This window comes from Candoia aspera, chromosome 3 (genome assembly GCF_035149785.1).
Source record: "Candoia aspera isolate rCanAsp1 chromosome 3, rCanAsp1.hap2, whole genome shotgun sequence".
Classification (NCBI taxonomy): Eukaryota; Metazoa; Chordata; class Lepidosauria; order Squamata; family Boidae; genus Candoia; species Candoia aspera.
The window spans coordinates 137509886-137748188 of record NC_086155.1 but is presented as its reverse complement, the minus strand read 5'-3'; the positions used below and the strand labels follow the sequence as shown (position 1 = coordinate 137748188).

Here is a 238303-nt window from a genome sequence, read left to right as displayed (position 1 = left end):
AAGGTTCTAGCTCAGAAGTCACCAAATTGTCAAAGAAGGGAGTAATTTTGTTCATCTGTGCTGCCTTTACCAGTTCTGTAGAATTAGAATTAGGTGATGTATCTGATTACAGGAGTATTTTGATGTGAAGCCCACTTAAACTGTAGCAGCAGGCATGTAATAAAAATATGTAGTAAGTAATACTAAGAAGAACAGAGAGAGAAGACAGGTAGAGCTGGATATGTTTCTGGCAGAGCTCCAGAAAAGGCAGTAGACTTGTGCCTGATAGAAATTTGCTTCATTTTCTTCACATCTGCTTGCTGTCTCTCTTGAGAAGTACACACACGCGCACGCACACACGCGCACGCACACACGTTAAGCTGCAAAACCAAGAAGAAGCCGAGAAGAAGTTAATCAGCACAATGTGAAGAGAGTGCTAAGAACAAAATGGCACTCACACAACAGGATCCTGTAAATGTAATCAAGTCATACGGTTTTGAGCAATAATTGTTCAACTGTTAATGCCAACATTTCATTAATTAAAAAAAGAAACCAGCTACTTCCTCTGTAGAAATATTAAAATAACACAAATGTTAATTATCCAGTACTCAACCATTATAGTAATCTAACAAACCAATTTTGTTGGTTTATTTAAAATGGCAAAGAGGCAAAAGCAAAATTCCTTCAGCAAATACCACTTGCATTAATGGGCTGTTGAGTACTTAAGCAACAGCCCAACACGTGGATTTAAAAGCATTTGCAGGGTGTGGGATGGGGAGAGGTAAATTACAGACCCATGGGTTATTCCATATTGATATTCTGAAAACTGCCCACGGTGCTCTGGATGTGGCTCTGCTGCTTTTCTGAAATAGTTTGCGAAGGACCCTGACCAAAGACATGTTTACTTTTGGTACTTTTCCATCCCTGCATTTTTTTCTATCAACTGTTACAATTTTGTTGCATAAAGAAAGGCTCTTCTCAAGCATCAAGAGGACCCAGCAGAAATGAAGGAGGGGTATATTGAACTAGACCACACAAATATCAAGGCAAGAAGTGCCACTAACCAAGAGCTGGAACTGGCCAAAGCCCACGGAGTGGCATCTGTAATTTTGGAATTAATTAAAATTTGAGCTAAACCAGAACAAAACATTGACAGCATAAAACTGGCTGCTGTCATTATCCCGAATAGTGATGGCCGATGTTTGAATTCTTTGATCACCGGAAAATCTAGTTTTCTAGTGCATGCTATGCTAGTAGACAAATATTGTAGTCTGACAATTTAGCTTAAAAGCCCTGAAATGAAGTGCCCTGTTGAATTAAATCAAATAGATCCCTCTAAACAGTTACCAAGCAACTGCTACCAAGTTTGCCAGCAAGGCACACCTTCAGCCTCTCTTGACTGTCCTGTAACTGGCATGAGTTTTAGAACCAGAGTCACAACCTCAATGCCATACCACAAGCTGTTTTCATCTTCCCCAATTTAGTTCCTAATGGAAGTGTTAGATGTAATGTCTAACATGCTGGACTTCAACTTTCAGAATTCCCAGGTTTGAAAGAACCATCATAAAAAATGTAACGCTATATGGCAAGCAGTTCTGAATATAGCCCTCATCAGAGGACTATTGCCTTCTCATGCTCTACGTTTCCCCAGACTCTGAGCTGGTCACTAATGAAAATGAATGATTTGATTCACTACAATAGCACCCTACTGCTGACCTCTTTAAACAATTTTAGCCCAGCAATTAAAATACCGTTTCCTAAAAACATGAGAAACATCTGAAAAAAACCCACAATTTTTCCAAAAATGGCCAAACCCCTTGGGGAAGTATCTGTTTCCAAATGGCTTGTACCTTTCAAACTTGAGCAGAGGAAAAAGAAAATACTTATCAATAGAATTGATGAAGTAGGTTTTGCTCTCCTGGGCTTCTAGCCATGCAAGCCTTAAAACCAAGCAAGCAATTACTGCTGTTAGAGTGACAAAGAAACTGTTCTTCATTCTCTTTCCTTTGAATAGGCTCTGTTTTCTTCCAGAAGGTCTGAAGACTTCTCCCTGTGTCAGTAAGACATTGTGTGAAGTTACATTATAATACCAGTTATTGTTATTGTAGTAATGCCACCTCCTTCTTAAACTCTTTGACTGGCCCCTAGCGAGACTTAGAAGTCAACTGTGTGCACAGCCAAATTAATAGAATCTATTCCTGTGACTTTCACCAAAAAGGGATACATATGAAGGTGGACAGAGAGACCATCCTGCAGGTAGCCTGGAATTATAGAGATGACGACGAAAAAGTAAAGCTTGGAATGAGTTGAGGCTGGCAAAGAATGCCAAGAACAAAAGACTAATAGAGAAAAATAAAGGGAGACGAATCTGTATGCCAATTTCTTAATCGAGATGACAAAATGCCAGCAGGTGGGAAAGGCAGAATTATTCAACTCTTACTGTGGCATAGCTTTCTCTGAAAACAGGATGTGTGTTCCCCCAGGAAACTGTGAAAAGCAAAAAGGGAAGAATTGAAATTTGAGACTGATGGAAACATGGTTAGGGAAAACCTAATTACTCTCAGTGAGTTTAAATCTCAGACTAGTGACTAAAGGAATTTTTTGACAGTTTGGCCATAAATCTATGCATCATTTTGAGAAATCATGGGGAACAACTGAAGGGTCAGTGACTGAAAGAGGAGGTATGATCCTACCTTCCAGAAGGGGACAAAGAAGAATCCAAGGAACTACAGACCAATTGGTGTGACTTCAAGAATTGGGACTATTATAAAGCAATTCAAAGTGATCATTCTGTAAGCACTTTGTAAACTATACAATAATTACCAGAAGCCAGTATGGATTTGCCAACAAAAATTCTTGCCAAATTCATCTATTCATATTCTTTGGTCAGGTAAATTCCTTGAGTCATTGGGAAATTCTGGAGTCAGGTAATTTAAGTGATGCCACAAAGTTCAGTCCTGGGCCTTACATTCTTCAACATCTCTATTAAGACCTAGATAAATGAGGGCATGCTTGTATGTTTTTCAATTGTGTGGGATGCTAATGAAGGCAGAAGTAAAATTCAACATGGGACTTCGGGGGGAGGTATGGCAAACTGAACATGTCCCTGCAAAAGTGGAGCCAATGACCATGGCAAAGACTGAGGAACCAGTGACTAGTTATCTACACTCCTATGCTGCTTTAATCAACAACTGGCTTACATACCCTGTTCAGTAAGAAAATTTTAATATAGAGGCAGTCCTAGTTTAGCAACCACTTGTTCAACAAACATTCAAAGTTATGACAGCGCTGAACAAGTGGTACTTATGACCAGTCGAAGTTCCAGCTGTCCCAGCAATCCTATGATCATGTGATCGTGATCTGGGCGCTTGGCAACTGACTTGCACTTAAGACAGTTGCAGCGTCCCATAGTCACATGATTACCATTTTTTGACCTTCCCTGCTGGCTTCCCCAAGCAAAGTCAATGGGGAAGCCAGCAGGGAAGGTTTCAAGTTGGTCTGGCAAGTCACTCACATTCTTCCCCACCCAGCAGCAGCCACCCCCCAGTCCCACTGCACTTGCGTGAGAATATTGAAGGCTCTCCTTCCAACCAATTGGCAGGAAAAAAAACTGGGCCATTTTAATGATTCAGTCCTGCCCATTGCTGAGCATCACTTTTGAAAGCTCTGCACAAACCTTCTTCACATACTCTTGATTTGAAGCATTATTGTGCAACTCCATTAAGGCTCTAAATTACTTGGATATCTAAATAGAAGTGAATTCTGGAGAACATACTGACCTCTTAGGTTAGAGCAACTCTGAACATGGTTCAGTGATTCATAATTGGCAGGCATATTTAATGATGTACCCAGAGATTAGGACTACAGTGATCTATTCATAATACAAAGCATTACGGTTACTGATCAAGAACTTAAAGTGATCTCTGAATATACAACGTCACTCCCTGCTTGCATTATTTTCTCTGATTGAATGGGCAAACACTTGTGAAAAGAAATCCTATAAAGCCAGTTCTAGCCAACACCTTCCCTTGATTATTCAGTACCCAGCAGGCATTGTTTATTTAAAGGCAACATCTCCCTCAAGTTGAGCATAACTTGCGGTGTACCTGAACATGTCCATGCTGTTTTCTTAGCAACAGTATGGAAATGACTGGCTAGCATGGTGCCATGGCCTAAACTAGGTTTAGGGTCATGTCCACCCTCAGCCCTTGAAGCTCCCTGGGTGGCTCTGACCCAGTCACTCTCTCAGCCCAACCTACCTTGCTGGATTGTGGTGGGGAAAAATTGGGGAAGGTAGCATTATGTGCATTGCCTTTAGATCCAGGAGATGGGCTACAGATCTAAAACGTAAATGATGGTTAAGTAAGTAATTACATTCTCTTGGGATACTGTATGGTTTGGCTCATTCTAGTCTAAAGCTTTAGAACCCTCAAGAATTACCTTCCAAATAATTTCTTGCTGTAAGCTGAGTCTCCAGAAAGATACAAAGCACCTGCATAGCACCCTGAATGCTGGGATTCTTTGAACCCTCAACTGCTATTGGGAAAAGCAGTCACTCAAGGCTCCATTGTCACTTAGAGTACAAACCCTGCAGGCAGCAGAGGATGGAGCTACATTTTACATCTGAACGTTCTGTAAAAGCTCAGGCTAGAAGTATACCAAATTGTGAAATATTTGAGCTCCACTGTTCTTTTAAGAGTATCCCAAGCCAGGGGGATGGGGGGGAGGGATCCCAAACCAGAACACATTTATCACTGGCCATATAGATTTTTTCATAAGAAATAACAGTATACAAATATTAAATATGTATTTCATCAATACTTTCCAGTACATTATTGTAAAGAATTTGCTAAGAGAAAGGAAGAGAGACAATATTTAGAATTCATGTATTCTAATAACCTATTTTAGATTGTAATGAGTTAAGGACAAACCCTTTTACATCTTTAAGTAACACTGTAAATTTCCGTACAAATAATAGTTATGTCTACTTTTCTACTTCAAAAGTATCTATTAAGAATATTGCTTGAAATACATAAAGTTCAGTTCCTCTTTTCTCTTTTATATAGGAACAATGCACCAGCTTCCCTCTTTTATAAGAATGTCCCGAGTAATCAGGCAGACCCATTTATATTATATAAATATGCACATGCTCTCTTTCCCACTCTCTCCCTCACACACAGAGTTTATTTATGGACTAGTTAATAGATATGAAGTATCTATAATGAATATATATGTGAAGCATATATAAAATGTCAAAGAACTCTTCAACATCATGCTCAAGTCCACAAATTTGTATGCACAGCAGGGAAATGAATGCTGTTGTATGACCATCTTCACACTACTGAACAGGCACATGGTTTGTACAGCTCATTGCTGAAATGATGGGTTGACTGTAAGTTATAATGGAGAATGACACAAGGCAACAGAAAGGTGGTTTGTTTAAAGTAAATATGTAGGATTTTGGTCTTAAGCCGATTAAAAAACAACATAGTAATCTGAGCCCTTTCCTGCCACATAACTATAAGCTGCAGATGCACTGCAGTTGTTCAGGGGTGAAGAGATTAGTCATTTGGAAACTCAATCATATTGTTCTTCCCCCCGCCCCCAATCTTAGAGACAGTACAAGTAAGGTTACAGCAGAGACTGATGTCTCCACGTGAACCAAAGGGAAGTGTTTATACTTTTATATCTGCATTCCAGAATCTAAGAGGTACAGTAACCTGAAGATTTAATCCAGTGGGCTTTCTGTATGCCTTTTAAAAGTTGCTTTTGCTGCAAAAGAGGAAATTAAGAAATACAGTCTGGGGAAAAACTTAAAATTTACAAGAATTACTACAAACCACAGTTGAAAAAGACTTCAAAAGCTAGAAAAAAATTTTTTTTCCTGGGGAGAGGTGAAAGAACCCTGGACAGAGAAAAAGGACAACACGCTGCAGTACTTTTAAGAGGTGTTAAGAAATATTAGTTTTATTTTAACCAGTTCACAGCTGAATATTTATTCTATAAAAACTTTACAGATTGTACAGTTTATATATAGTTCAAACTACTAGAACAACAAAATTTAGGTCCCACAGATGCAAAAATACTGTACCAACCCAAGGTAAAAGCAAATTTACACACTGTACATCTTTCCGCTAGGATGAGGTGGTCAGGCTCTAAGTATAAAGTTCCAAACTGTACAAAAATAAGGTTTAATTTTTCCCCATTCTTCATACATTCAGTAAGATTGCAAGCACAGATATCTAACTCCTAATAGATATCTGGAGTCGGAATCATCATACACTCCCAACAGGAATGCAAAATAGGTCTATTTACACAGGGCACTCTTGTACACCAGACTGTCTATTATGCACCCTGATCCAGAAATGGCGAACTCGGAAGGGAAAACAATTTCACCAGCACATTGCCCTTTGGAATGCAGTCCATGCGCACAAAAGGGCACTGTGTGTTTGACGGGAGGATGGTGGGATTGCCTCCAACACCTGATGTAGAGTTAGGAGGCTGCAGACAGCATGCCTGCATCAAGTATTCTCTGCCAAATAGATGAGCAATGCTCTAAGTACCCACTTCAATCAACAGCACTGCTCCTGTTCTCTGGAGGGGAACTGCAGCCACTGCATTGCAAAATGCCTACAGCCTGTTGCTGCACGGAGAGACCTCTGGATCAGGGTCATAGTGTATAATTAAGATTAAAAGCATTGACAACAGACAATAAACAACTAAGATAAGGTAGCTTGAAAAAAGGAATAATTAATAGTGTGCCACACAAATTTTAACTTATTAAATAAAATATATTCTACAGGAAGCTAAAGATGAACATAATATATATATTTTTGGTGGATTTCTTTAAACAAGCAAACAGAACAAAAATGTATATAGTTTTCTCACCCAGCAATAGAAGCAATTATGTAGTAAAATAATTAAAAAAACCTAAATTTTTATAAAACCACTAAGACTAAACTATTATTTAACCCATATATATATGGTATTTCAGTGATTCACTAATACTGCAAAACAAAACTTTTTTTTTTCTTTTGACAAAGAACTGGCATCTTCATGCTATCTGGGTAAGAACTGGGCACATTCCCCAAAACAAGAAGGGCTGAGTGTTTGTATAGTATAAATCCTGAGCACACTTGGGGATTGGAGGGGGAGCATTTTCTTATAGGGTCATTTTTCTTAAAAAATATTTGTTTTTTTAGAATACATCATTATTTGAGGTATTTTTAAACCTTTCTCAGAATTCAAGGCAATGCCTTTTCTTAACTGACTTTTTGGGCAGTGAAAGTAAGGGCCGGCCAATACCCGTTTTAACTCTGGACTCTAGTGAAAAAATAGCTCATTGCTTCAGGACTTTCCTGCCACATACAAAATAATGCAACATCTCATTTTATTCACCATTTTCTTCTGATACAGTACTAGCCAATGATAACAAAGTAGAAGACAAAAGTTTGGTAGTGCACTCCATTATATATTTTAGTTTGTGTATATAAAGAAATATTATATATATATATATATATATATATATATATATATATATATATATGGAGAAAGAAAAATTTGTTCAATGCTTAACATACAGTACTTCTTTTAAAAACCCTTGACCATAAAATCATGTTCCTCTACCTTTTAGCCCACATTTTCTGAGCCTTAGGCATGTTTTATTTTAATTTCATTTAGGGTATTGATGAAATCCAGATGTCCAAGTAAATACAATCCAGTGTCAATGCACATCTCTTCAAAATTCATCAATCTTCTTCTGCAAGTATTTTAACATTGAGTCCATCCCTTGAGCAGAACCCCAAATTTTCTTTAAAACTTCACACTCCTTATCATTGGCTTGTTCCAAGTCCACCTTCATAATACTACGAACTAAACCTTTGGATTCTTCAAGTACCTACATTAAATTAAAAAAAGCATAAGCATGATATTATTTAATATTAAACATATGTTTTGATCACAAAGAGTGGTCAGAGGGAGAGCATGTGAACACAGACTGTTGGTGCATGTGCACTGCACTATTGTGGATGGCAGGCAACTGAGAATCACAGATGGAGGTCAAGTTGTTCTTTCTCTTTTAAAAATGAGCCATTCATTTTTCTCTTAAGAATAAATGACAGCCACTTCTCTATAAAGAAGGGATGTAACCGAGTAGGTACAGGGAGACATTTTATATAAGGATGGAAAAATCAGACTACTTCTACTGTTTCTGTTTAATCAGATTTATCTATTCTATCCTATCTCCACATCAATTCTTTTTTTTAAAGGTGCACAAAAATATTTAAAACATTTCAGAACATTTATTTGAGCAACATAAATTTCTAAATTTATTTTTTCTTAAAGTATAAATTTCTAAAGCTATTTTGCCTTAAACATTGCATTTTATATACTTTTTGATTCCTTTGATCTAGGAATTGAACTGCAAATTCAGAGAAGTATGAAATCAAAAAACCAGTGTATTCCAATCTGAGAAAAGACTTGAGCAAATAATTGAATCATAGACCTGAAAACTGAAATATTTCACAAATCTAAAAACTTGCAATCTATCAAGAGCTATTTATCTGAAAGAATAGACCCAAAATACCATTAATACTAATACATATTCAGTTTGCAATTAACTTTTTTGGGGTGGTGCCTTTGAGTCAGTGCTGACTCCTGGCGACTACCTGATCAAGTCCCTACAGTTTCCTTGGCAAGGTTTTTTGGACGTGGTTTGCCATTGCCTCCTTCCTAGGGCTGAAAAGAATGACTGGTCCAAGGTCACCCAGTTGGCTTTATGCCTAAGGTGGGAGTAGAAGTCACAGTCTCCCACTTTTCAGCCTGGTGCCTTAACCAAACTGGCTCTTTCTGCAATTAACTACCATTCCGAAATCTTTTTCTAAAGTTCCATACCTGAGACAGGTATTTTTGTTAACTAAATTGAGATTATCACATTTGTCTCTATAAAATGCTATTATGTTCCTTTCAGCCCATTTTTCTATCCCATGAAGACCATTCTGAATTTAATTCTGCCTTCTATGGTATTATTTATCTTACCCAATTTTATATCATCTGCAAATTTGATAAGCATTCTTTTAAACTCTTTCTCCATGCTATTAATTTAAAAAATTGAATAACATGCCTATAGACATAGATGAATTCAGGTGACCACAACTGTAAAGCCAGGAGAGAAATTCCTCCTTCTCCAATGTTGCCTAGGTTAGAGAATCAAGTCCTCTACATTCACCTGTTGGGACTCCAAATGGAAAGTCAGGAAAAGGCTAGCAAATACTCTTCTAGGAAGGAATACTTTTGAAAATATAGGCTGCCTGAACAGCCAAGAAAGGAAAAACAGACAAAAAGAAAAAGAAAAAAAGAAGAAGAAAAAAGACAGGTATCATCAACTTTAAGAAAATTTTGCCTTCCCTTCAGCAATGCTTTATTTTTCCATGATAGATTTTTGAAGTTCTTCCTGTCTTCAGTCAGCTTTATTTGCATAAAACTAGTTTTGTATTAAAATTAGCACTAGCAGTAGTAGGTTAACAAACAAAAATTTTTTTTTTGGCAGAACATGTATGCATTATAAATGCTTTGCTTCATATAGTTAGTAACAGTATGAATGCATAGTATAAATTGAATTGGGCAACAGGAATGGAAACAGTACTAGTCAAATACAAGTCAAACTGCCACTAACTGAAAGGGTGGCTGTACTTTGAAAGGACATATGTTTATAAGCACAGCTCTTCAGGCATGCTAAAGTTAGGACGTCAACAATTTTCAGTGCCTTCACTGGTAATTTCACAAATAAAGCTTTAAATAATAAACATTAAGGCTGTAATCTGATGGTCTGAGGCTGCATGTTTCTTCCAGTCTGCCCTTCAGAAGTAAAACAGAGAATTCCCACTCAGAGAAAGAAAAGAAGGGAAGGCACGTAGAAGGAAGCCAGAAAGGGAATGGCTCCACTGGCTCAACAGCCTTCCTGGCCCCCAGAAAGTCACCAAACTAGTAGCTGACCTATTCCAAACTTGGAACTGGTGCAAATCAAATTAGTTCCTCTCATTTCAAGGGAAGAGAATATAAATCCAAGGATAAAGGAAACAATGAACAAGTCTGTTTCCTCTCTTCTACTCATGCAGGCAGGTTTTTGGATTTATTGCAAGCTCTGATTTGCTGCATGAAATAGGATTTTCCTATTAGTGCCCTTTACTGAATTTTTCTTCCCTTATCAAATATTTCAGTTCAACTACTTTGGGCTACTGAAAAAGGAAAAAAAAAACACCTTTCTAGAAATTTATATAGTACTCATCAAGATAATATGGAATAGTTTTATTTTAGCTTTGTTTAACTAAATATTAAGTGAAAGAAGTGTAAACAAAACTTCACTGATTTAGGGCAGCATGAAGTGTTCCAGAACATTATCTTATTCAACAATTTTCTGAGACAGCCACACGTCTGCAAAAGGCATTCTGTTGCCACTCGAATGGATCCTGGATGAATTCGGTCATCTGAATTCTGACGCTTAATTGCACTGTTTGCACATCTGAAGTGCTATTTCAACATGCAGTTCTCCCTTGTGGTTTGATTGCATCTATGTTCCCCCATATCAGTGCTCTATTACACAACTCCTTTGATTACAGGTAAATGTGGAAAGGACTATTAAGAATAAAAATGAGCAGGCATTTAATGTATAAAAAGTATATATCCAGTTTAGAATACAATTGACTTTTATATATTTTCCTGAAATTAGCATTTTAAAACCACAAAGCATGGACAGTAAAGTGCAAATATTATCTCAGAAAGATAAACTGCCTCAATCCCTCTAATAGGCTGTGGTGGGACTGCAATTAACATAGATGTTATGCTAAAAATGTGTATGTGCATACATAGACATTCAAATGGGCTTTAATTGCTGCAAGAAATCTTAGTCAAGAAACATTAACATCCCCAACTGTAATTAAGGCTGGGGTGAATATAAGACAGCTGCAATGTGGAAGCTAGTATCTTTCATCCTTTATTGAAACTACCCAGCTGTCTCTGGTTTGGTTATATAAGCATATTTTGCTAATAATAATGTGTACTAAATCAGGACTAGATGTTAAAACAGGTTGAAGCTGCAATCCATACTCCACTGCAAATCTCACTACATACTGTGGATCTATTCCAGAAAAGCCATCCAAATAGATTTGTAGAATACAGTTGAAAGCACACTTAAAATACTTTCAATGGACTGCAAAATGCTTACTGGTCCCACTTCAGGACCACTACTAGAATGCAGGTATATGAGCATATCATATCTAATGCAGCAACAATGAATTATTTTATAATGGTTTTAGCATATTATGAATCTTACCCTCTGCATAAGAGGATAATTAAACGCAAACTTATTTTTTATTTGGTAAGTAAGCATTATACAGGAAGAAATTCCAAATTAAACAGTGTATATACAGAGTAATGTGATAGAACTAAGCTGTTCAGGTATCGAGGCAAGAGACAGTTCTCACACCTCTTCCCATCCATAGTTTTGGACCAGATATTTATATTAATACAGTCAAAACAACTGAGGGTTTTTTTAGAGTGTATTCTTACTTTAAACACATAAAATCCATTTTCTAGATTTGTTCATTAAACAACAAATTATGAGCTGCATTACAGCTACTGATAACACCCTACTGGATATTGGTAACCTATTTACAGAATTCATACACCAGTCATTTCCTTCTCCCTGTGAAATAGTACAACTGGCATTCGAGTGCCTTTTTCATGCAAAGTAAAAGAAGAGAAAAGAAGGTGGCAGCTTTTGGATTCAGAGTTAACTGAGAGAGTTGGTAGAAATCCTATCTGAGAGCCACTTTGGTCTAGTGGTTAAGGTGCTGGGCTAGAAACCAGGAGACGGTGAGTTCTAGTCCCACTTTAGGCATGAAAGCCGGCTGGGTGACCTTGGGCCAGTCACTGTCTCTCAGCCCAACTCACCTCACAGGGTTGCTGTTGTGGGGAAAATAGCAACAGGAAGGAGTATTAGGTATGTTTGACGCCTTGAGTTATTTAAAAAAATAATAAAGGCAGGGGAAATAAATAAATAAATAAATAAATAATCTGCCTATAAAATATCTGCCCATGTACATCCCGAAGGGTGAAAGTCCTTCCCATGTTCTTGGAGGGCAAGATCAAAGTGGATTTAGGCTAAATTTACTCTGTGAACTGACACTTAATCAGCATAACAGTCTGAGTATTAAACTTTCATTGAAAGAAGCAAGCAACTTACAACTGAATTACATGTGACAAGTTCCTTAATTCGAACCATAACTTCCTGGGTGAATGTTCCTGGCCAGAATACTTGAGACACCAGTCCTTTTGAACAGGCTTCTTGTGCAGTCAGCTTCCTTCCACTAAATAACATTTCATTTGCCTGAGAAAGACAGAAATAATTTGTAAGTTGTAATAAGGTATAAAAATATTCTGAATATAAATATTATATTTATATAATGCTTATAAAAATGCTTCTACTTAGAACAATTAACTAGATTACATTACTTTTCATTTGTGTACTGAACTGAAACAAACCAAAATACTGAAAAAACACAATAATTCAGTGTTAAATTCTAGCCCTACATAAATTATGATACTTGAGTTTCAGAGTGTTTATGATCCAAAACATACTGTAGTTCTATCAACTAATTAAAGAATTACTAATGATTACTCATCTTGACTGATTTTTTTTAAAAAAATCTTATTGTCAAAATGTTAAATCTAGATCCCTACATGATATAAAGAAAAAATCTAGTCAGTATTAAAAGAAAAGACCACCTTTACATTTCTTATTGCAAAAACCAGAACAAACCATAGCAAAGTATGTCATTAATAATAAAGTTAACAATTTTAATTGTCTTGACTTGATCACTGAAGCTTCTAGCAATATAGTATCTCAAAGGAAGTTGACGGCTTGGTATAGAGAAACTTTGTAGGGGAAACAAAGCATGAAATCAGGACATGGCAACTTTCAGACCACGTGTAAGTTCTGTCAGTCATTTTTGTGACCTTGGAGTCTCTGTAATGAGTGCCTCTCCCAATAAAGTACTCAGACTCAAAAGCAAAGTTTAAGTTCTGATTTTTATTAAGGATAGAGTGCAAACACAAAGAAAGCTGAGAATGAGAAAAGCGCGCCTAAAATCAAACTAAATAGCCCCGTTACAAGCAGAGTCCCACCCCCCCTTCAATCGTCTCAAATTCACATTCTCAGGTGCCCCTAACGAGTTCTACTGATCAACAAGCAAAAAGACCTTGACACAAAAAGATAACCCAAACACATTCCTGCTTAGCACAGAGAGATATAATCTTCAGTGCAAGGTTTATCAGCAGCTCCCTCCAAGCTAGGAACGCGTCAGCGCTCTGGCATGCGAACCGTTACGATGTACAGACACATCGAAATGATGAACATGACAGTCTCTCCCCCAAGTATGCCACCAAACGACCTTTGGACTGCCAACAAAAAACCTCAAAAATATTAATAAAGCTCCTTATTGTTTTAGATATAAAATAAAATAAAATGAAATAGTTCTGTAAGGTCTAGCATAAGTACAACCCCTTTCTTCCAATGTGAGTTGCTCATGTGGCAATCCAAACCAAAACATAAACTAGGAAGCTATTTGATTCCGTGTTGTAGCTCATCTATGAAAAAAAGACATCTATTTTATATACCTTGACAAATAAGGCACAGAAATATGCACAAACCAGCATCTCTTCTTCTTCGGAAATAATTCCGTTCCTTATCCATTTTTAAGCCATTTCTTATATTGATGAATTTAAAGAACAGTTTGCGTGGGTGGTAGTGTATGACCAATTTCAATTCACCAACTACACTGAGGGGTGTTTAAGATATCAAAATTGGTACCAAGCCCCCGCAGAGCTTCAGGTAACTATTTCACCCCTTGATTCTGCAATACCAAAAAATGGGAAAAAAGGAAAAAAAGGGGGGATCTTGTCATGGGCCACACCTTTTGCATACTTTATTAGTCATGATCTAAAAAATTTTATTCCACTTCATTTCCTAAGGAAGAAATGTTCATTTTTATCAAATAAACAGAGCACAGATGACAGGGGTGGGGGGACAGACTTTCAAAAACAAAGTCTACAAAGTTCTGTTAAAAAAAGATAGCTTTAATTTTATATTTCCTAATGCAATAGAAGCTGTATAATATATCTGGACCTGAGGGCTAAATTTTCAAAACTTTTCATTATGCATGCTTTTATCAGAAACATCCACTTTTCCATCACTGGTTGCTCTGCAGTTATAGAGCCTCTGAAGTAACCATTAAAAACAATTGTCCCATTAATAAGAAGTAACACTGGGTAGTGTAAGCAGATTAGACTGTTTAGTCCACAAGAGTTAATTCCAGCTTCACATAGTACATAGTCACTTATACTATCTGACACACAAGGAAACCTTTCGTACAAATGATATATCTTTAGTTCAACCTGTACAGATGCACTTGAGAAACCTATGATTTGCTTCTCACTGGATGCCCACCTGCCTACCCAATTTTATTTCACCTGCCAAGGCATAATGGGTTCTAATATTTTCAGATAGAGGTAGTCCTTGCTTAACAACCACAACAGGGACTGGAATTTAGGTCGCTAAGTGATGCAGTTGTTAAGCAAGGCATAAATCACCACAGTCATAAAGTGAATCGTGATGTCGTAAAGCAAATAGTTTCCAATTGATTTTTCAGGTTGGAAGCCAGCTGGGAAGGTCGCAAATCACGATCATGTGACCAGGGATGCTCCAAATGGTCATAAATGCAAGCAGGTTGCCAAGTGCCAAAATCGCCATCATGTGACGGGGGGGGGGGGGATGCGACAGTCATTAACTTCAAGGATGGGCCATAAGTGACTTTTTTAGCCCCGCTGTATCTCTGAACCATAATTAAATGAATGGTTGTTAAGCGAGGACTACCTGAAAATACATTATATTTATATAGATTACAAGAATGTCCAGTGATTCCAGGCATTCTACATTCTAGAAAAGCTAAAACAATAAAATAAGTAAAAAAGAGATGCGTGTCCAGAAAAAGAAAAACCATACAAACAGAACAAAATCTTACAGGGGCTCACCAAACACTCTACCCAAGACTTGGGGAAATAGCACGGTTTTCAGTGCCTTCCAGAATATCATTAGGCTGGAGGCCATACCAATCTCCTTAGGGATGAAGCTGAAGTTTGGCATTTCTGAGCCTGTTCTGTTATGAAGCACATAATCAACTCAGCTTTATTAACATTTTGAAGTGTTTTCTTCAGGGTTTTGGCAAAACCATATTTCACTCTCAAAGCTGCTATGGTCCTTTGAGCAAAAGACAGACCTAAAAGTTGTAAGAAAGCTCATATACTAAGAACAACATGGGTATGAGCTTTCCTGCAACATTTCCATGACTCTGGAAAAAGGCATGACTGCTTTAATGAGTTGCAGACAGGTGTTGTATTTTTATGCTACCCCATGTTCTGAAGCATCTTTTCCAAATAAATCCAGCATCTCTTAACTCACTTCTGATACAGATACATATACACACAACTGAAAATGTTTTCTTGAATGTGCAAACTCAACAGCACAGAAGCACACGGCTATATTTTAGGAACCTGAAACATTTTCATCCTGAAGAGTTATTGGTTTTTCCCAAAATATTTTCCCGGTACAGGAGGAGTCAAAATGAGACATTTTTGAAGACGAAAAGTATTTTCTATGCTTACATGCTTCATTCAAACTTCAGTACTTTAGGAGTTCTAATGCATCAAAGGGTACCAATTTGGAGGGATACAATGAGATTTTCTTTATATGCCACAAACATTTTGAGATAGGAATTATGTCAAATATTGAAAAATATAGGGGTATCAAAATGTTATTAAATACATCGAATGCATATTTGTTTTACAAGTTACTTACAGATGCCAGGCCCATTATTCTTGGGAATGTGAGGGATGAACATCCATCAGGACTTTGCCCAAATGTTGTATATGGAGTCTGAAACCAAGCCTTCTCGTTAGCCCAAACCACATCACACAGAGGTAATATAGATGCTCCAAGTCCAATAGCTGGGCCATTTACTGCAACAATTATGGGCTTTTTAAACTGAATGAAAGTATTTACAAAATTCCTGAAATGAAATAAGTACACAATTACAGCTCACATTTTAGCAGCAGTATACTTCAGTCAAATCCATTTTAAAATTTTAACTATTCTAGTAATTACTGTTCATAAAGATTTTGAAAATGTGATAGGCACAACCACATTTTCCTATGAAACTGTAACATGAGATACAGTAGCATCACCCTTTTATTGGAGAAGAAACAGAGGAAGGATTAAATTATAAAATTTAATTATCAAGACTCTAAAGTAGAAAGCGGACGATAACTATTTTTATATTCAACATTTTTTGCTGTGAAGTAACTTTTTTTGATTATTAAAACAGTGTTCTCTATTAGTTTGTTAGGATGATCAAAAAAGGGGTGCAACCACATAACTGATATATGTAAGAAGCAAATTAATATACTTTTTTTTAAAAAAATGTTACGGCTCTAAAACAAACGTTACTTCAAGAATAAAATAGTTTGCTAAAAATGTTTTACATTGAACATAAATAGAAAGAAATAAAGAAACTGACTTGCAGTTTTTCGTATTTCACTGTTAAAAAACAACACAAAAAGACTTGAACAAATAATACATTGCTTAAGGAGCACAATAATGTTTCACATTTTTTCTTCAACAAGTTTGTTTTTAATTTTATTCACATTTTTCATAGTTTCACAGCTTTTAACAAGCTTGTTTTCAACACTGATTTTTGTTTTAGATGGTTTTGATACTGGTTTTGATAGCCATTTATTAACAAAGTTTCCCTGATTTGGCACTAATAATACATAATGGCTTGTTACAAACCATCCATCCAAATTTCCAAGTGAGTGAAAGAGTCAGGCTGGGAAAGCAGAGCATCAGACCCTCAATGTGTGAATAGGACAATCAATGCACTCAGATACCTCTTAACATAACATATGGTTCCCAAACATTTAGTCCATATAATCTCTGACTACTGGGTAATCTGGTTTCCTATAATATAAGACTTTTATGAAAGCTGGAAATTGTATCTATTCAATAAGATTCCTCTGAATATAAAAACTGCCTGGAGGCATTTTGTTTAACCATGCTTAACCTAATGGATCTGTAACTCTTTCCAGTTTGAAAGTAGACACCCTTTACAACATCTCCAAAATAATAAATATTCTGATTTAAATCCATTTATTGTCTGTGAAAAAAAATCAAGTATCATTGGAACAGCAATTTTGGTGTCACAAATAGCTGAGTATTTGATTATACTGTTAAATGATTTGTTAAATACAATTAGAACAATAATTTTACAAACCTAATTGCATCTGCCATCTTAGTACTTTCCCTTTTTCTATCATCTGTCAAACGTCGAATAAAATAAATGAAATCAAGGCCACAACAGAAAACACTGCCAACTGCGCTAAGAAGTACAAGTTTACTGTCATCAACGGCTGCTGTGTTCAGCGCACTCTGGACTTCTTTCATTACCTGGAATGAGATGCATGAAACACATGAAAAAAGGATACAGAATATTGCTTTTGAAAAGCTTATCATTCACCAAGTATTTCTGTGATGTGAACAGCAGGTGGCATATGTAACCAATTCAGCAAAATCTAAATTTAGGACAAAGTCTAAAAGATCTTTTTTTTTTTTTATAAGAGACAGACAGACAATAGAAAAATGTTTTAAAAAATGTGAGCATTACCAGTATGAACTTGTGTTCAGAAGTAAGTTTTACCAAGTTCAGTGGGATTTATTCCCAAGGGATAAGACTGAAATTTATGAATACTTATGAAAAGGAATCTCCATCCTTACCTCCAATACTAAACTCTAGACCCACATTTACTAATGTTTTGCCATTGATGTGCTGGTTAACTTTTAATTTCTATAGGAAGTTTCTGGGATAGCAGGAATCCCCCGCCCTAGTTAAAAATCAGAAGTAGTCAAACAACTCTAACCTCTGGATTTAATGAATTGTTCTCTGATGATTTGGTAGATAATAAAATATGTGTGAATCCATCTTGTTTCCTGACAACAATGTCTCTGTATCGGTAAGCACTTTCAGTTTGCCGCACACTGAATCGTAGCCTTTTATCAAAAGGCTGATCTCTCCTTTCATCAATAAATCTTCGTTTGTTGGCTGCTACTCCTGTTACTGTTGTCTGTATGTTGGTACCATTGGTTGCCAAAGCTTCTATAAAGGTAGACGTTCCTGTGAAAAGGGTTACAGTATTTTTAGACATCAGCTTTATTCATGAAGCACATCAAATTCTTATTAGCATGGAAAACATGGCAGTACCAAAATACTACAGCAAAGCATAACAGGAGTGAACACTGAATGCCCTAATGAAAGCCTATAAAAAAGCATAATATCTGAAATGCAATTGCTTAAGGCCTACAAAATACATATGTGTGTAGGGAGGAAGGAGTTAAACCTCCATGGATAATAGGGGGAATATTAAAAGACAGATAATCAACACTGAATTCTTAGAAAAGTCTTTATTTCATTGCTGATTGTATCTATATTTTGTATTGTATTTGCTGTGCAAAATGTAAAAAAGTACACATGTGCACACAGTTGATTATGTGCCATCAAATCACTCTTGGGTGACCACTTAGCTCTTCTCCAGGATGTTCTGTCACCAACCTGACCCTTCAGGTCTCCCAATGGTGCACCCATCTCCACTGTAATCAAGTCCATATACCTTGCTGCTGGTTGTCCTCTTCTTTTTCCTTCTACCTTTCCCAGCATTATGGACTTCTCAAGGAAGCTGGGTCTTCACATAACATGTCCAAAATATGAACAATTGGCTCTGGTCATTTCTGTCTCAAGTGACAACTCTGGACTGATTTGTTTTATGATCCATTTGTTGGTTTTCTTGGTTATCCATAGTATTCTCAAGAGTCTTTTCCAACACCAACACCAAAAGCAATAATCAATAATCTTTCTATCCTGCTTCTTCAAAATTCAACTGCTGCATCCATAAAGGGTCAGTGGAAAAACCACTGCCTGTCCTGTTTTAATCTTTGTAAGGACAGACACACCACAATAACTGAATATTTCCAAGGCCTTCATAGCTACCCTGCCAAGTGCTAGTCTATGGCATATTTCTTGACTGCTGGTTCCTTTACTGTTGATAATCAACCCTAAAAGGCAGAAGCTATTCACCACTTCAATGTCTTCATCATCAATTCTAAGGCTGTTTGCTGTACCTGCTATCAATAGTTTGGTCTTATATTTAATTGTAGTTCCTTTTTTTTTCACTGTGCTTCTTGATTTTCATTACTAGAGCAAGCAGATTATTTGTATTTTCAGCTATAAGAATAATGCCATCAACATAGAACAGGTTCTTGATGGTTCTTTCTCCAATGTTAGAATATGCTGCTTTTCCAGCTCAGCCTTCCTCAGTATATATTCAGCACAGAGATTGAATAAATAAGGAAATAAGCCTTGTCTCACTCCTTTGCCAACTTGGAGCCAGTCTGTTTCACCATGTTCCATCTGGACTGTGGCTTGCTGTCCTGTATATAGGTTTCCCATGAGGTCAATGAGATGTTCTGGGATGCCCATTTTCCTAAAGATATTCCAAAGCCTGAGATGGTCAACAAAATCAAAGGCCTTTCTATAATCAGTGAAGCACATAATCATTTTTTTTTGTATTCTTTGACTTTCACAATTATACAGCATGCATTAACAACAACGTTCCTCCGTCCTTGGCCTTTTCTAAAAGCAGCTTCAGTATCTGGCATTTCCCTTTCCACATAAGGCCCTACTCTGAGTTGGTCTTGTTAATCTTGCCCTTTTTCACTTCTTCTTGCTTCTTTTTTAGTCAGTAAGTAGTCTGCAGTGCTCTATCAAGTTGTGCAACAGCCATTATGAAAGTGTTAGTTTATCCTGGAAAAACAAAAGGGGGCAAGGAAGAAACTCAAGATAGTCCCACCCAAAATCTCTTTAAGGACAGGGAGAGGCAAATTCTGTCAGACTTTAAAGATTCTATTATCAAACCCTATTAGAATTGAGTTCCATTAGTACTTGTTGGGCCTGTTTCCTGACCTGACCTACCTCAAAAGGCTAACAAATGACTCCGCTAACATTTAGTCACCCATATAGATCCTTTCTCTAAGTTTAAACATTGTCTCTAGAAACTAGCTACTTTTCAGTATTTGATAGAATAACTTGAAGCTAAAACCGCTGTCCTTTGGCTGTTTGACATCTTCTTCTAGGACTGAATTATAAAATCTGTTCCTCTGACAAATGGTTCTGCGAGCAAATCAAATGCTAGTTTAAACTTGCCAGCCTGTACTTCTCTTCTTCCAATTGTTTGATTTGCTTTTTTCTTGAGCTGTTAACCAGGTTCCCCATTGCAGTGTGGTCTGAGATGGAACAGACTGTTCTATTTTCATCTTAGGCACTGCACTGCAGACTGCTTATCTGACTAAAAGAAGCAGGAAGAAGTGAGAAAGGGCAAGATTAACAAGTCTCAAAAATTATTTATTACGTTGTTGTAATAATTGGGTGATTACTTGGGAAGGTGGGATCACAGTGTAGCTTTGAGTCACACTTTGAATCTTTTGTTTTGTTGAATCTGTAAAGTGTCTTTTAAAGTAAATTTTAAAAAATAGATTACAAAATAGCAACAACACTAAAATATGAAGTCAACCATAAAATATGAAAAGTTCATAGATGACAAGGCAAAATTTCCAGTTCCATTGGCATATTTATATATGTATAGGGTTGCATATTAATAAAAATCATTTTCAACTTTTTTTGGGTGGGAGACTTAGGAAAGAGAAAAATTATATTTATAATAAACATAATTCTGATGCAAAAAGATAACAGAAATGATGTGCTAAATTTAAGTGTGTGTGTGTGTGTGTGTGTGACATGCTAGCAAAATAATAGTTAGGATCATCCAAGTCAGAGTAGGGCCTTTCCCTGTTTTTGTATGGAAATTCTATTCTGCCTACTATAGGAAGTTAATTATTTGATTTTTTTCCAGCTCAAAATGGCAGGAAATTAAGTATACAGGGTTTTTTGTTGTTGTTGTTGCTTTGAAATGGGGAAATTACAGTGTTGGTTTTTCTCAAGTGAAGTTGGGGAGGCACCAAGGGGAGCAGCAGGTTCACTGTCTCTACTTTAGGATATGATTTAGGATATTGTGACTTAGTTCAAAAAGATAAAATTGATTTTTTTCCAGAAAAACTCTTAGCAGCAATTAATACAATTTATACTTCTCACATCAGGATACAGAGAAGTCAGAAAACCAACTAAGTAGGAGTGACTGGTAAAATAGATTTATCTATAATTCTGAAATTAAAAAATAAAAAAAATAAAAGGAACAGTAATTCAGATTGTCAGAAAGATCATACATGTATTTTATTTTTCATTTTTATAGTTAGCCAAAGAAATTACTGAAATGTAATTTATGTAAAGAATTAGCTAAAAGAAATCTAGGGCTTCCCTATTTTATGGTATTTTGACGACTTTTCACTGAAAATGTGCTAGTGCTGAAAATATGAGGAAAAAATGTTATACCATCATCATCTGAATAAAGGTAGAAAAGTGATTTGGTAACTTGAGAACAATCAGTTTAAAAATTATTGGACTGACTTAAATTCTATATTTAAAATAAGAGTTTTACAAAGGCTTGACAGAACAAATAAATAATTGCACTCTGGAAACTTGTACAATTAGTCATGAAATACAACAGGAATGATATCATCACATCCTAAAGCACTTTTGTTAATCTGATGTGTATGAAGTTCGTCCCGTTGGTTGAAACTGGACTTTTCCAACTATCCATAACACAACTGCAGTGTATTTGTTTCTATAATTCAGTAGATAAGTATATTATTTGATGTAACAGATAAGAAGATTATATAAAATATATCTATTAATATGGGGGCTTCCCACCTGAACTTATAAAAAAAGTAATCCTGCTGAATCAGACAGATAATCCATGTAGTACATCCTTCTTTCAATAATGGTGACATGTAACAATGACATGTACATAGAGCCCATGAGAATACTCTCAGGCATTTTATATTCTTAGTACTTGATCTCAATAAATATATATTCCTAAATATCGCTATCATTACAGTTGGTGAAATGTGTTCCTGTGTGAATTTATCTTGCTCTTTTAACTTGTCCAGCCTGTTTTCTTCCTTTTGCATCATTGCCATATTGATCAAATACTTTGAAACGTTCTGAATGAACATGAGAATACATTAAGAGTTTTGAAAATTGAAATTTAAGTAATTAGTTAACTAAAGAACAAAATATCACTTTGAAGTATGGCCTTTAATATACTACATTCCCACTAAGCGCCCTGTTTCCTTTTTCAGAATATAAGCCATAGATGCATAGGAACTTGAGGTTTCTCCAAATCCTACAATTTCTTCTAGCAGTATGCAGCTAACAAACCTCCCTAATTTTGCAGATACAGTTTTCACTGCCAGGAAATTTTGGCCATGGCTACTACCAGCTGAGTTCTGACTCTTCAGTGGCGTTTCTTGCTCATATCTATCACTATTCTGAATAAGGTGGGAAGACAGCTCCAGCAGTTATCTGAAGTATCTGTTTTCAGTAAAGATACAAGTTTTCTGTGCATTCATCTTCACAGAAAGTAACAGAATGCCTTAACAGATTTTGAAATACACAAAATAAGCAAAATATAGTACTTACTAGATTTGGTAAGCGATATGTTCAGACAGCTTAATTTTACTTTCTCTCTATTCATGTTCAGTGTGCTTACAGAATGTAGTTATATATTTCCATGACAGCAAACGAGACACTAGTTAAAAAGGTATCATCACAGGTTCCATATATATGTAACAACACTGTACGATTTCAAGTGCTGCAATACCTGAAGAATGTATACATTTTTATTATCAAGGACTAATTTAATAAAAGATGTACTTCACCTATTTTTTGTTTTCCAGGACCAACCTACACTGAATTGGTACCTCTATGACATTACTGAAACAGAAGTCACAGTGTTTCGCCAAGTGTCCAAGCACTCGCCAGGTGCCAGACAATTGGTTCTTTTAGATCCAGAGACAATGATCACACCGGTTAAGTAAGGAGATAGCAAACGTTATTGTTTAACTGTGGCAGGCAGGTTAAACAGAAACACAAGAAAGCATAACATACCCAATCTCCCTTGCTGTCAGGAGCTCCAATAAAGCAACAGTGGAGAGATCCCAAGACAGCCCAAATAACATGGTACCAAGGTCCCTGTCCAAGCTCAGAAGCTCAAGGGGCGATCTTCAGGTTTTTATCAGAGTCTGGCACTAAGACTTCATGACTCTGTTTCCATGGCACCAAGGCGGTGGGACCTGACTTTGACAAGATAGTTCCCAGAGTCTGGGAACTATACAGATAAGCTAGTGCTAACTTAAACAATCTTGAGGTCCTCCTTTCTCCCCTCACCACTTCTAATTAAAAGTGAAAAGCAAGCCATCTAAATGACTCAGAATGAACTCTAAGCTTCAAAATATAAATAAAATATTTCAATCCTAAACAAATCCAATGGAGAGTAAAATGCGTTTGCTTTCTTACTTTATTATTGACAATGAGTATCACTTTTCAATTTTAACTTACTTAAATAATATTTTCATTATATTTTTCTATAATTTTAAAGGAGTACGGTTAATTTCAAAAAATAAAAATAGCTGCAATTCTAAATAAAAGCTTTTTTCCTCTACCCCAAAGACACTTTTAGAAAAACTAGTTATGCCATGCTTAATGGCTTATGGAGACTATAATGATCTAATGATATACAATGAAGAAATGCCAGTTTATTTTATTTTATTTAGTTATGAAGTTTTAGAGTGTTTGACTCAAGCATTTTAGCTCAATGAGTAAGGCTTAGTCATTTTCTACAACTTCCATAGGACTTCAGCAAGGAAACAAACAAAGATGATTAAGAATGCTCTGTTGGCTTATGCCCAAATTTATTATCTTTTGAGAGCAGAACTTGGACACTATTTCTAATAAATACATATTTACTGGTATTTCCAAAATCACACCATATATTGATGTATAATATTTTATATTGATCCATTCCCATCCGTCTCAATCTCAACTGTTTATCATCATCTACTACACTTTTATCCATGAGGAAACTTACAAAAACATACAATTTTAGGTATATACAGAACATGGAAGAGGCTGGAAAGAGACATACTAATATTAGATAACCATAGTTAAGGAGCTTACAAATCTTAAGTTAAAATATACAGTATTAGTAACTAACCTTATGCAATAAACAAATTGATTTTTCTACTCAGTAGACAGTACCAATTTTTATTTTTTACTTTTTTGTTCTTAATTTGGCTATCTGGAGTTATTTGTTATATTAACAATTTAAATATTAATTTGGGTATCTGCAAGAGCCAAATCATACAAGATCTGTCTTCTCATATAAGCTCTTGTGAGATTTCGTTAAAAAAAAAAGTTTCTTAACACCTTTTTTTGAAGGGAGATACCTATAGCATTGTGCAAAATTGTGTGAGGGCACCTGGTATGAATACACTGTACAATTTTTGTTAGTCACACATCAGTCTGCCAAAGGAATGCCAATAACCTCTGAATGCATGGGTAACAGCAAGTTTTTGGGAAGGGGTGGGTGGAGAGCCGCAATGTAGGGTATGATTATAATCTATATGAACAGTTTGCACTAACATAACACACAAGCATCGTTTTCTTTTATGTGTTTGTTTCATATTGTGACAGAAACAGAGCTGAACAGTTTTAAGTAGTCCAGATGATGATAATGACTGATGATGATGCTAATTGGGCTTCACTCTATTTCATAAAATTGACAACTTGTAATGATAGTGAAGCATAGGAAGATGAGAATCTATCTTATAACCATTCTGATTCCTTTCCACCAAGCTCAGTATTATATGTACAGACTTGCAGCAACTTCAAATGGTTTCAGACCAGATTTTATCTACCCCTACCTGGAGGGGCCAAGAAAAATCTCTGGAACTTTTGCAAACAAAACAGAAAAATTACAGCTATATGAATGATACATTTATTTTTACAAGCCCTAAAAATTTGCCCAAAATATTTTTTGTCCAAAGCAGAAGCCAAACACAGATAGCAAAATTTATATTAGCGTTTAGTATTTATATCCTGAATCAAAAGAAAAAGCATTCACAAATTAGCTTAAACTATAGCTAATTGTCAGAAAAGTAATAAAAACATTTTCTAGGGGTTTTCAGGTTCTCTGATTTCAGTACATGAATATTAGTGAATATTAGTTACCAATGATTTAGGAGACTGGAAAACTTGAATATATTTGCTAGAATATGGGTATTATACTATAACTGCAAACGTTTCATCATTAGCAACTGAGAAGTTGTGTTTGGACAGATAAACTTCTACACTTAATCTAGACCAAAATGCTTTAACCACAAGCAAGGAATTAGCTTTTATCCTTTTATATTCCAGTATGGCAGTCTCATCAATAAGCTGGTGATTCTAACCATCCTACTTTTGCCAGCATCGTAAGAGTGTTCTGTTTTACAATTTTGTTTTGTTAATGTGTATGCTTTTATTTGTTCCTTATATGAGGACTAGAACTCTATCAGTGAATGCCTGAGCACAAAAATGAAAGCTGTATACTTAAAAATGGATGACAGAAAGCCATGGGTTGGATCCAAAGAGCCAAGGGCAGAAGGAAAACAATACTGTTTCTAAATGCACTACAACTGCATTAGACAGGTTCTAAAGTAGTTCATCTGTGTCTTCTTCTATAAAAACCTTTGAAGTAGAAGATACTTGAATATAGTTTTCTTTTTCTTCTATAACATTTTGCATGAAGTACAGAACAGCTCACTGAAAAACATTAAGGTATTTTCCACATAGAGAAGGACATCTCTTAATCTTGCCAGGAAAAAAAGGACAAGCTAAATTTTCAAAACAATTAAAATAATTTCTTCAAAATATCAAGAGCAACTTGAAAACAATTCCACATGGCTAGATAGATCAACAGGAAATGAGAGGGGAGGACTATTTTTTTCCTTACAACAAAATAAGAAGTAATGAACACTGGGAAGAACATAGGGACATGCTAGAACAGATAAAGGAGGATACTAGAAATTCAAAGCAAACCTGCTGAAATATGCAACTACAGATGCTAAAACAACAATTGCAGTGATACAAGAGGAGGTTAAAGAGATTAAGATTGTTGTTTTTGGGGGGCGGGAAGCTGATTTAGAGATTTATATATTTCTTTCTTTTTTATATAAGGGGAAGGAGCAATTGCATTTAGTGATTTGTATATGTGCTAATGGAATGATTTATAGAAATAATGTGATCTTGGTCTGATATAGAGTAAGGGATTGATTATGGAAATTTCTGTATATTCTTGCTGTTGAAAGTTGGAAGTCACTTTTTTAAGTAATCTTCAAAATTCTTTTTTCTTGTGTTTTACTCATTTAGTTTTTTGTCATTTTTTTTTGCTTTTTTGTAGTTTTTATCTTTGTTTCAAATTTAATAAAATTCATTAAAAAAAGAGAGATTAAGGCCAACACAGAAGAATGAAATTAAACATAATTTTGCAGAAAGTGAAACATTTTTAAAGAAAAATTGGAATGCAATAATAAATAAAAGAAATTAACAAAAGGTCATCCATGTAACACAGACTATTACAGGTCACTATTTGTGCAATTTTCCTATATTGGTATCATTTTCTCAAGTGAAAAGGCATATTCATTATAACACACAATCAGTTCATTTCAGACAGGCACAAGATGGGAATTAGTAAGGTAACAGAATAGCAAAATCCTCCTCCTCCTCTCAACCAACATTTATTTTTATATTTAGGTCCAGTGTGTATGCTAATATACAAATATTGACCAGTCCTCTTCTATTCTACCTTTCCTCCCCACAAAGCAGCTTTTCTGTTCACGAATTATGTGTGGTGGGGTATTTTGAAAAAGGGCAAAATATATCACTGCATTATAGTAAAACTGGCTAGCAAGTCCTACACCTATCCTGATAAAATAAGGAAAATTGGGCACGCCACCCATCAAAGAGCACAATTTTATTATTGTGTAACCAAACAATCTGAGTTATGAAAGAGAGTAAGTCGTGGATAAAAACTTACACAAATATCTTCATGCACAAAACAACATGCACACATTATATAAAAATGTTAACAGTATGTAAACACAAGTGATAATAACAGCAGTAACAAATAACCATGAATAATTATTAATATCTAGTGAATGAGACACAAGAAGAGTTCCCTTGCCATCCAACAAATCAAGGAAACAAAAAGGACACCACTGTAATCTGGCCTAGGTACCTTCCTCCCAACTTGGTATCACCTCTGGCTGAACTCCGCCTTTAACAGGCAGAATGCTACAGTCAGTAAGTTTACTTGAATGAAGCAATCTTCTTCAGCACAAACTTGCATTATTTCAAAATCAGTAACTTTTTTTTTAACTTTCTGTTCAAAATTTTGCTTTACTAATATGAGCCTGAACAATATAGGCAGATATGTATATTATATCATTAAAAACAAGACTGATAGAATTTATTTTGGTTTTCATAAATTATTTTATAAACTGTGATTATCATGTAGTTCCATACGGAGAATTATATCAAGCAATTTTATAATATAAATAGTAAAATTATTTCAACTGTGCACATATATACACAGGCTATAATGTAATATCCCTCCAATATGTGAAAATGATATCTTCGTTCACAATGGTCTGTTTGAAAAAACGTATGACTGTATAAACACGTAATTATGTGTTATTATTTTAAGGAATGATGATGCTTAATGATTAATAACACACATACTTAAGAGTTCCATATATACATGTGTAATTAAATACTGTACATATAGAGTCCTTCCCAAATAATGTATAATGCCATTCTAGGTATCTTGATTAGATAAAAGCCTTTCAATTTTTTAAACTGAATTCTTTATACCATGGCAGTCTATGTTTCACAGACAAAAAATGATTGGTAGACCAAAGGGAGGGAGGGAGGGAGGCAATTTGGCAGTAAATGGTAAATTGTCTTTCACATTGAATTAATAATGACGATACACTTGGTCTTTACAGTACTAACACTGGTTTCAGAAATAATATATTAATAAAATGCTTGGGGTTGTATCCTACTTAGTTTCCAGCAAGGTAGTTGCTACTGGCAAACATCATAAAGGCACAAAAGTTGATTAAGCCACTTCATAAAGGTTTGGACAGTTTCATACTACAAGATGGACTCTTACTTACGCATCAAAATATTAAATCTGTAATCCTTCATATTTTGTTATAATTTTTCTGAGCAAGGAATTCAAGCCCAATAACATGTGCATGGTTTCAGTAATTATTGCATTAAATGAGATTTAGTAGAAACACGCACAGAAGAATTTCCTGAAAAGAGAAGGTTAAGTGTACAAATCTAAGAGACAACATATATCAGATGGGAGAAAAGAGACTCAAAGATTCGTCTATGTGGTCTGCAAAGTATCTTGAAACTGGGAAGAAGGACTTCCTAGCAGAATGCAATCAGAGAACTGCAGCAGATTACTCCAGGAGTAGATCCCTAAGATCCATCAAAATGAACTCAACTGTTGCATGGATGAAAGCGGTAATGGAATCTGCTAGCATCTATTTTTCTCTGGTCAAAAATCTGTATTATGGATTTGTGAGAGATGTATCAGAATATATGTTTCAGAAAGCTGCACAGAAAAAGGAATTGTAATGGTAAAAAAAAAAAAAAAGACACCACCTCAGGGAGATTTGCATTAAAATAGCTGCCACACAGTAATTTGTATTACAAACAATTATATTATAAACTTAAAACTATGCACAATAATAGAAGCTGAATATATGGATTCTTGGGTAGAGCTAGACATGACAGCAGACACAGGGCTGCTGTTGAAAACAACCAGCCCAGTTGTGTAGTCTCTACTTTCCCACAATGGCTTTGAAAACAGGTATCATGGTTTCATTAGAGAGAGAGAGAGCGTGCACATGCAAGAGAGCCAGAGCAAGAGAGAGAGGTACATTATCTGTCTCCCTATTTCCAGCTCTTCAACCAAGCTATTTGTTTAGTATATGTTACGAAGATAATGGGCACCTAACACAGGCTACCGTTTTCAGCAACAACCTCCTTTTACTGATCTCTCAGAGGATCAATGGATTATATCAAACAATATACATGCAGATTTAGTTTACACAATAAGACTCTCTCTTGCTCCTTTTTCTGCATTTTTGGTGGAAAAATCCCTCAAAATTCCAGAGCTAAGTTGGGAAAGCAAACTGAATATTCAACGGAAAAAGAATGTAATGTGGCCCCTTAATATTATAAACACGGCTAGGTCAATTCTCCGTTACTAAAAGCATAGAACTGTGAAACTGCTCTGACGGGAATAAAAAAACCTCAGAGAGGTTTTGGAACAAGCATATAAAATGCAAGTATGACAGATTTCTTCTTGTTGATTAGAAAATAATATATGCACTTCTCTGTAGATGCAACTGATATCAGTGCTATACAGATTTTCTATCTTACGATTATAATTTGTTGCTGTAAGTTAACTGGAGCTTAAAAGATGATGATCCAATAAGGCTCACCTCGCTTCCCATATGCTTCCAATAGGTCCCCTCTCAGCCAGTGACTAAGTAAAACTTTGCATTCAGCCCAACATTTATGATGTAAAAGTCTGTCTTGCTTTAAAATTACCCCCATATCTGTGGTCATAATAGTGTATGTTTAGATTTGACCTTTATTTATTTATTATTTAAATTTATATCACCGCCCATCTCCCCCAACAGGGAGGCTTTCTATCTTAGATGAGAGAGAACAGGAAATACTTATTTTACTATGATGCTTGCAGTTGCTGTTTTTTAAAATAATACAGCAATATCATTACTTCATACATATTCTCTCTTATGCATGCATGCACGCACACACACACACGCACACACAAACACATAATATAAGCCTTTTAAGTTGATTTTTTTCCTTAATTCAATTATCCAAACCAATAAACACTTGGCAGTTCTGGGCATATCTAAAGATATCTTCAGCACTAAACACTGATGGAACTAACTTGCTCTTTGCAGAAGGGGTCAGTATAGAAACTAAACTATATGAGTCCAATGTTAGACTATTTTTATTCTTTTAACTCAATACAAACCAAGGGGCCAGATTTATGGACAAATGACTTGGCAAAAGTACAATTCAAGCTTTATATGCATCAGACCAGTTTGTGTATGTATGTGCACACACATAAATTATACATAAGGTAAGGCAATCTTAACAAGAAAGTATTTGCAGAACTTTTCTGCTGCTTGCAAATTTAAATCAATAGATGTGAAAGGGTTGAATGCAAAGATCATCTATGCTAGGTTATCCTTGTTTTTAAAACACACAACATAACTAGGGAGCTACTGACTGCAAAAAGAGCACTGTCAAAGAAGAGCAGTCAGAGAGAAAGGAAGTGATCTGTGCTTTATTCACACATTATAATAAATGATCTAAGACAGGAGGGGAATCCTTATTTGTAGGAATCTCTTCCAATTACAGAAACATTTTCCATTTCAACTCTTCCCTGGCTGCCTGTGTGCACACAATGCAGGATTGGAAACTTGCATCAAAATAATTACAGCAGAGTTGCGTTGTGAGCTCTTTCCCTTTCATATGCATATGTGCAGCATCATGACACATCTACAAAAGGAACAGAACTTGCATCGTGATGATGCTTTTGTTATCTGCCCATCACCCAAGGACACTTCCAACAACAAGAATATATACATATATGTTTATAATTTGACTTCTATTCATCTAGTCTAATCTTAAATACCTTCTGATATTTATTTAATCTTCAGACTTAGCAGCTATTTCAAGGATCAAGTGCTACTAAAAAAAATAAAAATACTTCAAGGCTTAATTAAACATGAAAATTATTTTTGTCTTATTTTATATAAAGCATTCCTTTATATAAAATATTGCTTGAATATCTAAGTAAGACATATGGATTTCCTTGAGCCCACTCACTCAGTTACTTTTGTGTGGTTTTGAAGGACTTTTAAAAACCTATTTCATCTTTGTTTTTAGTTCTTATAGGAGCAAAGATAAAATTCTACAATTGGCTGCACAATTCATGGCCCATGGGCCACATACAATCCCTGGAGTTTCCCATTTTCCATCAAATAATGATGGTATCTAATTGAACCATTTTGCTCTTGCCACAGTTCAATGTCTATCCCTTCACTCACTTGCCTGTCCATCTTTCTCAGCATCCTTACTCCCTGCTTGCTCACCTCATTTCCTTGGAGTTATAATCATCAGATTGTCCTTGCTTACTGTTTGTGCTCTCCCCTAGCTTTGCTTTCCAAGTCTATTCACAATACCAACAGGGTTTGCACAAAATGAAGGGAACTAAAGGGAGGAGGAAGTCTGGTGTACTAAAAGGCAAGAGCACCCCACCCACTTCTGCCTCCCCCCTTCATGTTCATGCAGAAGATAGGAACATCACAGCCTAAGACATCAGAAAGAGAAAGAGTAAGTAGATCTAAGTAGGCATAAGAGAAGGAAAACAGCAGTCCAGGACTGCAGAAGAAGCAGTCATTTCCAATCTTTTCATGTCCTTTATAGCTACAGCTGCTTCCTACATACTACCCTCTGCTGGTGGACACTCTGGCATCAATGGTTGGAAATCAGGAAGTAGGAAACAGCTGCAATATCAACAAAAAATAATAGAATAAAAAAGGAGTTGTTCTTTTCCTCATCCCCGAATCATTGCCATACTTCCCCACTTCTTGCTTCTTGTGTTCTACTTAAGAGATTTTGAAGTGGGAAAAAACTGGACACTTTGTGATTACCAGGATGTATAGAGGGTAGGTAGAACTTAGTACAGTGAGTGAGTGAAATAAGCTTCCCACCCTCTTTTTAGCAACGGGAGTAGTAAAACCTTGGTTCTCTACTGCAGGCAATCTATGATCTACATGCAGTTTGTTGGGCAATCTCTTTTTTCAGCATGTGGACATGCATGGACAGCAAGTATGATTGGAGAAGGCAGAACTTAATTTATATTTTATGGCTATGCCAACTTTTGGAAGTGTAACCTGCCACTTAAGTCAAATGCTCTGTTGCCCTTGGTTTGATCAAAGATATGCAATTCACTCTACAGTAAGAAAAATGAACCCTGAATGTATTAAATGTTCTAATTATACAATAGTTGACTGAAGTTATAGAATGTTTCAGAACATCAGTGCTCTTGATAACTTCTACTTGAGAAGAGGGATGTGTTGCAGTTCTTCAACTGCAAATAATTATTTCTGGAAATGGAAAACCTTACAGAAATCACAGACTCAGCAATATATGGGTAAAACTGAAAATAGCTACTATCATTCTCATTTGATAATATTAATTTTATCATACTTAACCAGTTTAGTGATTCAACAGTGGACACTGGAATCTCATGTTGAAATTGATAAAAATGGCAAAACACCAAGTTAATACATATATGCCAAACAATGCAAATACCACCTGGAGTTTATTATGCTTATGAGTCTGAGGTAGAGGAATGAGGGAAAAGAATTTGGCATCCCAACCAAATAGTATTCAAGAACAGGAGATAAAACAATAAGGAAAGTACAATTAGAAGCAACAGGACACTGACAATCTCCTCTATTTTTTTTGTTCTTGTTGCCTTTTCCCTGATTCAAGATGGTCAAATTAAAACTAGTAGTACCTTGATACTGAACAGCAGCAGCAACAATCAAAGCCATTGGCAGGACTCCTATGTTCTCTGCCAGGATCTGACACTCCTGTGATCTCTGCCATCATACTGCACTGCACTAAAATCTACTGATATCCTTCCAGCTTTAATTCTGGAGATAAAAGTGTTGGTAGTGCTTGCCTTGCTCTCTCTCCATGGCCAAAGTGCATAAATGATTCTCACCCTTTCTGTAACCCCAAGATTGGGAAATTACGGTTTTACCACGTTCTGTAAATGGTAAGGACATACTTATCATGGTGAACAAAAATGTAGTAGAGCAACAAACATTCCAATTTAGTCCTTCTAGCTCAATATTGTTGAACATACCTGGCAGCAGCTCTCCAACACTGCTGGCTTGATTTCTTTTTTTCAATCATATTGAAAGAATGCAAAGATTGAATTAGAGACCATCTGCATATAAAGCATGTGCTCTAAATAGACTTAATGATTTAACTGCAGTTACACTATTGTCTTCACTGGATATGCTAAGAACAGCTAGGAAGCAGCTTCTGAGCCAGTGCCTGCCTTAACAGGTTAAGGCTGTCACAGATTAGGTTTTGTGGGAAATATATGAAGACACTGTACATTTAACTGATCCAATCTAAAATGTATCTGATAGTGGCATCTGGAGACAATGGTTAACTTGACTGGCTACTCCAGTAACGCAATTCATATCCATCCTGAGCTAACCTCAGAAGTAGATGTTGAAATTATCCTGATTTATTACGTCAATTAATTTCAACAAACAACATTATACAGGACTTCGTGACACAGTGAAAAGTGTGATACTTCAATAAGAGAATCTTTTTTAAACTTCATATCAGTATTTACACTATTATAATCAGAAACCTGTGTAATGATTATATCCTAGGAAGAATAAATGAATGATGGAGGAAATTATGTATTCTTGTATTCCCAGGGATTTTACGATTGACTTTAATAACTAACCTACTGATGAGTGCAGAACAGCCTTCAAATTTTGATGACTGACACTTGATCTTTCACTTCATTAATATAGATCAGACTTCTCCAACCTGGATGACCTTCAGATCTCTTTAAGTGGCAATATTCTCAGCAAAGGTCATGCTGGTTGAGGCATTCTGGGAGTTAAAGTCTACACTCTTAGAAGGTATCCAAATTTGGAAAGATTGGTATAAATCCTAGTTTACATAGGTCCAGGATGAAAGTAGAAGGAGAAGTATAAAAGCAACTGCAGCACTCAACAAGTTTTTAAAAAGATCACTGTAGCTTCAGAAAAATCTTTCCTTTTAACTGTCTTTTTCTTCTCTGAAGTGACATCCAGCAAAGTTATTCTTGATGTGAAAGCTCTGTGAAACACAGACTGCATCTGCACAAAACTAAAAATGTTAACATTTATTGTTTTGATAGGTCACGAGAAACCAGTAATCCTACATTTGTAATGGTTTCCCAATACTTTCTCATCATATTTTAAAAGCTCTTGATTTTTAAATTAAAGCACCATTGACATCCTGGACTTTAAATATGTCAAAAGTCTGCATCTTAAATTTAATATTTTATTTATTTATCAAATTTCTTGACTGCCCATCTTGACAAACAACTCTAGGCGGTTTACAAACAAGTTAAAAGAAGATTAAAATATTGTTAAAACAGATTCATTATAAAAATATAAATATACATAAATATAAAAATATAAAATGCAAAATATGGAACTTCTTGATGGTACCATCTTCAAAGCACACTAAGAAGTTCTCAGTGATTGCCCAATGAGCATGGAAATACTTTTTCCACAAACATCTGTGGTATGTAAATCTAAATATCCCTAGACTCAAGCACTAAGCAACTTCTCTGTTTTGTTCCCTGCTTAGTTAGATTTTAACAACTGGACCAAGCAATGAGTGGAATAATTTTAATTTCTGTGCAATCATAAATACTTTAATATCTATGCTTGCCCCATAAACTACTAAAACTGCCTTGAGTTCTTTGCAGTAACAAGAACAGATTTAAACAATTCATCATGAGGTGTAGTGGTTAAGATACTGGACTACCTGTTTAGCATCTATACATTTTACAACTTCTTAGTCTTAAGGTATTGGACTTCTTAAGGTGCTGCATTAATCAATCAATCAACCAATAAAGAAAGAAACAATTCCTTTGTATATCATATATCCAGGATTTTAAAAGTAACTGGAGCAGTTGCCACCTTTATTTTCAACTATGGAATGAAGAGAATGTGCAAACTCTGCAAGATTCAGACTGAAGAGTAAGGAGTTGCTATGACCTTTTTAAAATAACACATTTTCTGGCCTCCCAGCATTTATTGTTTGCTTAGGAATTAATATTCCTTATTTAAAAACGATAAAGCTCTCGCTTTCTTCTTAAAAGTGAAAAAAAATTAAGTTGAATCTTTCAGAAATCCTATTATTATATTAGCTGAATGTTTTATCATATTAATTCTATTCAGATATCTAATACACAGTCACACAGTGCCAACTGGCACACTTGCTTTCTTTCTTTTGCCTCTCTCAAGTTCCACATGACCTCCTTATCATGCTTGTAGGACTGAGTTTTGCTCTTTGCCATCTCCACCTCATTATTTGAGGTGTCTTTAGTTTTTGTTGAGCTCACAATCCCTAGTTTTGTTTTTGCCTTTTCTATTATATGTACAGTGCAGTTGTATATACCACGAGCATTTCAAGAGCGCACAAGGGCAAAAAATTCAATCATTTACCAAAAGATTGCTTAGCTCCATTACTCTGAGTGCAGAAATCTTAAAATGTTTTGATGCTGAACATTTTTTGGAATAATGTGACATACTTTTAATGAATATCAATGTACTGCAGATGTTATAGGTGAGGTAGAAAATTTTAACCTATCTTTCATGCCATCTAATATTGTATCAAAGTGACCAAAAAGACGTTGTTTTCCTTTTTAATAAACATGTTATAAATCTCTCTCTTTCTCTTTCCACATACTAGACTACAAACAATATGTAGGCTTAATCTAGAGATATAAAAATAAATTAACATATATTGCATGCTGGGCAATTAAATGTCAGATATTTAACAATGTGAACAGATACATAACTACATCTCCTATCCCCAAAATTTCTATTTGACAGGAAATTATTGAATACAGAAACCCAAATATTCTATCCAAATAGGCAATGGGTGGTGATTGAATTGGGATGCTGTGAAACAGGAATTGAAATTTCATAATTTCATAACGAAGAAATATAGAATCTGTCATCACACTTTTGTGATGCATACAACCTAGCAATTTGAAAGCATGCAAATGCGAGTAGATAAATTGGTACTGCTTCGGTGGGAAGGTAACAGCGTTTCTGTGATTGTCATGCTGGCCACATGACGTGGAAGTGTCCTTAGACAACGCTGGCTCTTTGGCCATGGAAACAGAGATGAGCACCGCCCCCTAGTGTGTCATTAGACATGACTAAATGGGAATCTTTACTTTCCCCCCCCTTACATCACATTATTTATTTATTTTATTTAATTATGGAGCTCACTCCCTGTAGAAACCAGACTGACCCCACACACTTACTTATTTAAACTATTTATATGGCTGCCCATCTTGCTGCAGCGACTCTGGTTGCCTAACAGTAATAAAACAAAACAGCAACAATCCGAAAAATTAAAAACAATTACAACAACAATCAATATACAGTGTGCCAGAATCCAAATAAAACCCCTCAATCTTACAAACATCTGGCCCCAAGATCTAAAACATGCTGGTGTAAAATGTACTGCTAAATAGCTAAGCCCTACTCTGCCTTAGTAACGAAGAGAGCTAGTGGTTCTGTCCCTACAGTTTTATTACCTATCAGATTTGGTGGGACAAGCAGAAACAACTGGATTCCGAGGTGTGTGCAGTTAATTTGACCCTCTGCCATGCAGAGCTTTCTGGGTGACAATAAGCACCTTGAATTGCACCAGAAAGCTTATTGCAAGGCAGTGCAGCTTGTGGAGAAGTGGCATTACATGGACCTATCTTGATGTGCCCAAAACTGCCTGCACTGATGTATTCTGGACCAGTTACAACTTCCAAATGCTTTTCAAGGGCAGCCCCATGACACATGCATTACAATAGTCCAAACAGGAGGTGACTAATACATGATACTATGAGTATGGCTGCTTGATGGGTGCAATGGGTAAACAAGATGGAATTTATGCAAAGGTTCTCCTAGCCACAGCTGCCACCTACTACTTGAGTAGCAGCCCTGAGTCCAGGAGAACCTCTAAAATTGTGCACCAATTCTGTCTGGAGGAGTGGCATCCCATTCAGAGTTAAAGATGGAAGGTCTCTAGATCCAGGGGGCCTCAGAATCCAGAGCCACTCAGTCTTGCCAGGGTTGAAGAGCCTGCTCTTCTCCACCGAGACTCCTAGAGTCTCCAAACACTGCGAAAGAATGATGGCATCATGGGGTGACCTGATGCAGAAATGTACACTTAGGTATCATCAGTGTTCACGAATGATACCTCAACTAGTGGCTTTATGTAGATGTTAAACAGGAGAATAGAGTCCTGAGGCACCCTGTGAAGCAGCAGTCTAGAGCTAGACCTCTTCCCTTATCTACAATGACTGGCTCTGGAGAAAGAAGAACCAATGTAACACTGTGCCTCCCACTCCCAATCCAATGAGCTGGTCCAGAAGGATAGCATGATTGATGCTATTGAAAGCCACTGATAGATCAAGGAGGGCAGAGACAGATATACCACCTCCATCCTGGTCCCACCAGAGGTCATCAATAAATGTGATCCAGAGTTTCTTGGCTAATAATAGCTATACACCCACCCTTGCTCCAGAGTTGTGCCAGGTGCCAGACATGAAACCTGGCTAAACACATCTCTAACAGTTTTTTCTCTCTTCTTGTAGCACAATTTTTGCCAAACACACACTTCATTATGAAGTGATTGATAATGCATGTCATGGACTGGGATCTCTCCAGCTTCTACTGGCCAGTTTAAGTTGCTGCAGGGATGCCTCCCAACAGTTACAGGGCACTGCCCTCTATGGCTATTTTAGCTTGGGTTACAGGACAACTCGACCCCTAGCTTCCGCAGATCATCTGCCTGCATTATGCTTGACCTATGCTTTTCAAAGCGCTCATCAGGTCTTAACATAGGCTTCTTATATAGTGCTCTTTTGGAAGAGTGATAGTCCAATACTGGTCACTTTATACAAGGGAGCCAGAGTTAGGTTGGTTATGTTCTATTAGTTTTGTTGACAATGAGTGCATTATAGGTTTTCTGCTGCTTCTGCTGACAATCAGTTTTGCATGGATGTACCTCATACTGTTTCTATTACTGGGAGTGGGAAGAGAACATCATTTTGTCTACACCACAGGCTACTTTGACTTGCCAGCCATGGCTACTCACTGCCAGCACTGCATTTCCTTTTGAAAGAATCCTGAGCCTGTGTCCAAAAATAGCTGAGCTGACGGATTGCAGGAACAGAGTGAAAGTGGAAGGACTTCTCCAGAAACTTGGTCCCTGTAACCTGTTAGTAGGCAACAGAATAGGTGGCTAAACCCATCAATCAAAGCATCTGCTAACGTTCGCTCAACCACATCCTATCCCACATGAATAAGAACAAGTGTTGTTTTTTTCCACTGGCAAATGACCCTCAGGTGGAAGGGGAAACAAATGAAGGGGAATCCAAATTTGCTTTCCTTAATTTGTCCTGTTTTAAAACTGTAGGGACAGAATCACTAGCTAGCTTTGTTACTAAGGCAGAGTAAGGCTTGGCTGTCCGGCAGCACATTTTACGCCAGCACATTTCTGCTAGCTCATGGACTAGTACACTACATTTCAATGTGGCTGTCTGGCTCTGCCTTAGTTTCTTTTTAATTTCAACATGCTACTGTGTAGCCAAGTAGCCATTTTACTTATTTTTTTTCTATTACCAGTCAGTAATTATATAATGAAGGATAAGCTCACAAATCAGAAGTTGATTTCTACATAGGATTCATTCCTACTATCTTATAACTAAGAACTCCCTGGATGGCACAGAGTGGAAGAGCATACTAGAAAGACGAGCAAATTCCTTTGACTTAGGTTGCTGTACATCAAACTGACATCTAGAAATCCTGGCTGGCTCCTAGATTTATAAATGTTTTGTAACCCAGATCAACATACTATATATTACTGGGAGCACATAAGTAAACAAGAGTGTTTTCCAGTAAAAATTAAATCTAAAGGACCAGAAGCAAACACTTTTTCCACTTTAAAAAGTGCACAGGGTATAGTTTTAAAGAATATTCCTATCCTATTTTAAGTCTTCTCCATACACTTAATGGAACCTACTGCATATCTCAATAGATTTTCATATATTTTAGGAAAAAAAATGGGATGCTGTCTATAAACCTAAAATTCATTTTTATCAGGGCCAACTGATATTCACAATCATAAGCCAGCTTTGAGTCTCACAGTACTTTCTCAGGGTGGATGTTAAACAAACAGAAAGGAGAAGTAAATATAATGCTAGTAAAGTTCATGCTGAAGAGAACCAAAGGAACATTTTTTCAGCGGATATGATGGAGGCAGTGGGTCTCTCTCCTGGGAATGCTATGCTGTTTACTTCCTTTGTGCTATATCTTTACTAAATACTAAATGTTACTAGATACAGTATTAGAAAAATACCCATAATCACCAACTGAAGGTCTCCAAAGGAAGTCAATACTTCACCTAGATACTTAACTAATTTTAGATTACATGTTAGGTACATAACCAATGAAACCTAAACTGTAATGATTTGGGGGGAAAAAAGGCTATCCATATTTTACTACTTAATAATTAATGTGGCTTTGCCCACAGGGGTTCCTAGCTGGATAGTTAAGTTTGGGGATTCTTAACTGAATGAGTACATTGACTTTTTTCAAAGAGGCTAAAAAAACAGGTAGCTAGGTTGGCTCCAGCATTAAAAAAAATTTTTTTTTAATGCTAAAATAATTTGGTTATTATGAAAAAGTAAGTCCATGTTGTGTTAGTTTGACAAATAAATAAGTAAATAAATAAGTTTTTAAAAAGCAGGTTGTTATTTTATTTTATTTTATTTCTATAGTGGCCAATCTCAACAAGTGACTCTGGGTAGTGTACAATCGTAAAAAACATAAAACAATTAAAACAATACAAAAGAAATGTATATGGTCACCTAGTAACTATTGCCATAGATGTTAATATATCTAAGAAATGGGGCCTTTAACACACTTGGGTCCCCAGATCTGGGCACATAACCAGGTCTTCATGGCCTTATGAAAGGCCAACAGGATCAGAGTCATCCTCATCTCTGGAGGGAGCATGTTCCAGAGGGCAGGAGCTACAGCAGAGAAGGCACGTCTCCTAGTCCCTGCCAGCCAACATTCCTTTGCTGATGGGACATGTAGCATACCCAACTTGCCAGATCGAATTGGATGGGTAGAAACAACTGGGAGAAGATGCAAGAGATACGTATCTTTGCTTTTTGTTTTGCATTTTAATTTTTTAAACAACAGCAATCTGGTAGTGGTTAATTTCTAAAAGACAAAGTGATTGCTTCAGGAATAAGATTTGTTTGAAAACTGTTTCTTCAACTTAGATATCCAGTTTTTTTAGACAAGGGGTATTTACTGTATAGTATTTAGCAGTGATACACTTTGCTGTAAGGATTTAAAGCAGTGGCTTAACTTTTTTGGGGGGGGGGTCCCACTAATCACTCCATCAAAGACCCTAGGACCATCAACATAAAAACAAAAATCTATTTTTTACTTATAGTTTGTTATTATATTCATTATTTATGATATATTTTTCATAATAAAAAATTCAATAACATATTGACAATAATTGCTACTATTCCAACTCTAAGATACAAAAGAAATAATTTAATTAACATCATTAAATAATAATTCAAATTATTAGTGAGATATCACTGGTGACATTCAAAAACACCCCTTCTTAACAAATCTCACATTAGTGAGGTAACACAATGCAGTATGTGTTTGTCTCAGTTTTTTAAAAATCTCTATACAACCTTATTTTAACAACTACCCAAACTGTGGGCTGCACGCTTGGCCAGAAGTACCATGAGATACATGCCTTCCTGCCACCTCATGTCCCACTGTCTAATAGTTTCGGTATGACACAAAAGAAGGCAACAACCTTCATTCAAATGAATTATCTGTAACTAAATGGACGTTAACTACCTCCAAAGCACAAAGAGACTAGGTGCAATATTCTGTAGGAAATATTCTATTCGTCTTTATAACAAGAATACGAAGTCCAGAGTTCTGAATCCAAACGCACATGCAAAGTAGAAATAGGAGCAGCTAAGGACACAGAAACTGCTTCCAAAAAAGCTTAGCAATCTGATACTTGTCTAAGAAAATGTAACCACTAAAGTGCCAAGCCAATCTTTACAAATTATACAATTCTAACAAAATAGGTTGTATCACCACATATTCTGGCACAACCTTGCAAGTAGCCACAAAACAGTATTGTTCGTGCCAATTTTTGGTATTATTATCTAGAAAAAGCATTTTAAGACAACTTATTTAGATAATGCAATTCCTAAATGTAAACGTATATAATACCTACAACATAGGTACACTTCTGGTCATAAGCTATAACATTTATTTATATTTGTAAGCAATAATTTAAAAAATTGGAAAAATACATTTTCATCTTCAATTAATAGGCTCAGAACTTAAAAATGAATAATTAATGAACATAACCTAGTTCTGTTCATGATCTGATTCTATACTCATTTAAACTTTGAGATATTTGATTATTTTTAGCACACAGTTGTGCACAGAACATATATCTAACCTTTTGTTGCCATTATACCACGTGTTGAAATATTCTGATTTTTTGGAGAAAGTTATTGCAAGTATGTCAACAAATGCTATTTATTATATAGGAAAGGTAAGTATTTTTTGCATGCAATTTAGTTTTCTCCCCCTAGACAGCAGCATCGAGGTGACCTTTGCTGAGCTCAAAAAACTAAGCATGGTCAAGCATGCACTTGAAGGGAGACCACCAAAAACCCTATTACTTTTCAATAATAATATGTTCACCTCTAGACTAGCAGGCTAGGTAGGTTCAAACTTATAGATTTATCATGGAATATTACTGCCTGAAATTCACATAATCAAAGAATAAACCTTTTTGAACTTTTAAAGAATATATATGCAGAGTTAATATTCAGGCATACTATGCATACCATTAATGGCCATTAGAAAAGCTGACACCAATCTGATCCCCTTTTTTATTTTGGGGCTTAATATGAGAAATCCTTTTCTTCAGTGCTATAAATTTAATTGTTTACATTTATGATGCACCCACAAACTGTAAATATTTTTCTTGCACTGTCTGGAAAGACTTGAATTCTTCCGTAGTTTTACTAGGGTGACATGAACTGTATAACGTAATACTGTAGTTGTAATGATTGCCTTATCCCAACGAAGTCAGTCTCACCAGAGTTTAGTGAATAAAACTGATTTATTGAAAGGATAGTATGCAAATACGAAGAAAGCTGAGAATAAGCAAAAGCGCGCCAAATACGAACTAAAAACCCTCGCCTCCAAGCCGATCCCGCCCCCCACCCCAACATTGCAACCACCCCCTCCCAGCATTGGCAAGCGTCACACATCTGCCTGGGAAAGTAACCTTGAATACATGTCATAACCCAAACACACATTCCTTCAGGGTAACACAAAGATAACAGCCTGGCAGGGCTGGAATCCCCACCCCGCAGGTGATAGACACGGATCAGAAACATGACATGCGAAATGTTACGATGTATGCAAACCATTGGAACAATGAACATGACATATCGCCCCCCTTAAAGAAAGGAAATGACCTCACGGAGCAGGCTTAGTGGGATAAGCAGCGTGGAAATGGGTAACTAGAATAGGGGAGTGAACATCGTGGGCAGCAACCCACTCAGGATGGGGAAAATGTTTCCAGCGAACCAGGTACTGTAAGACAGAACGACATCGTCGGGAATCCAGGATTTCTCGGACTTCAAAGTGTTGTTGACCATCAATCATGATAGGTGCAGGGGGTGGAGGTTGTGGATGCCAGCGGGCTGATTCATGGAAAGACTTAAGCAGGCTGCAATGAAAGACAGGGTGTAAGCGTTTAAGATTTGCAGGCAAATCTAATTTAAAAGTAACAGGATTAATTTGAGCAACAATAGGAAAGGACCAATAAACTTAGGTGCCAACTTTTTTGAAGGTTGCGTAGACTTGATGAATTTGTTGGAAAGATACACCTTATCACCCACTTGGAAAGGTGGCGAGGTGGATCGTTTGGAATCTGCATGTCGTTTATACGTGGCTTGGGCATCAGCAAGCGCCTGTTGTATTGTTGGCCAGGCAGCTGCCAGGCGTGTAGCCCAATCAGCAGGTGAAGACGGGGGGGGGGGGGGGGAATGCTGGCTGAGGCAGTTCTGGGATCGGGACAAAGTCACGGCCAAAAACGGTATGGAATGGCACCTGGCCAGTGCTTTGATGAACGGCATTGTTGTAGGCAACTTCTGCAAATGGTAGGAGGTCGACCCAATCATCTTGCTGATAATTGACAAAAGCATGCAGATATTGTTCAAGGGTAGAATTGACCGCCTCCGTATTTCCGTCAGTCTCCGGATGCGACACAGTTGACAATGCTTGGTTAGTACCCAGTAATTTCATAAATTCCCGCCAAAACTTGGACGTGAATTGTGTACCTCTGTCCGTCACCAAGCGGGCGGGGCATCTGTGAATTTTGTACACGTGTACAATGAAGAGGCAGGCCAGCTGTTGTGCAGATGGGATGGAGGTACATGGGATGAAATGGGCTTGTTTAGAGAAAAAATCTTTCACCACCCAAATGAGAGTTTTCCTCTGGCTAGGAGGTAAATCAACAATGAAGTCCATAGAGAACTCCTCCCAAGGGCGGGAAGGATTAGCCACCGGTTGTAACAAGCCCTGGGGCTTTCCCACTTTTCGTTTAGAAGCAGCACATACTGGGCAGGAATTGACGTATTCTTTGATGTCGCGCCGGAGCGTTGGCCACCAGAATTGGCGTCTAACCAGATGGTCTTACCAAACCCAAAATGCCCAGCCATTCTGTCATCATGGGATCGTGACAGAATGGTTTTGCGCAACGCCTCAGGTAGAGACAATCATGCTTCCATGCAAAAGCTTGTTTAAAAGTAACCTCGTTGAGGTTTGCTTGCAACCAAGTGTCAGTTTTCAGCTCGGAAAGAAACTGTTGTTGCAAGTCTGAGGGAACAGGCAAGCGAGGTGAAACTGAAGCGTCTGTACGCTGCGCTTGAGTTTGGCTGCAAGTCATAGCTGCCAGACTCATTTGGGGCTCTGTCCAGAGAGTTCCCACTAGATCTGGCACCGTACTGGCATCCTGAGGCTGGCGCGAAAGTGCATCAGCCAGGAAGTTGGTTTTTCCAGGTATAAATTTCAGTTTAAAGTCAAAACGACTAAAGAATTGAGCCCACCTAATTTGTTTTGGGCTCAGTTTACGAGAGGCAGTCAGTGCCTCCAGGTTTTTATGATCAGTCCAAACTTCGAACGGGTGGGTAGCCCCCTCCAATAAGTGACGCCAGCTTTCCAAAGCAGCTTTAACAGCAAAAGCCTCTTTCTCCCAAACGTGCCATCTCCTTTCTGTCTCTGAAAATTTACGGGAGAGGTAAGCACATGGCTTTAACTGTCCGAGGTTGTCCCTTTGCATTAACGGAGCTCCAATTGAGAAATCAGAAGCGTCCACCTGTACCACAAATGGTTTGTCAGGATCAGGATGCTGCAGAATGGGTTCGGACGTAAACAACTGTTTAAGGGTCTGAAAAGCCCTCTGGCATGCGGGTGTCCATTTTAGCAGCGCTCCTGGATTTTTCACCCTCCGTGTGTCCCCCAAACCTTTAGTTTTGAGCAACTCAGTGAGGGGTAGCGCAATTTCCACGAACCCCTGGATGAAGGGCCGATAAAAATTTGCGAATCCAAGGAGACTTTGGAGCTGCTTACGCGTGCATGGCGGCTCCCATGCCAAAATGGCTTCAATTTTAGCAGGATCCATTTCAATTCCCTTATCGGAAATCCTATAGCCCAGATAATCAACTTGCGACTTATGAAATGCACATTTTGACAGTTTAGCATACAATTCTGCCTTTCTCAGTTTGCTCAGAACTTGTCTGACTAGATATATATGTTCCTCCATCATTTCAGTATATATTAAAACATCATCTAAATACACCAATACCCCTTTAAATAGGTGGTCATGCAAGACCTCATTGATAAGTTGCATAAAAACTCCTGACACCCCCGCCAATCCAAATGGTAGCACTTTATATTGAAAAGCACCCAAAGGACAATTAAACGCAGTTTTCCATTCATCCCCCTCCCGTATGCAAATATGGAAATATGCCTCCCTCAAGTCCAGCTTAGAGAATATTTTCCCCTTTGCCAGATGTGTTAGCATGTCTTTTATCAGGGGCAAAGGATATTTATTTAATATCGATACTGCATTGAGCCCACGGAAATCTGTACAGTCTCAAAGTGCCATCCTTCTTTGGTCGAAACAGTACAGGTGCGCCTACTGGAGAGCTGGTCGGTTCAATGAAACCCCTAGCTAGATTTTTGTCAATGAACTCTTGTAGTGTTGCCAGCTCCTTCTGGGTCATAGAATAAATTTTTGGACTAGGCAATTTCACATTAGGAACAAATTCTATGGCACAGTTTTGCGATGAGGCGGCAGCTGATCCGCCTCTTTTTCACCAAACACATCTGCAAAGTCCTGGTATTGCTCCGGCAGCCCTTCCAGCGGCTCGAGGACTTGCAGAGAAGTGGTTGCTGCCCGTCCCACCTCGTTGTCGTCTAGTTGGTCTTTCGCAGGGGCTTTATAAAATCCATCTGCGAACGTCACCATTTGATGCACCCAGTTTATGGAGGGATTTTGCCGTACAAACCAGGGCATCCCCAAGATGACCAAAGGTCCCCCTACTGGTGCCACAATAAATGGTAATTTTTCCCAATGGCTGCCCATTTGCAAGGCAACCATCCTGGTAGAGTGGGTAACTGGTTTCCCCCCTGCCATGGTCCCGTCCAACTGGGTAAAGATCATCGGCCACTTTAAAGGGAACGTGGGTAACCCCAACGCAGTAACCATGTCGGGGGGCATCAAGGACCGTGAACACCCCGAATCAACCATGGCCCACAGCTCTATAGTTCGGGTGCTGGACCCCAACTTCACTCTAACGATCAGGGTAGGGAAATCCCCACTCACCAAAACATGGTTGCGCCCATCTTCTTCTTCTTCCACCTGCCCCACGGTGCCCTTCAAAGCAGGTGGCTGGCATTTCCCGCCGGCTCTTCGGTCTCCTGTCCCCTCTCTTCTCCAAAGAAGGGGATGCCTTCAGGTTCCGCCTCGGCGGCTTTCATCTTCCTTGGTAGGGATGGCAATTTCCCAGCCGGTTTAGCTGGGCGATCCTTGGCTCGTCTTTTTGGGCACGCCGCCGCCCGGTGCCCTTCCTTCCCGCAGCGCAGGCATTGCCCCTTAGCAAAGTGACGCTCCCTCTCCTCTTCCCACGCACGCTGGCTGGGTCGTCCTGAAGAGATCGGAGCGCGGGCGCTTTTGATGGTTTTGCCTTGCTTCACCGCCTTATGATGTGCGAAGGTTTCCAGGGCGTTTTCAGCACTGCCCACTAGTTGAATCCACCCATACAAAGTCTTTGGGTCATCACGCCCCAGAGCCCACCAAAGGACCTCAGTTTCTAGCCCATCTTTAAACAGCTCTACTAGGGTGGACTGAGACCAATCCTCAACTTTTCCGGCCAGTGCTTTGAATTCTAACGCATAGTCTGCCACTGAAAGCAACCCTTGGGCCAGATTCTTTACAGCCCGTTTCACCCTTTCTTGTGCCAGAGGGTCCTCAAAGTGTTGTTTTAGCGCCCACAGGAACTCCTCGAAGTCTTCTAGCTCTGGGGCCTCTGCTTGACACAGCTGGACATACCAATCCGCCGCCCTCCCCTTCAGCCTATTTGCAATGGTATTGATTTTCCCGCTCTCGGAGCGGAAGCTCTGCTCCCAATCCTCCATGTAGCTATTAGCATTGGTAATGAAGAAAGACAGCTTCGTAGGATCGCCGTCAAACTTCACAGGGGGGGGGTCTCGCCGCCTCCAGCCGTTTGGCTTTTCCAGTCACGTCTAGGGTCCTCCTCCCTGTCGCTGACTGTCGGAACCGAGTCCGACCTCTTCTCCGCGGAGATGGGGGTGGTGACTCCGGGTTAGCGCTCTGATCCCTAGCGCCCTTTCATCTTCCCTCAGCCGACCCCGACTTCCCACGGCTTTCCTTTAGCATCACCGCCAAAGACTCCAACTTCTCCTCTAAAGCCTTCATTCGCGCGGGGGTGACCGATTCTTCGGCCGCACCGGTTACCACTACCACTGTAGGTGACAACGGAGGTCCTGGTTTCCGGACCTCTTGGGCGTCCCCTACAGCGGAGTCCTCGTCCTCGTCCCCCGTTCTATATTCGGCCCCTGATGTGCCCGTCGTTTCTGACGTTACCAACTGCTCGCCGGGTTGTAGCCCCAGCTGTTCTTGGCGTGCCGCCCTCTCCGCGCGGGCGCTCCGGGCCACCCGCACCGTCGTGGTGTCCGGCTCCTCTTCAATCCACTCGGCTTCTCATAGTACAGACATCGCTAGCGCTCCCCGTCACAGATAACCTGGCTAGGGGCTAGCGGGGTAAAGTTCTTTGATGATTTCTCAGCTTTATGTAATGATTGCCTTATCCCAACGAAGTCAGTCTCACCAGAGTTTAGTGAATAAAACTGATTTATTGAAAGGATAGTATGCAAATACGAAGAAAGCTGAGAATAAGCAAAAGCGCGCCAAATACGAACTAAAAACCCTCGCCTCCAAGCCGATCCCGCCCCCCACCCCAACATTGCAACCACCCCCTCCCAGCATTGGCAAGCGTCACACATCTGCCTGGGAAAGTAACCTTGAATACATGTCATAACCCAAACACACATTCCTTCAGGGTAACACAAAGATAACAGCCTGGCAGGGCTGGAATTCCCCACCCCGCAGGTGATAGACACGGATCAGAAACATGACATGCGAAACGTTACGATGTATGCAAACCATTGGAACGATGAACATGACAGTAGTTATGTTGAATCACTAAGAATTAAATCCTAAGGAGCCCTTCTGAGAACAAAGACTGCACAGTTATTTTTGTTTGAATTCAACAGCAAACAGAAATACTGTACTCTGAAAAATAGTTCTACTGAGGATTTGTAGTGCTGCCATTCAAAGTTGGTCATCACTACCTTAAGATAAATCTTCTATCCGTTAACAGATTATCTTTATATGTACACATATAATAATGTAAAAAATGAATAAGAAGAGCAGAAGGCACCATAGTAATTCTCACTCCTTACTAGATCATGAATCCAGGATGGGGATAATCTTAGAGGCTGCTTCTGTCCTGGTTTGCCCTGTCATTGGTGGGGGGGAGAGGTCACAAGGCTCATTACTTGTAGCAAAAGAATTAGGCACACACATTCCTCTCTTTCTTTTTCCTGATGGGAACCAGAAGAGGCTTGCCCTCCCACCCCCTTGCTGCCCAAGGGACCCTTTCCCTGCGTTATTCCTCTAGAACCTCTCCATCCTGCACCTTTCTCATCAGGAGCCCCACAAAGGACCCCTTCCAGGCTCTTTCTGCTCTGGAAACCAGGGCCTCCATTCCTTCTTCAAGAGATGCCTTGAAAAATGCCCCTCTCCCCCCCAGCTGTCCAAAATCTACCAAGGACAGGGGGCAGCCAGCCTCTAAGACTCCCTGGGGCTGCAGATGAATTGTGGCTGCTCCCACTGCCTGTTCACCTGGCACCAAATGAGTGGCGAGCGGTGCTGAATAAAGCCTTCTGGGCACCAGTATTGGAGGACAGAACTGATTTTGGAACAATGCTTTGTTCTGCCAAATATTTGCACCCCTGCCACTTTGGTGGGTGAATTGCAAGAGACCAGCCCCATTTTGCAGATGTAGGGCAGATGGCAACAACAGGGCACATCACTTCACTTCCCATCCTTTTGCCAGGAGATGCCCATGCAGTTCTCCCCATAGAGGAAGTGGCTGTCAGGATGCCCGCGATACAGCAGAGGACTCTCATCAGACTACCGAAAGTCCCTTCAATTGTCTGATCATTCAGGCCAATCCACTGGCATTCCTTGTATTGATTGTTGATGAAGCTCTGCTCCTCAGGAGTCATGATAATAGCTAAGTGCCCCCCCATAGTTTCTGCACCTGGTCTCAGTGTCTTCCCAATTCTTCTGCGTGAAAAGTGCTTGTAGCAAAATCCTTGGAAGCTGTCCCGTCAGGCTGGCAGTTCTTTAGGCTGATTTCACAGGCATCCCCTCCATATCCTGGCAAGCAGAGACACCCTGTGCACTCACTTTCTTCCCTGCAAGTCCCTCCATTCCTACAGGGGTTTGGCGTGCAGTTGTCTGACATGCTGCGAGATATTCCAAGGCTGGTGCTTTCAGTGGGCAGGGATGACAGAGAGTGGGCAGTAGTCAAGGCGGCCTCCAGAAATGGGGTGCCGAAGAAACCCAATCCCAAAGGGCTTCCAGAGGGGACAATCTCCTTGTGTCCTGGATGCCCTTCTTTGTCTGCAGCTGGCACTATTGTCATCAGAGGAGGTTCCTTATGGATGCTTCAGCCATAGGGATCTTTTTTGGAAGGCCCGTCCTTGGTATCAGCAAGGTTCCCAACCTCAGGCTCCTCTCCAGAGCCAGTAAAAGGCTCTGAGGCACCCACAGCCTCATCTAGAGGACTTGATTGGACATCTAGATTACAACTGAGGCGGCCCCTGTGGATGAAGGCCAGAAGGAACCAGAGTGGTCCCCACTCTCCTCAGGCTGGCTGGCTGGTGTCATGTTTGGGAATGGGAGCAGGACTGGATCCCAGGGTGCTACTGGGGAAGCAAGTGCCTGCCAGCCCAGAAATATGGCCACTTTCGACTCACCTGGCAGAGGAAGCTCCCATCCCGGCATCTTCAATTTTGCTGGAGCTGTGGCTTGTACTGTGAGTCATCTGCTCTGAAGGGGCAACCTTCCTTTTGGTGACTGTCTCTGAGGGAGACACAGACAGACCTTCATGTGCTTCACCCACTTCCTCTCCCTCTAGGCTGTTGGAGGAGCTGGCTCTACAGCCTGTTCCTCCAGCCTCTGGGGAGGGCTGTATGGGGCTGTGGAAACCGTGTGGCTCATTCTCATCCCTGGGCTGGCTAAGACATGGAGAAATTTTTATCCTCACTGCCTCTCCATCCTTGGTCTCCAACCCCTCTGGAGCTGCCTGTTCCTCCAGCCTCTGGGGAGGGCTGTATGGGGCTGTGGAAACCGTGTGGCTCATTCTCATCCCTGGGCTGGCTAAGACATGGAGAAATTTTTATCCTCACTGCCTCTCCATCCTTGGTCTCCAACCCCTCTGGAGCTGCCTCTGAATCTCTGGCTCCCCTTTCCTCTGTTGCCTTTGATCCAGCACACGGGCCTCCCTGGTGCTTGGGGCCTCTTCTGCTCCAGACCTGAGTCTCCTGGCACAACTGCCACCTCTTTCTTCCACCTCTTCTCCATCACTCCTCCCATCACAACCACTTGGATCAGCCTCCTCAGGCCCTGTTTTTCTTGGTTCTTCTGGCACCTCAAGGGGGTCCTGGAAGAGGGGCACATAAAATAAATGGCCCCACTAGACTCCTTGGCCCCCTCAGGCTCCCCCTAGATAGCTGCAGCTCTTCCATCTTCTCGGTCACTGTCACAATTTCCTTGCTGCTGTCTGCCTCGGGGACCAGAGATTCCAAGGAAGGGCTGGCCTCCTCTTTGAAGCAATATACATCATACTTGCTCTATGGATCTGGAAATCCAGTCTGATTGCAGAAGATGGTTTTGACCTCGACACGTTCCCTCCACACTTCTCCCGTGGTATCACAATAGGATAGCAAACAGCACCATCTGCCAGCCAGCCAGCCTGGGTTGCAGTGGTCTAGTCCTTGGTTCTAGCCTGCATATAGCTGGCCAGTTGTGGCCATCTCCACTCCCAGAGCTTCACACTCAGCTTTGACCTCCTCCCAAGTGAATTTCTTTGGCATGTCATCTGGATTGACTATAATCCAGATTGACCATAACTGTGGACACCTGGAAAGCTATTCATGTCCCCATAGTAGACTTCATGAGGGGTTTGAATGGGGTACCTGTCTGGTATGCAATCCAGCTGGTGTTGCATTGCTCATAACTGCGAAGTAGGCAGCATGGAGCTGCTTGAGGGTTACAATTGCTGCCCCTTTCCAAGCACAGGCAGCCCGAGCCTGGGGAAAAGTGTAAGCATAGTGGGAGGAGCCTCCCTGGTAATGAAACATGAACCCTGGAGGGTAAGGAGAGGGGGCCTTGAGGACCTGGGAAGGCTGGCCACGAGCAGAAGGCTTGGTGCCTGGCTATCCCCAAGCAGCTCTGGGCAGAACCTTCAAGGGGCAGCCGAAGTCCAAGGAGGCTGCAGACCTCAAAGCCTCTGCTGGCAACATCTGGTTCTCTCCAGTAGGAAGGTGGATTTGCCTCTCACTTCTCTGGTTCAGTGCCACATGATGGGTGACAGCCCCACTCAAATGTTCCAGGAAACAAGGGTAGCGAGACACCTGGAATGACTCTGGGCAGCCTGAAGCTTGCAAGCTTGCCCTCCTTCTATTCTGTCCTCTGGCTTCTGCCAGGGCTATAATATCTGGGCCCCCAAAATACAGGCAAGTTTTCTGACTATTATTCTTTGCCGGCTCCTTGTGATTGTCTGGATGTCTGCAGGCCACATAATGTGTCCCAGCTCTCTTGCTGTCTCTTGGGCAGGAGAGGAGACTCAGGGCCGTGAGAGCCCAGGTAAGTGGGAGGTGGGCCGGGTGGGGAAGGTGAACCGAGCCCTTGAGACTCCGGTGGCTTTCTTTCTTGCTCTTGGGGGCTCCAGGCCTGGTTCAGAGTCTCACTACCTATTAGTAAAAATGTCCATCAATTAAAAGAGATTCACTAGCATGAAGACTGTTTATAGTACAATATTAAATACTGCTGCAAATAGATTTAAGCTTATCAAGTTATCCAGAACACCACTAGGGGTGTGATATAAAGTTGATATGCTAGATAGATCAAATTTTGTCTACTGATTAGACAATGGACTACAATTTGTCATAAATATTCTATAAAACTAAGAATGCCGCTGTGGAGCTTCCAAGTTGTCTTTATAAATTATTATAGTATCATTTGGTTGAAACAACTGGTGTATGGATTGCTTGTTCCTTATCTTTTTAGTAATCAGGGCATACCTTACAACATAGCAAAGCTTTTTCTAAGGATCATCTGAAGGCAGCTCCAAAACGAAACTAGAAACATAAATAGTAACAGAAGGTCACTGACAAGGATCATTTATGTGAAAAATTAGCTGAATAGGATGGAGTTGATACTTGGCCCTATTTTTCTCAAATTTCTTTGTAACTACATGTAGTTTTCTGGTTTTTGGCTTGCTTTTTTTTACTGAGTCAACAACAATGCAAACAGAAAATCAAAGTTAAAAAGAAAAATAAACCAGGGACAAAAACAAAAGCAAGTGGGGAAAAAAAGAATATTTGTAAAAAAAAAACCTTGGCAGTTCATAACAGGTATTCAATCAATTTTTTATGTTACACTTACTTGGGCACTACCAAGGATTTCAACAACAATAGTTTAATTCTATAAAAACTTTTCACCCACTCCTTGTATTTGACAAATTTAAAAAAGAGGATGACTAAGAACTACAGAGGAAGAGAAAGGTCAGGAGGCAAACACTATGTCTACCTTCTCCAAACTCCTGAAATAATTGTTTAATGTTAGGGAGGAATCGTATCTGCCTAACCAACAGGGAATCTAATGTCAGCTCATTAGATTTAACATTATTTGAAATCCTAGTCTTAACAACTAATTACCTTAGTTGAAAGGCATCAGAAAAATGCTTCAAATCTGGTATGTCTAAACCTCCTTCGTGTTTGCTTATACTCTATGGTTTGCCTAAACCTTTTTTTTATATATATAATGGCAATGGAAGGGTTTTTTAAAGAGCAAATGTTGTTCCTTTGTTCCTAACTAAATACCATTTAAAATACTTTTATAATTTTAAGCCAGCCCTAGATGAAATTTAAACTAGTTGTTCAGTTAACTACTATCTATAGAATTTTATTTGCCATTGCTAAAAATGTATTTGTAAGTCTATAAAATGCATACAAATTAGTGGTACTATTTCATAATAACTTAATTTTAACCAACTATATTTTAACCAACGCGGTGGCACTGCGGGTTAAACTGCTGAGCTTGCTGATCGGAAGGTCAGCGGTTCGAATCCGCGTGACAGGGTGAGTGTAATGATTGCCTACTCTAATAGACTCAGACTCACAAGCAGGGACCTAATGATATCTGATTTATTAAAGAATAGTATGCAAATACAGAGAAAGCTGAGAATGAGTAAAAGCGCACCAAATACAAACTAAAAACCCTCGGCTCAAACGTAATCCCTCCCCTCGCCCCGCCGTTGCAAACTCCCCCCCCCCCCCCAGGTGCTGGTAACCGTTTCTGCTGATGTCCTGGGAAAGGAACCTTGAACACACGAGATAACCCAAACACATTCCAATCCAGCTGAAAACATATAACAATCCCACGAGATGGAATCCTCCTCCCCTCCCAGACGAAACACGCATCAGCCAAATGACATGTGAAACGTTACAATGTAACAGTAACATTGGAACAGTGAACGTGACATACCGCCCCCCCAAAAAATATTAAGGAGCAGGTTTCATAGGATAAGCTAGATGAAAGCGTCTAACTAAAACAGGAGATTGAACATCACGGGCAGACACCCACTCAGGGTGGGGAAAGTGTTTCCACCGAATGAGGTACTGCAGGGTGCCACGAAGTCTGCAAGAATCAAGAACCTCCTTCACCTCAAAATGTTGCTGTCCGTCAATCATGATCGGAGCAGGAGGTGGGGGTTGCGGATGCCAATGATCGGAGTGGTTGACAGGCTTGAGCAAGCTGCAATGAAAAACAGGATGTAAACGTTTCAGATTGTGTGGCAAATCCAGTTTAAACGTGACAGGGTTCACAACTCCCACAATGAGAAAAGGACCAACAAACTTAGGAGCCAACTTCTTCGAGGGCTGAGGGGATTTAATGGACTTGGTGGAAAGGTAGACCTTATCGCCAACTTTAAAAGCAGGTTGAAGGGCTCGTCGCTTATCGGCGTGCAGTTTATAGGCAGATTGGGCATCAGCCAATGCCTGTTGAATCACTGGCCACGAATCAGCCAGGTGAGCAGCCCAAACAGAAGCGGAGCAGGGCTGTGTGGAGGGTTGAGGCAAGTCAGGAATGGGAACAAAGTCCCGGCCAAACACAGTACGGAAAGGGGTGTGCCCTGTGCTCTGATGGACAGCATTGTTATAAGCCACCTCAGCAAAAGATAGCAGATCAACCCAATTGTCCTGCTGATAGTTGACAAATGCCCACAAAAATTGCTCCAGGGTCAAATTAAGAGCCTCCGTAGATCCGTCAGTCTCCGGATGCGACGCAGTGGACAACGCCTGCTTGGTGCCCACCAGCTTCAAAAATGCCCTCCAAAATTGGGAAGTAAACTGTGTTCCGCGGTCCGTGATCAAGTGGGAGGGGCTCCCGTGAATCTGGTAGATGTGGATTAGAAAAAGGCAGGCCAATTGCTGCGCAGACGGAATGGAAGCACATGGAATGAAATGGGCTTGCTTAGAAAAGTAGTCCTTTACCACCCAAATCACAGTCTTTCTCTGACTAGGAGGCAAATCCACAATGAAATCCATGGAAACCTCCTCCCAAGGACGGGAGGGGTTGGCCACTGGCTGCAGCAGCCCTTGTGGTTTGCCCCCCTACCGTTTAGACATGGCACAGACAGGACAAGAAGCAACATAACTTTTTACATCACGACTCAGTGTGGGCCACCAGAATTGGCGGCGCACCAGGTGTAAGGTTTTGACAAACCCAAAATGACCAGCCACTTTATCATTATGAGACCTAATCAAAATTTCCCTTCGCAAACTGTCAGGGACATAGAGGCAGTTTTGCTTCCAAGCTAAGCCTCTGTCAAATGTAACATTGTCTCTATTCGCTTGCAACCAAGTGTCAGATTGCAGCTCTAGCAGAAACTGTTGTTGCAATTGCGAGGGAATTGGCGTTCTTCCCCCAGCTGGTGAAACCGAAGCTGGGGGCAGCTGTGCACGAGTCTGACTGCGTGTGACAGCTTGCAACCCCAATTGGGGTGCTGTCCATACTGTACCCACAACATCAGGTGCCTGGACCGAATCCTGGGGCAGGCGGGAAAGCGCATCAGCCAGGAAGTTTTTCTTGCCCGGAATGAACTTCAACTTAAAGTCAACGCGACTGAAAAATTGAGCCCAGCGGATCTGCTTAGGACTGAGCTTACGGGGCGTGCTGAGCGCTTCCAGATTTTTATGGTCAGTCCAAACTTCAAAAGGACATTTAGCCCCCTCTAAGAGGTGGTGCCATGCCTCCAAAGCAGCCTTGACTGCAAAAGCTTTTTCCCAAACATGCCATCGCCTTTCCATCTCGGAAAATTTCCGGGACAGATACGCACAGGGCTTCAGGCGGTCATCAGCATCCGCTTGCAGCAAGAGTGCTCCAATTGAGAAATCGGAAGCATCCACTTGAAGCACAAAGGGTTTAGTGGGATCAGGGCGTTGAAGAATGGGTTCAGCAGCGAACAGGCTTGTGAGTTTGTCGAAAACCAACTGGCATTCAGGTGTCCAATTGAGCAATGCCCCCGGGTTCTTCACCTTGTGTGTGTTCCCCAACCCCTTCATATGTAACAAATCAGTGAGAGGCAATGCAATTTCTGCAAACCCCTGGATGAATTGGCGGTAATAGTTGGAAAATCCAAGAAAACTTTGGAGCTGCCTGCAGGTACGCAGGTGCTCCCACCCCAAAATAGCTTGAATCTTCGCAGGATCCATTTCAATGCCCTTGTCAGAGATCCTGTACCCCAGGTAGTCAAGCTGAGTCTGATGAAATTCACACTTAGAAAGTTTAGCATAAAGCTCAGCCTTTCTCAGTTTGCTAAGCACCTGTTTCACCAAGCGCTCATGTTCCTCCTCCGTTTCAGTATAAATCAAAACATCATCCAAATAGACCAGTACACCCTTGAACAAATGTTCATGTAACACTTCATTGATCAATTGCATGAACACCCCTGGTGCCCCCGCCAACCCAAAAGGCAAAACCTTGTACTGAAAAGAACCTAGGGGACAATTGAAAGCAGTCTTCCATTCATCCCCCTCCCGTATGTGGATGCGGAAATAGGCTTCCCGCAAATCCAGCTTAGAGAAGATTTTCCCCTTAGCCAGATGTGCTAACATGTCTTTTATTATTGGCAGAGGATATTTGTTTAATATCGAGACCGCATTTAATCCGCAGTAATCTGTACAAAGTCTCAATGTCCCATCCTTCTTCGCTCGAAACAAGATGGTGGCGCCCACTGGCGAATTTGCTGGTTCAATAAAACCACTGGCCAAGTTTTTGTCCACAAACTCCCTCAACGCCGCCAGCTTCTTTTGCGTCATGGCATAGATTTTTGGTTTGGGCAGTTGCGCGTCGGGGACCAACTCTATCGCACAGTTTTTCGATGAGGTGGAAGTTGGTCTGCTTCCTTCTCACCAAACACATCTGCAAAGCTTTGGTATTGCTCCGGCAAGCCCTCCAGTGGGGTGACAGCGAAATGCGGGGTTGCTGCCACCGCCCTCCCCACTGCAGCCTTCGGAGCGTCGTCCTCCCCAGGGGCTTGATAGAAACCATCCCCAAAAGTCAAAGTCCTGTGCACCCAATTTATATATGGGTTTTGTTGGACCAACCAAGGAATCCCCAGAATGACTAAGGGATGCCCCACAGGTGCCACCACAAACGGCAGCCCCTCATGGTGGCTGCCCATTTGCAACGCCACCATGCCCGTGAAATGGGTGACTGGCTTCCCCCCTGCTGTAGAACCATCCAGCTGGGTGAAAATCATGGGACGTTGTAGTGGAAAGCTGGGCAACTCCAAAGCAGCCACCACGTCAGGGTGCATCAAGCAACGCAAACACCCTGAATCGATCAATGCCCAAACTTCAACGGTTCTTGTGCGGGAGCCTAACTTCACTTTAACGGTCAGCGTGGGATAGTTGCCACTCACTGAAATATGTCCGCACCCCTCCTCCACCACCTGCCCAGAGGTGCTCTTTAAAGCAGGTGGCTGGCGTTTCCCGCCAGCTGGAGTAGATCGGGCTCCCCCTCGCCCCCGAAGTAAGGAATCTCCTCCACTTCAGTTTCAGCCATGGCTGCCTTCATTTTCCTGGGTAGAGAGGGAGATTTCCCCGACGGCTTCCCCGGGCGATCACCGGTCTTTCCCTTCGGGCACGCCGCCGCTCGGTGACCTTCCTTCCCACATCGGAGGCATTGCCCTTTCGCATAGCGGCGCTCCCTCTCCTCCTCCCAGGCACGTTGACCAGAGTTTCCAGTGGGCGCAGCAGTGCAGGAACCCTTGCTGAGCCCAGCATATCTCATCACCTTCCTGTGAGCAAAGGTCTCATGGGCATGCTCAGTCTTCCCTGCCAGCTGTATCCATTCATACAGGGTATCTGGGTCATCCCTGCCGAGCGACCACCTCAGGACCTCCGTATTCAGACCGTCCTTAAAAAGTTCTATTAATGTGGATTGGGACCAATCCTCAACCTTCCCAGCCAGAGCCTTAAATTCCAGAGCGTAGTCTGCCACCGATCGTGGCCCCTGGCACAGCTCCCTCAGTGCCCGTTTTGCTCTTTCTTTAGCTAACGGGTCTTCAAAGTGTAGTTTCAACGCCCACAGGAATTCTTCGAACTCCTCCAGCTCAGGGGCATCCGATTGACATAACTGCACATACCAATCGGCTGCCCGCCCCTTGAGCCTAGTGGCAATGGCATTAATCTTGGCTCTTTCTGAACGGAAAAACCGCTCCCACTCATCCATATAACTCCTTGCATTGGTAAGGAAGAACGATAGCTTAGTTGGATCTCCATCAAATTTAATGGTAAAGTCCTTAACCCCCACTCCGGATGGTCCCTTTGCCACAGCTGGGCAGTCGAGCTTTCTTGTAGCTCCCAGGGATCTCCACTCTCGAGGAGGGGACCTTGAAATCCTCACCCTCGGCGCTCTTGCTTCCTCTCTGTGCCGGGTCCTACTCCTTTCCTCCGGGGAAGGTGGGGGCAAAGAAGGAGTCGAATGCCTAGTACTAGACTCCTCTCTCCTCCTCTCCCAGGGACCCCAGTCCATGGACATCTTTCGAAACACAAATTCTAGTGACTCCAATTTGGCCTCCAGCAGTCTTATACAGTCAGGGGTTTGGGAATCCTCCTTTCCCTCTTGCCTTGCCACAGTTGGGGAACTCGGGTATCGCTGCTTCTAAGATGTTTTGGACGTCCCTGGTAGGGATCCCTGTGTCTCATCCCATGTGGTCAGCTCGCCTGGCGACTCACCAGTCAGTTCAGGGGCTCTTTTACCTCCAACCTCCTCTTCTCTTAGCCTGGATTCGACCCCTCTCGAACTTCTGAAAGCTCTCGAGGAGGGACCCTCTCCATTCTTATTACTGTGGAGTCGGATTCCCCCTCACTTGATTCCTCGCTTTCCGTGGTTTGGGGATTTGGTTTGCTCATCGCTAGCACTTCTCCCTCACAAAATAAATCTGGAAAGGGGCTAACGGTAAATTTTAGATTCTCAGCTTTATGTAATGATTGCCTACTCTAATAGACTCAGACTCACAAGCAGGGACCTAATGATATCTGATTTATTAAAGAATAGTATGCAAATACAGAGAAAGCTGAGAATGAGTAAAAGCGCGCCAAATACAAACTAAAAACCCTTGGCTCAAACGTAATCCCTCCCCTCGCCCCGCCGTTGCAAACTCCCCCCCCCCCAGGTGCCGGTAACCGTTTCTGCTGATGTCCTGGGAAAGGAACCTTGAACACACGAGATAACCCAAACACATTCCAATCCAGCTGCTAACATATAACAATCCCACGAGATGGAATCCTCCTCCCCTCCCAGATGAAACACGCATCAGCCAAATGACATGCGAAACGTTACGATGTAATGGTAACATTGGAACGGTGAACATGACAGTGAGCTCCCGTTGCTAGTCCCAGCTCCTGCCAACCTAGCAGTTCAAAAACATGCAAATGTGAGTAGGTTAATAGGTACCGCTTCGGCGGGCTGGTAACAGCATTCTGTTTAGTCATGCCGGCCACATGACCACGGAACTGTCTACAGACGAATGCCGGCTCTTCAGCTTTGAAATGGAGATGAGCACAGCCCCCTAGAGTCAGACACGACTGGACTTAATGTCAAGGGAAACCTTTACCTTTACTTATATTTCTTGTATGGAGAGCCAAGTATAAATCCATGCTATTCACCCTAAAAACTGGATATTAACCTGTGTCTGGCAAGTAGGTAGAAATAGAATTCAAAGGCAAGCATATTCTTTATTCTCCCTACTTGGAATTAGCTAGTGATACAGACACTGTTATGTAACAAAGCAATATAACGAGGGAGAGGTTATGGTCTAGATTCACGGTTGAATATACACTGAAATAGACTGTAGCTAAATACTGCCTCAAAGGCAAAAATATCAGCCTATATATTGCTGAGTGAGAATGATTAAGGCAAGTGTGGTTTGCTGCTCAGCATATCTTTTTAGGAGAACATCTATGATTAATTGCCAAAGAGGTTATTACTCTACGAAAGGATTAAGGTGGCACTACAAGAAGGTGCACTTTCCCCAGAGTCCCATAAACTAATAATGTTGTGCATCTTATTAAATAAGAGGGAAGTCTCGTAGAGATCTCACTAGGTGCCAGCACTTGGCCAAATTGTCAGGGCTTGAAAGCTAAGCAGGACCTGATTAGAATTTGAGTAAAGACCACCAGGGAATTGCAGGGCTGGAGGTTTGACTGGAATGTTGAAAGAACATCCTGGAAGAAGGCAGCAATAAACCATTGTCAAAAAACCTGCATGGATGTAGCCATATAATCATGCTCAACCAGGGTGTTTACTTTTACTCTCTGATGATTCTACTTTTTCTCTCATTTCATAAATAATGTAACAACCTATGAAGTGAGTAAAGAAAAACTCAGATGATTCCCTGGTGTTCATTCCTTTTTTATGGATGCCAACAGTTTGGACAAAGAAGAATATTTGGAATAAATAAAAGATCACAAAAGTTTGTATTAAATTTGTTATTGGAAGCACTGCCAGGTTTTAACAATCAGTCAAAGGACATTCAGGGCATAAAGTGGCTTCAGCTGAACACAAATTGTTACTATATGTTGTCAATATAGTATGTCTTATTGATCATTATGAATGTTCTACAGCAAAATATATTGAGCAGAATTATCAGATTAAAGGTAGTCCTTGCTTAATGACCACAATTTAGACCAGCAACTCTGTGGCTAAGCAATGCAGTCATTAACGAAACATCACGTGACCATGACAGACTTATGACCTCACTTCTGCTGCAGTCATTAAGTGAATCACCTGTGGTGGTTAAGGAATTGTGGTTTTACTGCTGGCTTCTCCACTGACTCTGCTTGTCAGAAGCCGGCTGTAAAGTGTGCAAATGGCAATCATGTGACCATGGGACGCTACGATGGTTGTAAATACCCACTGGCTGCGAAGTGCCCAAATGTCAATCACGTGACTGGGGGGATGCTGTGACAATCATAAGTGCAAGGACCAGTCACAAAGTTACTTTTTCAGCACCATTGTAACTTTGAATGGTTGCTACACAGGACAGTTAAGAGAAGTCTACCTGTACTCGATTAACTGGAATAGGTCTGATATACTTCCTATATGCTCTAATATAGCTGCAGACATTCATAAATATTGGGGTGGTATTTTGTGCTTGAATTCTTTTATTTTGGAATAATTATCTCAAGGGTCTTAAAGGGATCTTTAAGAATACCGAGTATGTTGCTTGTGATCTTAAAATGAGATTAATTCAACAATTTTACGGGTTTATTGGACATCTCAGAGAATGTTTAAAAGAAGCTATCAACTTCATTATGCTTGAAGTGATGACAGAGGAGACATTTATGCATATAATATGGTAATGCCAACTACTGTCCTGCTTTGGTTTAATATTCATTTTATGAATACAGTTTTGGGAAAAGTAATATGCTTTTAAAATGTGGATGTGATTCCAAATTCTTAATCTGGAATTAATTATGATGTGCATAATGACGGATTTATCAAGCATGGGGCATAGCAATAAAAGATAACTCTTTTAAAATGGAAAGGTAGTGCCATCCCAGATATACTGTCCTCAAGTAGTGATATGTTTTGCTCTTTGCTTCTGAAGCATTTCTTTGTGAGCCTAATGGAAAGACTGATAAATATTATTCAAGTTTTAAAGCTATGTTTAAAAACTGAGTTGTTTTTTCTGTACTGTAACATGTTTTTGTCCTTTTTCCCCCCTTTATTTTTCTTGCCTTCTATCTTTTTTTCTTTATAGGAAGGAAGGAAGGAAGGAAGGAAGGAAGGAAGGAAGGAAGGAAGGAAGGAAGGAAGGAAGGAAGGAAGGAAGGAAGGAAAATTCCTGTTGCTAGTTATGGCAATTTGTGTGTGGAAGAGATGGCATTGAATGAACTATATCAATAATATGAAAGTATACTCTATTGAAACTTCTTATTGCTGGTGATTTCTTTACACTGTATGCAACTGAATTAACAAATGGATTTCAAATAGACGTAATGCACAAGCGTGATCCTAATGGGATTCCATTTAAGACTGAATTAAAGCTCTCAGCAGAATGAGTAAGGCGTCAGAAATTCCAGAATAGCAGCAGTTGAGGGAAATGAGACAAATGTACCTGTTCTGTACACAGAATAAAGAGCCAAAGTGTTCTATTTCATTCTTGGACTGCCAAGATAATACACAGTAAAGTATTCTAATAGATTATACCAAAGCTCCTAAGCCTTTCCTCAGCTTCTACTTCAGAATATTCATTTAGTTTCAAGGAAAGGAAAGGACCTAAGCTGAGATCTGGATTGATGAAACAATTTACTGGTGATCAGGTCACAAAACTGAACTACACCGATCTTGGCCAGCAAGAAGGGACCAGATAAGCATGTTTTGAAAAGGGATGGAAAGGGTGGTAGGCATAGAATTAAATGAGGACAGAAGTGTCCCATGCTGGAAACTCCTGCTTCTGAACATGACAAACCTTGCATTAGAAGATATTAAAAATTGTTTGTACACACACACAAAAATGTTTATTTATACACAAACTCTGTGTACAAATAAAAAAAAAAAATCTAGTGCCAGAATCCTGAATTGCTGAAGAAGTTGAGCATAAACTCATTTATAGAGAGCTGAAATGATGTCTGCTCAACCATTCAACTTGAAAATTGTGCTCTATTAGGGAAGCTTTATTTTACAGACATACTATTGTCCTTATGAAGGGCATGACCACTTTCTTGGAAGAAAGTGCCTATGTAAAGATTTTGTAATAGATATCTCTTAGCCTGAAATCTACAGGATCCAACAAGAGGGGTAAAAGTCTGCATGACAAAGCCAGCTTAAAGGTCAGAGCACATTATTCGTACTCTTACGTGTCAATCACACAACACTGTGGTAAGCTCGCTGAAAGACAAAATACAGGTAGTATTTTTTAAAATTCATCTTGGAATAATAATAAAAAAAAATCTCAGAACCACAGTGAGGATAACAGAGTTCAGAACCCCCATCTGGAAATACCAGACTTCACTCTAAAGAAAAAGGTTCTGGCTTTTCAAAACTGCTTAAGAACTAGAAAATGGCAAAAGCAATGTTCTCAGAGTTCAGAGGAACTGGAAGGCATAATATTTGATGCAGAGAGAGAGAAGGAACAGCTGCAAATGGCACACTGAAGCATTATTTTAATCACTTTGGTGTCACCCCAGTAAAGATTCCAAGCCAACTCCCAAAACTGAGCTTTCCAGTAACGGAAGTCAAAAGAAATGAGATCAATTCTGAGGGATTTACAATCCCATTGAACTGAATGTGTCTTTTCTGGTTTGGCTGCCTGTGTCTTCTATTGGGATAGATCCAGCAAACAGCCTGCTCCCAAATATTTGTGAATGCAGTAGATAAACTACTAATAAGTAACAACTAGAAACTGCCTATTAACCAAGCCTTTCAGGTTGGTCTTCAATTAAAAATCTAATTGAATCTTGCTAATCTTGAAATATTGTCACAGGCACAATGTAGAAATAATGCCTGTGACAATATTAAATTGAGATACTACTGTTAGCAGAACAAATCAAGCAAATTACCACTAAAAACAACAGAGACAATATAAGAACTAAGGAAGTTAAAGGAATTAACAGTTAAAGGAATTCAGATGCTCTCCATACAATCCATGATTTTCGATCATTAGAAGGTCAACAGCTGAAAGAAAGCTTCATCACCCAAGTGGATGTTCCAAATACTGCTGCAGAAATGGCCCTACTTGAAATAATCTCCTACAGCCAGATGATGAGAAAACAATGAACAGACTTCGGAGTACAAAAGCTTAGGGCTGACAAGAATGCGTATGGCGCTTTGGTTTATATAACATTAATCAGTTTCAGTTATCATTTTGAAGTTTAATTTATCTATAAGGTGTCTATCTATCTATCTGTCTATCTATCTAATTAATTCAGTTTTTTTTCAGTGGGAGCCCTGAACTTTGGAATGCCCTTCCAAGTGAGGAATTTATTAAAAGAGTAAGTTATTTAGACTCAGGCATTTTAAAGTTATAGAGGATACATGGGAACATACAAGCTCTGGACTCTAAATTATGACACCCATGAATGAAAACCACAATAGCTTTTAACATAACTGAATAGGAATTCTTTTCACAGTGGGGATACTCTATCCCTATGGATTTATTAAAAAGCAGAAACAGGAATCTTCTCTGTGAGGCGCAGAAAAATTCAAGTCACTGTGGAGTCCCTGGTGCTCTCTGAGCTTGGTTGTTTGCTTGCAGATGTTTCATTACCCAACTAGCTAACATAATCAGTGCTAGTGAATGTGGGGTTTGCTCCCTCTTTATATACAGTAGATTGCCCTGCCAGTGTAGGTGGAGGTGTGGTTTTTTCCTTGATAGTTCTTGATTAGGGTACTATTTTCTGCTTAATTGTTTGTCTGGTGTCAATCCCTGCTTCTCTGGGTGTTGGAGAGGATGTGTTCTTGTCTTTTTGTTTCCTTTTTAGCTTTCTTATTGTCTCTTTTGAATGGCAATAGGTTAAAATAATGAATAGAAAGGTACTTTAAGACATTTTATTACAAAAATAGAAAACTGCGAAATAAGATCAGCAAGATAAATATTAAAACAGTAATGGAAAGTAAAAGCAGCAATAAAAAAGTTCAAAAATCACAGCATGATTAACACTTTATTAAAAGGCTTGAGAGAATAAAAACATATTTCACTGGTACTGAAAACACAGTAAGGATGGCATTAGGCATACCTCACTTGGAAGGGCATTCCAAAGTTGGGGGCTCCCACTGAAAAAAAGTGTTTTTTTAAGATCACCATGGCAGGGCATCTTGAGCAGGCCCTCTGAATATGACCTTATGCCACAGATAGAAATATTCAAGAAGAGGCATTCCTTCAGATATTAGGGTCCAACACTGTGAAGAAATGTATAGTTTAAGAACCCTATCTTGAATTGAAACCAGAATCAAACTGGGAGACAGTGAAGATCATAAAGAACTGGGGTGAGGTGTTCATATCATCCAGTTCCAGTAAATATTTTTGCTGAAATATGAGTCAGAAAACAAGTTTCTGACTCTTCAATGCCAATGTGACATATGTTTTGCAATAATCTAAACAATAAGTTACCAAGGCATGGATCACCATAATGAGGCTCGCTCTATCCAAAGCTAATGAAAGGTGCTTTGTACCAGAGGCCACTTGCGCTTCTAATGACAAGAATGGATCCAGAAGTACTCCTAGGCTATGAATTTGATCCTTTAGAGGGAATACAACCCCATCTAGTAGAAGCTGAACTCCACTAACCCATACAAATAAGCCATCAACCAACTATGCCTCTCTCTTGTCTGGACTGAACTTTTATTTTTTTCACCATCATCAAATCTATTACTGCAGCCAGGTATTGATTCAGGTTCTACTGTCTCAGCTGAATCTAATTAAAAGGAGAGATAGCATTTAGAATTGCCAGCAAACTGATGACATTTTTTTCTGAATCTCCAAATGATTTCATTCAGATTTTCATGAACAATATAGGGAATAAAATAGAACCTGGTAGAACCCATTGTGTAAATGCCATGGAGTCAAACAAAATCCTCCCCAATACCACATTCTGGAAAAAGCTATCCAGGAATGAACTAACTTGGACAACCTCTCCAAAAGGATATCTTGTTTGATGGTATTCAGAGTTACTGAGATGCCCAGGAGAATCAACATGGTTATATATTAGTTTGGTCTGGTGGTTAAGGTTCTGGGCTAGAAACCAGGAGACTGAGAGTTCTAGTCCCGCCTTAGGCATGAAAGCCGGCTGGGTGACCTTGGGCCAGTCACTCTCTCTCAGCCCAACTCACCTCACAGGTTGTTGTTGTGGGGAAAATAGGAGGAGGAAGGAGTATTCGGTATGTTCCCCGCCTTGAGTTATTTGTAAAAATAATAAAAGGCAGGATAAAAAGTAAAAAAATAAATAAATAAAAAATAAAACAAACAAATAAATAAAACACTTATCTCTCTTTGGGCAAAGACGATTCAGCATGGCAACCAAGACAGTTTCAGTGCCAAAACCAGGCCTGAACCTTGATTGAAGAAAATTCATTTAATCTAAGAGAGGATTTGATCAGCTAGCTCATGTTCCAGTACCTTGCCAAGAAAGCGAGTATTGGCCATTGGCACATAATAATTTAGATCTTCTGGGTTCAATTATTTTTTTTTATCCAGGAGTGGTCTCACTAGAGGCAGCCAGTTTGGCCCAGTTTGGTCTAGTGGTTAAGGCTCCAGGCTAGAAACCAGGAGACTGTGAGTTCTAGTCCTGCCTTAGGCATGAAAGCCGTCTGGGTGATTTTGGGCCAGTCATTCTCTCTCAGCCCACAACGTCAACATCGCGTGACAAGCTGCTTGGTCAATTCCCATCGCAACCAATGGATCAACATTGGGTTGATCTGGAAAAAAAAAAAGTGGACCCTGCAACTGTGGGAAAAATGATAGGAAGAACAAAAGTGGTCTCACTAGAACCTTCTTTAATGAGGCTGGGACTACTCTTTCTTAAAGGGAAGAATTTACAGTCTTCTGGATCCAGGTGAAACTGCCCCCCCTCCAAATGGTAAGCCATGAAAGACATAGGTAAAGCATACATGTGTGTGACTGAACATAGACCAACATTTTGTTTGCATTATCAAGACTTTAAAACTGAAACTCTCACATACAGACTGAATTGCTGAAACTATATTTTAAGTAATTTGACTGATTTTGCCTCAAAGCATCTAGCAAACTTGTCACAATAAGCTATCAAGATTTCTATACGATCTCTAGCTGGGCCAGTTCCTGAAAAGCCTTGTATCCTTGATAAAAACATACATTAGAATGTTATATACATATATTAAATAAAATTAGAAAGTAAAAGCAGCAGCAAGAAAATTAAAAACATCAGAGTCGTGAAGGCCTAGGAAAATAAAAATGTCATCATCTGACACCAAAAAGATAATAAAGATGTAGCCAAGGTGTATCTCACTGAGGACAGCAATCAAAGTCAGAAGACGACCACTAAAAAACCCTGCCCTTGGCTAGCCATTCACCACACTTGAGCATTGGAGAGCACCCAGAGTAAGCCCTCTGAATATGACTTTAGGAAATGGGGAGGAACATACAGGAAGAGTGTTCCTTTTAGATATTGAGAATAGCTGTATAAATTAATAACAGCATTTTGAATTGGGACTGGAACTGGGAGTTAGTAAAGATAATAAAGAACTGCTGATATATAAGAACTGTAGTAAACACTTCACATCTATCTTTTAAAAAAGTTTTACTTGTCAGCTATTTTAGACAGATACGAATTATTATTATTATTGGTTCTACAACTGTATTTGCAGATCAAATGAAAGAAAATATACTCTCTATTTCACTTTTCCTTTCTTCAAAGCGTCAGGTAAATCTTATCCTCATTACTTCTGGGTCATGCTCAATTCAAATCAATTTGCAATTTAGGTTAAGAAAATTCAAAGAATTATTCCATTACTTTTAAAATTATTGTATCTCAGTACCTTTATTCAGTTAAGATTATGTCTAAGAACAATCAGAAAAAGGACCACAGAAGCTTTGTGTGGAAGATCTCTCAGGTATAACTGACACTTCTTGGGAATACCAATTCTCATTACTGGAATGCAGCAATTGAAGATACATCTTGTTCAAAAAGAGCTGAAGTAACAGTACTTTCTATAACATTCACAACTGCTCAGAAATTCAAGGGAATAAGCTTGGTGGTGCTATGGAGAGTTATCTGGTTAATATAAATGGAAGAAGAAATACAAATCATATTGTTGTTTATACCTACTACTAACTATCCAACCAAGAACTTGTGAACAATGCTTTCCAAAAGCAAATGGTGCCTGGACTTCCAAGTGAGGAAATGGTGAGTTAAGATGTCTCTGAAGGAGCAGAGACAAGGCTGTGGCCAAGACCAATGGACCAGCATTAAATCCGGTCCAACGGAACCTCTCCGGACAAGAGGATGAAATATCACCTACTTGTGCTCTGGACGGCTGCTCCTGTGAGGAGAGGGATAGTGATCGACTCATGGGCTTGAGTGCCGGGAGACAACGGAAGCCATCAAGCTCTCAACCACAGTGGAGCCTTTCATGGACACTAGGTTTGTCAAACCTCACTTTCTAAACATCTTTGGAATTTAAGTATTTTAGAGTTAAAAAGAGATCTTCCGAGCAGCAGTTCAGAAAAAAATACCTGGTAAATGATCCTTCATTCCCAAAAGAAAAGAAAAGAACGAATTAACAACTTAAAGAATTTAAAGAATATGCAGTTAACAGCAAAAAGCTGGATAAGTATTTAATTTAAGGAAGTTTTAAACGGACTAAGGGACCAGACAAATTTGGAATATTAAGACTTTTGCTATAACATTTTTGAAATAAATAAATAGTACCTTCATGGGAACATAAATTGTTTAGCCTTTTAGGGAAAAAATGACTGGTTAATTTCTCAAAACAAAGAAACAAAAGAAATTTGAGACAGATCATGAGATCATAGAAATACGAAACACTACAGGGAGCTAAAGATCCCAGGCAGGAAAAAGAAAAGAAGAGAAAAGCCTGTCTTTTATTATGTACTTGATGAACAGCAGTGAAACTTACAGAAATGACAGATAAAGGTATCACACTTGAGATATTTCAAAGGATTTTTGAAGAAATGGGAAGAAAAGCTTGCAGCTACAATGACAGCAATAATATCTGCTTATGTGAATTATTCAAAAGAGATCTTAAAGAAGAAATGAAAGATGCGAAGGAGAATAATTGGGAAGAATCTACAGGATGATAGAATGAAAAAGTAAAACAAATTATAGCTTATGCAGAAATGTTGGGGGGAAAAGCAGAAGTTGTGGACTGTAAGACAGATGAAAAGTAGAGTGGAAATACAAATATTAAGCCAAGAGATGAAAAAAAATAACCTGGGAAATGACGTATTACTGGACTTACAAAAGTGGGTTGTTAAAGTCTTGGAAAAATTTTTGAGATAGGAGAAAGAAGATTTGGACGGTGATCAATTCCTTCAACAGCACCTTAATATTAAATTAAGGATCAAGAATGTTAGAATATTGAGCAAATGAAAAGAATATAAAGTTGACTTCTTTGATCAGGTTTAAAATAAGAAATATTTCTATAAAATTCTGGAAACCCTTTAAGGACTTTTTGCTGGATGGATAAGCATTGGAATATGGGTAGAAGTGAACTATATAATATAACTTTAAAGTGCTGGAAAGATATGAACAACTTCATATTTAAAAAGTAAATCTGATGTAGAATTCAATTCTAATTGAAAGCCATTTTTAGATTACAATTTTATACATGGAATTGTGAAACATCCAAAATTTGGGTTATAAGATTGTGTGTGTGGGTGTGTGAAATTTATATGGCCGTCCATCTCACAAGAAGTGACTCTGGGCGGTGTACAACAAAGATATAAAAAATATACGCGGCAAAAAGCAGTCATCATTAAAAAGTTACAAAAACATAAGTTACACAAGAGATTAGATTAGCAAGGGAGCCACCTCAAGGTCTCACAGGTCCCCTGGGACCCCCAGGTCCGATGACATAGCTAGGTCTTGAGGGGCTTCCAGAAAATAAGTAGGGATGGAGCTGACCTCATTTTGTGTGGGAGAATGTTCCATAAGGTGGGCCCCACAGCAGAGAAGGCCTGCCTCCTCGGGCCTGCCAAGTGTAGTTCCCCAACAGACGGGACCTGCAGCATGCCTCTTCTACTGGATCTGATCAGACGGGAAGATGTAAAGATGTTTTTGAGAGATGGGAAGATGTAAAGATGTTTTTGAGGGAGAGGCGGTCCCTCAAAAAAACTTTATATAATCTATAGCATTTATTATATCATTATTACACATTATTTATATAATCTATAGATTATTTATATAATATACACCATTGTTTTAATGTATTGTTTAGTACCCATAGTTTATTTTTATTTTTTAATAATCTGACTTGCATTAACCAAGTATCTTTGTCTAAAGTTTAACTGAGACATGTTTTGATTAGAAAATGGATATGAAATATTTTATAGCATTATAAGCTTTTAATAATGTATTAGAATATATTGTATGATATTTCAGATATCAAAGGGGCGCCTTTGAGTGAAAAGGTGTGCTTTTGCTGGCTTCATGCAAAGCACTTTTTGTTTTTGTTGTTGTTCAGGGGGATGACATGCCAGCAGAGTCAAGTTACCAATCGAAGCGAGTATTTGTAGTTCAGAGTTGAACTGTGGAGTCCTTGGTACTCTCTGAGCCTTGTTGTTTTCTTGCAGACGTTTCATTGCCAGATTAGGCAACATCTTCAGTGCAAAGAGGGAGTGGGCCTTGCTCTCTGTTTATATACTGTGGCTTGCCCTGCTTGTGTTGGTGGGGGTGTTGTTCCCTCCTTGGGAGTTCTTTGATTGGGCTGTTGTTTGCTGCTTGGTTGATTGACTGAGTTAATAGTTCCTTGATTAAGGCGTATTGTGCTGTTTGATTGTTCATCTGGTGTTAATCCTAGTGTTGATTTTTGCATATTTAGGTGTTGATTGCTGGCAAGGGAGTGTACCGGTCTTTTGGCTTTTCTATTGTCTCTTTTGAATGGTATGTAAATGTTGTTTACTTCTATGTGTCTGTTGATGGCTGTTTTGTCTGAGTACCAGGCTTCCAGGAATTCTCCAGCATTTTTGGATTTGACTTGGTTTAGGATGTTCACAGTTTCCCAGTTGAAACTATGGTTGAGTCTATCCATGTGCTGTGAGATTAAGGAGTTCTCATTGTGTCTTCTGACTGCTAGTTGGTGTTCGTGGATGCGCTCTGCTACTCTTCTGCCTGTCTGTCCTACATAGTGGCTGTTACAGCTCTCTTCACATCCATAGACACAGCACTAACAAAAGAATCCATGGCTGCAGTTCTGTGCAACACCCCTGACCTAGCCAAATACACCAAATAGAAATACCCAGGATAATGGACCTCATCAACCTCTGCCTTACAACCTACTTTCAGTTTGATGGAGAAATATACCAACAGATCAAAGGAACACCCATGGGATCACCTATTTCAGGACTTATAGCAGAGATTGTAGCACTCCCACACATACAACCCAAAGTATGGATCCAGTACATGAACATCATGATACAAATACAAATGGGCCAGAATTTGCATGTTTTGACTTTTGCTCCCCCTTGCCCTCTTGCAGATGCCCAGAGTTATTCACAGTCAAGAGACAAATGCAGAAGACTGAACAGTAAGTCAAGCTACAAGACAAACCCAAACTAGATCAAAACTTGTCATAATTCCAGATAAAAGCTAGACAGCCAGACTGTGCTGTAGACAACAAATAGTTGGTGCTCCAGGGAACTCTGTCAAGCAGTCAAAGTTCAAGGAACAAAGCTACTTCGTTATACAGATTTTTAAGAAACAGATCTTGCTTCTGGCAATTTTAATTTTGTAAGCCACCCGGAGTCAGTGAGTGTGACTTGAGCGGCCATATAAATTAAGTACATACATACATATACATACATACATACATAAGTTGAAGGTTATGGTTTTCACATTTTAATTCAGCTGATGTTCAAGAAACCTAATCTCAAGTAAAAACCAATAAAGAGCACTGAGCTACACTTGAGCGTAACTTTATTTTCAAATTACAAATTTGTCTTGTAATTTAGAGAGTTGTTACCTCCCAGCCTTCTGACAGTCAACCAGGCAGTGTTACCATTCTCATAGGTTGGTGGCTGTACCAGTGTGTAGGAATCAGAGCTTTGGACAAAAGAGCCAGGCTAGTGGCGACTGATTCTGGCTTAGGTCCTCTGCTAGGACCTGACTCAACTTGTGCAGACAAGTAGATGAGATTATTTGACTGATATTCCTCCTCTGAAAATTCTTCTTTACATAAGGTCATAACAGCAGATTCTTGTAAAAGCTTAATTGGCTTTGGCAAAGCATACACGTTTGACCACTACCACTTGCATTTCTAGTTTCCATTCTCCAAACAAGACAATGCAATAACATTGGCTTTTGTTTCAACATGTATGAATCTGCATAACTGTTGGTTAGAATTACCAAATCCTATTACATTTCATCATCAAACTAGATTGTTCTAACTATGCACTATTTCATCAAAGCTAGACAAATGCCCATCATGCCATGGAGATAGTATACTCAGCTGAATTTGACTTTCTTTTGAACAATAAACTGTCCTAATTCATACATCATTTTTGAGATTTAACTTCAAAAGTCATCTGTGATATACAGTTGTAATCGAAATTATTCAACCTCCATTGCAAATCAGTTGGGTTTTTTTTTAATCATATGGTATTCGGTGTTCATGCTTTTTTCTTGCTGGGAAGTCCTTGTGAGGTCCAGCAGCCAGATGTGTAGACTATTTAGCAGTGACAAGTCATGTTGCCCGGGGTGCATCATGAGGAGGCTAGTCTACATTGCACCAAGTTGGGCTGAGAGAAAGTGACTGGCTCAAGGCCACCCAGCCAGCTTTCATGCCTAAGGCGGGACTAGAACTCACAGACTCCTGGTTTCTAGCCCAGAACCTTAACCACTAGACCAAACTGGCTCTCTATCAGGTTGAATTTTGAGACTGGAGAAGTCATTATAAGTTGCATTTTCAGTTGACTTTGGGGACACCACTTGAAGCATTCGTTGTGTTGAGCTATTTCAATTGCTTTTGTTTGATCTGTTCATTGCAAACAGCTGAAAGTCTGTACATTTTGACAATCAACCTGATTTGCAACGGGGGCTGAATAATTTCAATTACAACTGTAGCATGATAAGTCCAATATTCTGAAATAAGTCCAAAGTCGTCTTTAGAACACATAATTAGTCCATTATATCTACAATATTATTTGTGATGATTTCACCACTCAAAACAAACTCCTAACTAAAAAAACAAGAAAAACCATTGGCATTTCAAGTTAATTTCTACATTATTTAAAATGCTTGTTTTGAGTAGTACTATTAATAATGAACCTGAATCTTGACTAAGAATTAGTATTTGATATTTAGTCACCATAGGTGTCAACTCATATTTAATGTTGAGCTTTATTTGCCATTCCATTGCTTGTTTTTCTCAATGCTAATCTATCCTTCTGGGATTTTTCTTCACAGCGTACTGAGGCTTTAACCATCATAAATAATGTTGTTTCATCTACAGATTCTTCTATTTCCCTGTTCACTCCTTTTTCTAGGTCATTAATGTTTGTACTAGGTAGCTCAGGAATACAGCTACTTTCCTCCAATGAGTAGCAATAACATATAAGTATGAAGCATACAAACTCTTGAGTTTTATTGCAAAATTCAAAAAGTTAAGTATTCCCTAAATTCTGATTCTGAATTCATAAAACCAATAGTAGTTAATTTAAAGAGCCTTGGCCACATGGAGGAAGATAGAAAATTAACAGTGTCATTATGTCCTTATGCCAGAAGTTTAAAACAACTGTGTTTTATAATCAGATTATCCAATCGTTGAACATCTGGAGCTAGAAATCGTTCTAGAATATTAACAATAATAAGCAAAATAAAAATACCCCAGAAGTCAGAGAGAGAGAACTGTGCAGAGCACACAGTTGGAATACAAATGGTTGGACATAACACAAACTTGTAAGCATCATTCAAGACCTAAAACTAACTTACACAATAGAAATTCATATGCAGGTCATCAAAACACATCCCTGTGTGGTAATAGCACCACAAAATGGAGCATACCTCAGAAGGTCACCAAGAAATTTTACTGTTATGTACTCCTGTGTGCCTATGTATGCTTTCCACTCCTTATCCTGCCAACTCACTAGGCTACCTGTGGTTCAGAGTCAGAACCAGACAGGTTTGTTCTGAATACAGCAACTGTACAATAAATTAAAAACAAATCAGAAATAAAAAAAGAAAATATTTTTCAGGTAAATCATCTTTAGCCCAACTATAGAGCTACGATGCAGCGAGTTCAAGAATGTACTCATATTTCTCCCTGAGTGCATTTTCTACTTCCTTAATATAATCCTGTTTTACAATAATTTATTTACCATGGTTTTCTTCAGTTCTCCCAAATTCTTGGAATTCTGAGACAAGTTTGCTATTACTGATCTTCCAGTCCTTCTTCACCAAACAACAGGTCCCCAGTTTAATAACCCAGGAAGTCATGGTTCTTAAACAGGTAAGACTGGATTACATTTATACTGCAGATGTTGCCAGTGAAACAGACCTGGGAATAATACAGCAGCAAGCAAAACTGCAGTTTGCCCTTACACATAAGTTGACCTATTTATTATGGAGAATGAATGGCTACAAACAGGAAAACAGCATATATCAGCACAGAGCACAGAAGTAAGTTCTTTGGGATATTAAAATTTTCTGCCATTACTTACCTATACATTCCAGCTATTTTAAGAAGATTTATCACGAGAAGGCCTATGATAATACCCAAGCTATGCAGATCTATTTCTAATATTGAGATACTAAAGAAATAAGCTATTTCAGATGATACGATTTTTAGCTGGAATCACAAGAAACTAAGAAATGTCTGTTATAATCCAAAGATACTTGCCTTTCAGGTTTACAAAATTTTGAGATCACAGAATCTGATCTTCTTTGGTCAGGAACAACTTACAAAGTATAATGTATAATTCATCTATCAGCTTCCTTTATAATTTAGAAATATTTTAAGAAACAGTATTGTCTATTAGGATACAATATACCTTAATTTTGGAAAAGTATTTTCTCTAATCTAGAATTGAAGAATATTGTGTGTGTGTGTGTGTTTTTACAGGAGAAGAGAACATTTATGAAGGCCAGTAGTTTTGCCTTCATGCTAATACATATATCTAAGATTTGCTTTTGCATCTGCTATCTATTTCTCGTGTGAAACATAATAAAAATTAGAGATTCAGGTTAGTTATAGTTGTATATTGACCACTGTTATCACATCACACTAACAAACAATCCTTTGAAAATAAAACACCCACATTTATTATACCATACCTACTTTTGCATTTTGAGTGATTGTTCTGATATACTAGGACCATTACTAATTCCTTTTTGGGTAAAGCGAGGATTGTTTTCTCATGACAAAAAAAACCAAAAATAAATTAAATCACAGTAGTTGTCATGTAATTTCCAAATATTCAATAAAAAGCCAAATAAATGACTGATATTAATGAACACTACCCAAGATCTAACCAACTAAAACTGATCTGTGGAAAATACAGGCTAAGATATAGTCCTTATCATCTAATTTTATTTGGCTGTAAAGCAAGATACCACATCTATCTTCATTAAAACATCTTCATTAAAAGAGGAAAAATGCAGAACATATTTGAAGCAGATTACAACTCAGAAGAGGAATGTTCCATTTCAAAAATCAAATCAAGTTCATAAAATGTAGGCCCAATATTTATCAAAAGCATTATTTTATGTGCCTGGCATGCCAATGCAAGCAACAAAAGAGGCAGTGAACACCCTTCTACTAAAATACCTTTGTAATTGCCAAGCTGAGCACAGTAACTTGCTCATCACAATATATCAGCTATCTCTTATAATTATAAAAGGCTGAAAACTACCATGATGATGACCTCAGTCACAGCAAAACAAAATGATCTGATAGGGCAACAAAGGTGGATATTAAGAAATTGTTGGTGTGCAATTCACCTTGCAACGCGAACCATGTCAGATATGCAATTAGTAAACATGCTTAAAATGAACAAAGTAAAATAATAAAGCAAAGCATGAGGATAATTATAATCAGACATTGATATTAGAGATCTGCATAGTTTTTGATTGATCATTCACCTTGAAGAATAACAAACATTTCTAATTAATCTTACTTGCAATGATGTATGTTCAAATAAAAAAAATCATTTTCAACATAAAAATCAAAGCTACTCTGTTCTATGTACTAGCAATCTTTTGAAAGAAAAAATATTAATTGTACTATTAATTGTGACAGTGGTGATAATGACAAAAAATATTCAAAACTCTCTAGAAGTATCTTTAAAAAATGTCTATTATTGTAAGCTGTGTAACCTATACTAAAAACGTCTGTTATTGTAAACTGTGTAACCTATACTTCATTCAAGCTTAATTAAGACAGATTAAGACAGATTAAGATTAAAAATAGACAAGCATTATTTTAAAGAATATGCTTTTTTGAAAAAAGATAAAAATAAGCATGCATAATATTTTATTTTCATTATGTAAGCCCACTAAAAATAATTGCTTAAATAAGGTAAACATTTTAGTATAATACAAATGAAACCGATAGACTAAGTATTGTACATGAAACATATAATATAAAAATAACATTTTCCTATCAAGAGTTTAATTGCTATTACAGGGAGCATAATATATTAAATGCAATGTAGCTAGTCACCTGAATGCTAGTTCAACTTCTATATATGCACAATTGGTTCTCTTAATTTTTTTCTTCTGCATATATACAACAGTCTACACTCCCTCTGTAGACACTCCCAACATCATTAATCTGTCCTGCAGAGCACCAGCACCAGTAATTCTGATACTACTAAAGGAAATAAATGAGAGCCAGTCTGGTGTAGTGGTTAAGGTACTGGGCTAGAAACCGGGGGACCGTGAGTTCTAGTTCTGCCTTGGTCATGAAGCCAGCTGGGTGACCTTGGCCAGTCACTTTCTCCCAGCCCTAGGAATAAGGCAATGGCAAGCCACTTCCAAAAAACCTTGCCAAGAAAACTGCAGTGACTTGTCCAGGCAGTCTCCGATAATCAGACATGACTGAATGGATTAAAAAAAAAAAAAGGAAATACAGGCAAGAAAATTCTGGCCAGCAACATTAATCAGCTCTTGGGAAATGCTTTTAAAAATGCTCTGCAAATACTTTAGAAGTATAGATTCCAAAAATGTAGCAGTCACCAAGAGAATCTTTTTACCTGACTTTGAACTATAACTGTGAATGTAGGTAACTTAGCCAAGGAAGTATTCTAGGGCTGCTTTCATACAGTCTTTCTGAGATAGCTGAAATTAAATGTTTGCAAGGTTTAACATACTATAACCATGGCACTTACTGCTTTTTAGGAAACTGTCATGGTGCAATTTTTTCAAAATTATGTTAGCATATTTGAAGGTACTGCAGTCTCAACTCCTTGCAAGGATTTCAGTTACACACCACTAACTCCTCTTTATCTATAAAGTCTGGACAATCATCAGGTACAAAAGAGATACAGTTATTTCGCTTCCATTAAACAAAAGGTAGGAAATTCATCTTCAGGAAAGAACTGACAATCTCAGCTAAAATAGTTGAGTCTCTATAGTCAATATGAGACAGTATATAGCATATGCATGGTACGCAGAAAGACCCTCAATTCAATTCCCAGCATACGAATGTGGTAAACATGGTGGCTTACAACAATAAAATTATACACTAATTATTAAAATATTCCTAGTAAAAATAAACCAATATGGAGCAAGCATTCCACTGTTGCATAATAAAAATTTTGGCCAGCCCTCATGGATCAGAAGTTCATCATTCTTGGTATCCTGACAAATTTCCAATTCAGAGTAATTTGTTTTATTTCAATCGCTTTCCTGAGGCTGACTCTAATCACTGATTAATCTCCATCTGATTTTACTTGTAAATATGGACATAAGGTGCAACCATACTTTTCCTTCATCTGTGACCATGACTAGGAATAAAAGATACACTTGCCAAAAGGGCTGTGAGGTACACATGAATTTTAAAAAATTGACAGATAGGACATCCTTTACTAAAAATGCCATACAGCATTAGAGAAAGTAACCTGAGAATGGAGAGGGTAGAAAAAAATGTTACCAAATGATTTCAGTGGTAGAACATCTGCCAGCAGAACAGATTTTTCTTTCTCTACCACCCACCTTACTAAACATTGTGATGGACTGACTTCATTTTTTCAGCCACCATTTTTCTTTGGATACAGGCTCTGTGAGGTAAGAAGCACTTGTACAAAGCTGTTCGTAATTTTTGACTGTAAGAAGAATCTCCAGGATACAACCGAAGTATAACAGAAGAAGATTTAGAGAACCACCACAATTAGCAACATCCTTAAGGTTTTATATGCTTTCAACATTTCTTCTTAGGGAAACTTTGTTAAACTAGAATTATCTAGCTGTCTTTCAAAAGAGAAGATGGGATTATATTATATCAAAACATTTCACAAATTAAGTATTTCTGGTGATATTGCAAAAGATTTCAAAAACACCATTGAACAAATACTTTAAAAATATTTGGTCCAGATCTAATGAAATACTAGATGACAGATGTTGTCAATTTTTAATAATCCACTTTATTGTACATGCTAGTAATTCCTGAAAAAGATTTATCAGAATCTTTAATTAAAATCTTGAAAAAGTGATTGCTGCATCTGAGTATGTAACATGTGTGTTGCAATTAGATCAACAAAGTCCACAAAGTGAGTTTATACAGGCAAGATTTAGAATAAGAGAATTCAATTTCAGTTTTGAAACTTGGAAGTGTTAAAATTAATAATGTACTACAAAATGTTTACTTCCAATTATATCTGATGTATGAACTGAGCAATAGCCTTAGGCAAGCCATTATGATTTCACTGACATATCAAGCCAAATCACAGTTAAGGAATGGTAGCTTACAGTTTAGTTTAATGTCTAAATTGACAAGCCACAAGAAGCAGCTATTGTTCTTTTACCAGAGGTCTTTGTTAAAATGATGGAAAATAAAGCCAACAAGCAACTGTAAACTAGGAATTCTTTGTTTGGAAGTTAAAATGAATAGAACCTACCTCAGCCTTAAACCTCCATTTGTAATGTGTGTTATTTGAGAAGTGTGTTAAAATTTCAAAGTACAATGCAAATGTTAAATAGTACACGAGTTACTAAATCAGAAAGCCGTAGACAATTAACAAATATAGATGCGTGAATAGAAGAACAGCATTTAGCATTTGAAGAATGGTGGCTTCCATATATATTGGTCCTATTTTCATCAGTCCCATACATTATGACTAACTAAAATGGACTCCGGAGTTGTAATCAAGGTTTCTTTATATGGACAATAACTCTTTTTAAAAATATGTACACAGAGTACTGCTGACCTTGATGTCAGAGACCATTTTTTTATTTGGGTTTAGTGACTAATTAGTGCCCGTAACTAGAAATAAGCTTTTGTGCAACTCTGGTTCTAGAACTTAATTGATCTGCAGAGGTATAGTAAGGCTGAACAGACTAGTGATTATGAGGCAAGATGCTTCCCTTGCAATTAAAGCACTCTCCTGAACCTGTTCCTCAACACTATGAAGCAGTCTTTGAAAGCTTTGAGCAACTGCTTTGAGCAAATGTTTGCCCAGAAAACATTTCACAAGCAAACTGTCCCTCTGGACCCACTCCTTGGACATATAAAGCAGCTACAGCCATTTGAATGCTTGTTGTGGCAGCTCTGGGGCCTTCTGGATGATTAAAAATATAATAAGTAAATAAATATAAAAGATAACAGAACTCCCATAACATCCCAGAATTACTTCTAGGATCCACTGGGATCACTGAAAAGATAGCTTTATAGTACAGTTATGTACTCTAAACATATTCTCCCTAAAATAGTAACTTCCATGCTTTTACCTACTTATGTAGATTTGATGAGTGTGATGCAAACTCAATTTATCTTTTGAACCAACTGCTGTAAAATTTCTCTTTGAAGTCTATGACTTTCATCAACTCCTTTTTACCAGCAAGGATGTTTCTCTTGTTCAATGCCACTGTCCTATCCAGTATTTTTGCAGCATTGCCTTTCTGCCAACATGGGCAAATACTGTTCTTTTTGTAGGATAAGGAAGTTAAATTATTGTAATATCAAGTCTCAGCTACAAAATATTGCTTTATCTGAATATTCTGCATACAATTCCAATAGGATGCCTTTGCTCAATCTACTTTTCCAGGGTTTCCATATTCATTCTAAAAACATAGTTTAAACTGAAAAAAAACCCCTCTCAAATCAGAAAGTGTTTATTATAACAGAATCTTTCATTGCAGTACAACTAGCATTATTACATCAGAATCATCCTGAATTTAAAAAAAATGAAATTAGTAATCTAGAAAAACAACCCTTATCAAAACCTTACTGAAAGATTCTATGCATTTCATTTAAAAGTGATTTCTACTCTACTCATTGGGGCTTACTCCCTGGTAGGTAAATTTATGAAAGTAACCTTAACTTCCATTCACACCTTCATGAGAAAGCTAAGGCTAAAACAGAATGATGGAGAAGCAAAGTACTACTCTCCCCATTAGCCTTCCATAGCTGGGTGCCCACTAACTGTGGTGGATTCAATTCTCATAACCTCTGGAAAACATGACCAAAAGCTGTGTAACACTTACAAACCTCCCACATGAATTAGGGCCTTCATATACAATTCCAGTTCTGTAACATCTATCATGTAATATTTCAAATACTTTATAAAAAGACAGAAAAAAATAGAAAGTAATCCATGTTCAATGGAACTATAAAATACAGGTAAAAGAGTGGAGAGAAGACCTGGTAATGAATTATAATAAATTCAAAATATATTATGTGTAGATGTCAACATCCAATGTCAGATGGTTTGAGTTCATGCATCAGGATTTTACTCCCTTCTTTTCCTGTTAAGCTTCCCATATTCCCCAAAATTCTGCAAAGGTGATTTTCTACCTAGAGAAGATAACTGAATATATACAATATGGCATAAAATGAAAACATCAAGCAATGTATCAAGCAACAATTCACAAATTAAATAAATGCATTTGTCCAAAAATGAAAAAGGCAAGATATACTGTTTCCTATCAAAATCTTAACAAATTCCATCATTTATTTCTGAAATCCATGAAACAGATCTTAACCTAATTTAAAGCAATTAATAGATGGTAAACTCAATTTTATCAAGACCCAGATAAAACCTGTCTTTATAAAATCAATTGTAACACTTCTCAGAAAAGTATAAACTAACAAAATTTTGTTGTAGGTTTTATCAATAAAAAAATTGAGAACCTGTTAAGCTTATCACATATTACATACTACTTATTTCGTTTCTGGAACAAATTAGATGAACTATTTCTGAAACATAAAAAGTTACCCATGTGAGTATTTACGAAATTTGCTGGAACACCTACCCATCCGCATATCTTACCTTTTCCATTTATGGTTAATGCAGATGCAATGGTAGCTGTTACTGGCACTGGCAATTGTGGCACTAATGGATGTATTCTTGGCCTGCTCCCCATTCTAGCACGTTCTTCTCCAGGACCTAATAAAGCTCCGACTGGTTTTTCTGCTGCCACTTCTGGTGCTACGGAATCTTCATGATCCTGCTCAATGCGATCCAGCTTATCAGGACTTTCATTCTGAAAGCCATCCACTGCTGTCCGACTCTTGATAGGACTTTTGGGCACAAGAATTTTGATACCTGATTTCGAAAGGTCCATGTTTTTTCTACCAGAGAGAGGAGTGTTGTTTTTCCGAAACTTCTGGGCAGCAAACAATTGATTTTTTGATTCATGGTCCTTTCCAATAACTAAGGACTTGGATGTCTTTGAAAAAGAACTATTAGTAGATCGAGAAATTTGTTTTCTTGCATTATTTGGAGATGTCCTGTTTGTCCTTGTTAATGTGCTTTCTTTTTGTTTTTCATTATGATGTCTGTTAAATTCATGTATATATTCTTCACAATTTACAAGGTGCTGTTCAGGTTCCCATGTGTCATCTTCACTCTCATAGCCTTTCCATCGCACTAAGTATTCCGTTTTTCCTTTCTTGTTTTTTCTTTTATCAACAATTCTCTCTACCTGTTGAAAGAATTAAAGATGGCAATGAAGATGTACTTGTGAATGTTTAAAAATGTACATGTAAAATGTACAATGAGGCAATCTGAAATAAAGAACCTAGTGACAATTATGTTGTATTTCAATAGTACTCATTAATTTTGGCAATCAGTGTAAATAATTGTATTACTTTTTATTATTTCAGTAAGCTCAAATAAACTTAAATGTATACAAATGCATGAAAATATACAATAAATTAATGAAGATGACTAAAAAAGAGAACAGTGCTAATGTCACACACATTTGATACACTATTATGGGAACAACTATGCACATTCAGTTATATATCAACTATTAATATATTTACTGTCATGAATAACTAGGATGCCTAACATTCAGTGACATAGCCTTAAGCTTCTATGAAAATAACAACAAAGAGAAAACACGATTCTAATCACTGGTGAACATCCATCCTTGGAAAATCTTGGGCAACTCATGCATTCACTACTTTATCTTTAAAATGTTGGAGGAGGGGAAATGGCTTTTTAATGGGCAAATTAAGGATGTAAAAATGTTTTTAAATTCATTACTAATTTCACCTTTCTATATTACTGCCAACTCATTAAAGACATAAAACATAAGATAAAGTAAGAATTATTAAGATGACAGGAATGTACATCATAGTAGATTTATGTTAGTTGAAAACAGTTCCACTCAGGAAATTTCTCAACTTTAATCAGAAACATTTATAGGTCAGATATAACTTGATATATTAATGCTATTCACATATTCATCATATTGAATATAACAAAAAATAACATTTCATGCTTCCTCCTGCTGTCCTATTTAAATTCTTAGTATATTATCTCCCTTTCCCTATGCATACCATACATAATGCTTACAAAATTTTTGGCTTTGTATTTTTCTAAAGTAGAGCTTTGCTAAAAAATACTTTTATAACAGACCACTCTGAAATGAAACTAGTATCTATAAAGTGGCTACAAAGAGAAGACAAATAAGAAACTATACAATTTGGGATGCCTTCAAATCAGGTGGAGGTTTAGTTTTCAATTTTCAAACCAAGTTAATTTCACTGACTTTGAATGATCACATTAAAATATATATTCATTTGTTCTGAATTTAGCTGTTTAAAATGTTTGTTCTTGGTGTGTTATCACAGCAAATATTTCAACACTGAATATATGGGACTGCCATAAGTAACATGTTTGCCTGCTCCTGTAAAACAGGGTGTCATAATGGAGACGTTGATAGTACAGAATTCTTTCCGTTATATTCTTTTCCCTAGATTTAACAGATTACATCACCTTAGTAAATAGCAGGATTTGCATGGGTATAATGCATGAGGATTTTATACAAGAGCATATTGTTGATACAGATCTTCCACCTATTTTCATCATCTGAGGGTCCACATCTTGCAAAAATCATATTCAGTGTTATTCATCCCAGTCAGAAATATTGGCTCATGGAACGCATACAGCAAAAATGGTTCCTTCCTACACATTCAGCATTATTACATACTGTTGGCTCATCAGTATATTATGCAAATCATTTCTATTAAAACATAAAATTATCCTACCAATCCACAGAAATGAATCTGCTGAGATAAGTATAAATGTATCACATATATGCAAGTAAGTTAAAAAGTCTGCTTTGATTAGCATGTTCTTGCAATAGCAGGTATTCATATATTGGTGAATTGTTAAAAATAGACAAAGAGAATTGCTCTAGACCTGTCTTTATGCATGTTATTGTTGAACTAGTTTCATTTCAAGCAGCTGAGCATTCTAAAGATATCTCCTTTCTACATAAGAATACCAAATACGTTTTCATGCAATGTATTTCTTACGTGATAACTGTCTTTGGAGAATGCGGACTAAACTCCTATCTCGTATTTTGCAATGGAAAGATTCCTTTTAGCCACTGGTAAGCACTGGACTACATGATGACTCTTGCTGGTGGAATGGTAGGGAAGTAATTACTGACAATCCCCACCCCAACCCTGGCAGATCTTATACTTTCTAAAATTTGAAATCTATTACAGTCTTTAATAAAAAGAAAGCCTTATTATTTAAATTCCAGTTTACCTTCAAAGCAAAAAATGTTTAATTTATTTTTTACATTGTACTCTCCCACTATTTGTGAAAACCCTATGAGAAGCAATGCATAAAGTGACCATGCATACAATTTTAAGAACTAGCCAAGAATCTCTTCAAATGAAAGTTAACCCAGCACAGATTTCTTTATATTTAGTTCTGCTATATGAACAAACCATCTTGCAACTTGTCAATGAATAGGAAAATATACTCATTTAGAAAACAGTACTATACTTTAATTGCTTCCATCCTATTAGAGAAATGCAGTACAGGTAGTCCTCATTTAGTGACTGCCTCATTTAGCGACTGTACAGTGACCATTTGCAGTTACAATAGTGATGAAAAAGTAAATTTGCGACCAATCCTTGCATTTATGACCTTTGCAGGTCTGTAAAGCAAAGGAAAGTTGAAGTAAGATTATAAGCATAGTTGCGGTTTCACTTAGTGACTACTTTGTTTAATTGCTGGTGTTGGTTGCTGGTGACAACTGTGGTCGCTAAACAAGGACTACCTGTATTTCATATCCATATCCTTAAAAATCCAGGACACATAACACAATGAATCTGGCAGAACTATCCTCCACTCTCTTTGCTTCTCCAGCCCTTGATCATGACCCTGACATAGTTTCCAAGCTGTGAGAACATAATATTTTGTTTTTGTTTTTGTTTTTTACTTCAGCTCATTTGATTATGTCTGATGTTTGAATTCTGGGACAGGATGTAGAGCTACTAGGAATATGAAATATTTTTATATTTAACTCTGTTTGCATATTACACTCTGTTTGCTTAGAATTTGGAGTGTAGAGAACCACAAATCACACATGCTAATATGCCAACTTACTTATTTAATTTAAATATATTTGTATGTGCCCCCCATCTCAAAGCCAGAACTCTGGGCAGCTCACAATCACAATATAAAAACAATATACAAAAAATTAACAACAACAAAACAGAAACAACAAAAACCTGGCATTACGCCCAAACTCTCTTGATGCAACCCCCAACACTCTCTTCTAACTCTAGCTTCAACCTATCCCAATGCTTCAGGGGAAAGCCAGGTATTCAGTCTTCTAGAAGGTTCAAAGGGTAGAGGGCTGCCACAGAAAATTTATTAAAAACTTATTAGCTCAGATAAACTAAGTCATGCATGATTAAAGGATTCAAGACAGTTTAGTGAAATTCATTCTGAATGTAACCTAAAGGCATCTTCATTGTTGGCTTCAACAGTGATAAATCAGTAGCATCTTAAAATAGTATTTCTCTTGAAAATTGGTCACCACTCACCTTTAAATCTGGTAGATTATCCCAATCTATCTCTCAGTGGATTCTTGGTAATACCAGAAGAATCATAGGGCTACTGTAATCATGCTTTGTGTGGTGACGTTATTCTATTTCAACCTGCTTTAAAGGGGGGGGGGGCTGCCAAGTCACCAGAGGGAAGGTATTCAATAAGGTAGGGGCAGCCGTGGAAAAGGCACACTTCCAAGGCCCCGTTAGATGGCAAGAATTCAGGGAAGGGACCTGAAGCATGCCTACCCTATCCGATCTGCTAGGACAGGCAGATACTGTCAGGGAGAGGAGTCCTGCAAATAACCTGGTCCCGTGCCATGTAAGGCTTTGAAGGTGATAACCAGCACCTTGAATTGTACCCAGAAGAAAACTGGGAGCCAGTGCAGCTTGTGTGACAGAGGTATAATATGGGCAAAACTAGGAACACCCAATACTGCACACGCTGCTGCATTCTGGACCAGTTGTAGCTTCTGAGTGGTCTATAAGGGCAGCCCATGTACAGAACATTGCAGTAATCCAAATAGGAAGTGACTAAGGCATGAGTGATCCTGAGCAAGGCCTCCTGGTCCAGGAAAGGGTGTAACTGGCACACAAGACAAATCTGTGCAAAGGCCCCCTGAGCCACGGCTGCCACCTGCTCCTTGAACAGGAGCTGTGAGTCCAGAAGGAGCCCCAAATTGCGCATCAGCTCAGTCCGGGGAAGTGCAACCCTGTCCAGAGTCAAAGATCACAAATACCAGACCCCAGGGGGCCAAAACCCCAAAGCCACTCCATCTTGCCAGGGCTGAGTTGAAGTTGGTTTCTTCCCATCTAGACCCTCACAGCTTCCAGGCACCACAACTGCATCACCTGCCTGGTCAGGGATAGAGATGAATAGCTGGATATCATTAGTGTACTGATGATACTGCACCCCATGCCGTTGGATGACCTCACCCAGCAGTTTCATGTAGCTGTTAGAGAGGAGAGGAGAGAGTCCCGAGCCCTGAGGCACCCCACACTGCAGGGACCTAGGGCTCGACTTCTCAAACCATACACACTCCTGGCAAGCTATACACACTGCTATGCCCTGCTAAAAATATTCAGGTCCTGAAGGCTATCTAGATTCCTATGGATAACAGCAATGTGTTCAATAGGTATTTTTCAATATTGGCCACCAGTAGCATCACACAGGAATTTTATACAGGATTCATATGTTTCCTTTTTTTATAACATGAATTGAATCAATAACTGTGGAATTACTTTTGGGGGGGTGCCTTTGAGTCGGTGCTGACTCCTGTCGACTGTCTGGACTAATCCCTGCAGTTTTCTTGGCAAGGTTTTCAGAAGTGGTTTGCCATTGCCTCCTTCCTAGGGCTGAAAGAGAGGGACTGGCCCAAGGTCACCCAGTGGGCTTTGTGCCTAAGGCAGCACTAGAACTCACAAGTCTCCCAGTTTCTAGCCTGATGCCTTAACCACTCTACCAAACTGGCTTTCAGTGGAATTACTTAGCAAGTAATTTAAACTATAATTTAGTAGTTTCTGTATTAGCAGGTATATTTTAATCAGTACACTCATTCTGTCTCATTAAGAACTTAACAAATACATTTAGCTTTAAAATTCCTAATAGAGCTGACTTTAACGATTTCATAAAATAGGTACAAGACTGAGTTATCTAAGCATAGCACTACTATCAAATCAAGTTGACATGACCATCATTTTTGTCTTTTAAGTAACAGACAACTTTAAGAAATAGCATATTGCACAGAGTTCTTCATATTGAGAGAAAGAGCAAGTTCTTTCAACAATTATTAAAAGATCCACAAATTAAATATGGACTTTTTTTTCTTCCCTAAGCTTATTAAGTTTATAAAATGCATGCTGTATAGAGACTGCAGGATTCTTTCATTTTTTAAAATTAATCTATTCATTTTTCTGCAGTAAAATAAAAACTACTAGGGTATAATTGATAATCAAATAATGGTGAATACACAGGTACCAATCCAAATATGTACTTTGAGATGTCTACTTAAATTTCTGGACTTTGCAGAGAACATGTCCCCTATCTGGCAACCATTCTGTTCCAGTTCTGTGAGGAAGCAGGTTATGGAGAAGATACACTACACAAACAAAATAAGAATTGTGTGTTATATACACATATATATTACACACATACACAAATGAAACTTTGAAATTCAGATATATAAAACATCCTAATCACTTCTGGAATGTAGACCCTGACAGTTGAAACAAACTACTGTTGAACTTCAGAAGAAAGAGGTTTGTTATCTGCGCAATATTCTGTGATTTTACTACTTGAGATGGAGCAAGGTAGCTCCATCTGAAGCAGACATTTCCTTACGAATAAATAAAAAGCAGATGTCTTGAAAATCATTGTTTAATACTACCAACCACATGCTAAAAAATAATAGAGCTAGTACTGTATTTCCAGGAGAGGATATTCTTGTTTAAACAGTAGCACGACAAGATCTGCCACATGAAATAAACCTAATACGGCTCTAAAAATAAGCTCCGCTCAAGCATTTAAAATTAAGCAATAAAATATTGTCTCTTTTTCTTGCAGCTGAAATGGCAGCTAAGAATTTATCAAATGTAATTGTAGAAATAAAGTAGTCATGTGCCACAATAGTAGACAATAGACACAAGCAATCTGACAGGGATCAGTTGGTATGATAATAATTTAAAACCCCGTATCAGATTATATTTGTAGAGCAGAGATTAGAGTAACTGAAGATAACATTAATGACTTGCTTTATGCTGATTATTCTCAATACAGTACACACTTTTTAGGCAATTATACCGATATTTTAGCCATTTGTTTATCTAGAATGCTACCTTGGAACACGTATGTTCATATGTACTGAAAGGTTAGATTTTTGATCGCATAGATAACCTGTGCAGATAATTCTGATTATAACCCTCAACTTCTGAGAAACTATCAATTTTCAATGCAAATCAGTAAACAATGAACATATTTGCTACAATGAACATATGGCTCGGGGGGGGGGTCTTCCTTATAGAAATTGTTCTTTTAAAAATCTAGTTCATTTTGAATACTTAAGGGTTTTCTTCCAGATAGAAAGGCAAAATTTATCATTTATTGGCCCTGTAACCTCAACACTGCCTTGCCTCTCTATATATGGAAACCACCATGACCAGCTGCTTAAAAAAAAAATTATTTAGGTGGTAGGTAAACTTTTATTACAGTCTTTGACCAACATGTGTACAACACACACACACATAAAATATACATAAAAATGCCAATTAAAAGTTAAAGAGGAAGAAGGGGAGGGGAGGGGAAGGTGTTTTGGTGTACAACAGTATAATGTTGCCATGGCTAACAAACTGCATTGGATTTTACGTATACAAACTTTGTGTACTAGCACACATACGTCATGTGAGAAAGACAGGTGAAGGGAAAGTGCTATCTGCACATATGTTTTTTATTATGGCCAGTGATCAAAACTGAATGCAATTTTAAAAGAATTAAGGTAAAAAAAGATGCAGACCATTACAACATAAGATAAAATGTGACACTTTTAAAAAGTTTAAAATATAATTATTTGCTAAATTATTAACACTTAAATTTATCAATTATGAAAAACAAATGGAATAAATTACTTAAGTTTTAATTCAATAATAAGTAATTTGTTAGGTTAAAATGATAAATCTAGTAAATAGACATAAGTGAATGAATATAAATTTGTTAGCTATAATTGGTGCTTAGAAAACCAGGATGGTGTACTGGTTAAGATATCAAGCTAGAAACCAGGAGACTGGGAGTTCTAGTTCTGCCTTGGGCACAAAGCCAGTGAGGTGAGTCACTCCCTCTCTGTCCTAGGAAGAAGGCAATGGCAAACCACTTCCAAAAATCTTATCAAGAAAGCTGCAGGGACTAGTCTAGGCAGTCGCCAGGAGTCATAATGATCAAAGAAAACCCCCCAAAACCTATCATTGTTACTTGACACTGCAAAATCGTAACAGTTTTAAAATTCTACCCAGAGGTCCATAAATTCTGAACAGAGAAAGCTAAACTATCTTGTGATGAATAGCAACAACAATCAAGCTGTGACGGTCCCAGTACCAGGATCTTAACTTAAGGAATTCTCCAGACAGTTCATCAGAAGCTTGAAGAATCAATTTATTAAGATCCAATTACACACAAGACAGTTGCAAAGCTCTGAATAATGTTTTGTCACCAAAGCATTCAAAGCAATTCCTTCTCTGTGACATCATCCCTCCTCCCTGTCTGACAAACAAGCTCTTTCTCACTCCTGATCTCCTCCTCCCAGTCCAGGTGTCTTATCAGCTCAACCTTGGCTCTAACGGTTTGTGAAGGAATGTGCTGAAGCATTCTCTCTCTGTGTGAAGCTGCAAATCTGCAAAGCTGACTCAGGTTTGTTCTCCCTCGGCTGATACGTGTAGCAGTGCTCTATGGCAGGCGTGTGAAGGGAGCCTGACACAAGCAGAATTTGGCCACTCTCCTGGAGATCACCTCTGAAGTGTCTGTTACAAGAAGGAGGAGGAGGACATCTGTTTTTGTAACTGGTTGTTTAAAAAGATATATTTTTGAATAAAAGAGGAAATAAAGGGGATGTTGATTTAATATCTTCCAGGGGACCACAGCATAGGCCATCTTGTATTGGTGTGCCACTGAGTCTACCTTCTAAAAGAGCTAAAGGGAAGATTTTGAGTCTGGCTAATGTAAAGGCTCTTCTGTGAGCTGGGCACAAAATATTGGTACAATAATTGGCAGCTGCACATGGTCTCTCAGCATGTCTAAGTTATAGATTTTTGGAGTAAAGTTTATGTCTTTTTGTAAGTCTAGTTGAGAAACTACTGTCCTAATAGCTTTGAAACATACTACAGGTAATCCTCACTTAACAACCCTAACTGGGACCAGCAACTCTGCTGCTAAGTGACGCAGTTGCTAAGTGGGAAATCACATGACTGCAACTGGGCTTTCCGGCTGGAAAGAAACAAGACTACTCAGTTTCACACCTTCAGTTTTTGTTTGCCTCCTAACCACTCACCCGCCCTTCGGAATGCTTGACTGCCTACTTATTGTCTTTATACATCAAAAGCAATGCGATCACACCAGCACCCCGGGGCCGGGAGCCACAGGTATGCTATGCAAGCAGCTCTTGAAATTCATTTCTCTCCAATCTCTCCATTCTGGGGGTGGGTGGGGTGGTGGTGGCAGGGAAGAAGTGTCAAGATATGTGAAACTATTGGGAGTTTGAACTGAAACTATGTAGTAACATTTTTGGAAGTGACAACCACAGATAAATGTAATGTAATGAATACTTTTTGCATTAATTATACTTCTTCACTGTGAAATTATAGTGGTAACACATTCCTAGCAATAAAAGAGATACACTCAAATATACATGTTTTCTTGCTACAAAATAGGATGATGTACTTGAATTGTTGGGATGCTTAATCAATGTGTTTCGTTTCTGTTAAGAATAGTTTTATTCATTGAGTGAAAGTGTTTTTGAATATGAAATCTACATGGAATAAATTAGTGCTGCTGGTTCTAACAATCCATTAAAATGCATCCCATGGCTTCATTCTAATCTCTGCTTTTTCAGTGAACCATAGGCATTAATGCTACAAAATATTTTAAAATCGGTCAACTTCAGTGCTCTATTGGCAGAATACAGGTCGTAAATTTAGTAACTTTACAATGAAGCACGATTCATTTTTGATTCATCATCAGTTGATGGCTCCCCTTACACTGGAAGAGTGTGAGAAAGAGAACAAGAATCCAACTGCCTTGAATTGTCCATACAGTATATAGCTTAGTATGGACAGTACTAACTTGAAAGTAAAGTACTTGCTGGAATTATTATTTTAACCTTTATTAAAATAACTAATAATTACTGATATAAGCTCAGAGGAATTTGTTCCTTGCATTGATAATTTCCAGTCCTGGCTACTACTAGAGTCTACGCTACACTACTACAGTCTTATATTAATTCTGGGGAATGTTTACTCTTTCTGCTAGGGAGACAACCTTGTTTGATTATTTTCACCCAGTGGCAACAGATCACCTTGTTATGTCATTGACTGAACAGGTCACCAATGCCTTGCTCCAATATATGAATCAAGAGGACCTGCACCTGAACTAGACAGATGTCCAGATTATTTTACTCGATTACCCAGATGACACAGGAACTCCAACCATTCCAATTCCTGTGACTATACTACTTTACTCTCCTGATTCCTTGCTGATAAATCTGACAGAACTCCAAAGAAGTTCAAAGCTGTCTTCACTAAGTATGAATTTATATCCTTAAGACCAACTAAATTTTCCAAGTAGGATTTATACCTGGACCCTTGACAGAAGAAGCTACCAAATGGGCAATTTCAATCACAGAAAATAATAAACCTGTTTTGGACAATTATGCCAATTTATGCTTAAACTGATAGTTTCCTCTGAAGACCATATTAATCAACAGCTAACTGAATTTTGCAAATTGTGCCAAGGTGAGTGCGGGCAGATGGAGCTGACTTTTAACATTATTCTAGAGATGTGCACTGGAGGAAAGTGACTTTAATTGACCAATTTAAAGAAGCCTATCTAATGAATTGTGGGATGACCTGGTTCAGCAAGACACACCTGACACATTAGATTGAGGGCACATGTTTGGTCTCTGTTTAGATTGTAGAGTTTCTGGACATTTTGCATTTGTCTACCCTGCAAAATTTTCCTGTAATTCTTATGGAACTAAAGTCCATTTTGCAAGCAAGTACCTTGATCATTCCAAGCCTGCTTTCTCAGGAAATGAGCTAGATCCCACCTTAGGAGCTCAGAAATAGGGTCATCCAACAATTAAGGAGAGTTCTGATGTACAATTCAAAGCACTGCCTATTTATTCTGTTTGTTCTTTGCATGAGATGAGTTCCTATAAACATTCTCCTGCCCTACTAGATTCTGGATCCATAGACAACTGATATGGTGTAATGGGATGTGAGAATAACCTTGAGAGATAGGAGGAAGAGCCACAACCTAGATAATGGTCTGATAAGGTAAGTTCTTTAGAGAAATCTGAGTCCAAAGCAGGAATGGGGGTGGAAAATGCAACTCGGAATTATTCTTACAGTGGTTACATCTGGCTACTGTTTCCAAATATGTCTTACCCACTCAGACAACAGACCCATTCATGCAAGTAGAGGTCACTCATGAAAACAGAAGGCTCCTATATTCATATACTGTAAGCATGGTTCCAGGAGCTCAGGACCCTACGTCTGCACAAGTTGGCTTCTTTAAAGGAACTTACTGATGACCATTTCAGAAGGGATTTATTAGATGCAGCACATCTCTAGCCTCAAGGGCAACTTTTTTTGTGATGTAGAAAGATGAAGTGGTTCATGAGTTCAGACTTTTGAACCCTGAAACAATAATGGATTCTTTTTTCCATTGATCTCTGAACTTTTGGAACAGCTGCAAAAGACAACACTTAGTAAACATGATAAAAGAGGCATTACAATAAAGGAGGAACATGAATGCTTAACTGTTTTTGATATATGATGTGAAAGATTGAATATTATGAATTTGAATTTTCAATATTTCTGCATAAACGTGACCTAAAATGGGATTTGTTCTCCAGAAGTCCCAAAATGAAAGAAAACCCAAATAAACAAATGAGTTAAAAACATTATACATGTTCATTTATTTATTGAGGAAAATTATCCAGCTACATATTTGCATGTGGCAAAAGTATCTGTTAGCCCTGTGAGGTAGTCCAGACAAGAAGCAAAACCAAGAGTACTAGCTCTATCTTTATTGTAAAGTTACATTAACAGACTCTTGCAAGACTGAAGTATTTCTCCCCTCCTTTCCTTTTACTCTCGGGAAAACTAGGGAGGGTCCCTTCTGAAACATTTTGTACATTCTCCCTCCTTCTATGGGCCAAGATACATTTTACACACTGGTTGTCCAGTCTGCTGCTCTCACTCCTGTCTCCCAGGGTCATTCCCACATATCACTATAGTATGTGAACCTTTGCTTTCAGTAACTGTTGTATCCCCCTTAGGCAGCAATAACTGCAATTAAATTTTCTGGTAACTGATCTCACCTGTGCATAGGCTTTGAGTAATTTTAGCCCATTTCTCCTTACTGAACAACTTCAAATCAGGGATGTTGGTGGGCTTTCTTGCATAAACGGCTCACTTCAGGTCCTTCCACAACATTTCTATAGGATTAAGGTCTGGATCTTGTCTTGGCCATACCAAAACATTCACTATCTTCCGCTTTAACCATTCTTTGGTTGTACAACTTGTGCGTTTTGGGTCACTGTCTTGCTGCATGACCCACTTTCTTTTGAGCTTCAGTTCATGGATACCCTGATTTTTTCTAGTAGAATTGGCTGGTACAATTCAGAATTCATAGTTCCATCAATTATGGCAAGCCAGTCCAGAGGCAGCAAAGCAAGCCCAAACCTTGAGACTGCTACTACATTTCACAAATGGGATAAGGTTCTTATGCTGGAATTCAGTGCTTGCCTGTCACCAAACAACACTTTTCAGCCAAGCCAATGAAGTTCTAGTTTCGTCTCATCTGTCCACATAACATTCTTCCAATAGCCTTCTGGCTTATCCATGTGGTCTTTCACACACCATATATGGGCAGCAATGTTCTTTTTGGATAGTAGTGGCTTTTTTATTGCAACTGTGCCATGCACACCATTGTTGTTCAGTATTCTTGTCAGCACCTGATCATTCCAGCATTCACACAATCACAGTCAGGAGGCTGGGATTCCTTTAACTGTTTTAATGAAGCGTAATGAACAGTACAGAAGGCAAGCTGCGAATAAAGATTTCCCGCTCAAACCTAACTTAAAACTACATCCCCTTAGTTAGTCCCCTTTCCCACAAAACATGTCACTCCCCCTCCCATCCAGATGGTATTCCTGGCATATCTCAACCTCGCGCCCTTGATGTGCTCCATAGCCATAATAAACCACTTTACACTCCAACTTCACACACCTTTCCCATCTGGCAACCTGGGAGAAGGAAATGATGGAAGATGCTCCAATAAGGGTTTCTGTGAAACCTTTGATCGGGGGATCTGACAACCTGCCCCCCAAGACAGACTAAAAAAAAAATAATTAAACAAGTATTAAGTAAATGAAATAATGAGGCTAGGCAGGAGAGGGTTTAGAAGGATACTTAGCATGAAACTTTTTGGTTAAAAGAGGAGCATTAACATGACATGCATCAACCCACTCAGGATCTGGAAAATGCTTCCATTGAATTAAGTATTGTAAAGATTTGTGAAAAAAAAAACGAGAGTCCAGAATGTCTTTAACTTCAAAATGTTGGTGGCCATTGAACATGATGGGTGGAGGGGTTGCTGCAGGCTGGTGCCACTTAGAACTGTCTGGTGCAAGTTTAAGCGAGCTGCAATGAAAAACGGTGATGTCTTTTTAGGGTGGGGGGTAATTGCAGTTGAAAAGTCACAGGATTAATTACTTTAGTGATGGGAAAAGGTCCAACAAACTTAGGAGCAAGTTTCTTTGAGGGTTGCTGGGAGCGTAAAAATTTAGTAGAGAGATAAACCAGGTCCCCCACTTTAAATTTCCACTCCAGGTGTCTGTGACGGTCAGCAAATTTTTTCTGAGTTTCATGAGCGTGATCTAATGCCTGGCGGATGACCGGCCAATTAGTGGCAATCTGTGAAGCCCAGTCAGCTATAGAGGAGTCAGGCATGGGTTGCAGTTGAAGTTCAGGTTTTGGAACAAAGTCCTGGCCATAAACAATGTGACAAGGAAAATCCAGTGCTTTGGTGAACCGCATTATTATAAGCAACCTCAGCAAAAGGCAGGAGGTCCACGCAGTCGTCCTGTTGGAAGCTAATGTAGCAGCATAAGAATTGCTCTAGCATAGACTGAGCTCGTTCAGTCGCTCCGTCAGTGGCCGGATGGCTCGACGAGCTGAGGGATTGCTGGGCACCAATTAATTTCAAAAATGCGCACCAAAATTTGGAAGTAAATTGGACACCAGTGTCAGAAATTACACATGTGGGATACCCGTGAATTTTATAGATATGCGTGAGAAAGAGCTTGGCTAATTGCTGAGCAGTTGGGATTTTAGTACAAGGTATAAAATGAGCAGGGATGCAGTGGCACTGCGGGTTAAACCGCTGAGCTGCTGAGCTTGCCAATTGTAAAGTCGGCGGTTCGAATGCGCATGACAGGGTGAGCTCCCGTTGCTAGTCCCAGCTCCTGCCAACCTAGCAGTTCAAAAACATGCCAATGTGAGTAGATTAATAGGTACCACTCTGGTGGGCAGGTAATGGCGTTCTGTGACTGTCATGATGGTCACTTGACCACGGAAGTGTCTACAGACAAACGCCGGCTCTTTGGCTTTGAAACGGAGATGAGCACCACCCCCTAGAGTCAGACACGACTGGACTTAATGTCAAGGGAAACCTTTACCTTCACCTATAAAATGAGCCTGCTTGGAAAACAAGTCAATGACAGTCCAAATTACAATCTTGTTTTTACTCTGACAATTCTCCTGATGGTGGTCTCATGAACACTGACATTCATCAATGCAAGAGAGGTCTTTAGTTCCTCTGACATTATCCTGGGGTTCTTTGAGACCTCCTGGAGTATTACACACCTTGCTTTTGGCGTGATCTTGGTTGGTTGACAGCCCTGGAGAAGGTAACAATGTTGTTGAATTGCCTCCATTTGTATACAATCTGCCTGACAGTGGACCGGTAGAGTCTAAACTCTTTGGAAATAGTTTTGTAACCTTTTCCAGTCTGGTGAGCATCAACAACTGTTTTTTGGAGGTCCTCAGAAATCTCCTTTGTTGGAGCAGACACACTTCCACATACCTGTGTTGTGAAGACCAGACTTGGATAATGAATACCCAGAATTGTTCTTTAAATAAGGCAGGACCTCTCACGCTCACACCTGATAATCATCCTCACCCTAATTTCCCCTTTAAATGAATTAATCATCCTAAAGGTTCACATACTTTTGCCACACACAAATACTAGCTTTGGATCATTTTCCTCAATAAATAAATGAACAATATTTTTGACTCATTTTGTCATGAGTGAGGATGGCGAGCAGGGGGCTCCCATCCAGGCTGTAAAGCGCATGCGTAGTACTGAGGAATTAGGTGGCCATTCAAAGAGACACAGATCGGGCCCACCTTAGTCTTTGAGGTTTATATGTCTGGGTTTTCCCACGCTTCTTCAGTTTGTTAGGATTCTCTGTTATGTAGCAGTAATAAAACACTAGAGACCTATTCCTTGTCTCAGCGTGGTTCCTGGCTGTTAGGACATCAATCCTAACAAACTCCTACTCCCATCGAAAGAGGGAGGAACAAAGAATTTAAAGGGGAGACATTTGGAAATGTCTTCAGAAAACCAAGAAATTCGGCTCGCCATCCAACAATTGGCAGCAGCCCTGCAGCAACACCAACAACAGGTAGATCTACAGGTCAACGCATTACAAGCTGCCATGCTACAGCAGTTACAACAACCAGCTCCGATTAACCCACAACCAGCGCCAGCAGCAGCAGCAGCAGCTCCGCCAGTAGTCTTGAGATCCCAGGGCAGTCTACCAGAGAAGTCTGGAGGAGAAGCAGGACAGTTGAGAACCTTCCTCACACAGTGCACTATGTTTTTCGACAGCAGACCAGCAGAGTTTCCCACAGACAGAACCAGAGTCACCTTCATCCTAAGTCTGCTAAAGGGACCAGCAGCCAAATGAGCTATTCCCATGGTGGAGAACAACGACCTGATTCTTAACGACTACCAGAACTTTTTGGCAAGTTTCTGAGCACACTTTGACGACCTGATCAGAGAGGTCACTGCCAGCCGGGAAATTCGGAAGCTCAAGCAAGGTAACAAGAGGGTGGGAATCTACATTGCTGATTTCAAGTTGTTAGCAGGAGATCTGGACTGGAATGACAGTGCATTAAAAGACCAATTCAAACAGAGGCTGGATGAAGAAATTAAGAATGAATTAGTGCGCCAGGGAACACCAGCTAATCTAGAAGCCTTACATCAGTTGTCTGTGGTCATAGATGCCAGGCTAGAAGAGCTCAGACAGATGCAGCCGGGGAGAAACAGGGCCCTCAGAGCGCTTCCAGGATTTCCAGCTCTCTCCGTGGCATCCACTCACTCAGGACCAGAGGAACTGATGCAGATCGGGGCGAGCAGGAGGCTTATTTCCGAGGCTGAGAGGCAGAGAAGGAGAGAGAGAGCCCTCTGTTTTTACTGCAGAGCCCAGGGGCACATGGTGAGAGCTTGCCCAGCGAGAAGCCAAGCAACTTCAGTAAGACCCCCAGGGCAAGCAGCTGAAACAAGAGCCATCTCCGCCTCTGCTTCCAACCAGGGAAACTCCGTCGGTCTCCCTCCACAGAGCTCAGCAGGGAGACCATCAATCAATTAAGGAGGGCTCATTCCGAGGATTCCAGGCAATCCTTTTACTACTTACCAGTAATAATGCATGTCAACCCAGAGCACCAGGTCAAGCTAGAGGCCCTCGTGGATTCCGGAGCTTCAACCAATTTTATTGATGTGCAGACCGTACAAGACTTCAACATCCCGACCATAGAACTGCCATGTCCCATAGAAGTGGAGACCATTGACAGCCAGCCCCTCGAGGCAGGGCTGATTAGAAGGTTCACAGAACCGGTGCAACTGACCACGGGAGACCACACTGAGTGGATCTAGCTTTATGTTACTGCATCGCTTAATGTGCCTGTAATCCTAGGCACGCCTTGGCTGAGGATCCACAACCCATTGCTAAACTGGGCTACGGGAGCAATCTCCTTCCCAGCTAAGGAATGCCAGCACCACAAGATTCAAGCCGCTCTCCGCTCTCCAGCAGCCAATGCAGTCACGGAAGCAGGGGGCGTCCAGTTGCCAGCCAAGTATGCAGATTTCGCAGACGTTTTCAGCAAACAAGAGGCCACAGCACTACCCCCCCATAGGGACTGTGATTACACCATTGAGTTGATACCAGGAGCCAGGATTTCAGCAAGGAAACAATATCCCATGTCTCCCAAAGAACTAGCCACCTTAAAGGATTACTTGGATTCTAATCTCCAAAAGGGGTTCATCCGACCATCCACTTCCCCAGCGTCTGCTCCTACCTTGTTCGTACCAAAGAAGCCTGACCCGTTGGCACCTGCAACCCAGGAGACACCCATGAGAGTGTTTATTTAAAAAACTGAAATCGTGGACCAAACAAAAATCTCTGATTTGCTGGATCGTTTACAGAAAGCACGTATTTTTACCAGGTTGGATCTCAGGAATGCGTACAATCTGATCCGGATGAAAGAGGGGCACGAATATCTAACTGCCTTCGACACCAGGTTTGGTAAATTTGAGTACCTTGTTTTGCCCTTTGGCTTGTCTAATGCAGGAGCCATATTTTCCTGATTTATGAATCAAATTTTCTCTGATTTACTAGATAAGTATCTGGTCATTTATCTAGATGACATATTAATTTTCTCTGAGGATGCTACAACTCATGTAACCCATGTACGTAATGTCTTACAAAGACTGAGAGAGAACAAGCTATTCACCAAGCTAGAAAAGTGTGCCTTTGATTTAACTGAATTACATTTCCTGGGCTATAAAGTATCAACAGAAGGCATATCCATGGATCCTTCTAAGGTCCAGGCAATTCTCTCTTGGCCATCTCCCTGAAATGTTAAAGAAGTACAAAGACATCTAGGATTTTGCAATTTCTACAGGCGGTTCATAAAAAACTTTAGTGACAGGACTAGACCCCTCACACAGCTTTTGAAGAAAGGATCAAAATTCATTTGGGGGGAGAGAGAGCAAGCAGCATTCCAAGAATTTAAGCAACGCTTTGCATCCCAGCCGCTGTTAAGACACCCTGATCCCACGAAGCAATTCATAATGCATTCAGATGCTTCCGATATTGCCATTGGGGCGGTGTTATTGCAATATACAAACAAAACCAAGAATACATTGCTTCTGTGTGCCTTTTTTTCACGCATGCTCTCACCAGCAGAGAGAAACTATGATGTTTTTAACAAGGAGTTGCTGGCAATTAAAGCAGCATTCCAAGAGTGGAGGCACTGGCTAGAAGGTGCAACCTTTCCTGTGAAAGTTTGCACCGATCACAAGAATTTACAGCTTCTACAAAACACCAGATCCCTCACCCCACGCCAAATCAGATGGAGCCAGTTTTTCTCCCATTTCAATTTTGTTATTTCTTATGTGCCCGGGGCGCAAAACTGCTTGGCAGACGCCCTGTCTCGATCCTTTCAGGCAACCCCCACCACTCACCAGGTGGTACAGGCTACTATATTACAACCTCACAACTTTGATCAGTCTATGAGGGGGAACCAAACAGATTTTAGCAGCAGGCAGACAAGCAGAGGACCTATTTACAAGAGTCAGAGCTCAGCAGCAACAGGACCCGTATGCCAGGGCCAGGATGGATGACCTCCAGAGGGGCCCGCAGACACTGCCCCCCCCCCCCATTCAATGTGGAGGCAGGAATCCTCTGGCATAGTGGGCGATTATATATTCCCCCTTCATTGAGGGAAGAAGTACTGAGACTTTGCCATGACCACCAAACAGCAGGCCACGGAGGGATTTTCAAAACTCTCCATAGAGCTCTGAGAGACTACTGGTGGCCTAAGATGACTGCAGACATAAAGGGTTACATTGCTTCTTGTCACACCTGCAGACGAGCCAAGCCTCTCCCAGGGAAGCCCACAGGACTCTTGCAACCCCTACCCACCCCCAGTAGGCCTTGGGATACAATCTCCATGGATTTCATCACTGATTTACCCCCGGTCCAGGGGCTGACTTCCATACTGGTGGTGGTGGACCTTTTCACAAAAATGGCGCATTTTATTCCTTGCAAGGGCCTCCCATCTGCACCAGCCACAGCGCAGTTGTTCATGGACCATGTTTTTAGGTATAGAGGCATGGTGAATCACTTGGTGAGTGACAGAGGCCCACAGTTCACTTCCAGGTTCTGGAGGGCCCTTTTCCAGTCATTAGGGGTCCAGATCCACCTGTCATCAGCGCATCATCCTGCTAGTAACGGGCAAGCCGAGAAAATTAACCAATGGTTACAGCAGTATCTCAGGTGTTACACCACTTATCAGCAAGAAAATTGGCCAGCCCTGCTCCCCAGGGCAGAATTTACATATAATAATTCTGTACAGTCCTCTACCAAGATGTCCCCTTTCCAGGCACTCTACGGGGTTAACCCTTGGGTGTTGCCCACCTCCTCCCAGCAGAGAACTGTTCCAGCCGCGGCTGATTTTCTTAAAGAGCAACAAGCTGCACAGTTGTTAAAGGAGCAGCTGAACAGGGCAAAGAGTGCTTACAAGAGAGCTGCAGATGCTCACAGACAAGAGGGGCCAGCGATTGCAGTAGGAGACAGAGTGTGGCTCTCTACCAAGTTTTTGAACTCTACCAGACCCTCCAAGAAATTGGACTCTAAGTTTGTGGGCCCTTTCACTGTGGTACAGCAGATAAATCCAGTGGCTTATCAGTTACAGCTACCAGCATCCATGCAAGTCCATCCAGTGTTCCACAGATCATTGCTAGCCAAAGACCCTCCCCCAAGTGCCTTACAATCGCAACTGCCCTCCCCACCTCCAGTAATTGTGGAGGGGGAGGAGGAATACGAACCTTCCACCCCCACCTGAAGCCTTGACTCCAGGTACAGAAGAGGGGGGGGCCCGCAGTCCTCCACCTCAGGCGTGCATTTCCCAGGGGGGAGGGGGGACGACTCTTCTAATTATCTAGCTATTTTCCAGCAGCGGCCACCTGGGCCAGATGCGTTATCAGACCTGGAGAGCAGCACTGATTCGTCCCTGGAGGAGTTTTCCTTTGAAGACTTTCCATCGTTGCCCAGTTCCCATGGGAGCTTGGAGGGGGAGATGGACTCTCATGAGACTCTGGAGGGAGGAAGGAACTCTGGAAGGGAGGGGGCTGAAATGGAATGTAAATCTGGAGGGGAGGGTGATGTCATGAGTGAGGATGGCGAGCAGGGGGCTCCCATCCAGGCTGTAAAGCGCATGCGTAGTACTGAGGAATTAGGTGGCCGTTCAAAGAGACACAGATCGAGCCCGCCTTAGTCTTTGGGGTTTATATGTCTGGGTTTTCCCACGCTTCTTCAGTTTGTTAGGATTCTCTGTTATGTAGCAGTAATAAAACACTAGCGACCTATTCCTTGTCTCAGCGTGGTTCCTGGCTGTTAGGACACATTTGTTTCACTGGGTTCTCTTTATCTAGTTTTAGGGCTTGTGTGGAGAACATATCACATTTTAGGTCATACTTATGCAGAAACACTGAAAATTCAAAAGGGTTCACAAACTTTTAAGCACCACTCTACCTGTACTGGAAGGACTGCTCCTTCTAGGAAATGCCTCCATTGCTGGAACACTGTTTACCACAAGCACCTTTTTATTCAGAATGTCTTAATTCTGGTCAGCTGGGAGAAACAATCTGGAATAGAATGCTCATAGCAAGAAATTCCCCCTTCCTTTCTCTGCTTGGAGAACAGCTGCTAATGCAACATCTGAAGCATCTGTATGTCCAGTGAAGGCACTGGAAGGGTCTGGCTATTTGAACAGTAGTTGGGAAGGGAAAGGGATTTTCGATTCCTGAAATGTTGCTGGCTCTTAAGTAGACCACTCTGAACCTAAATCCTCTAAATCCTTTAGAGTTGAGACAGCAGCCTTATGCACTTGACAAAGTTAGGGATGAACTTTCTATAAAAATTAGCAAAGACCAGAAAATGCTGCATATACTTCAAATTTTAGGTGCTTGCCATAAGAATGCAGACTGTACATTTGCAGGATCCGTTTATATTCCTTTTGTAGAGGTTCACTGACCCAAATCGTTCAACTGGGGAAGATTAAACATACATTTTTCCAACTTAGCAAAAAGTTTACAGAGTTACTCTGACATATCTCATGCAAATATGGGTATTCTGAAAAAAATCATTATGTCATCCCAGTATGCTATGACGATTGATTGATTAATGATGTGCCATCAAGTTGTTGTCAACTCTTAGCGACCACATAGATTTTCTCCATAAGAATCTGTCTCTAACCTAGTCCTTCAGGTCTTCCAATGGTACACCCATCACTGCTTAACTGAGTCTATCCACCTTGCTGCTGGTCATCCTCTTCTTCTCTTTCCTTCCACCTTTCCCAGCATTAGAGCCTTCTCCAGGGAGCTAGATCTTCAGATAATGTGTCCAAAGAAGGATATTTGAACCTGGCCATTTATGCCTCAAGTGAGAACTCTAGGTTGTTTCAATGATCCATTTGTTTGTTTTCTTAGCTGTCCATAGTATTCTCAACACCAAACTTCAAAAGTGTCAACACTCTTCCTATCCTGCTTCCTCAAAGTCCAAGTTTCACTTTCATAGAGTGTCACAAAGAATATCATGGCTTGCATGATTCTGATCTTTGTAGATGTAGACACATGATTGCATTTGGATGATTTTTCCAAGGTCTTCATGGCTGCGCTACCAAATGCTAGTCTGCAGCATATTTCTTGACTGCTTGTTCCTTTATTGTTGATGGTTGATCCTAAAAGGCAGAAGCTGTCCACCACTTCAATATCTTCATTGTCAATTCTAAGGCTGATGGTTCTACCTGTTGCTATTACTTTGGTCTTGTTTTATTTAATTTCAGTCCCATTTTTTCACTGTGCTCCTTCACTTTTATTACTAGAGCTTGCAGATCATTTGCATTTTTGGCTACGAGAGTAGTGTCAACAGCATAGTGCAGGTTATTGATGTTTCTTCTTCCAATTTTAAAACCATGCTCATCTTCTTCCAATCTAGCTTCCTTTAATATATATTCATCTTATAGGTTGAATCAATAAGGAGAGAGGATACAGCCTTGTCTCATTCATTTGCTAACCTGGAGCAAGTCTGTTTTGCCATGTTCTGGCAGTACTGTAGCTTCCTGACCTGTAAGTTTCTCATGAAGACAATAAGATGTTCTGGGTATTGAACCAATGTAGAAAAAACCATTTTATTCACAAAAACATTGAACCCAAGGTTGAAGACTAATACAACTTATGGAAATTACTGAAACTTTATAGCACTGGCTCTATTCCTCCAAATTGGTTATGCTCATTTATGTTGTTCTCTAGCATCAGGCCCTCTACTTCTCCCATCTTATTTTAATTTTGATACCATGTCCCACTCCAAATAACTCTGTTATGTACCTTTATCATATCATCCCTGTGGCTTTTTTGACTGGCAATCCTCTCTTAAGATGTATATTTTGATTAAACTATCCCACTCTGAACATTCAAAATCATTTTGAACTGGATGCTTGTCCCACAGAATCAGTTTAAAACCTCCATCAAATTTTTAAAAAGCTTTGTTTCCTACTTTATGCAGCTGACACAATGAAAGCATTCATAATCTATTTTTCATTTGTATGTTTTTATTTACCTAATGTATGTGTAATTATTGGAAATATTCTGCAAAAAATAATATAATTTAAATACACTGCTTTATAGAGTTCAAAATGTTTTAACCTCTGCTATATATGAAATCACATAGGAAAATTATAGCAATGGTTTCAAACCACTTAATTCTGCAGTTACACAAGATCACTTAAAGGGGAATTCACTGCTTCTCCTCTCCACAGCAATCTCCTGGATTTCCTGAACAATCTGACCACTGGGGATTTTCAGAACAAAATCCAAGATGATGGATGAAGGACTGCATAGATTTGGGGAAAACTAACAGAAGCAGCTTATACAAATGAAGAAAATGTTATATATGATTTACTTTAGAGAGTTACTTTATTACAAGTAGAGCTCTAACACAAAATTTTAAAGTGTAGAAAACTTCTGAACAGAGTTACAAATATTCTAGTTTCTACATTTCGCTTTCTCTATATTTGGTTCATCCTGGGGTGTTGGAATTCACACACTTTTACCCAACACCATCTATCAAATTGTTTAATTTTACCATTGACAACAATTGACAGATCTCTTTCCCAACCCTGGCAGTACTTAAAAACATTTTCTCAACATGACAGCTAGCTCTCTAGCTAGCCAATTTATTTTCCGGTTCCAACTACTTTCTTGGGCTATTTTACCTGTTCCCAGTTTCTCAATAGTCTATGCCAATGCTATTATAATAATATTATTACGATTTGAGAGGGAATCACCTTCCAGAGAGATTTTACCTAAAGAATTTTCATCATCCTGCAAACCTTGTGTTAACTAGAGTCTACTGACATTTCCTTCAGATTTATGACTAGCAGCAATTCTGGCTTCAATGTCACAAGAACAGGAAGACTAGAGTCAGCATAACTATATACAAGAGGAGCCTGCAACAGGATTTTGCAGTTTCTGTTCAGAGTTGCAGCCATACCAAATCCAACTATAATAAATAATTCATTTTACCACAGATATACATGGGCAGCTCTCACTGTTCTTACTGGGAATATTTTTAAAATAGTCTCTCAATGTGAAGGGAGAAATAATTTGTCCAAATAAATAATTCTATTATTTTAATCTCGCCTTCTTTCATTCTCCTGCCTCTTCAATCACTCCATTCTTCCTTTCACCCAAGCACCTGAATAAAAAGGGTTAAAAAGTCTGACTAAATCCTGAGTCACTGATTATTAGGCTCTTCTGGAAGTTTTGGCCCCCTGCATCCCAATGTAGTGCTCCAGGGCATCATAGCCTCAAGCAACAGAATCCCCAGGCAATATCACAAAATGCCAGGAAATAATTGAAGCTTTCACAGTCTTAGTTCAGTGTGGTCCAAAGGCAAACAAAAGGCCACCATGAGATGCTTAGGCAGAGGTACCAAGCTGAAACCCATACTCAGTGTACCAACAGCTCAGAGGTCAAAGCAACAGAAATCCAGTCAGGTAGGGGAGTCTTTTAAGGTGCAGGTCAAAATATAAGGCTAGTACATGCAGCTTGTTCTGGTGCCAAAATAGTGCAAGCTGAGCACTTACATATTCCTGCCTGCGGGTTCCCTCATGGCTCAATTAGCAACCATTAGGGCTCTGCAAACCTGAAGGGTTTTCATGAGTAAAGGTACTCCCATTTGGAAGCAATATTCTTAAGGACAATTTCTCTGTAGATGAGCACTGTATTTACGAGCTTTCTGCCTGGGAACCCTCATGGGACTTCATGAATTGTCCTCTTCTACATCAGGGTCCAGTATTCAAGGGAAGGTACTCCGATGCCTCTTTACTTGAGAATCCTGAGTTCAGGGGCTCAGCAATTCATCCCTGTCCTCTGAGGACATGTCTCCAAAAGACTACCTTGCGTATATGGTACATTTCCATCCAGCTGAACATCAGACAGAATAAATCAAGATTAGAAGAACATATGTATATACTCATCAAGTTACTTCCTTTCAGGGTAACCAAGAGTATACAAACTACAGAAAAGAAGGAAGAAATAGCAAGCCAAAGAAATTGAAGAGGAAAGAGAGGAAAGAAGTGGAAATGCAGCTAAATTTGGATTACACCAATACCATTTACTTTGTCTCTTCTTGTGTTTACTACACACTTTCTTACGTAATCCATATACACTATATTGAACTTATTTTTATGTTTATCCTGACATTCCAAACTCAAAACTTCCAGGCCACAAGCTAGCCAGAAGCACACTCTTACATACAGACACTTTCATTGCTTCAAGAAATATTCTATTAAGTACACTAATTTGTCTACTCACTCTAGTTTTTTTGCCAAATACAAACAATGCAAACTTTCAATTTTCTCTGTTAAAACTACTTTGTTCCTTAATTTTGAGATCCATACTGCTCATTCCATTATATGAACTGCAATCATTTAAGTTTTCAGCCAACATAGCATTTTCTGCACACAAAAGTACATGCACATTCATATCCCCAACCAACACAACTCTAATTTTACCACAAACATTCCTTATACATTTATCTATAAATACATTAAACAAGGGGACATCACACATCCTTGATCTAATTACCACTCAATACTGAATCATTAAGTATGCTTCTTATGTTCACACACGATTTCTTCCTGTCATATCCTACTTGTATCACATTCAGCAACCAATCTTCAATTCCATATTCACAAAAACATTCCATAATTCAAGCTCATTCTTTCAGATTTTCTCTAAATCGACCAACATACCAAAAAATTACTTTATTGCATTTATAAAGCTTTCAGTTATGCTGATGAGCAAAACACTGGTTTGCACATTCCCTGCCTAGCATAAAGCTGTACTGTATTTTCTAAATTTCACTCATTTTCATCTTTTGTATCCTTTCAGTCAGAACAATACCAAACACCTTTCCAGTGACATTTAACAAACTAATCCTCTAGCAGTTTTTGCACTCACTCTTGCTAGCTCTTATCTCTCAATCTTTATACACACACACACACATTATATATAGTGAAAATAGGGTTACACCTTACATTTACCAATAAACAAGCATGCTTTTACACTAAAATGTTCTAAAATCTTCAGTATCAATACTGTTATCTCAATTTCATGATGAATTGTCTAACTAAATAAACGAACGAATGAATGAATGAATGACACACAATCATTTGGACAGTAGATATATAGACACCTAGTGCAAGAAGTCTTTTGCAGATTGGTTTAAGTGTTGGGCTAGATCCCCAAGTTCTAGCCCATCCCCAGCCACAGAAGCTCACTGGGTGACACTGGGGCAGCCACTCTTATTTTAGCCCAACCTACTGCACAGAGTTGCTGTGAGAAATAATAGGTATAGGGAATGCTATGAATGCCATCTTGACTTCCTGAATTAAAGGTGGCATTAATTTCTTACAGATTAAGAAACAAAGAAATAAAGACTTTATGGAAAATCACTAATTCATGGTTAAGTTTTAAGTCCACCCTGGGCCATGAAATTAACTGGGTAACTTTGGACAAGTCACTCTCTCCCAGCCTAAGCTACCTCACCAATTCATTACTATGGGGAGAAAAATGAAGGGAGATTTCCATGTAAGATACCTTCAACTCCTGGATGAACAATGGGTTATAAATTTGTTAAGGAAGGAAAGAAGGGAGAAAGGAAGGAACGACAGACCAGAAGAGAGAATTTTAAGAAAACATTTGGACCTCTTTCTCAGCATCAGACCTTAATTGTTACTCTTACACTTTCAGTCAGGTCTAAGAGAAAGATGGCATTGCTGCACCTGGGTTCTCTTTTAAAACCCCTTTGCCACACAGATATCTAAGGAAAAGGAAGAGGCAGTTAAGTAATTGTCACAATATGGCAACTTGAAATTACAGAGAAATAAGTATATAACAACTTCAAATTTGCTCCTTGCTCAGGTACAGATACAAGTAAGGCAGCTTGAGGAAAGATCTAGTAATACCTACTATTAAAAACACACACAGCCCTTACATGTAAGTCAATTTTACATAATCTTAATACATTTTTTGCAAGTACATAATCTATAAATTAAATGAAATCTACTAGATATGGCAGCCTAAAGTAATTCCGATGCCCTATAATTTGGAATTAGGATCACCGAATACGCTATCCATCCATATACAGTAGCAGCACGTATTTTAAGTCAGATATTTCAGCACTCTTAAACATTCTTGATTAAATCAGGTTGTTCAAAGTAAATTATTTACTACTGTTGATTTCACAACTGTTGATTTTTAGCGGTTTCTGAAATATTTTTAATTAAGTGTTAACAGGTAATGGGATCACAGTTGGTATGAAAAATAAAAGCTCTCTCTAATCAGAGGATGCAACCCAGGTAATTTTTTCTCCGATCTTCTTCTTAGGTCAAGTTTTACCACCTTCCAAATTACTGGACCAGTTGGCTTTACCCACTTCAAACTAAAATGTTGGGTATTATTCTTTGATTCAGGTAGAAAAAGGGCATTTATGCATAAAATATTTACCTCCCTTTCTATAGAGTCTACATATTTTTCTCTTTAGCTAATAAGATTCTATTCATTAGACTTATAAATGCATATAATCTGCCTTACATGTTATGCAATGAAGGAGAGAGTCCATTTAAAAAACAAATTACCTCTTTTATATTGCCTGGTGTGCAATATAATATTATAGAAAGTTCACTAGTGATTCTTTTGTTAGAAAATAATTTTAGAGTTAAACCTTCAGCCAACTTTTTACATGCTTGTGAAATATGCTACAGTGAGAGTTTTAGATCATACTTCAATTGGTATGTAACTTGACTTTGTGCTGCTAATATCAAGGTGAGAAAAATAATACCTAATTTTTTTAGAAGGCCCTACCTTCTCTTCCCAAAACAAAACATCCAGGTGCTCAAACTTCCATGATTGAATAAGCATTTCCTATTTCTATCAGGTAGCATCACATTTCTAGACACCTACTGTAGATGAAATGTCTAGAATTCTTTTTGTCCTAGCCAGAGATTCTTTACATTAGTTTTGACTGTTGTTCTCGCTACCATGACAGACTTACTCAAAATTAATTCTCAACATAATGGAACTTGCTTCCATGTAATTGTGCTTAGTACTGCTGCTTTCATATAATTTACAAGACAGTTTCTAGTATAATTAGACAGCTTTTAGTAGGTCTAGCCTGAATCACAGTAATGCAAGGCAGTAACTTTGAAACAGAAAAGCTTCTTTAATATGGCTTTAGCCCTAAAACTGGAGCTAGCAAGTTCTAAAGATCATTACATATATGGGGATTTCTAACTGGGCATTTCAGAAGAAATATTAAATTGTGATCCTAGCTATTACAACCTCATTCACTTTCTTTGTAATTGTAGATAGAACAGGATCAGCTTCAGTCACCTTGGACAGATCAGCCTTCCCCAAACTGCTGTCCTCCATAAATTAGATTATGAGATTCCAAATTCTTCAAAATCAAACTGGATTAGAAAAGAGAAAATTGAGGAACCAAATCTAAAACTATAAGCAAACATATCTACTGGTCAGTGTGCAGAACAGGGGGCAATTTTCACTATTACAAACAAATACAAACTGAAAAGCCAAATTGTATGATACTAATGCAATCAGATTAGATTATTGGAGTAGGAAGAAGCCATTTAGTCCAATCTCCTGCAGAAATCCAAGTTAAAGCATTCCAGGTGTTCTGCTTAAAAACAAGCAGTGAAGGATAGTATACTCTCCTGGAAACTGGTCCTATTCAGTAGTGTCTACAGCAAGTTACAATGATATCAAAATGCTATGTGTTGTGATATCATTGCCCAAAGGACAACTTAGTCCTTGCATCACAACATAAGTTGCATTCTTTGTTTCATGATATAATGCTGTGCATGTTATTTGCTCTGCTCTTCCTCCATAGATACCTGTAGATCCACTATCAAACTGCTCTTACTATTAAGTTCTTTTCTAAAATTCAGCTGGAATCAGCCTTTCTGTGACTTAAATCCATTATTCTATATCCAGCACTCTGGAATATCTTAACAGATCTTGACCTTCTTCCATCTGACAATCTTTCAAGTATTTGAGAATGCTATCATATACCTCCCTAATTTTTTCTCAAGGCTTCTTTCTTCTTAGGAGTTAGTTTCTAGTTCCTTGATCATCCTCACTGCTTTTCTGTGAACCTTCCAATTTCTCTGTTTCCTTAAAATGTAGCACCCTGAATTGAATATTGTATTTAAAATGTGTTCTGACCAAAGAAGAGTAAAGTGGAATGACTGCTTCCAGTGATTTAGAGGTTATACTTCTGTAGATGTAGTCTTAAAAATATTTTAACAGATTCTTTTTAAAATATATCTATTTTATAAAAAGATGGATGATGCTCTGTACCAACTTCATATATTTCTAGAATACAGTTGTTAGCATAACCAAATCATTATTATTTTTAGAACTTAATATTCACCAGAACACGCATTATTTCCAGCCTAACTTCTACAGAATATAGAGGCACAACATTCACGGAAATTAGAAACATATCATACAGATCTTGTCTAATTTATAAACAATAATCCTAATAAAACATTAAAAGAATATATACAGTTCTGACCAACAAAAAGGGAAATTAACTAATTTAAGAATGCAGCATATGGTGAGCTTTTAGAGATGAAGTTCTCAAGTCAACCTAAATGTAGAACCAAGTGATCATAATAAACAGTTGTTTTGCTGTGCATGAAACAAAATATGCTTTTGGGCATACAATACATATTAAAAAAAAGAGATATGCGTTCCTTTGTGCAAAGGCATGTTGGACAGCTGGAGTTTCTGGTGCATTTTCACTGCCCATTTCTTTTAAAATCTGACAGAATTCTTGATAGAGCAAATAGTGCATATTTAGCACACAGAACTACTCACCCTCATTTAGTTGGTTTATTTCACCATAGAATTACTGATAATCATTTTCTTGCTCTTAACATGTATAAAATGCCCTGACTAATCTCAATGATACGTTTTATTTCTTTAATAGGAACTGTAGAATTAAAATCATATTTATCAAAACTATTGGGGGAAAATAATGAGAAACAAAGGTTTTAAGTATTGAAAAGACAATATGCATAAGTGCAGATGGGGAGAAAGAAAAAGCACGTGGGCCAAAATTACTATTGAGAAAGTAGAGAAATGAGGACTTCCACAAAGAAATAATTGGAAATTTTAAAGGGAAAAAAAAGCCATTTTCCAGGAATTGGGTACAGGGATCCATTCCACCTTCTAGAACCACAGAATAATGAATGAATTAGAAAGTGGAAACCCATTTTGAGAGAAAAATCCCTTTTCTCTAATAGCATCCTTCATATTGTCAACCATGCTGGCATCCTCTCATACTCCTGGCCTGTAGTATAGATTCTAGCTGAACATGATTTGGGGAGATACTTAACCCGGTTAGCTTTCTTTTAATTTCCTTTATATCTCTTTCCTTGGTTGGTAGGGTTTTTTTTTTAAGTTTTTTCTTTTAAACTCAAAACTGGCTTTGTTAGCAAGTTTTATACTTAAATATACGTTTTATAGAAGTGTGATTGAAAGATATATTCTCGAGCCAGTTGAAAACAAAGTTCCTCAGCACCAAGATTGCACTGGTGTTTAGCGGATCCAAAGGTTTCATCATTTATCCAATCTACAGTATGTGAGGCTAACTGTAATTATTAATTACATAACATTTCCCTCCTCTGGATGCAACCCTGACATCATTCTCCATCTTGAGATCACACCAAGCATCATTCTGGTATTTTGAGACCTAGTCAGGTCATCCACAGCTGCTCTGTGAAAGCGTCTGTCCTCCCTGAGCTGTCCAATTTGTCTAATAGACTCTTTGAATTATAGAGACACCAAGAGCAGCATGCTCTTTCCTAAGTTGGTAAGAAATATTTTACATTTTCATTTGGTCTGAAGTATCCATAGGCAACGGATACACTGACAATTGCATATGCAATGGCAATTTAAAAGCACATCCAGTAGCATACTGCAACCCAGGCAGCACTTTAATTAACCATCCCGTCACCCAACAGAACTCCTATTTTTGCTGATGGAGCTATATGGAACCAATGAACAAACTATTATTTTCAGGCACTTGCTCAGAACATCCACTATTAGAAGCAGTCTCACCACAACCAATTACCAACAATTTAATAATGCTCAGAGGCATCTGTTATGTTCTTAACACACATTAATTTGTATCCATTTCAGTGTAATATCACCATAGCTGACATCTGACTTTGAATTCCGAGAACATTAACATTTTGTCCAAATTAAATATTAGGAGGACTATTTACTGAGCACAAAACAGAACCATGAGAGCTCATATTCAGACAGATGTATCAGTGCAGGAACAGAATTTCATTTTTAAAGGTACAGAAATGATGTTGTCCTCCTAGCATGATTTTTAATAAAACAAAAACATCAAATTGTTCCATTGGCACAAAAAATGGCCTACCTACTTCAGTATTTACAACCAAGTCCTCAAAGCACTGTGTGTGAAAGGTGAAAGGTCCCCTGTGCAAGCACCAAGTCATGTCTGACCCTTTGGGGGGATGCCGTTCTTGCGCCGTTTTCTTGGCAGACTGTAGCAGGGTGGTTTGCCATTGCCTTCCCCAGTCGTCACCTAACTGATAATTCGACTGCAAATGTCTTTACATAGAAGTAATATACTTAGCGGTATTTCACACAAAGCAACAAATGAACGACAGACAGGTAAAGTAACGTATTTCCCAAGAACTCTGGAAAAAATGTTTTGTGTTTGGGTTAAACTTCTATAATTTCATCTTTACATAGTAGTCTCACCTGTCATGTTTGGGGGCTATGTGTGATTCCAAGGACCTTAAAAAGTCCCTAATTTTGTTTTTAAAAAACATCCTACACTTTTGCTCTTACAGTTCCTGGTGTTAATTCTATTCCAGTTGGAATATTAACAACTAAAAACACACATGTAAAAGTACTAGAAAATCTAAGTGATTCTGTCAACTTCTAATTAAATTATTTATAAATATGACAAATTCTAAACCAAACATGTAGGGTTAATTTTTAAAGAAAGAGACACACAGAGAGTGAAAAAAAATCTCCTTTCATTTCAGAGTAATTAACTACTTAGAGTTCAATCATTTATTTATATTAGGTAAATGCATAAGTAAATATATACATCCACCTTACTGAATTTCATCATAACAAATTTAATAGTATCCCATGGTTTTACAACCCCACTTTATAATTTGCTTTTAAAAAGTATTTCCTGTAACCCCCAAAAACAGATTGGTTCATCACCACTCTCATGTGGTACGAAACATATTAATTTGGTTTGAATCATTTTGCTTGTAACACAAGATTCTCTTCCAGTGCATCATATCACATGGAAATGTGGCAACTGATAAACAATTAATCAAATTCAGAGGATGGTGCCCCAAAAGGCAGAATATGTCACCCAAACCTGCAAAATAAATTAGATAATTGAGACTGGGTACAACTCCACACTACTAATTGTTTATAATGTTCAAATATATAAAGATAAAATGTTGTATCATGCCACTTCAAAATTTGAGACAAACAGTAATAAATTCAAATCACATATATATGAATACCAAATAATTTTCATTTTTTTAAGTTATGTATAACTAGCCAGAGTATTAGCTAAGAAAAATCTGACCGTATGGCTCATTGTATTTTTTAAAAGTAACTGTTTCCTACCTATAAATCCAGATATATGCTCATTATTAAGACTGAATAATGTGCTAGTGTCACCAAAATCATTATGATTTTCTTTCCTTTAATGTATAAGAAGAAAGAAATTACAACAAAAACTTGAGATAATCCATCATTATAAAACTGGCATAGGCACCAGTCTCCACATACATTTCCTAACACAGTTTATTATTTATTTATTAACAGTTGTACATCATTTCATAATAAAAAGTTCTGAAGGATTACAAAAAGCAAATGTTGGCTATTTTCCCCCAAAGATGGTAGACAATGAATATCTAAATGTTTATATTTTTTGAAAGCTGGAGAAGTCATGGCAGGGTGTGAATATCTCCAAAGGTGTGGGTCAATACTCAGGTTAAATTTTAAAAATGACCAATTTGTCTGAGATACAGACTGTAAAAATCACAGAGTCTGCTGTTGTTATCACCAAAAAAATGGCGTAGTTGAAATAAAAATAAAATTTGCAACAATTATATGTTTCATATAAATGTTCTATCCCACTTGAATAATTTGGAATGTGTGCTATGGTTGTAAGATCTATGAGAATATACAGTTACTGATAATTCATAATGTATGATTATTGCACTCCTATAATTATACTAATAGCATAATATTTTGCTTTAAAAAGTTAATGAAGGATTAACTATAAGGTAACTACAGTAAAATGCATATAAGCAGCAAATTAACCCACTAATGGAAACCTGATTTGCCCAAGATGTATGTCGCATATAATGTTATTTCACTAAAACCAAGGAAGAAATAATAGTAAGATTTTGGTTTAAAGCCACATTTAAAAGCTAGAACTCATGTTCCCCTGAAAGTATTTTTTTTAAAAAAACTACTCCAATAATGTTACCTAATATAATCTCAATGGATAACTTGAAGGCTAGAACCTAAACATCTGAAATATTTGAGCATTTTAAGTTAAATATATTTCATCTTTTTTCATTCAGAAACTTGAATCAGGAAAATGAATTATTACTCCAATCCTTCCATCAATGACCCATTTACCGTAAGCATTTATACATCATAATTGTAGAAACAATACTTTAGCACATGTCTCAACCTGGATTTTAACTCTTGTACTCCATCCTTTCTACATTCTCCTCTCCCTGTCCTCTATTTCTAATTTCCACTTATATTTACTTAAACATACTTTCATAAAGAAAAATGACATATCTATGTTTATGTGATCTAGAAATGCAGACAGATACATGGAGAAATAGACACATAGTCACTGCTATTACCAAAGATATATGGTGATGTATGCAATTTCCTACATCATTATTATTCCCCGCCTTCTTTCACTTAAGACGTATTTCAAGAAGGAAAATGAACCACATCTTCAAAAGGAGTGCTGCAGTTGATTTAAGTAATGGGCAGGAAGGGCAGTCCCTTGGAAGACAGTCTTAAGCTGTTTAGGACTTAAATATCAACATTAACACCTTAAACTGCGTGTGGTAGGCAACTGGCAATCAGCGTACAACACAGATATAATGTGATCCCTGTCTGTGCATGCAGACATGTTCCTCCACCATAGCTGTCATTTGTAAATCTAATGATAACTGGGTTCAAAAAGCATATTCAAGCTGTGGCCTTGTCCTTTGTGGAGGACTGCAACCCCATCAAAAACAGGCTACATTCTTGAGTACAGTTTTCTCCTTATCAACAGCAACTCTGTTTTATCTGGGCTTAACTGTGGTTTATTTTCTCTCACCTATCCAATATTAATAGTTTAATAATATTAATATTATTATATAATATATTATTATATATTATTATATATATTTAATATTAATAGTTTATATTAATATTAAATTAGGCCAGTTTGGTCTAGTGGTTAAGGCTCCAGGCTAGAAACCAAGAGACTGTGAGTTCTAGTCCTGCCTTAGGCATGAAAGCCAGCTGGGTGATTTTGGGCCAGTCACTGTCTCTCAGCCCAACTCACCTCACAGGGGTGTTGTTGTGGGCAAAACAGAAATAGGAAGAAGTATTAGGTATGTTCCCCACCTTGGGGCTTCCAGTGGGAGTGGTGAAGTGAATGGCTGTGCCCACTTGTTTAGCGGGTGGAGCTGACAACATGGTAACTTTTTGGGGGCTCAGACAGGTTTTCCTGAAGCCCAGAAACCTCCTCCAGATCATGGAGAATACCTGAAATCATCCCATCTGTCCTCCACACAGCTGCTTGCAGCCAGAAGATTGCAAACAGCGTTTCACATTCGATTAGTAAGAGCAGCTGAGAGGCTGGGATGTCACCATTTCCAAGAAGCACTGTAGCCTTAGACCAGCCACCCCATTTCTAAATCACCAATTTGTATTTTTTTTAAGTATATGTACCCCAAGAGAGGCTTTCTACAGTGAGGAGAAGCTGGTTCTCTTGGTGCTTAATGTTATTTTTGGGATTATTTTCATTCTCCTTCCAAAGGAAATTCCAAAGACTGAGAGTAAACAACAGTCTTCCTCTTCTTATTTTTGTATTAAATTTGAAGGCATTAGCATTTTCCTACATGTTGAATCGGCTGATTTGAACCTTCAGCTTTCTGTTTTCACTTTCCCTTGAGAACAGTCTGCTATTTCACTCTCACTTTATGTAAACACACTTCCATATCTTTGACTTTCACTGGTTCAGCTTCTAGGGGGTGTCATAATCTACTGCGTGAGACACGGAGGATTTCAAACAGATTTTTTCTGACCTTCACCAAGATTTTAAACAGATTTCTTCGGACTTCTACCAAACTTTTATGCAAGATATCCAAGACATTATGGAAAATATGAGATCTAAAATGTGCCATCAGGTTGGGGATATGGTGGATGCAATTGAGGAATTTAAGAGAGATAGGTTTTTTTTAAGATTGAGATTGGGATTTTTATCAAGATGCTGGATGAAGATTGGATAATGAAGTTGGAGAAATCTAATGGAGAGAGTGATCTGCAAGCCGTAAGTAAAATCGATTTCCTGGTGGAATGCCATGAAAAGAACCTGGAATCTTTGAGGGGGGCAGTTGGGCTGTTCGATTCTTTCAAGAGGAAAGCTCAGTGCGCATTGTGGGGATATGTAACTACTCTGGTTTATTTTGAAGTGGGTGAGGGTTGAAGAATTGGACAGTGTGTGCTCATTTAATCCCATCCTAGCGTTTAAATCCCCGCCTATTATTATTGATGCTGTGGGATATTTATCTAAGCAGCTGAGAATAAATTTTTCTATAGGCTCCCAAATGGTACTAATCAAATCATTCTTATTAGGAGGAGGAATATAAACATTAATAAGCAGAATTTGTACCCTAGAGAATTTAAACATCTAAAAGCTAACTGGGCAGGTTTATGTGCAAGACAAATGATTGCACGCCTGGATCTACGTATTCTCAATGGTTAACTCAATCTACCCGCCAATGCTTGAAAGTAATAATATCCAGGTGAGAATTAAATGGACTGAGAAGAATGCAACAGAAATTGGTAAATGGATGCTAGCTCCCGAAACTTTAGAAATTCGTGCTCACTTCCTAGATAGTAAATCCCATACATCATATTTAGATTGGTTCGAAAGTTTAATTGCCAATCTTAAAACAGTTCTCATTAAGGGAATGCAGATTTTCCCTAGAAACAGGGTTATAAAAGATAAAAAAAGGTTTGATTGGGATTGTGTACAGTTAAAGAAGGCATATAATAAGAAATATAGGAAAAATAAAAATTTCCCTTCTGAGGAGCAAACTTATTTTCTAAGTTCTTTAAAGGTTCAATACAAGGCTCCTTTAAAAAGAAAGAAACACGTGGCATTGAAGGAATCTTGGCAGAAATTAATCCAATCAGTCAGGATGAAAGATACATCCCTTTTTTGGCATATCAGTAAAGGATTGGAAAATCGCTCCCCCCAACTTAATCAAGTACCAATACATGCATGGGAGGAATACTTCAGAGGGTTGTACATGGACCCTGCTTGCGATATGAGAGAGTCAGAATAATCTGGATAAAATCCCTCACTGGCCTCCAATTACAGCACAAGAGGTATCCCAGTTGAAGAATGTTCATCTGGTTTGTTTTAAGGATTTGATTGATGCTATTTGCCTTTAAAGATTTGGATTTACTGTTTTGAATTGGCTTTGGTTTTTGGTTTTCTTAAAATTAAAATTATTAAAACTGTTGTATTAGGCTTAAAGAATGTTTCTTCGGTTTGCTTTAAGGATTCGATTGATGTTATTCCCTTCTAAAGATATGTAATTACTGTTTTGAATTGTCTTTGTTTTTTGGGTTTATTAAGATTGGGATTATTAAAATTGTTGTACTATTAAGTATAATAGCAGACAACTTATGTGCTTTTTAATTTGATTCTTATTATAGTAGACAGGAATGTATAGAATAGTGGTAAGGTAAAGGTAAAGGTTTCCCTTGACGTAAAGTCCAGTCGAATCCGACTCTAGGGGGCGGTGCTCATCTCCGTTTCTAAGCCTTGGAGCCGGCGTTGTCATAGACACTTCCGGGTCATGTGGCCAGCATGACGACTCGGAACGCCGTTACCTTCCCGCCGAAGCGGTACCTATTGATCTACTCACATTTGCATGTTTTCGAACTGCTAGGTGAGCAGGAGCTGGGATTAACAGCGGGAGCTCACCCCGCCGCGCGGTTTCGAACCGCCGACCTTCTGATCGACAGCTCAGCGGTTTAACCCGCAGCGCCACCGCGTCCCGCAGAATAGTGGTAGGAAGGGAATAATTAAATATGTTTTATCTTCTGGAGGGGAGAAAGATGTTTAGGAGATTTATATGATTTTTTTTCTTTATTTTAATATAAGGGGGAGGAGTAACTGTACTTAGTGATTTTTATTAGGTGTTAAAAAGGAATTACTTATAAAAATAATGTGTTTTGGTTTAACATAGAGTAAGAGATTGATTATGGAAATTTTGTATATCCTTGCTGTTAAAAGTCGGAAGCCATATCTTTTTGTAAATTTTAAAAGATTAGGCAACATTCAAAGATTACTTCCTTGAGTTAGATGGTAGGAAGCAGGAACACTAGGAGTTATCAGCATACAGATGGAACCTCAATCCAAATATAAATAAATAAAATGATTTCAAGTATCCCCTTAAGATACTTAAGGGCCTTAAGAGCCTCGTGTGGCGCAGAGTGGTAGGCAGCAGTATTGCAACCGAAACTCTTCCCACGACTGGAGTTTGATCCCAGCGGAAGCTGGATTCTCAGGTAGCCGGCTCAGGTCGACTCAGCCTTCCATCCTTCCAAGGTTGGTAAAATGAGTACCCAGCTTGCTGGGGAAAGGTATTTACGACTGGGGAAGGCAATGGCAAACCACTCCGCTATAGTCTGCCAAGAAAACACTGTGAAAGCAGCGTCCCCTCAGAGGGTCAGACATGACTCGGTGCTTGCACAGGGGCCCTTTCACCTTTTTTCTTGAGTGTACATATTATTATTATTCTGTAGAATTATTACAATGGGATGGCTTTTAAACTTAATTATCTTTAATGAAAAATTATGATTCATAAAGAAAACTCCTCTTAATCGTGATACCTGAACATGAGAACTCCACTGTTACATACCTCATAGCCATGCTCATCTTTTACAGTAAAAACAGATGAAGACTAATCAATTTATTATTGCATAAACCTTTGCGGATCACAGTTCACTTGTAAGATGCATTGAGTATAGACCAAAGAAAGAAAGATTATATATACTTGTACAAGATTATATAAACATGAGAGCTACTCTGGTGTAGTAGTTAAGGTGCTGGCCTAGAAAGCAGGAGACTGTGAGTTTTAGGCTTCCCTTAGGCATGAAAGCCAGCTGGGTGACTTTGAGCCAGTCGCTCTCTTTCAGCCCAACCCACCTCACAAGGTGGTTGTTGTGGGGAAAGTAGGAGGCAGAAGAATTAGGTGTGTTCGCCACCTTGACTTATATGTAAAAAAAGTGGGATAAAAATATCATCGTCATCGTCATCATCACATACCTGTTATTGTAAAGAAGGGAGAAATGTTAAAAAGAGGAATGAGAAATAAAGATGTGACACCACACTTCCAGAAATGTTTAGACAATTTTCACAGTACAATTTTTGACTAGATTAATCATTGTTTAACCTCATTTCATATCATATCTCCTTCAGGTCTCATCAAAGTTGTGATGAATTAACTAGTTATAATATTATGTTTTAGGTACTTAAAGCTGGGGAGCCACAACTGCCTACAGCTTCCTAGTACATGCATATGTTGCATTTCCAAGAATATTTAGCATTCATACATTTTGTTTCAATTTATGTTTTCCATGTATTTACTCCTGTATTTCTTCATTCCTATTATGATTATTGACAAAAAGTAGACTATAATACAGCTGCCCACCTTAATATCTTGTGATGGGAAGAATTTTCATAACCCAGAAGTTACACACTGATTTAATAATAAATAAAACTCAATAGTAATCACTTAACATAATCAGTAAAATCAGACTGAGGATTATATGGCTACTACCAACATAAATTTGGACACCATTTGGGTCCTACATAGATGAGAATTTTCTCTTCCTCTTCCCATCACACTTATCTTGATTATGCCATTCTTTGTTAAGTTAAATCAAAACCACAAGGGCTAGTCCTCTCTTCCTTGAACAAAAGTAGGAAACTCATGGCTCTCCAGATGCTACTTCTGTTACTATAACTTTTAACATCCTTCACTACTGACATGATGCTCAGGCTCTTACAGATGGAGACCTACAGGTTCCCCATTCCTGACCTAAAGAAACTCGTCACTTAAAGTGTGTTACAGGTTTCAAGATATATTTGATCTGTTCTACTACATATTTTTTCAAACAATAAAGTGACCAATGTAAAGACAGAAAGTTGCCAGGCATTGATGTTAATTATTGCAATAATTCTAAATTCTCTAGCTAACTAGGTTGTATAAGCTATTACAAGTCTATTTTCAATTTTACAAGTATTTTACACCATTTTTTAAATTTTACTAGAAGATCCAAAGAATAATTTTCAAAAAGATATAATACTATTATTTAATATAATTTATATTATCTTGTAATATACTATTATTAAAGCTACCAAAATAAGAAAAAAAAATACAAGATTGCCAAAACAGTTCATTAAAACAGCAAAGCATCTAACAATCTATTAACACAAATAAACACAACATTTCACCCTAATTGTTTATTTTAAAGATGGCATACTGATTAAGCCCAAATGGGTTGATTCACACATCTTATACCGGGTTTATTTTAAGCGTATCTGTTGCATAATATGGATTCATACCATATACTGAACACAAAGAGACCAAACTACGTTATGGCTTAGCATGTGTAAAACCAATGAAAAACATTTTTATTATCTATTAATCTTTAAGTCATATAAAAGTCTCTAAGAGAAAGTTCCATTGCAAGGGCATCACTAAGAGAATACTGTATCCCAGCTGCCAAGGAAATTACTTCTGAAAGTGCAGCACCTGAAAAACTATCTTAGATAGTTTTTGGAAGGGATCATTTAGGCCAATAAGTCAGACTCCTGATCAATGAAGGTACTGAAATTAAAGCACACCCAACAGATTAAACTTATCCAGTACAGGAAAGCCCATCACCTTTTGGGGTAATTAGTTCTATTATCAAACTGCTCTTACTTTTAGCAAGTCTTTTCTAATATTCAGTTGGAATTTGGCTTTCTGTAACTTAAATCCATAATTCTAGAGTACATCCTGACATTTTCCATGAATTAACAGGATCCACATTTAATAGGATCTGCAGGATACAGCATTTTTGTCAAATTATGACAACATCACTCAACTGTGCATCACTTAATTGTGACACAACTTCTTCTCTTTCATATGTGTGCAACATCCTGATGCACATACCAAAAGGGCAGAGTTGGTATTGCGTGATGCTACTTTTATCATTTTCCCCCACTACCCCCTGCAGAGGCCTCTGTTAACAGTGTGATGATATCCCTGTAAGTTCTCAAGCCTAAACATGCTCAGCTACTTCAATCTATCTCTATAAGAATTTATAATCCCTTAATGATTCTCACTGTCCTTCCAATTCTGTTCCTGTTTCTTTGAATTCTACTTAAAGTGTGATGACCAGAACCAGACACAGTATCTGAGGTAAGATCTAACTAAAGCAGAATAAGGGTGAGCTATTATAACCTGTGATTTGGAAGCTATGTTGTTGTTGATGCAAATTAACATTGTATTTGCCTTTAGAAAACTCATATTCAGATTGCAGTCATCTATTCCAGAATCTTTTTCACAGGTATTTCACTAATACCTGGTGAAAAAGGTATGTCTCCCATCCTATACCTGTGCACTTGTAATCAACTTGTAAGATTTTTCTGTAAAACCTCTATGGAGTCAAAAAGTATATAGTATATTCAATGTACTTGAAATCACAACTTCACATAACCTACTGATTCTCAATTTCTCAAAGAGAACACATTCATAAAGGTAGTATGTATTTGCTTATGCGTTGGGTCACTCAGTAATGCAAGTAATTTACCAATGACTTTCTAAAGATTTTGGAGATGAATGGAGGATAGGATTTCTTATCATAAAAAATGTCCATGCCATAAAAGGAAGGAAGGCAGGAAGGCAGGCAGGCAGGCAGGCAGGCAGGCAGGCAGGCAGGCAGGCAGGCAGGCAGGCAGGCAGGCAGGCAGGCAGGCAGGCTTGCCTGATTAATGATGCTCATGGTTTATCCAACTCTTTGAATGAATATTTATTTTTTTTAATTCCTGAAAACATTTTTGAAACAAACAGACAAGTACTTAACTTTGACACTAATATTTTTTTATTTGATCTTCATACTATCCTTTCAATTATTTTATAAACCAAAGGACAACTAAATCCAGTATGAATAAATTTAATCTACAACTTCTCCAAGCAAGTTCTTTTTTAGTAAGAAAGCAAGGGTTGGTCAAGTTGTTGCTTAAGTTGCAGTGCTATCTTTTTTCTACAATTTTCTGCGTATACACACACACACAAACCTTTCAAGTAATTTATTAATCCATGTTTTTCCCATTAAAAAATGCTTTGAAGAAAATAGTAGTAACACCATTCCCTAGTTGGTTTATTAGATGCATACATATATAGACTCCTATATTATATTTCAACAGTTTTCTGGAATTCCAAGAAAATGAGGTATAATATCTTATTATTTTAATCATTTGAGATTTCTACAATGTTACTGCCTCCTAATGCTAAAGTCAGCTAATTGTCAAAGAACCAAGGGTACTCTACATTAGTGATTCCAAACTACTAACTATAAAATGCAACAGAGAATCACAGTATTATACCTTTATCTGAATAAGATATGTATCTCAGTAAAACAGGCTGATTATCCTTTTACAAATAATCAGATTCAGTTCTTTTCCCTCTGAAACATAGCATGAATGATTATCAAGAAATGGTGGTGTTTTTAAATTTTGTTTGCAAATTTTTCAAGAGTAATTCTGGTTTTAAAAAGAAAGACACTATAATCAGAACTTTTAAAAGAAGTAAGTATATTTGTAAAGAAAGTTTCTATACCCAACCTAACTCACAATACAATCTTTTTCACCTGATCCATCCATTCTGTGAAAAGCTACAGGAACTAAGTGCTACTGAATTTAGTGGCACCTAATCAGCTGCTCAGGACAATAGCCTTAGTTAATTGTTCCATTCCAGGTAAGGTCCAAATGGTGCACTTACATAAAGCACCTGCCACACTATTTAATATCATCTTAATTTGTTTTCTCAAGCTACCTGCCAACTCCTTTAATTGATACGGTTAATTTTCGATGGCCGATTTAATATGACTTGAGTGATAAAGTAAATACAATGCATCTTGAAGGGGACCACTCTGTGCAACCAACAGTCTGGGTTAATACAGTCGTACATAACCAATTCCATTCCAGTTCCATTTCTGAATGACAGTTTTAAGAATTCACAACATCAGAAATAAGGAGCTGAATTAAATTGTCCAATGACCTTCCTAGAGGAAAACAATTCAGAAAATATAAACACTTATGAAATATAGTTAAAGATTCAAAAAGCCTAACAGACTGAACCTGCCGCTAAGTTATTATATCACTGACAAGTTCCCTCAAATAATTTGTTTGGCTTGCCCTCTAAAGATCCCCCAAATCTTTGAAGCCTTTAGTCATAATTTACTCACTCCAACAATACCTTAAATTGAGATTGTAGATTACTGGATCACAGAACAATTCAAGAGTGCTCACTCAAGACACAAGTGTCCAAGCTCTAATGATATTTTGAACACTTTATGCAAAGCGCTAACTTTCTTGAGAAGTCTATAATGCTGGAAAGGTTGAAGGAAGGAGATGACCAACAACAAGGTGGATGGACTCAATTATAGCAGTGATAGGTGCACCATTGGAAGACTGAAGTACCAGGTTGGGGATGGATAATCCTGGAGAAAAACCTATCTATGTGTTCTCTAAGAGTTGACACTTGGTGGCACATAATCATCAATCAGATTATTAGTTCAAAAACTTCATTTGTTCAAAAGATGAACTCTGCTCACTCATAGATATGGACTACTGTCCACTGATCAGCTGAACTGGAAATATTTTCGGTTCCTACATTCTTCCTACTGCATCACTTAGAGTACAACATTAAGAGTACAACACTGCATTTGTTTACTACAAATAAAGTTTTATAAAGTCAGTGGAGCATAATCCCTAGTAAGTGTGTTAACAGCTGTACCCTAAGTTTTGTACTATTATTCAATATATTTTAGTGATTCTAAGGGGTTCCAGGCTCACATGAATACTAGTAATTTAAACACACAAATATACCAAACCTAAGTATTTGTCCATGGTTCAAGAAAATACTGACTCTTCAATGAATGTTTATCTACCAAATTAATTAGAATGGTTCCAAAGATTTAATGCAACATTACCCTATTTAAAATACTCCATAAAATATTTTCAAAAAACAGGAAATTGCATTCAAGAGAAATCGCAGCATGTGCTTGTAGACATTAAAGATTTATAAATCACATCAAAAGACTGGAAATTCAAAGTTAAAAAAGTCACTTTCCCCAATCCTTAAGCAAAGCTAACAAGGCTCTTTTCTATAACACTTAATCACCTAGGCATCCCTCCAATAAAATAGCATGTGTTTGAACCAGCAACCCCCCCCCCGAAAAAATCCCCAAAACTTGTCCATTCTGCTAAAGAATTTAGAGTAATGTTAGCTTTGGATGTTTCATGTTTTGCATCAACGCAGCTGGCTTGCCAGGCAAGGTGTCAACGTACTTTCAAAAGAGAAGAAGATAAGCCTTCCTTTCGCCTTGCCCAAAGAGGACACGGCTTCTGCACACATTTTTGCACACTACCGTAACACTTTTGTGCGCAAGAGGGTCTGGGCAAGTCGCGGCTGTCAGCGCCGCTACGTCCGGCACCCACCCTTCCCTTCCTCGTGGCGAGACTGGAGAGGGTAAGGGGTGGCCGTGGAGTTGGGGGGGGGCGGGTAAAAAGGGAGAGAGAGAGAAAGCGCAAGCCAATGGTTACACTTTATCGTCTCCTCCTTTCAGTCATATTTCCGTCCTCCTCTAGCGAAACTGGGGGAGGGAAGAGAGGCAGACTCGCAGTTTGGAAACACGCACACACAGGGCCCCGCCAAGAAAAGGGAGAAGCAAAAAGAAACTGGGGAGAGGGGGCGCCAGGTTTTAGCCTTCACACACCCCGAAAAAAGCGGGGGGCGGGAATAAGGAAGGCGGGGACGAGGTGAGGGGGAAGCATTGGGGCTGTTACCTCGTAGAGTTCCTCGGAAGCCATGCTGAGGCGCCCGCCTGCCGCCTGCCTCCCCAGGTGGAGTTGGGTGCTGGTTTGGAGATACTTTTGTCTCACTTGGTGTCTGGCGTGGCCTCTGCTGCTGCTGCTGCTGCTTCGCTTTCCCCCTCAGATATGCGTGTATCTGCCTCGCTCCACAGCGCTCCTCTCCTCAAATGCCCGGGTGGTGGTGGTGTGCTGGTGCTGGTGGTGCCTCTGCCGCCCTCCTCCTCCGCTGCTGGTGGTGCTTGTGCGCAAACCAAGCTGCGCAACGGGGCTCGCTCACTCACACTCACACTCACACTCTCGCACACTTTGCTCGCGAGGCGCGGGAGAGCGGGGAGGGGGCGGGGGAGGAGGTAGCAGCTGCAGCAGCAAGGACTCCCTGTACCCGCCGCCGCCACCACTCGGTGTCCCTTCCAGCGCCTCGCTCCGGCGCCTGGCTGACTCTCCCTCTAGGATCACTAATCGAGTGCAGAGAAAGCGCCACACGGCCGGGCTCTCGCCTCGTCTAGCGCCATCCTCTTCCTCCTCCCCCTCCCCTTCTTTGATCGCCCATTGTCTCCTCAGCTGAGCGGCGGCGTGAGGGGGCGGCGGGGACTGGGCCAATGGCCGCCGGGAGAAAGGGGGAGGAGCGACGAGAGGGGAGGAGGGAAAGGAGGTGGAGCAGGAGGAGGAGGGTGAAAGTGGTGAGTGGGGGCGCTGGTCTGCCATATGCATCGTTGGAGGAAGTGGTAGTGGTGGCTGTCTTGAATGGAAGACTGAGCCCAAGTTTTGGGGCTGTTGGGACACTCCTGGCCAGAGCTCCACCTCCCATGAGGTTCTAGGGAAGAAACAAAAGTGCCTTTCTTCACCCCTGTCTTCAGTCAAGCTGACACAGAAGCTCATCCCTCCATTTTCTTACTTCACCCATGAATCTTCATTTCCATTGGCATCTGAACCCCCATATTCTGCATCTATCTAGTTATCCAGCTAGATTCATTTACCAGCTTCTCCACCTCTTCCCTTCCCATCTCTTCACTCATTTAATTCCTATACTTCATTTTGTCCCACCTAGCGCTGCTGTCTCAAACCCTTCCATAGTTATTTTGGCAAATAATGTTCTGGACTGGCTGTTGCTTCCTCCTTTCTATCTACTCATTTGCCTATCCTGTTTACATTTCACTTCCATTCATTTCCACCTTTTCCTGTAGAAAGACTACTTGGTCTTTGACATCTTTACCTTCTTTTGGTCTTTTTTAGCCTTTTTCTACATGGTCTCTCACACAATCAACAGTTGTCCTTCCCTCCTTCACATCTCATTTACTTCATATTAATTTGTCTTTTGGTTCCTACCTAATCACATGTATTCTCTAGCTATTTGGATTGTGCTCCTTCACATTTTTATCCACCTACAACTTTTTTACAGTTTTATATTCATGGCATACAATCTTCTTTTGCTTCTGTGTTTTTTCTCATCTCTGTTCATCAATCCAGCATTTTACATCTATTTTCTCCTTTCCATTTGTATACTGCCCATCCTTTCCCATTATTTTCTTAACCAATCCATTATATATGAACTTGCTTATTTTTCTTTACCAATATCCCCTACTCATCATCCTTACACAATTTTTTTGTTAATATTCCAACTCACCTTTACTGTCACTTTCATCTGCGTTTATTGTTGCTGTCTCTCACTCTTGTTGTCTATTGATTCTGTCTATGCATTTGCTACCTATTGGTATCTTACATTCATCTATTCATACATTCATCTTTTATCTATCTATTTACACGTTTTGTTTAACCCAATTCCTGTTATATTTTATATAAAGCATTCAGAACATCAATTGGTTATATATAATTGTTTTTGCGCCTGCTTGTACAGACAAAATATTAGTGGAGATTTTGAACAAGATAGAATAGCAAAAGGATTTGTGAATAGCTTCTTAGCAAATTTCTTCCATCATGCCAGCAGGAAAAAAAAATTGCCTCTAAAATGGCTGACTAAAAGCCTATCATCTACTCAATTAAGGCAAAGCAGAGTAGATACACTTAATGACTTCTCAACCAAGTCTAAAAGTGGAGTAGTATCAAGAGTAGTTTAAACTGGAATTTTTACAGTTTGGGTTAATTAATAATTTAGTTGATTATTTGCATATGGATAAAAGAGTTCAGGAAACAAATCATATTTTAAAAATTGATATAGTTTTTGGAATGAAAAAACATGGTTTTTCAAGTTTGCAAAACATGGGAAAATTTAAAAACAGTAAACATAGTAATGCAGGGCTCAGATGTCACTCTGACTCAGATTTCATAACCACAGTTGGCTTATATTTAGTTTATATAACTAGTGTACACCTTCTCTAATTAACTAAAAAGCATGTGAAAGCCTTGATTGACCAAAGCCATGATAGACAGCGGAGGTCAATATCTATGAACCAATCTGATGACGACCATGGTATAGGGACTTGGAATGTAAGGGGAATAAATGTACAAGAGTATGAATTAACAAATGAAAGAAAAATAGATATGTTGTACAATGTCTATGAATCTAAAAGAAAGGGGAACAATGGAATAGATAGGAATGAAAGTGGTCTGATCTTGAGGAGTGACCTTGATGAATATATGCAGGGAAGTGATGGTGTAGATTTAATTGTGAATGAAAGGACTAGAATGTATGTCAGAGAATTTGAATTGGAGTCCTGTAGGTTGTTATGGGGGAATATGAAAATAGGAATCCATAGGTTGATGATAGTTGCATGTTCTGCATCTTCTATGAAAAAATATTAGAAAATAGATTAATGTTTCAATCAAATGAGTGGAAAGTAGATATGGGTTAAAAGGATGTGGAAGCTGCTTGGGAGAAAATGAAAAGATTTACAAGTATGTGGATCTACACTAATGGGAAGCATGAAAAAAGATGTGCAATGGAATTAGTGTATGGATGAGAAAAATCCATATAAGAAATCAATTGCTAAAAAATAAGGGTTTGTATTGTGTGCATAAAAATATAGTTGCAAAAATAAAGAAAACTTAAGATAAAAAGAGAGAACTATTTTATGGAAATAAAAAGCTGGCTTGGAAGTATAGTAGGCAACCAAAACGAGGCAGGGAGCCTCCAGCAGAGTGAACAGAATTAAAAATAAAAGTGATGAAATGATTTGGGATGAAGTAAAGTAAAGGAATGATGGAAGGAGTATTTTAAAGTTTCATACGTAATTATAGTGGCATGTTGATGACTAGAATTGAAATGAATGCTATAAATGTTAAGGAAAAAAAACATGATGAAAAAGAAATAATAAATGCGGTAAAAATGTAGAAAATAGCAAGGCTGCAAGTTTAGATGGCAGAAGTGGAGAAATGTTAAAACATGGGTATGGTTTAGTTATGAAATGGCTGTGTGACTTGTTTATTAAGTGTGTGCAGGCTGCATCTGTGCCTGATGGTTGGAAAAATGCTGCTATTGTTCCCTCACCCAAAGGGAAAAGTGGCACGAGTGAATGCAAAACTATCAGGCAATGAAATTGTGACATGCGCCTGGGAAGGCATTTGGCAAAATTCTGATCAAAATGATACGAGAAGTATCAGTGAACAAAATTTGGGAAGCAGAGTATGGTTTCTTGCCAGGTAATGGTATGAAGACCAGATTTTACTCTTCACCAAGTCATTTACAAATGGAAGGATGTGAAAAAAGAAAATTTACTCTATATTTGTTGAGAAAAATGTATGATAAAGTACATTATGGAATATTTTGAGTACAAAGTTAATAATTGGTTGCTGAATGCAAAGCAATACAGTATATGATGGAAGTAAGCCATGCATGAAAATTAATAAAATTTATAGTGAAAGGTTTCAAATGAGCATGGACTAAGACAAAGATAAGTGATTAAACAAGCATGTTTAATGGATGAATAAACCTATAAGGAATGCTTGTGGTAATGCTTGTGATGGTAGAGATCTGTTGATAGAGGTATGAACATATGTGGACTTAGTTAATGATGCAAATAATGTAATGTTGGCTAAGAAGCTGAATGATTTGCTGCCAATGTTGGATAGGAATATGGATCTGAAAGGTGATGTGTCAATGACCAAGATGATTGTGTTTGATGGGTGAGTTAATGTGAACAATTGCAAGTTATACCTACATAAACTAAAGCAAGAATGCGCATTGTGTATCTTGGTAGAATGTTTCACTAAAGACAGGAAATTGAGAAATTTTAAGATCTGCAAATGCTGATTAGAAGTTTATATGTCATCTGTTGTGAGGAATGAATGTTTGCTGAAATAACAACTGAAAACATTGTTAAGTGTGCTCCTCCTGACCATTCTATGGAAGCGAAGGTTAGGTATGTCAGGAGAAACACAAGAATAAGCTGAATATATAGGAAATTGAGTACCTAAAGAGTGTGATAAAAGAAGAAAGAGTCAAGAATGAATAGGTGCTGAATTAATGTGGACTGAATACAAAAGTGAGTGATCAGTATGAAAGTAAGAAATGCACTGAGGTACTTTGCTCATATAGAGAGCATGAATGATGATCACATTGCAAAACCAATATATGAAGGAAGAGTAAAAAAGTCAAAAGGAAGAAGACTGAGAAAGCAGTGGTTGGATAGTATTGATGAGACCTCAGAAAGAAAGAGGCGAGACATTTAAATAAGATGTCCCAATGTATGGAGAAGCATATGGACATGGTGGAAGCATCATTGGTTTGCAAGGATGGAGTTGCATTGTGGGTGGTGTTGACATAAAATAGATTCAGCTCTATAGTATTTCCTTTTTTTCCTCATCTCATACCTTTAATTTAATTGGCTTACTATTTCTTTTCACCCTTTAGGAAGGAAACAGCGGATGGATGGGTGGATGGATGGATGGATGGATGGATGGACAAAGCATTTTAACAAGGATTCCTGCTCCACTGAATATCCTCTCACAAGAAATGGAAACAGCTGGATTATAAATTCTTTTTTCAGTCTTCCTGGGAGTAGTGAATTTGTCTTCTACCAGTGTGCTCTTGTGTATTTGAATTTCACATTGCAATGAATATGGAATATTTGCTGCAGCAGGTGTAGATGTTTCAGCAGTTTCATTGTCTGCTTATAGATCAGAAATTGCAGTTATAAAAAAGCTCAGTTACAATTGCATTTTGGTATCTGTGTTATGAGATACTTAACAACTGCCACACTGAGTTTCTTTAGTCTGTCACAAACATTGAAGTATCTTCAACTTTCAGACTGTTACCTCTTCAGATATTTTAAGAACGTGCATGTTCATTGTATCACAGTTCAATCAGCATTACTTTAAACACTGACAAATGTCCTGGATAATTAACAGAAATGTTCATATGATTTGATAAATGAGCTAAAGCAGGAACTATAATAAGAACATATATGTGTCATTACTATAAATGCTTGCTTGACTGCAACCAACATTTTGAATAGGATGTTATATGCCGTTCCATATTGTGAGAATTACCTTTTGCTCTTTGCAGTCCATATTTTCTGTTTTATTCAGTCTAGAAGAGATCTACAGTCAGATATCTACAGTTATAGATCACTGGACAACTGCTTGTCAAATGAAACAGAAGTTTATTAATACTTCCATATGCTTTGTTGTTTATTCGTTCAGTCGCTTCCGGCTCTTCGTGACTTCATGGACCAGCCCACGCCAGAGCTTCCTGTCGGTCATCAACACCCCCAGCTCCCCCAGGGATGAGTCCGTCACCTCTAGAATATCATCCATCCACCTTGCCCTTGGTCGGCCCCTCTTCCTTTTGCCCTCCACTCTCCCTAGCATCAGCATCTTCTCCAGGGTGTCCTGTCTTCTCATTATGTGGCCAAAGTACTTCAGTTTTGCCTTTAATATCATTCCCTCAAGTGAGCAGTCTGGCTTTATTTCCTGGAGGATGGACTGGTTTGATCTTCTTGCAGTCCAAGGCACTCTCAGGATTTTCCTCCAACACCACAGTTCCAAAGCATCTATCTTCCTTCTCTCAGCCTTCCTTATGGTCCAGCTCTCGCAGCCATATGTTACTACGGGGAACACCATTGCTTTAACTATGCAGACCTTTGTTGTCAGTGTGATGTCTCTGCTCTTAACTATTTTATCGAGATTGGTCATTGCTCTTCTCCCAAGGATTAAGCGTCTTCTGATTTCCTGACTGCAGTCAGCATCTGCAGTAATCTTTGCACCTAGAAATACAAAGTCTTTCACTGCTTCTACATTTTCTCCCAGGCCATATTTCCCATTTTTAGATTTCAAGTTCTCAGTATCTAGAACATATTTTATAGGCTGTACTGATAATGAATAAAGTGCTTTCTTCTAGACATTAAGAAATCAAAACATCAGCTGCACCCATTGTTCTGCTGTTTCACAAAATTCTGCATTGTAAATCTCAACAGTTTGGATAATCCTTGTTTTTCCTAATGCATTGCATTGCAGAATTTTGAGTTGTTGTCTATGAAATACCTAGTTTTAGAAGTCACATACCAGGTTAATAACATCAGCTTTTAGTTTGTATTATTTGTTCATTACAGCTAGTCCTCACTTAACAACCATTCATTTACTGACAGTTTGGACTTACGATGGTGCTGAAAAAAATGACTTACAACTGGTCCGCACACTTACGACCGTCACAGCGTCCCCATGGTCATATGATCACAATTTGGGTGCTTGTCAACCAATTCGCATTTATGACTGTTGCAGCATCACATGGTCACATGACTACCATTTTCAACCATCCCGGCCAGCTTTAGGCAAGCAAAATCAACGGGAAACTGCGTGATTTGCTTAACAACCACATGGTTCGCTTAATGCCCACAGCGATTTGCTTAACAACCACTCCAAAAAAAGATTGTAAAATCAGGCCAGATTTGCTTAATGACTGCTTGCTTAGCAACTGAAATTCCGGTCCCAATTGTGGTTGTTAAGCAAAGACTACCTGTAATCCCTTTTCAATATCATATATATTTCATCTGTTAGAAATAGTGATTGCTACTACAATATTTGAAACTTATGAACCATGTTAAATATCAAGGTAGAAGGTCTTGAGTTAGAAATTATCCATCTTATGTGCCTGTTGGTTTATTTCTTGCATTGTAGTAGGATACATTGATTTCTCAATGTACTGTTATTTACATGTACACTTTTTCTAAGCGGTGAAGTTTTAGTAAAGCTGGTGCTTATCTAGAGTTCAGTTTTGTGGAAAGAGGTTGCTGAAAACTAATGGCATGACTGATTCACAATTTATTTTAGCCTATATTCAGGCTGAATATAAGATGAGATGTTAACAGAATTCACATTTCATCTGATTTGTGTTCCAACTCAGATTTCTAAGAAATCTCAAATCTCTCTTATGCATTTCTCTTTTCCAACACAGACTAATTGCTAAATAAATAAATAAGCTAGCCTAAGTTACTTCCCTTGCATGTGGGCAAAAATAGGAGTAACCCACCATCACTGATTATCCTACAGTGGTGCTTAAAAGTTTGTGAACCTTCTTGATTTATCATTATTTCTGCATAAATATGAACTAGAATGTGATCTGTTCTTCACCCAATACCTAAAACTAGACAAAGAGAACCCAATTAAATATGTAGCTTTGGATCATTTTCCTCAATAAATCAGTGAACAAGTATAATGTTTTTGACTCATTTGTTTAGTTGGGTTCTCTAGTTTTAGGATTTGGATGGAGAAAAGATTGTGTTTCAGGTCATATTTATGCAGAAATTTTGATAGTTCAAGAGGGTTCACAAACTTTTAAGCACCACTGTAGTTTCTACTGGCAACTTATTACCAGAATGGTGCAAGCTTTCAATTCCTTCTGTGGCTGTTGAATGTAAAAGATATTGTCACATGGCACCAATAATTCAAGTATAGAAATCTTAGGATCAGAATGTATAGAAAAGAAAGGTCCTTTTGGGATCATCTTGAACCACCACCTTCTTGAACCCCTAACTGTAAACATTCCATTTTTCGCACCTAGGAAATGATGACTTCCCAGCAGATTTTTCAGTTTCATCATTGATTTTTGAGTATTCAGCTTCCATAGGATAGCTTATGCCGAAAACATTCTCAAATAGCTGGATTCTTTTTTTGCAAATGAGGCAGTAAATATGTTCAGCGTTTTGATACTTCATGCCATTTCTGACTAAGAAGGCCGAAGTCCCAGCCACACACTCAAGGAAAAAGAAAGATACTGTATGAACTTTGTAAATAATATAAGTTGGTTCAGTGGTTTGCCTGATGAATGACAACCAGCTTTGGGGGGGGGGATGTTTAATTGAATCAAATTTTCTTTAGTAAGTTACCAGGTCAATAACTCAACATCTTAGGCCTTGTTTAAACCATCCATCCATCATCCATCCATCCTCCATCCATCCATCCTCCATCCATCCATCCATCCATCCATCCATCCATCCATCCATCCATCCATCCATCTGAATACATATTTTTCTCTGTATGCTCTTGCCTTCATCTTCCTAAAAGTGTGCTCACTTTTAGACTGTTTTAGGTCAGGAACATTACTTTTTTCTAATTCTGTGAAGCACAATGTGCATTGTTAGCATTAAATCAGTCAGATCATAATTACTAAATAGCTGGAAAATAAATCAATTTTACAATATATTTGGATGCTTATCTGCTGAGCTTGCCCAAAATGCAAGGCTGTGTTAAAATAGGATTGGGGAATTTGGGAGAATTCAGCCATTATCTTAGCATGTTTTGTGAACCAAGTCATCCCAAGCAATAATATGGTTTGTTTGGACATAAAAATGATTTGCTAGACCAGAATAAGTTTAGCATGTTCGGTGAACCTGATCTGTGAATGTCAGTGCTGCAGGTAGATACTTTAAATAAAGGCACTGATGTGATGATAGATAATCAAATAATTTTTGCAGCACCAGAAGTAATAACAGCAGTGGGGGATCTAATTTGAATTTGGAGTCTTTGGCCAGTGATTTACAGTGTCTTCAAAGCATCACCCAGCCACTGTTAAAAGTGGTATCAAGCCTGTCCTCATTACTGTTCTTTGGCACAATGACGATCATGTGACTCTAGAAGACAGTAAAGTTACTAATAGGGAAATGACCTGTCTCAATATTCAGAACCTCAGGAGGTCCAGGAGAAACTGAAGAAGCCTCAAAGCTGCATTCAAGTCTAGGGAATGTCATGGGCCCCTCGCATGCCAATGTTGCTCTCCACGTTAGATAATAAGTGCCTCCCATCTTCCGCCTATGCTTGATTCCTTAGATATGGGGGGTGTGTGTGCATATAGTGGGTATAGCCTACCAGAAGACAAATATGTCAAGTTAGAGTGAACAGAAAATACTCCTCCAGTGAGCTGAGCCAGCTACCTCCTAATTGCTTGGAGTAACTTGCAGCAGCTTTGGCTGGACCATGCAGTGACTGATTAATTGGTTGGGGTGGGGAGAATAAAATATTCAGAAGAACTGCAAATTAAGAATATTTTTAAAGTACCAACTTGCTTGCAATGTGTTTCAGTAATGGCAAAATTGATAAAAATGGCTTTCCTTTTAATAAAAGATGACTGCTCTTATATATAATTTTCTTATTATCCTAGGAAAGAACTCAAGTTGACCAGTTGATAAAATATGCAATCGCATGTAAATTAACAAATTAATTGTTATATCACTTTCTTAAACATATCCATATAAATGGTTGATATAAGTATTGTTTTTGTAGCTCTAATGCTGCAATATTATGCACAAACCTTTTTGGAGAACTTACTGTATAAATATGCATATGATCTAGACTGGATTTAAGTCTATCTGCATATAGTGCATCAAGGGAAAAATAAAAAAAAATAAACAAGTACTACTAACCTTTAGATGGCTAGAAACAAATCCCCAAAATATTTTGCCTATTAATAGAAAACTATTTGCTGTAGAACAAATTTACTGACTTGGGCTATGCATCACAAAATTTAAAGAAAAGCTGCCAAACTTTCAGGATTGATTTGGGAGAAGAAATAATATTGTATGAGACAGGAAACATTTATCGGACAGGCTGATTGATTTTGAAGTTACTGATATGAAATCTCCATGAGTCTCAGATGGGTTAGTGGATGAGTGATAGGAGCATAAATTTGCCACGTATATTTCACTATAGATCACTGGTGAAGAGTAGGAGTTAGATATGTAGTATTTAAGGCTGAGAAGTAAACCACTTGTGACACTCAACGGCATGATTCTTTTCTCTCACAGTTCTTTTAATTATAAGCAGCCTTAAAACAGCTGATCACAAGAAAAAAGAACATTAAGTAGAAGGGGCTTTTTTATGTTCTCCTGGTGTTCGGCCACTCAGGATGGTCTCCCTGCCCCCACAACCTATCCCACCTACTGAAAATATACAGAGTCACAAATCATAATATGTGTGTATATCCATGCAACCCCATCATCTTATAGTACATATCCACTTTCACTTTTTATATCAGGTTTTCTAAAAATGATAATTTTACACATATCTACAATTCTTACAAGAAAGTACAAAAGCCAGGCTTCAGATAGACAGTTTATCTCAACAGGCAATGCCGACTCAATGCAAATAGGAAGAGAAATAGTAATAGATGTCATCCTCATGGCTCAGAAATTCAAAGATAGTGACTGTAGCCATGAAATAGAGATGTCAGCTACTTGGGAGAGACTATATTTACTTTACAGATGTGCAGCCAAAGACCAAAAAGTAAGAAAAGAGCTACTCTTTTCTATTATCATTTTAATAAGCAAAACAACACAGTGTAATGTACAATAAAAGAAGAAATGTAACAGAGGAAGATTGGAGAAAATTACCTGGTACAGTTGAGATTATCCATACAGCTCCCTAAAATAAAAGCTAAGTCCAAATCTTTCTAATGGCAACAGCAATTGAGCACTGAAGTGAGGGTGATCTGGCTGTGACATCTGTCACCACATTTATCATCAGGGTTGATTTGGCTGATCTGGCTGGCTAGATGGATGGCCCAGTTCCTCGTCATCATTCCATGTGTGGTGTCCTCAAAGCTGTGCACTTGTGGAAGAGGTGGAAGAGGATGACCATGCCAGATAGGAGTGCACCACTCTTTGGTCAAGGGTATACAATAGCCACACTTCCCTGCCAGAATCTCCAAACAAGCTCAAGAAAGAAAGACAATTGATAGAGCTACACAAGTCCTTAACTTTTGCTGTACAGTATGCTATGATGCATCTATAAATATTTGCAAGCTACTGTTAGAAAACTGTCTCTGGGGTGTTTCACCAAATATTCCTTCTAACATAAAAAGTATGTACAAATACATTTTTCTTAGCAAGACCCAACATATGTTGACTTTAATTATGACATGATAGGCCTTCCTTCATTTAGCCATTTGAATTTTTAAAAAGTAAATGTTATATTAAAGAAGAGTAATAGTGATGAAGTTTTCTATTCTCTACACTTTCCTAGGCACGAACGAGCTAATATATTGAGTTTGGTAGGTATACGGCTAAATAGACCTGCATAGGGTTACAGTGTGAGTTATATCTGATATGAAGGAGATTAAATTCCGTTAGGGGTCTGTTTTTCCAACTGATATTTCTCCTGACAGCCTTTTAGGTTTATAAAGTTTTATGCAGTCACTTTTACTGGATTTATTCTCAAACAACAGCCCTACAATTGTACCCTTACTGGATTTGTATTCCTAACATTTTACTGAGAGAAGCAATGCTTGCTGAGTGCAATGGACCTTACTCCTAGGTAAACAGGTACACAATTGCAGCAAAGTGAGTTCCTATTTTTCCCCATAAAACTAAAAAATCAGGTCATAATTTGCCCTATTCCTTGCCTGGTAATATTTTTGTGCCATTCAAGACTACTTTCTCTCCCATGATAATCTCCATCAGCTGTACAGCGCTGCTTCATTGTTTTTCAAGTAATGCTACATTAATTTAGCAAAACACAATATCTTCAGACTATCTTCAAGTTGTTTTATCGCAAGCCAATACAAAGTCAAATTACTGTCCAAGGTGGGGTGGCAAGGAAGGTACTTTAAGATTTACTCTTTCAAATAATGCAACTTGATCTGCTCATTCACTCGGTGATAACTACAAACCTTCCATAAGTCATTTGCAGTCTTAAACTACACTGGTAATAATTGAAACAGATGTTGTTGTTTGCGTTTTTCTCCCTCACATGTTTTATGGCATCTGAAAGTACTACAAATATTTGTGGCTATTATTCCAGGTCGCGGTGGCGCTGCGGGTTAAACCGCTGAGCTGTCGATCGGAAGGTCGGCGGTTCGAAACCGCGCGGCGGGGTGAGCTCCCGTTGCTCGTCCCAGCTCCTGCACACCAAGCAGTTCGAAAACATGCAAATGTGAGTAGATTAATTGGTACCGCTTCGGCGGGAAGGTAACGGCGTTCCGTGAGTCATGCTGGCCACATGACCCGGAAGTGTCCTATGGACAACGCCGGCTCCAAGGCTTTGAAACGGAGATGAGCACCGCCCCCTAGAGTCGGACACGACTGGACTTTACGTCAAGGGAAACCTTTACCTTTACCTATTCCAGGTCACATCCATTATGGCAGTCTGATGGAGCACAGAGTAGAGTTTTTTTGTTGTTTATTCGTTTAGTCGCTTCCGACTCTTCGTGACTTCATGGACCAGCCCACGCCAGAGCTTCCTGTCAGTCGTCAACACCCCCAGCTCCCCCAGGGATGAGTCCGTCACCTCTAGAATATCATCCATCCACCTTGCCCTTGGTCGGCCCCTCTTCCTCTTGCCCTCCACTCTCCCTAGCATCAGCATCTTCTCCAGGGTGTCCTGTCTTCTCATTATGTGGCCAAAGTACTTCAGTTTTGCCTTTAATATCATTCCCTCAAGTGAGCAGTCTGGCTTTATTTCCTGGAGGATGGACTGGTTTGATCTTCTTGCAGTCCAAGGCACTCTCAGGATTTTCCTCCAACACCACAGTTCCAAAGCATCTATCTTCCTTCTCTCAGCCTTCCTTATGGTCCAGCTCTCGCAGCCATATGTTACTACGGGGAACACCATTGCTTTAACTATGCGGACCTTTGTTGTCAGTGTGATGTCTCTGCTCTTAACTATTTGATCGAGATTGGTCATTGCTCTTCTCCCAAGGATTAAGGGTCTTCTGATTTCCTGACAGCAGTCAGCATCTGCAGTAATCGTCGCACCTAGAAATACAAAGTCTTTCAAGCTGGTTGCCATAATCTTGGTTTTTTTGAGGTTTAGCTGCAAGCCAGCTTTTGCACTTTCTTCTTTCACCTTCATCATAAGGCTCCTCAGTTCCTCTTCGCTTTCAGCCATCAAAGTGGTATCATCTGCATATCTGAGATGGTTAATGTTTCTTCCAGCGATTTTAACTCCAGCCTTGGATTCCTCAAGTCCAGCATGTTGCATGATGTGTTCTGCGTACAAGTTGAATAGGTAGGGTAAGAGTATGCAGCCCTGCCATATTCCTTTCCCAATCTTAAACCAGTCCGTTGTTCCGTGGTCTGTTCTTACTGTTGCTACTTGGTCATTATACAGATTCTTCAGGAGGCAGACAAGATGACTTGGTATCCCCATACCGCTAAGAACTTGCCACAATTTGTTATGGTCCACACAGTCAAAGGCTTTAGAATAGTCGATAAAACAGAAATAGATGTTTTTCTGAAACTCCCTGGCTTTTTCCATTATCCATCGGATATTGGCAATTTGGTCCCTAGTTCCTCTGCCTTTTCTAAACCCAGCTTGTACATCTGGCAATTCTTGCTCCATGAATTGCTGAAGTCTACCTTGCAGGATCTTGAGCATTACCTTACTGGCATGTGAAATGAGTGCCACTGTTCGATAGTTTGAACATTCTTTAGTGCTCCCCTTTTTTGGTATGGGAATATAAGTTGATTTTTTCCAACCTGATGGCCATTCTTGCATTTTTCAAATTTGCTGGCATATAGCATGCATTACCTTGACAGCATCATCTTGCAAGATTTTGAACAGTTCAGCTGGGATGCCGTCATCTCCTACTGCCTTGTTATTAGCAATGCTTCTTAAGGCCCATTCAACCTCACTCTTCAGGATGTCTGGCTCTAGCTCACTGACGACACCATCAAAGCTATCGCCGATATTGTTATCCTTCCTGTACAGGTCTTCTGTATATTCTTGCCACCTTTTCTTGATCTCTTCTTCTTCTGTTAGGTCCTTGCCATCTTTGTTTTTGATCATACCCATTTTTGCCTGGAATTTACCTCCAATGTTTCTAATTTTCTGGAAGAGGTCTCTTGTCCTTCCTATTCTATTGTCTTCTTCCACTTCCACGCATTGCTTGTTTAAAAATAATTCCTTATCTCTTCTGGCTAACCTCTGGAATTTTGCATTTAATTGGACATATCTCCCCCTATCACTGTTGCCTTTTGCTTTCCTTCTTTCTTGGGCTACTTCTAGTGTCTCAGCAGACAGCCATTTTGCCTTCTTGGTTTTCTCTTTCTTTGGGATGTATTTTGTTGCCGCCTCTTGAACAATGTTGCGGCCTTCTGTCCTTAGTTCTTCTGGGACCCTATCTACTAAGTCCAGTCCCTTAAATCTATTCTTCACCTCCACTGCATATTCCTTAGGAATATTAGTGAGCTCATATCTAGCTAATCTGTGGGTCTTCCCTAATCTCTTGAGTCTGATCCTAAATTGTGCAAGAAGAAGTTCGTGATCTGAACTACAGTCAGCTCCAGGTCTTGTTTTTACCGACTGTATAGATGTCCGCCACCTTTGGCTGCAAAGGATGTAGTCAATCTGGTTTCGGTGTTGTCCATCTGGGGAAGTCCATGTATAAAGCCGTCTCTTAGGTTGCTGGAAGAGAGTGTTTGTTATGCACATTGAGTTGTCTTGGCAAAATTCTATCAGCCTATGTCCTGCTTCGTTTTGTTCACCCAGGCCATGCTTACCTGTAATTCCAGGTGTCATTTGACTGCCCACCTTAGCATTCCAGTCTCCCGTGATGAAAATAACATCTCTTTTAGGCGTGTCATCCAGTAGGTGCTGCAGATCCTCATAGAACTGCTCTACTTCAGCTTCTTCAGCATCTGTGGTTGGGGCGTATATTTGGATCACTGTGATGTTAGATGGCTTGCCCTGAATTCGAATTGAGATCATTCTATCATTTTTTGGATTGTATCCGAGCACTGCTTTAGCCACTTTACTATTAATTATGAAGGCTACTCCATTTCTTCTGTGGTCCTCTTGTCCACAGTAGTAGATTTGGTGGTCATTTGATGTGAAGTGGCCCATTCCAGTCCATTTCAGTTCACTGATGCCCAGAATGTCTATCTTTAATCTTGACATCTCACCAATAACCACATCCAATTTGCCCTGACTCATAGATCTTACATTCCAGGTTCCAATGGTGTGTTGATCCTTAGAACATCGGATTCGCTGTTCATCACCAGCACCGTTGGCTGCTAGCCGTCCTTTCAGCTTTGAGCTAGCTGCATCATCACGTCTGGGACTAGTTGAACTCATCCTCTGTTCCTCCCCAGTAGCATTTTGACCATCTTCTGACCTGGGGGTCTCATCTTCCAATGGTATACCGACATATCTCTGGTTGTACTGATCCATTTAGTTTTCACGGCAAGAATACTGGGGTGGGTTGCCATTACCTTCCCCAGGGATCGCATTTAGTCTGACCTCTCTGTCATGACCTTCCCGTCTTGGGTGGCCCTTCACGGTTTAGCTCATGGCATCATTGAGGTGCTCAAGCTCCAGCACCACGACAAGGTAACGATCCTTTGCTGAAGAGAGTAGAGTTAGTAACCTGAAAATTGCTGTGCTGCAATTTGACACATTTCTCCTGCTTCTCTCGAAGGATTCCTGTTTTTATGGCCTGTACCAAAGAAAGCACACCTCAAGCACAGATACCAGCAACTGCCTGAAGTTGCTCCATGGCCTCCAACATACAAAGGTTGGTCTTAGGGTATGGAATATGAGAAACAAACAGAAATTCCATGACTCATATGTAACAACTAGCATGTATATCATGGTTCCTGAAGGAGCAACACAACGACATCTGAGTTTCTTATGGAACTCTTTATGAATAGCAGAGCAAGGTGTTAGAACTGTGCAGAAAGCAATTCCTAAGGTTTCTATAAGGCAGTGTTTCTCAACCTTGGCAGCTTGAAGATGCGTGGACTTCAACTCCCAGAATTCCCTAACCAGCATGCTGGCTGGAGAATTCTGAGACTTGAAGTCCACACATCTTCAAGTTGCCAAGGTTGAGAAACACTGATATAAGGAATAAACAACCTGTATGGGGATTATATTCAAAAATAACAGTAAGTCATCAGCTCCCTTGGAAATATGTAGTACATAAACCATGCTTTTCTTTCTTAGGATGATTGATGCATCTCACTAAAGCATAAGCACCAGTTTGTCTGGTGTTGATTTCATCTGATATGCCAACTCTAGCTTATTCAACAAACCATGTTTGAATAAGCCTTGATGTAATATGAACCCACTATACTATTATGTATCAACAAAGCCCTACCTGCATAGCCCCTTCAGAGCCAGCCAATCACCTACTCCAAGCCTCTGTCTTATGTAACTGAGAAAGTTCAGCATTAATTGCCAGGAAGATATGGTTGCTAAGAATCTCTTTCCTTGTAGTCTGTTATTCCTCCTGCACTAATTAAATCATCAAAATAGGTAGTGACTCTGCTTAGCTCTGACAGCCATGTCATAACAAGCATACAGCTGAAAAACACATACCACTTCTAGATTATTGCACCAATTGGAAGAGGGAGCTGTGCTTTCAAGTCAGTTTTGACTCCTGGTGACTAAATGAACAAATCCATGTAGTTTTATTGGCAACATTTTTGTAAGTGATTTGTCATTGCCTTCTTCCTAAGGTTGAGATAGAGTAACCAGCCAAAAACCTTAGCTTTTGTGCCTAAAGTGGGACTAGAACTCTGATTTCCCCATTCTTAGTCCAGCACCTTAACCGTTAGAGCTGCCTGGCTCATGACTGGAAACAGCACTTTGAAGGGCTGCATCAGATTCAATATCCTAATAAAAAGCTAGGTAGTAATGAATTTTGTCTCAGAATTTCAAACCCATAACTGATCTTCAAATGATCATGATAAAGGCCTAATCTAAATATAACCCATTGGATCTTAATGTTTGATGACCCGACCCTTTTGTCCAGTAGAGAGGCATTATTATATATAACTATACATTTTAATAGACTGTAATATTGTTTCAAATAACCACATTTGCAATTTGTAGATGTGCAATTGCCTTTTACCATCTTCTAGTTTGAGGTTCTCTACCCTAATTGGAAGCAATTGTCTGGATTCAGATTGAAGTTCTTGCTAATCTTATCTAGCCTGACCCTTGGATCTTTCCATGCAAATATATGCTGAATCACTACACAAAATCCTCAAGTTTAAATTATTGAGAAAAGCTTCAGTTTTGACTTATATTTTGTTAATACAATAAGCAAAGGTCATGTCCTCTTAGCTTCATATTTCCGTTGTCAACAGTTTCTTTACTTTGTCTTTCTTTGAGGGCCCTGTTTCCAACTGACAGAAAGACTCTTAAACATTAGAAGACACTATGTTCAGAACACAGTAATGACATCAATATGCTTGAAAGCCTTTTATTAATAAATAGAATTACAAGAAAATGGTCTTTCCTAATATGGTTGTTGAAATCCAGATCACACTCATTGGATGTGCTCTTTGATGGTTGTGTGAGGTTGCCCAATTTGCTGATAATATCACATTATTTAGACTGGTTAAAGCAAAAAAGGATTACAGAGCTCTGTTATGTTCCTTTCAAACTGAGGGAGTGGGCATTACAATGAAAAAAATACAGTTTAATATAAGCTAATATAACATGATGAATATTGAGGCAAAATAGCTTAACAAAATATACTGTAAATATACAGTAACGGATTTAAGCTGAGATGACTGATCAAGAAAAGGATAATGAGGGTGTAGCAGATATGAGGTTGATAGCTGAAATGAGAAATTACATGTTGTGAATTACTATGGAGTAACCACTCCTGCAATACTGTATATGGTTCTAGCCACACATCTGCAAAAGGAAATGGAAAGTGAAAAGTATTTTTTCCTTCTTCTTTCATACTCCTAGAACTGAGTTCTTGAAGTAGAATGGTGGGAAATTAAGTTAAAATAAAAGGAGATACTTTTTCACACCATTTCTGATTGAATTATCCTATTTGCTACAACAGCCTCCAATTTAAATTGGACGGCCTCCAATTTAAAACAGGATTAACAAATTCATGGTAGCAAAGTTTAACCATTGTTGATTACCAGTCATGGTTGGAGCCAATAATCTGGTTGCTGGAGGAGTCAAAGGGGTGAGCTCTACTGCAATCACTTGTGGGCTTCCCAAGGATCTGGTGAAAACAAAATGCCCCATAGGCCTGTGACTCGATATGGTAGAGCTTTTCATATACTCTTAGAAAAGGGGTAGAAGTGAGAAAAGTAGTGATGAACTTGTATGCTGAAGTTCATGGCTCCTTCATACAAATGTCAGTTGTCTTTATCAGAGTGGTTTTGTACATGCCACAAAAACAGTACATAGAATTATTCTATATTCTGCAAGTTGTGTTTACTGTGCAGAGCAAGTTATCATCCATTTTCCCAGTGGGTAGATGAATGAAGAAATGCATGCTTCCCAGTGGAAGATGCATAAATTTCCATTTCAGATTTCAACAGCAAACTCAGTAAAGCCAAATCATCTTCTGCATTTCAGGTTAGTATCTGTTAATATAGGTTTGCTTTTGTACATTATTCAAAGCAGAAGTTTCTGTGTCTGTCCATCGTCCATCCCTCAGTAGCTCCACTAACAGCAGCTCTTTCTCTCTACTCTTGCTACCTCCTTCACTTAAACTAGAAGACCTTTACTCATATGATGACCTATGGGATGGAAATGCCGTTTCTTTAGATTCAGAGAAAATTATGGATGGGGGGGAGTATGTTATGCATAACACTGTTATTTTAAAATGTGCTTGTGCAACTAAGTAATTTGACATGGGTAACTAAGTTTTGTTTTTAAACTAGCCTAGAGGCCATATCATTAAAATGAAAACCTTTAAGGCAATCCATAAATCACTAATAATAGTTTTAGCAAATTCCAGACAGGTACAGATGCTTAAGTGCTTCATATGAAGATATAGTATAGCATACCATCCATATGTACGCCTTTGGCATACTATAATGACCTTGAATTTTCTCAGAAATATGTAGGTTTATTTTATTTAGATTATGTGATATGTGTCTTTCAGCAGAAATATTCACATTAGGGCCCTGCCTACATCAACAGAAAGGTCATTCCACATAATAGGTGCCACAACAGAGAGTCCTGTTCCCCGCAGCACTTCTGAGTGAGCATCAGAAAGCCATAGCATAATAAGCAAGGCAACTTTCACAGAACATAAAAACCAGATGGGCCTAGGGGGAAGAAAGTAATCTCTCAGATAACGTGCTCCTGAGCTGTTCAAGACATTATAAACTAACAATAACATTTCAAACATGGTTTGATAGCTAATTGGCAGCCAGTGCAGGGCTTTCAGGGATTATATATATGAGCGAAGCAGCCCATTGAGCATCCTAGCTGCTATGTTCTGTATTCTCTGCCATTTCCAAACCCCTCTCAAAGCCAATGCAATCCCCCATACAGGGCATTACATTAAGTGCATAATGTGCATTTCAGTCGTCCAATGTCATGGCAAGGCTATCCCTGTTCAGGAAAGTTCAAAATGAATGCATCGCTTGAAGTGGCAGTTGGTGGAGTTTTTTGGACCACTAAGGCCACAGAGCCTCTAGTGACAAAAGATGAATCCTTGAAGCCGCCCCCCCTCCGCTCCCCACTGCATTAAATCCCCTAGTGGATGTGTATCCCCATCTACATGCTGAAAATTACTCAGCTCTCAGACCAGGAAAATCCACCTACAGAACCCTGGTCTGAGCAGGATCCAGCCACGGCTTATTTGCCCTTTTCTAGCCTACCGTTTCAACTAGGCACTGATCCTGGACAAGGATGTCTAACCTGATTCAGAGATAACATGGAACCCTCACCCCAAATTCCCAACAATCACATTCAGTGGCCTTATAACAAAGTTAAATAGCTTTGGTGCCCTGTGATAGCACATAGCACAATTTCCCAGGGCCAAGATATACTGTGATTTACTTTTCCCTCCAGGATGCTATTCGTGGATTAATTAGGAGCGAAGGCTACTGGCGGACAAAATGTTTCAAGTTTGAAACATTTCAAGCTTGAAATTCTCTGAGTGCAAAACAGTTGTTCCAACCTTGTTGGAAGTGTTCTAACAGTATCCTGACATTTTAGAAATGTTCTAATCCTCTTTTGATATAGATTGTACCTTACATTATCTGTGATTTATCATTCTTGGACCATTACTTGCCTGAAATTAGGATTTCCTTTCCTCAGACAAAATATATGCCTTTTTTTTTATTGTGGAACTCAAGTTCTCCAAACATAGAAAGTCCATACAATTGACTTTTCTGCAACTTCTGCTCAATGTGTCTGTATTATAATTGCATACATTACTCATTGCATATACACTATTAATTTTAATGAATTCTTCAGTTCAGTTACACTAAATTAGATGTTAATTACTTGCAGGATGGGGACCTTTGTATTTTACTTATTTTCTAATTGTGCTTCAGGTTTTTTCTTTATTTCTTGAGATGTCACTGAGGGAACATTCAATTGTACGTGGCAAATAGTAAACACAGTCAAGGATATAATCAAGTATGAAACTGAAATTGTAAAGGACATTACAGTATGTTATTGCGTGGAGTCATTCATTTCCTCAAACATCCGTTGATATTAAAGAGGAACTTTGTATTAATTGTACTCATTTTTAAGCATTTTAACACTGTATATGCCTATTCAAAAGTAAAGTCCACTGAATTCTTGATCAGTAAGCAGAGCTTTTTAACTCACAGTGCATATCTAGGCATATTTAACTCAAAATTCCATACAATAAAACTTACTTGATAATTGGTGCCTCATGTTTGTCTGGAATGCCCAACTTTGTTCAGTAGTTTTATGTGAAAAGCACTACAAACAAACAAATCTTTATTACTGTCAAAGACTAGCATAAGGAGGGTGGAGTACAGTCAGTTAAAAGCATAAAAGGTACATTAAAAAATCTAATATAAGAAACTAAAACACAGAAATACCTAATATAAAAAGCTAAAACACAGAAATAAAAAATTCATGAGAATCTAATATAAAAAGCTAAAACACAAAAGTCTAGAGAAAAAGGAGAAAGTAAAAGGAAAGAAAAAAATCTGGGGGGAGGGGTAGGAGCATTAGATGAGTGTGGGGGAGCATAAAGGTTAAATGCAGTGCTCTAGTAAATTAAAATTAAAATTAAATGCTAGTTTGTGGCACTGGTCATCATCTGGCGAATTTTAACTGCTGCTGCCCAGAACCTGGCCACATTGTACGTTGTAGCAGGGTTGGTATCTGACAGCAGCAGGGAGGTGTCAAATCGTCCTGAGAGCCCTGGGTATTTATACAGTAATGGTAAAATGAAGCTAGTTTGAATGTCTCTATAATATGGGCACTGGAGGGGCACATGCTCTGTTGTTTCTGTGTGACCAGAGTCACAGGGGCATTGTCTCTCCGGGTGAGGAAAAAGCACTATAAATATTTCCATGTCTTGAATATTTGCAATATTATCTACAAATCCATTTACAATGTACCACTGCGTTCCATCCAAACTTGAAAAGTCTACAGGTTTAGTTATTTTTTTCAGATACTTCAGCTATTGATGAACTATAACTTCCAGCAGCTCCTGCCTGCACAGATAAACCTGAGGAATGTTGGCAGTTATCATTCAACTGCATTGGAAGATAACAGGCTCCCCATCCTTATGTTTTGGCACATCTGGCTCCATAGTTAAAAGGGTCTTGATGTAATATGTCTTATGGTGGGCTATCCCACATCAGTGGGCTGTCCCTCCTTGGCCTTATCTGAAACAGAAGTGCTTCTAACACAGTGGGGCAGCAAGATCAAGCTAACCATTTCATTTCCCACATGCCCCAGAGCAATGGTTGATCAGGGCATAATGAGAACCTAAAAAGGGAGTTATAGCTGGTGTAAGTAGTGGGCAGCTATGTTCCAGGTTGCCCAATCTTTGTTAGCTGACTTAAGACAGTCCTTCTCTATTAGTAGTCTAAATGAGACACAGCTCCCCTCCCAAACAGTCTATGAGAGAGAGAGAAAGAGAAAGAGAGAGGAGAACAGGGAAGGAATTTCAGAGCTGCCAATCTCCTATTGCGGACACAGAGGCAAAGGAAATTAGCATCTTGGCACAGCGAGAGATTAGAATAGCCTCAGAGAGGTTTGGGTTTAACAGCCAAAATAAAATAAAGTTTTGCGCTAATTTGCTTTCTCTCATTATTTAGTTTAGGAAACAATTGCTCCCACAGTGGTGAACATTGCTTCAGCTCCAGTTCACTTTCATTCATTACATTTATAGCAGTATTTTTATGTCTCTTAAACTTACTGAAACTGATGAATAACAATGCCTGCAAGCATTTATATGTCCTTTTTTCTTCTAGTGGGATCCAGCTTCCTTGACAGAGTGATTTTTGGGTCTAAAGATATAAAAGATTGAGATTCACTGGTCCAAGATATTGAAACATTTCATCATCAAGACTTGGGTCTCAAAAATTTCAATATTAACAGGAATTTTGATCTGATTTCCAATATAATTTTTCATTACCTCTAGCAATCATTCTCTCTCTTTAAATATCTTTTGCGTTTTCTACATTTCTGCAAGGAAAAAAAAATCAGGGTTCATCATGGTTATTCAGTTTCACAAGTGGTCTTAACTTTCAACAGAGCTGATCCCTTATCACAGATCAGAGCTTATTATCAAGTCATCTAAAATTACTGAATCAAGAATTACAAAATTACATGTTACCATCTTAATTTGCATAATATTCAGAACATCTTGTGTGATTTTTATAGAGACTTATATTACGAATTGGCCCTGCATTTTAGCAGTACTTTCTTTTTAAAAACTTGAATATTTTCACACACAAATGTAATTAGAGTAGCAATCTAATCCAATGCATTTCACTCAGGAGTATTTGTTGGAGCTTATTCCCAGGAAGGGACACACAGGACTGCAGTCTGAGATGCCTTGCTCTACAATTGCAGGGTAGAGACAAGGAATACTTCTTAATAAAATAGTCTGAGGAATGTTCCATTTTCCCAATGCACAAAAACAATATTCTCATTCAATAGTCAGATTTGGTCACAGGTTTGGTGGGCTTGGGGAGCAGCAGAAGAACAGCACAACTTCTTAACCAAGAGCGAAAGTAGGGGAAAATGTCAGTGGGACCTTTTGTGGTTGAACTTAAGGACAGAGGTTCTGGACGCCTTGAGTAGGGAAGATCTCAGTGCACCTGGGCAAGATGACCTAATTTTGAAAAGTAAAGTCATACATGTTATCCGAGGAGCTACTCCAATTTGCCCCTGAAGTCTCCACAGTTTAAAATTACCTGTTTGCATGATTGAGAAGCAGTGATTCATTTTTCAACTTACTTTCAGCTCTCTGCATGTTATTGCCTCCAGCCTATAAACTATATCTAACACAAACTATTCTCTACTTCCACAGAAAGAAAATGATGCATTCACATGCCTTGGCATGATGGGCTCAAACAATCCACTAAGCCATAATGAACCACAAGGGCTGGGTTCATACTGGGCATATTAAGCCACAAAAAAGCAATCCACAGGTTTAATTATTTATAGAATTTATATACCATGGCATTCATGAAGAGATTCTTGGAGGCTCACAAAAGAAAACAATAATGCAATTCTTACAAACTCAAAAATCGTATCTAGCATCAGTTGCCAAACACTCTCAGGAAAAGCTCTGGAAGGCAGACAATGATGGAACCAATCAAACCTTCATGAGCGGCCATTCCAGAGAGCCGGCTGGGCTTCAGCACCCCTGACCTCACCAAAACAGCAGACAGCCAACTGCTTCTTCCAGTATGATCAAAGTGGTCAGGCTGACTTCAATGGAGAGATGCAGTCCTGCAAATAACTGGGAGCCAAGCATAAAGAGTTTAAAACCACCACTTGGAAGATAATAGGAAGCCAGTGAAGGGCTCACAGAATTGATGTAACATGTGTCTACTGGCAAGCCTCATAACTTCCTGGGCCAGTGCATTTGGAACCAGTTGAAGCTTCTGAGTGGTCTTTAAAGGCAACCCCATGTAAAGCACATTGCAGTAGTCTACAACAGTGGTGAGGTTATGAGCCACTGTAGTTTTCCCATCCCAATTAAGGCTGCAACTGGTGCACCAACTGAAGCTGGGCAAAGCCTCCTCCAATCATGGCCTCCATCTGCTGATCCAGCAAGAGTCATGAATCCAGGAAGATCCCTGAATTGCAGACCTGTTCCTTCAAAGCAGTGCAACCTTACCCAGAGACAACACAGGGAAAGTAGAGGAACCCTGATGTACAAATAGTGATCCATCCTACTAATAATTCATTTGATCCTGTTCTCTCCCATCCAGACCCTAACAGCCTCCAGGGACTTAAATGTGCTATGTGCACATTCATTTCATAAATGTCAGCCAACTAGAAATCTTAAGCCAGGTTTCCCACATCCATGCCACCTTCCTAATCATAATATAATAGGTACCATTATTCAAAATATGTACTATATCCTTCCAAATCCAAAAGCACTAAAGAAATTGGAACACAACCAGCTTAGCTCCTATATTTGCTTATAAAGAAAAATACTCAAGAGAAATCATGGCAATTCTAAAATACTGATCTTGTTTTATTTGGGGAAATTAGTCATATTCTCACTGAAATATTAATAAATAGCTTGGGTAAATATAAACTGGTAAATATTAAAAAAGAACTATTGGCTTCATTTGTGTAATGCTTTTCAAAACCTGATAAAATCCTGTTAGAAGATAAATGAGGTAAACAATAAAGGGAACCCAGGGTATAATTTATTCACAATCCCTCTTTACACAAGAGCTCCCTTTTGAAGGCATGGAGCAAATGTAGAGAACTTCTTTGAACGTTAAGCTCCACAGTGGCAAATCTGGTCTGGAATTTGTAGACAAACCAAGTAAAATCCCATCAGGTTATGCATCTTGGTACAGAAAGTAAACCATAGATAGCAAGCTACTTCTGGAGCTTTCCCCTTAAAGTTATAATGAAATGATAGGGCTTTCTCTGGAGGAAAGGGCATGGGCTTTCTTTATCACGATTTTATTTCTTTATTATTTATTTTATTTGAGCTATATGGCCACCCCTCTCAAGTTATGTACAATGAGACCCGGTTAATATCCTGAGATCGGTGTTAGGCGGCCTTAGTTCTTGGTAATTAGCCACCATTCTCAAACAGGCTCCAACAATATTTTGGGCACCTCCAAGTATGGCCTTTCCACTGATCCAGCATTGGTGCCCTACCCCTGTGCTCCCATCGCAAGGTTTCTGCATTTCTTCTACTGCTGAGATGATGAACTCCTAGCTCACCACCTCACATGTAATGCGGGAGATTCCTGGCAGCAGGAGCATCTGCCTGGGGTGGTTGGGAGTTAAAAAGTCAAGATGGTGGCTGCAATTGCAAGTGAATCCCCACCCCTTTTTTACATACAGCACAATGAGCATATGCCCAAGGGCTTTGATCACGTGCTTACAGCTGCCATCTTGACTTTTTGATCATCCCTGATGGACACCCCTTCTTGGTAGGCTGTTTGTCTCATACCCCTTCCTGGATTCTTGGCTTTTCTTCCTCCCTGCAGAAGCCAAAGATGCTATAGTGCTTCACGGCCATTTCACCGATGTATTTGATTAAGCAGGAAGTAAGCAGCCTCCCTTCTCCGAAAACAAACATACTGAGGTACAAATGAGGACTGGAACAGTGTGTGGGCAGGATGCCAACTTTTGCCAACCCTTGTTGAGAGCTGATACAGAGTTCTTTGCAGCAGAGGTGAAGAGCAAGAAAATTATTCTGAAGGTTTGGAAGGTTTTTTGTTTTTTTTTAAAAAGGCTGTATGGAAAGGCCCGCTGCTTCTATAAATTGGTCCAACAATTGTTGATTAAACAGAGTAGCTTCCCATGCTTCCCCCCACCCCTGCGGATTGAATTGCCTCTTATCAGACCATTGCCCTGGCTGTGGGTCTTCCTCCTGTCTACAAAGACATTCCCACATATTATCACAACAGCACAGAGAGCCCTATTATGGCATAGCACAACATGTGAACCTTATTCATTGCTGTTTTTAATAGGGTTTGGCACCGCATTTAAAGAGGCACTTTGCACAGATGCTTTATGAGTTTTCTCAGGTTGTCTCCACATATGTGTGCATGAACAGCTGTTTTGCTTCATCAACAGTCTCAGTGGAAATGTAATTTATACATGCCCATCCATTTACAAATAAACTGGAAAAGCCCTGAAGCAGCTGTGCAGAGCCTTGGGAGGATGCAGATATCTCAATACTTCAAGGAGCGGTGCTCTGCTTGGGCCAACACCCCTTTCAGTGTTTTGCACAGTCACAATTTGTAAGGGGTAGTTTTTGCCTTAGGGCACTCTACAACACCATCATTATCAAAGAGAGTCAAACTTAATGGCATAGAACGTTGTGTGAATGCAGCTACTGAGTGTGCATTCCCCCGCTTGTTGTTGTCATGGTTAATTCTTTGTCCCATTTTCCCCAATTCTCCATTAGCATGTGTGTCAGAGACACTGAGAAAACAAACTTCCCACATCCCACAATATTATATCTTTTAGTAGTGTATTCTACGCAAATCTTTTAATTACTTGTGCCTGGCCTCAATCACTACTAAAATGGCCTGTCGCTAAAACATTGTCTGCTCTGAGTTTGTTTTTAAAGAGAAAAACTGAGATTGAAATTTAAAGAATACAGCAGGATAAACCATATGCACTTGGAGCCAATGTGATTTAACTTATTTGCTGAACTTACCAACTTAGCACTTGGGTTGTGTGCATGAAGTGCAATGGCGCTGTGGTAGAAACAAAACATTATAGATTATAGGAAATCTTAAGTTTATGTTCAGGAACTGAAACCAGTCTTGGTTCATGTTCAAAACAAATATAGAAATGAACTTAAAATAGTCTTCAGGAAAAGTTGTTTAAAAAAAACCTGCCAGTAAATTTTTGTGTTCCAGAGCTTTACAAAGCTGAAGAGGATTTGATTAAATGTAAGGGAGGAACAGGGAACATAAATATGGCAATGAAAAAGCTATGACTGGAAGGGGAAAGGATAGTGATCTTCGGTGTTTAAAAATAAATGTTTTAGATGTGTAATTATTAGGAGTTATTCCTTATTTCTATCATGTAACAGGAAAGAAACGGATTGGTTCATTACTATAATTAAATACTGTGGTGTAGTATTGTTTTCACAAAAATTCAAAATTAAGAATTAGCACCAGGCTTGGGATACCATGGTTTAGAAGAGCTGACTAACTGAGCTAAACTCCTGGAACTAAAGATTTTCCGTAAGATAGATCAGGAAAACTGATCTTCCAATGTTAAGATGCAGTGAGATGATGATGCAGTTAAATCCTAGTAAGATAGCGTAATAGTCAAAAGTATGCAAAGGTTCCTTCTATAGTAGCTGATTCAGGTGCTTGTACAATGAAACTGTCATGTACAATATTCAAAGTGATCAATTATTTTTAGATAAATTTAACTCTATGAACATAGTCCCCTGGGAAATTCTCTTGGGTAACACCATACAGCATGTTGGACTACTGTGGCACACTCTATGGAGACAAGTGGAAAGCTGCAGCTCATGCAAAATGTGACATCAAGGTGACTGGCAGGAGAACCCTGCCATATAAAATTACACATATATCGAAGTTGCTGATTTGGTTGCCAGTAGGCTTCCAGGCCCAGTTCAAAATGCTGCTCATTAAACCCTAAACAGTACAGCACCAGGATATATCAGATCATGCCTTGTCAGAGTAGAATCTGCCTGGCCAGCCTGGCCATTGAGAGAGGGCCTGCTAGAAATGTCCTTTCTTAAGTGAGGTACACAGGGTGTTGTCAGCCCTTCAAGGTAGTCCAGACAGGAAGTATAAACCATGAGTGGAGTCAACCCTGAGCTACAAATATTCTCTTCGATTGATAAACCATGAGTACTAACACAACCTTTATTGTAAGGTTACAAAAACAGAATCTTGCAAGTCTGAAAGCCCTTCTCCCTTCTATACATTTACTTCCCAGAAAACTAGGGAGGTTCCCTTCTGAGATGCTTTCCATGCCCCTTTTCCTTCTGTGGGCTGAGATACCTTTTGCATAATGGTTGTCTAGGCTGCAGCTCTTCCTTTGGTCTCCCAAGGTCATCCCCACATACCCTTACAGGTGTGGGTAAGACAGCAGGCCTTCTCTGGGGCAGTCCTGCCTTGTGGAATTCTCTCCCTGCAGAAGTACCCACAGCCCCTACCTTACTGCAATTGCACAAGCCTATTAAAGCCATTTTATTTTAACTTGCCTTCAATCCCAATTGATTGATTGCAGATGTCTATCATGAGTTTTATCTTGGTATTCTTTTGTGGCTGTTTTTTATCTTTTGATAATGAGATCAGTTTAGTTTTTTACTGTTTTATTTTTTCTTTGATGCTGTGCACCACCCAGAGTTCTTTGGATTGGGGTGGTACTAAGTAGTGAAACAAACGAACAGACAAATTAAGTAAGCAAGCACATTTTGTTGAAATGTATGGGAGTCCTCCAGGTCCAGTTCATATATATTAAAAGTTAGACTTCCTTTAAGCCACTGGATTTTCACATCGAGGGATTTTAGCATTGTTTCCTGCATTTCCAAGGCAGCAAGTTGGCAGGAACCAGAGTTGTGCCATTGCAGCAGATACCAACTCAGCAAAGATAAGATGGCACAGTAGACTGACAGGATTTAACTATGTCCAGTAAAATAATGCAATTATATGGTTGGCTTGGCATGTTGTACAAACCCCAACCTTTATGGTTTGTAAACCACAGTTGAAGACTTCACTGGTATGTAAACCTGCCACTTATTTTTTTAATGTTAATTTTTATTAAAAGTTAAGGCAAAGAAAGAAAAGAAAGAAAAAGAGAAAAGAAAATGTGCAGAAAAGAATACAGTTAAAGAAAGAGGAAAAAAAAAGACGAAGCTACTTCCACCCTTCTTTATAGCAGTTACAAACAACATTATTCCTCCTTTAACATTACAATAATCCCTTCAGGCCCTTATTCAATCTTTTTTCAATCATCAAATCCAGAAATCACCATTTCACTTTTTTCCACTTTCAGCAAAAAGTCCATAAAAGGTTTCCAGTCTTTTATTATTTCTTGTTTTGTCCCTGACCAAACAGTTCAGTTTTGCCGTCTCTGATAGTTCTGCCATCTTCACAATCCATTCCTCCATTGTGGGCATTTCAGTATTTCTCCATCTTTGTGCATATAATAATCTTGCTGCAGTGCAAACCTGCCATTTGCAATTTAAGCAAGCAATGGATTAGGATTATATATGAACCTTGCCTCTGACATTAGACTAATCACAGTTGAAAAACATGATCACTCCAGTACACCAACTGTTCTTAGTTTTCCCTCTTTCTATTTAACCACATTTTTTCCAGATCACCAGTCTTTACACTAACAAAAGGTGAGCTTTCTTTTGCTTATGCCAATCTTTCCCAGCCTGGTGCCCTCCAGTTATTCCAGGTCTGCAATGCCCTAAATCCTTTCATAATTCTGGGAGTTGTGGTCCTAGCAAATCTAGAATGTGCCAGTCTTGGGAAGATTTGCTTATGTACCAGTGTGGGACTTTTTTGATATTCAGTGTGCTTACTCATTTTAATGCTAGTAAAAAAAAAAGCTGCAGTGTAAGGTTTTATGGGAATGAGGTCTTTTCAAATCTAATTTTCATTTTTCAAGAAGGCTTCAGGTCTGGATGATAAATATAATTCTATTGACACATCAGATTAGAAACCTATCTGTTCTTAAGCACATTTATTTTAGAGGCAGTTGCAGGGAAATGATGAGGCTTCTAATTAAGCATGTTACAAATTGAGTTATAAATTATTTGAATTGAACTCTCTATGAAATCCTTATGAAAAATTGGTACTATTGAGGGTAGATAAATTGCTTTGTACAGAGCAGCAATGATGAAGCTTATTACAGTACTGTGACACTGCGGTATGAATTCAGCGTTCCAGTCATTTCTTTTGCAGGATATTCTACTGTTTCCTCTCCTTTGGCCATTAAGAATTTCATGCTTTGTGAGCACTTCTACTCTCATTTGACCCTTTTTTGCATGGTGCCCCATTTAGGATATATTTCTAAAGATTTTAAAAATTATGTTTCTGCAGATCTTGCAATTCCCTAAGCCTACCAAAACCTTTCTCGTGGTAGGACAGCACAATATATTTATCCTTGGTAAAATCAATCATGGTTGACACAAATAATAAATTGGGGGGCGGGTTCTCACAACATCCTGAATTGTAAATAAATCCTATCCACTGGGTTTGCAGAGCATGCTATAAGCCAAAATGTGGTGGGCTAATGTATGGCTCAGGATGTTATATGAGCGGAATCTTTCATGTTTGGAGCCAGGCATTTTGGCTACATAAGTACCCATGTTTGAAAAAAATGCATTTGGAATTAATATTTAGTCAAATGGAAGGATAAATATGATTGTTTTTATATGCTCACCTGGGTGTCTAGCAATTGTAAAACACATTAATGAAACTTATTCCCAGGTAGTTGTTTATATGGTTGCAACTTTAAAGACAATTATTTCCCAGCTTTTCTCAACTTGGAGCTTTCAGAATTCCCAACCAGCATGGTCATCACATGGTCTCATCCAAAAGCCACCAACCTGGGCAAACTCAACCCATTTTGGCATCTGGCAGGAGATTCAAATAAAACTGTAGGCTAAACCATTTACAGATTTGCCGTAAGCTATTAGATCATCTCATCTGATTGACCTAAACTTTTAAATATGAAATTTTATTTTTCTCAGTTGATGACATTGGAAGATAACATTTCTTTAAGAACAGCACTGTATCTCATAGGGAATCATTGAAACAACAATTAGATTTTATATTCAGAAAAAAAGCTGTCTCAAATTGCAATATTTTTTCCCTTCCCAAAGTGCTTCTAGAATTTCTACCCACGATTTCCATAGTGACGGTGTCTGCTGAACACAGTGTTCCATTGTACCAGCTTATTTGTACCTAAGATTAAAACAACCATTGTTTAATTTGTCAATGTAATGAGGATGGCAACTGGGTAGAAACATGTTTGACAGCGTCTGCCATTTTTCTAAGCAGGAACTTGGGAACAGGAGAGAAGTGGCCAATTTTAAATGTAGTATGTCTGAAGGGTGTGGATTCCTATATTGATTGCAGTCATAAAAAGAATTCCCAATCCTACATTGTTTTTCTTGCATAGAGATTTTAGATGTAGGACAAAATAATTTTAAGAGTAGAGAAATTAAGAATAAATGAATCAATCAAATCAAATTTGTTCCAACTGGTTGTTAAAGCTGGAGCTAGAAAGCAGTAGCATAATTTCTGAACCTTTCTTGTGCAACTATATCATCAGGTTTGAATATCTGAGCATTCCATTAAACAATTTAACTTGAGAAACATCTAAAAAACAGCAAAATGATACATAAAAATATAGGAAGACATTAAACAGAGACAATGCATAGCAATAATACAAACATACTAGAAAGGAGAGAAAATTGAGGCTATATCTTGAAACAGTGTTTCTCAACCTCAGCAACTTTAAGATGTGTGGACTTCAACCCCAGCATGCTGGCTGGGGAATTCTAGGAGTTGAAGTCTACACATCTTTAAATTGCTGAGGTTGACTGTCTTAGAAGATTCTACTGCTCTGCGCTTCTAGTACAAATTATGTACATTTTTCTCATAATTGTTTTTTATCAATCTCAGTAGACTTTGTTTAACCATGCTTATTCACTAAGCACAGTTTGGTGGCTCACAAAATTATGATCTACAAGCCATCATGGTTGGGATCATAGAATACACCAAACCAAAACCAAACAAGCCACATCTTGGCTTACCATAATGTGTGAATCCAACTACATCCACAGTCATATTCCTTTCTATGGAACCAAAGATTGTATTTTCCCTCTAGAAAGACAGAAGGTAGAAGTTGAATTCTGTTATATCAGAACAGAAAACCAGAGCACCAGGCCTTTTTCTTTTTTTCTGTAACTACCAGGGCCAAACCCATTGCATGTGAAAAATTCTGCTATAAATTTACTCTGCACTCCAGTTCATTAGCTACAGATGAGGAAGAAAAAAAGATCCTTATTGTGCATTCAATAACCCTAGATATGATCAGAAATGAACATGATATGGAGCTGCTGCTGAAATGTCCTATATTGTTTTCAGTCTTTCTACTCCTGGATACAAAACCAATACATTCGCCTTCCTCTCCCTCCCACTTTTCAACAAAAAGTTAGTTTTGGTTTTCCAGAAAGGTTGCTGCAGCCCTGGATTAACCATTAGGCAAAATAAGCATGTGCTTAGGGCACCAAGAAAGGGGGGCACTACAGGGGCACGATAGCTAGGGGGGGAAACTCTTTCACTTGACTTTAGTGGAATTTTGTAATTGTCCTTATGTGCCATGTTCAACTTTAATCTGCATTCTTAAAAACATTGTCTTTGGCATGGTGAGTGACTAAAGTTTAAAAATTTGGTTTGAAGGTGTTGTCAGATATCCCGTTTGTTTCTGACTCATGGTATGAGAGTTTCACTTCCATCAAGGGGCATCATTGTTGGGCTGTGCTTAGAGCATCAGTTGGCCTTAACCTGGCCCTAAATTGCTGTAATGATATCTTGTTCAGATTATGCTACCTGGAGTAACCACTCTACAAAACTGCATGCAATGCATGTATGCCAAGCTGTAATATGGAAATGACTTTTTTTTCCCTTTCAAAACAAATAGCAGAGCAAATATTTTCACTGTAAATCACAGCAGATGGGCGTGATAAAGTTTCTGCATTAAACTGTAGTACTTGCTAAAAGCAAAAAAACCTATATTAATGGTCTGCTGACCATCCCAACAGCACAACCCTCCAGGGCAAACATGACCTTTACAGCAACTTCTGTATTTGCAAAGTTACAGAACTTTTGATATAGTTCCATCTCCTGGATGGAGGTACCATTGCATAGCCAACTGTTACAAAACTCTTCCCTTGGGAGAAAGTAACTGAAAAATCAAATAAACAAGCAAACAAATAACAACAGAGCCCTACATGAATCTTGCACTCCCAGGCATCAGGCTTCTAGTCTCACAGAGCTTTGCCTTTTGGACTTTCTTATTTAGACCTTTCTGCCTTCATCTCTCTTCAGAGAGAAACCTATTCATTGGCTCTGACTAGCCAAGCTCTGCACATTCAAATGCATTTTATCATGAATGATAAAACATGCAAAACAGGTCTTACATTATTAATTAACCAGTAGTCAGTTTCTTCTGCTTCTTATATATTCTAGGGACCACATAAAGATAGCTGGCTCTGCTACTGCCACCTTTCCTTGCCCACATCAGGGTAACAACACAAGCCTCGATAAATGTTCAGATTAACTTTACCTGCCAGCAAGGTAACAACCACCATGACTTTTCTCTTTAGCCTGCCTACATGAAGGGACAAGGTGCCTTTGGGCATTCTTTTGTTTGCTAGGCAGCATAATAAATTATCTTTCAGCTAAATAGGAAGCCAGTTCATCCAAAACAGCAGCCACTCTAAGCAGTTGCTAATGTATGAGGTCCAGTTAGTTCAACATGGTGCATTCTGGAAGTTCTCTAAGGCAGGGTTTCTCAACCCTAGGGTTCCGTGAGAGGTCACTAGGGGTTCCCTGGGAGATCACGATTTATTTAAAAAATTATTTCAAATTTGGGCAACTTCACATTAAAGAGGTAAGTTTCATTCTTTATTTTTAGTTTAAGAACACTGTTAACGCGTATGTACAGGCCTAAACATGAAATGAGTGTAATAATTTTATAACTTCTGGCCTGTGTTTGAGCCTGAATGTGCAGGGGCTCCCTGAGGCCTGAAAAATATTTCAAGGATTCCTCCAGGGTCAAAAGGTTGAGAAAGGCTGCTCTAAGGCGTTGGGATGGCTTGTTTTACAAAGCAACCAACTGCAACAGATCTGCATGTGGCTTGAACAATTTCTCTACATTATTGGACTTTTGTTATTTCTGGGGATGTGGGAAACAATGGAGGAAATTACTGGATATGCATGCCCCCTGACAACTATTGATTTTGCTGCCCGAATCAGCAAAAGTGATATCTTACCCATTGCCCAAGTCAAGGAACATAGTATCCAAGGCTGGACATTTTCTTTGGGTCCTTAAGGCTCAAAATCACACCAAGTGCTCTTCCCTTCTTGATAATAAAATTTTAGTTAATAACAAGAATGTGGAATTAAAAAACCAACAGTTTGCTGCTTTTTCAAATCATCCCAATCAATTGCCTGAGCTCAGCACTGATTACTGCATGGAATATCTTGTGAACTATCTCATACTAAAGTGCATTATATTGTTCCTCTTCATGTGAGGCACTTATAACATGATTATAAGGCACAGACCTTGTAAATTCAGAAGAAATAGGAGGCACTAGGAAAAGTATGGAGAACCCGTGTGAGGTAAGAGTTCATGTGTTGGACCAGGACCTGGGAAACACAGGTTCCAGGCTACCCTCAGCCATGGAAGCTCACAAATTAAGGACTCTCTCTCTTTCTCTCTCAAGCCAACCTACATCACAGGATTGTTGTTGTAGCGAAAAATTGGAGGATGGCATACTATTTATGCAGCCTTGAGCTCCTGAATGAAAGGGGAGATATAAAAGTAATAAATAAATAAATAAATAAATAAACAAACAAACAAACAAACAAACTATTTATGCAGCCTTGAGCTCCTGAATGAAAGGGGAGATATAAAAGTAATAAATAAATAAATAAATAAATAAACAAACAAACAAACAAACAAACTATTTATGCAGCCTTGAGCTCCTGAATGAAAGGGGAGATATAAAAGTAATAAATAAATAAATAAATAAATAAACAAACAAACAAACAAACAAACTATTTATGCAGCCTTGAGCTCCTGAATGAAAGGGGAGATATAAAAGTAATAAATAAATAAATAAATAAATAAATAAACAAACAAACAAACAAACAAATAAATAAATGCACATGTTTTGGATGACCAGTAGCAGTAGTAAATGCAAAATCATTTCAAAATGAAAATAAATGGTGCAAATTTTCAGCAACTTCAGAATCTTTTAGGTGTAAATGTGTAATAAAAAATCAATATGCACCATAAAGGAAAATTTGGGTTTTGCCTTAAGCAAAAGTGACTTGCCCTACCTATCACTCAGTTTACAAAGTAGGCTGTATAAAAGAAATACCAGCCTCTATAAAGTCATTGGGAGTGTACTGGTGATAATGGGAAAGTAGATGAGGCTGGGTTTCATTTATACATGAGATGGTGATTTCTACCTTGCTTTTGATTGGATGGTATCAGACTAGCCCAAGAATCTGCTTTTACAGTTTTTGACAGTAAAATGCTGCAGTGAATAGAGGGAAAGTAGTAAGAAGCAGGAAGTTGTTGTGAAACTGCAGGGAAATAACAGTTTAGAAATCTGCAATCCAATACAAAATTATATTTGAACTGCTATTTTATGGAAGTTTTACTAAAGGCAAAGTCTAATTTCCATTCATTTTTCCAAAAAGTTAATTAAACTTTCAGTTTTTCACTTTAAAGCTTTTTCCAGAATCAATACACTGAAACCTTGATTTAGCAGACCTCGATATAACCAACTTTGCATGCAATGGGCTAAATTTCCATGGAGATTTATATAACTTGCATAATGTAATCGTGTTGCAGATGACATAGATGATGTAATATACAATTTGCAAATAATGCAAATGACATAATCACTGAAATGATCACAGTGATTTACTTGAACAAAATATATTTGTAATTCTATACATAATTATTTAGCAGGAAAGCTGATGGATTCACCTGGACTTAGTCCCCAATAAGCCAGATAGGACTGAACTACTCATTTAGAATACATCAATACATCTACATATTTCTTACTGAAAAAATTAAAAGTCACTTTTGAGCCAAGCACAAGTCCTTATGTTGGCAGATTGATGCAGGCTTCTTGGCAACAATAAGAAAATGGTTCCCATTGCCTTATTCCAGGATTTTGTTCAAATTCCAACCTAGCCTAAAAATCCAAGCCTACTCCTATGAAATACAAACTACAGTTGACTCTGCTTGGCTTTTTAGATTCGGCAAAATGTCATTTGCAGCAACAGAATGAAAGTAGTTATTAACTGTATTATCATCAGAATTCTGAACATTATAGTAATTATAAAATTGTTTCAGTTTTTGTGGGTGGCCAATTTCTTCCAACAGACTAACGTTCAGCAGGCTAAACCCTAGTATGGTTTCTCTGGGCTTGACTTGGATTGTTGTACGAATCCAACCAGTTGTGATTTGTACATCATGATTTATGGCTTAATGTGTGAACCTGGCCATGATGACTTATTTGATAAAGCATGGTTAAGCATTTGTGTGAACACAGCCGTTGTGGCATTCTGAATGTATGTATGTAGGAAGATGACAGATAGATAGATGGATAGACAGACAAACAAACAGACAAATAGACAAATAGATACTGTTCAACTGTGTATCCCAGAGAAAATATTAGACTGTATTTCCATTATAAAAACAGGTGCACTATGTAACTAAGAATTAATATCATTAGCAAATGTTATGAAGTTTCTTATCTGAGCTAAATAGTTATGTTCTGTTTTACAGATTTAAAATATTTCCTACACATCATCCTCGACATATGGATTAGAAAATTTGGCCAAAGATTATTATTTCAGTTTTTTAAAAAAGAGGAAGTTAAGAAAATAGTAGCAATTATTCTGAATGTTCTCATCATGAAGGACATACCTGCATCTTACCCTGGTCAGTCTCTATAATGTGCCTAGTTCATCTCAGGAAATAAATGCCACACTAATTTCTTTTAACATGTCTGTTGGGAGAAGAGATAAAGAAACAGTGAGGAAACCGTAATTATGGTCACTCAGAGGAGAGCTTGCTAAATCCTTCATGCCATGCCATTTAGACACAACTACATGAGGTTAAACATTTGAAGTATCTAGGGTGGCCTGGGAGCAGGCAAGCAAATTTGCCTTCTTGACATGTATTAAAGAGAAATAGAAGTAGATGGTGCTGCCTTCATAATAGTGAATGACATCTCCTTGATGCATACAACATTCTAAAAAAGTGAGGTTCTGAAAAATAAATACAGATTGGATATGGCCACAGCACCCATTTTTCCTTATTTATGGAAAAAAAAAAGCAGCGTATACACAAATTATTCAGCATTCAAAGAGGAACAAATACATCCATATCTGAACATTCCTGAACACTGTTACGGTCTCTAGTAACTTCTGGGTACTTTTTTCCATTTTTTCTCCATTTTTCTTTCTTTTTTAATATACTCATATTCAAACAATCACCCATATTTTTAAAAGGAACCAATCCTTCACTGTGCATCAGTTCTAAGATGGAAGTAGAAACCAGACCATGCCCTTCCTTTCTCCAAGCTGCCACTGGTCGAGAATTTCAGAAGCAGATCTTAATAATGTGATTATTCCCTCCTAATCAGTTTTAATTCCTTTTATTCTATTTCACAATACCTATAGAAAATGTGCTGCTTGATTTACCCTGCTTATATAAACAGTGTGATTTTCCCCCAGCTGATTATCACAAATTAAATGGATAGTACCAGAACTTTGAGACACATGGTACTTGGCAGTATATAGAAACCCCAACTGCCCAAAGCAACTGTCATAAAAACAATAAAAAAAAGACTTTTGAGGGAAAACAGATTAGTGTATGTGCCATGTGTTCCAGGAGGCAGTCAATCAGTGTGCTGATGGGCCCAATATTTGTGTATATCTAGCTTTTCTCTATCTCCCCAAAGCTGTGAGCTATAAGGAGCAATCACTTTCCAAGCTCTCAGGCAGAGATGTTCAATATCTTCACATTTGTTTAACTGGCAAAGGCCAATATAGTTGAACATGAAATTCGAGGAATGTCTCTTTTCCTTCATAGTGCATTTTAAAATAGTCTATATAAAATTGTTTTGTGAGGATTTGAAGGATAATGAATGGTTGCCTTTGGAGAACTGATTTATATCAGCTCTATATGCCTACTCACCAAAAGACTGACCCTGTAAAGGAGTCCAGGAATTTCCTACTGTTCAAGGAGCAAAGAGCATAAAATAAAAGGAAGTTACTGATAACAGTTGAGCAACTTTTAACTCCTTGCTGGTTTTCTTTTTTAAATCCAGCAATAGTTTACAAATCCATTCAGGGAAATACAATAAACAAGCATTCAGGGCACAGAAAGACAGGAAAGATGTGTGGAGCAAAGTCCTCTTGTCTGAAGAAATAAAAACTCCTTAAGTTCATTCAGCAGATCAGTGTTTCCCAACCTTGGCCACTGGAAGATGTATGGACTTCAACTCCCAGAATTCCCCAGCCAGCATGGCTGGCTGGGGAATTCTGGGAGTTGAAGTCCACACATCTTCCAGTGGCCAAGGTTGAGAAACACTATGGTAGATTGTTTGAAGAGTAAGAAATGTGGTTAATACACCAGTCATTTTGATGGAATTTAGTAATATAAGTGAAATCCGATTGGAATATTCCTTTTAATTATTTTCTGATAAATGCCATTCAAATAACTTCCTTCAACTATTGATTTTGTTTATTTATCACTGGTTCCAGAGAAATCATCTGGTGTTACTTCTAAGACTGTTGAGAAATAGCATGGTTTTGCCCTCCCTTCTTTCTTTCCTGATTTCTTGTTTCTAACCTGTAATAACATTTCTATGATTTCCTATAGGACCAATGGGGCTTCCATGCTCTCCAAGGTACATTTCATGTGACCGAATTCTAGCAGAAGTCAGAATGGGCCTGAAATCATCTCATAAAGGTAAAGTTCTACCACATTGTACTATTTACGTGTGTTGGGGGGGAAAGAGAAAGAGAACATTCAAAATCATCAATTTTTTAATACTGAAGTAAATAAAACTGGGGTAGCAAGTATTTTCCATCTTAATCTTCCTTACCTTCAGGACTGATTAAATGCAACACCATGGATAGCTCCTGTTGAAACTGGACCCAACTAATCAGATTTTCTTGTATTTAATGTATTGTACGTATAAGTCATATCGAACTACAGTATAACACAGATGTTGTCAGAGCAGCCAAGAATAAACAAGAAGCAGAAGTGAGAGGACCTTCTCAGTGGACCTTCTTGTGAAAGATGGTGAGGCTACTTTCCCCTAGATCGTCCATCCACTGGTTGGCAAAAATGAAATGTAAGCCAGTTTGATTGCTGAATGTGCTGATGGCATTCTGATTTATTAACGTGCTGATGGCATTCTGTTTTTAAAGGCACATTTAAATAATAGCCTGGATTGTGTTTTTTATGGATCATTTTTAAAATTTGTTTCTCTTATATCCAACTGGAGCATCATTCCTTGGTTGGAAAAGCATTGTCTGAATTCACAATAATAAATTAAACAATGGAAGTCAGCTAATAAAAAACAACACAAACATCTATACTCATATCAATCAATACAACAAAGACAAGAACAATGTATATACAGCAATACTGATATACAGCAATACTGACAAGTACTGATATCATTGTAAACTCTGTTTATCATTGGTATAATAAATCATAATAAGTAATTCCATAGGAATTCAAATATTACAGACATTATTGCTTTATTGCTTATAGAGCCTGACAGAGTCAAACATTCTTCAGTGCTGAGCAAACATCAGAAATATGAAGGGACTACCAGGAAAATCCCCTGTGTTTTATCTGGCAGTAGGCAATAGCAAAAGGCATTTGGATCTATAGTAGCTACCTTTTTAATTTGTCATAGTACCTTTAAACAGGGCTATGCTATGATCAGTGTAAAAAAACTAAATGGTGGGCAGCCTCACCTTCCTGGGACTGCTTGAAAAATTGCATTAGAATGGATTTAAAGATCTGGGGCAGGAAGAATTCAACTAGAACTGCAAATGGTATCATTATCCAAGCCTACCAGGTAGATATCAGATGTATGAAGTAGATTACATTTTTAATCTGTATGCTGATGACAGTTGTTCTGAATGGGTGGCCTACAAATGGACTGAGAAATAAATAAATAAATAAATCAGGTGATTCAGAGTTATGACCATATCTATGCATTTTTTTTCTTTAGGTGATATACTCATTAAAGCAAAGACCTACCTTCTTAAATTCTGCTATAGCTATGCTTAAAAACTGCTATTCTTAAAAGCTGCTACAGCTATAGCAGCCATAGTTGGGATGGATGGATGGATGGAAGGAAGGACGTTATAGATAAACACAAGAAATATTGCAGTGCTACTTGTAGAAAACATTTCTTTAAAATAGTATGAGAATAAAATCTTAGTGCTGAGTGCACGTGCAACAATAATCACATGCAAGAAGTAGAAAGGAAGGCCCTCTGAATTTTTGAAATCCCAAGGACTTATTGCAAAAATGTTTAGTCCAGCACAGCAAAGCAGCCTAAATTTACTTACACATCGAGATTAAAATGTATGTTGTCCCTTGCTTGTTTCAGCCATGTTGGCGATAGAGGTCAGAAATCAGGGAGATAACAGAGGGTGTTTTTAAATATTTAAGGAGAAGTTACAAACAGAGTTTTGTTTATTTATTGTAACCATAAAGATAGACAAGACATATAATGCTTATAAAACAAAATCAAATAAAATTCTTGCACAATGGGATTGTCCTAACAGTCAGGAATCACGCTGAGACGAGGAATAGGTCTCTAGTGTTTATTGCTGCTACATAAGATAGAAAATCCTAACAAACTGAAGAAGCGTGGGAAAAACCCAGACAGATAAACCCCAAAAGTCAAGGCGGGTCTGATCTGTGTCTCTTTGAATGGCTGCTTAACTCCTCAGTACTACGCATGCGTTTTCCCCCCTGGATAGGGGCCCCCTCCTGCTCACCATCAGTGCTCATGACAGGGATGGTGGAAATTTATCAGCACTAAAATATCTGTTCATGTTTTCCTGTGTCTTAATTTTAACTATTCCTCGTTCTCTTTTATTACGCTCTTGCAACTGTTGCTTTCGCTATATACACGTTATGCAATAACTTTCATTATTTTTTTTCAGCAAACATTCTCTCCATATGAATTTTTCTCATCCACTGCCTCTTTCACTTCATCATTCCACCATGCAGCCTTTTTTACATACTTCCCATTAATATAACTCCATGTGCTTGTGTGGCACTGTATAACATAATTCTTTTCACTATATTTCAAATAGTTTCTACATCCTGTTTCCTTATGTCTGCTTTTCATTCATTCTTTTGGGAGATTAAACAATTTTCTGTTTCATGCAAGATTCATATTTTCTTTGTTTAGTAGTTTCACTCTAATTTCTTCCTTCACTGAGAACCTTTTATCACCCCTGTGTCTTTCTCTAAGTCTCTCATCATAAACAACTACGGCAATCACGCTTTTAGATTAATCCCTTTTCCGTATGTATATGTATGACTAGACTGACTTCAACCACATCATCCAAAAAAAATTTTTTTTAAACAAATACTTATCAATCACCTTTCTCATTATTCTTCTGTCACTGCATTACCCAATCATTTTTTCAGTTTTCTCTCGTTTCATTTCCACCTATCTGTATGAATCCTAGTACAATAACTTCTTCCTGTGGATTGCATTCATGCACTGTGTTGCACAATTTTTCCCAAACGTATCCTTGGTTCTTTCATTAACACATGCACACACTACAATCTAGATAAGACCAATTCATATGTTTGATGCACATTTTAGTTCTTTTATTCCTAGGTAAATTAAATTACATTACAGGGCCATTTGCTTCAACCACAATTAGCCTAACCTATTTGGTCACATATGGAGAAACTGCTCCTAGAGCCCCATTTTGGGGGTATAAAGGGAACTGAGGCCAGGAGGTGCTACTTCTTGAAAACAGGGCCAGTTCTCTGGAACAGTCTCCCTGTGAAGATCAGGTTGGTCCCCTCCCTGATTGCATTCAGAAAGATGCTAAAACCAGAACTGTTGTGGAGGACATTTTAACCAGATTGAGCCATCTCTGCTTTTATTTATGAGTTGTTTATTTTTTAGTTATTTTATTCTTATTTAGCTTTTAAGCCTACCATCATTTCCTTGCATGTGTTGATCAACCCCAACCCACAAGATCAGACTACCATTCACACCTATCACTTCCTTCTATTTTGTTGTTTTAGAGACACACAACATATCTATTTTTCTCATTCACTGCTTTTATTATTTCATACTCTTTTTCAGATATTCCTTTTAAGTTGCAACTTTCCATATATCATAGTTGTCCATAGCCCATCATGGTTTTTGTCAACTGAGGCTTTCACAATATGCTTTTTAGTAAAATAGACCACACTAGGTGAAAGCCTTAGTTGCACCCATATCACATGCACCCTTCCCCAAATGTGGTCATGCTAGGATCTCAAATTTAGAGACTATCTTGCAAAACGACACATTTTTGACTGCATCCCACAACTGGGAAGCACACACAATGTACCAACGCACTCAGAGGTGGTCCTTTCCTTCATTCACACAAACTGCAGTTCAGCCAATTGTAAGGCAAGGGGGGACCTCAATAAACTCAGGCAGAATTATATAGAAGGAGGAAAGTCTTAAAGTATCCTCTTTTAAAATAATATAGCACTTCAAAAATGAAAACCAATGCTTTGAGTTGCACACAAAATAAAACTGGCAGCCAGTGAGGTTGGTTTAAAAATAGAGTTATGACAATTATTATATACTTTCATACCAGAAAAATATGATAATGTCCTTTCAGATTTTCCATTGACTGTTGAATTCTGTCACTTATATCCATGGCATTGGGAGGGTTGTTCTCCTAAGAAATTGATAAATTATTTTGCCTTTTATTTACTATTTTATTTTAATACCTATCATTTATATCACACTTTACAGAATATCCAATATGCTTCACATAATAACTCATCCTCCTTGCTACTGGGATCTCTGGGGAAAGGGGGACAATTCGTTAGAAAATGGGTAAAAGGGAAGGTTTAAGCTTCCCATCCTCAAATTCTTGCATTAGGAATGCCCCCAACTCCATTTCAGATACATCAATGTATAAAACAAAAGAATGATTAAAATTCAACTTCTTATAACAAGGTGACAAAACACAAAACTACTAACACAAAGCAGTTCTTAACTTCTGAAAGGCTTTTCAGCATGTAGGAATCCAACAAATCTTGTTAAGTTCACTCCTCCTGGTTAGGTCTGTGAGAGCTTTTGCTTTTATGGAAAACAGAAGGCTATATTGTCTATAGTACTCCATGAATCCCACTAATGATATTTCTTCTTTCTTGGTAGCTGGAGATTGCATCTGTTGGACAGCTTGCACCTTCTTGTCTTCTGATTTAATTTCTTGTTGAATGGCTATGTAGCCCAAATAATGCAGTTCAGAATAACCAGATGATATTTGACTGGAGTAGTGGCTAAGCCAGCTTTTCTAAAACTGAAAATACCATTCTTGCTGCAAATGTAGCACTGGATTGGGTCTCCAATTATTTTGATGGTGTGGGTTTAAATCCCACTTTTCACACCATTTAGTTGTGAACTGTCAAAATTCACTAGACAAAATACAGCATGCAAAAGCCTTCTTAGGAACCTTATTAGCTTTTCCCTTTATTCTTTCTATAACAAGGATTGTCATGTTCTCATTCTAATGTCTAGTTAACATTGTAACGTTTCACATGTCATTCTCTGTTCCGTGTTCCTTCACCCGGAGTTTTTTCATTCTTTCGCCCTCCATTGTTTTGAGGGCTTGGAATGCATGTTTGGGTTTGCGCTCCTGTTCAAGGTTACTTTCCCAGGCGCGTCTAACGGCTTTCAGCACCTGGGAGGGGGAGCGTCCTGACGAGCGACGGGGCGGGACCTGCTCACAAGCAAGGCTTTTAAGTTTGTATTTGGCGCGCTTTTGCTCATTCTCAGCTTTCTCTGTATTTGCATACTATTCCTTTAATAAATCAGTTATCTTTAAGCCCGAGCTTGTGAGACTGAGTATTTGGGTTTAGGCAATCATTACATAAAGCTGAGAATCATTTTATCCATTTTCCGCTAGCCCCATCCAATCATTGGGTAAGAGGGAACGCTAGCGATGACAGAACCTCAACTTCGCGCAAGTGAGGGAAGCGAAGAAGAGCGGGAGGCGGCCAAAAGCCGGCCAGTGCTAACTTCAAGAGCGCAAAGAGCAGCACGTCGGGAGTTGCGAGACATCCAATTGGACGAGCTGCTGATATCCATGCAGGAGAGTCTTAGGAGTGATCATAGAACCGTTATGGAAAGAACACAGGGGAGGGGGTCTCCACAATTGACCTGGGAGCACGAAGTCCCCTTGTCACCGAGGGTGGTGGTAACTAACCAACCCTCGGAGGAGCCAGTCACTCCGGCCCGAATGAGGGCATTAGAAGATAAAATGGAGTTAATAGTGACGATCCTCAAGGATCTACCCAAAGAGGATCTACCCAGAGAGGCAGAGCCCAACCTGGAGGATTGGGAGGAAGAGCCGTCACAGTACCCCAGGCATAGTACCATGTCGACCCGGGGGAGAAGCAAGACTCGATCAGCCCGTCAAGGAGGGGAGAGAGAGGCAAGACCTCCTAGGGATCGACCACCCATGGGGGCTCGGCGCACGCTGACATTCGCGGCACCGCCACAGCCAGCTGAGCCGGCAAGAACCTTCCCACCCTTTGGAGTGAAGTTCGATGGGGATCCCACAACGCTCTCCTTCTTTATTACTAATGCCAAGCACTATATAGAAGATTGGGGTCGAAACTTTCGGTCTGAACATGGCAAGGTCAATTTCATTGCCAACAAACTGAGAGGAAAGGCAGCGGATTGGTATGTGCAACTATGCCAAGCTGAGGCAACTGAGTTAGAGGACTTCGATGAATTTTTGTGGGCACTTAAAGAGCATTTCGAAGACCCCCTGGCTCAAGAAACGGCCAAAAATGACCTGCGGAAACTCTACCAAGGGTCCCTCTCAGTTGCCAAATATGCGTTGGAGTTTAAAGCTTTGGCAGGAAAAGTGGAAGACTGGTCTGAGCCAACAATCATCGAATTGTTCAAGCAGGGGCTTGAACCCGAAATCCTTCGATGGGCTCTGGGCAGAGATGATCCGAAAACGCTATATGGGTGGATTCAGTTGGCGGGCAGCGCCGAAAATGCCCTACGAACCTATGCCCATACCAAAGAGCTTAGACAAACACGTCTCGCTAGAGGAGCGCGCACATCTGGACTTGCCAGCCGCCCCAAACCAAAAACCTGGGAAGAAGAAAGGGAGCAACGGTTCTCCAAGGGCCAGTGCCTCAGATGTGGGAAAGAAGGACATCGAGCCACGTCGTGCCCAAGACGCCGTCCAGAGGAACGACAGACGAAACCCACGGTAAAGACACCTGCTCCTGCTCCACCGCGAAAACTGAAGGCAGCCCTCGCGGAACTGGACCCCCCAGACCTTCCTTTCGGAGAAGAGGAGGAAGAATTGGAATTCGACCAGCCGGCGGGAAATGCCTACCACCTGCCCTGAAGGGCGCCCTAGGGCAGGTGGAAGAAACCGGGCGTAACCATGATTCGGTGAGTGGAAACTTCCCCACACTGACTGTTAAAGTTAAACTGAGCTCAAAAACCAAAACGGTGGAAATGTGGGCCATGCTAGACTCGGGTTGCTCCCGTTCCCTAATGCACCCTGATGTCGTAGCGGCTCTGGAACTGGCCACGTTCCCTTTGTCAAGACCCATGATTTTCACCCAATTGGATGGAACTATGGCGGGAGGGAAAGCAGTCAACCTTTCCACGGGACTGGTCGCCTTGCAGATGGGCTCACATCAGGAAAAGCTGCCATTTGTGGTAGCTCCAATGGGGGGTCCTCTGGTAATCTTGGGGATGCCTTGGTTTGTGCAACAAAACCCTTTTATCAACTGGCTGCATAGAACTGTTACGTTTGCAGATGGATTTTACAAAGTACCCGAAAAGGACCTACTGGAGGACATGGAGGGTGGAGGGCTAGCGTATACCACTGTGCCAACGCTACAACCTCTTGAGGGACTACCCAATCAATACCAAGATTTTGCTGAAGTATTTGGGGAAAAGGAAGCGGATCGCTTGCCACCCCACCGAAAAACGGACTGTGCCATTGAGTTTTTACCAAATGTAAAATTGCCTCACCCAAAAATATACCCCATGTCTCCCAAAGAGCTTACCACGCTAAGGGAGTTCATTGACAAAAATCTGGCGAGGGGTTTCATTGAGCCGGCAAATTCCCCGGTAGGAGCTCCTGTCCTATTCAGGCCAAAAAAGGATGGGTCATTAAGGCTTTGTACCGATTTCCGCGGGCTCAATGCGGTCTCAATATTAAATAAATATCCTTTGCCCCTGATCAAAGATATGTTATCACATCTGGCCAGAGGCAAAATTTTTTCAAAACTGGATTTGAGAGAAGCCTACTTTCGCATTCGCATAAGGGAAGGGGATGAGTGGAAAACAGCGTTCAACTGTCCTCTTGGGGCTTTCCAATATAAAGTCTTACCATTCGGTTTGTCCGGGGCACCTGGAGTTTTTATGCAACTGATCAATGAGGTCTTGCATGACCACCTATTTAAGGGGGTACTGGTATATTTGGATGATGTATTGATTTATACTGAAACCTTGTCAGAACATATCCACTTGGTGCGTCAGGTCCTGGCTAAATTGAAAAAAGCAGAGTTGTACGCAAAACTGTCCAAATGTGCTTTTCACCAGTCGCAAATTGATTACCTAGGGTACCGAATTTCAGCTCAGGGCATTGAAATGGACCCTGCAAAAGTAGAAGCTATTGTGGCATGGGAGCCTCCCCGTACCAGGAGACAATTACAAAGTTTCCTTGGATTCTCTAATTTCTATAGGGCATTCGCCCAAAATTTTGCAGAAATCGCCCTCCCCCTTACTGAACTGTTGAAACTTAAAGGACAGGGGGATACGCGACGTTCAAAGAACCCAGGCGCGCTCCTTACATGGACTCCAGCCTGTCAGCAAGCGTTCGAAGCGCTCAAACAAATCTTTACCACAGAACCAATATTACAGCATCCAAACCCCTCTAAACCCTTCGTTGTACAAGTCGATGCTTCTGATTTTTCCATAGGAGCAATTCTCTTACAATCTGACCAATCTGGCGCTTTAAAACCCTGTGCCTACCTCTCTCGCAAATTTACGGAAACAGAGAGAAGATGGCATGTTTGGGAAAAAGAGGCTTTTGCTGTAAAAACAGCTTTAGAGACATGGCGACACCTATTGGAAGGCACTTCAAACCCTTTTGAAGTCTGGACTGACCATAAAAACCTGGAAGCCTTAAGCACCAGTCGAAAACTCAGTCCCAAACAGCTGCGCTGGGCTGAGTTTTTCAGCCGATTTGACTTCACTCTTAAATTTATACCCGGCAAGAAAAATTTTTTAGCTGATGCACTTTCGCGCAGACCCCAAGATGCTGGCCCAGGGCCAACGGTCCAGGGCACCGTCTGGACCGACAAACAATTAAGTTTGGCAGCTGTGACTCGCAGCCAAACCAGAGCGCAATCAACTCCGCCTCCAGCCGCTCCGCCTTCTAGCCGCCCGCCGTCCTTGTCAATTCCCTCCGATTTGCAACAACAGTTACTTTCCCACCTTAAAACAGATACTTGGTTGCAAACCAATAAACACATTTTAACTTTCACCAATGATCTTGCCTGGCGCAACGATCGTCTCTATGTACCCGAAGCAATGCGAAAAACCATACTCCAGCGCTGCCACGATGACAAGCTAGCTGGACATTTTGGCTACGTAAAAACTTTGCACCTCGTTCGCCGCCAATTTTGGTGGCCAACTTTACTCAAAGACTTAAAGGAGTATGTCACTGCGTGCCCTGTATGTGCGGCGATAAAGCGCAAACCAGGCAAGCCCCAAGGTCTTCTTCAACCCGTTGCCACTCCATCTGTCCCGTGGCAGGATATCTCCATGGACTTTATCGTTGATCTACCCCCTAGTCAACGAAAAACCGTCATTTGGGTCGTTAAAGACTTTTTCTCCAAACAAGCTCACTTTATCCCATGCGCTTCTATCCCCACCGCACAACAGCTGGCACGCCTCTTCCTCATCCACGTGTACCGCCTCCACGGTATCCCCGCCCGTTTGGTGAGTGACAGGGGCACACAATTTACGTCACAATTTTGGCGGGCATTTTTGAAACTTTTGGGTACGAAACAGTCGCTGTCTACAGCCTGGCATCCAGAAACGGACGGATCTACAGAGGCGGTTAATTCTACATTGGAACAATACCTCAGGGCTTTTGTTAACTACCAACAAGACAACTGGGTCGATTTACTCCCATTTGCTGAGGTCGCCTACAACAATTCTATTCATCAAACCACCGGTCAAGTTCCCTTTAAAACAGTTTTTGGACGTGAATTTGTTCCGATTCCTGAACTTCCTCATCCTCAACCGCTACCAGCCACCCTCGCTGGATGGGCAGACTCTCTCAAAGACTCATGGTCTAATATTCTCCTTGCTCTCAGCCATGCCCAAGCTACCTATAAACGACATGCTGATGCGAAGCGTTCCCCAGAACCATCCTTTGCGGTCGGGGATAAAGTTTACTTATCAACTAAGTTTATCAAGTCCCCTCAACCCTCTAAAAAACTTGGTCCTAAATTTGTCGGTCCTTTTCCAATTGTTGCTCAACTGAACCCTGTTACGTTTAAACTTGATTTGCCTCACAATCTTAAACGTTTACATCCTGTTTTCCATTGTAGCTTACTCAAACCCTGCCTGTCGTCAGACCGTTGGCATCCACAACCCATTCCTCCACCTCCCCTCATGATTGACAACCAGCAACACTTCGAGGTAGCATCTATCCTCGACTCCAGACGCCAGCGCTCCGCTTTACAATACCTCGTCCGCTGGAAACATTTCCCTCATCCTGAATGGGTTGCTGCTCCAGACGTGCATTCTCCTCGTCTCGTAGCCCACTTTCACTCTGCCTATCCTGACAAACCAGCTCCCTAATTTCTTTTGGGGGGGCAATATGTCATGTTCTCATTCTAATGTCTAGTTAACATTGTAACGTTTCACATGTCATTCTCTGTTCCGTGTTCCTTCACCCGGAGTTTTTTCATTCTTTCGCCCTCCATTGTTTTGAGGGCTTGGAATGCATGTTTGGGTTTGCGCTCCTGTTCAAGGTTACTTTCCCAGGCGCGTCTAACGGCTTTCAGCACCTGGGAGGGGGAGCGTCCTGACGAGCGACGGGGCGGGACCTGCTCACAAGCAAGGCTTTTAAGTTTGTATTTGGCGCGCTTTTGCTCATTCTCAGCTTTCTCTGTATTTGCATACTATTCCTTTAATAAATCAGTTATCTTTAAGCCCGAGCTTGTGAGACTGAGTATTTGGGTTTAGGCAATCATTACAAGGATAGAAAGAAAACCCTTTTATTTTAAAGATAGACTTTTCCTGCCAGATATCTAAGCAAGCAGAATTTAGTTAATGCCTACAAACAGATTTGCAGATTTTCTCTTGCTTTGCCTTTTTTGGGGACTCCCTTCCAGAAGCCATTAGTGGCCAGCTAGGACCACATAATGGAGCAGAGTTGAACACAGTGGAGGAAGCTGTGCACAGAAAAAGAATATTGTCTTAGATGGCTTTAATGAGCACATCAGAGAAACACAGGTTATTAATATTATACACTCAGCCCTCCTAAGCATAAAGAATTACACGCTTAGACAGAGTAGTTCAAAGTAAAGTAAAAAAGAGTTTTACTGACTTTATTCTTTGGTCCAGTTACGTTCATCTTTGGTGGAAAATGAAATTCCTTATTTCTTCTGTTCTTTACCTATACTTGGTGATATCTCAGCCCTACAGCTGCTAAAAGCTGCATGTAGAATAGGGGCAAAAGTTTCTTTTCTTAGGTTGACTGCATGGCCCAAGATGGAGCAGGAGGCAAACCATGCTGCATGCTTTTCTCCTCGTGGAAGGAGGAGGAAGGAGAGAGAGAGAGAGAGGAAGTGGGAGTGGCAACAAACAGCTTTCTCAATAGCACAGAGAGTTTGCATCCTAGAGCAACCACCCATATGCTAATGAGGTGTGCTGGATTTGCCAGGACTTCCAACACTTCCAAGGAGGATGGAATGTTGCCAGTTTCTTTATGGCCCAATTGCTTCACCATTTCAAGAATAACTATCTTCCTGCCAACAAATAATAATGCTTCTGCTAAAATGGCACTGTGCTTATTCTAAAGGGTTGTTGTTGTTGTTGTTTATTCATTTAGTCGCTTCCGACTCTTCGTGACTTCATGGACCAGCCCACACCAGAGCTTCCTGTCGGTCGTCAACACCCCCAGCTCCCCCAGGGACGAGTCTGTCACCTCTAGAATATCATCCATCCACCTTGCCCTTGGTCGGCCCCTCTTCCTTTTGCCCTCCACTCTCCCTAGCATCAACATCTTCTCCAGGGTGTCCTGTCTTCTCATTATGTGGCCAAAGTATTTCAGTTTTGCCTTTAATATCATTCCCTCAAGTGAGCAGTCTGGCTTTATTTCCTGGAGGATGGACTGGTTTGATCTTCTGGCAGTCCAAGGCACTCTCAGAATTTTCCTCCAACACCACAGTTCAAAAGCATCGATCTTCCTTCTCTCAGCTTTCCTTATGGTCCAGCTCTCGCAGCCATATGTTACTACGGGGAACACCATTGCTTTAACTATACGGGCCTTTGTTGTCAGTGTGATGTCTCTGCTCTTAACTATTTGATCGAGATTGGTCATTGCTCTTCTCCCAAGGATTAAGCGTCTTCTGATTTCCTGACTGCAGTCAGCATCTGCAGTAATCTTTGCACCTAGAAATACAAAGTCTTTCACTGCTTCTACATTTTCTCCCTCTATTTGCCAGTTGCCAATCAAGCTGGTTGCCATAATCTTGGTTTTTTTGAGGTTTAGCTGCAAGCCAGCATTCTAAAGGGTAGTTGCTACTAAATTCCTCAAAGAGTTAATCAAGGGCTCTAGTAAAAATTAGCTGGCAACTACTCAACGCTAGCAAATTCTGAATCTTCTTTTCTAAATCTTCACATCTCTTCTTCATCTGCACTGAATAGACAGATTTCACACTGTGTTGTCCTCCTTGCAAAGTGATCTCTATGCTGATTTGTCTTCGGTGAACTTGAGCCACCTTGCATCCTTCATCTCTTCAGGAGCCTGAGTCTGCCTAATTCCAACTTGGCTTCCTAGCCATTTCCTTCTTTCCCTGCCTCCCAAAATTCTGTGTATATAACCGCTCTATCTGTTTTCCCTCCATCTTTTTCTCAAATACAACTTATCATCCAGTATAATTTGTATGTTTGGAGGATATGTGACAGGATGGCAGACTGTTTTCCTTCTCCATTCTGTCACACTGCCCTATTGCTGCTATTCTTCCATGAAATTTTCAGATACCATCTTCATATTATTTTTAAAAAACTCAGCAGTTATGAATAGCTAGGAAATTGAGAGATTCAGAATGAATCTTGGAAAGAGACTACAGATAAGTGACTCTGTGAAGAAACTTCTCCACATACTTTACAGCAGCCATGTTAAAGACTGTTTCTTTCTCTCTCCGTTTGCCAAGCCTGTGTGTCTGCATGGAGAGAGAGAGAGAGAGAGAGAGGGAGGGAGGGAGGGAGAGAGGGAGAGAGAGTGTCACTCTCTCTTAGCCCTAGATTGGAAAGTTGAAAAACAACTATCCACCAATCTGCATTAGACCATATGGTAGATTACAGCCCATAACTTTCAGTGAAGGGGCTTCACCATTCAATAGATTGATTTGGGCTGATAATAACAATATATATATTACGTTTCAATATAAAGTGTGTCACATAGGACACAAGAAGCTGACTATTTCGGAAACAGATTATTGGTTTGTCTAATCCAATATTTTAGATTTTAACTCATATCAGATTCCAAACAGGAATAGAGAAATCAGTGATTGAACTTGAGACATTAGATATGCATTGAATCATGGCTCCTCTTATTTGCTGGTGTTTTTTGTCTTACATAGAACAACAAGTGAATTATATTTGATTATACTATCTATTCATATAATGTAAATGTAAGTTTTTTCTTTAAAAGAAGAACATATCCGTTAAATGGTATCTTGGTCCATGTAACCACCATATTGAATTAGTGAAGGCTACCTATTTTGAGAAACAGCCAGTTTGGTGTAGTGGTTAAGGCATCAGGCTAGAGACTGGGAGACTGAGAGTTCTAGTCCTGCCTTAGGCATGAAGCCAGCTGGGTGACCTTGGGCCAGTCACTCTCTCTCAGCCCTAGGAAGCAGGCAATGGCAAACCCCTTCCAAAATCTTGCCAAGAAAACTGCAGGGACTTGTCCAGGCAGTCGCCAGGAGTCAAAAATTGACTCAAATAATTCTGGGAACCTATTTAGGATACTGAGAAAGGCGATTTAATTCTCCCTCTTTCTACTTGAACAGCTGACTGATTTGTTGCAAGTATCTGGTTGGCCCTGAGAGAGTGTGCCATACCATTCCACCTGCCATGCATAGGTGGTGTTGAAGAGAACTAGCTTTTCCAGTTTCTGAGCTGGGATTATTGCATCTCAGGTTCAACAAATAAAAGCTTCACAGTTCTCTTCTGGAGAGGCCTGACTGGCCTGAACTCCCTGATGGAGTCTATGCATCTCCAAATGATTTTGTCATTGTTTAAGTATGGAATATATTTAAACTGATATTCTGGAATTCAGTGTTATCTCTAGATTTAGTTATCTGATAGCAACTAGATCCACCCACAGTTAATGTAGCTCAGGATGGTTAAATTGTCACTGTAAAATAATTTTCCATCAAGATAAAAACAAAAATTCCATCTAGACTTCTTTATCTTGGTTTATGTTGTGTCATCTTCATTTTCAAATGAGGACTTAAAAACATTTCTTGCTCACGCCTCTCAGAATTAGGGAAATGGTTGCAAAGTTACTTACCAACAACATACCCTTTTGTCAGTGCACAGACAATGTGGCAGGTATAATTATGTGTCCTAATCCAAAAAGTCTATCAGAATCACCTGAAAGTCATTTAGTTTGGAGGGATTAGATTATTTGTTTAAAAGTACTTGCTACTGCAGTGCTTATTCTTGTATGGTATATAGGATCTTAAATCTGAGGAATACAAATAAATGGAGCTTATTTGTTTATATATCGCCTTTTTACCTAAAGAAGCTAATGAGCTATATAAGCACATTAAATGACAATTAACCAATGAACTTAAATTACAAGAGGAGCAGCAATAAAATCACAAGAATTACATTAAGAGTTACAGCAGAATGTATCAGGCAAAATATATCACCCACTATGAATGCCTCAATTACATATAATGGTTTTTATTCACAAATTATTACCAGAGGAGGGGATAGATGTTCCTCCAGGAATGGGAAATTCCATAATTTGGTGCCACAACCCAAAACTCTCTGTCCAGTACATCTATCATGTGTAAATCATTGGAAGCCAGAACAGAACATCTATTGATCTCAGTGGGTAGGCAAGATCATGAAGAAGCACATTGTCTTTTAAAGATCCCACATCCAATATATTTACACATAAGCTCCTCCAAGTGTGCTCAGAAATAAATCAGGAGTAAAATCAGATCAGGTAACAGGATAATCATGTTGCTAATGCCCTACCTATAGATTTCTGCACCATGTGCAATCTGAAAATACTTTGAAAAGACAGTCCTTTGAGAAAGACAGTAGCTGAATGTTATCATGGCAGTTCTGACTATGGCCAAAAATGCCTTCAGGAAAAGCTGCAGCTGGCACAGGTGCTGAAACTGTGAGAAAGTATCCTTGGTCACAACAAGGACTGGGTAAAACAGGAGCCAGCAGTGTTCTTAAGTGGCAAACTTAAGAAATGTTCATAGACACACAAGACCACAAATGTATGTATGTATGTATGTATGTATGTATGTGTGTGTGTGTGTGTGTGTATACACATATACATACATACATATAGATATATATATACACACACAAACAAACCAAGATCAGCTTTCTTAGCTGACCCCACAGATTTCTTCAGTTTGTTAGCCTATACCTAGTCCACCACAGAGTGGCTCAAAAAGCTCAGTATTATCACTGATCTGGAATTTGATAGGAAAGAATTGAGTAACATTTCTAGTTACCAGACATGGTGGTAATGGTGCATGTAAGACAAATATTTATATACCACCAAAAGGGAAGATAAAAATGTGCACATGTTAATCTATACATTTAGATTCCTATTACAAACACATTTAGTTTTAGAAATGATTATTATAATGACAGTTACAGTTAGTACTTCTATGTAGTAAGTATGTTTCACTCAAGGGACAAATGACCAGGCTCAGATTATCCTATTTTGGACACATTATGCAAAGACCCACTCTCTGGAAAAGGCTGTAATGCTGGGAAAGGTGGAATGAAAGAGAAGAAGAGGTCAACCAGCAACAAGGTGGATGGACTCAGTTATAGTGGCAATGAATGCACCATTGGAAGACCAGAAGGACCAGGTTAGGGACAGATCACCATGAAGAAAATCTGTCTATGTGGTTGCTAAGAGTTGACAACTTGATGGCACAAATCAACCAATCATCAATTGCACTCGATGGCACATAATTGTTTACAAACCTAGTACATTAGTATAGTATATCCAAAGGACATATTAAATTAGTAAAGGTGGGATAATAAATAAATAAATAAATTCCTATACTAGCGAATTCAAAACGTTTATAAGAGAGTGTGTGAGCATTCAGTTCTCAAAAACTCTTAATGAGGCATGTTTGCAAAAAAGAAAAAAATTGAGAAAAAGGAGGAATGTGGCTTGTCTCAAATCCATTTCTGCACAGTTTTGGATGGAATGTGGGACTACTCTGTAGACAAACTGCTTTCTGTCAAGTGCTGAGCTGGTGTTAGGTTACATGAAGGATCTCTAAAAGGCAGCTGGGATGAAGAAACGAGGGAAACAATGTTAACTTGCATTTTTGAAACTATAAAATCCTTCATATGGCAGAAATGGAATTGACACAAAATATACTATTTTTATGATAAGAAGAAATTTTAGGTATTCTGTAGAGTCCTTGTATCTGTCTCAAACATTTTAGGTAGAATTCCATAATACTGCAAGGCCTAGATCTCCAGTCTAGGTAGAATAAAATTCTCTTCTTCTTTCAGTGTAGGATCCCATTGTCAAATGATATTTTCCAAGTAATGCAACAAATAAAGCTAGTTGGCTAGGAAATAAGAAAACCCCAAAACACACTGTTCCCAAACAGCCCATAGAACAGATATTGACTATTGATGGGCATTTTCAAAGCCTTTGCTCTACCTTTAATAAATATTTTTATCTTTCAACCACACTTGGATGACATCTTCCTGAAAACACAGCACACGGCCACTCTGCACATATCATATATTTAACAAGACAGGACTATTACACTGAATTTGGTCTGGAGCTGCCTGTAAAAAAGCAAGCGATGTCTTCTGGGGAATCTAGGGCAGGAGAAGGCATAGAGTTTGTATACTGTGTGGCTGCTTTTTTTCTCAAGGACCCTCTGAGATTGCACTAGCAGAAGAGTTAACATTCCTATGATGCTAAAAATGAATGAACAAAAGCAAGCACCCTCCCCCCCTCATTGTACAAGGAGAGGACTGAAAAATTCCCCTTTGTCATTCAGGTAACAGCATTGTCACATCCTCCATGGCCTTTGGCAGCAAGGTTTTTGGTCTTTACTTTAAAGCCCCAAATGATTGAAATTAAGGATACCCCAAGGATACCTATTTCCGTATGAATAGAAGATCTGCCAAAAGAGGGACTAAAGTTGAGGTATGATTTAAGGAATGCAGAGGGAGACTTGACTTCTCTGTGCCATGTCCAGCCAGAGAAAGCCTTGCCTATAGAAGTCATTCTGATTTCCTCTCCACTGTATTTCTACTGACTTCTTAAGATATCCCCTTAGGCTGAGTTGATAAGTATTGTACTGAAGCCTTGATGATGTCACTGTTTTATGCATCTCATTTCTTATCAGTAATTTTTATTATTTGTTCTTCAGGCTATCTGACATACATGCTTATCTGTTTAAGAATGTTTTCCATTGCAGAAGAAAATGTTTGAGGGGAAATTCCAAAGCGGAAAGATGCTATATCAGTACTTTAATAAATAAATATGCATTCTGGTAGCACAGCACCATAGATCTCCAGGTGATCTGTCCCAAAGATAATGATTTGTTTTGCTTTAATCACAAGGACAAATGATAATACTGTACAAACAAAGCTACAAATATCACATTCATCCTTCAGTGTTATACCAGTATTAACAAACAATATAGATCAAATGAACAGAAAAAACACCATATATAATAGAAAACTGAAGGAAGGAAGGAAAGCGACCACTCAGCTTTTTTGTATGGAGACTTTTCTATTCTGTTAACTGCATTTTAGAATCAAAAGAGACTTAGTTTCACAACTTTTAAAACAAGAGTTATTTAAACCACATAATAGGCAAGATGAATTGTCTTGATGGACAAATGGCCAAGTACTAGAATTATTGTTGAGTTCTGACTTCTGAAACCAATTCTTCAAGGAAAGCAAAACTGGAAAAAAATCCTGCCAACTCAGACATTAGACCCTCCAGAAAGCATGTCATGATCAATTATATCAAAAGTCACTGAGGGATCTTATAGAACTAAGAGCAATAACATACTTCTGTTTTCCTATGAAACCAAGCAATCTTAACCCCCAAACTCAGCCAGAAGTCATTTCGATAGTCTCGCCAGTTATTTTGTCCAGTTGTTTGCTTAAATATTGAAAGGAAATAATAGATATTATTATCGTAGTACTTTTATTCTGCCTTTTGCTCTGGTTTTGACTCCTAGAGATTTTATTCTGCTTCTTAAACTTGGTTTTAACTCCAATTTTAATCTGACATGTGTTTTGGATTCAATATTTTGTAAAGCCTTTCAGAGTTCTTTGTAAAAAAAATGGTATAGCAATGCTAATAAATAAATTAATTAATAAATTAATAAAAATGGTAATATTAGGATAAGTGAAAAATCCTGAATGCAATTTATTTCCATTATTCATCTCAATAAGAATAAACAGTGTCTAGATAAAGGTACCAGCAATTAGCCTTATGACTATAAATACCTGGGCTGGTTTACATCACGGCTGGATTTTGCTTTGCTTGGAGTTCATCTACTTAACCAATAACTGCTTTGCTACTGCTAAACTTGCCTAAATATTGCCTGACTGGCCTGGGAACAAAACAAAACAAAACAAAAAAATTCAGAAAGAAGCAAAGCCTCTTTGTTTGGGCATACATCCTATCCAATGTTTTTCTCCTCACTTTCTCAGTTCTGCCTTACATTCTTGTAACTTTCTTTTTCTTTCTTCTTGGAGTTTTCTTCTTTAAAAAGGGTTTTGGTCATCTTCCCTATATGTCTTGCTGGATATTTACATATTTAACAGAGGGTAAGCAAATAGTCAGTGGCAAGAGACGATGAGGATGCCAAAGAACATGCTGGTTGGATGTAATCAAAGCAGACACAGGCCAAAATATAAAGCAACTGAAAGAAGCTATACAAAATTGGAAATCATGGAGAGAGCTGGCTTATGGAATCGCCAAGCGTCGGATACGACTGAATGGATAATTCGATTCGAAGCAAATAGTAGTTCTGTCACTGTTTCTTCTTTGCATTCATTTGAGTGGGTGTGGGGAGAATTATTCAGTAAAGGTTTTACAATAACACCAAGGCTAGATTCTCTCTTAGGAAGAATAACAACTTTGGATTATGATTTTAAACAGGATCATTAGCTGGAAGAGTTAACACTCTTCTTCATTCCCAAATGTTGTTTGCTTTAGGCCAGCAGGCCTCCCATCATCTATATTACAAGTAAACTGTTCTGGCTTAACAACCCTCCTGCACATAATAGGTAAAGGTAAAGGTTTCCCTTGACGTAAAGTCCAGTCGAGTCCGACTCTAGGGGGCGGTGCTCATCTCCGTTTCTAAGCCTTGGAGCCGGCGTTGTCCATAGGACACTTCCGGGTCATGTGGCCAGCATGACTCACGGAACGCCGTTACCTTCCCGCCGAAGTGGTACCTATTGATCTACTCACATTTGCATGTTTTCGAACTGCTAGGTGAGCAGGAGCTGGGATTAACAACGGGAGCTCGCCCCGCCGCGCGGTTTCGAACCACCGACCTTCCAATTGACAGCTCAGAGGTTTAACCCGCAGCGCCACCGCGTCCCACCTGCACATAATACTCAGCAATAATATATTCTAGTTAGTTATCTGACTTGGTAGTTGGCTATCTGGCATCTTAAAATGAAGAACAGGGACAGGTAGCTTCGAACCAGCTGGGGATACTCTTGATATGGTAAGATAATATCACTGGGTAGGTAGGATTGTTTGACTTGTTTTTCAGAGTTTGGGGGCTGAGAAGATATAAACGTTCAAAGCATGTAGCAAAAGTCCAATAGGAATACTCTCTGGAATTTATGAAGATCATGTGTGGAACCTGTTCTCCATTGTGATATGGAGTTTTGGTGTGTTTGAAACAATCTGGAATTCTTTTTATCCCCCAAAGGAAATTATGCTCCTGCATCTTTTTCTAGATTAATAGATGATGTTCATTCCCAGAACAATTTCTAGGGAAAAAGAGAACACCCACAGTTTACACAGATAAACAACTGAATTATGACCTTCAAGGTAGAAAGGGTAGCACCATTACTGTGATGGCAAAAGGGACATAGAGTGAGCAGTCAACCATATCTTCAGATTCATTTTCAGACCCTAATTCCCAGTATTTGTCTTGCTATCAGGTATGTCCTTGAGAGAATGAAGCAATCTCCAATTAATTAATCCAGGGACTGGAGGAGAGCAAGAGTAAACTGTTTCCATCATTCTGACCCTACATCATTTATATGATTTATGATTTACATTGTACACACACACAAAATGGACAAACGTCGACTTTCTTGTTTGACAGCAGACTCTCATAAGGTATTAGTAACCAGAATGGCAAATTATGCTGCTTCATCTGAAAGGCTGTTCTACCAAAGTATGTACACTGACATTTATAGAATAATTACACTTAAAAAGAGGAGAGTGAGAGACAAGCCCCAGGCAGTGGTGAGAGAAAGGCGGCTGCTTTCTCTGAACACAAACAAATGATCCTAGGCTTGGAGATCCGACCCAGGTATCCATGCCTGGCTTGACAAATGGGGAAACAGAAGCAGGAGGAATCAGACTGTGTCTAACAGCAGGCAACTTATTCACATTACAATTTAATAAGCCAGGATCCCTGTGTAGACCTGACTATTGTTTTCAGTAGCAATTTTTCTGCTGAACTAACCTAAACGTGAAGCAATTGATCGAAATATATGATCAATGCCCAGGAATTCTTAAGGGAGCCAGTAAACATATTTTATATCTCTGCTTCAAGGTTATCTACTTTTAAATGTCATATAAACCCAAATCAATAACTATAGCTTACCGTGACAGTGATGACAAGAATATTGTCAAGTGCAATCTAAAGAGATAGCAGTGGAAATCATCATTTCTTTCAGAAGGAAAGGAACGATGGCCACATTGAGATGCATTTCACTCTGGGACACAGATGCAGCTTTACTGAGCAGCTCACAGAATTAAGAGAATGTTATTGAATCACAGAGAATCCATGCAGGCTGTGCTATTGCAGCCATAAATTAAAATGACAATTCATCAGTGGCAGCTTCTCCTTGGGAGTAGCATTTCTAATTTCATGTTGTCTTCCCAAACCGGCTGGCCAGGTACAGCATGGTGTGATGTGATCTTCTTTTACAGCTAAATTATGACTCTACCATGATTGATCTTTCCAAGCTATTTTGAGATTCCCTATCTGTTTAGAAGTGTCTGTGCTAGATTACATGTTTGCTAAGGCTGGTTTGGGGGGAAGGAGATCAATCCAATGACTTGATGCCAAAACAAGTTTTAAAATGAATTCCCTTGTTCCAAAATCCACTCTGAAGCCAAAAATAGAGCCCTAATTATGATTGGGCAAGCTGGGCCTGTTGAAGGCTTTTTGTGCCTGGGGCAGGATAGAAAATGATGCCCCATCAACTGCCCAAGGATCATAGCACTCAAAGTCATTAAGTTATTTTGGTACATAAAACAGATATTTCAACAAGCACCTCTTCCCTTTGCGTCCTTCCTAGGACAACTACTAAATAATATCCATTTACAGACCTTTCAGGAAACATAAAAACTATTCTATTGTCTGTCTGTCTGTCTAGCTATCATTTCAATTCTATACCAGTTTGGTTTAGCGGTTAAGGCTCCAGGCCAGGAGACGTTTAGGCATGAAAGCTGGCTGGGTGACCTTGGGCCAGTCACTTTCTCTCAGCCCAACTCACCTCACAGGGTTGTTGTTGTGGGGAAAATAGGAGGAGGAAGGAGTATTGGGTATGTTCGCCAGCTTGAGTTATTTGTAAAAATAATAAAGATGGGATAGAAAATAAAATAAAAATAAATACTCCAAAAAAACTCAGGTTGGTCCTGGCAAGTTTTTTAAAATTATTTTTATTGCTTTTCAATTCATAACAGAAAAAACAAAAACAAAACAAAACACAAAAATAATAACAAAACACAAAAACAGTAAGTTTGGTCCTGGCAAGTGTCGGTAAAATCCTGGCAAGAAAGGAGGGTGTTTCTCCTTTTGTAGTAGCAGAAAAGGTAGAAGTGTCAATCCCAAGAACTGTGTTCCACTGGTCGTGAGTGATGCAGAAGAGATAGGAGTCCTAACCCAAATTCAGGTAAGCTAAATCTAAGACAAAACTATTAGTAAACAATCCCTATCTGTGATCTGATATTTCAGGGGGAGCTTGACCCCAGTTACAGCCAATACTGCTGCTGATACTTCTGGAATGCCTGGATCGTTACAAACATAACTTACCTCCGGCTTGCTATTGATTAATCTGTTCTTATTTGTTCCCATCCTGTCATGAGTACTGATGGCGAGCAGGAGGGGGCCTCTATCCAGGGTGGAAAACACATGCATAGTACTGAGGAATTAAGCAGCCATTCAAAGAGACACAGATCAGACCCGCCTTAACTTTTGGGGTTTATCTGTCTGGGTTTTTCCCACGCTTCTTCAGTTTGTTAGGATTCTGTTTTATGTAGCAGTAATAAACACTAGAGACCTACTCCTCATCTCAGTGTGATTTCTGACTGTTAGGACACATCCCTTACCTCACAGGATTCAGACACTGTCCTGAGATTTTCATAGCATCACCACCTTGGCCTGGCATGATGATGTAGAGTTGAGTGCCATCCATATATAGATATTTTACCTCAAACTGACAAAGGTCCTCTCCCATCAGCTTCATATCAATGTTAAAAGCATGGGAGAGAGGACTGAGCCTTGTAATACCCCACACTGGAGCAACCACTGCCTTGATCCCTCCACTCCTATGACTACAAACTGGAAAAGCTCATTCAGGTAGGAGCAGAGTAACCATACCCTAAACAGTTACAGATGGTCCAGCTGGATACCATCAATGATATCTACTGCTGAGGGATCTAAAAGAACCAGAAGAGACATACTCCACTCATCCATGATTCAACAAACATTATCTATCAGAGTGACCAGTGTTGTGTTACATCCCATTTGGGCCTATGTCCTGACCAGAAGGGATCTAAATAATCTGCTCCTTCTAGGATCCTCTGTAGCTGTCTCTCCACCACTTTCTCAGCAACCTTCCCCCAAAGGGGAGGTTAGAGTCTGGGCAGAAGTTGTCCAGTATGATAGAATTGAGGATTGACCTCTTTTAATACAGGCAGCATCTCACCTTCTCTCAATGAGGGAGTAACAACCTCCTGAATGCAATTACATGCATATAACCCAGGCCAACCAAAGAAACCAGACTGGGCATGAATCTACTCTAGAGGTGATAAAGCTCATAATTCAGAGCACCTTATCTACTTTCTTAGGTTCCACAACCTCAAAATAATTGCTAGATGTCAGCCCATTCATCTCTCATGACTCTGCCCCTTAATTTGTAAATTGTCTTTACAAGAACAGATAAGATTCCACCTACTTATTTTGCCTCTCCCGCATCAAAATGTTAGGCTGGCTGCAGCCTGATTACATCATTATAAATTTTCTCACATTCACTCCAAAATTGCACAAAGGTCCAGACTACTAGAAATCCGAATTTTTATTGCAACAACTTTAGAAATAATTTTCATTCTCAGACCTAATCCTATTTTGCCTGAAGAATTGGTATCCTTTGCTGGCCTTTTGGTTGCTTTGAGCTTTGTGGGCAGGACAAGCTCTCTTAACAGATACAAAAATATAAAAAGAATTCAAAATGAACAGCTGCAAATACAATATTTCCTTGGCAACATCCATTATTTAGCTCCAGTCTAGCAATTTAATGCCTGTCTATAAATACAACTTACTAATGTAGATTTTATTTGCATGTTTTGTGGAAAGGAGATGATACACTGAAATAGGACATCACCTTGCATTCTAATGGATGTCACAGAAATGTTTTGTTCCTACTATATTCAGGTGGCCTGGACTTCATAACGTCAAGGGTTTTATCCAAAGGAAATGATGTGGCCTGATGATAAAAACCCTTTGTCTTTTGGCTGGAATATGAATCTGTGTGTGATGTTCTTGTAAGCAGCTTTTTTCTTTTGAACAAATGGCATACCTACCCAATTCCTGCCATTAGGCTTCTACACCTACAGAGGAATAGAGCTCTCTACAAGTTATAATGGAGGGAAAAGTTAGCCCAACTGAGAAGCTTTTGCACCACTTGCCTGAAGTTTAAATATGCCTAGAGACCAAACACTTCAAATTGGGATAGGTCAATAAATTCGATTTTTGCCTGGGGGGCGGGATTTTTGGAACTGCAGAAAAAGAGGAAATATATCATCATCATCATTAAAAAAATAACACTAAGCTGAATAAAACTTGAGTCTGTTAATGTATGTGTACAGTATAGATGCAAATTTAAATATCATTACTATGATTTAAAAAAAATCACTGACTCTAATCACTTGTATTTCTTTTTTTTAAATAGATTTTATTATACCAATTAACAGAAGAAAATACATGCATGTGACACTGTTAATAATACAACATCAAAATGAAATATTTTTTTAAAGGCCTGGAAATATTTCATCCACAAAATTATAGCAAAAATTGTAACCAAACAACTCAAAAGTTGCCTTTTTTACCTCTAAAAAAAAACAAAAACAAAACCCTAATTCAGTTGTTGACATTCCATTGCCTGAAATCAGATGTACATTTATTCTTCCAATGTTATATAATAAAACTTTTCTAAAATATTATCTATTATCGTATTAACCCATTATGGAAGTTACTTGCTGGGAAAGATCTGTAGTTTTGCAGCGATTACTAATTTAGAAATAGCATGGGAGACTGTGGCCAGAGAACCTCCATTCTGGTTCTGTCTGCTGTCTGGATGCTAAGTGCTATTTTCATGCCTTTTGTTTTTAAACCAAACAGCGGACAGCTTTCCACGAACTAGGACACACAGCCACTCTCTTTCTCTGATCCTCCTCCTCAGCGCTCAGCCACGGTGATTACACATAAAGCTTTTACTGTATCATTACTCTACCTCATTCACAAAAATTGATGGAAAGTCTACAATTGTAGTCTTCTACTTACAACCCCTCCAGTGTTTTCCTGCTATTTCTTCCACCTTTTTTCTTGACATAGAAAATCCATTAAGGAGAGAAAGATAAAACAGCCACCCAATGCCTTTTGATTGGTAGCACAAAACAATGTCCGTCTGGAAGCAATTCTGTCCCCACTACATTATAGCAACAATGACTAATGGATGTTGGATAAGAAGAGGAACCCCATCATCAGCCCCTGGCTGTTGCTGTTAGTTGACCTATGTGAGCAGAGAAGCTCCATGTCCTAGTTTTACTTGTTCATGATTACCCTCCATCATACCCAAATGTGCTTTACTAAGCACAATATTGTCTTTCCCAAAGAGATTATTGTCATTAACTTGTTCTACAGTTACTACAGTTTTGTCTTAAAGTGGCAGCTGAAGTGAGACCAGGATTTAGCAAAACAGTGCAAAAGATTCTCAGTGGCCTGGGATGGCTGCTTGATTTTCTAAATGGAAGCTGATGTTTAGGAAACAATTTACAATTATATTGCCTCTGAATGTTTAAGATTTTGAAGATGACACCCAATATCCAGCTTTTTCAGGATCCAAGACTGTTGATAGGCAAGCTATCTTCTTCAGCAAACCAAGTTATTTGTATTCACACATTATTTTCAGTTTGTTCAGTTATCACCTTTTTTAATGAGTTCAGCCAGCCTTGATGATAAAAAAATATATCATCTTTCCTTGTTACAGCACATTCTCCCATAAGGAATGTGGTCCATCTGATTCATATTTGTAAAATTCTAGGAGTTATATTTGAAACACTTTGACACTGTGCATTTTGTGGTCAAAACATTTAACTTTTATAAATAATTTCCTTTAGGTTTATACATAATGGGTTTTGATAATAATTTCCATCTCTAAATGGATTCCCTCTTTTCCGTTTTCATTCTTCCTTCTTGATGGCTATTGATGCCAACTTTCTTCAAAATTCTGTTGCAGTCCAAACAGCTGCAGAAACAGTTTGGAATCCTTCTGTTTCCTCTGCAGCTTTCCTTACTCTAATGGCCATGAGAGCTGTTCAGCCTGAAAGGACTGCCAAAAATAATGTAACATTAAAACTGGAGATCCATGCTCCTGCTGTTTTGCAGAATACCAATATTCTCATCCTTTGATATCACACCCTGTCAAAATTAGGCAATGTCCTCATATTTGTACATGTGTTTAAGTAATATATTGATGGAGTAAGAGTACCCATGCTCTTGGGTGTCAAACTACTTTTATTATCATTCCATTTCCACAGCCTTTTCTCTTTTCAAAACCTCTTACTGAGCTACTACTTCCTATGGTGGTCATCAGTCTCAGATTCTAAAGAACATTTTTTTAATGCTTTAGACATTTCCCCCCTTTTTAAAAGCAAAGGCTTGATAGGCTCTGAAGAAATATCTACTTGTTTTCTCTATTTTCACTTACTTTAATTCCTCACAATAGACCATATACAGTACCACTCACTATTTTTCTACCAGTTACTCCACATCATCAAATTTCTCCATCTATTTTTCTGACTTTAGCAAACATTTTACAAAGCAACACAAATTCATCTACTTGCTCTACGTTTCACCATGTATGTATAACTTGCAATTGCTCACTCAATCTTCTCTATGAAATACAACTATTTTTGGTATTTGAGTATCAATTTTCAGATCCATACTTCTCGTTGCCTCATACAATCTAATATTTGCTGCAAATCATGACTGGGGTTCTCAGCCAACACAAGTATGTATCTTTTGCACACAAAAACACACATACATTCACTTTACCAATCAGCACACCTCCAGCATCATCACAAGGACTCCTTATAGATTGATCCATAAATATATTAAACTACCAAGAGAAATTCCATTTATTCTCAGACATAGTTTCCTTCCATCATATACTGTTGCGTTCAGCGACAATGCATCAATTCCATATTCAAGCAGAACTTTCCATTATTCAACCCTATTCACTTTTTTACATACTTTCTTTTTTTATGTTTATTCGTTCAGTTGCTTCCAACTCTTTGTGACTTCATGGACCAGCCCACGCCAGAGCTTCCTGTCGGTCGTCAACACCCCCAGCTCCCCCAGGGACGAGTACGTCACCTCTAGAATATCATCCATCCATCTTGCCCTTGGTCGGCCCCTCTTCCTTTTGCCTTCCACTCTCCCTGGCATCAGCATCTTCTCCAGGGTGTCCTGTCTTCTCATTATGTGGCCAAAGTATTTCAGTTTTGCCTTTAATATCATTCCCTCAAGTGAGCAGTCTGGCTTTATTTCCTGGAGGATGGACTGGTTTGATCTTCTTGCAGTCCAAGGCACTCTCAGAATTTTCCTCCAACACCACAGTTCAAAAGCATCGATCTTCCTTCTCTCAGCCTTCCTTATGGTCCAGTTCTCGCAGCCATATGTTACTACAGGGAACACCATTGCTTTAACTATACAGACCTTTGTTGTCAGTATGATGTCTCTGCTCTTAACTATTTTATCAAGATTTGTCATTGCTCTTCTCCCAAGGATTAAACATCTTCTGATTTCCTGACTGCAGTCAGCAACTGCAGTAATCTTTGCACCTAGAAATACAGTCTTTCGGTGCCTCTACATTTTCTCCCTCTATTTGCCAGTTATCAATCAAGCTGGTTGCCATAATCTTGGTTTTTTTGAGGTTTAGCTGCAAGCCAGCTTTTGCACTTTCTTCTTTCACCTTCATCATAAGGCTCCTCAGTTCCTCTTCACTTTCAGCCATCAAAGTGGTATCATCTGCATATCTGAGATGGTTAATGTTTCTTCCAGCGATTTTAACTCCAGCCTTGGATTCCTCAAGCCCAGCACGTTGCATGATGTGTTCTGTGTTCAAGTTGAATAGGTAGGGTGAGAGTATACAGCCCTGCCGTACTCCTTTCCCAATCTTAAACCAGTCCGTTGTTCCGTGGTCTGTTCTTACTGTTGCTACTTGGTCGTTATACAGATTCCTCAGGAGGCAGACAAGATGACTTGGTATCCCCGTACTGCTAAGAACTTGCCACAATTTGTTATGGTCCACACAGTCAAAGGCTTTAGAATAGTCAATAAAACAGAAATAGATGTTTTTCTGAAACTCCTTGGCTTTTTCCATGATCCAGCGGATATTGGCAATTTGGTCTCTAGTTTGTCTGCCTTTTCTAAACCCAGCTTGTACACCTGGCAATTCTCACTCCATGAATTGCTGAAGTCTACCTTGCAGGATCTTGAGCATTACCTTACTGGCATGTGAAATGAGTGCCACTGTTCGACAGTTTGAACATTCTTTAGTGTTTCCCTTTTTTGATATGGGAATATAAATTGATTTTTTCCAATCTGATGGCCATTCTTGTGTTTTCCAAATTTGCTGGCATATAGCATGCATTACCTTGACAGCATTATCTCGCAAGATACTTTCTCTACATCATAAAATATACAATAATTTTTTTTGCTCACTTTCAGTAACCCTGCTGAAGAGGAAAAATCCGTCTTGCATGGCCTAAAACCACACTGCCCTTCCCAAAGTTTGCTCCATTGTGAAGTCAGCCTGCCTTTACAATATTTCAGCATGTCAGTAACAAGCCAGGGACGTGGTGGCACTGTGGGTTAAACCGCTGAGCGGCTGAGCTTGCCGATCGGAAGGTCGGTGGTTCGAATCCTCGTGACGGGGTGAGGTCCCGTTGCTAGTCCCAGCTCCTGCCAACCTAGTAGTTCGAAAACATGCAAATGTGAGTAGATTAATAGGTACTGCTTCGGCGGGCAGGTAATGGCGTTCCATTTAGTCATGCCGGCCACATGACCACGGAAGTGTCTATGGACAAACGCCAGCTCTTCAGGTTTGAAACGGAGATGAGCACCACCCCCTAGAGTTAGACACGACTGGACTTAATGTCAAGGGAAACCTTTACCTTTACCTTTAGTAACAAGCCAGGCAAATTGAAGTCTTTTTGAATACACATTTACTTGTCTGGATTTGAATCCACATCTTTTAGAGAGAGAGATGCATGCTCTGGCTCATATACACAAGCAGATTATTTCCACCCCTTCACTTTCTGCTAAATAGAAAAAAATCCTTTGGCTTTTGAAAGAGAAGTTGGGAATTGTGGCTGGAGAGAACAGCCTCTGAAATTGTCTGACAGGAGTCCTCACAAGCCACCTGGAAGAGAGATACAAGGATAATTGAGATGGAGAGAAATTTGTTTCAGGCAACAATTACTTCAGGAAGAATATGTACAAAACTCAAGCTAACTTTATGGTGTGAAATTCATTTCTTTTTCCGTGTGGTGCTAAGAACTTCATTGTCTCTGATTTTTACAGTATCTATGAAACTTCGTTATTGTATTGTATGTTTCATTCCTCTTGGAGTTTCTGAGTAGCATACCTTATGGTCCCACACTTACATTTTCCTTTATAGCTTTTGTGGGAGATTCCTTTAAGTTGCATGTGATTTTAGCAGCACTGTTTTCATTTCATCCACCATGGATTATTTTTTTACCTGACTGCCTAAAGTTAGAAAGGAATGTTTACATTCCCCTTTTTTTCCTTTCCTTAATAAAGTTGACTTTATATTATACCTTGTGATATTGATTGATCTAGCTTCCAAATAAGGAGAGGGAAGGATGATTATCCAAGTCACATACATCATACATCAAAGTTACAAGAGCCAGGTAGTGGCACTATAAAGCTTACTTGATTTTTATCCTCTTTTTTTAGTTCAATTGGCCAGTGAGATGCATTAGCTGGGAGGGTCATACGTTTCCCCTACCCCAGGGTTGGGGAGGGGACATCCGCTAAAGACATACCCCTGGAAGATAGGTGATGGAAGCAATAATTACCAGGCAGGAAGGTGGGCTAGGATGTATAAACGTAGAGAGCTTCTAGGACAGGAGATTTGAAACTTCCAAACTTTCATCCTGCAGGCTTAGCCACGCTCACTGTCACCCCTTGTACACTTCCAATCAGAATTCTGCCAAACACCTTCCTAAGAACAGTTAACAAATGAAGCCCATGCAGTTTGAACAATTGCTACTTTTCCATTTGCAGAGGACATTAAAGGCCTTCTTCCAGTCATCGGGTACTGATGCAGTCTCCACACACAGTTAAAAAGGTAGCACAGCCACTCCATATTTTAACTTCTCTACACTCATATCTCTACCATTTCAACATTCTCATGGCATTTTTTTAAACTTCCTTTTCATCATTTTTTTCTGGATCCTAACATTTATTGCATTTGTTTCCATTCCACTCCCAACATATTATTATTATGCTCCACACAAATAGTTTAAACAATCCTCCCAATATTCTTTTATTTCAATTTCTTCCCAAATAATTCCATCATTTTTATTATTTACTCCATTCATTCTACTAGAAGTTCCTTGTTTAGCTCTCTTCACCAACTTTCAAAACATTTTTTTAAATTCAACAAAATCACTTTATTTTCTCTTTTTAATTTCAACCACTCCTTTCTATCTTTGACTATATTTTCCACCTATCTTTTTCAGGCTATATACATCATATTGTATCTTTCTCCCATTGTAAATTTTGTACCAATCATTTTCTTCTATGCAGTTTTGTCATCCTCAACTTCTTTCATTTCATCATTTCACCAAGCATCCATATTTTCCATTAGTGTAATTCCTCACAATCTGCAGCATTCCGTAACATAATTCTTTTTGCTTTGTTTCAGTTCCATATCCTCTTTCCACTCTTGATACCACCAAGAGATAGCCTGAAAACCTCACACAATCACAGTATCCTTCACAAATTATAAACAATCAAATAAATCATGTTTTTCATTTACTGTATAGTCATTCCTTTGCCATGTGGTATATGTGAATAGACTTAGGCATTTGAAACATATTTACCTATCTAAGATATTCAGCAAACTTTCCATTCCATACCATTCTCATTCATTATTGGATATGCAAAGGATCCAATCTCTTTTTTGCACTCTTTCATCAGGTTCTCACCTATCAATTCAAGTCACTAACAGAATATTTCCCCCCGCTCCCCCAGGTCACATTCATTCAGAATATTGCACATTTTTTCCCCAAAACTCTTTTTGGGTTCTTCCACTATCACCATTCATTAGAACCTAACCTGAAACTATCACCAACCAATAGATTCCTATTTTCATAAATGCCTACAACAGCCTAGATAACACAATTCATACTTTCTGACATACATCTCAGCCTTTCATTTACAATAAATCTATACCTTCGCTTTCCTGCATGTATTCATCAATTCTACGTCACAAGATCAGACCATCTTCATTCAGAACTATTAAGTGCTTCCCCTTTCTCTTTTTTTCACCTACACACAATGTTTCTTTTTTTCCCAGAGATACACAATTTATCTATTTTTCTTTCATTAGTTCACTTCTCAATTCATCACTTTTATCATTTACTTCTCTTACATTCCAAATCATAATATTCCATAAACTATGGTCATTACCAGATGGGTCTATACAGTAGATGTTGAACTCCACTGCTACCTATTACGGCTTTAGGAAATCGAGGCTTTCACATAATGCTTTTTGGTAAGGTAAAGTAGTTGTAGATTGCTTGCTTGCTTTAATCATTCAGTCATGTCCCACTCTTGGTGACTTTATGAATGAGAGCTCTCCATGCAGCCCTATCAAGCACGGCTTCTTTCAATTGCTGGATGTTCATCTTGGTATCTGTTTTGATGGTATTGAGCCAGCGTATTCTTGGCCTGCCCCTTCTTCTTGTTCTGCTAACAATTCCTAGCATCACCGACTTGACATGGCCAAAGTAAGTCAGCCATAGTCTCACAATTTTGGCTTCTAATGATGCATCTGGTTTTATATGGTCCAGCACTTCTCTGTTGGTTACTCTGACTGTCCATGGTAAATGTAACAATCTACGCCAGCACCACAATTCAAATGTGTCAATTCTTCTTTGGTCGTCCATTCTTATTGTCCAACTCTCACACCCATACATCATTATGGGAAAGACTGTTGCCCTAACTAGTCTGCCTTTTGTATTTAGGGTGGTATCTTTGCTCTTCCAGATCTTATTCATGCTGACCATTGCAATGCAGCCTAAAGTTATCCTGCACACCTGTTTGATTTCAGGTGTAGATTTGCCATCGTGAACAATTTTTGATCCAAGAAAGATGAAATCCTGGACTGATTCAATTTCCTCATTATTAATTTTAAATGTCACTTGTCCATCTGCGGCTGTTGTCATTATCTTTGTTTTCCTGATGTTAAGGTTCAATCCCATTCTTTTTCTTTCTTCCTTGATTTTCAGAATCATTTTTTCCAGGTCTTCCTTATTTTCACCCAATAATGTTGTGTCATCTGCATACCTCAAATTGTTTATGGTTCTTCCACCAATCTTCACTCCAATATCAAGCAACTCAAGGTTTAATTTCATCATGATCACTTCAGCATAGAGGCTGAAAAGGAGTGGGGATAAAATGCATCCCTGTCTAACACCCTTGCTGATCCTGAACCATCAGTGCCACTGTAGAGTGTTTTCACTATTGCTTCCTGGTCAGTGTACAGTGATCTAACAAGTCTGATCAGGTGGGGCAGGATAACCTAGATAACTTAGAGTTAATTGTACATTGCTACATGCAGCATTCCCTGTTAATAGTAAGAACAGTACCAACCAGTTTGGCACATTTTGGCCAGTTTGCCAGGACAAAAAGTAAGGAAGATGACCTTGATGGAATATGTAGGAACCGTTATTGAGGCAAAAGGGGCTGAAACATTTATCAAGTCCAGAACAAGGACATAAGTCAGAAGCAACTCAGGCAGATGCCTCCCTAATTCCCTGAACTTGGAGGAGGAGGAGGAGGAGGAATAACACAATCAGACTTCCAAGATTCTGTTGTTATAGCCAATTTCAATAAAAGTAGTTTTAGCCTTTACGTGGAGTTGATTTCTTGGTCTTGTCTACCTAGTGGTCTACCTGACAGCCAGAAGCACAACCAAAGCCCAGTTTTAATCAAAGCATGCTATTTTATACAAGCTTCATCTCTATTCTAAAGATAAACTAGCAAAACAGTGTATTGGTGCCTGCATCCCATGAACAAGAGGGCACATGCAGTGAACTGACACATAACAACGATGCATGCATTTCTTTTAGAGTGAAATAGTTTGATGTACCAATGCAGTTGAGCAGTAATAAGGACTCCATTTCCCTAGCGTGCATCGTTCTTGACTGAAAAATGTGCATAAAGCAGCATATATGTGGGCAAGAGTAACTTCATTTAGCTTAATAATGATACTAACTTTATGGATTTTATTATTTTTCCCCCCTAGCCAATGCAGTTATTCTTGCTTTTTATGAAACTTCAAAAATATAAACTTCATTCTAAAGTGAGACTCCTACATAGGAGAAGGAAGCCATTACATCACCTTGCTTGGACTGTTAGTTGAGGATCCTTTCCCTTCCGCCATCAGGTAATCCTACCTTGTTGGCTTTGACTGACTTCCATTATCTAGCACAACAGTTGAAATTCTGACTTTGTAAATATAAACACTAGGTTTGTGTAGATCATTCAATGAGGTGCTTCACTTGAGCAAAGCACCCTCTGGATCTAATTGCCAAAGGAGTGAAGTGGAAGTGCTTGCTAGGCATGCTTACAAAGGCCTCAAGCCTTGGAATAACTTCTTTGTGCCTTTGACAGATTCTCAGGGACACTTTGTTGACAAGCAGAAGACCTTATCAAAAGATTTGCACAGGCTGAATAGAGATTGTCTCGTAGCTTTCAATCTTCCACTAGCCAAGAGATCTGTCTGTCTCAGATAGGATGGAAATAGTTTTGACTAAGAGCTGAACTTTAAATTTCCAGAAACAGAGAACTTTCAAATATGTACTCACCTTTTCTTTTCAGCAAGCTTTGGGAAACTCTATGTGTCAGTACCTGAATGAACCAATTTTAGTGACTGAAGGTGTGTCATGTTCACTGTTTCAATGTGCACTGTACATCGTAACGTTGATTTTAATAAATCAGATATCTTTGAATTCCTGCTCATGAGTCTGAGAATGTTTTAGAATAGGCAATCATTACAAGGTGACAGTGAGACAACTTAGAAGAGACAAGATCAGACGCATTTTTCTTCCCTTCCCAAGTTTTATTCTAATGAATTTGTCTGAAGAAGGAACCTGCAATGAAATGTAACGTTACAATGATTTTTATATAATGTCACTTTACCTAATACAAATACTGCTTCTATAGATTTTATATTTTGTTCTCCATGACAAATGCAGCCACTATTGTTTTTTATCCTAAAACAGGATTATCTAGCATTTAGTTGGCAGAACCCATGGTCATTACAAGATTTCTTTTTCTAGGTAATTATTCCATCAATGTGTACACAGTTATAATTATCTTTCAATGCACCTTGGAGCTGGAGAACTGTTACTAAAATATAACCTGTATATGGAAGCAAAACTGTTGCTAAAATATAACCTAGTTTTGGTGACCTGAAACATGTCACCAAAACTAGGTGAATGCTGCAGGTCCTTTACAATTTTTAATAAATGCACTTGAATGAAAAGGAATCTGTAAGATTAGTATTAGTAATAATATTTTAATAACAATATATGAAATGACCTAAAAATCCATCATGCCTAAAAGCCTCCAGCAATACAGCAGAGAACTGGAAACAATTCAGAATGAAGCAATCTTTCTAGATACTGCTTTATTAAAAGAATCAAGTTTATTTAATGGTTGGCAACTGAATAAAGAGCAGCAAATAAGTTATGAACATTTCACAAAATTCAGGAATATTGCCTCTCTAACTAATGAAGCTGTTGGTAGATATTCATCACACAGACAAGGACAAAAATAAAGGAGAAAAACATTTCTTTTCCTTTAAATCTTCTGATCACAACAAAGAACAAGATCACATACAATATTGAATTGCCAGTCTACAAAGAAAAATGCTCTCAGGCTTGAGGTGAGTATACCAGTCAGCCATATTGCTTCAATAATGTTGCTTCTGAATAGATATGCAATGTTAGGTTGTTAAAACAGTTAGTCAGTGTTGGATTGCTTTAGAAGTCCTGTTCATATATTATACCTGAACAAAAAAACTAAAATGTGTATGGGGGTCAATTGGTGTACTCATCAACCATATCCACACTCACTTCACCCTTCAAACTGCAAGGACTAATGTGTTAGGATTAGAGTTAGTGCCATGCAGGAAAAAAAATTGCTTTTTTATTCATTTGTTGTCATCTGCTTTTAAATGTTCTTTCAAAGGAAAATTTCTGTGAAGTTCTCAAAAGGGTGCATTGTTGTTCTTTAGTTAGAAGCAGAAATGTGTGTAAATGTCTGGTCTTTTCCTGCATAATCCTCTCCCTGCAATGGTCTGTATCCTCCCTGGCTTCCCACACTTCAGTTAAATTCGAAGAGTAGAGATCATGAGGGGGGTCTTCCCACTGGGCTTCTACAGTCTGAAAGGTATGGGCAGCCAGGGAGGCTACTGAATGATGAAATGATGAATAGCCAAAGACAACAGCAGCTGTTCTTACTTCAACGAATAAAGTAAGCTCTGCTATATAAGCATCATTTGACAAAAAGGGCAGAGTGAAATATCTACAGTTAAAATATCTTTTGATGTTTAACTCTAATCACTCCAAAACATATTACAGCTATAATATAAGCTATTATTATTATTTATTATTATTATTCCTTGAATAAGGAATCAGAATGTCCAATAAATGAAGGTTAATGGAAGGCCATTTTGGCATCTATATGTCACATTTTCTATATTTCTACACATTTACAAGTATAATTATTTCAACAAAAATATATTATATTGACCCCATATTATCCTTTAATTATTTCAATTATTTTTACTGATTTTATAGATTTAATGTTTATAACTCTATGTTATATATCAAGTACTGTATTCATAACTGTATGGATGCTTTATTATATTTTACTATATTATTTTGCTATATACTGGTCATTGAAATAAAGTTTCTTTCTCTTTCTTGTATTATCCTTATAGGAAGAAATTAATGGGTTTGGTTAGAGGTTGGAGATGTAATGCTCAAAATGCAACATCCTATGATATTGTCGTGTGCCACAGAAGTTCCCTTTTGGACAGAAGCTATTTCAAATTTTAATTTTGTTCTGGAAAACACACTGTTTTTGGAGATGCATATGTCTTTTTGAATTATATGCCAACCATTTGAAAACTCACAGGAAAACAATAGAAATAGATACTGCATGTTTTTTATTATTACAAAAAATCTTGACATTACAAGGCTGGAAGGATAGTCATTTGTCATCAATTCTATAATAATCTGAAAAATGCACTCTCTTTGTACATTTGAAAAAGCATTTTACTGCCAAGCCTCCTGTTCAGAGAACTGTTATTTGGACTTCCTAGCTCATGTGCTTACTTTCTTATTTTTTCCTATTAAGTAAGACTATTTTAAAGTTAATTATTTATTAGAAGAATATGATATGAATATATGTGAGAATTGGTTTAGTCTTGTTTAGAACATAAGAGGTATATGCATTTGGGAGGTTTTCTCTCCTTCTTAGCTCAGTGATACCACCAAGAGAAATTTGAAATAAATTCTCAGATACTCTGGGAATATGGAAGAAAAACAAAAGCTTCTTTTTCAGGGGAAGAAAATCTCAGACCTGGAGATGAACCAATCCCCCAAACGGTCAAAAGTACTTTCAAATTAATTTCAGACTATGGAAGACGCTGTTTTTTTTGTTTTTTTTTTAACACAACTTAGTAAAAGTTTCCAACAGTCAAGCCAAAACAAAAACAAAAAAACCTACTACCAGTAGCAAATTAATTTGGGGGTTGGACCAGAAACAGTTAATGAGATCAGAATTACTGCACAAGTTCCTGGACTGTTAGCTGGCCAAGTTGCAGGCCGTACTTTTGCTAGGGAAATTACAGAGAAATGACCCAGAACTCTGCATTTTGTCTGTAGAAAGGGCAAGCTATTTTGGCAAAGGAAAACCTTCCTTCCTCCCTTCCTTCCTTCCTTCCTCCCTTCCTTCCTCCCCCCCCCCCCCTTGGCTAAGAATGATGTAGGTAAAATCTTGCTGTGTGAGATAAACGATAAGAGCCAAAATATGGAGATGGTGAGCACTTTCACACAGGGTCTTTGCACTGTTCCAGAATCAGCTCTGGACCACTATAATACTGGCCATTATCTGTGTTTGGCAGCTGAACTAATTCATTTCTGGCTCAGATGTGGTGTATTTGAAACAGCACTGAAGCTTTGCAAAGCTTGTAAGCAGGCCATTTTTCCATCAGCAGGAATATCCCTCACTCTGCCTCCTTGCTCCTGGGCTCAAGTCAGGTTCTACTTCTACCCCACAGAAGTTCAACAACAATCTTTTTTTTTTAAATGTAGCACAGAGATAGTACCTTGATGGCTTTCTGTCTTCCCCTAGAGCAACCAATCACATAACAAATGCACATAATGTGATCCCAACACAATATCAAAGCACAGAAGGGGTGGGATGCAGACTGAACCCTGTTCTTTCCTTGTTTACCGCTGGAAAGAAGAGCTGTTCTCAGTGTTTCAAGATCAGCAGCAGTAAAGACAATGCAACATAGCTTCAAATTGCTTTTGGTGGACTGGGGAGTGAAAAGAGTGGTGGTGGGGACATGTCCCAAGAATACTTCCAGACAAGGCTTTAATGGTGCTCTTGCTCTGCCTCATTCATAAGATTTCACAGAGAATCCAGAGTACAGCATCTTCCATTTTGTGAACTTTGTCCCATAAGCCTTTTTTCCTAAAAAAAAAAAGAGGTCCATTGAAAAAAAGACAGAGTAATTGGATAATGAGTTTTAACAGGCAGTACTAGGAGCTGCCTGGAAGCAGCCTGAAAAAAAAGTGAGCTATAAGCTCTGGAAGGCTCAGAGCATCTACAGCAACATCTCTGGGGAGCTGATGCAAAAGTAATGGGTCTGCTTTGTTAATGTATAAAACTGTGTATTTCCATTATGCTAGACATGTATATTTGTAAATAAATTCAAATATAACAGAAATGCCATTGTCCCCTAGAGACCTCTTGCTCAAACACAACCAAATCTGGGTAAATACTGTCAATTTGTTTCGGAAATGAAGGGCACTTAATGATTGATTGTTTTAAAGTCCTTACTTCCTGATGTCATTAAGTAGCAGCTTTTCACATTTTCATTGCTCTTGGTTTCTAATGTAGTATTACAGTGTACAATACATTGTTACACCACATAAATTGGGACTGGCAGCATGGCTCATAAGAGTACTCCATGATTTTCTATATAACACCAACAGTAAAAAAATTTAAATGTGAAAATATTAAAAATAAAAGTCAAATTCCACAAGCCTACCCAAACATCAAAATTTTAGGCAAGAATGTCCAACATTTCAGGATTTATATATATATGTGCACTTGCACCACAGGTTACCCAGAGAAGCTTTGTGAGTCACCAGTGATCAAGGGACCCCAAGCTGGGAACGAGTTATCTCTACTGCTGTCTTTTGGCTGAACAGGACTCTTGGCATAATGTTTCTTTTCTGATTAACTCTGGATCATTATTTATTTATTTATTTATTTTATTTTCTATCCCGCCTTTATTATTTTTATAAATAACTCAAGGCGGTGAACATACCTAATACTCCATCCTCCTCCTATTTTCCCCACAACAACCCTGTGAGGTGAGTTGGACTGAGTGTGTGTGACTGGCCCAAGGTCACCCAGCCAGGTTTCAGGATTAAGGCAGGACAAGAACTCACAGACTCCTGGTTTCTAGCCTGGTGCCTTAACCACTAGTCTAATCAGACTTCAGTGGGGCCCATTCTGGCCCTCCAAAAAGACATGTGATAGCTAGCTTGTCTATGTGGCCTGATGATTCAAGCTACAGTTCAACATCTCTAAATGGTGTCAGGTTGGCAAGTACTAGTCCTTACACTTATCTGCACAAAAGAGAGGTAACAACCCAGTGAGGACTGAACATGCTCAGTGAAAATGGAATGCTATCAGTGGGAAAGCTGATGATCAGAGAAAGGGAGACTGGGATGAAGCACCTGGAATCTGGAATAGAAGATCTCTCTACATCAGTTGCTTGCTGGCTCATGTAGGATATATTACTATTTATAAAAGCTCCTAATATGAACTGTAGGGAAAAAAAGATAAGAAAGAAAAAAAGGAAGTCATTGTTAATATGTTTTCTACTACAGATTAAGGTTACTACGGTAAGTAATCATTTTGGCCAGGTGAAGAGGTTGAATTTAATTGTCCCCTTTTCATGTGTTAATGGTTGCATTGCCTAAGGGAGGAACTTGCCTGAACTTGTTTTAGTTTCAGTTTCCCTTCTGTGTAGGCTTGCAGAGAGTATGCAGCTGAGAGAAATCTCTCCTCTCAGCAAACAGCCTGTAAATATGTTTGCTTTCTGTAAATAAAATTATTTTTATAGAAATGCCTGGTGTGTGACTTTTCTGATCTCTCCTGGGCCAAATGCTTTCTAAGCACTCTGCCAACAGGTTATGGGCCCAGTAAGCCGCCCAGTAAACCCAGTAATCCCAGTAAAACCCAGAGAGAATAGAGAGATCAGCTCCACACCTCATGCACAATTTAAAGGCAGGTAGCAAAGACCTGTGAAGATTTTCTTTGGAGCCACCTGGAGATTTTCCAGCAACTGCCAGTCTACAGGACAAAGAAGCCAGCTGAGGTGACCTGCAAAAGAAGGAAGAAGCCATGGCTACCTCCCAGCCCTCAGCAATGCCTCTGGAGTGCCTATCAGAGACCAACTATTTGAATTGGGCCCTGAAGATGGAGATGTATCTTCGCAGAGAGAATCTTTGGCTGCCAATTGGTGAGCAACCCCCCCAAAATCCCAGTGCTGAATGGCTGAGACACGATGAGCGGGCTAGAGCCACCATTATCCTGGGAGTTGAGGACAATCAGCTAGTCCACGTGCAAGGTATGCAGTCTGCAAAGCAACTTGGGATGCTTTGAGAGACTTGTATGTAAAGGCAACAGCAGGGAGTAAAGTTACCCTGACAAAAAAGCTGTACAAAGCCTACCTTGCAGAATGAGATAGCCTTCCTGAGCACCTGCATTATATTCAGCAGCTGTTTGTTGAGTTGCAGGAGAGAGGAATGGAATTTACACCTCTCACAAAATCCTATATCTTCCTGTCCTCACTGAATGAAACGTGGGACACGCTGATTTGTACCCTGGAGGCTATACCTGAAGCAGACCTCACCCCATTGTATGTTACACAGTGCTTACTTGCTGAATGGGAGAAGAGAGAAGAAAGATCCCCCCCCCCCATCTCTTCTGGAAAGCTGCAGTACCAGAAAACAAGGGAAAAGAAAGGAACAGAAGCTGAGGCCACAGCGCTAGCCAGCCAGCGATGCTTCACTTGTGGTTCAGCTGGACATTTGCAGAAAGACTGTGCCTTGAGACCCAAGAGTAGAAAGACAGAGAAGAAGAACATAAGGGCAACACAGAAGAAGGCTCTTCAGACAACCCAAATTGCACAGGTTGCTGAGAAGGGTAATTCTGATGTATGGGTGTTAGATTCTGGGGCCGTCATTTATGTAATTGTAAAAGCTCTTTTGTGTCACTGTCTAAAACTGAAAGACAAAGTGTATCTTTGGCTGATGGGTCTGTGACCAAAATTATGGGACAAGGTGACTTGTATTTATCCTGCTTGGGAGAAACTGTAAAAGGTGTGTTGTATGTGCCAAATTTACAATCAAACCTTTTATCTGTGGCACAATTGGCTGCAACAGGGTATGTCATAACATTTAAGAAAAATGGTTGTGAGATACGTAAAAATGGAAAATTGTGTGCTACTGGTATATTAAAAGACTCCTTGTACATTGTGCAAAATGCAAGGAAGCCAAGCTGCAGGGCTGCAGTTGGCAACACGCCATATCATGACCAATGTGTACACCTGATGCACAGGAGATTTGGTCATGCTAATTTCAAGTATATAGCACAAATGCCACAGCTGTGTGCTGACCTAAAGATAAAACCCTGTGACAAATACTTAGATTGTGTAGTTTGCAAAGAATGTAAAACACTAAAAGCTCCTGTGAGTAAGCACAGTGACAGAGTTACAACTAGATCTTTGGAAATTGTACACTCTGACATTATTGGTCCTTTTGCTCCAAGTCTTGGATGAGCAAGGTATGCAATGACCATCATTGATGATTTCTCAAGATACACATTTATCTATATCTTAAAACATAAAGATGAGGCATTTGAGAAATTTAAAGGTTTTGTGATATGGGCAAATAGAAAATTCCCTAGGCCTGTATCTGCACTCCAATGTGACAGAGGAGGAGAGTACCTTTCTCATAAATTCAAAAGGTTCCTAGCAGAAAAGGGGATAGAACAAATTCTTTCTAACCCTTACACCCCTCAGCAAAATGGTGTTGCTGAAAGAAAGGGCAGAACCTTGCAAAATGCGATGGAATGCATGCTTAAAGATTCACATTTATCTTTTAAATATTGGGGAGAGGCAATATCTACTGCCTGTTATGTACAAAACAGATTGTATAACTCTGTGACTCAGGACACTCCATTCCATTTGTTTTATGTTGTGAAACCAAAGGTAAACCATCTTAGGGTGTTTGGTAGCACTGCTTGGGTTCATATTCCAAAACAACAGAGAAGGAAAGGAGGCCCCACAACAAAGAAAGCCATCTTTGTTGGCTATGAACAAAGCCAAAGGAGCTACAGGCTCATAATGGGAGAGAAATTGATAATTAGCAAAAGCGCTTCTTTTGCTGAACAAAACTGGGGGAGATTAAATTCTAGCTCTCCAGTTGATCTGACCACCACAAGAGAACAGCAAGGACTTGCTGATGGTGATCTTTTGCTTGATGAGGACATTAAACCAGAAAAGCAAACTGAAGATCTGTCTGATGAGACAGATGCTTCTCAGGAAAGTGATAGAAGTCAAAATTTAAGCCCTGTATTACCTCGCAGATCTCAGAGAAGTAATAAAGGCGTTCCTTCATCACGTTTTCAGGCTGAAACAGTAAAGGCTTTCCACATATTCACAGAACCTGAGTCTTTAGAACAAGTGAGTGCTTCACCACCTGAGATTGCACAAAATTGGCATTCTGCCATGCAACAAGCGTTAGCATCCTTGAAAGAAAATAAAACATGGAAACTGGTAAATCTACCTCCCAATGAACGCTGTCTAGGTTGTAGGTGGGTTTTCGAACTGAAAAGGGATACTGATGGCAAAATCCAAAAAATATAAAGCAAGGTTAGTTGCAAAAGGGTTCACTCAAAGGAAAGATTTAGACTTTGACAAGACTTTTGCACCAGTTACTAAAGGTGAATCAATTAGATTACTGTTAAAAATTGCTGCACTCAAAGGAATCTCAGTTCATCACTATGACATTCAAACTGCATTTCTATATAGTGATTTAGACCACAAATTATACATGCAGCAGCCCCCTGGCTATGAAAAAGGGGAGAATCTAGTCTGTGAACTGCAGAAGTCAATCTATGGATTAAAACAAGCTGCTAGATCCTGGAACCAAAAATTAGATGAAAAACTGCAGAATGTTGGTTTTGAAAAAGGAAAAGCAGATCCATGTGTATATATGAAGAAAGACAAACAAGGCTGTATGTATCTGTGCATTTATCTTGATGATTTGCTGCTGTTCACACCAACAGAAAAACAAAGGCTTGAAAAGCCATTTTACATTAAAAAGCCTTGGAACTGTAACAAATTACCTAGGTTTAGAAATACACAGGAAGAAGGATGGTAGCTTTCTGTTAAACCAAAGGGGAGATAATGTTAAAATATTGTGAATGGAAAGACATACAGAGTTGTCAAAGAAAATTGGTTTGCATCTTATTCTGTAGTATAAAAAGGGGAGTGTTAATATGTTTTCTACTGCAGATTAAGGTTACTATGGTAAGTAATCATTTTGGCCAGGTGGAGGAACTTGCCTGAACTTGTTTTAGTTTCAGTTTCCCTTCTGTGTAGGCTTGCAGAGAATATGCAGCTGAGAGAAATCTCTCCTCTCAGCAAACAGCCTGTAAATATGTTTGCTTTCTGTAAATAAAATTATTTTTATAGAAATGCCTGGTGTGTGACTTTTCTGATCTCTCCTGGGCCAAAGGCTTTCTAGCACTCTGCCAACAGTCATTGCCTGCAGGTTTACAGATCTTAAAATGACATGAGAAGAGAACTGGGAGAAAAGGCCAAGACTTTGTGCTAGCTTAGAATGAGAATAAGACTAAATATTTAAGAGATACAAACATTTCCTAGAATGAAGACACAAGCAAAATTATGTGGATTTAGTTGGCATATTTTAGAATTTTTAAAATAGAGATATATGAGAAGTTCACCAAATATTCAGAGGACAAGAATTCTAAACATGAGGAAGAAAATATACAAGTCCAAATTTCTGCTAACCAAAGACCTTATTTGTACCATTGCTTGCAGCAGTGTATATGGCATGGAGGCCCCAAAAAGCCAGTGATGCCAGGAACAGGGCCAACAGGGGTAGGGTTCCATCTCAGTCTTCCATTTCCTTGTCTGCTGCAAAGAGTTTTATATCCACTCAAACCAACTGTAGCTTGAGTTTGCCCTATAAATCAGTATTTCTTGGAAGTACATCATGGACACTTGTTAAAAAATCCAACTTGTGCTCCTATTCCTACTCTGCTACCAAGCTGTTGTGGCACACATGGGGCAAATAATTGGTTGAGGTGATTTCATCCTGACCAACTAGCACTGCCTTGGGTGTGGACCACCTCACTGGGGCAGAAATACCTTCTGTGTTGGTTCAGTTCCTTAGTCAAGGTGCTACAAATCATGGGACTGCTGATTGAAGAGATCCTCTTAAGGCATGTCAGTGAAGATTGTACTGCGTAGTAACAGCAGCTCTATCCACTTGTATGACAGCATAGTCAGGCAGAAGGTACAGAAAAGCTTTGATAGAACCCAGCAGCCTGCAGCCAATAATAATAATAATAATAATTATTATTATTACTATTATTATTATTATTCAAATTTTGCTACCGCCCATCTCCTCCAAAAATGTCTTGTGGTCAAGCTCATACCATGAACCACCTGGAACTCAGTGATGTTACCAGGCACGCCCATTCCTAGAGAAGAGCCTGAACTGATTCTCTTCCCATCACAATGCCTGACTGTGACCTTTTCCTTGACCAATGCCAAACCAACCAAGCATCTGACAAGGCAGACCCAGCATTCGAATTTGGAGTAGCACTCTGTCTTAGCTAATCCCTCAGTGAAGATCAGGTGGTGCTCATTTTGTTGGCTCCTGCTGTTGTTATTCTTCTTGTGGCGTCCCCTTCAGTCAGCTGGAAGTAGAGGCATGGCAAAACATCAGAAACCTCAAGTTCTATTTCCCAACAAGCCACATGTACCTGTTCCTCAGGTGCTTCAGTCCCAGACCCAGTAAACATGCCTAATATTTTAAAAAAATAAATCGGATATGCTCCTCTCTCTTCAGAAAGAGAGACAGACAGACAGACCGACCACAAAAACATATGCTAATTATTTGGTGTTCTGTGGTCTTGAAAAATTTAAGAAACACTATTGTCCCAAACTACAGTGGTTTAATGACTGGTTTACAGAGAAAGAGTAAATCATGTTTTGCCAGTTCAGACAGAATAATCAATTACCTTTTGCTGCAAATAAATCTAAGTAAACTAAGTGTATGAAGGGAAGGAGGGGGAAGGAACTTCTGCAGAATTGCAGCTTGAAACTAACCTAACGTAGAGTGATAGTCAGTAGCTGCGCTTACAAGTTCACTTTAATTCCACAGTGGCAATAGTGCCATTCACTTGTTATTTCGTGCGTATATACTGAATGGAAGAACAATTGAGCCGTGATCACAACAGAAATACAAAGAAACACAATGTACTACTTGCCTTATAAAGAGCAGGTCTAAAAAGTGGAAGAGGCCTTGGAAAGATGCCACTTGATTCTCTCTTGAGAAATTCTGAAAGAGATAAGAACAGTTTTGTGCTGTTATGGAAGCAGTTGCCAAATGCTGTTTATAGTGGCTGTCTGTACCATTTCGCTAAATCGTATGTGCTGTTCTCTTGCAAGGAGAGGTAAAATAATAAGACAACCCACATTCAAAACCATATGGGAAAAATACCTGTTGGTTGGAAGTAAAACGGTCTTTTAAAGGAAATATCTCTGTTGCTTTAAAAAAAACCTAGCACAGATGGTAGAAAGTTTAAGCAAATACAAATATAATTTTCAGTAATATACTCATTCAAGCAGTCTTACATGATGGCAAGTAATGGCAAATAAAAATGAAGTTATATCACTCAAGTTTCTATATTGAGTAGATTTGCAGTTTTATGCGTGTAAGGGGGTGGAATGTGAAAAGTGTGAGAGCGCTTTATGGCAGAAAAAGAGGAGGAAGCGATCCAGCCTGTTAAAACCAAGCAAGAGCTTTAAAACCGCATTTCAATCTCCCTCCCCTTCAAAGTTCTTACTAAAGTGAAATGTGAGCAGGGAGTTTGGGATATAGTAGGCACAAATGCCCAGACGTAAGAAGAAAGGAACATGTTGGACCACATATTCCATCTAGGCTTGAAGCAAGACAAAGCAAGGAAACTGTTTCTCCTACATGTGCCAGAAATGTTGTTGTTTTCTATGTCCCAGATGTGATTTGGTCTTGGTGTGATGCAGGCTCTGGGGGTAAATACACTTCCAAAGGTATGGTAAAAACATCGTATGATAGGGTTCCTAGCTTAGCATCCTCTTCCTCAAAGTGGTAAACCAGATCCACAGAGAAGGCTAACAAGGGCACGTGAAGGAATACAGTAGCTAAGATGAGGTCTATCAGCCCATATCTCTGATGGCAGGAAATTCCCCTGAAATGTATGGAAGACCTAATTCCTTTGTCCCATCTCCCTCACCATTCCGCTTCTCTAGTATCGTATATGAAAAAGTTTCTACCTAGCACATGTAGCTTTATATTCCTCTACCATATATCCCTTTACCAGTCTATTTACAGCTCTAGCCTTTCTTCTAAACTTATGCTCCTACAATATTGCTCTAGGCCTCTCTTCTATACTTTGGGAGGTCTGCCAAACAGAACTGTGCATACTAGTCCCAATGTGGCTGCATTTAGATTTTTCTACAGGCATTATGTTATTGATGTTATTGCTTTGATTATCTTACTTCTGACTGCTCTTTAATGGGGTCATAAATTGAGTGAAAGTTTTCATCAGATTATCTATATTAATTAGGGCTGACCTATGTGGACTATAAAAATCTGGGCAACTACAAGACAAGGATTTTTTGTATCTCCTTACTATCATTTGGACTTTTGCCAGATATTATAGACCTATATTAATTACAAGTGTGTGTGTATTATATTAATATCCATTACTTTACTATTTTTTTTTGCACTTAACTGCATTTGTTATTTTAACACCCAATTAGTGAGTTTGAAAAATTCCTTCGGAGTTCTTCACAATTCTTTGGTCACTGTACTGCTCACCTCTACCCTCAGATAATTAATGAACCAGTTTAAAAAAAAAAAAAGCTGGTCCCCATACAAATCCCTGAAGGAACCACTTTTTTTTCACTAGCCAGTTTCATTTATTTTATGAGAAAATGTTTATTTCATTTGTTGTTTATTTGTTTAGTCGCTTCCGACTCTTTGTGACTTCATGGACCAGCCCACGCCAGAGCTTCCTGTCGGTCGTCAACACCCCCAGCTCACCCAGGGACAAATCTGTCACCTCTAGAATATCATCCATCCACCTTGCCCTTGGTCGGCCCCTCTTCCTTTTGCCCTCCACTCTCCCTAGCATCACCTTCTCCAGGGTATCCTGTCTTCTCATTATGTGGCCAAAGTACTTTAGTTTTGCCTTTAATATCATTCCCTCAAGTGAGCAGTCTGGCTTTATTTCCTGGAGGATGGACTGGTTTGATCTTCTTGCAGTCCAAGGCACTCTCACAATTTTCCTCCAACACCACAGTTCAAAAGCATCGATCTTCCTTCTCTCAGCCTTCCTTATGGTCCAGCTCTCACAGCCATATGTTACTACAGGGAACACCATTGCTTTAACTATGCGGACCTTTGTTGTCAGTGTGATGTCTCTGCTCTTAACTATTTGATCGAGATTTGTCATTGCTCTTCTCCCAAGGATTAAGCGTCTTCTGATTTCCTGACTGCAGTCAGCATCCGCAGTAATCTTCGCACCTAGAAATACAAAGTCTTTCACTGCTTCTACATTTTCTCCCTCTATTTGCCAGTTATCAATCAAACTGGTTGCCATAATCTTGGTTTTTTTGAGGTTTAGCTGCAAGCCAGCTTTTGCACTTTCTTCTTTCACCTTCATCATAAGGCTCCTCAGTTCCTCTTCACTTTCAGCCATCAAAGTGGTATCATCTGCATATCTGAGATTGTTAATGTTTCTTCCAGAGATTTTAACTCCAGCCTTGGATTCCTCAAGGCCAGCTTGTCGCATGATGTGTTCCGCGTACAAGTTGAATAGGTAGGGTGAGAGTATACAGCCCCGCCGTACTCCTTTCCCAATCTTAAACCAGTCTGTTGTTCCGTGGTTTGTTCTTACTGTTGCTACTTGGTCGTTATACAGATTCCTCAGGAGGCAGACAAGATGACTTGGTATCCCCATACCACTAAGAACTTGCCACAGTTTGTTATGGTCCACACAGTCAAAGGCTTTAGAATAGTCAATAAAACAGAAATAGATGTTTTTCTGAAACTCCCTGGCTTTTTCCATTATCCAGCGGATATTGGCAATTTGGTCCCTAGTTCCTCTGCCTTTTCTAAACCCAGCTTGTACATCTGGCAATTCTCGCTCCATGAATTGCTGAAGTCTACCTTGCAGGATCTTGAGCATTACCTTACTGGCATGTGAAATGAGGGCCACTGTTTGATAGTTGGAACATTATTTAGTGTTTCCCTTTTTTAGTATGGGGATATAAGTTGATTTTTTCCAGTCTGATGGCCATTCTTGTGTTTTCCAAATTTGCTGGCATATAGCATGCATTACCTTGACAGCATCATCTTGCAAGATTTTGAACAGTTCAGCTGGGATGCCATCCTCTCCTGCTGCCTTGTTATTAGCAATGCTTCTTAAGGCCCATTCAACCTCACTCTTCAGGATGTCTGGCTCTAGCTCACTGACCACACCGTCAAAGCTATCCCCGATATTGTTATCCTTCCTATACAGGTCTTCTGTATATTCTTGCCACCTTTTCTTGATCTCTTCTTCTTCTGTTAGGTCCTTGCCATCTTTGTTTTGATCATACCCATTTTTGCCTGGAATTTACCTCCAATGTTTCTAATTTTCTGGAAGAGGTCTCTTGTCCTTCCTATTCTATTGTCTTCTTCCACTTCCACGCATTGCTTGTTTAAAAATAATTCCTTATTTCTTCTGGCTAACCTCTGGAATTTTGCATTTAATTGGGCATATCTCCCTCTATCACTGTTGCCTTTTGCTTTCCTTCTTTCTTGGGCTACTTCTAGTGTCTGAGCAGACAGCCATTTTGCCTTCTTGGTTTTCTCTTTCTTTGGGATGTATTTTGTTGCCGCCTCCTGAACAATGTTGCGAACTTCTGTCCATAGTTCTTCCGGGACCCTATCTACTAAGTTCAGTCCCTTAAATCTATTCTTCACCTCCACTGCATATTCCTTAGAAATATTAGTGAGCTCATATCTAGCTGATCTGTGGGTCTTCCCTAATCTCTTTAGTCTGATCCTAAATTGTGCAAGAAGAAGTTCGTGATCTGAACTACAGTCAGCTCCAGGTCTTGTTTTTACCGACTGTATAGATGTCCGCCACCTTTGGCTGCAAAGGATGTAGTCAATCTGGTTTCGGTGTTGTCCATCTGATGAAGTCCACGTATAAAGCCGTCTCTTAGGTTGTTGGAAGAGAGTGTTTGTTATGCAGAGTGAGTTGTCTTGGCAAAATTCTATCAGCCTATGTCCTGCTTCGTTTTGTTCTCCCAGGCCATGCTTACCTGTAATTCCAGGTGTCGTTTGACTGCCCACCTTAGCATTCCAGTCTCCCGTGATGAAAGTAACATCTCTTTTAGGCGTGTTGTCCAGTAGGTGCTGCAGATCCTCATAGAACTGCTCTACCTCAGCTTCTTCAGCATCTGTGGTTGGGGCGTATATTTGGATCACTGTGATGTTAGATGGCTTGCCCTGAATTCGAATTGAGATCATTCTATTGTTTTTTGGATTGTATCCAAGCACTGCTTTAGCCACTTTACTATTAATTATGAAGGCTACTCCATTTCTTCTGTGGTCCTCTTGTCCACAGTAGTAGATCTGGTGGTCATTTGATGTGAAGTGGCCCATTCCAGTCCATTTCAGTTCACTGACACCCAAAATGTCTAGCTTTAATCTTGACAGCTCACCAATAACCACATCCAATTTGTCCTGGCTCATAGATCTTACGTTCCAGGTTCCAATGGTGTGTTGATCCTTAGAACATCGGATTTGCCGTTCACCACCAGCACTGTCGGCCGCTAGCCGTCCTTTTGGCTTTGAGCTAGCTGTGTCATCACGTCTGGGGCTAGTTGAACTCATCCTCTGTTGCTCCCCAGTAGCATTTTGACCATCTTCCGACCTGGGGGTCTCATCTTCCGATGGTATACCAACGTATCTCTGGTTGTACTGATCCATTTATTTTTCACGGCAAGAATACTGGGGAGGGTTGCCATTACCTTCCCCAGGGATCGCATTTAGTCTGACCTCTCTGTCATGACCTTCCTGTCTTGGGTGGCCCTTCACGGTTTAGCTCATGGCATCATTGAGGTGCTCAAGCTCCAGCACCACGACAAGGTAACGATCCTTTGCTGAAGGTTTATTTCATACATTTTTATTATTGTTCTTAAGCTGTTTGTGTCTTTGTTTTTGGGTTACAGGTAGTCTTCACTTACTGACTGGCCACTTAACGGTCGTTCAAAGTTACGACGGTACCCCAAAAGTAGATTTCTGACTGTGGCCCGAAATTACGACCCTCCCAAGGCCTCTGCGATCACGTGACCCAGATTTGGCCATCCCGGAAGCGGCAGCCATTTTGGGTCACATGACCATCCTTTGGTACCAGGAAGTCCTCCAGGCTTACCATGCTGGATTTCTGAGGCAGCAGGCCTGGTCACATGGTCACACTACTTCCTGTGATTTAGCAGCTGGCAGAGGGAGCCTTGTGTGTACCTTACTGTACAGGAAAACTAAGTACTTTTTCCATACAATACTGTATGCTTGCCTTTAATTTTTTTCCCAGTTTTTGTTTAACTTATGTAGAGATTTGTATGGTGACATGCATGTTCCATCCTCTGCCTGTCTAATTTTTAATTGTATTTAACAATACTGAATGCTGGTGTACAGTTTTTAAAACAGTTGTTTTGTAAAAATCAGATTTATATACAGTACTGTACAGTAACAAAAGTGGCAGAGTTTACTACAGCAGGAAAAAAAAGTTACAGTACTATACAGTACCTTTAAACCTGTTTAGTACTGTATTGTAGAACAGCGATTCCAATGAAGACCTTACAGAAAAAGTGTTTAATAATCAACCAGTAATGTTAGTTGAAAATAACAGTAATATTAACTTAAAATAATACTACTGTAGCCACAGAAGCATTTCCATAGTCATGTTTTGATGGAAAACATATGACTATCATACTCCGCCCCCCACAGTACTGCAAAATAACTCCTGGTTCACTTAACTGCACCGTTCACTTAACAGCCGAAGAAAACTACAAGCCTTGATCTTGAATCACTTAATGACCACTGTGACTTGCTTAACAACTGTGGTAAAAAAATGTCATAAAATGAGTCTGGACTCAACAACCATTATGACTAACAACCCAAAATCTGGGGTCAATTGTGGTCGTTAAGTGAAGACTACCTGTATGTTGACTTTTTATATAGCTTTTGCTCTCTTTTTTCCTATCCCTTTTGGGCTTTTTCTGTCACTCCATTTTCTGAAAGTTGTCTTTTCTCTAACGTTTTCCTTACATTTGCTCATGATGTCCTCCTGGATATGATTTTAGTTTTCCTGAACTGTGATATATATTCTAGCTGAGCTTCTCTGTGATTCTGAGTTACACTCAAGTGTTTAGGAGAGATTTCATTATTTCCCTTTGCAAATCCCTTGAGGACAGAAAGCTAGACAAGAGAGACACTTTTTTTTTTTTGCTAACTGTAGTCTAGATGAGTGTTCACTAGGATATTTAAGATTTGGGTGATTTGGGTATTGAACAGATACAGCCAATAGGATTTGGCTGCAAAATAGTTCAGAATGAGAGGAAATTATTCTCACTATCATGCTGAATGAGCAATTTTCACATACAACTGTATTATGAGCTTGTAGTTTAATACAGCTGGAGAACGACATGTTGGGGAAGAATTATCCCCACTGCAGTGATGAGCCATTAAAAAGCAAAAGAAATAAACTGTCTAAATAATTTTTCTAACTGCAAAAATAGAGAAAAAGCCTGAACATGTAACCAAATCTTCAGGGTTCCACACCTCCATTTACAATAGTTTTAAACATGTGGGAGATTAACTAGAAAGAAGTTTATCACATATTATTAAGATAGATATGGAATCTTTCACAAAGACAAAGAATTGTAATATGAGAATTAATGAAAAGAAATAAGACTTTGCCTACTCCAGAGTGACCCTTTGTTGTTTATTCATTTAGTCGCTTCCGACTCTTCATGACTTCATGGACCAGCCCACGCCAGAGCTTCCTGTCGGTCGTCAACACCCCCACCTCCCCCAAGGTCAAATCCGTCACCTCTAGAATATCATCCATCCACCTTGCCCTTGGTCGACCCCTCTTCCTTTTGCCCTCCACTCTCCCTAGCATCGGCATCTTCTCCAGGGTGTCCTGTCTTCTCATTATGTGGCCAAAGTATTTCAGTTTTGCCTTTAATATCATTCCCTCAAGTGAGCAGTCTGGCTTTATTTCCTGGAGGATGGACTGGTTTGATCTTCTTGCAGTCCAAGGCACTCTCAGAATTTTCCTCCAACGCCACAGTTCAAAAGCATCGATCTTCCTTCTCTCAGCCTTCCTTATGGTCCAGCTCTCGCAGCCATATGTTACTACGGGGAACACCATTGCTTTAACTATGCGGACCTTTGTTGTCAGTGTGATGTCTCTGCTCTTAACTATTTTATCAAGGTTTGTCATTGCTCTTCTCCCAAGGATTAAGCGTCTTCTGATTTCCTGACTGCAGTCAGCATCTGAAGTAATCTGCAGATGCTGACTGCAGTCAGGAAATCAGAAGACATTACCTATTTACAGAGTTACCCTATTTACATAATATACTTAACTGGGTCATGGGAAAAGTTTAGCATGCTACTATATATGAACATAGAACAACCCTCAGGCTGTTTAAGGCTAAAATAGCTCCCTCAGGTCAGCCATATTATTCAAGCAGCTTACTGGGAGTGGGGGTTGTCTGCCCCTTCTTCCTCCTGAGACAGAAACTTAAGACAGTCTTTGTAAAAATGGGGCATCTCTAGGAACTCTTGTCTGTGCCATTACTTTAAATTGCACCACCAGGAACATGTAGATAAGAGGCAGAAAGGGAATGAGGTGGGAGAGTCTCCTGATTCTGTCCATGGTAGCGTAAGCCCCAGTCACTCACCACAGATTTCCCATACCACTTTTTCAGCTCTTCTGGGATGGATCACTTTATAATCACCCTTACCACTGCAGAGGTACTGTACATGTGAGGTTCCTGCCACACACATTTGTCATGCAGTAGAAGAGATGTTTGATCAAGATCTTCAATTCCTTTTTTTTATAATTTTCTTAGAAGTTTTAAAAACAGAGGTAAAAACTAATGTAAACTAATATAAAGGAAGAAAAAAGGAAAAGAAAAAAAGAAACCAAAGAAAAAGCTAAAAGTGCAAGAAAGAATAAAAAAGAAAAATAGAAAAAAAAGAAAAAAAGGTAAAGAAGTGGCTTCCAATCTTCTTTACAGCAGTTACAAGTACAATTATACCTCTTTATCTAAAGTTACACCATGTCTCTCTTCTTTCTATAATCTATCTTGTCTAATCATCAAAACCATAAAATGTAAGTTCATTCTTTTCTGTTTTATGCAAAAAGTCCATAAGAGGTTTTCAGTAAGCAATAAACATAGATACTGTCTTTTCACTAATCAAAGGCATCAGTTTGGCCATCTCAGCAAGTTACATCATTTTCACCAACAGTTCCTCCATTGTAGATATTGCCAAATCTTTCCATCTTTGTGCATACAGTAATCTCGCTGCAGTTACCAGACACAAAAACAGAGCTGCATCATATACAAAAACAAAGCTGCATGACTTTTTTCCAACTGTTTTGTCCATCAGTCCGAAGAAAAAGACTTCTGGTCTCAACTGGATATTAATCTTTAAAATCCTGTGAATCCAAAATTTTCTAGGTTTTTTATATGTCCACCAGGCATGATAAAATTACCCTTCTTGTTGCTCACATTTTCAACATAAATTTGAGGTGCCTTTATACATTCTAGATAATTTCTGTGGTATCATATATGAACAGTACATCATTTTATAAAAATTCTCTTTAAGATTATAACACAATGTAAATTTCAATCCTTTCAACCATATATTTTCCCATTATTCAATCTGTATATTATAATTAAAAAAATTAGCCCACTTTATCATACATTCTTTCACTTGCTCTTCCTGCTTCAAATTTCAAAAAAAATTTATACATTTCAGCAGTTACATGTTCATCATTTGTACACAGTTCCATTTCAAGCACAGTATTACGATGTTCAAAACCATGAATTCTTTTATCTACTTTAAATCTTTCTGATAACTGTAAATAAGAAAACCATTGACAAGTATATCCCTCTGCCACCAGATCTTCTCTAGATTTTATTTTATATTCTCCTTGACAAAATTCTAGTATTTCACGATAAGATAGCCATTTGTCCTTGTCTATTATTTCTTGTTTATAAAATGCTTCTTGAGCTGAGAGCAACTAAGGTGTTTTTGGACACCACCTGTCATGAGTGAGGATGGCGAGCAGGGGGCTCCCATCCAGGCTGTAAAGCCCATGCGTAGGACTGAGGAATTAGGTGGCCATTCAAAGAGACACAGATCAGGCCCGCCTTAGTCTTTGGGGTTTATATGTCTGGGTTTTCCCACGCTTCTTCAGTTTGTTAGGATTTTCTGTTATGTAGCAGTAATAAAACACTAGAGACCTATTCCTTGTCTCAGCGTGGTTCCTGGCTGTTAGGACACCACCTGGGTTTGTATCTATTCCATATTCTCAATATGGCACATCTAACATAATGATTTTTAAAATCCACCTTAACCTTGACTTTATCGTACCACAAATCCCCATGCCACCCAAATCTCAGGTCATGTCCTCTAACTCCAAAAGCCTTCTATTTCTCATCAGCACCCACTTTTTCATTCAAACCAAACAGCAAGCTGCAAAATACAATTTCAAATCAGATAAATCCAGTCCTCTTCTTTCCTTTGCATCTTGTAACACCTTATATATTATATAAACCGCCCAGAGTCCCCTTTTCGGGAGAGATGGGCAGTGATAGAAATTTGAAATACAAATAAATAAATAAATAAATATTTAACTTGTGGGTTTTTTTCCCCTGCCACACAAGCTTAGATATATCCTTCAGCCACTATTTAAATGGTGCAACAGTTGTCAAAGCAGGTATTGTCTGAAACAAAAACATCATTCTAGGCAAGACATTCATTTTTATCACAGAAATTTTCCCCAACAATAACAGTTGTAGTTTCTTCCATCTTAACATATCTTTTTAAACTTCGTTCCATGTCTTAACATAGTTACTTTGGAATGACATACAATTTATGTTTTACTTTCTTCTCAATCTTAAAACCTATTTTATTCATCAATTCTGTTTGATCCTCTATTTTCATGTTTTTGTTAACATCTTCATCTTCTGTTTATTGATCTTAAAACCTGCTAATGTACCAAATTCTTTTAGTTTTCCCATTAATGTTTCAGTTAAAGGATTTTCCAAAACCAACACCGTCATCTGCAAAAGCCCTTAACTTATCAGTTTTTTTAAATATTTACTCCCACAATCCTCTCATCTTGTCTTATATCTCTATTCAGTATTTCAAGAACTAAAATAAACAAGAGAGGAGATAATAGCCATCCCTGTCTCGTACCTTTTTGTATTTCACAAGGCTTTGTTAGATCTCCATTAACAATTATTTGTGCTTGCTGTGAAGTATAAATCAATCTTACCCATTTTATAAAGTTCTCTCTAAAGTCCATATCTTCCAAAACTTTGAACAAGAAAGCCCAGTTCAAATTGTCAAAGGCCTTCTCTGCATCTCAGAAAATCAATGTGGCTTGTTTTTCATTATGTTACTCAAAATATTCCAAAATGTCCAACACATTTCTAATATTGTCCTTTAACTGTCTTTTAGGCAAAAACCCACACTGATGCTTATGAATAAATTCTTGCAAAATTATTTTCAGCCTATCAGCCAAAATTGTTGTAAACAACTTGCAGTCATTATTCAATAATGATACCAGCCTATAGTTTCTTGTTAAAGTCAAATCTGGTCCCTCTTTAGGTATTAATGCTATATTGGCTTCTTTCCAACTCTCTGGCATCCTTCCTCCCTGTAAAATAGAATTCACTATATTTCAAAGGTTGTGAAAGTTCATCCTCAAAACATTTATAATAAGAATCTGGTAATCTGTTTGGTCCAGGATCCTTTCCTGGTTTAATCTTTCTTATAGCTTCACAGATTTCCCTTATTGTCATAGGTCCATTCATAATCTGTTTCTGTTCCTCTGTAATCCTAGGTAAATTTTGCTTCTTTATGTATTCATCTATTTTCTCCAGAGAAATGTCTTGTACTTTATACAAGTTGGAATTATATTGATTTAATACAATATCTCCCTCTTCTAATTTCATTATATTTTCTTTTCTTTTACTTTTTGTTGTTTATATACCAACCATTTCCCTGGTTTGTTTGCAAACTCAGAGGTGTTTTTTTTTTTTTTTGCTTTACATAGTTCATTTTTATTTCCATTTTTCTTACTGTTAAAAGAGATAACTGTTGTTGTAAAAGCTTAATTTGTTGAGAAATACTTACCTTCTCTGGAATTCAAATTCTTTTCTTTTTATCTCATCCAAAATAGCTTGTGTTTTCTCTTGCCTCTTTTTTTGAGTTCACTACTGTGTTGTATTAAATAACCTCTGATAAAAGCTTTACTTGCATCCCAAACCATTCTTAAATCAGTTTTATCTAAATTATTTTCAAAGAATTCTTTTAATGTCATTTTACAATCGTCCACAATTGTTTCTTTCTATAGCAAGATTTCATTTAATCTCCACCTAAAAGAACTGGATTTATAAACCAAAGTCACAGGAATATGATCCAAAAAAGTCATTGGTAGTACTTCTACTTTATGAACCTTAGTAGCCATGTTCTTTGAAATCCAAATCATATCTATTTTTGAAAAGAGTCTATGTCTTTCAGAAAAATATGTATACTCTCTTGAATTACCATTTTTCTGTCTCCATATATCAGCAAGCCCTAAATTGTCCATCCAATCAAAGAAAATGTTTGCTAATTTGCCTTGAATAATTTTAATATTTTTCTCAGAAGTTCTATCCAATTATGGAGAGATTACTCCATTCCAATACCCCATCAAACACCAATCTTTATAAGAAAAACCCATTAGTCTCTCCATAAGTCCTTTATAGAACAGTACTTTATCCTCATTTGGAGCATAAATTCCCAATATTAGAGTTTTAGTCCCATGCATGCTCATCAGTCAATACAAGTTCTGGTTTTAGTTGAAGGTTTATATACAAAACAACTCAATTTCTTTTTTTAGTTCCTGCTGAAATAAATTCTTCACCCAAATTTTAACAAATCAAATATTTTATGTCCTTTTTTCTAATATGTGTCTCTTGTAGGCAAATTATGCCTTGTTTTAATTTTTCAAATAATGAAATATTTTTTTCTCTTTTGAGGAGCATTTGCTCCGTTTATATTCCACGTTAAGCATTTGTAATACATAATCAAGCCAAAAATTTAGAAAAGACAATACCTGTAGCGTCTCATTCATAACATCCCTTTCAGTTTCCTGTTTCACTTGTCAAGGTTTCTGTGTAGTCTCATCTGACACCTCCATCTGAATCTCCTCCATTTCCTCTTTACATTTTTCTAGAATTCTCTCACATTCTGGACAGGGTTCAGTTGAAACCTCTGCTGTTTATAAGTAGAAATCACACCTTCCAATGGATTCTTTTCTGTTTTAGTCTATCAATAAAAAAAAGTACTCTTTTCTTATGCAGCTGCTCTTGTGGGAGGTTCGGTTGTTGCTTCAGTAATGGAGAACTTGGTTAGTGTGAGTAGCTTTCCGGTACTGGTTAGTATGGATAGCTTTCTGGTACCAGTACCGGAAAGCTACTCACACTAACCAAGTTCTCCATTACCGAAGCAACAACCAAACCTCCCACAAGAGCAGCTGTGTAAGGGCATTATTCAGATGAGTACTCACACACTGCAGCAACCTAGAACACCAGAAAAAGGAAACAGATCACCTATGCAGCATCTTCCAGCAAAATGGATACCCACGCAACTTTATCAAAAACTGCCTGACCTCTCAACTCACTATAACCCAACCAACAGAAGCTATGAAAAGGATAACACTGCCATACATCAGAAACGTCTCAGAAACTACCAACAGTCTGTTACAACCACACAGCATCACTGTAGCACATAAGCCAACTAAAACTCTTCAAAACATCCCAAAAGACTCAGTAGCCCAAGAAGAAAAAACAGGAGTTATTTACAACATACAGTGCAAAGACTGTAACAACCACTATGTAGGACAGACAGGTAGAAGACTAGCAGAGTGCATCCACAAACACCAACTAGCAGTCAGAAGTCACGATGAGAACTCCTTAATCTCACAACACATGGACAGACTTAACCATACTTTCAACTGGGACACTGTGAGCATCCTAAACCAAGCCAAATCCAAAAATGCTAGAGAATTCCTGGAAGCTTGGCACTCAGACAAAGCAGCCATCAACAGACACATAGAGGTAAACAACATTTACATACCATTCAAAAGAGACAATAGAAAAGCCAAAAGACCAGTAAACTCCCTTGCCAGCAATCAACACCCAAATATGCAAAAATCAACACTAGGATTAACACCAGATGAACCACCAAACAGCACAATATACCCTAATCAAGGAACTATTAACACAGGCAATCAACCAAGCAGCAAACAACAGCCCAATCAAGGAATTCCCAAGAAGAGAACAATACCTCCACCAACACAACCTGGACAAACCACAGTATATAAACTGAGGGCAAGGCCCACTCCCTCTTCACACTGAAGATGTTGCCTAGTCTGGCAATGAAACATCTGCAAGAAAACAAGGCTCAGAGAGCACCAAGGACTCCACTGTTCAACTCTGAGCTACAAATATTCGCTTCAGTTGGCATTGCTATAATCTTGAACAAAATTCCTTCTCTCTCCATTCCAACAGAGCCAGGTTATAAAGTTCTCTTTCCAACTCTATAACTTCTGTCTTACCCTCCAAAATTTCCACTTAGTCACTATGTCAATGAAGATTCTCCAGGTGGAATTGTCTGTAGGTTGAATCATGGCAACTGGATTTCTTTCTTTTTGGTTGAAACGTTTCACTGCTTGTCAAAGCAGCTTCTTCAGTCTGGGCAAAGGCTGGTAAGGGGACCCCATATATGTCTTTCAGGGTGGCTGCATTGTCCCTACATCTGAATGGCTTAATTGTGCCATGGAGGTGTGGATTGTCTTTGGGACATCTTACTCCTAAATCACTTGTTCATCCCCAAGTGGATCATTAAGAGTGGCCTTCCTGGTAAGCTTGTGAAGTGGCCTTAATCTTCCTGGGGACTACTGAAAGGGCAGCATGAAAAATGGGGGACAAGTTGTGTCTGAGGCCTCCGCCTCCATTGAGGGAAGGATTTTCCACTTTGGCATGAATGGATTCCTTAACCCCTCTCTCAAACCACCTATCTTCTCTGTCCAAAATGTGAACATTATTGTCCTCAAATGAGAGTCTTTTTTCTTTTAGATGAAGGTAAACTGCTGATTCTGGTCCTGTGGTGTTGCTCCTCCTATGTTGGGCCATCCTCTTGTGTAAAGGCTGTTTGGTTTCTCCAATGTAGAGCTCAGAGCATTCCTCACTGCACTGGATTGCATATACTACGTTGCTCCTCTTACGTTTTGGTGTTGGATCTTTAGGGTGTACAAGCCTTTGTCTCAGTGTGTTAGTGGGTTTGAAAAATACAGGTATGTGGTGTTTTCCAAATATCCATGTTGGCAAAACGTTTCAACCACAAAGAAAGAAATCCAGTTGCCATGACTACAGACACTTAGTCACTAATTTGTTTTATATCTCCAGACACTTGTTTTACAAAGCTTTCCATCTTCTTAACTTCTTTCATATTCTCCTTCATCTTTACAAGTCTTTCACCCATTCTTTTTTTCAAAAGCTGTCAATTTAATATCAAGTGATTCAGATAACTTATTGCCCAATTCCTCAAATATTTTCTGAAGCAAATCTGGTATAATTCTTCTGGTTGCTCTGGCAATTGTCTCCTGCCCTCTGCTGTTTTTGCGACTTTTCTGGTGGTTGCTATTGTAATATTGTAACCCAAAAGTAAAAGTGTCTCGACTGCAAAGGAAAGAGTTAAAAGCAAGCTTCCCCCCCCCTTTTTTTCTATTTTGTCTTCCTGTGGCCTTAATACTTTCGTCTCAAATGGCACTCCATAGCTGCAGTCAGCAATACCATCTGGCTCATATTACCTTTATCTTTTGTTTTGTAAAATCTACCAACTGTCTGCACTTTTTAATAGTAAACAAAAAACATTCCCACAAAGGTCCCATCCATTTGTCTGTTTTAATTCCAATATGTTCAAAAGCACTTTCACCAAGAGGTAATCTTTTAAAATTACTATCCCCTTTATCTATTTTAAACTTTCTTACATCCATCCTTGTTAAGCTTTTTGCCAAAAAAATTTAAATCTTTGAAACCCTTTTTTTTTCCTTTTTAATCTAGAAAGAATGTTGACCCACCAAGTGGATTTCCCTTATCCTGTCACCCCAAAAATCTCTCTTTAGCTGTACATTGATTACATCCAAAAGTGTTCAAGAAAGTGAGGCTTTTGTGAACCTTGTGTCCATATAGGCTGCATTACAGCTGTGAGCTTGATTGAAATCCCTTGACTCCCAGCTGCTCAACTCAGATTTGACCACAAAAAGCTCAGTTCCTGCAGTCTCCTCATGAGGAGCAGCTGTCTGGAGTGCAAGTGGATGATCTCACCATCTTTTCTTGTCTGGAAAGACTGCACTGGCCAGAATTCACCATCTGGCCACCAATCTTTGCAACATCGCCATCACTGGTCCTTCAAAGACATCTAGTCCACTATAGATCCTCACCCAGAAGCCTCAAGATCTTCAATTCCACATTTTACTACAGTGTTTACTATAGAGCGTAGAGTGTTTGTGCTTCTTGCCTACCACAAAAGCTCTCCAGGCAGTCCTTCAGTACCATATTGAACAACTGATGAATACAGGGGTGGGAGGTATTACCCTGAATTTCCTTTTAGCATTTTGTTTCTTCTTTTCAACTATTACATGAATAATGAAAGCTGTGCATTAATAGCTATCAGCCCTTGACATGAGTGTAAAATCTGCCAGGCAAAACAAGGGGCTTAATTAGAGGTCTACAAGATTTTTTTTTTTTAAGAATTTGTCTTTTCAGCATAGGTTTCTGGACCACACATTTTTAAATTAAATTAAAAATGTCAGTTAGTAAAGATACTAAATCTTGTATTGCACATCCATTATACAACTTGGTTCTGTTCACACACCACACTTAACTGGGTGGGGTGGCTACCATGCCATGTGAATTCCAAAACCCAACTAACTGGCCCAGCAACCACAGAAGCCTGTGGGTGGTTGCACCATCCCTGATCACATGATTGCAAATTGTTAGATTTAATTTTTTCACTCTAATGGGTAAAAATGCTTGGAAGAGGAACCTTGCAATGGCTGAGAAGATTAATAAGATGGTCAATGGACATGGGAACAATTCGTCCCTCATTTTTTTGCCACCATTGCACAGACAGAGGTCAAGTAGTTGTGGGGAGGAATAATTCAATCAGCCATGTCATGGAAATATAGCCCTTCAGTAATATCCTCCACAGAGGGCCAGTGTGATGTAGTGGTTAAGATACTTGGACTAGGAGCAGGGAGACACAACTTCTAGTCCATCTTCAGTCATGTTCTCGAAAAGCGATATCCAAGCCTTACTGCCTCTGAGAATATATAGTTATCTATTGGTGATTTGATGTTCTATAAATTTGCCTTCACTTCTTTCAAAGCCATCTGAACTGGTATCCATTATATATTGAGCACTGAATTTCATACTTTAATTATGTGCATTGAACAAGGTAATTGAGTTGCCCTTTCTCTAGGGCTATGAGAATTTAAGGTTATTTGGCAGCTTGGGATCTTCTGGAACAGATGGTTTTCTATATCTTTTGTGAACAAGCTGTTTTGCTTGAGAACTTGCTGAACTGGACTATAGGAGGAGAAATCTCACCCATCATCAACAGTTTAGTTCAGAATTTATTTATAGTAACAGACCAATACAACTCAAGTACAGAATTTAAAATACAGAAACACCAATATAAAATACAGTATATAAAATTTAAAATAGATAACAACAGCAACAACAAACAGCATTCTGAATTGGTCTGCACAGATAGAAACTCACCCATCACTTGTTGTTGTTTATACGTTTAGTCGCTTCCGACTCTTCATGACTTCATGGACCAGCCCATGCCAGAGCTTCCTGTCGGTCGTCAACACCCCCAGCTCCCCCAGGGACGAGTCCGTCACCTCTAGAATATCATCCATCCACCTTGCCCTTGGTTGGCCCCTCTTCCTTTTGCCCTCCACTCTCCCTAGCATCAGCATCTTCTCCAGGGTGTTCTGTCTTCTCATTATGTGGCCAAAGTACTTCAGTTTTGCCTTTAATATCATTCCCTCAAGTGAGCAGTCTGGCTTTATTTCCTGGAGGATGGACTGGTTTGATCTTCTTGCAGTCCAAGGCACTCTCAGAATTTTCCTCCAACACCACAGTTCAAAAGCATCGATCTTCCTTCGCTCAGCCTTCCTTATGGTCCAGCTCTCGCAGCCATATGTTACTACGGGGAACACCATTGCTTTAACTATGCGTACCATTATTGTCAGTGTGATGTCACTGCTCTTAACTATTTTATCGAGATTTGTCATTGCTCTTCTCCCAAGGATTAAGCGTCTTCTGATTTCCTGACTGCAGTCAGCATCTGCAGTAATCTTCGCACCTAGAAATACAAAGTCTTTCACTGCTTCTACATTTTCTCCCTCTATTTGCCAGTTATCAATCAAGCTGATTGCCATAATCTTGGTTTTTTTGAGGTTTAGCTGCAAGCCAGCTTTTGCACTTTCTTCTTTCACCTTCATCATAAGGCTCCTCAGTTCCTCTTCGCTTTCAGCCATCAAAGTGGTATCATCTGCATATCTGAGATTGTTAATGTTTCTTCCAGTGATTTTAACTCCCGCCTTGGATTCCTCAAGCCCAGAATGTTGCATGATGTGTTCTGCATACAAGCTGAATAGGTAGGGTGAGAGTATACAGCCCTGCCGTACTCCTTTCCCAATCTTAAACCAGCCCATTGTTCCGTGGTCTGTTCTTCCTGTTGCTACTTGGTCGTTATACAGATTCCTCAGGAGGCAGACAAGATGACTTGGTATCCCCATACCACTAAGAACTTGCCACAATTTGTTATGGTCCACACAGTCAAAGGCTCATAGATCTTACATTCCAGGTTCCAATGGTGTGTTGATCCTTAGAACATCGGATTTGCCGTTCACCACCAGCACTGTCGGCCGCTAGCCGTCCTTTCAGCTTTGAGCTAGCTGCGTCATCACGTCTGGGGCTAGTTGAACTCATCCTCTGTTGCTCCCCAGTAGCATTTTGACCATCTTCCGACCTGGGGGTCTTATCTTCCGATGGTATACCGACATATCTCTGGCTGTACTGATCCAGTACACGGCAAGAATACTGGGGTGGGTTGCCATTACCTTCCCCAGGGATCGCATTTAGTCTGACCTCTCTGTCATGACCTTGCCGTCTTGGGTGGCCCTTCATGCTTTAGCTCATGGCATCATTGAGGTGCTCAAGCTCCAGCACCACTACAAGGTAACGATCCTTTGCTGAATCACTACTTAAGTGTTAAAAGCTGAACAAAGAGTTTGTAAATAAATCAAAAGTGGCAAGAAAAGGTATGAGGAAAAGGATAGAAGAGACTGTTAAAGAGGTGTTTGTTTCTTGTAGGAGATCAGGAAAACAGAGGCAGGTGAACAAGAAATGATCACAAGCACTGTAGGAAAACAGTAAAGGGAAGACTAAATAATGAAATTTATGTTGGAGGAAAAAATAATAAAAGAAGCAACCAGGACAAACAGTATGCTTTGCTTACTGTTTATGTTACTTCTCTCTCTTCAAAATTCAAAGTGTTATGAGACCAGCAAGTTTCATATGCAGGTGAGAATAACAAAAGAACATATAAGAAAACATTTGGTTCAGTACATTTGGCTGAACTTCACTGAGCAGGAACTGAGGAATTACTCCCCAGGGTGCTGAAGGAACTAGAAAAGGAAGCCTCAGAGCCACAGATATTTATCATGCAGAAGCCATGGAAGGTCTCAGAAGACTGGGAAAGAGTAAATGAAATCTTTCCTTTCTGAAAATGTCACTTTTATCAAGAAAGAGTGGAAAATTATGATACTACCACATCCATTAAGACAATGGATTATAAAGTAATGCATCAGAAGAAACTTAAAGTACCAATAAATTTGACCATCCAGCACCAGAGCAAATGGCTGTAACAAAGAAGCAGCTGGGGAAATGAAGCAAGGCTTTTGGTTCAACTTATATATTTTATGTTCCATCTCTATGTTATACAATAATTCCACTGAACACTATGCTGTCAGGATAAACACTGGCATAGTAAAATTATAATGTAAAAATAAGTAAATAAATATCTTACAATTAAAAAAAAAAGAATGAGCATTGGCAACCCTCCATCTGCATTCTGCCCTCAAACCCCATATTTTGGAGCCCTGGAGATTCTCCCACCAAGATTTGCTACTAAAATTCTGTAGCAGACAACAAACTACCATCTCCATTAAGACAATGGATTAGACAGATTTACTATATGTAGAAAAAACACCCAACCATTCCTGCTAAAATGATCTGGAAATCCCGTTTTCCCGTACCTTCTGGTTGTGTAATGGCCTGTGAGAATAACCTTGAGGGACAGGAGGAACAGCAGCAGCCTAGGCAACGGTCTGGTAAGAGAGATCTGAGTCCAAAGCAGAAATGGGGGTGGATAAGGTGTCTCAGAACTGACCCTCCCTAGTTCTCTGGAACGTAAAGGCGGGGGAGGGGGAAGTGTTTTCAGACTTGTGAGATTCTGCTACTGTAACCTTACAATAAAGGTAGTATTAGTATTCTTGGTTGTGGTTCCCTGGCCTGGACTACCTTGAAGGGCTAACAGGTTGACATCATTGGGTCAGTAAACTGCCCACCGAGGCCCTTGACTCCTGAAAATATAAAATACAACATTTTCCTATACCACCTCCTCCTGTCACAGATGAAGCTAAAGACTCACCAAGAGTGGGGCTAGTTGCATCTAGTTTTACAGTACTGCCTCTTACAGACACTTCTGCTGTTTTAAATGGACAGCTAAAATACAAAACTGTATATACACAGATAGTAACACTAATTTTAACTTATATAAAATATGACCTGGTTTCATCTTTGTCATAAGAATGCTAAACTTGTTTTATTAATTAATTTATTTCATTAATGTTAGCCACCTATCTTGCCTTTGTAACTCTAGGTAGCAAACAGAGCATTAAAACTAACGAAAGCAGCAAGTAACAACAGCAATAAAAACATAGTGGCATCTACAGGTAATCACATTACATACAAACACATTACTCATATTAAGGAAAATCACAGTGATGGGTTCACCCAACCTCCACACCCCATGCCTGAGGGAACATCCAGGTCTTCAAGGACTTACGAAATGACAGCAGAGTCAGGGCCAAGCACATATTATTTATTTACTTATTTATTTATGTATTTAATAATTTAATTTATTTAATTTTTTATCCTGCCTTTATTATTTTTTATAAATAACTCAAGGCGGCAAACATACCTAATACTCCTTCCTCCTCCTATTATGCTGAATGCTTACAATGCTTACAAGCGGAACTCATTTTAAGAGTAAACAATGTTTGTGGCATCTTGTGGAGTTGGAAGTACCAGTTCCTCATCGTCACAGCACTTGCTTTTCTGGGCTGACAGGCTCGTTGGCATGTTCCTTGGCAACCTTTAACCTTTTCTAGGAATTATGCATTATATTCTGCACATGTGACATTTTTGTAAAGAAAAGTCTGAGATATGTGTTATCACTACTGCATATACAAAGCACTGCAATATAAGTCTTTATTATTTGTTAAGGATCATAGAATTAGGCTGAGGCTCCAATAATTCCAAAACTGGTGACACAGATAGTATGACTGAATGCTATCACAATCCCTGGTAAGGAAACTCAGTGCTTCATTGATTTCATAGCAAGTATGGTGTCTGACCAGCAAGTACGTGACTTAGTGGCTGACAGGTCATGCATATTATAGAAATAGGACCTCAGTATTATAATCTATATACAATTACTTAGAAACTGTATTTGTGTGGCATCTATTTCAAGTATAAATGACATAGTAACCTCAGAGTGACGTATGACAAAAGCATCAAGTCTAAAATGGCATTGTGCTTGTTAACCAAGGTTCCTTGATAAGCATGTTGGGGTTAATAGACCCTCACACATTATAGTGTTAAAAAAATGGAATATTCTCATCCTAATAAAGCAGCTCATAGCCTTTTTCACCAGCTACTGCAGCTTTGCTCTCCAGAGTGTGAGCAGCCATGTCTTTTTTCCTCTGCCCAAATGTATTTCACATTGTAAATAGTTATTGGTGTCCTCCAGAACACCCATGTTGGTAATCCACTTCTTGCTTCCAAATTCAAGGGCAGGAAGCTGATTGGTGATCAAATAAAGAAGCCAAATAGCCCTGATTCTCTAGACCCCTTTATTAGTACTGCCTGAGTGACTTGTCCCCTGAAGGAGATCTGGACCTCTGGGAACCAGCTGTGTTTGAGAATGGAGCCAATTTACTTCTGACCCAGCTTTGGGAATTTGAAACTCTGGTAAAATTAGTCTTTATTGTTGTTGTTATTTCAAATGCTGCACCTCAGTAGAATGTATGAGTGGGTTGTATCCCCATTTTCAGGAACCACTTCACGGTGATTCTTGCTTCAGCTTTTTCAGAGCAAAGTGGCTTGTTGCCTTGTCATCTCTCCCTCATGTGAACCACTAGAATATTTGGCATATGACCAGGCAGCTGCACACAAAATAAAATACAAATATGGGAGTGGGGTAGTTCAGGCAATTTAGTTTATCTCCTTTTTGCAGGAGTGAGAATGAGAGGATTTTTGTTACTGAAGGACCTGCAGCAGTTTAGGATTTTTGCTCCTAGCTTTCAGGGGTTTGAGTTTGGTAGATTTCAAGATGATTACAGATCATTTTCAAGATGCTTTTGAAGGATTAAAGAATGGAAGTGGTAATGGTGAGGAAATGCCCTACACCCATACACTGTCTTGTCAGGACTTGGGAGTCATTTATTACTTGCAAGTATAAAGTGTAACTGATTTTTTCCCTTGTGAGTTATATCCCTAAATTAAAGGATTTGTTGGGAGAGAAGCTCAGGCTCAATTTCTATCCTAGATCATTGTTCACCTCTGATTTATTTTTCTAGCAAGAAGTAATTCTATTAGTTAATGCATAGTTTGCTGAATGGTACCATAAGCTGTTGGGCACATCTGAATCTTTGTCCAGCGTACGTATAAAACAGCTATTGCAACTGGGAAAACAAATTCTAAGTATCTTCATTTTCCTTTGAAAAAAGAAAATAAAAATATTGGCTGGGATATTCTGGGAGTTGAAATCCACACATCTTAAAGTTCCCAAGGTTGGGAAACACTGCTCTAGAGCCTGTGTAACCAAAAAGATTGCCTACTCTTGGTGGCTGGAAAAAAAATGATGATAATTCTTAGAATCCTATTCTGACTTTTGTAGCTTCAACAAGAGTCACACGTGCAGACCTGTAACAGGTTGTGTTTACAACACACAAAGTTAAAATTAGGGGAAAGTTTCACCTGCTTAATTTGTGCATCTTAGCTGACTCATGCAAGTTGATTTTCATAGGACTTAAACACATCCACTTTCTCAGGACAGTATCCCACTGCATTTTCACCTGAAATGCAGGTTGTGTGCCACCTTCTTGAAACAATGCCAGGATGAGCTGGGTTCCCTCCCTGCCTTCAAAACCTGGAACTGACCCAGTTCTGTAGCCCAGCCTAAACAGTGACAGATCCCTGGAGAGCCAGGAGCCTCTGTCATCATACTCATTTAGAACTGCCAAATTTTTTTGGGGGGTGGGAGGAACCTTTGGCCTTGTTCCTGATTCTAGCTGTAGCCTGACATGCAGAAATTAAACAAGTGAATCTTTTCCCATCGTTTTATTTCCTGGCCAGGAAAAGCTTAGCTTTCCACATATTGTTTATATGTCAAGCTCCAGTTAGAATCACAAAGCTGGGCCATAAGACGACACTAATTGTGGGTTACTGGCTATTTAATCAGAAGGCAAATGGGAATGGGTCCTTAATATTTTAGTCAATGAATCACACTTGTTAATCAGTTAAACCTGAAAATGTTTGTCTACTATGCTTTTTTCCACCAAGCACAGCGATTTTCACATTTCATGAAAGGAAGTATAACACCGCATCACAGAAATGCCCAACATGAGACCCCAGAGTGGCAGATAGTTTCCAGAATTGTTGGATCTGGTCTAGAGCGCCACTCTAAAAGATGACACCACATGTAATGTTTAAAGAGACAGTAAAGAAAATGTATTAAATACTTAAGGAGTAATCACAATATCCTTTAAGTAATGAGATTGTTTGTCTTGGTCCTACTCACATCTTAGTGTTTACTATTTGAAATAGAGTCTGGCAAAGATGAAGTACCTTTCTGATACTGTATAGTCCTTGATTATTCACTTTTTCAACCCTCCCAGGTTGGCCTCCCTAATTTGTTACTTGTTGCATCCAGGAACACAAGGCTCTCAATCACTACTATATTTTCCTGACAAAAGTCTTGTGTAATAGGTTGAGAGAAAATATCAGTCCAAAGCAAGAAATTCAAACCTGAGCACGGATTTCAGACTGGTTCCTCCCAATCCTTTCCACCACATTGGCTCTCCTCCTTTCCCCCTCCAATTTAAATAGTCTTATTTCTTCTGATGCTTGATCCTTTTAGTAAATACTTGTAATCTTCACTAATATGTAGCCAAGATCCTAGAAGTGCCTCCCCTCACCAGTTCAGATAGCCTCTTCCTTACTACACTTGAAGAAAAACCTTAAAACTTATTTTCATTTTTAGTTTTCCTCTGTAGTACTCATGCCTGCTTTGCTGCCTGATATTAATCTGTTGTTGCCATATATACTTTTAAACATTTTCTGTTCCTTGGAGAGCCAGTTTGGTGTAGTGGTTAAGGCATCAGGCTAGAAACTAGGAGACTGTGAGTTCTAGTTCCGCCTGAGGCACAAAGCCAGCTGGGTGACCTTGGGACAGCTACTTCTTCTCAGCCCTAGGAAGGAGGCAATGGCAAACCACTTCTGAAAAACCTTGCCAAGAAAACTGCAGGGACTTGTCCAGGTAGTCCCCAAGAACTGGACATGATTGAACAGATTTTTTTTAAAACTGTTTCTTAAACTGCTTTCTGATCTATTGCTAGGATGGTGCAGTTTGTGATCTTTGGTTTCAGTTTTAAACTGGTTTATTGTAGTTGTACTTTACTGTGTGTTATCTTTACTTTTTTGTTCTAATTATTATTTATTGTTTCTGTTTTTAACTGCTGTTGGGTAGACTGTCAGTTGGGAGGAAACAAATGGTGTATCAATGAAACAAGTATAAGTAAATGAGTAAGTATTCTAGCTATGCCTTCTCTTAGTTTTCTGTAGGTATAATTCCCATCATCCCTAATCATGACAGAAGTCTGGAATAAACAGGACAAATTCAGCTGCAGCAGGTTTTATGAATAGTAACAGTGAAATGCTGAGGGTATAAGGAATGCCCAGGGCTGCAGCAGCTTTTTCTAATTTTAATTGTGTTTATTTAACATAGAAACTTAGCAAGTGGAGCTGTTCCTGACATGGAACTTAAATTGCTCTGTATCCGAATGGGAGCGGAAAAAATAACACAGGATGTAAGAGTTAGAAGGAACCTTGGAGACCCTCTACTCCAACCCTTTTCCAAAAGGTTCTCTATAAACATGTCCAGCAAAGGAAAGTTCACCATGGTGGCATCGTCGAGGTATGCATGTCAGTTTCTGCAAAAGCAGTTATAGACTTTTCTTTTTCAATGAAGTCACATACATGTATAAAAGGGACAGGGTTTCCATTGCAATGCCACACCCACCATCTTGCAGATGTTGACATTTCCCTCTAGACACCAAGCTCTACCTCTTCCCATAGCAGACAGTGCCATTGTTGAACATTGCTTACAGTTAAGAAATGTTTCCTGATGTCTAACTGTTCTTGCAATTTAAATCCTCCATTGTTTGTCCTTGAGAAACTCTAAACAATTCTGCCCCATCTTCCATACACAAAGCCCTTCAGATACTGGAGCACAGCTATCATGTTTCCATGCAGTCTTCTCCAGGCTGCACAAACACATTTCCTCCAACCAATCCTCATGTGTTTTTCTTTCCAGGCTCCTTATAATCAAGCTAGACCACCTTGTGACCCATTGGGTCATCCTTTGAGAGGAAGGTAGTACAGTCTGAACATTAAATTTTAGGCTGACCACTTTTTTTTTACTTCTATGCTGGATGGTCCTGTGATCATTTAAGAAGAGTATATATCATAAATAGAAAAATAATTGTAGTGGCAAACAAACTTCAGTAATAATATTCACTCACCTAAACAGATAAACAGAATGACCATGGGAAAGCAAAGAACAGCGGGAGCGACATCTGACTTCCTGCTGGCTTCCCCACTGACTTTGCTTGTGGGAAGCTGGCAGGGAACATTGGAAATCATGATCATGTGACTGCAGGGACACTGCAATGGCCACAACTTTGTGAATAAAACTGGTCTGAACATCATGGAAATTTCAATTCCACAGGAGTAATGGGTCCTGGATTTTTTTATGCATTCTTTAAGTTAGTGGATTTTAGTTGATTCAAAAATTGCTGTGGTATGATGCACCGTTTTGGCTAACCCAAATGGTGGAGATGGGCGGTGATAAAAATATGATAAATAAATAAATAAAATAACCTGAGGCTAACCTGCAAACAGATAAACACAATGAAAGTCTTATTACTATATACAGTAGATGTCCCCTTTGCTTGCATCTTGAAGCAACTGTGTGAAAGACCACAACAGCTTAGCTTTAAGACATACAGTCTTTCCCTTTTCAGATTAGGTTGTCAAGAGACTTTTCTACCATACTGTGGACGTTCAGACTCTGGAAACAGTTCCCTGTGATTCATGCAAGCCTCCTTTCATGAAACAGGCATCAGCTGATGTCATCCTGTCATGCGCCGGAGTCAGCTGTTAACTAGCTGCTTAAAAGTGGAAAACCTGTATAGCAGGGTGTTGTCCGTGTGCTATTCAGCAAAGGGATTCTGGAAAGTGAAGTAGGCTGCCTCACAAAAGCCTACAAATGCTATTTTTGTGATCTTTGTCAGTGAAGCCAGCCAGTTTAGCAAGGAAATAGATAGCTGCCAGTCTTTTGACTCAGATTGTCAGGAAAGAGAAACAAAAAGCTTTCTGTAACATTGCAGCTTAGCACACAAACATGTTATTGTCATCTGCTGCTATTGCAGGTGAATGTGGCATACAGAGTACACAAATCTCCCAGCAGACGTGACTAATAAGCATCCTTCAAATTCAGCACACCTCCTAACATTTTCATGTGGTTTAGACAATAAAAATACTCAAATGATTCACAGTGTTATAGGATGGGGTTGGGGTTACTTGATGTTGTTGCTTAAAATGCTGTTTTTTGGGGGGAGTGCTGCATTGGTAGGGTATGCAGTGTGATGTCCACGGGCATCAGTGTGACCCCCTAGATTCCCTGTCCCACATTAATTTTTCAGAAATTATTTGAAAACAAGAAACAAGTATGTGGCAATGTGTGCCGCCAGCCTCTGGCATTAGGCTTGTTTCCTAGGGCAGGGTTTCTCAACCAGGCTTCCATGGAACCCTCGGGTTCTGTGAGAGGTCACTAGGGGTTCCCTGGGAGATCACGATTTATTTAAAAAATTATTTCAAATTCAGGCAACTTCACATTAAAGAGGTAAGTTTCAATCTGTATTTTCTGTTTAAGAACGCTATTAATGCCTATATACAGGCCTACCCATGAAACAAATATAATAATTTTGTAACTTCTGGCCTATATTTGAGCCTGAATGTGCAGGGGTTCCCTGCAGTCTGAAAAAAATTCAGGCTTCCTCCAGGGTCAAAAGGTTGAGAAAGGCTGTCCTAGGGGGTCATGGAATTGCTACTAGAATATAAGAGAGCAACTTAGAAGTCATGTTCACCTTCTGGTAAACAGGGATTTGGGGTCTGGCCCTTTTATGAATTAGGCATATATCCCATGGCAGCCATTTTGTGAGTATACCTATGCCATATGCTCTCAAAATTCCAAAAGTGCCTACACTCTCAAAATGTTGCCCGTCCTGTTCCTATCTTGATCACAAAAATAAAATTTTGATCATACAAATGTCACTAAAATTTCTATGTACTTACATGGATTTGAAAATCCATATTGAGGGTAACTGTAGTGTGAGGATTTGAAAAAAGGAATATTTTGTATATTTTTGAGGAGCATTGAGGACCCTCACATGCAGACATACTTACACACCCAAGGAACATTTAGATTTCAATGCTGGGGTCGTTGTGGGCCCATCCTATATAATTCCTTCTGTGCTGCACTGACTCCTTCGTTATTTGCAGGCTTCCATATCTTTCAAACTTCTACTTGTAATTTGCAGCTGGTAGCCAGATGTGAACCATTATGGTCCTACAGGCAGCTAATGCTGAGCTTTTGTAGGGCAGTGAGAGAAAATAAGTTTCACTCTTGGGTCTGATGCCATTGCATGATTTAGCTCTACTACTAAATTTTGGATTTGAAAGATTTTATTGGGTATGAAATAGGATTTATAAGATCTGCCAAATAATGGACTACAAAATGAATATTTTATCATGATACATGGGAATGTGTGTTTTGAAGATAAGCAGCAAATTAAGTTTCTGAAACCATCTATTTTCAATAAAAGGGAATAAATTAGACATCAGTGAAGGTGGTAGGGAGAGAAAGAGTTAACATTCCTCTCTTAATATCCCTACCTTGCAGCTCAGGTTCCCTCTCAAAGGCTATTTTTGTAACAAAAAGCATATACATTCCTCTCAAAAATAAGATCATCTAGTTTTTCTTGAGCACAAGATACACACTGCTTCTGTTCCAGCCTACCTTTGGCCACTGATTTAATAAAAGAAGAATATAGGTAGTTCTCACTTACTAACCACAATTGGAACTGGCAACTCTGTCACTAAGCAACACGGTCATAAACTGAAACATGTGACTGCGCCTGACTTACAACATCAGTTCAGGCTGCAGTTGTTAAGTAAATCACCCAGGTCACAGTCATTAAGCAAGACAGCACGTGACTGCAACTTACAACTTCCTGCCAGCTTCCCCATTGACTTAGCTTCTCAGAAGCCGGTTGTGAAGGTCATAAATAGTGATCAAATGACCATGGTGTGCTGCGACCATTGTAAATGTATGTCAGTTGCCAAGCACCTGAATCATGATCAGATGACTGCAGGGATGCTGAGATGGCCACAAGTCTGAGGACCAGTCTCATTTTTCAGCGCTGTCATAATTTTGAACAGTTGCTGAATGAGCAGTCAGTAAGCGAGGACTTACTGTATATTAATGGTACAGCTATTCTGTGACTGACTCTACTAATCTCAGCAGCCGCTTTTTGAATGAATACCTCTCCTCTCTATATAGTAGCTATGTTATGACTTCTCAAAATTCTATATGACAAATATTGCCAAAAAGTTAAGAGCCCCCAATGTCTTTCTGCAACTTGAACCTGTCCAGATATTTTGGGTTTTACCTCCCATGTTGGAGCTAATAAGAGTTATAAATAAAACATCTGGATGGAGTCATAGGTAGAAAGGGAGTTTTTCCCAGCCATAGTTGGAAAGGCTAGTACCTTGGTCCTTTGCAATGCAAAGCAAAGACTCTGTCACTATATCATAGCCCTTTCCTTTCACTTGGAAGCACTGCTGAGCATTTTGTAAAGAATTACAGTCAAATCTGTAGAAATTTCCTTCGTGGTAAGGATAAGGAAAAATTAATATACCTGGTCAGGGTTGATCAACCACTTCTGCATTTCTTTTATTTTTATATTGCATAAATACTTTTGGAGCTGCAACTTTGTTCCTAGAACTGCAGATTTTGTGTCAATTGCATATTTAGTATTAAAAAGTCTTGGTAGGGTTTACTATTTCTAGTAATTCTGGAGATTAATCAGCTTCTGAACAACATGTTTATCAAGATGGATAGAGCTGAACTTAAGAAATAGATAGACAAGTTTCATCTTTCCTTTTTGAAACCTGAAATCAAGATAATATCTTTTCATATGTGGCTAATATACAGTATAAATCAAAATTCAAAGGAATTCTTTATCCTAAAACATTGTCTGATATCAGTCATGGATTGAATGAAAGAAAACAGAATGGACTGAGATATTCCAGGTCAATTAAATGGCAGGTCAATGAATTGTTAGCTGTTTTGGTCACCAAAGGAAAATTATAAATCTAATAAATAAGTGCATATTTCCTTGGCTTCCTTCAACTATGTAATGCTACGAAGTCTAGCCTGGAGCTAGTGCCTAGGCCTGGCTGTCTAGGGAACACAAAAGAGAATCAGGTATCTTCACAACATAATTCTTATACTTGAGAAAACACTCAGCACCAAGACCTGCTCTAAGAGAGCTTAACACTATATTTAAATGCATCACAAATTCTTCCAGTCCTTAATAAAGATATTACTATAATTAGCAATCTACTGGAAGGTTGGATAAGAATGTAAACTATTCTGCAGAGTTGTCATTCACTACTCTTCCTGATCTGAGGCATTACAATTCTGGATTATTGGCAAAAATTGCAATTTAGTCTCCCGCTACTGCTTTTTTTTTTGCTATGTCTTTCTCAACTTTATCAGCATGGTAATTTTTAAAATACAGTTTAAAAACTAAAAGAAAAATTGTTTAAAGTAAGGCCTGTGTCAGAAATACTTCAAACTCCTATCTTTACTCCTAACTCTTGTTTTTTAGCAGAAAAAATCCTGGATTTCTTTAATGTTTTTAATGTGGCAGTCAGTGCCAGATTTAGACTTGATGAAGCCCTATGTAAAAGGTGGAGGTCCTTAGTTAAAACGTTACACGAAGGTCTTACAAAGGTGCATA

General features: G+C 39.0%; 1 protein-coding gene across 1 annotated transcript; it reads right to left on the bottom strand.

The window, feature by feature from the left end:
- Positions 1 to 5917: 5917 nt before the first annotated feature.
- CDYL (chromodomain Y like) lies at positions 5918 to 125258 on the bottom strand. Its single transcript, XM_063298845.1, has 7 exons — positions 124658 to 125258; positions 80752 to 81406; positions 18004 to 18257; positions 17361 to 17533; positions 15890 to 16100; positions 12221 to 12364; positions 5918 to 7876 (listed from the first exon to the last, which is right to left on the bottom strand). Exons 1-7 carry the CDS (start codon positions 124679 to 124681, stop codon positions 7718 to 7720), a joined length of 1620 nt encoding a protein of 539 aa, XP_063154915.1. The 5' UTR covers positions 124682 to 125258; the 3' UTR covers positions 5918 to 7717.
- Between the last annotated feature and the right edge of the window lie 113045 nt (positions 125259 to 238303).

Bases quoted from the DNA above. Each gene is read 5' to 3' on its own strand.
- CDYL (XM_063298845.1), bottom strand. From the start codon at position 124,681: ATGGCTTCCGAGGAACTCTACGAG. The intron at 18,258-80,751 runs GTAAGATATGCG...CCCTTTTCACAG, and splicing joins ATTAACCATAAATGGAAAAG to GAACGTCTACCTTTATAGAA. The intron at 7,877-12,220 runs GTAAGTTGCTTG...AATTTAATGTAG, and splicing joins TTGTCACATGTAATTCAGTT to GTACTTGAAGAATCCAAAGG.